We start from the raw sequence: 288,358 nt of genomic DNA on the forward strand, positions 1-288,358 counted from the left end.
TGCACCAGCCACTTTCCAACGACTTATGAACCTTGTGTTAGCAGACATTCACAGTTGTAATGTGTATTTGGATGACATTGTGGTATATTCTTCTTGCTGGACTGATCACGTGAGTACTCTGAGGGATGTTTTTGCTCGTTTAACCCAGGCTTCCCTAACTCTGAACCTGGCAAAGTGTGAATATGCCAAGGCGGTAGTGACATACCTCGGAAAACAAGTAGGACATGGCCAGGTGCGCCCCGTGAATGCAAAGGTGGAGGCCGTACTGAGCTACCCGGTGCCCACCACTAGACGGGAGCTCAGACGCTTCTTAGGTCTGGTGGGCTACTACAGGTGTTTCTGCCGGAACTTTTCAACAGTGGTGGCTCCCCTGACTCGTCTGTGCAGTCCAAAGGAACCCTTCGTATGGACTGCTGAGTGCCAACATGCATTTGACTGTGCCAAGTCTCTCCTTTGCAGTGCCCCTGTACTGGCTGCTCCCAACTTCAGCAAGGCCTTCAAGCTGGAAGTGGATGCAAGCGCTACCGGCACGGGAGCAGTACTGTTACAGGATGGAGTTGCTGGCATCAGTCACCCAGTTTCCTACTTCTCAGCTAAGTTCAAGCCTCATCAACTCAACTATTCCACCATTGAGAAGGAAACCCTGGCCATGTTGCTTGCTCTGCAGCATTTCGACGTGTACGTGGGGTCAACCACCACCCCTGTCATGGTTTATACTGACCATAACCCTCTGGTATTTCTAAAGCACATGTACAATCATAACCAAAGATTGATGAGATGGGCGTTGCTTGCTCAGGAGTATAACATAGACATCCGACATCAGAGAGGTGTGGACAACGTGGTGGCTGACGCACTGTCCAGGACCCAGTATTAACCCCTTAACCCCAGTAATGGACTTGGTGGCAGTTGTTAAAGGTGTCTGTTTACTGTATGTGATATTTTATGTGGGGGGGTGTTACGGTCGCTGACCTCTAGTGGCTCTCCCTCTGTCGAAGAGTTGTTTTTCTCCTTTTTCTTGTGTTGCAGGTCTGCCTCATGAGCCGCAGCTGAGGTGTATTCCAGCTCGTCAGCCACGGCATATAGTCTGCCATCCTAAACTGCCACACCCCCTGCCATTTTCCCCATGTTGCCAGAGCTGTGAGCTGTAGAGTTTTGGGCAGCGGGCCTTTGTGTGTATGTGTGTGAGAACTTACCCTCTGTGAACTTTGGTTTTTCTTTCTTTTATTGTGAGCGAGGGTGTGCCCTTATTGTGATAATTAGTTTGTCATTGTGGAAGCAGGTAGGGGTTCTCTGCCATTTTTGTTTCAACTGTTTTCTCCTGGTTTGTTTAGACAGGGAGCTCAGCCATTGTATTTTGTTTTGGTTAGTGAGTACTTGGTTTTGATTTCTAGCTAAAGGGGGGTGTTTTGTTTATTGTTTTGGCCTTGGAGACCCTGAAGAAAAGAGCTTCCCTGTGTTTTTGTACTGTGGTAGTTTTAGGCAATAAACCTTGTATACTGACATCTATTTCTCCAGTAGTTCATGTGTTCCCTTTCACTTTGTGTTACCCCTCACTCCCGTCGACACTTCGTTCTTAAGTGGGGCGTAACAGAATGGCAGAAAAAGAAAAGAATCAAGGTACTGCAATGGCCCACTCAACCTGACTCAAATGGTTTGGCGGGACCCAAAAAAAGCAGTGCATAAAAAAACTGCAAAGAATAAACTGAAGCAATGCTGTAAAGAGGAGCAGGCCAGAATTCCTCATCAATAATGTGAAATACTGATAGTAATGCAGAAAACGATTAATTCAATTCTTTGCTTACTTTGCTAGTTTATGTGATTGCACGCTTATAGGTAATCGAAATTCTAATTTTAAGATTTGCAATTTTAACAAGTTTTTCCTTGCTCATTGTTTATGTTACCCACATGTCATTTTCCCTTGCTGAATACACTGAAATGTTAATTTTGAAACTTTTAGTTCAGAAACTTGCAGGTCCTCCCTTTTACTTTTACCTCTTGTGCATGCACTTCCTCCCATTGCCGAGCACAGCACTTTTGATTTTTATCTGTGCCCCGCTCTGGTTTAAAAGGGCTTCCCTGTTGTGAATTAATGTGGCCTTAATCTGGCGCCCCACACACGGTGATAAAGCAGCGTAAGAGACAGAGCATGTTCGGTCAGAGGACACAAGATTAGTCATACGCCACTGAGCCCGAAGTGGGGTCTGCAGTGTTGCCTGCCGTCTCACTTCTTGATACCAGCTGCTGGTGCCCCCTTTCTTGTCTAATCCTGACTGTGGGACAAAACCTTTGCCTGTCAGGAAGATAAAAAGTGTCTTTTGTCACCGTGATCATCCTTATGTCTGTATATTAAGGTGCTGCTTATGCAAACGTGCTAACGGTGTGGGGTAGTAAGAACAGGGGGAAAAAACCCAACAGGCCACAATAGCTCCATCTGGAAGAGAAGGACACAAAAGTACACATGTTAAGGTAATACCCTTCAGTCATGTAGCTTGAGTTTGATTTTGTACTTATAATCAGACCTTTCTTAGCAGTTGGAGAAAATTGGGGCCATATACATGATCAATCACAGACACCAGACCAATGCTTAGTGCATATTAATTCCTTTACAAGCCAGGAGAAACATTCACTGAGATCACACATGAAGGCTTTGTGTTTGCCACACTGCATCCATTACAACAGGGGCCTGAGCCCATGTAGTGAATAAGCACAGTGTATTGATCTCAGTCTACCGGTTTGCTGGTCTAACTGGCAATGGGTTGTCCTTACAGTCAATATGTTCAATAAGATACACACTATAGAACATAGAGTAATTTGGCAAATCCCAAGGAACACAGATCTATAGTGGGCAAATCCATATAACAGGTCAGCTGGGAATTTCTGTAGTACAAATGTAAATGTCTATCCTTTAATTACTTGTTTTCTTAATCATAGTGTAACTTAGAGCTAATGACCTCAATACCACTTTTCTACATGATTCATGTTAAACTGCAAAGTCATTACAGTCTTGCAATCTTGTGAAGGGTCACATACACGACACCTTCTGCAAATATAAAGCAAGGTTTCTCTCTGAAAATACTATGAGCTCTAAGTGACACATGATATGATATTGATAGAAAAAATGTTAGTTCCAGATTTATCATAATATCATTTATCATAACTCCTCGAAGACATTGCCAAAAGTTGACAGTTGCGGTTCTACAGACATGTGACCACTAACCATGTGACATTAACTTGTGTGCCGTTTTAGATTTGTGCCAGTCATGGTGACAGTGTAAGATCAAGTGTATAAAGCCCCAGTCACAAAAGCTTAGAGAGTGATAGGCAACCATCTGGCTGCCACCAACCAGGAGGGGAAAAAATGAGTATTCATCAGCTAGTTAGGAGTAGTTGCCCTAAGTGGATGGCATTCGCAAGGAACATGAAATTAAATGGAAGAGACAGCCTTGTCTACAAACACTGGCCAAACTACTCTGCAAGGTGTAATGAAACTAAAGCTTTAAGGCACAAGCTTTAAAGCTTGTGCCTTAAAGGAGATGCAAAATTAAAAAGATACTTCCTTAAACAGATCTTTTATTTCCAATATGAACTCTGAATTTAATTTAGAAAGAAAATTAATAAATGCAGAGGAGAAGAATTTCAAGTTTTGTTGTCACATTATTTTTGGTGACATTTGGGCACCTGAGCCTGAATAGGTTTTGAAAAGGATGTTGTTTGGGACTTCAATACATCATGTCAAAATGTGTCTGGCTAAAAGTCTAGCGTGCAAAACCAACTAATGTGGTTGTTTTATGAAGAAGGATGACCTCCCACAGAAACACACATTTTGAATGCCGCAATTAAATAAAAATACTCCTCAAGGTAAAATCTATTGTACATTTTAGCTTTAAGGGGATATGTTTTTGAAGACTGAGTGTTTCAGGCAAAGCAATAGTTGCTGTTTCTAGAAAATGACTCTAATAAAACCATGGTGAAATGTTTTTCAATTTATTCCACATTGTGGATTTTATTTTGTTTTGTTTGAATCTGCTGGACAGCCGCAGGAGGTCTACGTCTACAAATATCCCAATTGTGCCTTCTCACAATACGGCCACTTAAATCTTTTTTTTTTCTTTCTTGGTCTTCAAAATGATCTACACACAAATAAATTTGACTGATCGCTTGATTGAGTGGGCACGCGAGTAGCACCATGCTTGTCTTTGTCTTTTTCCAAACTGACTAATAAAAAATTTACTGTCCCCTTGACACCCATACGAGAGTGAAATATTGCTTTACGAGAAGAAGATGACCAATCAAAGTTGAAAGGAACAGTTTCATTTTATTCTACAGCAAATCCAAGATTTATCTGAAGAAAAAAAGCAGCAGCAACAACAACAACAAAAAGCCGAAATCACTAACATGAAATAGGAACAGTAAAAATTTTACTTACTTATTGTGGTGTAGGTGGTACATAATATGTATAAAATGATAAATGGTACACATTTTTATGTTCAATAAAAAGTAAAAGAAAAAGAAAAACTTTAGGAGGAATTTCAGGAAGAATGTTTCTAAAATAACATTGTGCGCCAGATTTATTTAGCACTGATGTATAGAGCTACTGTGGGTCATTCTGTGTATTACAGACAGTAAAAAGCAGCTTGAACACAGATGGTTTGGTATATGAACAAAGCTTTGTCACCAGCTCTGTTATGACCCCAGAGGTCAAAGAGATGGAAGGATCAGATGGCCTCCGTCTTTAGAATGCTAATGAGGATTGTGTCTAAAGACCCGCTATACACAAGGATGCATCTATTTTTAAAGTAGCCTAGCTAAAAGAGGATTTTACATTGACTATATATTACTGACCTTTAACCTAAATTATATCTCAAAAATTTTACTTTTAAGCTAATATTATTTTATTCACCACTAAAGTCATAACACACCGGAGTGTGACACAGCTGGTGTTTGTGTAATATTTGGTTTTGAAGCTTGGTGGCAATAAATGAAAGGTTAGCTAGCTAGAAGACAGCTGGCTTTGCTAGCCAGCTAGTCTGGAAGTATCGAGAGCATGAGCTGGCACTTGTGTTTTTTTATACTCCACAGAGAATTTTTTCACTTGTGTAAGACAATATATTTAATGAAAACTAAGGAAATAAATTTATGTTTGTACTTATAAATGTATAGCTAGCAAACTCTTTAGCTTGTTTGTTTTTTTATGGCTCAGTCACACTATTTTATTTAATAAAATACACTGCAACCTCTTTACAATTAGAAAAAAGCACCCTGTAATTGGATTAAAATTTTGTTGCTATTGTTGATCGATTATAAGTAGATACAGCAAGCAATAGGTCACCTGGTGAGAGTAGCAACTTTTCTCTAGACAATCACCATCTGACTGAAATCACTCTCAGGCTAACTGGCAAAGGATTGCAAATAAGTGCGCTGTAAATTATGAACACAGAAAGGCTGCCAACATGTTGTAATCAGTATGGGTCTGTTGATGATGACCATGATTAGTCTCCAGTGCGTCTTTTCACAAAAGGAGACTTGACTCAGCTAGTTGCCAACTCGTTATGTTTTGGTTATATTCATATATAAAAGTAAGGTTACTGAATACCTGTTATTTTGCATGCATCCAGCATTATCAACATCACTTTTTTGTGGAGGAATCTCTCTGTCATATCTGAGGTTGGTAACAATTTGTAATTTTTAGTCCATTTATTCTATTGAGCTCAGGTTTATTTATCACCAAAACAAAAAAAGTCAGATCTCAAGGAGCTTTATACAATAAGGTGAAGACCTTAAAGTCAATTGCCATATTATTGCAAATTGCAAACCTGACCTCCATTCAGTCGTTAATTAATAGCAGACTAATTGCACTCTTATCTCCATCTTGACCCAACACACTTGATTTGCGAGTGGTCACAGATCCGGACCCAACTTTGGAGCAGTCATTTCAAATTCATAATAATCTTTAGGAAAGTTGGTCAACTACTGGTTTCCTAGTGTGACCATCACATAAAAAGATACACTATTAATTTCTCTGTAACGCTGTTACATCTACACTATTTTATTTCACAAGAGCATTGACTTTCTTTTTTTTTTTAAATTCTAGTTCTCTCAGTATTAATTGCCATGGCCTGCTAATAATTGGTGCTAGATCCTCTCAGCTCTGATGTCTGACCTAATCTACCCTGACCCAGTTAATCATCACAGCTCCTCTCTGTCGCATCCCTCCAGGTGATCCAATCTAGCATCTGCCCTTGTTAATTAGTCATTGACAAAAAATAAAAATAAAGTTGATTAAAGTTCAAAGTTTAAATAAACACATAAAACTGCTTTGGGTGGCCTTTACTGAATTTGCAAAGTGCAGGAATTGCATTTAAATGAAAACAAAAGTCAAATATTCTGAATGTGAATATGTTTTGATACTAGCGTGACCTGGATTTAACACCGCTTCTCACAAGGTAAGCAATAAAAAAAATATCCACCCACTGGATGTTTACAGCTCCCTTTTACCTTATAAAAATCACTTGTTTTTCTAATCCGACAGCAGCCTTGTCAGTTGTTTATGGTCCAATATCGAGCATTTTTGTTTTTACTAGCAACGTGGACAGAGGGAGAAAAAAAGCACAGACAGTCAGTGTGTAGGTTTTTATTGGCACATACCAATGGTGTAAGTCATGGTGCTGTCAGAAGCATTTTACAGCACTTTGACTGCTTGTTAAAGACAATTCTCAGTCAGATATGATTGGATTTGTCATATATTCACGGCTTAATGCAGATCACCTGCATGTGCAATATGCGCCATATGTTTATCAAATCAGTCTTGTTTAAAACTAACAGGGTGCCGGGGACCAACACCTTTTTCTCCCCCCCCTCCCTTTCTTGACATCATGCTGTGGTTGTCATAGCAACCATGCAATATGACAGAGCTGATGACAGAGGAGAGCTAAGCGGAGATCTGTCACTGAAATAGCCTCATATGGGGGAGCCATGCTATAATGATGTGTATACCTGTCAGCCTGCGTATGTGCGCGCACGTGTCATTACTTCTTGTTTCTTGTTCTGCTGTGTCCACAGAAAAAGCCTGAGCATTTTTCCTTTGATTTGACCTGAGAGTTCTCCTGTCACCAGAAAGATGACAAAGGAGCGGTGTCAAGTGTGCTTTGCTGGTGTGTCATCTACTGATAGCAGACAAAAACTAATAAGGCTTTTCTGTTTCTTCACTTCACTGAAAGTCAAGGTTATGAGCAACCTGCAGAAAGACCTCGTGCTACAATAAAACCTGTCTGGCAAACAGTCTTTACAAAAAGCAGAGTACGTTTTATTTTTCAGGTCTTAGGTGTTTCAGGTGGAGGCGGTATAAGGTGACGCATTTACACCGGGGATGAACATTTCAGTTGTGATGTGTTGACTGAGTCCCCTTTTTGTGCTGTAAGGCCTGCGTGTGGTGTTCAAGTACTGGAACTGACAGTCCCTCTAGTTTATGGCTGTCGCATTTTACTTGAAGTTAAACTACTTTCAACAATAAGGAAATTAAAATTACATCTTTTCAATTTTTGGCTTTTCACATTCACAATTAAATACATGATGGGACCTTGTCTTGATTAAAAGATTCTCAAACATCCATTCAAAAAAGCAATGCAAAAGTTAAAGTAGTGCCAATGATATCCTTTATGAACATAGCAAAATTTTGCTTCTGGTACTTTCAAATGGGTTTTTTTTTCAATAACCAAACAAATCCAAAAAAATTCAGCAATTGGTGGCAAAGTCATCTTTGTTAACAAGCCACAAAATAATATTGTGTAGCTGCTTATATTAAAAGAGCACAATTACAGGCTACTACAAATAATCCACCCTATAATATAGAACGAGGCAGGATTTTTACAAGTGGCATAAATGTTTTATTTTATTTTATTTTTTGGTCTTGAACAGTCATTTTCCAGGGTTTTCTGAAGGTCTTTCAAAATTTCTCTTTGGACGTTTGCAGCTTTATACCCATTTTCAGTCCACTCATTTGTTGTTGTTGTTGTTGTTTGTTTGTTAAGCCAGTTAAACACTGACCTATTAATCACTTAAGCACAAAAAGGCGCCTAACTCAAAGGATAACAGTTCAACAAAGAACCTGTTTTGAACTGTATCTTTGCAGTCACAAAAAAAGAAAATTGATGGAATTATATAAGTGGAGGAGTACCATCAGATTTTAATTCACCATGCAATATCATCTGGAAGCCACCTGATGACAGTGATTCCAAACATACTGTCTATGCAGTAAAAGCATACCTGGGTATAAAAACATGGAATGGAACATTATTAGTCCTCAACATTACGATTATAAAAGAGTGAGGAATGTCCTCCAAGAAACCTGGAGAACTATTCCTGAAGAAAATATAGAAAGAAGAATAAATGTGGTCATACTAAGTATTGATTTTCAAGTTTGTTAGATTTGTACAGGCTCTAATTTTGCCTGACATGCTGTAATTCAATTTATCGTTATGTTTGCACGTTCGATAAACTGCTGCACCTAGTTCCCTGACTCAAGAGTTTTGCACAGTAGTGTGGAGCTGAGTGGACATTGTGGAACTGTTTCACCAATTAAAGTTTCACAAAAAGTTCACAAATTAAAATATTGCCAGATATTTGTCTTATTTATAGCACTTTCTAAAATACTTTAGGACTGTATCCCCTCTGGCTGTCCACCTCAAAAACACACTGTTGGAACATGTGAACAGAACTGTGTGTTTAATGAGTGTTTTGAGATTTGTCACTTAAGTCTTGATGGAAGCACTTTCATTGTTTGACCTTTAGTGGTCAGTGTGTTTGAACAGATCATTAGGGCGTGTTGGGGTCACCCTGTGTCCCAGTGGGGAGGTGTCTTCTTTGGTCACAAAGATCAAAATGTTCAAGAGGTTTAATCTCATGAGGGTGAAGCTCTTCCAAGACAGGTCCGGTGAAGTGTCAGAGATCAGAAAGCACCACTCAACCTTCTTGCTTCCTTTCTAGCTTTCATCTTCTGGTGGTAAGTTCTATCAAAACAAACTCACCAGGTGAGATGATGTAGAGAAGGACTTTTGTTACAGTCAGAGAGACAAAATACTTGAAGGTTAGAACTGAGGTTGTCACATACACAGTATGAGGGTAAAACCATCAACATGCTGCATTCCTCCTGGTCTGATTCTTCAGCATTCTCAAGGCAGAAACATCTCACTTCATGGATTTATTGCTGTTTTTCTTTTTTTAAAAACTCTACTGCGTTGGAGCAGTGGTGCAGTGCAGTAATTATTCTGCTATGTTTTCTATACAGGGTACAGGAACTACAAGTGTGGTGCTAAAACATGCAGGCAGCTGTGCAAAATATGTCTGTGTATAGGAATCTCACCCTTTTCACACCAGATATTGCCACTATACAGTGCATGATGAAATTGCTTTTTTGCCTGATTCTTAAGCTTTTTACATGAGAAAAAAATTAAGTGTGTGAAAATATGATGTAACCAATAAAAAAAATAAAACGCTCCAAGATTAAAAGTGAGAAGCTTGCTCCGACCTCACTGCTAAGTATCTGGGTTATCTGTGAGGTTGCTTGACCTCAGAGGCAACATTTTTGTTTTATGATAATTTCAACTTGGTCTGGGCTTGCAGCGCCCATAAGTATCTTCAAGTGCTACCATGGCGAGCAAGACCACTCAAAGCTTTTAGAGCATTGAGGGATAAAAATACAAAGAGGTCTATTAGAGGTCCCAGCATCTAATCATACCAAACATAGTCACAGCTCAATGTAATAGGTCTTAATGGCAGAGCATTAGGTCCATTTATTAGGCCATTTCTATGTCAGCTCACATGCTTCGCCAGCTCTTAACATTTCATCACTATTTCTTTTCCTACACTGGCTATTTTTGAATACACCATTCAAACCAGTCATCCATGTATTTTGCTCCCAGCATTTCTAGAAAACTACAGAGACAGAATTTGTATGCACCTGTTCAACTGCTCATTAAAGCAAATGTCTGATCAGTCAATTTGGTGCTAGATGGGCTGGCCTGAGTGTTTCAGAAACTGTTCTACTGGGAATTTCCCATTTTGCCATCTCTAGGGTTCACAGTGAATGTTTTTAAAAAGAGAAAATATAGATTGTGCAGGAGTTCTTTGGGTGAAAATGCTTTATGTCAGACTGCTTTAAGTTAACAGAAAAGCTACAGTAGGTAGGGTATCAGTAAAAACAATCACTTCTTACATAAAAACCTAGTGGTGTATTGCTGTGGTGGATATTTTTTGGCACACTTTAGGCCTCTAGGTTCCAATTTAGGAAAACAGGAATAACCAAAACATTAACAACTTGGTACACCAAGGTATGCAGCAGATTATCTCTGAATGCAAAACACATCTGATCTTGAATCACATGGGCTAAAGCAGCAGAAGACCACACCTGATGTCACTCCTGGCAGCTAATAACACAAAACTAAAGCAAAACCTTCGTGAACTTACCAAAACTGGTCAGTAGAAGATGTAAAAATATTGTCTGGTTTGGTGTGGACATGGGAGGGTCAGAATTTGGATTATTTATGAAAACATCCTACCTTGTGTCATTGGGTCAGTTGGTGGTGTAATGGTGTGGGGGTATTTTCTTGGCAGACTTTTGGTCCCTTTAGTATAGACACAGTATTCAAACTGGTTTCTTGAATAAATAGTCTACACAGTCACCAGATATTAATCCAACAGAGCACCTTTGGGATGTGGTGGAACGGGAAATTTATAGACTAGAAGCAAAGGGGTAAAGGGTGAGGGACAGAATGACAAAAAACCCAAAAAGTACAGCTTTGTTCTCGCCCTGCCCTATATAAGACAAATGGCAGTGTTGAGTCAGTATATAGTACATTGTATATATATGTAGTTTGTCTCCCCATCTATCGGTGCCTGTCATGCTACGCTGCTTCCAATGCATGGCAATTATCCAGCTCCAGACTGTGAAAACAATAAAACACACAGCTCCACGAAATGACAACCTGCCAGCAAAAAACTTCAGCTTTGGACAAGTACACTGTGGCTGGAAAACGTCTTGTAATAGTGTGGCTGTAATGTATGGAAACCATCAAAACCACTTAAGCTTTAGGGGGACAAAATTATGATTTAGGTGCAAAACACTTGTCTGCAATACTGACCCTGCATACTGAAAAATATGTTTAAATAGCATGTAACATGACACTAGGGATCCTGTCTAAATGTAACAAGTTGGGAGTGAGACTGGGCTATCAAAACTTTATAAAAGCTGTTACACACTTGAGTAAAATTGTATGAGAGGCTGTCTGTTGCTGTATGTGCTATTTTATCAGTGTGAAAGAAGTCTGTGTGTGAGGAAGTGAGTGCTGACAGTGGATGAGAATTCAAATAGGGTTGTGTTAATAATCCATTTAAAAAAAAATACAAAGTAAATACAGTGTAAAATTCTGTAATATGTGGGATTCAAAATATGGTCTCCAGTGTAAACAAGTGAATAAAGCACCCCACTGCCTACACCTCCAACCTCCAGATTTAAAGCTCTTTAAAAAGAGTAAAGATTAATTTTGTGTTCATAAACACCAGGAGAAGCCAGTCAGAAAAAAAGTCATGTTCAGGGACACAAAAATAAAATTTGGATATTTGTGTCTGAAAACACGAAGAAAAAAAAGAAAAAAGAAAAAACACGATGCAAACCACTAAGATAATGAAAAGTAAAAACTTAAATATAACCAATGCAGTTTAGGGTTTCAGGTATTTAATCCCCATCAGTTTGCATTTTCATGCAAAAGATACCAATCATGTGCATGTAGCAAGTGTCAAATGTAACTCAAAACACGATGTCCAATTATCCCCCACAACACTCTGTAATATGGATTTATGTCTCTTTATGTCAGAAGCCTTTGTGTCCTTTTAGCAGTGTCACAGGTCATATACTTCATGAGTCACATAAGGTCAGATGGGGACAGAGGTCACATCAGAGCACATCCTTTTGTATTTATCATCATCAGCATGCATCAAGCCCACATAAAGTGATTGAAAATATTGAGAAATTCTGTGAGATTCTTACAGTAATAGTATTACTATAGTATTAATATCAACATTTTCTTTGTTATTTGTGTTTATGAGTTAAGTGAATCAATAAAAAATGATTGCAGCTCATAAGGAAAATCTTTAACAGTATATTCTGCAGCTTTGTAGAAAACTGTGAAATAATTAGGCTGCTTTCAAATTACAAAAACCTATATAAGCTTCAAAGGCTTTGTAGCAGGGAATGAAAAATGAGATATTGAATTTTAACCCGATATAAAAGAGAAGAGCATGGTGAATGTATTATTTAGTGTGTTTTTCTTCTCTACTTTTCAGGAATGAAGGATTTCTTTTTTTTTTAAACTTTCAAACCGATTTATTCCTCTAATTACCCAAATAAAACCCACAGAAAGAAATTTAAGTGGCAACATCGATTTCAAGAGCTGATTCAAATTATATGAAATTGAACTCACAAACAGTGACAAACTAAAACAAGATCCATTAACTGCCACAAATTGGCACACACCCACAAAGACAGACACAGGCATACACAGTCCACGCGCATGGTGAGAAAGATTACAAAGAGAGAGCCTCACAAATGAAAATAATTAATACAGATCAACTGATGGAGTTCAATTTTTGGCACAATCGTGAGATGCTTATATCAGTTAAACACGGGGTAATTAAATGTTGCATATATTTTTCATCATCTTTGAAGATGACAAATTATACATACATTCAAATGGCACTTTATAAAGATTACTAGTTCAGCTACTCATTAATGCAATTATCTAATCAGCCAATGGCACATGGCAGCATGGCAAATGCTTTTAGGCATGTAGACATGTTTGAGACCTGCTTAAGTTCAAACTAAGCATCAGAATGAGGCAGAGAGGTGACTCGGGTGAACATAACATGGTTGTTGGTGTTAGATGGGCTGGTCTGAAAAAAAAAGCTGTTGATCTACTGGGATTTTCTCACTGGGGCATCTCTATGGTTTACAGAGAATGGTATGAAAAAGAGAAAATATTCAGTAAGCTGCAACTCTCTTGGTGAAAATGTCTTGTTGATTACAAAGGTCGGAGGAGGCTGTGCAAACTGCTTTGAGTTGATAGGAATGCAACAATGACTCAAATAATCATTCCGTGCTAGCAGAAAGACACCACTAAACACAAAACAGGGCAAACCTTGACGCAAATGGGCTAAAGCAGCACAAGACCACACTAAGGTGCCATTCATGTTGGCTGAGAACAAAAAATCGCTATTTAGGCTTCACAAATGTTGTCAATGAGAAGACTGGAAAAAAATTGCCTGGTCTGATAAGCTTTGATTTCTGCTCCAACATTCAGATGGTAAGGTCGCAATTTGGCATAAACAATATGGAACAGATGAATCTACAGTAACCTGCTTGTATGAATGTGTCAGGATGGTGATTGCATAATGTGGTGTAATGGTGTGGTTGATATTTTCTTGGCACTTTTTGGGCCTCTTAATGCCAAGTGAGCTATGTTTAAATGTCAGAGTCTACCTGGTGCTTGCTAACTTATCTTCTGATAGCTGTTTTCAACAGGATAACATCTTATGCCATACAACTCATATAATCCCAAACATGTTTATTGAACAAGACAATGAGTTCCCTGTACTCAAATGCCTCCACAGCCACTAGATCCCAATCCAACAGAAGACCTTTGGGATGTGGTGGGACAGTTCCATCTCATGGATGCACAGCCAACAAATCAAGAAACAGCGTCAATGTGGATCAAAGTTTCGCCAGCACCTTGTTGAATCTATAGATGGTTTTCAAAGGAACAGATGGTCCAACCTGGTACTAGAAAGTTGTACCTACTAAAAATGCCTGTTGAGTGTATGGCTGCGTATATGCAGTAATTACAGTATAATAGACAAGATCATGTCAAAGTGTGGTATAGAAATAATTCAACATTTCTAGAAATATGTATGTGTTCTTGTTAAGAGTTGAACAAATCGACTGTTAGCACTTTCAATTCTGCAGATGAAACCGCCCCTTTCCTGTGATTAGATTAGCACAGAGAACGAAACCAGCTCAACCCTTTCTTTTCCTTCACTGTTGTTGTAATAGAAGAAGCAGATGAGTCAGCTTCTTGTGTGTGTTAACGAAATAGCACGATACTTTTCTGTTTCACAGATTAGCTTGTGAGTGGGATAGCTTATTTAGTTTAGCACAAAGAAAAGCAGAGGGGGGTATTTGCTAACCTTAAGCTAGCAAGCTAATGCTAGCTTCATATTCTTAAAAACTATGAGCGAGTAGTTCTATTACCAAAAAAAAAAATGTTTTAAAAAAGTTGCTTTAACCAGAATGGTCTTTGTATTGTTTGTAAGATTGAAAAGCCTATTTTAAAAGGAAATAGGCCTTATTGAGAGATTTAAGATCACTGTACTGCACATTCCCTTTGTTTCATAGCCTAAAGCAAAAATTAATGTAGGCAAGTACAGTGCCAACATGTAACTTCAAAAGGTACTCAAATGAATAATGAGTGAAACAAAACACTGATTTTCAAGAAAGATTTTTCCTCTGGTTAATCTTGAAATGCGTTTTTGCAGCATAATGTGCAGATACAGGAAATTTGGAGAATTAATTAAATTACTAATTAAATGAGAACATCTTACACTTTTTTTTTTTTAGTAATGTTAACTCTTCTCCCAGTTGCAGTTAGATGTTTCTTGTACTGTTAAAAAGTACTGGAGTAAGCAATTATCACACAGTCTTACTGTATATCACGTGTTTAAATCAATGGATGCTTCACATAGCATACACAGGAAAACTGCTGGAAGTACAGATAGCTCGCACACACATACTCACTGATCAATACCACAGCAAGTAGCTGTGTTAAGGTTTTGCTGGTCTTAAGGTAACCTTGTTTGAGGATTCAGAACTGAAGCCACAGAGGCTGATAGAGATTTGTGTTATTTGTTTCGCTACATCCTTGTAGCAGGAACCCGTTGACCCCTTTGTTCAGCTGCTGATTATCTTTTCACTGGCAGACAAAAATATGTTTCTCATTACAAGCATTGGAGATTGATTGTGGTTTTCTTACCTCAGTGCAGCATGTCTGATTGGCCCGCGGTGGAGATAATTGCAAGTCTTGTTGTCTCAAGAACAGGTTCTCATACAGAGCCTCTTTCGTGCGGCTCCATTTTCATCAGTCTCGGGGTCTTCAGGTCACAGTTTCGTTCTGCACTGCACATGCAAATATGCTCCTCAGAACAATGGTTTCTATCTTTAGTTCTCGCAGAGGTTTTAGATATCACTCATTATAGAATAAAAGGTCGGACTGTGCTGCTCACAAAAAAAAAATCATTTGAAACTGTTCAACATCATCAGTGCACTTCTCAGCACCCGAAACTCTGATCTATCCAAACTCTCTGTTGAACAAGAAGCCTTTTTAAAACGTGTCACAGTCTCCTGACGTTTAATGTCTTTCTGGGCCGGTTTGTCCAGATGCTACCTGTAATTAGGAACCGTTTCAAAAAGCTCCAGACGCACCACAACAGCTTTGTACCTCTCAACAGACAAATGCGATTCATCAGCTACGTGCCATGTCAGATTTTCAGTGACAAGCTCTTGCTCCTGAATTTGGCAGATTGTTTTGTTATATGAAAGCAAATGTTTCCAAAGTATGTTTGACAATGTGCTGAGAAAACGCAGTAAAATAAAGCAGTCATTGAAGGTGTCAGACTGATTTTGCTAGGCTAGAATTTGCAGCAAAATAATGACTTTGTGCAGCCTGCTTTTACCTGTCAAACGTATTGATGAAGAATGGATTCACAGCAGCACGTCCCTCTCCCCTCTTTCCCCTGTCTTTCCTAACAACGGTTAATAACTATAATTACTCATCATTGGTAGCTGCATCTTCAACTCAGCTGTCATTGGGTTCATTCTGAAAGTTGAAAGGTCAAGAAATAATCTTAATCATTTTTTTTTTCATACCATAAGAGCATCTTTCAAGCCACACTGTGTTAAAATGCATGGAAGAACTGATTGGAACGTGATTGCATGCTTGCATGAAAGCATAAAGCAGCTGTGTAAGACTGCAAGATGCTTGATTGAGTTCAGATGAGCAATAGTGTTAAATATTAAGAAAGATAATTCAACAAATGGTATCGACATAGTGACGCTATATTTATTCTTTTAATATTTTTTAAGTTAGATGTTGCAGAACTGATCCCAAACCAAAAGTTGATGTAAGCAAATGAACATGCACATAATAAGCATGCTTTTTTGTTTTTTCAGCTCATTGAAAGTTGTTTGCATTAAGAGTACAGTGATGTATCACTGCCTGACCTCATTACCCCAAAGACCCTGCCCTCTGACCTTTAACCCCATCCTGACATTTCCGTACACTCTAGGATCATACCCCTTGTTCACTATTCTCACTACTTCAACCATTGTCTGTGAAGGTTCTCAGTCATCCAGGTCATCGTAGTCAAAGGAGCTTGCAAAGAAAAGCGTCTGGACTTCTTTAAGTTGCTTGAAGATGTTTCACCTCTCATCCGAGAAGCTTCTTCAGTTCTAAGGTCAAATGGTGGGGAGTCCCAGTTTTAAACCTAGTGGGAGAATAAGTACAAAACCTTAACCATTACACAGAATTAAGGCCAGAAAGTTTACTTGTTCATCCTCACGTAAGCTTTTGTTTTACCCCATTTGTTGATATGTGGGGTTTCTTTGTCTTTAAATTGAATAGGCTCACGTGTAGTGATCAGCAAGCTATCCTCTCTACATTTAAGTAATGTAAGAAATTGGTTTAGAAATCACATCTGACAAAAGGTAGCCTGAAATCAATAGATGAGGGCTTATTGTGCAGATGGTTAATGGCTTGTTGAGAAAGGTCTGCTTTTTAGGATTTGCATGTGAACACAATCATAGACCAGACTTAAGTCTGAAGTGAAATATGCTGTCTCTCTGTGAGCTGATCTATGAATGACCTGGCTTTGCTGGATAACTTTAGATGAAAATTAAACATTAGCTATTTTATTGAAGCCATTTTCGTTTCACTGCTGAGAGCATAAATAAATAAATGTTATTTTTCAATTTAATGTAGGCCAAAGTCACACATGCTTAGTAATCGTTCGGGGACCCCCTGATAACCTCTGGGTGCTATGGAAAAATGTGTATTCCCCAACTAGTTGGCAAGTGGTTGCTAAAGGTTGCTGGAAGCAGCAGAGCAAAATCAATCCCAAAGATGGGTGATACTTGTCGCGATCACCAGCAGTTTGCTGATGTACCTTCTGTGAGTGTTTACATAAAAAGTAGGTTGATGATCACTGTACAGTAAACATTTCTACAGTCAACATGCAGGTATGTTAGCATGCTTTCATTATGGCACTTTCCCATTTTCACCCTGCCACCCTCACACATGGCATATTTAGTAGTTAAAGTGACAGTACACAGGCAGTCAATGCTGGATGATGTTTATTAGTCAGTGAACTCCATGGAACACACATTTATATGTAGATTTACTCTGTTTCCGAGACAAAACAGGCAGTCCACTTTCTTGTAGCAGACGGTGGTGGAGGGCGTTATAACTCAGTTTTTACTCAGCAAGCAGCCAGTATGACTTTTAGTCCTTTTCCAGGGCACATGTGGAAGACATGCAAAATAATAAAATACTCTTGTTAAGGCGTTAAATCCCTACTTGCTCACATTTCTTTTATATCTAAAAAGAAAGAGACCCCTGCTGTTTGACTTTGAGCTTCATGCAATCTTTTATCCAAATAGAACAATCCAAAAGAAGAATTCGATATCTCTTTTCAAAGAAACGGCTTATGAAGGCTTGCTCCTTCCACCAGATCATATAAGCAACTAATCTACTTCCACAGAAGAGCTCTTGTGACATCAGCAGGGCTAAGGCTTATGACACAGCTAATTTGTTTAATGTTCAGGAACAATGGAAAGAGAGGATTCACTGTGTCATCCATCAATGACTAATGCAAGGCTGTAGAATCACCTCAGCTGGGAATTAACGGGACATGCCTCTTATTGTTTGAGGGGTTCTTTACAATGAGGTAGTGATGTCATACCGGGCGTGTGAATGTGAAACGAGTGAAACCTTTTCCTCTTCTCATCAGTCTTCACCACCCTGATGGGCTGCTGGTATAGAAAAGGCTCTTGTGGGTTATTTGTGCAGTCCTTCATAGGGGGAAATGATACCATTGCAGGAAGCGTGATGTTACAGTGACATCACAGACATCTTGCTTTCCAGGCCTACAGTGCATTTTAGTGTTTTCAGCTCCTTTTTTTGTTTATTTGTTTATTTGCAGATGTTACAGATCTACTTTTTCTTTTCTCTTTTACCTCAATCCCATACCAAGGGGCAGACATCTACCTAACTGAGCCTGGTACTGCTGGGCGTTTCTTCCTCATAAAAGGGAGTTTTTCCTTCCCACCTTCGCCTATCCATCTGATGGACAACTTCTTATTATTGGGGTTTTTCACTGAAATACTGTAGGATCTTTATCGTGCAGTATTACGCACCTTGAGGCGAGTGTTGTGATTGGGTGTAATATAAATAATCCTGAAATGAATTGAGCAGACAGTCCTGCTGGGCTGTCTTCCAAAGGTCTTGAGTTAACTTTTTTCAGCTTACACGGGTCATCCTTCACAAAGACAATCATAAACAGAACACAGATGCTTCTCCAACCATTTTGCTGGGGCATCATTAAATAAATGACATTATTTCATGACAAGAGAACGTTAAGCAGCCTCATGTGGAATGAAACTGGCAGTCTTCTTGGAAAGATGGGTTTAGGAACTTTCAAAAAAGCAACTCAAACATCTGCTGTGCTGTTCATTTTAGCACCCAACTGTGGCACAGGCTGCAGCCAACCGTACCTCCCTTGAGGTTTCAACAACTGACAGATGGCAGCAAAGGGAAATCAGGCTGTGGATGCATGCGTGTCTATGTACCTGTCTATGCATGTATGCGTATGTGCAGATTTCTCTGCATCACATATCCAAAGGGGGGAAAAAAAGAAATGTGCACTCATCTTAACATCAGTTTGTGTCTGTCTGTATCTGACAAGTGGTCCCTGCGACATAGCAACGCCTTCTCTTTGATATTGCACGATTCTCTCCAGGTGTCACAACTGAGTTAAAATGCCACATCTTGAGTGTCGCCAGAACTTGGAGATGAATCCCACTGAACTAGGGAGGGAAACTGAAAATGTGTCTGGACAGAAAAGCAGTGAACATTAAATGTATTTGTATAACCATGAGCTGACGTCTGTGCATGTCATACAAATGTTTATGTTTGAATGTGAATTAAACAATTATGTCTTGGGAGTAATTCTAGTCTGCACAAGGAGCCTCTAAATTGCATACCAACCCTTTCAGCTTTTCAGGAATACACCAAATGCAAGTTAAAAGATTTCACCTGGGGGAAAGGACTGCTACGAGTAAGTATCATCTTTCAGCAGTAAGCCAGAATCATGGCTGAGCTATTAGCATTTTTTACTAACTTAGCATAATTTGATGCCTCTCTTGCTTTGAGCTAGGACTGGTCATTAAAAATGCATCTGTCTCAATTAAGGCAGTACCGCATGAACTCATTCGCTCACAAGGCACACTTTCACCTTTTGTTTTTTGTATTTACTAAGCACAGGTACATTTACAAAGTCTGTAAATGTACCTTATCTTCTGTTGCTCATGTGGAGATTTGGCAACAGCCTAGGAGTATCTCCGGGTTGTTATGAGAATGCATATAGGTTTTGGAGATTTTCACTTACAAACTAATGGTCACAGTCTGTCTGTCTGAATTTTAGCTTTTTTCTGGAGGGTTGGGGTGGTGGAGTGCAATCAGAAGGGAAGGGGAGTTTCTCTGTTGTTTGGTTGGTCGACCTTTTGGCCCAAACTAAACAAACAGGGTTCCCAGAGGTTGACTCTTTCTGATTTGCTGTTGACTTTTGGGTGCTGGTGTCTGCTATTTATTGAAGAATCATAATATTTGGTGCAGACTTTTGTGGTTGTCCAGTAGTTTGTTTTGTGGCATGTATGAACAAATATCTGCATGGCATTCTAATGAGTTTTGGCAAAACTGCGTGGCAGGTCCAGATGTTTCCTCTAATTAACAAATGTTTGATAAAGCTATAGACACATTTCTGTATCTGTCAGAAACCACATGTGATTGCTATTTACCACAGACCTGCTTTGGAAATTCTCTCTCTCTAATATACAAGCATATATTGTTTTTTTTAATATTTGGCACAACACTCAGTGGTTTATATCCAGACTCCCTTCTGTGGATTAATAATTATTTTTAAAAAAGAATCCTAATTTTTTAGCAACTGTTAATTTTCTGCCATTAACAAGTAAACTGCTATATTAAAGAACTACCTCCTGTGACAAGCAATTTGTTAGGATATAAAAAACTTTTATACACTCAAAAGACACTTAAAAGTTTATTAGTTGCTGATTTGAAACTCCTTTGTGCCTTCAGAACTACCTTAATACATTCAGCAAAGGTGCTAGAAGCAGATAGAAGAGATTTTGGTTCATATTGACATGACAGCATCACACAGTTGCTGCAAATTTGTCGAATCCACACCCATGAGGCAAATCACCTGCTTCATCACATCCCAAAAGTGCTCTCATGACATGTGTTGACAGTGTGTGTGAACTCACTGTCATTTTCAAGAAACTAGCTTGAGATGCGTTGTCCGCTTTTGGTGAGCCTGCTTGAAATGTAGCTTTAGTTTCCTGTTTTTAGCTGATAGAAGTGGCACCTTGGTGTTGTCTTCTTTAGAGTTAAAGGGATTGAAAGTTCAACATTCTGAGATGCTCTTCTGCTCACCTCGGTGGTTATTTGAGTTTCTGTTGCCTATCAGCTCAAAGCATTCTGGATCTTTTCTCTGATCTCTGACAAAGCATTTTCTGAAAGAGACTGGTTCTCACTGGATATTTTCTCTTTTTCAGACCATTTTCTATATGAGCCCTAGAGATGATTGTGTGGGAAGAAATAACAGTAGATCAGGAGTTTCTGAAATTCTCACACCAGCCAACAACAATGACACATTGAAAATCACACAAATCCCCTCCTGTCCTCCTCATTCTGATGCTTGGTTTGAACTTCAGCAGGTCATCTTCACCATGTCTACAGGCCTGAGTTGCATTTGTATTTGACCGATCAGATAATTTGCGATATCACATTTTCAGTGTTGGTCTCCAACCAGTAAATACTTCTCTGCATGGAAGGCTGATATTGGTAGCACTTCCTCCATCGCATTAGGAACAACAAGTTTGTTCATTTCCCTTCAGAGCAGCAGCTTCAACCAAATTAAAGCTTGCTGTTTTGTAGCCATAACATCAGCATAATTTTCCCCCTCAGCAGTTCTCACTACCCTCGCTGTGAAGCGCTGCTTAGCTTGAAGGTGCTTTTCAAATTATAAACGTGGACCTCCTTAGCAGTAACTAAATAACTAATTCCCTGGACTCCATCGTAATAAAAAAAAGTAATTAGAGTACTTTAAATCTGTAATCTGAAGACCAAAAACCACTCACAAGAACCAGAACTCAACATGCATGCTGCCAGCTCTGAAAGACTCAGCAGACACTTGATGTTGCCATTGCTTTCTACAGGAAATAACTGCAGGTTTAACAAAAACTACATAGTAATTTGGAAATAAATGTATGCATCTATCCATTTGCATGTCTGTCACAGAAATCCCTGATTCTAGTGTCAAAGTGAGAGTGAAAGCGTCCCTTTCGAAAGGCAAAGAGCTTGGCTTTAGGACACGATTGTCATATCTGTAGCCGTGTTCTACTTATCTACCCAAGCAGGACATTACCATTACAGCTGTTTGAGATCAGTGTCACATACTCAGATAAAGAACGGGGTACCATTGTTAAACCTGACAATGAAACATGTTTGCTACTGTTTGGCCCAGAAAGGGAAGTCATCATTCATAGGAAGTGACATATTTACTGTTGTGTTGTTGTTTTTTTTCTGTAGAGATAAAAATTTTATGGCTGAGGGCAGAGAACACTTCTCACTGAGGTGGACAGCCTCCACTGTGTACAGGTGACAGGCTGCATCTTCCATTTAATGCAATATCACTAATCACTCTTTACGTAACAACTCTTTTGACAATAGAGCTTGTCACGGGGGCTGAACCTGAGCTTGTTTGTGCCCATAACACCTGGTGCAATCTGCTTGCCTTGCAAACACGAGTCTAAGATGAAGTGAGTGTGTATGCGAGGAAAAAGGATTTCATTTGGCTTCCTGTCAGGGAGGAAAAAAAGGCAAAATCCCCCAAAGAGCTGCTTTTAAAACAGAGACAAAGGAAATTTACATGCACAAACAAAATATGCAGACAATAAAAGACACCGCACAGGTCCCATCTTGCTGTGCATCTGTTCCCACTTCAGATTTGGATGAAGTCATTTTAGACTTTTCAAGACGACATTTTCATCACAGCTTCCAGACAGACAGACATCTTGGAGCACACGGGCAGGATATTTTTGGAGGTTGTACCTAGGCACTGCTTTTAAACTATAACTACATTTGCACTTTCATATCATCTCCTCACTGCTGGAGAAAGCTACCCGGTGAACAGGGACTGTGTGATAAATCCTGCCATTATACAGTGGGTGTGTAAAGGGGAGGATGGAGGTGATCATCCTGCCTCACGGGGACTGATAGAGCCCAACGTCATTTTGACTTTCCTTCCCCTTCCCTCATTCTATTTCTCTCTTTTTTTCTGACCCTCCCTGCTTGCATCCCTCCAGCTTGTCCTTCCAAACAACACAGGTATCACATTCCTCCTTTATCAACCGCTCATTCATCCTTTATTCCTGTGCGGCAGCTGAGAGCCTGTCTCCCCTGTCCACAGCACAAACAAGACAAGATTGCACTGATATATAACAAAGATAAAATAAATATCAGACATTTAATAGGTGAGTTTCTACTTATATTCATTTGGAAATCCAGATATTGTACAACCTCAAAGAGGTTTGATAACAAGCTCTATCAAATGATTAAATCTTGTTTGTGTCATTTCCCTCAAGTTGATATCAAGTAATTTAAATAGCTGTTTTACATGTTAGATATCAAAGTGTTCCACTTCCCTTTCAACCACAAAAAGAAATAAAAAATTTACTTAGTTTAGTTACCAGCAGATAAGGAAATAATTTAATAAATGCATTGTTAGAAGTAATAAAAAAACATTAAGTGGTGAGTAATTTCAACACTTTGCTCTCCTCCTCCCTCGTAATCATTATGTTAATAGCAGACAGTTCATATCCTATATAAGCGCCTTAGTTTGTGCTAAATAATAAATGAATTAGACTTGAAGCTTTGTAAGGTTGTGCTTCGTGGGGACAGCTTTGAGCTAAACACTAAAATAGGAAATACAAAACAGAACAGCTGTAAAACAAAAGAAGCAACGTACATGAAATGCTGTGGCAGAACGTTAAGAGACTGCGCATAAAAAATTCCCACAAACCTCAAGGAACTGAAGAAACAATCTAAATGAATGAGGAAAAAATTCCTCGCCAGTGATGCGAGAGACTGATACAGTCCTATGGAAAATGATTACTTCATGTTTTTGCTTCTGACATTGGTTCTACAACCTATTGTAGCTACTGTGTACCTGAATACTTTCCTTTAACATGACTGGGTGAGGTGGAGGCTTATATGCACACTGCTATATACCTTAGATTAAATATCACCCAGGAGCTCAACATATACTTTCTGTTTAAAAGTGCTGCTACAGATGTCAAACTATGACCCATTTAATTGTTTATTATGTACGTACTGCCTGTTTTGCCATTTCAGCAATCACGCCGAATGAACATTTTCAAAACAAACCTGAAAAGGTATTTATACTGAGAAAGGTTCCTGGCTCTGTGTTAATCTTTAATTGGACTAAAAAAGGATTGGAAGCAGTTTTTCTGGCATCAGCATCGGCAAGCATCAGGTCTGCCAGCACAAGACAGAGACGAAAACAGAGAGGATTTTGTGCGTCTGCCAAAGCAGACTAGGGGGTCCTGGTGCAGAGTGAGCACAAATCTGGCAAGGAACTGATGAGCTACACAAAACCAAGTCACACAGTAGTAAAACCTGTGGGTTGTTATTTCAGAATACAGACTGCACTGTTGGGTGTTAGATGTGTAAGTTTCACAATTTAGGCAATGTGCTTTCTGTGAGGGAATACGAAGCGCAGTAAGCAATCAGTTCCCCTTCAATGCCACACAGTACAGCTAAAATGGTTCCCCTCAGCCTCAAGGTGCACATTCTTTGTTCACTAATAGTGAGACAGCACCAACATAAACCATTAGCCTGATAAAGTACCACCATCAAAAAGAGCCATATGTGAAGTAGCTATTCCTCACAGACTAAACAGGGTCATAAACTATCCATAGATGAGGCAATTACTTCTTGACCTGACACAACAACCCATTTCAGCCAATCAAACAGCGGTAGGGACCAGCATCCATGGTGTTACAGGCTGCTAACCAGGTTAGCTGTGCTGCTAACTCAGGCTAAATCTGTCACACTAAATTGGATGGGGAGATTTAGTGTGGCTCCTTCCAATCCTGGGAAGCCATCTGATGTTGCTCAGTAGTCCTCTCTGCTCTGTGGGACCAGTAGTAGGGACTTCTCTAGTCAGGGATAGCTAGCTAAAAAGCCAGGGAGTCCTGCCAAACGCATGTGATTTATGGGCCAGTGCAGGCTACTTTGCATATGTCCTGGTTTGGCTCTTTATTTTAAGCCTTACCTAGTGTTCATAGCTTTCATAGTATTACCTTGTGTGCAATCAAACTACTAGTTGAGAAAAACCCTGCTTACATTTATAGATTGCTGCTGCACAAAGTACAGTCTCTGGTTTATGGATAAGGATAGGGATAGCTTAGAGAAGGGAAATAGGACTAAAAGGGTTGAGAAAAGTCAATAAAAATGCAACAATCACATGCTGGAGGCAGGAAGTCACACATGCTGAACCTGCTTTGAGCACTGAGGGCTCCAGCTCTATTACTTAGTCTATTTATGTACCTCACACCATCACAGGTTCAATCTGACAGCAAACGGATCAAATGGAAAGCAGCAAAGGGAATATCTAATATATAAATAATCAGCAGCATCCCAAAGAATTCAGTGCGAGTTTATTTACTGTATCTATCATATGCAGTTAGTTTTCCTTTCTTTCAGTGATCTGTAAGTATGCAGTGATCTGTGGACACCTTAGGTTGGTGGTTCCTAACCTGCTATGTTAAATTATTAATTGTTGTCATAGTCCTGGGTCTTGGATAAAGGGCTTTTGATTTTCTTGTAGTTTTTCTGGCTTCTTATTGTTTGTTGGTTTTCATCGTTCCTTTTGCTCTTGGTTTTCATTCATGTTTGAGCTTTGTTGTTGTGATTTTTGGAGTCTTGCTTTTATAATCCTTCCTCCATCTCAGTCTGTATTAATTTCCCTTTGTGTTTCCATTCTCTGTTCATCTTGTTAAGTGTTAGTATTCAGACTACAACAGTTTCTCTCAGGTTATTTCCATTGTACTTTGTAGGTTAATCTTCAGTGGTGTCCTGTATTAGTTATACTTCCCACCCTCATTGTCTCTGTTGTGCTGATGTTAATCAGTTTCACCCGTGTCTGGTCCTCCACCTGTTCATCATCACTTCATCCCATTCTTAAAATTATCTCATGGAGGTGGGATGTTGCTTTAAGCAATGCATTGGCTACAAAATGAAAGAAATATTAAACTGTTATGTTGATTGTCCACAGTAGTGCTTCATCAATGGATCATTAATATCCCTAATATATTATACAGAACTTTAAAATTGGCTCATTAAGATTAAACTCATTTTATTTTCTGGACGATTTCTTCTACAATAATTTTTTGCTGTTGTTTTTGAAATAGACATACATCAAAACGTTTCTGCAGTGCTTCAGTAAGTAAATTTAGTTCCCCTCACCGGTTATAACAATAATTCATTTATTAATTTCCTTTCAAAAGGAAGAAATGTAATTTCCTGGCTTGACTCCTAAATTGTCTACTTTGTGTGTGTGTGTGTGTGTGTGTGTGTGTGTGTGGCAGGTTTCCTATCATAAAAAAATAAATAAATAAACTCCGAAGTCCAATGTTTGTCATAGACTGCTTTAAATAATTGTTCAAGTAAAATAAATGGAATCAATTGCTCAAATGAATTCATTGAAAGCATATTCACAGATATCAGAGCTGGACTTCAGTCTGCATATGTATTATTCATCAGGTGATGTAACCCAATCGCCTTTCTCATTTACAGTAATGATCCAGAGGATTTTTGTGCTTCCTGCACATATCGATGTTCAGTATAACACATCCTCAAAGTGACAGTGTTCAGCTGCTATATGTAATTTTCTGAATATACATGTTGGAAATCAGTCTCATTTATCAACACAACTTCAAGTTCTGCAGACAAACTAAACACAATTTCACTGCAACAAACTCCAACAAAAATACCATTTTGCAGAGCTACTGCTGTCCCTGCCACAAACAATATATTTGTGTTCATTGTCCAGAGGAGATCTATACCAAGAATGCTAATAAAAGCTGAAGGAACCATGAATCACAACAGGCTTTTCAATATCCTTCTCTGGAGGACGACTCGTTCCCCTGCCATGGAAGACTCACCTTTGCACATCTGCTGTGATTGTTTGTAAATGACTGCAGCACTGATTTCAGCCTCGCATGGGATTTTCAGTGTTTGTGTAATTTGTTTGAATGGAAGGAGGTAAAATGGGAGAAAAACTGGTGGTAATGAAGGTGGCTGCAGGAGAGATAAAAGCCACCCACAGAGACTACTGTACTATATACAAGCAAGAGCACAAGTAAAAAGCATGGACTTACAAAAGCCTCCTTTTGCTCTCCAACAACATCACAGATATTATGGTCATGCTGTAGCCACTGCTTTGGACTAAGCAAAGCAATATGCTGTATGACAAAAGTCCCTCTGGGATGCAGTGAATCCCTCCTTCTTCGTCTCTCTATTAGCTTGGAAATACCATAAAATCTATACTATAAATAACATAAATATAGAAAACTATGGATTTTATTTAAGTTCTTCATTTATTTCCACCCTTGTCTTGCTGTCTAGGATTTACGGATACAGAATGTTCTGGTGCACAGGGGTGGGCAGCACGGGTCAACAGGTCACTGTTTCCATTTTCTTGACTACACACATCAAAGTCACTACATCACTAGACCAACACCCTAATAAACAGACTCCCTACTTTAGGTGTGGGGGCTGTTTTGGAAAGGGTCATGCAGTGGGTCAGCTGTCTGCTGACAGGCTTTGGGGAGGGGAGAACTCAAAACTGCACAACATCAGTCACAACAACAACAGCAAAAAATCCCTCCATAGTACTTAAAACAGAGACAATCAACATTTTTAACCACATAACAACAATTTCTACTCACCTGGTTGACCTATATGTTTCCAGTGCCATTAGCCAGTTGTTTTTAGGTACACCTGTTCACCTGCAAATATCTCATGAGCCAATCACATAGCAGCAACTCAGTGCATTTAGGGATTTAGACATGGAAAGACAATCTGCTGTGGTTCAAACTGAGCATCAAAATGTTGATTTAAGAAAAGTGACTCTGAATCTAGCGTGGTTCTCAGGGTGGTATCATTATTCCAGAAAATCCTGACCCACTGGGATTTTCTACACATCCATCCGTAGAGGCTTTGGAGAGAATGGTCTGAAGATGAGAGAAATGACTTGTTGGTGACAAAATTTAGAGCAGCATGCCCAGACTCCTTTTAGTGGATAGGAAGGCAAAAGTAACTAATATAGCTCAAATAGCTGCTCAAATAAAGTATTCAGAAGAGCATTTCTAAGTGCACAACATAGCCAGCAGAGATTCTGCTGCAGCAGACGACCACACTGGGTCCCGCTCCTATCAGCTAAGAATAGAAAAATGAAGCTACAACTCACAAAGGTTCACCAGAAGATTGTGGAAGACCACAGATCCCGAAAACATTGCCTAGTGTGATAACTGTTTACTTCTGCTGCCCATTATCAGTGGTTTAGGCCACAGTGGTTGTATGATTGCATGGCATACCAAATAAGCATCCTTTAAACGTCACAACAAACCTGAGTATTTCTGCTGACCATGCCCATTCCTTTATGACCACAGGATAACGCGCCATGTCGCTAAAGTCATCTCAAACTGTGTTTTTATAAATATAATAATGAGCTCACTGGCCTCCACAGTCACCAGATCTTCATTCAGTAGAGCACTTTTGGGATGTGGTGGAAAGGAGATTTTAGGCAAACTGCAGTGACTGTATAATGATGTCATGTTAATATGGAACTAAATCACAGAGGAATGTGTCCAGCACCTTGTTGAATCTATGGCATGAAGAATTAAAGCAACAAAGGTCTTAACCCAGTATAAGCAAAGCAGCATAAGCAGTATGTGTGCCTACATACCCGCCAAGCTATCTCCCTGTTTTCTCTACACGCAGTGACTGTTATTAAGTTTTACTCAGGTTAAGAACAAAACACTTAGCAAGTACAGTGATGGGTAACTAAAACAGTGGCTAACAACATGTGGCTGTACTGCCATCTGTTGACTGAAAACACACATCACATTTCCACAAATCCTCCAAAAATAATTAAGTTGTGTCATTTGTTGGGACTCAGTTGGGACGCATTGAGAAAATTTCACAAGTACACAGTTGTCATTTGTTTGTTGCATTCGGTTTAATGGTTTTGCAGCTTGACACAAAAGAAGTTAGCGTACAGATCCAGGTGATATACAGTAGTAGATGTCAAAGCGATATGTCTTTCATTGTTAATAACTCCGAATAACAATTTAGAGTCATTGCGAAACCCACAGCTCCCCCACCAACATTCTGTCCCCATCGTTGGTAGCATTACTCCTGTTTCAATAAATAAATTTAAAAAAGAAGAAGAAAAAACGCTATTCACAAATAACTTACATAGTTTTCATAAACACTTTTTAAAAATAACCAAAAGCATTTCTTATTATATTTTTGTGTACATACTAATGACTGATTTAACAGAGAGATGGAGACTGTCTGTGTAAAAAGAAATCATAATTTTTCCAACAAAAAGAATTAATAGAAAATAACTTAAGAGACTGGAAAATCGCACTTTTCGCTTGACAAACAACTTAAACTTTCTTTTCCTTGTGCATTTATTTCTATCTACACAGTGTTTGGAGAATCATGTGCCTTGTCATATAATCCATTCAAGACATTTTAGATCTTGTCATATGATGGTATACAAATATGGTTGGTAATTGGTCTAGAAAAGCATTTGGATTAACAACAAATCTTATTTTTGAGAAACAATTTTCTTTTTCCAGTATTGTGTTACACCTGAACAAAAGCTAGAAGGATGCAGGATGTGGCATCTTAGTGAGCATCAATGTGAAGACTGTTTGATAATAAAGACTAGATCCTCAATATGGTCCGTGTATTTGCTTCCCAGAGTCTGTTATATACATGTTGCTTGAGGCAGGCTTAAATTTCCAGTCCCACAACGCACAGTGCCAGCAGCACCAAAGACACCAGGCTTAAGGTGGGCGTGATTGTGGATGCATGACCTGAGGAAGAAGAAGAAACAACATCAAACACACAAAAAAGTGATTGAAAAGTAGGTAAAATGGGTGAAGACTTTCATTTTTATTTAATGATTTTTCTGAGCTTTACCCAGAATCTTAATCCTCCTGATTGGGCCATCTCCTCCTTCATAACGGCCACGCACCATCAGTTCATAATCTCCAACCTGAGGCATGGGGAAGTCCATGAAGTGCCAGCCAGTGATGTAGACCTTCCCATAGATGTAGCCTGACTTTCTGAACATGACCTGGCAGATGATGAGAAACATGGAAGGTCTTCAGCAATCCTGTTATCGCTATACGACAGACGTGAGAAACTTGTTTTAACTCTAATTAAAAGAGAAACACTTTACAAACCTTGTAGTACAGCGGGAAGGAAATATTACCGAACCAGTCGTACTGGATATGATCCCACCACACATACAGCCATTTCCCTGTCCAACTGATGTATCGCCACATCCTGGGAGGATCTGGTGGTGCTGTAAAGAGATCATTTATTGAGTCTCCAAATGCAGATTTGCTCCTTATTATAAATCTTATTATAGTTATGCTCTGTCTTACGTGGCCTCTTGGTGAACATCTCACACATTTCTCCAGGGGGTCCGAGGCCTGCTCCATTGTAGGCACGGACCTCGATGAGGTAGTGTGAATCTGGCAGCATATTTTCCAGCCTTGTCTGATTGACTGAGGCTGAGACAAAAATACGATTGGCACCTGGTTCCGGATCATCATATTTTCTCCAGTATCTGACCTAGATGACAGGATATGGGATTGTTATGGAATGGACCCCTGTTCAACTGATTGTTAATGCAACTATCTAATCTCTCTGCGGTTCTGTACCTGGTATCCCTCAATATACTGTTGTAGGCCTGTTCCAGTGTCAACCACTGGCAACCACCAAACCAGAGCTTCAGTGGAGGACACAGGCCTAGCGTAGATATCTGTTGGAGATTCTGTAGGTACTGAAGAAGATGGAGAAAAATGAAATTGAAAAAGGTGCTCATAGTTTCCACGGTAATAAAAACAGGAATGTGATCAAGCCCAAAGCAAAGGTCTTACCATCTCGTGGATAGTAGATGACCTTTGTGAGGGTGTAGGGTCCGTCTCCTTTCACATTAAATGACTTGATCTTCACCTGAAACTCTCGCACCTGGAAGTCTTCCTCAGTGGGGATGAAATAGGTGTCTCTGTGAACGTGTCGTCTTGTCTCAGGGTCCGAGATGGTCTCGTACCACCAGTCGTAAGCATCGTGAGGCTTAAACGCGACGATGTAGCCAAACTTCTTACCATAGAAGTACCAAGGCTCCACGGGCTAAAGGTCACAAGTTGAAACAGTTTCCAGTAAAATTCAACTGTTAAATTGGAACTTGCGAATGAGGAAGTCAAGCAGAGACACCTACTGTCCACGTGATGATTATCTCACCATTTCGACCTCCATAACCGGCCAGATTGGTGGGAGACACAACTGGTGCTGAGGGCAAGAAAATAGTTTATCATTAGTATTTTTAAAATAGCATATCTAACATATCACAACTTCAATTTCTTTTTTATCCTTACGAGCGTCCCAGGTTTTGATCTTGAGGGAGGGGATACTGGCCTCTCCAGAGCCATGCTCATTAGTAGCAATGATCCTAAACTGATATTCCATCCAAGGATACAAGTCTGTCACCTCTGCTTTCTCCATACTGCCATCAAGAACAGTTGGAGCTGAAGGACACAAGGAACATTTAAATGATGAAAATAATAATAATAAATATATCTATTATTTTTTAAGTAATTTATATCCAAAAGAATCACAGATCATACTCATTTGTTTCAGAGCCTAAAAATAGTAAAGGATGCTTTAGTTTATCATATCTGTGGCGTGAGTTGGCCCCCTGCTGGCAGCGAGCAGTACTCACAAGTGCTGGCATTCCTCCAGTCATCTTCATATAGAGCCCAGTAGTGTCTGGTCTGAATGGTATAGTAGAGAATAGGGCTATTATGCTCAGCTCCTTTAGTCCACCACAGCTTCACCCACGTGTCCCCAATCTCTTCCACCCGAATCACACCAGGAGGACCAGGAACACCTGGGGTTTGGGGATCAGATGAGGGAGGAGAATGAAAACACATGGAAAAATGAGTATAAGGGGGATAAAAATAATTCCAGTTTTTCTGTAGTCACTTATATTCAGCAGTGTTGCTTTGTTCTAGCACCTCAGAACAGACTTTAATGGCAAAAGATGTCATGCCTATTTGCTAGCATGGAAAAATATTGAGCTGGGGGTGGGTTCCCAAGTAGCTTGCAGATCTGCAGCAACACTAGGCAGGCTACAGCAGCTTACATAGCATACTTTTATATGAGATTTCCTCATTGGATCCATGAAAATGTTACAGCTTTGCCATCACTTGCTGATGTGGGCTGGCACTGAGAACTTTCCTTCATAGCTTTCTAAGACTATACTTGACTCTTTACATCTGTGTTCACCTCATGCTCAGACTGACCTACAATCTTGAGATCACAGTAGGCAGTGTCACTGTCCACAACAGTCTGAGCCGTGCAGGTGTAGCGACCTTCGTGCCAAATTTGAGCGTTCAATATTCTCAGGTCGCCAACACCATCTTCGTTCTAAATGACAGGAAACAACAGCATAATAGAAGGAAGGAAACCCAAAGGAGAAAAGGATAATGAGAAAAGTGGGTGAAGTATACAGAGGATCTTTAGTCTGCATCTTCGAAGAAGGTTTAACATAAATATGGCTGTAATAAATCACCAACCCTACCATGACACGTTCATATTGTTGCCACTCTGCATTAAAGTCAATGACTCTGAAGTCTATAGCCCAGATAAATGTGATGTCCAGCATGGGGTCGTATGAAGCTTGACACTTCAGAATCACCTCGTCACCAACTCTAACCTCAGTGTCCTCAGGTGCTACTGTGATGCTGGTAGCCTCTAAGCAAAAGAATATTATAGATACACTTAAAAATCATTCTAGATTGTGGGATCTTTACTCTGTTTAGATGCACACATATACATGCGCTGACCTGTGATGGTGAGATAGCCAGAGCTGTTGGCCTTTCCTCTGTCATTCTCTGCAAAGCAGGTGTAAACCCCTTCATCGTTTTTGGTGGCATTCAAGATCTCCAGACTCCCGTCAAACATGATTGAAATGCTGTGAATATGGACATAAGCAGTTAAGCTTCCTGATGTGCCTTTTTTCAACAAGCAAAAGAGTAAAGCTGAGGTATTAGGCTGACCGTGAGCTGTTGTAGAGGAGCTCTTTGCCCTTTGTCCAGGTGAATCGAGGTCTAGGAGCCGCTCTGGGTTTACACTCAATCACCACACGTCCGTCTTTAGCTCCGAGAAGCTGCTTCTTCACAGGGTTGAACTCGAATGTTGGCGCACAGGCTGGAGGGAGGTTAGAAGTGTCATTTTGTGTTTAATACCTGTCTTAAACCATAATATAGCAGTTCAGTTGTGCTTTTAAATGTCAAAATTCACTAAATCAGAGTACCGATGACTCGCAGCTCAGCGTTGGCGTATTTGATGCCCCAGTAGTTCTCAGCGATGCACTGATACATCCCGGAGTCAGCAAAAGTCAGGCTGGAAAACTTCAGCTCACCTTTACCATACTAGTAAAAACACAACCCAAACGTGTACTTGAGCCAAAGAAGACTTACACAAAGCAACTGTAAAGCCAAGCTGAGATATCATATTGCCCAGTTTCACACAACATGTCAAAGAGTTTTTACCATATATCCATCTTTATACCAGCGGATGAAAGGGAAGGGTTTCCCTGATGCCACACAGCGCATGGTGTGCTCTGAGCCAATGTCTTTCATCGTGTTATTGATGGTCTCTGCCCACTCCGGAGCAGCTGGAAAAATATAATGGGAATCACTATACATTACTGGATAACACAGACAGGCAAGTCACTGAGCTCTGACAAATGACTTACACTCCACATAGAGCCAGGCCTTGTGCCAGTCCTTTCCTTTAGTGTTGATGGCTTCACAGTCATAAAATCCCACATCTTCGTACTGTACATTAAACAGATGAAGCACGGCCCCCGATTCACTGATTTCATGATTAGCCGGGAGGTCTGTAGCATCAACCTTCCTCCATACAATATGTGGGATGGGACTGTGCAGAAAATACAGTTAGTTTGTTGATGTGATAGTAAAGCAAACTAACCAGAGGCTCTTCTTTGATGCAGTCCCTACAGATAAAGGTATACAAAAAATAAAAGTATTTTAAAAAGTATAAAAAAATGTCTTAGACCACCAGCCAGTTTAAATTAACAGAACTGTTCATTACCCAAATCATTTTTCTATTTCTGTAATAGGCAATCCAAGAATATTCACAAACTCTTTGTACAAAGTAATCTTAATGTAAAATATAATTGTTCTCAATAAATTTTCAATTTTACTGTTGTAAAAAAGCAAAAAAAGAAAAGACTCATTATTATTTTTGGATTAAGAAGCAAAATTACAGTTTTTTACTTGCATACTTGAACAGAAAAATTTGTTTTAATGAGATCTCCCTATTTTACGAGATGAGGAAATGAGGAAACATGGGAACCGTTTGGAATTAATCTGCATTCGTTTTACTTAAATCGCTTTGGAAAACACTATCTAATGTCTAAAGTCCTGGTTATGGTTAGGGATAAGGTTATGGTTAGGTTTAAGGTAGTGCTGTCAGCATTAATCTTGTTAAAATGACGTTAACACCATAACCGCATTAATGCGACAAATCTCCTTTAGTGAGTTAACGCGGATCTCCCCGCGTGTGGAGCTGGACTGCGCTAACGCATTAATGAGCTAACCGCGCTGATGCATCGACGCCGTGCTGACAGCACTAGTTTAGGAATAAAGTTAGGGTTAGGGCTGGAATACATGGCTGGGACGTGTATTACCCTGGGAGAGTCATTCTACTGGATTTTATCCATAACCCAGGCGTAGCATAAGAACGCAGAAGGAACACCTCAGGACTTGACAAAATCATCACTGTATTACACCTCGGGAGTGAGAACAGGCTGAATTTGAACATAAGAATGTGAATTGAGTTTGTAATTTGCCAATACAGTTTTTAGTTTTACACAGGTTTTTGACAGATCGCTCGAATAGTTTTATTTTCTTGTTTTTATGACAGTTAGTCGAATAAATTGGTTAGGCACTGTACATGAATGCAAACTTAAGAATAATTTAAACGATATAACACAAGATATTCAAAAGATATAACGTTCCTATTTGGAACACGTAAGTATACAACCCCTTTAGTTACAGACTGTTTCCAGGTTTTCTTGAGTTTGAAACAGGACTATAATATTTCAGTGGTTTTTAAATATGGATTTTGACTCAGTCATTTAACAATCCAAACATTTTTTTCTTTTTGAGCCATTCTTCTTTGCATTTTTCTGCATGTGATTGTATTTCTATTGAAAGTCCAGTTTCTGTAAATGACTTACAAATGACTGCAAAAAGTTGTTTTTACGTGGCATCTGCTCGCATTTATACCAATTAATTATCAGTAAAAGGGAATCAAATGTGTGCTCTTGTTACCTTGCCTAGTTTTTTTAAAAAAAGTCAACTATTTCCATTATTGTTTCCACATAAACTCTTTCCTATGGTATTTGAATGCATCAGTGTTATGCAATGCTTGCATGTGTACATGAATTATACTAAGAAAAACTTACTTTCCAAGAGCAAAGCATTCTAATGTAATATTAGAGGCCAGCATGGCAGTCGTATCTGGGAACTTCACCCTGATGTCTGCTGGGTATTTTCTCTCCTCACCTAAGAGAAAAGGCTTCATTATATATACAATAATAAAGCATGCAAAAATCCTTTTCCGGTATCGTTGCAGCACGGTGACTAACCATCGTCAGGGGGTAAGGGGATGAGAGGGATGAATTTGGAGAAAACACTCTTTCCTAAGACGGGACTAGAAACAAAGCAAGAGTAGTTTCCCGCATCCTGAGCTTCCACCTTGGCAATGTAGAGGTTCCCAGTCTTCTGGGAGACAAACCTACGACGGTCTGTGTTCAGGAACACTGGGAACTCATTGTAGATCCAGCGGTAGGTAACCTCCTCTGAAAGGGAACAGAAAGAGGGAGAGATGCATAGGCCACGTTTTCTTGTTTGCACCTCTGAAATCTACACACTGTTTGAATGATGAATTTTAGGTGTAATTCTTGAAGACATGTACATACGTGGCCAGGCTTTTGGAGGTACACACAACAGAACTGCTCCCTGTCCTTCTTTGACATAAACTGGCTCTCTCTCTTCATCAGGAAACTCACCCAGAACTACACAGAAAGTACACGGGGGTCAAAGTTCAGCCACTGCAAAACTGCTCAAAGGTGTGAATAAGCTTTAGTCATTAAGGAGCTCAATGAGTCAACACAGTGTTTGATAAGTATTATGATTCAAAGAGCATTCCCTCAAAGATGAAAACTTGCTGTGTTGCTTTCTAGATTTTAGTCTGTGTTGTCCTCTCTTCTGTAAATGGTACTTACATAGTGCCTTTCTACGTAGTTAAACGTTCAATTTGCTTTTCCTACAAGACTCTATCACGCAATCACACACACATTTGTACCGCTCTTGTACTGGTAGATTTACTGGTAGCTTTTATTTGTTCGATTGGTAGAAGACCCGTTCTACCACCTGAGCCTCAGCCTTAGTGATTTGGAACTGCCATACCTGGCTTAGGTTTTTTCCATTTGATCTCCACTTAGTCTTTATCTGTATGCCAGTCTGAGGACGTTACAGTTGAAATTAATACATAAATATCAACACTAAAATAATCTGGACCAGTCAAGGAACTCAATCGTCACAACCTTAATGAGTTGGAGATAATGTGAGCAGACACGCTGTCGAACCTGAAGCTAAAGCCAAGAACATATTCAGCTCAAGATGTCAACACTGAACTTAAGCAGGAATGCCGTGCTTGGTGGTATTCACTTTCAAATACATTTTTAACTTTATTTCTTTGACTTTTTGCTTTTAATTTAGTTCAGTTTCAGTTTAGTTTAAAAAGCAACTTTGGTCTTTATTAGTTTTTATTGTATGGAAGGCATACGTCAGAGGCAAGACTTAGGAAAGTCAATACAGTTAATAGAATAAAAACACATAACTTGACTCACATTCTTGTAGGCATCCAAAATGTCAATAAATATGACCATCAAAGCCTTAAAAGACAAGTTTTAATAACAACTCTTTACTAAATTAACAAACACAAAAACTAAGAATCTTTCCTGTATATTTTTTGAGTTAGTTTTATTTCGCTTTTTCAAATGTCTAGTTTAAAGTTTTATTTGAGTGACCTAAAATGTTTTGTTTTTTTTTTACATATAATTTTAGTTTTTAGTTCAGTTTTAACTATATTAACATTATACTCACATCCAAACTTGACTCTGGCCTCTTTGCTGATAACGGTGCCGTAAATATTCCTGGCCACACAGACGTACGTCCCAGCATGTTTCTTCTGGATTGGATTGGTGATTACCAAATTCCCCCCCACCAGGCTGTAGTGTTCATCCGGCTGCTCCTTGAGCTTGATTTCCCAGTTATCCCGACGCCACCTAGCAGCAATTCAAATGTGACATCCTGTAATGTAATTTAATGTATTTCTTATTTAGGAAAACTATCATGCACCGGCTTGTAACCTGTATGTAGCTGGGGGGTTAGCACGTGCTCTGCAGTTCATGGAGATTCTCCCATCAGGTGAGTCTTCGATGTAAACCACATCCACAGGCTCCTCTTCAAATATGGGGCCGTAACCAGTAGCATCCTCTGATACAGAACAAATTAGTTAGTTCATACATATTAGATCAAAAATAATCCTGAATTAGCTCTTTTAGAGTCCTTTTATTATGACAAAACCAACTCACCACCATATATTCTGGGCTCACCAAACAAAACTGCCACTAGAAGAGTAGAAACATTAAACATTAAAGGCTGCACAATAATATCTTTTTTCCCCTCAACATCATTTTGAGAGAGCATGTGTTATTTTTAGGCATCATTAGTTTTCTTACCTGTGAGCGAGGGGAAGGAGGAGAGAGCCAGCAGCAATAAAGCAGTGGAAGCCATGGCAGTCAGCAGACTGACTCAGAGGGATGGAGGTGGATGGAGAGAAAAGTCGATGGACAGGACATGAACCGGGGAGGGCTGAAAGAGACAGAGAGGAAGGAGAGCTTTTCCTTCAGGATCTATGTCATCATTTGTTTCATTATTCAGTGCAATTTATTTTATTTCTTCAAAACACTTATGTCACTCAAAACAGGCTAATGACACTACATGCTATTTACTGGACTTTGCAGACCAGAAGCAGTCAGTGCAGAGCAAGCTGGAATCCTCCCTGTGAATATAAATGATTCAGGATGTCAGTGACTCAGCAGTACAATGCAGTGTGAGCTGGGTGGGTGCACAACCACAAGAAAGTGCACCTGCACAAACACACATACCTGCACTGTCTGAGTGCATGCTCAAACACTGAAACCCCACAACTGCCTGCATATGAACAAAACACATTGTAGCTCAGCATTACTTAAGGGCTCCCGCAGTGCCATGAAACATGCTTACGCATCACTCCTACAGGATGAAATGACAGTACTGCTGCTGTGTGTTGGTGTGTGTGTTTGCAACAGCAGAAAACTATGTCAAACATGACAGTGTGAAAAACAGAAGGAATGACTCACAGAGGCATGGATATGTTAAGTATGACCTTGGATTGGTTAACAGGATGGGTTAAGCTGGAAATTGGATATCTCTGTGTAAAGTTTTAAAATCTCTTGTGGAGAACACATTTTATATCATTATCTCATAAAGAAATTGAGGAATCCCTTTATGATTGTCTGTTTTTCCCCTGTCTTGGCAGTGTTTGCTACTTTGCAGCTGTGCTGGGGACCAAGTGGCAACCAGTAAATGCAGTTCCAGGACTGGCCACTTGAGGCTGACTCCAAGAGCCAATTAGTTACCATAACCAGGGGTGCACATAAGTGGTCCGCAGGTGCACATTCGCACCAGATAAGAAGTTGCAACGCACGTTTGCGTACATATAAAAGGCACTGTTTTTGTCCGCTAGAGTGGGATTTTCACGGCATATTCTGCACCACATCTCTGTGCATTCATCATTTGTTTGAAGCCAGCTCACCTCCTGCAACCACTTTTCCGAGAATACGCGCTTCTTTTGCGGTTCGGACTCCTTCGGACATTTCTTTGGAAGTGGAGGAACACCAGAGTAATTGCTTAAAGTAGCTTATTTCTTCGACATCTTTAAGAGTTCTAAACAAATGTCTGTCCTCTTCCAGAAAATCTTATGTACGCAAATGTGCGTTGCAGCTTCTTATCTGGTGCGCGTCTTTTATTTTGACAGCGAATGTGCACCTGCGGACCACTTATGTGCACTCCTGACCATAACTCCCATTTTAAAATACTGTTATTTACAACAGAAATACACAGGTTTACAGCCCTGTGCAGATAGGTTCTTTTTTAGTATTAATGGGTAATTTATCTCTTCATAACAACTGTAGGGGTAGAGATTAATATAACCCATTTAAGTTTTACAGCTTTGCACATGCTAGCTATCTATTTGATCTCACCATCGCTAATTAGGGTCACTGAATTTCTATCAGTTATCTAAAAGATAATATATTCTGTTTTGTTCTTCCAATAAGTCTATTTTTTGTCATCAACTTTACCATTTTATTTGTGTGTTATTTAGCATTATTGTAGCACCCATTCAGTCTATGGATGCTCCTAGCTAAATAAGCTTACTCGCCCTCAATTGTTACCTTTAACTACGATCAATTCATGCTCCAAAAAAGCAAGATGGCAACAACAGTAAGTTAAAGTTAAGGTTTTAAATCAGCAAAGCCACATCTACAACCTAGTATATAGATAGAATTTGGTTTTAATAAGCAAACAAGCCATCTCAGAGGTCATTTTAGTTATACTGTTTTATGGAAGGCTGCTTTAGTTAGCACCCTTTGTGTAAGCCCACTGATAGCTAACTAAAGGCTTCTTCCCCTTTGTGATTTCAGTTTACTGTAAATATAGATGGAAATATGGAAAAAAATTTGCATAAGAATGACAACTAAAATCTTTAGTTGTATTTTAAGCAACTCTGTTATAAACTGTAAGCTGACCTTGTTGTTGCTTATATGACATTTACATTTCAGGTTTCAATATTTAACCTCCTAGGACCTTTCGTCCACATATGTGGACATCACATTTTGGGTTATTTAGACCAAAATACTCAATTTTGCTCTACAAGGGCCTGATATCCACTTACAAGGACATTATACTGCTACTGTTCTATCGAAATTTTAAATGAATATACTCATATGTGGCTCTCATTTTTCTTAAAAACCAAAATGAGATTAAAAAAAAAAATCTGCTAATTGGTAAATGGCCTGTATTTATATAGCGCTTTTACTAGTCCCTAAGGACCCTAAAGCGCTTTACATATCCAGTCATCCACCCATTCACACACTGGTGATGGCAAGCTACATTGTAGCCACAGCCACCCTGGGGCACACTGACAGAGGCGAGGCTGCCGGACACTGGCGCCACCGGGCCCTCTGACCACCACCAGTAGGCAACGGGTGAAGTGTCTTGCCCAAGGACACAACGACCGAGACTGTCCAAGCCGGGGCTCGAACCAGCAACCTTCCGATTACAAGGCGAACGCCCAACTCTTGAGCCACGATCGCCCCCCGATCTTTGTTTTTACATTCATCAGGTCCCAATATGCCCAAATATGAAAGAGAAATTGAAAATGCATGCTGTGGAAGAGTTCGGGTCTCAGGAGGTTAAAAAAGGAATGAAGGAAAAGCCTGACTCTGTAATTGTGACGAATCTTGTGGGATTAGTGGGTGTAAATGCTACATTTTGGCAGCTTCTCATTTTTGTATTAGTGTTGCAAAGTGCACTGGTTCGGCACAGAATAGACAACTACTACAGCTATGTATGCAAGTTACTTCACTTTACATAGCCAAATACTATTTATAAATTTCCTTGAAGTCTCTGCTGACTTGTTGAGGATACAAGAGCTGCAGATTTCTCTTTTGTGTCTGCTGCTGGTTCAAAATGCATCGGAAATCTTTCAATTTGCTCTAAACCATCATCAACTCAGGCTTACAATGGATAATCTTCATACACTGTCACATGGAATGAGGCCGTATTAAACTGAACATATTAAACATTACATTTATATAGTTAAAGGCATATACTGTATGCACGAAAACTAAAATTAACATGCACTTCACTTTAGTAATGCAAACTTTAAAAGGCAAATTGAAGCTGAATGGTAAAAAAAATGTGGCAAAAAATAGACCTAGAAAGGGCCAAACAGCCATCATTCTCAGTTAGCAGCATCTGTCTCAAACAAGCAGAAAGAGGGAGTGAGAGAGCAGAGGCATACACCCAGTAGCTTATCCACATGCAGAGACTGCAGCAGTGACTTCTCAAAGGCCCTCATGATGACTCAGCACTAATGTCACCATAGCTGCACAGCTATGTGTCTGTGCATCTTGTCCTAAGATGAAAGTACACCTCTTGCATCTAGATATGGGTACACAGATCTGTACACAGGCTACATTGAAAGTGTGCAAACACATTCAGAAATCACTTTTATATATAGTACTTTCATACAGCTTTGCAGATTAAAGTTGCAATCTGTCATAATGGAAATTCTGATCAATTCATCTGAGTTTGTTTTCATGCGATTCCCAGCTGGCAATAATCCCACCACCATCCTCTTTGGACAGACCAGAAAAAAATTTAGGTCAGCACACGTATTAAGCCTCAAGTCTCTCTCGGGGGCTGACTGGATAACCATGTTTGCATGTGGCTTTTGTGGCTGCCAGAAATCACATTCATAGTAATGTTAGAATTCAGCAACAGGGCACTCGAGTAATGCTGCTTTAATCTTGAGTTTGCTGGGTTACTTATGCACGGGCATTTGGATCACAAGTGATGTAAATGACAGAATAAAGACACACGAGGCTGAATAAGGAATAATCTGAATCTTGCAGCCAAATCCATTTGGTGAAGGACTTTTCAGCATCTGAAAGGAGGCGTTACACTCGTCACATCTTTTACAATCTGTTAAATCCCAGCAGACAAGGGGAAAAGAGAGAAAGTGTAGGGGAGGGACACAATCCTGCGATGTGAGCAAACACATTTGAAGTTACCTTGGTTATACTGACTCCTACAGCTACTTCCATTTCTTTCACACTATGCAACAAATACACTGAACACTACAGTGCAGGCCGTTTGCGGCACTAATCTGGCTGACTGTTAAGTTCATATTCAAAGGGTATGCAGGATGTGGCTCTATAGCAATACACATTTAATTTAACAATAATTCAGAATTAATGTTTTAAGAGGATAGATGTTCCAGCGCATATATACAGCAGTTTGGGCCAATAAGGGAGTAGCCCTGTCTAATACTTTCCCAAGCAGATGCCATAATGGATCCACTGCACTCTGCGCCCTTGACGCATCCAGTATGAGACACTTTCACCTTGAGTTTCCTCCCTGCATCCACTGATGCACTTTTTTAAAAAGCATGTGCTGCAGTCGATTCACTCTGAACTAAACCTGCAGAGTGAAATGCAAAGCCAGACAGCGCTGACTTTGTCGCAGTCTTCAGTCTTTTAAAGTAACTGCGCAGTTCCTTACATCACTTCACCCCTATGACGATTGAGAGGCACCGGTAATTCACTGCTCTGCATTGCGGTACTCCAGAGCCGGTCCATTTCCACACTCCAGCTCTCAAAGCACCCCCGGTTTATTCTCACATCTCCGGACACGAAGAGACAATTGTGTCATGCACGCGCTCGTCTGCGGTGTCGTTCTTACCTTTTGAGGCGGAATGAGAAATTTCAGCGCACTGTCTTCATGGCACACCTGGACCCGAACCGCAACGTGCCACAGAGCCCACCCCGCCGGAGCGTCCCGTTCAGATGAACTTTTCTATTGGATGAGAGAGGCTGAGTGGCAGGTCATGGTTAGCGGGGAGGAGGCGGCTGCGATTGGCTTTCGAGAGAGGGAGGATGAGGATGGGAGGGATGCGAGCATCATGCTTGTGCGCATCCCAGACGAGGGAAATAAAGTCACAGTGGGGAAAAAAGATAATTGGTTAAGTCATAATAAGTATTAAAAATAAATCAATAAAATTAAAGGAGGAAATATATTAAGGCGAGTTATTGAATTGCTGTCATCTGATTGAAAATAAAGTACAAGTACAAGGGCAGGCTATAACTTGGCACTCCAACGCACTAAAGATTTCTCAGGAATTTGGAAATTTATTATAATACAAAGGGATTTGGGAAATTTGAAAAAAGACATAAAGGAAAGCTTCCTATAGCTGATGCGGCCATGTGCTGTGCATCTTAAATGACCTGCAGATTAATTATTAATGGTGGATTGCAGACCAGGCGAGGTACAAGGATTCCTTACAATACAATAAAATAAGTTGTGGTTCCAGGGTGGGGGCAAGATTTTATTTTATTTTATTTTTTTGCGGGGGGGTCATCCTAAACTTAGTAAACATAATTAATCCTACAGTTTTAGGTTTTGTTTTTTTTACCTATCCTACAAGTTTTGTACTTTTTTTAAGTAAAAGTACAAAACTATTAAAGTAAACTACTTAAAGTATCTCAAGTAAGTTCTTACTCTATGACTAGCTAATTTTACAATGAAAAGAAGTGATTTAGTTACACATTTTTGTTGATAATCTGTCTTTAATACAAATGTAGAAGTAGAAAGGAGCACAACAGAAAAACTGAAGTATATCAGATGTTTGTATCAGTACTGCAGTTACTGCACTTTTACACACTGAGGGTCCTCCAGACAGTCCTCCTCACAGGATTTACAGGATGAGACTTATGGGAGAAAATGATTTGACACTTAGAGTCCCCCGAGAGCAGCAGTGCCCAGCCTTCTACCTTTCTACCTTTAAAACCCGCCTTCCAGCCAAATGGCGGTAGGCTTTTAGCTAGGCTTTAGCTTCAGCCAAGTGGAAGCTAAATTGGCTAGTCATTCATATGTAAATTAGGTTGTTACCTGAGAATTCTGGAGGGGAGTGGGGGTGTGTGAATGAGGGGGTGGGGGAGCTGCTAAAAGCTGTGAACTTCCTTTTGTGTTCGTCTTAATGCATTCTCAATCATCCAGGGAAATAAATCTCCAAAAGTCACCAACTTGGAGTGGTTAGTTTCCTGAGCCACAAGGAAACTTGGAGTGTTTCAGTTTGCCATCTTAGGGAGAAATCAACACACATGGGTGTATGTCCTTTGTTGCTGAGATTTATTGATAAAAACAGTACAAAAACCCAACCATTTGTACACATATTTACAAATAATAATAAAAAGTGAGTGAGTACATTTCAACATTTTCAGCAATCACTCACAATCCTGGCACTGCCATGGTATCTGTAGTCTGCATTTACCACATGTGTATCTGTAGCAGTGAACACATCGCACAGTGGCATGATTGTTCTTGCATTTGTGTTTGACCTGACACATGGCTCTTTTTCCAGGGCTAGGTGTGGAGGGTTGTGTCCAAAGCAACTGTTCTTTTCTTGCCTTCTTCCCAGCTTCCCAACACTACCAAAAGGAAGCCAAACACTGTCACCCTTTACAACAAAACAAAGTGTGGCGTGGATGTGATGGACCAGATGGTTCGGGAGTACACTGTCTGCAGAGGAACACGGCGCTGGCCAGTTGTCGTGTTTTACAACATGATTGACTGCTACAGATACACATGTGGTAAATGCAGACTGCAGATACCATGGCAGTGCCAGGATTGTGAGTGATTGCTGAAAATGTTGAAATGTACTCACTCACTTTTTATTATTATTTGTAAATATGTGTACAAATGGTTGGTTTTTTGTACTGTTTTATATATATATATATATATATATATATATATATATATATATATATATATATATATATATGTATATATAAATATATATATAAATATATATATAATACACACACACACACACACACACACACACACATATATATAAATACAGAGACAATATAAATAAAATATACGAAGGGGATAAATAGAATAAATAGGAATAAAAATAAAAATACAAGTGAATTGCACATTTCAAGTATTGAGTCTATTGCACCGTTGACTATTTACAAAAGTATTGCACAAAAGGTATTGCACAGTGAGGTGAAGAGGCACTACAGCTTAGTTGTTCCCCCCTCCTTTGTCCTCCTGTTTCCCCTCCCTCTCCCCTCCAGGGAGGAGTTAAACAGTCTGATGGCGTGTGGGACAAAGGAGTTTTTAAGTCTGTTAGTTCTTGTCTTTGGGAGAAGCAACCTGTCACTGAACAGACTCTTCTGGTTGTTAATGGCCGTGTGCAGAGGATGTCTGGCATTGTCCATAATGTCCATCAGTTTCTTTAATGTCCTTTTCTCTGCCACTGTCACCAGAGTGTCCAGCTTCATGCCGACCACAGAGCTAGCCCTCCTGATCAGTTTCTCCAGCCTGGATGAGTCCTTCTTTGCTGTGCTGCTCTCCCAATGTGTGTTGATTTCTCCCTAAGATGGCAAACTGAAACACTCCAAGTTTCCTTGTGGCTCAGGAAACTAACCACTCCAAGTTGGTGACTTTTGGAGATTTATTTCCCTGGATGATTGAGAATGCATTAAGACGAACACAAAAGGAAGTTCACAGCTTTTAGCAGCTCCCCCACCCCCTCATTCACACCCCCCACTCCCCTCCAGAATTCTCAGGTAACAACCTAATTTACATATGAATGACTAGCCAATTTAGCTTCCACTTGGCTGAAGCTAAAGCCTAGCTAAACACCTACCAGCCATTTGGCTGGAAGGCGAGTTTTAAAGGTAGAAAAGCCAAATGGCTGCTCTCGGGGGACTCTAAGTGTTGATCCACAGTGTGATTAAAGAATAGCTAACACATTAGCCTAAAAATAAATATGTTGTCTAGTCCACTGCATGCACTTACAGTGTTTAACAAATTTATCAGACCACCTGTCTTAAAAGCAAGAAAACACAAATATTTTTGATTACAAGTACAAGTGAATAACTGTAGTTTGGCATCATAATCAAACAATAATATAGTGTTTTACATTTTTTTTTTTTTAAATAAAAGAGCACATTTGAAAAGCCATGGGTGATGACAATAATTATATTTTAGCATTAAAAATATAATTCAGATTAAAGCGCTTGCACATACTGGTGAATCAAAAATTATTCTGGTGATTAATAATACTGTCAATTTAGGCTGTGGGATAAACCTTACACTGGATGAAGGTCTAATAAAATTGTTAATGTGTGTTGTCATCATTTGTATACATTTTTTCAAATTTGGATTTCCAGTCTTTTTTGCCTTAATACTGTGTATGCCTATATGCTGGGTTTTGAATTTTGTAGTCATCTTCTCTGATAGCTGCCATATTTACACGGATTTCCTTTTCAATGGAAACCAGTGTTACAGAGGAATTTGAATAAAGCACACACACACCACACATGCGGTGCCCCAGATGTATGTTAATCTTGTGAGGATTAACTTTCAGTTGTTAATCTCTGCTGGTCATTAGCTGGAGAAAAGACAAATCATGCACTAGGTGGCGCCACACACACGCACATACACACTTTATGTTTTACCCCTTGTACAAAGTCAAAGAAAAACATACGAGTTGTGGAATCCTGAAACCAACATTTATTTCATTTTTTTAAACTTCATTTAAAATACAAAATATTTTGCAATATTATATCGTAGAGTAAACCATTTTGACAGCCTTTCATGCTTCCCGTGTAGCGTTAACATTAACCAGAATGTCATATCATATACTGTGTAGCCTACTGTATGTTAACCAGTAACTAGAACATCATTTCTGGTGTATTCACATTCCAATTTGCCAGTTCGGTTATAAATCCATGCTGACCATATTTCCATATGCTCCCAATTAATATTAATTGTGGGGGTTTTTGTCTTCTTTTTGGATGCACACGCTTTAAAAGGATATCATTTTTAACTGATGTCTAGTTTAGGACAATAGTTCTTGTGCAAGCTACATCCACCCACACGGTGTTGTCCCAAAATAGATGCATGTGTTTATTTTAAATGATATAGCCTATTTAACTGTGTGCCTTTTTTTTTTTTAATTTATTTGTAAAAAATACAGAAAATGTGCATGAACTGTCTAAAACAGAAACAATACAGGTGTCACAAGAGCTCAGTCACAAGTTAAATAATCTCCTTTGATACCTGATCGGCTAAACATTTGCAAAGTCACCTGACGGGTTAAAATATAAAATAACTTCACACCAAATGAAAAAGAATGATAACTGTAAATAGTCCCATCTCACACTGAACTGACTGAGGTCTAGCTCTCACCTTCGACCTCAACGTGCTCAATTCAAAGTATTATTTACAAAAATGCAACAGAAATATCTACACGTGGAAAGCTGACACGTTGCAACCTAAAAACTTGATGCAAGTTATGATAAACCCAACACATGGAAATGTTCTCTGAAAAAGAAAAGGAAAGGAAAGAAAGTTTTGCATGTCCTGTTGAGAGTGGGAGCAGACTGCTTGACGCACATTGGAATTATAGACTGGTACCAATGGAAACAGAAAGCAACGGCATACATTGGGCACGCTGTAACGCGGTAGCATGCATGTGGTGCACACGCTCACTCTCGTGCACCCGGACATTCACACTTAAGCTTCATTCATTTTACAGTAATATAAAACTCACTGCGCTCAGACTGAGACGACATACAGCATAAGGGTTGAATGCATAAACCGAAGTCACCAGTGTGTTTTACCATTTGGAGTGAAACAAGCAATATTTTCACATGAACAGATACACCTGTTTTCACATTCAGTATCATTTTTATGACCGCGTCGTTTCTAAGCGCTACCAGCAAATGTAAGTCTATTCCAGATGTTGAGTCTGGTTCCCACTGGCGGTTACCTGGTGAGAAGGTTGGCAGTTGTTTAGTGCTCCCAACAGGTTGGGAGAAGTTTGAAATGTACACATGACACATTTTTCCCATTTTATTATCGAGTGTTCATAGCTGGATGGTATGATTATATGATGCGTATACACTGTGAGCTGATGGTAGCTGGATAATATGATTGTCAACAAGGGCATAGCAATCTATAGGTGGAAGCGATCCCTCACAACAAACGCCACTGTGTAACATCAAAATTGTTCAAATCAAGTCACGTTTATAGCACTGTGTAGGAACCCTGGACTCCAAAATGAAAGAGGCTATTTTTTTTAAATAACTAGCCCACATACAATATTTAGTGGCATTACAGCTGATAAAATGGTCTTAGTTTTAATGTTCCCCTATGAACAACTTTATTATCAGCGAAATCCTGAAGCGCATTTTTTTGCGGTGTTGAACACTCGCGTAGCTTTTAAAGCTGTTATTAAGGTAAGGTCGGGTGGTATTCTGAATGTATCGCAGCTGTAGACTTCTTGAACTGCTCTGAGCTCTGGTCTGTCTCATGTATGCAACTATGAATCAGGTTGCCGTTCACTACAAAGGCACTAGAAACCGTGCTGAGAGCTTCTCAATCATTAACATCCAAACATCCAGACACCGCTGCACCATCTCTCAGTGAACCTTTCTCTAAATGCGACATATTTGCAGCACAGTACGCACAGCACATATGCAAGAAGGAATGCTATTGGAAGCAGTGCTGGGGTAGCGGTTAGCTCTGTCCACGTAAAACAGAGGCCTGCGCATGGGCCACAACTCGAGGTGGAAGCACCTGGCAATGACACTGGATCAATCACCACTTAAGAGATCAGTGAGAAGAAGCGCGGGCTTGGGAAAAACACAAAAGACTGCAAAAAAGAAAAGAATGGGAGGCCGACTGCAGTTAAGTGTGGGAGGTCTGGCTAGCTGGCTGGTGTGATAAGTGGCTGAAAGCTGAGCTTATCTAATGTCTAGCCAGGTTTTTAATGACCGCAAATAGACATACCTGTCCTTAAAATATAGCTTTCTTCTTCTTCTACCACATATGTACAAAAAAGGTCAAAAACCTATGTTAGCTTCTACTTGGAGTCACACATTTCACAGCAGTCTCTGCAAAGACACTGCTGTCTTTTTTTCCCTCTATATATCATACGTGATTTGACACTTTCTGACTGATAAAAAAAAGGAAACAATAAAAGACATACCCAGCTGCTTGTAGGCGTGCATGGTATACAGTTTCAACACGCAGCTTACCTCTGCAACAACTGACACGAGTGTGGTAAAACGCTTATTAGGATCACAATTTACTCCATGCACATGTTTATGAATGGGATTGGATGCATTTTTTTTTGCCTGCCTTCTGGTTATGTACTGTAGCTTGATAAAATATATCTTTTTTGATATTTCATATCTTGTATATTTTGCAAAGGATATCAAATGGCACTAACACACTTAAAAGATTCGTGCTCAGTCTGAGTGGTAAAAACCCCTTCGGGTACATTCCTTTTGCTTTTCTGTATTGTTTGCTCTCTCCTTCCCTCATTTCACACCTTCTTTCAATGGTTATGGGTGATGTGGAGCCGGTCTTTGCCATGTTGAGTGCGTCTTGATGAGTGGAGGTCACAGTGTGACCGGGGCTGGCAGGTGTGGGGATGAGGTCGTGTCAGCAGTCTTGGTGACAGTTAGCCATGGCCACCGGAGTGAGAACCACCAAGGGGTTAAGGTAGGTGTCCACAACAACTGTCACCTTAGCAGCTGTCACCACAGAGATGGTCACATTTGCCAGGGTGACAAGGGAGTGGCTGAAGCAAGCGTTGCAGCCAGGCTGTGGCCCTTTGTTAGACAAATGAATTCATGGCGTTGACAGGCGACGGGGCCTCTGAGCTCTCGTTGCCTTCATGCGTGTCTTTTTCTTTCTTGCCGCTGTACTGGCCGATGAAGGAGCCGTCCTCGTTGAACTGCCCGTCCCCACCTTCACCATAATCCACCAGACTGTCATCGCTCTCGTCACGCCGCACCGTCCCATTGGACGGCGTCCGGCTACCCTTCAGCGGCTTGTGGTCCTCAGTGTCACTGTAAGGAGTAGGAAGATGGCTGAGAAAGAACTCGTGCAGCTTGCAGAACGTCTTCTGCACTTCTCATAACCTTTTAGAAAGAAAACAGGCTCTTCAAGCACATAAGCAGTCTGGCTTTTCCACTGCACAAGCATAGCTTACCACAGTGACAATATCACTGCAACTTTATGCCATCTTTGGTACACATTTTGATGAAGCTCACTTCAAGTGTGCAAATACATCCACAAGTGATTACTTTTTTAAACTAAAAACTTAAAATGAGCAAAATCATGGGGTAAGTGATACATTACACGTTGTGGTACTGTTATTGTACAGTGGAGCAGCTCAGTTAAATATCATTTAGGGTGTTAGTGCTGTGGTGGTTCAAGTCCGGGTGCAGCGCTGCAAGAGGAGTTTGCAAATACGTGCCGTTCAAGTCCTTTGCAATGTACCTGCATCCGAATGCAATTTCTGAAACGCTTTCAGTCAATATGCTTTCGCTTTACATGCAGGAATCCAAAATGCAAACAGCATCATTTAAACCATTTTGTCACGCTCCACCTGTATTAACACATTGAGTTTTATTCAATACTATGGCAGCTACAGTGAGGATCATACAAGTACTTTAGCACTTAATGGAGATATTAAAGACATTATCATTATTAAAACAATAAAATGAAGGGAGCTAGAAGCAGTTAAAGCAGTAATATTAAATGGTAAATCTGGAGTGTTAATGCTGGTACTATAATGAGCATCATGACACAGTAGTCTCTGCCTTCATTTTCTCTTTAATCAGAAACTCAAGGAGGTTTTATAGGTTGCTTGAATTGCATGCTGCTTTTATCGCATCTTGTCTTACCTCTCCATCGACCTAAACCCCTCCCCCCGAAAAACAAAACAGAAAGATAAAAGTGGAAGGACACATGAAAAGCAATTCATGAGCCACGGTGAGTGTCTATTTTTTGTGAGCTTTTTTTGGAAACAGACAGCGCTTTCAGCTCTCCTAGTCGAAGCATGCAAGATCTCATTTGTTTTAAGAGCAGTTAGTATACAATTTAAGAGGTCAGAGATGAAACAACTTGTTAAAATTTACATATTGTATAATATGAAAAAGCTTCTTTTATATTAGATGGGCAATGTGCAGGTGAGTTGGTAAATGTAAGAGTCAAAGCAGAGTAGTTTGGATATCGCCTTGCCTCTGTGGAGTGTTTGGTAATCGAGTCTGGAGTGGGGAGTGTTTCTGCAGCCTGGTAAAATGTTCTACATATACAAACAGCCCAGTCAGGACACAATGGACCAACACAAAGAGAACGCTCATACACTGCTCTGGTCCTATTTTAACCATGCTTCTCTGACTGAAGAACGTCTCTCACCTGTACTCTCCAAATGTCCCATCATCCTCCTTCATGGGTTGGATCTCTGGGTCTTGGTGAGCGTCTTCTTTTTCTTTCACTGTCAGTTTCAACAGCAATTAATTTAAATTTCTGCGCATTCCCGACTACAGGCTTGGACTCATAATGCACACAGATAATGTGTGGTTTACCTGGATATTTGCCACCCTTGTTTCTCTTGATGAAACACACTATTAGAAGCACCAAGATGAGGAGAGCGATGGCACACATCAGTCCAATAAACCAGCCCTGGGTAGCGATGTCTACCTGCCGGCTGGCTACAGCTGGAGAAAGAAAGAAAGAGGAAAGAAAGAAAGAAAAACGGGTGGGGAGAAGTTCACAGAAATAAGATAAACATTAAGTGTCAGCTCAAAATGTACTTCTAGGCTCCTATAACAGTGAAACTGTCCTCTTCATGCTGAGCAACACTGAGATTAACAGAAGCTGTAAACACAGGATGGAACTGTGAAATGGGTTAATATGACGATTTATATGGAGGACCAAAACAGCCAAAATTTAAAAAAAAGAATTGGGGAATAAATAAATGACTTTAAATAAATTATTATGACGCTTATGGTGATGTTCAATAAGGAAGATCTGTAATCACTACTGCTGTCAGTGCTCAAACTGCTAGCCTATTCTTTATATCACTTCCACTTTCCTACGGTGTCAAACTGACAACGCTGACATCATTACTCTAGTCCAATCATTTTCTTTCCCCACCCCACAGAACAGAGCCAATTGGCCTCTATTTTGCATACTTAAAATCTCAGCACTTTTCTTTCAATCTGCTTTCGTGCAATCCGTCTCATCCAAGCCTTCATCTTCATCTTCATCACCACCAGCATTTACACTACGGTGGGTCTTGTCCTAATTCTTATCACCGCTGAGATTCTGTCCTGCTATGACAGGTTATCAGAGTCTAATCACCAAGTAGCTTAATTGAATTCTGTATCTCAGTAAATCACATTCAGTTCTTCCAAATGATCTCTCCTTATCAAAATTGTCTTTAATGCATGAAAAAGAATGCAAAACAAAAATGCACACAATATTAATGCATTGATACATGCTCTTGCAACAATATTGTTTGGTCTGTGATGTTTTTTTCTGTTGCTGGGTGGTTGTCAGACAGCGTGACCATATAATCCACAAGCAGAGACCTTGTGGATCACAGTAAGATGTGTTTACTTCTGTATGTATTTACTTTTCTATAAATTTTCTGCTTCTGTCTACTTTCAATTGTATTAATTTCATATATACTTACCTTTCCATTTTCCTATTTATTTAGCCAGACTAAATTATTTCTGTTTTTCGATTACATTGTTGTTTTAGTATTGAAACTAGGTTGCTGTCGTTGTGTGCAAAGTGTGCACCGTAGAAGTCTAATTTTTTATGTTTCCAGATTACTGGAAAAATGAGGTGTTCAGTTAAACTGGATAAGTCGAAGAAGCTAAAAGTGCCTGAAAAAGGGCAAAGAAATATGGGTGTGGGGGGTATTATTTTGTTTTACAGAGTCACGTGTTTCTGTCTTTGTTAATTTTTTATTTCAGCAGTTCTGATCCTCAATGCATGTAGGCACTAACACAACAAAATTAAAAGAGTAATAATGGTAATAATGGGTAATAATGGGCATTGCGGTGGCGACTTTAAATGACATGCATTAGACCAGAGGCTACTGATGGCAACTTCTGACATGCTTGTACGCTAACTAACTACCGTACATTCATGTCTGAGTGTAACAAACTAAATCTGATGATGAAGGAAAAAAAAAGATGAAGCAGGCACTGAAAACAAAAACCATCTATGTCGAGGCATGCTGCCTCACCTGGCACCGTAACCAACATTTCGTCTGTGCTGTGGACTGTCGGGTCGGCTGCATCTTTAGCTATCACTTTCACCCTATAGGAAGTTCCCGGCTTTAAACCTTTTATTGTATGTGAGTGTGAACCGTTTGCAAACTCCTTTTTCCACTCCTCTTTACCTGGAATCGAGGCAGTGGAAAGGAATTAGATTCAGGAATCTGATACTGGGATAAATGCTAATTTTGAAAAATCAGATCTAGTCAGTTGTAAGCAAGTCAAGACATGCACTGATGCTTTGAAATACAAGAGAAAGCCTTACTGTTCTCAACAATATACTCCACATATACATTCTTATGGTGTCCAAAGTATTCCCAACTGATCACTGCACTGTCCTCTGATACAGAAGTGTTAACTGTGCCAAAAGCACGACCCACAGGAGGCGCTGGGCACCGAAGAGAGAGAGAAAATTTGTTTTTTGCTAATATAAAACATAAAAAGTACACATTTTTTGAAGACACCTACATTTTCAACTTACTAAATTACATTAATCTAGAATAAATCCAGTAAAACAAGTAAAATTATATCAATGTTTACATCTATGAACATCTCCAGAACAATTTGCCAGCGTGTATTAAACAGCTGGTGTCTTTGGTAGTTTTTTCCACCACATGTGGTAAAGTGGACCACAGGCAAGCTTTTAAAAAGGCCATTGTTGTTATGTTTTGGCTCAATATATAAAGTGAACATTTATCTTTGGAAACTTAAAGTTAAGTCTACAAAGTACTGTAGCTTTAACGTTACAAAATAAAATCAAGAAAAGAATTACAAAATAAGTAACAACGCTGTGCAATTCTAAGCTCCTGTTACATTATTAAAAACAGGTCAGGTTAGCTGCTACAAAAATGTCCATCTCAATAAAACACCAATCAGGTGGTTAATATTACTAGCAATATTTTCTGAGCTTTTTTTTTAATTACTTTTTTGTGACCTTGTGGCAGTTTTGCCTCTGTACACCACCACAGTGGATATTAAACCAATCATTCAAGATATGATTAAAGTTCAGAATTTCAATATTGTATTAACTGTTTAGGAATTACAGCTGTTTTCTGAGACGCAATTGACTCATAAGCAGTTTCATTGCCATGTGAGACCTGTTTTGCTCATTATTCTATGAGAAATTTAGCTAATGAAAAATCTGGACTTAGGTGCCAAAGTGCTGAACTTGCATTTGATATCTCTTCACTGGAGGTCTCAGTATGCGGACTGTCGATGCAAATAAAGGAGGCCATCAGTAGTCTGAAAAGCCAGTAAAACATTTCACTGAAGCTGAAGACTTTCTCAGAGGCAAGAAATCGATGACTAAGTCAGTCTGTATAAAAATTGCAGTTATTCCTAAACAGTAATTACAATACTTTTGTTAAACCCCATAAATTAAAACTGCATTTCAATAACATCTTGATTGTTTGATTTAAAATCCACTGTAGTGGTGCACAGAGGCAAAATGACAAAAATTGTATCAGTGATAAGCTAGTTCATTACCATCACGAAATCACATTTGAGTAAAGTCGCTAAGCTAAAATTACTAAGATGGATCATTTCTGCAGGACTGAGTTCATGGGGAGATAGTGGGGGAGGGAGTAAGGGACACAGGGAGTGCTTGTACCATTGTGAAACGGGGAATGCAGAGACTGAGTGATGGGGGAAGTTGGGTGAGGGGGCTCTGTGGGGCCTGAAAGAACACGGAAAAGAGTGAGACAAAATACATAAGCATCACAACAAAGAGCATACAGTACTGACACGGAGAGTTAAAATGTGGCAACGCTTCTTAATACTGAAAGCTAAAATGAAGCACCTGATCCAGCTCTGTATCTACACAAAGAAAAATGAGCAACTCTGCAGCAAATAAATTTCTACTTTGTTTATAAAAACAGTCAGTTTATAGCATAAATGTTAGTGCTGGAATTCAAACCATCATGCAAAAGGAATCTGCTCATTTAAAGAAGAGACATACTAAAAGATGAAAGAAAAAATCATTTTACAACATAGAAATCCTATATTTCACACCGTGTGACTGTGTAAAAACGACCTATTCTTACAGAACAGGACACAAGCATGGTTTCTCACAATTGTTGGATTACCTTAACATGCAGGGAAAAGTGCAATAAACATGACATCTATGCTAGGGCTGTTTTCGTTTCTAATATCTATTAATGTAATTAGCATGCAGATACTTCCAGTGGCAAACTTGGGTTACCTTTGCCTGCCTCTACAGTGGGCTGAGTACGAGCTTCAAGGAAGAGAGAAAGAGAAAGAGACAGAACCTCCTCAGGGTTGTCATTTTTACAGAATTCCTGACATCTGTCACTGCACTGTGGCTATGGTTAGGCTGCTTTAAAACGTTTTCTTCCTATTGAGCTTTTATTTGGTTCACCTTAAGTTAAATGCTTAAACTTCAAGTTCTTGGACACAGGACTCACTTGTATGCATGACTGTGAAAGCCTCCTCTGTGATGATGAGGCCAGAGCCCTTGTTTGTCTTTGCGCTTAAGTAAAACTTGTAGAGCATGCTGGAGTTCAGGTTACTCAGAGTAATGGTGGTCTCGTTGGCTAGAAAGGTCATGACCTGGACTGGTCCCAGTTCGCTGGTATTGTTGACTGCAGACACGGCAAGAAACAGCCAACAATTGGAAAATGCAAAGATGAAAGTTGAAAGGAAAAAGCAAAAATGCTGCATAATACTGTGGCAATACTTAAAGTTGAAGGGGACTGCAAATCCTACCTGGTTGGTATTTCAGAATGTATCCAGTGAGACGTCCATTGCTGTTAATTGGTGGGCCCCATTCCAGAGTGAGAGAGTCCAAACCAGGGTTGATTACACTGAGAAAAGAAGGAGGCCCTGGGACTGAAAACAAAACCAGAATTAACTCTGAGTCTGTTGGCTACATGAGCATTTGTAGGATACAAATATTTTATATTTGAAGGTCATATAATAGTGGCTAAGGAGTACATGTATGACTGTTAAGGCTTTAATTGGATGTTGGTTCTGTGTGCCCTTGTATTTGGTAGGCTGTCTTACTAGTACAAACAGTGCTACTAGCAGCAGGTAAAATATATATTTTGTATTAATATGTACATTTAAGATATTGTAGTATAGCAACATTCAAAGTGTGGTGATCCATTTAAAATTTGGAGGAACTTGGCATCCTATTACAGTACAAGTTTTTTTTTATTCTTCTTTGGACCGAAAGACATACACACCTCCCTCAGGTGTCTCAAATGTCTTGCTTTGGCTAGAAGGCCCTTCTCCTTTGTTATTAAGGACTCTGATAGAGAGACTATAGACACTGTAAGGCTGGAGGCCTGGCAATCGTCCCTCACTTCGGTTTCCACTGAAAGTCAAAACTTGCATTTCCTGATCAGTCTCCTCTTCTGTCTCATGCAAACCATGCTTTCGCCTGTAGTATACCTGGAGAAAAACACACCAAGAGTTAAATGAATCATTGTGATGTTGTAACCAGGTTCCCCAACACAAAACAGGAGAATTAAAGTGATGCTCAGTAAAAAAAAAAAAACAGAGAAAAGCTTTTTGGCTCTCCTTCAAAGCTCAAAGTAACTTTTTTCTTTCTTTTTCCTTACTTCCTATACTACACTCATTCAGACATACACTCACCAGTCACTTTGTTAGATACACCTTTTCAACTGCTTGTTAATGCAAATATCTAAGCAGCCAATCACATGCCAGCACCTTCGTAGGGTTAGCCATGTAGACATGGTCAAGATGACCTGCTGAAGTTCAAACCTAGCATCAGAATGGATGTTGGTGCCAGATGCTGCTAATCTGCTGGGATCAACTACTTCTTAGAATATACAAAAAATGATTTTAAAAAAAAATCATATAGCAATAAAAGGAAAACAAGAAAATATCCAGTAAGCGGCAGTTCTCGGGGAAAAATGCCTGTTGATTCTAGAGGTCAAAGAAGAATAGCCAGACTGTTTTGGTTTTGCTTTGGTGGGAGAGCAACAAGAACTTAAAAATAACCACTTGTTACAACCAAGGTTTGCAGAAGACCATTTCTGAAAGCACAGCAGCAGAAGACCACAATTGGTGCCAGTCCTCTCAGCTAAAACAGAACCCTGAAGCTACAATTCACATGGTCTGACTAAAGTTGAACAACAGAAGATCGGAAAAATGTTGCCTGCCCTGATGAATCTTGTTTTCTGCTGAAACATTGAAATGTTGAGGTCAAAATTTGGTGTGAACAACATGAAAGCATGACTCCATCTTGGCTTGTATAAAAGGTTCAGGCTGTTAGAGGTGGTGTAGTGTTGTAGGGAAAATGTTCTTGGCATACTTTGAGCTGGTTGTGCAGCTGAAAAATGGGCAGCAGACGAATGTTTCCAGCACCTTGTTGAATCTATGCCACAAAAAAATTAAGGTACTTCTCAAGGGAAACTGGGACCCAACTACTCAAGAAGGACTATTTTCATAGTATCTATAGAGTTGGTTGTATTTATAAGTGACATTAATGTCATAAGATTGGGACATCTACTTTGACATCTCTGTGATGGAGGGGGAAATGTGGCATAAGACAATACCTTGTATCCCTGTAGTTTTCCTCTGACAGAGGGCGGTGATATGGGCTCCCAGTGTACTTCTGCCAGTGTGCTGTTATGAACCATGACCTGCACACTCTCTGGAGCAGACAAAGGCACTGCAAAACAGAGAATATGAAATATTAAGTTGAACCAGTTTGAAAACACTGTGGTGATGGATCGTGGTCTTGTAATAGTAAACACAGTAAGGTTTTATAGTATGTCACATAACTAGACTTATTTATGACTTGACCAATACTATAAAACAAAATGACAAGGGTTACAGCGCCTGTTATTGAAACCTTAAACAACAGATGCTCATTCTCAAACTTCCCAGTCTGCTTTATCTTTTTCTATCTTCCATAGTTCTGATCTAATACCGAAAAGAAACGTATTTCCACAGAATGCACTTACAGTCTTCTCCAGAGTATCCAAACGCCACTTCAGGTTCAGGCCCAACACCATAATCGTTGAAAGCTTGAACTTTGATTTCATAGGGCACATATGTTGGAGTTCCAGACACAACCCACTGGGATACATTGGCCACATTCTGTGCTGACCACTCCTTCTCAACATCCTTCTGTCTCCACTGCACTTTATATTCCAGACCGGGCCCATTGGACTGGAGTCCTGTGAGTGGCTACACAGAGAGTAATGTTAATTAGTACTTGCATATTTCATCTATACAATACATTTAGGCTCAAATCAATCTGAAATATAATTAAAACCATCTCACTGTCCAGGAGATGACCAAGTTGCCTGGCTCGGTTCCTACTCCCTGAACACCTGATGGGTTTTCATCAGGAGCTGAGAAAACCAAAGAATCCTGGTTCGGTCTGAATTTATTTTTGTGTTAAGATGATTAACATATTTCTATTTTCAGTGACTTTTACCTGCAGGGTTGGTCCTATATTGACGTGAGGACTGGCTCGGCTCACTATAGCCGACACGATTTTTAGCCAGCGCTCTGAAGGAGTAGTAAACGTATGGAGAGAGGTGCAGCTGTGCTGTGGTGCTAGTACCAGGAACCTCTGTCAGGTTTGTCCAAACTCCTGGCTGGTGGAGAAGATCCTCATACTGGATCAGAAATTCTGGAGAAGATAAAAGATTCAGATGTCATGAATGTTTTTAACAGCAGAAACTTTGTTTTCATTTGTACAGGTCATAATTACTGTAGGTTAAATCATGTCTGCCGATAGTACAATCTGAGCAAACTGCTCCAGCACTGAGAATTTCATACTCTCTATAGGACTGTTGTTTTCATCTCCTGGGGTCCAGGTGAGCTGGACACTCCTCTCTGTTTGGTCTGTCAGCTCCAGGTCAGTCGGAGGGTCAGGTTTCTCTGTGAATGCAATAAGAAATTTAGTACCTTGCTTCTGTTTCCATATAAAATTTGGCACCAATACAACACTTTTCCACAATTAAAAACATAACAGCAGTAAATGAAATGTACAGCAGGTATTTTGATGGGTAGCTAGTGAGGTTAACACCAACATTTGTTAGCCGGATTACATCATTAACTGTGTTTTTCTTATTTAAAAAACATGAATGTCAGTCAACAGTTTGTATGCACTCACACAGTCCTGAGGAGAGGTCCAAATATTGAAAACGTGGGTGCAAATGTACCCATCATTAACAGTGACGAAAAACTTTTAAAACGCTCACATGCATTCTATGCAAGTATGGTGGGATTTAAAGTTTATGGCAAGTTTTAAGACAAAATTGACCAGAAATAATCAGACTGCAGGGTCAAAAGGTTAATGGGTCAATCACAGCCGAATGCTGCACATTATTGGCAAAAGTTAGGACTGTTATATCCAATTTTTTGTGACAGTTTTTGCAACTTTATCATTTTTTATGACAGACACTTTTAAAATAATGCATTTTTATATAATTGAGTAAAACATGTCAAAATGTGTCTCATTTATGCAAATATGTATGTTGCATATAAGCTCTGTGATGTATGTATGTACAAACTGAAAAAACATTAAACATATATTTAAAAACTAACTACTAGACCAAATGAAACTGTGTAATATCATAAAAAAAGAGGGCATTTCCATTCATATATTAAATAAAAAACAGCTTTTAATTAATGATCTTGACCAAAACCTGTGTGATCTTCATCACCAGGACTAGCTTTATATCATCAACACCAGCTCATCAAAAGTTACTAGCAAAAGCCTGTCCTATGGGTGGTTCTGTACACGGGCAACATACGCTGAATAAAATAAATAAATAAATAAAAATAATCAAGAACTGGGATTTTTAATAAATCTTTAAAAAACAAAAAAACAAACCAAATAGATGTTAAGCAGCGCTGTATGTGTGACAAAAGTTTTTGCAAAGTTTTGTTCAGACTGGCCCACCCGTTAAGCTATGATTGTTACAGTTTAATTACTTAATTAACTTGAAAATAGTATTATTTTGTAGAATTTTGTACAGTTTTAGCAGTTGACTGTGACCAACCTGACAACACTGATGATGATACTACTGCTAGTTAGCGAACAGCACCAGATTTGTTCAGGTGTTGCAGGTAAAACCTCACATTACATACGATGTGTCATCAGAATTTAGTGTTCGTGTGTGTTAAAATGATGTCTTCCATATTGTTAAACGCACTACACTTTGCAAAAGTACATAAAATGCAGTAGCTAGCATGACAGCAGCAGGTGAAACACTGCAAAGGCAACTTTAATTACTTGTGTGTTTGATTTGAGACAGCAGACTGCCAAAATTCAAGTAGTATAAAAGTAATGTACACCATGAAAGGAAGTAGCCAAAGGACACACACAATGAGTTAAGCTAATGGAAGCTACAAATTGCGACAATGTGGACATTGTTTACCGTAGACAATTGCAGGAGTAGGAGTCGCCTCTGACAGCGAAAAGCAGGAGCAAAGTGCAAGAAGAGGGTTAGAAGTTAGGGACAGACATTTAAGAAACAGCAGAAAGATCTCAATGGTAATGTTATTTTAGGAATGTAACTAAAGCTTGAGGAGTAAAAACTAATGTTTCAGTGCAGTTATTCTGCAAAACAGAATAACTGCTACGATGCCTTCCAGTCAGGTTTTAGACAGAACCACAGCACTGAAACCGCTCTGACAAAAGTGTTTAATGACATATGTCTTAACACAGACAGTGGAAAAATGTCAGTCTTAGTTTTACTGGATCTCAGTGCAGCATTTGATACAGTTGACCACAACATATTACTCAAACGACTGGAGAACTGGGCAGGTCTTTCAGGAACTGTACTAAACTGGTTCAAAACATACTTAGAAAACAGGAAATACTTTGTATCAATAGGTAACTTCACATCTGAGCAGACTAGTATCACATGTGGAGTTCCCCAAGGTTCCATCTTGGGACCCCCTCTGTTTAACATTTACATGCTCCCACTGGCACAGATTATAAAGAACAACAAAATAAACTACCACAGCTATGCAGATGACACACAAATATATATCACAATGTCACCAGGAGACCGAGGCCCTGTACAGGCTCTTGGTAAATGCATTGAGGAAATCAATGACTGGCTGTGCCACAATTTTCTCCAGCTAAACAAAAACAAAACTGAGGTAATAGTCTTTGGCGCCAAAGAAAAACGATTACAGGTCACCAGAGAACTTCAATCTATACATCTAAAAACCACAAACCAGGCGAGAAATCTGGGTGTAGTGATGGATGCAGACCTAAACTTAGAGAAACACATTAAGACAATAACAAAATCAGCTTACTATCACCTCAAAAATATTTCTAGGATAAAAGATCTGATGTCTCAACAGGACCTGGAAAAACTAGTCCATGCATTCATTTTTAGTAGGCTTGATTACTGTAACAGCATCTTTACAGGTCTACCTAAAAAATCAGTCAGACAACTACAGCTCATTCAGAACTCTGCTGCTCGAGTCCTCACTAAGACCAAAAAAGTGGACCACATCAGTCCAGCTCTGAGGTCTTTACACTGGCTGCCTGTCCGTCAGAGGATAGACTTTAAAGTTCTGATGCTGGTCTATAAAGCTCTGAATGGTTTAGGACCAAAATACATCAGTGACCTCCTGACCCAGTATGATCCTTCCAGATCCCTCAGGTCATCTGGATCCGGTCTTTTATCAGTTCCCAGAGTCAGAACCAGACACGGAGAAGCTGCATTCAGCTTTTATGCTCCTTATATCTGGAACAAACTCCCAGAAAGCCTCAGATCAGCTGAAACACTCAGTTTATTTAAATCCAGGTTGAAGACTCACCTATTCTCAGCTGCATTTGAATAAAGCACCAAATCCACACTTTTAAGCTTAAATTTCAAAACTTACATTAACTACTGATTTTATCTACTGTTCTGATTTTATCTGTTTTGATTTTACATACTGTTTTGTTTGTTTGTTTGTTTGTTTGTTTGTTAAGTGGGTTAGAGCTCTGGGTAGCTCCCCAGCTGGGTCTAGACTGGGTCTAGAGAGTATTTTAAATTCAGGGAATTTAAAATAGAAAGTAGCTCGTCCACAGAAGGACTGGTAGCTCCCCTTACGATAAGGGTTCAGATCGCGCGAACAGGTGTGAAATGTGTGTGTTTAGTTAGTTTGTTTGTTTGCTTGTTTTAATCAATTTTAAATCATACTTTTTATTTGTTTTTGTTTCTAATGTCTCTGTAAAGCACTTTGAATCACCTTGTTGTTGAATTGTGCTATACAAATAAATTTGCCTTGCCTTGCCTTGCAATTAAGGAACCAAAAGGGGTTATAATTGGGGGGGGGGGGGGGGGGGGAATCAAACAATAGAAGCAGGAAAGCAAAAAAGCCTCTGGATCTGTGTTAGAGCTAAATGATAACTACGTTAATAAATTAAGGTGAGAACGTACCGACAACAGTCAGCATGGCACTGGCTGAGTCCTGATCGAGGGTGGTGTTCATGATGCAAGTATAAGTCCCCTTATCATCATCAGTCACGTCTCTGATGGTCAGACTATCAGTGTCCACCTCGAACCTGAAAGTATTAACGAGAAATAACATCAGGTATTTCTACAGAGTCAACAGAATAAGTGCAGTCTCAATGGTTGGGCGTACCTCTCATCATCAGGCAACTCTCCTCTGTCTTTGAGCCAGGTCATGGTGGGGATTAGGGAAGGGTCATGCTTGACTTTACACTCAAAGACAGCGCTCATTCCTCTCTGCACCACCTTGTACTCTGGCTGCTTCAGGATACGAGTGGGCTCTGCAAAATGGATAACCATTATGTCACCGCTGATAACCTAATACCCACTGACAAAGAAGAATTGAACCACCAATGTCACTGTCTGAGTTCTGATTAGACTATACTGACCTTTAACCTCCAAAAAGACATGGTTCTCCTTGATCCCAAGGTTGTTTGTGGCAATGCAGGTGTACTTTCCGCTATTTAGCGGCTGGGCTACATTTATTTCCAGAGTACCATTCTCATGGATTACATATGGGTCAGTATTCTTAATGCTGATCTGACTGTCTTTGAACCTGCATAGAAATGGCAACCAAGGCAGCTCAAGTACAGTACAGTGCATCTTAGCTTTGAAATCTAATAATATTTCAAATGAGCTGACAGTTACCATGTGATGGTTGGAATAGGCGAGCCAAAGGAAGCACAGTGTAGTAATGCAGGGCTGTTGGTGATGACCTGGTACACTTGGTTAGGTGGAGTGAGGACCCTTGGTGGTTCAGCTTTAAAGGAAAAAAAGAGAAGATGCTTGGTAAAACTCATTAATATGGCCATTTTCCAAATCGTTTCTAACTAAAGATTTGTATGGGGCAGTTCTAATATGAAATAAATATGTTTTAACTCACCAAGAACACTGACAAAAGCATTCGCCAGGAGGTAGCCGAATTCATTGGAAGCATTACACTGGTAGACAGAGCTGGACCCTGACTGCACGTTGCTGAGAATCACAGTGTCGTCTTCCACCTTGCGGCTGGGGTCCTCAGGAGTGTCTAGCACAGGGCAAGATGATCTCTACATCATCATCTTTAATTGAAAATGAGCTGGAACTGAGAATTCAGTCCCCAGCTAATCAAGTTTACTATTTTGTCTGCTTTAAATTAGAAGTGATCTAATTTTTCTTACTCTCTATGGGAATTCCATTGACAAACCAGTCTATCCTTGGTTTGGGTTCTCCATTGACTCGACAAGTCAACACGCCAGTTTCATTAGGGGCGAGGATCAGGTTCCTTGGAATGCTGACCCAGAAAGGAGCCGCTGGGGATAATGAACAAGACTGAAAATGCTCAGTGAAATTCTTGACAAGCTATCACTATAAATCTTTCTTTAGCTTTCAACGTAATATAGGAGAGAAGACACTGGTTGTTTCTATAAATGGAAGATTCAAATGTGTATTTATCTGCTTGCATTAGAATGCATTTATGAATAAAAATTGGGGTTCAGAATAAAATATGGTAATACTGTAAAACAAATTTAAGGGCATCAGTAACATGACTGAGCTGATCTGCCTACCTTTGACAGTGACCTTGATGGTATGGTGTACAGTGCCCAAGTTATTTGTGGCTACGCAGCGGAAGTTGCCAGCATCATTTTCATTCACATCAGAAATCTTCAGTGTTTTCTTGAAGTTCTGGTAGGACACTCTGTTGCTTGGTAGCTCTCCTCCTTCTTTCTGCCACGAGATATCTGGAGTCGGCCTATCACAGAAGAAAAGAGATTACAGCAAACAACTCTTCCAGTCAGTTAGTTTTTCTTCTCTTTCAGACACTGCGGCACTAATTTGAGTAAACATAAACCCTTAGAGTAGTTACTGCATATGCCAACTTACAAGCCCTCAGCGATGCATTCTAGCTCCAGAGTCTGCCCTCTCAGAACCATCTTGGTGCTGGTGGTGCCGAGAGGCAGCATAAAACCAGGACGACGCTCGCCCTCTGGGCTGCCTGAACAGGTCAGAGCACAAGACCATATCAGCAACAGACCAAAACATTATACTTTAACACTGCTCTTCTTATAAAACAGAGCAGAAACCTCAGGGATGATTTACATTTTCAAAGGGCAAAGGAAGAGGAAAATGTAGTGTTGATGAAAAACTAATTGTGGATAGGAGAGATGGTTCAGTAGAATGTAAAAGAAAGTCTTTATTTACAGCATAAAGACAATACCAGAGCAAAGGGGATGTCTTTGAAAGACCTGAGCATTTGTTTAAGTAAACAACCCATGCATATAAATGCACAGCTGGACTGACTCCAGCCTTGGTCAAGAGAACAGTGCCAGCATGTTTTGATACAGGGTTCAAATACCAAAGGACCAGAATTTGCAGGAAAGGTCAGAAAATGGCAAATTATCCATATCAAGTTTCACAAGGTGGAGATGAACAATGTTACATAAAAAATAATGTTAACATAATAATGTTCTTTAATTTGTGACTATAGATAATTACTTAAAGGCCACAAACTGTCAGTAACAATTAATTGATAGAGTTGCATTTTACCTCGTATCACACTTTGTATCTTGTTTGTACTGATTAACGTTTAATTTGAATGAAGTAGGAGAAACCTGAGGAAGGGCAAGTGTTACTTACAGAGGAGGGGATTGAGGCCAAGTTAAAGGTGAGTGAGTGTGTAAGTCAGATATGGTTATGCAGGGCAGTAAAAACAGGGCCGGGTTCACACTGAAGGGGGCTGAATGGGTATAAACCAGCACTCACCACTATAGAAATCAGTGATATTGTATAAAGCAGCCAGAGTCTCATTCATTGTTTCCACTGTAATATAACAGAGAATCATAAGCATGCAAAACTAGGAAATGCAATGCATTTCCTAGTTTACATTGTAAAGCAAAGTATGTGTGTCACCCAAAGCCATAATTGAAAAAAACAACAACAACAACAACAAATAAATAAAATAAAATAAAAATAATTACACAATTATTATTAGTGAGACTGAGATAAGGACATTATAAAATCAAAGCCCTTACAGAGCTCAGGGGAGACAAACTTAAACTAACATTTATCTACAACAGTTTTGCAAGAGTGAAGTAAGGAAGTTGTAAAGTAAAAGGGTGTCTGACAAAGGAGAAAATACTAATATTCAGTTTACAATAAAAATTGAAAGTTTTCAAATGTGAAATGCTGGAAATGACTTGTGCAAGCTTAGACCAGACCTTTTTAGCTCCATAGTTATTTCTAGCTGCACAGCTTCATAGTTTAGGATTCCATTTGAGATGCTTTGCATGGTTTTAAAAACCCTTCAGTTCCTCTTCTATTTGAAACAAGTCGTTTTAGTTCCTTCCTATTAAAAAGCCTACGTTTTTCTGATTGGATGCCCCTAATCTGGCTTCCACAAACAGAAAGTGCTTGTAAACTTTGCCTTTTCATGTGAGATGACCATATAAGGAAATCTATGCTGAGCTGACTTAAGCTTGGCTCAGTAGAAAATATTGTGAGAAATTCAGAAAAAGGTACTTTTTTAATTTAAGTAATTGAGTTTTTGGCTTCTTTAAGGAGAAATCCATTGCTTATTTAAACCAGTTTTGACTTACTGTCCAGGACAGTGACTGAAATCGGCTGTTTCTGCTGGATGGTTTGTGTATGAGGAAAGCGAGCGTAACAAATGTAGTCACTCCTGGTGTCTTCTGGGAGAACATTGGAAAAGTACAAGTCTCCATTCAGGGCCTGGGACACTCGTTTATCCAGTGGTAGCTTCTGAAAGTCTGGGAGGGTGAGAGACAAGCAACTTAACAATGCAAAAAGCTTCCATTAGCTCACAAGATTGTTTTATCAACTACATTCAGAAATGAGATGGGTCAGAAAGGATTGACCCAATCTTTTGTTGGTGAAGGTGAAATTCTTTAGTCATTGCACCTTATATGTCTGCAAATATGTACACACGACTCACTATTATCCATCCAGAAGATGACAGGAGGGGGCAGCCCAGCAGGGGGTCGACATTGCAGCACAAGGGAGACCCCCTTCTGCACCATGATGGCCTCATTTCTCTCCTTTGACCATAAGGGGGACCCTGTGAGTCACAAACATCAACACCAAGAGGTTAATGCAGAGTGGATAATATTTATTTGTACTCAACTAGTCGTCACTTTTAAAGCCCAAGCTTTTAGAGCTTATGCATTTAAATACAAAGAGAAGACTTACTGGACTGCCTGATGACAATGCTGTCAGATACGGCAGTGCCATGCTCATTGTTAGCTATGCATTGGTAAGTTCCCTCATAAGCTTCAGCCCTTTCGCTGCTGATATCAATGACCAGAGTTCCTGAACCGGGCTTCATTAAAACTTTGGAGTCTTTCTCCACATCAAAGTGAGTCCCATTTCTTGTCCAGGAGAAGCTAGAACCAAGAAGTATAGAGCCATGAAGGAAACACATGGAGCAGAAGAAGATGTTATGGCACATTTATTCATGTGTCAGGCAAATTTGAATTACTAATTTGACACTAAATCATTCATTAGGCATTGCAGGGACTCTCTCACCTGGGATGAGGCTTCCCCTTGGCTTCACAGTGGATGACAATGTTCTCGCGTGGATCAAAGATGTAATCCTTTGGGGACTGTAATATTATAGTAGGGGGCTGTGGCACTGAAGAAACCCCAAAAGAAGCGTAGTTTAGATACACAGCACAACAAAACCCGAATGTGCTGAATAATGCTGAATATGTTCAAACAGAGGATGTACAAGCAGCATGCAACAAGCAGCGACAATCAAGACATTTATAGATGAAACACTCCATGCAGCTTACCATCACATCTACAAAGCACCACTTTTTATAGTGTTGAAATAAGTGCATGCACATCATTCGCCAAAATATTAAAAAACTCCACACCAGAAACCACACCAGTGTTTGGGGAAACTTACATCCTTCCAGTACTTTAGCTTTTTGTCCACCATGACATGCCACACCACAGTAATAGAATATTGAGGAAAGGTGTTAGTTTTTGCAAGGACTAAACAACAGGTTCAGGTGAAATAGATTCAGGTACTTTTAAGCATTTGACTGAGCCTGCACACTTTTTGAGGGGAGGATGTTTAGAAAGGCAGGTGCAATAAATGCTAGAAAAGTAGATGAAGACGTTCAACGGTTCAAACAGATTGTGTGATATCAAGATAAACAGAAATCCTTAAAATCTCATTGCAAAACACCATGCTGAAACATGCAAAGTTGAAATAGAATAGATAGAATAGAAATAGATTATTGCTACATTTTCATGAGGTAAAATATCTTCACTTTATCCCACAATATGAAAGTATTTCACTGAAATTCCATTAGTTTGAAAAGAATTATGCAAGCGTAACATCAAGTCTTACAATCACAGAGCATGTAAAGGGCAACGCTTACGATCAAGAGGCACTTCAAGTGCTGAAGTCATGTGACTTAGGAGTGTCAGCAGCACAGCTCCGAAGCCTGGCACCCACTTCCTATTCCTGTCCATGCTCAGGTGTGTCAGTGGCACGGTGCAAACCTTTTCCCCTAGGTCCAACAGAGGTGAAGGTTGTAGACAGCGTGAAGAAGTCTGAATCTGCACTACACAGAGGAATAAAAAATACTAAGAAAAACTTACTGAGATTTGTCTCAGCAATTTTAATGGCAAAAAAAGATTTCAGAATCAAAAAACAAGTGCACACGCACTATCCTCAGATGTATACAAATATGGTTAAATAATGTGAGTCCATCCATTCAAATGAACTACAGGTAAATAGAGCTGAATATTTACTCTGTACTACAATGGAAAGTTTACTTTAGTTTTTCTGTGAGGTTATTTCCAAAGTTGGGTATCTAGAGTCATGCTTGGCAAGTGACTCATAGTCATGCATAGGCTATCATTCGTTCAATGTAAAGACACTGGCAGGAGAAGTCCAAACAAACCGGATTCCCATCCTTGCAACTTATACAACTTTAGCAGTGTGCATGCATCTGTCCTTCTTCATTTCGTTTACTTTCTCTTCTGATGAAAATGCCAGCGAGACAGACTGGCCCGGCACAATGAGCTTCCGAGTGTAGGTGCTGTCAGAATTAATCATCTGGGTGTTATATTCCAAAAAGCAGACACAGACTAATATGCTTGGGCAGTTTGTGTTGACTTATTTGGCGCTAGCTGCAGTCACATCTTATTGACCTCCAGACAAAATAGCCACTCAAACATAGCATGCGCACTGCTGAGATGTCCCTCCTACCACGTGCGTGCCTGTAAACATATGGCATGTGAGTGCACTGGGCTGGAACGATCGCAGCTCTGCTGCAGATATAGCCTCACACAGATTGGCACATGCATGCAAATACATATCACATTAGAAGCACCATCGTTGCCAGTGTGTCATATATATCAAGTTACACATGAAACATGAGCCTCGGCTACTGTTGCGTAGTTCTAAACAAATAGATGCAGATTGATGAGCCGTCACAAACACACAGAATTGTGTTGAAATTAATGGGCTGCTCTAAACTGGGCCATGGGGAACAGGGCATTATGCAAAAACAAACATTTTTCCCCTTCATGTCCTATGCAGTGTGCATGAACTGAAATCATGATCCTGTTTTTCTTTCATGGAAAATTCCTTCGTGCTTTACTTTGAGTTCCATGTGGGGAATTGCGAGGTAGTCCAGAATAGATATGGCTATATGGAGCTGGAGCATAAAGGTTCTATTTAATTGAGTTCCGGATTTAACAGGTTTGTAGTCATGGCGTGAGAAAGCTTTGCAGAACTTTTAAAACCTTCTTATACCCCACACAATAATGTTTTGACTCCTGGCAAACAAATATCACCATTGGGATCATATGATTTCCCCCAAAAGGTTTCATGTGATAAAACAGTTGTGATCACAAAGACAAGTATATGGAATTCCAGAGTCACTTATATGGCTAATTCTTAACCAGATTAAAATGAGAAGAACACATGAGTTATATGTAATAAGGGATCCATGTCTCGTGCATCCTGACATGTTGATTATTCTTAACCAGCACATGCATCTCTGTATACACACTATTCTATGAGCAGTGCGCACAAACACATCAGTATATTATTTTGACAGAAGGGGGTTAAGGTCCTCAGAGGCATTTGAAGGTGAAATTTTCAGGCTCATTGCTTCAGGCTATCTCTACTCTGCGGGACAGGAAGCATGTCTGATGATATGAAAAAGTATGGTAATGACTCTGACACAAGTGTTGTGCACTATTGTGACAGGGCAGAGAGTGTGAGCTAATAAAACCTCAGGACACAGCTAATTACGCTGACACGTCCTATTGGATATTCCTCTCACAAATTAGTCGAGAGGAGAGACACCAGGGAGAAAGAAGCACACAACAAAACCTTTGAAACTCATTGTGGAGAGAGGCAATATGATCATGCAAATGTAATGGGCTATCCTCAGATTAATTACGATCATAGTCCATGCAGCTATAACAGTAATGGTCTCCCACACAGTGTCACTAGCCATGCTGAGCTGTGCTGGACCTTGGAGCATTTTCCCACAGAGACACATTGAGCCTGAGTTCATTCAAAAGTGATTGAAGCTTTTAAGAAGTAGTTTGGTCTAAAAGGTAATGATTAAAAAAGAGAAAGGATGGCGCTGGCACGGCTGGCAGCCTTAACCCAATTTCCCTCGGGATGAATAAAGTATTAACAATCAATCAATCAATCACCAAGAATGAAGAGAATGTTCAACGTGGGTTTGAAATTAAGATACCTATAGCATGAGTGAAGACTGAAATACGCTAAATCATCCATTTTACCATCCTATTCCTCTCCTTTAATATGGGGAGACAAATTTTAAGAAACATTTTAAGCATAGCAGATTTAATTCACTAGGCATTCAATAGCACGCTCTTTAGATTTGTCATTAAGCTAGGCTACGGATTACGCTAGGCTACTGTTTTCTATGCTGAAGAATTGAAAGAGAATTCTTTAGTATAGAAAAAAAATAGCCTTAAACAATGACCCTTAAACCATGTAACCATTTGAGAAATGTGAGGAAACAAGATTCAGTTGCTTGCTAAATTGGTAAAAAAGTATTTAACAAAAGTACCTTTAGCTTAATTAAGCTAACAACACAACGCAGCTAAATCAGCAAACGAAGCTCTGCAGCATACATGTAGTGTATAATTAAATATCAACTGCCTTCAAATAAATTCTCAGTTTATTAAAATGTTTTCTCACTTGATATTAACTATAAAACTAAAAAACAAATGAAACATCAGTTAATCAGTTTGTGCATTTGATTAGAATATTTAAAACAGTACTTTTTCATGGGAAAGCCCAGTTTGCGTTGGCTCTAAGATTATTACACTTTAACTCTTCTACATATATAAGATGACAAAAGAGCATGCTAGTTAATAAATGAGTGTTACAAGCTTTACAACTGATTTTTACATGTGTAGAAAAATCAGCTTTTATATCTGACCTAAGTCACATCTCCAGAGTGAAGATTGCCTGCAGGGTAAAAAAAAAAAAGGTAGACAACACAGATGACATAGTGAAGCATAGACACAAACACACACATGCGTAAAATGTCAGCATCTGCATATTTCTACTGCTAGAACTCACTTGGGTCTAACTGGCACAGTGCTTAGACACTGTAAATACAGAAACTTTAACTTGCGTGATCATGTAAAATAAAACTGAACTCTCAATCTTTGCATGACAAGGACAAACAGTCCTTCGAACCTATTTGTTGCACAGTCAACACCGAATGTGATTGAATTTGTCATAATTAAAGCCACGAGGCTGTACTGTGCAGCGTGGCGGAAGATATTTCTCTGGCAGGAGATTCATCCACACAAAGATGCTTATAATAGTGTAATTACACACATACATGTAGAGAGTTGGACATTCTTCCTGAAGCTAGATGGGAAAAAATAGTTTCTCGTTGCTCATTTTTTCAGAGGCTCCAAACAAAAAAGCCAAAGATGATGAAAACAAAGAGGACTCAATGGAGGATGAGTGGGATAGTAGGGCTAGTAGGCAAGCTAGGGCTAGTAGGCAAGTCATCTCTCATCCTTCTTTTTTCTCTTCTTACTGACTCAAAGGTCGAAGTCCACAGGTCAAAAAAGTCACCCTACGGCTCTGCCTTTTCCTTCTTGGTCACTCTATCCTTTCCTCTTTTCTTTCAGCCTGATCGTCACTGTGTTCTCCAATTCTTTCTTAAACCAAGCCCACGAGCAAGATATAGTTTCACTATCTCATCGGTTTAGTTTTACTGTAGAATACTCGATATTTGAAGCATTTCAAGCAAAAGGTACTCCTTTTTTTCTTCAGAGTGAATGAAAAGAGTGTTCCGTGTATATCATAAAACAAAACACAGATCCTTGTATCCATGTACACAAAACACTGACCGTTAGCAACCTGAAAATAGTTTGATTTTGACAACTTTTTGCTTGCCTTCTTGCCAGAGTCAAGAGGACTGAAAGCGCTCTCACTATGAGCACACAGCTTCTTATCTCTGTGCTTTGGTAAACTACCCAGCTTTGAGAGTTAGCGTATTATTTAGCATAGAATTGAGAGTGAGCCAGGGCGTGTCATGTGGTGCCTCTAACCAAAACTAAAGGGAATGTTACCAGTAGTGAGAACACACCTGATTCAGAGAACAAAAAACAAAAAAAAGATTATTCTGGACTTGGGAGAATCAAATAGTGGCCAAGCTAACTTATGAGGTATATTATATGATATCAAGTTCACTCCTTCAAGTTTACCCATTTGTACTGATTAGTGACATTCTCCCACTGAAAAACCACACTATAAGTATTTTATGTGGATTGTTATTTTAACTGTTAGGACAAATGACAAAGGATGTTGCATATGGAGCTGCTGGGCAGAAGGAAAAGAGGAAGACCACAGAAATGATTTATGAATGTGGTGAAGAAGGACATGCAGAGGTTTAGTGTGACAGAAGAAGTGTGATGGAACCACTGTGGCAACTCATAAAGGAGAAGAAGAAGATCCTCCGGGTGTAGTGATGTAAGAGTAAATATGCATTGGTGTTGTAATTATAATTTATAATAGTAATGGTAATTCTAAATTCCCCATAGGTGTGAATGTGAGTGCGAATGGTTGTTTGTCTCCATGTGTTATCTCTGCGACAGACAAGGATAAGTGGAAGAGACTGGATGGATGGATGGATGGATGGATGGATGGATGGATGGAATGGTATCCGAAGGTAAATAAGTGTTTAACTAAGCAATTATTATATGTAAATCTAATAAAACAAGTAAAAATGGGAGAAAGTATAACCTACAAATGATCTCAAATGAAAGTTCAGTCTCCAGGTTGAGGGTTTGGTGTCACTCCTCTACCCCAACGGAAGTAGCAACAAATGACCTATATGAATACTTGCAACATACAGTTGGAGGACTTGCTGATTGATACTGAACTCCTGGTTACTTTCACTCAAATTACCCTCGACAAAAGAAGTCATCATAGCCAGAGTCAACATTTCATGATGTGAGGGCAGCTGACAGAAACCCAACAGTCTTCTTAGTTCGTAAACCCTGAAGCAACTTGCTAAGTTGGTCACTACGCAGCCCTCAGTCACACTGAGAGACACTGAGAGATGACAGCCCGACTAGAGAGATGAGCGAGGCAGAAAAGGGAAGCGGGAAGAGAATTAGAGGGAGGGACAGAAAACACAATCATCTGTAGTCGCATCAAATCATAGTGACAGAGACATTTGTGAACAATAGACTGAGTCAGACTGCTTTCAGCTAGACTGGACTAGACTGGATGCTCTCTCATCTGTACTGTAGCTCAGCACTCAGATAGTTCACTCTTTTTACATAGCTGACATCACAATAACATACGTTCAGTTTGTAGAGTAAAAGCCGCAGTTCACCATGTAATCAGAATGGACATCAGATACATTTTCTTTGATTTCTGCGTTTCTTCCAGTCAGTGAAAGCAGAGTTTATACTGTCATTTCAATGTGGGTACCCAGATGTACAATAATTATATGAGTGAAATCCTTTAGAAACATCAATGAACGTATAAAAAATGATACTGAAATAATACCAGCAGCTCAAATATATTACTCCAAGTTCCAGAAAAGAAAAAGGAAGACAGAGACAGCTTCCTGTAACTAAATACAAAAACAGTGCAGGCTGATACCAAACAACTGCTTTTGTGCTACCAGTGCCTGAGGATAGAACTTTACCTCAGTGGTTTGCAGTAGCTTCACAACTGATGCTGCATTCATTGATGAAAAGCAAGTGCTGGTGTCAGTCTATCAGGGAATAGTATCTTTTTAATTTATAATATAGGAAACATAATCCAGTGATACTGTTAGACTTTAACAACCTTTTTTTGTAACCTTTTAGCTACTAAAACATAAACAGCCTGTGAACCCAAATTTTTAGACCAAACAGTGACAAACAATAGAGGCTCTTCTCTCCCTGAGGTAAATGATACCATCTTAAAGAAAAAGATCAATGATCATTATCCTTGTAGCTCAGCTTTGGTCTCCATCAGCTCCTTCAGATAGATAAATCCTACAGACTATTCTACACTAACGCCAGAGGAAAGTTACGGTATTGGAAATAAGCCAGAGATGTAATGATACACCATGAAAGAGACACTTACCTATTAAGTCTTCTGAGTAAAGGGCTCGTGTTAAAAACACCAACCTACTCCTAGTGCTGTATCTGTCACTTTCATAATCTTATTGGCTGACTGCTCGACTCATGTTCTCTATTTCTCTCTCTCTCTAGCCGATCTATGACAATGAACTGCCTGTTCTTTGGGGCAAGGCCTCGACTGTGAGTGGAAGAAAAATAACTGGTAGCACTGCCTTACTAATCAGCTTTGATAGATGAGGTGCTATTCATGCACGCTCTCATATCTTTTTACAGAACCTAGAATTATTTACTTTACTTATCTATGCTTCACTGTAGTTCTCTTTGCTTGGACTGTAAGGTGAAGCAGTACTCGGTACTCGGTCCCGGTCATAATCCCATCCCATCACAAATGGGAAGCTATGCAATGCAATTGCAGGTTTTAATGAAGAAAAGCACAAAAATTCAAACTGGTACGGATTTGATGAAATACCTATGAGATAGGGGTGCAACGATACTCGTATCGATTTTGAACTGTTCGATACAGTGCTTTCGGTTTGGTAAGCATATGTATCGAACAATACAAAATTTTAAATTTATTTTATCAACTTTTCTTCTGACGATGCTGTCTGTGTTGAGAGCTCAGTGGATCTGCGTTCGACTACTCCACCTAGGCTGCACTGTCGAGTGCAGATCCACTGAGCGCAGTGGAGATTTGCTGTGTTGTGGCGTTAACGTCATTTCAGATTAACGCTGACAGCACTAGTGGGAACACAATGAATATGAGTGCACATTTACACCGACAGCATCCTAGTGCAAAGACAAGTGGAAGCAGACAAAAACAACAAGCACGCATGCTACAAATGATACAAACTTTACCCGAGTCATTTAGACAGCCGTTAGCACATGATTCTCCTTATGGGGACCTGATATGTTTAATATGCTGCTGAGAATATAGCCCAGAAGAAGCGTATAGTATAGCTTTTATTTTGGAAAGAGCCATTACTCTGTAATAAACTCTCTTTTCCAAAGATGAGTGATTTCTCAATCAGATAGATTTATTATTTTATCCCTTTGTTGTTTCAGCAACATTAAATTTAAAAACTGTACGTTTGAGTTAAAAAATATATTTATAATTTTAATAAATGACAAATTAAAAAAGCATGAACATTGTTTTGTATCGAAAAAATATCGAACCGTGACACCAAAGTATCGAACTGAACCAAACCGTGAATTTTGTGTATCGTTGCACCCCTACTATGAGATATTATTGATGTGTGTGTGCGTGTAAATTTTTTATAGGAAAGAAATCAGGAGGCTTGTTGTGGTGCGGAGAATCTGAGAGGGAGCAGTTTCCGTCCAGGGGCAGTAGTTGCACAGGGATGAACCACTGGCATGGCCAATTTGACCTCAATCCTTTGTGCTGTGGTTGACCTCTTGCCAACCTAGGGCCTTATCCATTCTGCAAGCAGTGCAGGCCCATGCACTCTGAACCACATCTTGACTGCCTATTCCAAAGCACTGGAAGAAGGAAGCTAAAAGAAATGGCCAAATGGACATCCATAAAGTCAAAGCTAATAAATACCACCCCAACCTACCCACTCAAAGTTATTAGATCACAAAAGGAAGGAAACAGTTCCCAAGAAACTCTCCTGTTTTCTTCATGAGATCATCTTAAAACCAAAATGGCAGATGTGCAAGTGAAGAGGTACTATTCCTCATCTTCAGGTGAGGCGTACAGGTTAAGGGGTGAAATGCTGTTGACACTGCTGAAGGTTACCAACCAAGACTATCTTGAGTAGGCCACATCAGTGATTTCCTCACCTCACCTTGCTTAACATGCACTATTTTTAAGATGCACACAGTCGTATACTTGGAAGATAGGGAGTATAAGTAAGTATACATATACATACATATATATAATTTTTATACTTTTAAGCAGTGAGCAGTTTGTCTGTTGCCAAAGAGCATTTCAGCAGGATTTACCCAGCTTTGTTTACCCTGATTTCACCATCAAAGCCTCATCATTTAACTGCTGACTATCTATGAGTCTATCTGCTATTTGGAAGTTGATGTAGAGGGAGCTTTCATTACACTAACACCACTTCTTTACAGTCAAAATACAGACCTGGCAGGCCCATTGTCCTCAATAGCCCCCAAACCGGATCACACGCAGATAACTAATCAAAGCAAACTATCTAATGCTCTTTTGCATGCGGACACACATACACACAGTGTGGGTCTTCCCTTTTAGGATCAGTTATTCTAGCACCATCCGCAGAATGCCCCAGCCCCTACTTTTCTCTGAGGCTTTGTGAAGTGCTGATGGTCAGCATGCGCCACGCCATGTCCATTGTGCTTCCTGTTGTTTACTAAAGGGATAATGCTGAAATGGCAGGGGACAAGGTCACACCTCCAGAAATAAAAGATGTAGCCACAGTGCCACCCAGTATTGTTGTGATGACAGAAACTAATACACGTCGGTACAAGTAGACCTGGTTTTGATACTCAATATTAATTTGGAAATGGATTTATAATCAATTTTGCTTGGTCCAAGAAATGACGCAATTTATAAGGGATGGTGTCATCTGCATAACCATAAATGATACATATGCAGGCTGTGTGACTGTATGATCATTATATGGTCACATAGACACAGTTGTGTTTCCTTAAACCAAACACACATTTTGAAATATTTTCACTGAGTTTAATAATAATAATAATAGATTGCATTTATATAGCGACGCTCAAAGCGCTTTACAGTTCCACTATTCATTCACACACTGGTGGAGACAAGCTACAGTTGTAGCCAAAGCTGCCCTGGGGCAGACTGACAGCAGCGAAGCTGCCATATCGCACCATCGGCCCCTCTGGCCAACACCAGTAGGCGGTAGGTGAAGTGTCTTGTACAAAGACACAACAACCGAGACAGACAGAATAGGGGATCGAACTGGCAACCTTCCGGTCAGAAGATGAGCTTCCCAACCCCCTGAACCATGGTTGCCCCTGCAAGCTAAAGTCAAATAAAAGAAAAGGTAACACTCGAGTTACAAAACTAGTTGTATGTTTTTAGTCATAAACACGCACAACTAGATTTTTCCTTATTTGCCTCTGAGGTATCTGAATATTCATGTCATTGAAAGGCATGGCACACTGACTGATGGTCTTGGCTTTCTTTTTTTAGCTTTGTGCTGTTTAAAATTGTGATTTTTGTGCTAGTGTGCAGGAGCACGCAGGTGACATGAAGTGATCGAACTCATAGCAGCTATATATCTGAATGGGTTGGTGAGTGTCACCTGAGCCCCCCCGTATTTCATACTGGGATTATCACTGGTTGGTCGCTGTTTGCCTGAGGATTAAAACATCGTGCCTTACAAGCCTTTAAAGCTGTCGACAACAGGTCTATTTATGAATGAGCAGTCAAAGTGAAACTAGGCTTATGTAATGTCATTCTGTGCTGTTTTACTGGCCAGTTTGTACATCTGTCTTGCATAAAAGGGGACATAAGCTGTAAATCTGCTTGACCCCCCCACCCTGTAACCACTTTCAAATTCAACCCTGTTGAAGTAAATTCCCATGCATATCCAACCCCTCATAATCCCATGATATAAAAGCTTGACTGTAACAAAGCAAAAGAGTATCTTATTGTCTTTCCTTTTTTTTCCTATTGAGGGAAAGAGAAGAGCCCTGCCTTTGCAAGACGTGAATGCTAACAGCTTTGCTCCCGGCATATTTGTGTAAAAGAGTGAGAAAATAGCTAGGGAGGACTTTGAAGGTATCATTCACACTGCCTAACAAAGGAAACAAACTGCAACGTTCATTTTGTGACAAAAAGATTAATGGCACTAAGAATGGGATTGTTTTTAGATCGAAACATGAAAAAAAAAACCCCACATCAGACGATATTAGTTGTACCATCAAACCAAGTTTATATACTTAAACTATACAGGCTTTGTAAATGATAATTGCCTTAAAACAAGGACGGGGGGTTCTCATCCGTGCATAACTCATCAGAAGCTATTAACGATGGCTGTCATTAAAATTCGCTTCATCTGATGTCACATTTTACGGCTGTGATATCTGGAATATTGTGTGCATAGGGACATGCTTGCTGCTGGCTGCCGGCAGCCTGGTTGGGTCTGTGCAGGCATCAGTTGCGAGTGTCTCGCCTGTCTAAGGTCATCTCGTCAAAAGCCATGGGCTCAGTCAGAGCCGGGGGCCGTGCTGGCTCAATCCATAAGTGATTTTTTTTGTGTTTGTGTGGGTGACAGGTGGTGTGAGGAAAACTCGATAACCCTGAAAAATATGTTGATATCATGTAACAAAAGATTTTACAGCCTGTATAGCCATATTATTTTACTCGTTCATTCACTGCAATAAATGTCAGTTTGAGCTGCAATAATTTACAGAAAGATCTGCATGAAATGCAATGAATGCCTCATTTAATTGCTTTATTTTTAGTAATGAATATCCATCTTTTTTGCAGTTAATCCAAAACATTTCATCTAATCACTGTATTCTTATTCTAAAATGATCTTTCACAAAGCATTTACTATAATTGCCAAGGTCTTTGCCATCAATGATTAAGTTTGTAAAATGGGAAAGAAATCATCTGCACCATCTCTCAGCTATGAAATGAAAAGCAATGTTTTATTTAGCAAAATGAAGAGTAAACAGTGGTTCCGACTACACAGAAAACCATTAAAATCATGTATCTTAAAGTGTTTTAAAATAAAGATAAGTTGACACCAATTAAGGCACTGCACTGCAGAGGCTTCTGCTTCAAGGTGGGGCTGTATAAAGTGTGAAAAAGTGTGTTTACTGAAAAGCAAAGACTAGACATTAAAAAAACAGACCCTAAAATCAATGGGCAGTCTCATTCTAATACAGTGCTACAATGTGACAGGGCATGAACCCAGCTGGGCTTGTAACCGAGCCAAGATTCATTGGTATTCCTCTGGGGTTACTGCTAGGTAAAAGATATCAATAGATGCACATGGCCTTGGTACGTGACTCTGACATGACTTACTGTGTGGGGTCCTATAATTTATTTTGTTTCCAGCATGTGGCTGTTTTTATCCTTTGGGGCAAGACTGTTACACCTTTAACTTATTCCCACATATGGCTCTTGCAGTGGTGACATAACAAAAATAGTCACATTGTCAAACCGATGGCAGGCTAACTGACAGTCCGATCGGGGCAGGAGGGGAGAATGAAATGATTAGGGAGAAAGAAGAAAGTGGGAAATTTTTAAGGCGGAACGGGCTGAAATGTTGACAGGATGGGACGGGGGAGGGGACTGATTGACAGTGTTATAGCTGCACAACAAGCTGGCATGCCCCTTTTTTTTCTCCTCCACCCATCTGTTCGCAAGGATTACTCATAGAGACGGGTGGACAGGAGGAGAGAGGAAGCTGGAGGAAGAGGGCAGGGAGGAGAGGAGATCCATCATCGCAACCTGCGATAACTGAATTCAAACCACTTTTCCATGACTTCTTTTCAGTTAAATAAACTGCTGCGATAATGACTCACTGTTAAAATTATGGCTCACTGCAATATAGTAGAGGGCTCTCATGGGACTATTGAGGTAACAATGATAGTGCCGGAAGGTGGAAACACTGTAGTGATGTGTTATGTAATTGCTGAGTGTGCTCTACTTACTAAGACTATTGCTCCCCAGAATGCTGTATAGCAGTGGCCTGTTGGCTGTGCCACTCACAAGCCATTATATTTGCTGCTCAGTATTTATTATTTTTTGTATTTATTTATTTTTTTCCTGTCTTGCAATGCAGATTTACGTTCCTAAGTGGACCTCAGTATTTGCTCAGTATTACAAAAGCAATCACATTCTTTCCAGCCTTCTAACATTTATACATTACTACTTGATAATGACTGTAAAACTCCCTGCACTGTTAATCTGAATGTGTTAATTCGCATCAATGCACCACGCTCCTGTCTGTTTGTGTGTCCTCTGCATGTGCACTGGAGTGTGCTGATTATCAGGTGAGCAGCAGATGATGCCAGGACATGTGGCTGCTATTTATCCAGTCATAAACAATCCCCTGTGTTCAAACAGTTGCTGAGTAATTACACTAACCCGTGCTGGCCTTTTAGGCTGTGGATTTATGGGGACTTTGGCTGTTTTTATTATGTGACCTTAAGGATTTTCCATGTTTACACTTGAATCTGTTCCCAAAAAACCTTTTATAGCACGTGTCTGACCTGTGAATGTCTCAGATAACCATACTACTCTAAACAAAATCAAACTTAAATGATCTGTTATAATAATTTTCATGTCTTGCACTCGAGTAGCTTTACATGATTCACAGTTTCACAGTTCAAAACAATTGTCGAAAATAGGGCACTTCAGCTACTTTCACACTCCTTTTAAACCAGCTGTCTTCTGATTGGCTTCCCCATTGTAAACAAAAGGGTTGACCAGGGTTATGGGTGGTGCTGTGTCCCAGAGATAACCATATTAGGGATATCTACTCTTACTGACAGCATACAGAGCCAAGAGTAGAAAAAACAGTCTAAAACTGAGCGTTTCGAGCTTGAGCTTTTGGCCCATAGAGTTTACTCGCACATAGGCTAATGGGGTTGTCGTAGCTATTCAGAGGTTACAGCATCCACAAGGTTTATTCTAGTGTTCTAGGTTTTCTTACTTGTACTTGCTGAGTGTACAGGGAGTGCAGAATTATTAGGCAAATGAGTATTTTGTCCACATCATCCTCTTCATGCATGTTGTCTCACTCCAAGCTGTATAGGCTCGAAAGCCTACTACCAATTAAGCATATTAGGTGATGTGCATCTCTGTAATGAGAAGGGGTGTGGTCTAATGACATCAACACCCTATATCAGGTGTGCATAATTATTAGGCAACGTCCTTTCCTTTGGCAAAATGGGTCAAAAGAAGGACTTGACAGGCTCAGAAAAGTCAAAAATAGTGAGATATCTTGCAGAGGGATGCAGCAGTCTCAAAATTGCAACGCTTCTGAAGCGTGATCATCGAACAATCAAGCGTTTCATTCAAAATAGTCAACAGGGTCGCAAGAAGCGTGTGGAAAAACCAAGGCGCAAAATAACTGCCCATGAACTGAGAAAAGTCAAGCGTGCAGCTGCCAAGATGCCACTTGCCACCAGTTTGGCCATATTTCAGAGCTGCAACATCACTGGAGTGCCCAAAATAACAAGGTGTGCAATACTCAGAGACATGGCCAAGGTAAGAAAGGCTGAAAGACGACCACCACTGAACAAGACACACAAGCTGAAACATCAAGACTGGGCCAAGAAATATCTCAAGACTGGTTTTTCTAAGGTTTTATGGACTGATGAAATGAGAGTGAGTCTTGATGGGCCAGATGGATGGGCCCGTGGCTGGATTGGTAAAGGGCAGAGAGCTCCAGTCCGACTCAGACGCCAGCAAGGTGGAGGTGGAGTACTGGTTTGGGCTGGTATCATCAAAGATGAGCTTGTGGGGCCTTTTCAGGTTGAGGATGGAGTCAAGCTCAACGCCCAGTCCTACTGCCAGTTTCTGGAAGACACCTTCTTCAAGCAGTGGTACAGGAAGAAGTCTGCATCCTTCAAGAAAAACATGATTTTCATGCAGGACAATGCTCCATCACACGCGTCCAAGTACTCCACAGCGTGGCTGGCAAGAAAGGGTATAAAAGAAGAAAAACTAATGACATGGCCTCCTTGTTCACCTGATCTGAAACCCATTGAGAACCTGTGGTCCATCATCAAATGTGAGATTTACAAGGAGGGAAAACAGTACACCTCTCTGAACAGTGTCTGGGAGGCTGTGGTTGCTGCTGCACGCAATGTTGATGGTGAACAGATCAAAACACTGACAGAATCCATGGATGGCAGGCTTTTGAGTGTCCTTGCAAAGAAAGGTGGCTATATTGGTCGCTGATTTGTTTTTGTTTTGTTTTTGAATGTCAGAAATGTATATTTGTGAATGTGGAGATGCTATATTGGTTTCACTGGTAAAAATAAATAATTGAAATGGGTATATATTTGTTTTTTGTTAAGTTGCCTAATAATTATGCACAGTAATAGTCACCTGCACACACAGATATCCCCCTAAAATAGCTAAAACTAAAAACAAACTAAAAACTACTTCCAAAAACATTCAGCTTTGATATTAATGAGTTTTTTGGGTTCATTGAGAACATGGTTGTTGTTCAATAATAAAATTATTCCTCAAAAATACAACTTGCCTAATAATTCTGCACTCCCTGTATACACTGCAGATACAAACAGGGCAGAGCCAAGACTGCAAAGGGTATCAGTCACTGCCAGCTGTGAGTCATGCTCAACACTCAGCACTTTTCATCTATGCTAACTGACCTTTTTATTTGAAGTACAGCCAGGGATTGAGCCGCTTATAAAGTTCATAAAATGATCTGTCATGTGTATGTACAAATTATATTTGTAGGTCTGTTAGAGTCATACATTCGAGTAATATATACGTCTGTCAGAAAGGAAAAAAATATGTATTTAGCGTATAATTGCAACCAAGTGGAGTTTATGGCTTTGCAAAAACTGCAGTAGCTCCTTGAAGTGATACTAACCGTAACACAATGGGAGCATATTACTAAGACGAAAATATAAAAAGAAATGCCAACTGAAAAAAAGCACTAGAACAGACATGCCATCAGCAAAAACTGGGGCTGGGGTATTCGAAGAAGAAGCTGGCTGACACATTCAGTAACATCATTGTGCACACGTAGCATGTAGCTGCAGTAGCATTACAAGTGAATAAGAGCAAAGCATAAGCACGTTTTATAGTCACTGAACCTGGGTGACCCTCTTCTTCTACTCTATAGGTAGAAGCATTATTCTCTCAGTTATACACATAGACAATTAGAATAACTGAGGAAATTTAAAATCAACATTTCAAAAGATGTTTCACAATTGTTAAGAAAATGATGTGAACAAGCAGCCACTTGCTCAACCTGTTCTCAGAGAAGAGTAACACAAACAGATTTTTGAATCACATTTACAGAAGAAGAATGGGTCAGCATCCCGAGAATGTCACATGTCACTCACATTGGAATAACCGGAACCAACCATCATTCAGACTCACAATTTCATCATATATATAGAACTCGTTCAGACTGCTGTCTCCTCTCATGCTGCCATATCATCAACTACATAATGACATAATCTTAGCTACCCATTAATGGCTTAAACCTCTCCCTATATAATGATTTTTTACATCTCTATGCTACTTTTAAATTCAATAATATATCACTCATTAAAGAGAGAACAATGTAAATTGGCACATCGTGGAGAAAATGTAGTCAAGCAGTCAAAATATACTCAGAAGCAATCTCTGACTCACCTCCGAGGATTTATTCTCAGCTGCTGTTTGTCTTCAACGGATATTTCAACCTGAAAAAACAAGACGAAAATGACTATAAATAAGGAGTTTACCTCAGATTAGAAATACTATAAATAATTAACGTCTAAGCATTCATGGGGAATGACGCTGACTCCTTTGACATTATGTAGCAAGGGTGCTTTTACTGCATAATATTTGGCAAAGAAATTATAAGTCTATTTAAAGTCTATCACAGCTTCCATTTATGCCAACTCAGACCAGAAACCTAATCAGCATCATGTTAGAGGGAAGGATTTGGAGTTAAAAGACGTGTTCACTGCTCTCAAAAAAGACCTTGGATTTCAAAAAGACTCAGAAGCTTCAATTAACTAAATACACTTGGCAAACGCTTATTTAGACCTCTTTGATTCATTCATTGCACAAGGCCAGTGTTACCCACCAGCACTACATAAATACGTGGGCACCTCCACTTATCTCTCCAGGGAAAACCCAGTAAATGACTGCATATTGCTGAACACAAGGACCTCAATCAATAACCAAAATCTCTCCTGTCATTTTTATTACTTTTATCTCCAGTAGGGACACACGCACAATGAAAGGTTACCCACCACCATACACGCACTTGCACGCAGCGACCTCTGCTTCCCCCAAACGGGCGTCCCTTCGTGACCGTGAATGCATTATCATAATCTCCTGAGAGATACTCCATTCATCTCATATTAGCAAAACAAATGTGACAGACAAAGGACGGTGGCACATTTGGACGTGAAGCCATTAAAACTGTAGTTAGCTCAGATGGGAAAGATGGTGAGTCATGCAATAAAGCGAGGTTGAGCTGTTTGAATTTACTAGATGATGTAAAAAGATGAGAAAGGGTTCTTGATCTATTACTTAGATGCTATCACTTAGAGGAAGAACCTGGATGTTCCAGCCTAAGCCCAAAATGTGATCTGAAGGAAGTCAACAATAAAAAAAGGAAGGCAGTTTGTTGTTGTATAACCTCACCTTATAATTAAACAAACCCTGCATCGATTTCATCTTAATGAAGACGACTGAAAGTGCATTGATTTAAATGTGTCAGGATAAGCTGAATGAATTTTTCATTGTGAACTGATCTGATCCGATTTGAACTGAGCTGCATTGATCTTATCTCAGCTGAGTTGAAACAAATTGAACTGAGACAAAAGGGGGCACAGATCAGGGAAAGAGGAAGAAACAGTGTGAGATGTTAATGAATGGAGGCAGGAATGTAGCAAGACTTATAAAAAAAAGGCAGAGCGAGGACGATGAGGGGGAAAGAGTGCTTTAAGAGAAAGAGAAGAAGAACAAACATTAAAAAATGAAGAGAGAGCGGGAATCAGAAGCATCCATTTTTAATCGGCAAATCTAAAAGCGCTTCATCATCTTAGCGCAAGGAGGGGGATGGAGAGAGATACACATATAGTATAAAAGGAGAGGAGAGGAGAGCTGGGAGGTGCTACAAGAGCAAAGCTAGCAGAGCTGACCCCATGCTCTAGCAGGTTGCCATGGAGACAAAAAAGAGACATGCAGAGAAGAATAAAGAATACAGTTTCCCTTTCAAGAAAACATATGGGGATCAAACCAAACTATAGTAAAACTTTGGGGTTGCATGTAGGTTTGTGTTCAAACAGTCAACTTAGCATAAAGTAAATCTGGTTTCAATAGCTTCATAAATTAGGTGTAAAAATAGTGATTATTTGTGAGACCTGGGTTAAGGAGATGGATGGATAGATGGATGGCTCCTTTCAGTGTGGAGCCAGCTGACATACATAGCCAAAACATAAGATCAACTTGGCTCAAACAGAAACACGATTGCTTGTAAAGGTAAAAAAAACAAACAAAAGAAAGAAAAAAATAGAAATAGAAAATTCAATAGAACATTAAATAAATCAGAACCTGTAATTTAGAATAATTTGTTAAAAGAGGTTTCAATATCACCTGTCAACAAGAAAAGAAAACCCCCCAAAAAGCAGAAACTAGAAGATCCTTGTCAGAGCAGCAGATGTACTAGTTAGAAATATTTGAACAGAATTAAGACAAAAAAGTTAAATTAACATCTCAATACATAAAACAGGGATTTCTAAATTTTCAAATGTTTAACCAGCTGCTTGCAGTCTTCCTTTTCCATCGTTTCCACCAAAATCCATAGCCAAAGAATATATAACCGCATCAGTAATTTCAATGCACCATTTGCTTTTCCTTTCACATGAATGAGCGATCCCACGATGCTGGGTTGAGTTTTTTGTTTTCTTAAACACATCACCAGCTGCTAACATCTCATCCTCGCATACCTTTGTAGCCTGGTTTTACTCAACAGAGTGATTTTACCTCAAGTGGTGTAACAAGTTTGTTGTTTCCACCTTTAGCAGTTTTCTTGAATATTTTGAAATGTACTGTGCTTTGTTTGAGGTTATTGACCAAATTCCCTTTTCCTTACTCCTGTAAGAAAAATCTGTATTTTTCACATTCACATTGTTGTTTATCTTTTAATTTCTGTGATTTGCCAAAATTTGTTTTCTCCAGGTGCTTCACTGACTTCATTTTAAACAAATGGGAATTATTTTAAAACCCAGGACAAGAGACAAGTTACCTCACACACAGAACAAAGTCTTAAGTAAACATTTTCACTTCACCTTGAGAAGAATTCATGAAGTAGAAACAGATCTGATCTCAAAGAAACTAAAATAACTCTGTGACAACAGTATGTATGTGAACTGTAAGCTCCGATGATGAAGGCCACTGTTTCTCTACGTATGTGCTTACACCAACTAAACTGTGATCACTATTCTGGATTATTAAAGTCATATATGTGCCAAGGCCTGGTGAAATACCGCTTTGATTTATTATCTAGCTCCTGTTTCAATTAGCCTTCTGAGTTTATGAATCCACCGGGAGCCAGTAAACTGCAAGCATCTAAATGTATCGGTGTGTGGATTTTTCATCCTGTGATAGAATAACTGACCCCAGGCATGAATAGAAATTGTGAGTGTGGGCTGTAATCCCTTAGGCCAAGAGGGCCAGAGCAATCAGCGATGGTGGCAGCTGCCTGAAAAGCACACTTAACACATGCCCTGACTGCCTGGCCTCTTCACTCCCTACCTTTAAAGTAGTGAAATATTGTGTCCAGACAAGTGTGCCATCAAGTCTTACTCGCTTGCATTTGATCTCCACACACCATCTGACTTGAAGCCAGAGTGGGAGCAGCAAATACAGGCTTTCGGTCCCACAACAACAATAAGAAAGAGTTGCAGGTATTTGCGACCATGTTTTGGTTTCATTGTGAAATGAGAAGAAAAAAAAAACAACAAAAAACGAGTGCTTCCATTGGATGTAGCACCCGAACAGTGACAAATGTCTATCTATAGATGCTTTTTTTGTGCACTTTTTCAGACATACCATCTGTGCGTAATGACATTTTGCTGTGATTGTTTACTACCGTGATTGTGCCCATGCACATCAGTCTACATGTTCCTTTAGAGACAGAAAATGACAAATGACCTTATTAAGATGCTAGCCTGGTTGGGTTCAGTGGACCGATTCATAGTGTTGTATAGATGTATAGCTCCCTTGGGCAAAGAGAAATTAAAACTGTATTAGATTTTTTTTTTTTTAAGCAAATCCCACCATTAATACAAGTACTGCAGTTTAAATGTTGAAGATACCACCAGTTCCTGTCAGGCTGAACCTCTTTCAGTTTACAGCTTATGCAGTCCAGACAGATGGAAATTATATAATGGTATTTCTTATGATCCGGCTACATTAAAAAAGGCCACAAGTCAGTGTCAGTTTGACCTTTCAGACTGCTTTTGAAGCCTCCCCCACAACAATTTAAACCCATACATTCCCTTGTAATGGTTGTGTGTGTGCTAGAGACACAGACTGAAAGGGAGGGTTGGTTACCATGACTGTTCTAAGGGGTTTTTAATTTTAACAGTCTGTGAGCATCCTTCAGATGACAGACAGCACACATAGTCCAGTCCCACACAGAAAAGGGCCGCCAAAGAGGAGCTGGTTTTAATCAGAGAGATTTATAACCTCCCGCAAGTTTATTTCTTCCTTCAGAGGTTAAAGAGGCAGTTCTCCAATCTGTGCTTTTCCCACTCGACACCGCACAGCGCACTCAATGGAGTCATCAAGAATGTCAAACATACACACAGAGACGGAGGAGAAAGAAAGATAAATCAAGATTAAAGAACAGCAGGAAGCAGCTTTTTAGTTTCATTGGCTGATTCTCTACTGAGCTTTCTGCAGCTGGGTGATGCATACTGTAAAAAAAGAAATCCAGGTATGAGCTCTCTGGGGATTGATCCAATCAACAAACTCATCTCAAAGTCCCAGCAGAAGGATGAAAGCACGAGTGAAGCAGGGAGGGAGTAAAAACGTGTTTGGAGCAGCAGAAGAAGAAACAGGCCGACTGTAGGGAAAGAAATGATGTGCAAGATGAGCCAATGAGCCAAAACTGGTGTAGATGAAATACTCTGACTCTGATTTAACAGTCAAGTCACAGTAAGAGGGTTGTAAGTGTCTGGATTCCTGCAGGCTTTATATGGAAATGCTCATTTGGGCTGTAAAACTTAATTTAACATAAATGCACTCCTACCCCTAAAGCTTTAACATTTTACTTCCTTCACAGGCCACAGATCTATGCAATTAAGCACCTTGTTTGAGTTTACTATTCAGTGACACTCCACAAGAGATAACAGCTGCTCTATCAATCTGACAAGAATCTTATGATGTCCTAAATTAACTATTATTACAGATTTCAATAACAAACTTAGAACATGAAAGCAAAGACCACACTGCAAAAATCTTTATCTACAGGAGTTTTTAGACTGCAGGACTTTTTTCATAATCCATGTTATTGCTGAGGGATTTGCCTTTTTTGGTGTGAAACTGAAGAACTACATTTGTTGTGGTCTTTTATGGTCTAGCAGGCTATGTGCTCTCCCAGCACGGTCGACACTTAAGTGCTTACACTAAGTGTTCTAACCAAGCGGCAACATCGGGGCTGAATGAAACCAACATGGTGGTTTGTTTATTTGTCACTTAAAACTGACTTCACATAAACTAATCTTTTCTGTTAAAAGGCCCAAACATAGCATAGATCAGAATATTTATGAAAAATAAATGTGGTTATAGCGTTGTACAAAATATAGTTTTCATCTCTCAATCGAAATTTCCTTTCATAACAACTTTTTATTTTTCAGCTACATATGTCTTATATAAGTTATGCATTATTTTTGATGGGCATGTCTGTGCTGACCACTGTTTGTCTACTACAGTAGGTGTCCATTCAATCAAACTGATCTGTCAATGAGCCGTAGGTTTGAGTACCAACTTAAATGGTAAATGGGCTGGTACTTATATAACACCTTTGTTCTCAAATTGAGACCAAAAAAGCACTTCCTAATAAAAGTCTCATTTGCACAGACTCACACATGGATGCATCGGGCTCAATTGAACATTCAGTAAGAATACTTCAACATGTAGATGGAAGAAGTCGATGGATCAATCTACCAACCTTGGTAGATGATCCACTGCCATTCCTAAAGTACCGTTTCACACCAAATCAGCTGGTTCCAAACCTCAGAGCACACCGGGGTTAGAGGAATAAAGACAGCGAGGGGATGTGTGGTCACTCCTGTGACATGTTGAAACCAAACAAACACGTGGGTCAATGGTGGCGGTGGCAAACCAAAAACTGATATGTCAGGTGTGGTTACACTTTTCAAAACTCAGTGCAGAAAATGCTTTCTTTAACATCTTTATTGCAGAATGTAAAGCTGGGTATGGCAACGCATCCAACCTGAAGAAAACCCTGGTAAAACCCAAAATACAACTAAAAGCTGAGTGTACTGGATTTGAAGCTAAATTCATTGACACGCATGCTAACTTCAGTCTACCTGTTCTCTAGCATAGATCAAGCTGAGCCCCTATCATAAACAAACATGTTATGTCAGATAGTATGTCTGAAACCTTAACATTTAACTCTAATCGGTAATCAAATACCATGTAAAATTATAACATATTGTCACTGTAAGAGTCATGTCAACATCACAGACCTTTTTCAGGCAGTTTCCTTTGAAAGTACTAGTACCGGATTTTGTTACTTTTATATTTAAAACAAATTCCACACCAAATCCTTCTGTGCTGTTACTTTCTGGAGCATTTTGGATCTGCTGTTTCATTCATTGTATCAAAAATACTATTTAAGAAGTCAGTGCTCCGCTTTCTGGTCAGTAAAATTTTTGTATTATTTTATCCACGTCTGCACTAATTAGCAAGTATCTTTATCTGCGCATCTTGCTAACCAAGTTGGTTATATCCACTCCAAATACGGTTAGTTCACACTCAACAAATTGCAATATTAGAGCTTCAAAACAGCACTCCACACCCATCTTTTATATCTTTTACAGTATATGGGTCACACACATGTATAAATAACCTTAAACCACCATTTAAAAAAACTTGTGTAAACGTTAACAAAAGGCTGAAAATTTGAACAACAGCTCTTAATGTAGGGCTTAAAAAACACACAAACACAAGAGTACTGGGTTGACAGTGAAGTTGGGGCTATTAAGCCTGCATGCAACTAAAGAAATAGAACACCATTTTCACTGGCATACCAACAAATGACCAGCTTTAATCAATTCAGCATACATTAGAGCTAATATATAATGATATATTGAAGGTTATATAGTTCTTGGGGTAGGCCCCACTACACAAACACAGCCTTCATCACAAGTAAAGCAGCGCAGTAAAAGAGCTGCACATTTGTATTGAAAGAGACCTTTTAGTCACCCTTTCTGGTGAATGAGGCACAGGTCTAAACCAGTATTGGACATTGTGAGAACAATTTGGTTTCAAAATATCTTGAATATGCATTACAGTATGACTGCTATAAAAAAACTAGGCCGCACAGAGCTTTAACTAGTGTCGCCATAGAGAGTGTCAAACAGAGTAGCATATGAAAACTTAACAGAGTAGGATGCAACACGTCAGAAACATGCTGAAAAAAGTCCATACAGCCAGAACCCCGGAGACCCTCTTAACGAAAGCAACAACACAAAAGGGATGTAAGGAAAAGCAAAGATGGAGACAGATGTAGAACTAAGCAATGAGAGTGAAAACGAGTGGAGGACACTGAGAAACAGAACGGTGGAAATGAGAGTGTGAGGAACAAAAGGCTTGTTTAAAAAAGGGTGAGCAAACAGCAGAGGTATATGGCCCTATAGGACGCCTTGGAGACATCTAATATTGACTGCACGTCTTCCACCTCACACAGAAAAAGGCAGAAGAAGAACAGATGAGGATTGAGGCCTCCTAATATTAGTAACAGAAGTGGAGAGGGATTTCTCTAAGTGATCTCATTAATTTAGAACTCCTCAAATACAAAAAAAAAAGTTCTCAGGCTTAAAGCTGTGATGAGGAAGTGAGAAGCTCATACAAAGGCTTTCTGTGTCAGCGAAGTGCAGATCTGCCTGGCAGTGTGCTGTAACCAAGAGATTAAAGCAAATGGGATATCACTTTTTCCCTTTGGTTTAAGACAGGCACCGCATGAAGACTGATGCTTGATTGTAGCTTTATCAGACTAAGAAGCACATTTCTCCCTCTCCTGTCAGTCTTACTCCAGACAAACGAACACCTTGGAGGAACAGCCATCCTGCACAGGAGACTCTAGCTCCTGTTTATTAGTGTGTTTATTAGGATGTGCTTACTGAAAGCACAGCAGGTGTGGTATTCATACATGTGCCCTAGCATTATGTTATGAATGATTTTTCTAGTTAAAAATAAAAATATTAAGCATCTATTTTTTAACCTATTCTTTTCCATTTATGTTACATAGTCAGTGTAATGAGGCAATGTTAAAAAGGATTATGTTCAGGGACTAAATACCCGTGGCTAAGTGCTTTAAAAGGCCACTTCAGGGATCTGAACAGTGACTAAATAAGATTTGAAAACACTCAATCAAGCTGTGGCTTAGCTATTAATTAATTGTTTATTTAAGATATCAGCCCAGCCTATATCTTATTGGAACGATAATGTCCTTTAAAAAGTCGATATGCCAGCCAGGCCTCATGAACGTTTGTGAAATACTCACAAAGAGAATTCTATGCGGATTTTTTTTGCATGTTTGTTTACAATTTTTACATTTTTTAATGCAATATAGAACATATTTTATGTTAGGTACATTTAAAAAGTATGTGACAGGCATTTTATTTTAAATGAACCTTCAATATTTTTGTAAAGGTAATCAACTCATATGTGGAGTTCCTCAGGGCTCCGTGTTGGAACCTATTCTGTTTTTAATATATATTTTTCCTTTAAGATAATACAGCAGTTTCCTGATGTAAAAAGATTTATCTTATCATCTTTTTGCTGACAACATTCAGCTAAACCATTCATTTAAGCCTTCTGAAGTTAATAAGCTCTCCGCTCTGATTGACTGTTTAACCAACATTAAACAATGGTTGAACAACAATTGCTTACAGCTAAACCCAGACAAAACAGAAACTTTGATTATTGCACCAGACAGCGCAATACCTGATATTAAACAGTGACTGGGTGATTTAGGTTCCTCACAGAAGCATAACCTTAGAAATCTAGGTGTTATTTTTGATGAAGCTTTTTCTTTGGAGGAACATTTAAATCAGATATTAAGAACCTGTTTTTCTCAATTGAGGAACATTTCAAAACTTAGATCCATCGTGTCAACAAGTGAACTTGAGATGATAATCCATGCTTTTATCTCTACAAGACTCGACTACTGTAACAGTCTGTTCACTTGTCTAAACAAGAAAGGGCTAGCTCATCTAAAGGTTGTTCAAAAGTCTGCAGTGAGGCTACTGACCCGTTTGAACAAGGGAGCTCACATGACCCCTGTTTTAAAGTCGCTACACTGGCTACCAATCAGATTTAGGTTTGTCTTTCTGTGAACCCCTCTTTCCGGGGAAAGCTCTAAAATGTGTACTTGAGCTCCATATCACTCTCACTGAACAAGAACAAAGCAGGGGGATATCTAAGCAGCAGCAGAGCTTTGCCATAAATGCATTAACATGTTTGTCTGTTTTTCTTCTGCATTTCGAAGTGCTATATTTGTTTATTGGCCATGGGGTCAAATAAATCTCAGTTGCCGCTCGCAAGGCTTTCAGTTCTGTGGCTCTCGGCTTTGTTAATGTGACAACGTTGTCTGGGATAACAAAGGAAGGCTAATGTGCAAATTTGCCTGACGCCTTCCTATTATCTGACAGCCATGAGTCATGCCCTCACCTGTGCAGAAAATTATGACGCTTGGTATAACTTATTTGGATGCTTTCATGGTTCAGTGATACAGTGATGCTGTTGTTTCCTTGCTGCAGTGTGCAGGACCACTGTTGCATGAACTGGACACAGATGATTCCATACAGTGCATACACTTGGCTCACACACACTGCAAACCTCCTTTATTTGGTTCCTACCTTTGCCTTGATTTTGATTAAACAAATTCTTAATCAAACAACATTGATCTAAAGTCAAATTCTAGCACACAAAATAAACCAGACAGCAAACATCAGTCTGAGACCTACAAACCTATCAAAGATTAGCAGGTTTGAAACAGGCTAATATCACACTTCTGCCATCATTTGGATAAAGCTGTTAAGGTATTTTGATACATTTGTGACACTGTAGATAATAGACTGTGTCTGTGTCCCAGTAGCCTCATTCTTTGACACCAATCTCAGTACTATTGGGGACTTGCTATATCTATCTTTTAACACCTTTCCATGGCTTATGGAGGAGATTTAAAGATTTCATGTGTTGTTTCTTTCACTTCTCCAAACCTCTTATCATTCCTCATAAGACTAGCAAAAACCTCGTTTTGGGCCAGGTCTACAAATCTGTCCATTCCAGCAAATCATCAGCACTGTGACTATAAAAGGCAGCTGTGCTGCTAAAAAAAGCAAATGGTCCAGTAAAATGGAAACATGGGCATAGCAGGAGTAATGACAAGTCACAAACACGATTAACACCATTGTTGAACTGTGTCGAGCTAGGCATGGTTTAATAATATTCATGACTTGTATTCTCAGTATTCTATAGTGTAGTTTGTTTTTGTATTTCACCATGGCCACACATCACGGCTGACTGGTTAGGGTGACATTTTAGGGCTGTTAAATTAAGTAACTTCAGACTGGATACTATGCCACAAAAAAGTAGTTATATCAATAAAGTAGCAAATGGTTTACTGACATTTATGTAAAGATGCCAGTTTTTACATAGTGATGAATCCACGCAAGCAAAGTGCACTTAGTCTGTTAAGCATTTTAGCATCTTTGAGCACACTGCTTTGGATTTACATTGGAAAATTTGTGTGAAACAGTTGATGAAAACTTTAAAAAGTATTAGTACTATTTGAGCACAATTACTTAAATAATACTGCCACACTGCAGTAATTCAAATAACCCCTCATTACAACCAAGGTATGCAGAATACTATAATTTTATTGTAACAGTTTGGGCCTGTTAGTACCAACTGAACATCTTTTAAATATCATACTTTGCCAATAGACAGAATAAAACATGGACCTAGCTTCCTTGTCGGAAGAAAAGGAGCTATAGAAGTCTGTGTTGTCCTGTGAAAACACTTTCCTGATGAGTTTATGGGCTTAGTCACTTGTTTGGCCGAGATCAATAACACCAGGGAAAACTAGGACTACTGGACTTAGCAAAGTAGCAGACCCCAGCAGCATGCTGTCAGCACATCTCACATAACACACACACAAAGAAGCAGAGATTATTCAGTTCTGCCCACGGGGCTTCACTGCCTTGTTGGAGAGTGGAGCTGAGCCCATGGTAGGCGAGACAGCATGGACCCAGCTGTAAAAGAGAGGCTGTAGCTATCTCTATAGAATGACCCTAGTCAGCAGTTTAGTACTACTAAAAACAGATGCTGTCAGAACTAATGAGTGTAGCTCGCAGCATTGCAGCTCAGGGTTTACATTGGGACAGTCCACAACAGAATGCCTTCTATTTACTAGTTGTTTGTAATCCTGATATAATACTTTGTTCAAAAGAGAAATAACTAAAACAGTGTGTTGTGCAGGAAAGTCCTGCTTTCTCTTGCTCATTGCAATATGGTTGACAATGATAATAACAGCAGGAAAGATTTGGGCAATCAAAGACACACTGAGTTAACCCACTCTACTCAATGCAGTGTTAATGAGGTTGTGAAGGAAACATGGGGCAAAGTGTTCAGCTGCACTGATGCACTCCTGGTCCCTAACCCTAATCCCAGAATCAATACTCTTCATGTCTAGATGTGATTTGAATGCATCCGCAACTAGATGTCCTGATACTTATGGATTTGTGATGCCAGGTCCACATCATCAAACAGAAGGGTGTTAATGAAAATGTCTACATACTAGTATGTGATTATATTTTGAAGTATTAAAAACTAAAAACAAAACAAACATATTCTCAGACAGAGAATAGCAGAACCACTACCCTAATGTGAGCCTGTATCCAGCTACCATTTCACAGAGAGGCAAACAACAGTATATCGCCACCACTTCAAAATGTGCCTCTATAACATGGACGATTGCAAGTGCAAGTGACAAGAGGGGAAAAGCACTCAATAATTCATTATTCAGTTCAGTGTCTTTTAGCCTGGCTTTGATTCACCAAGAAGCAATGCTCCTAAGCAAGGAGATAAGATACATATTTGCATGTTTTTGCATTTCCTGGATGCTACAGTCATAGCTCCTAGGCTGTCTGCAGCATAAACCCCTATGTTGAAGTCAGGAACATTACAGGCTACATCATCATAAACCTGAGCCTACTAAAAACGCATGGCATGAGCTACTGCCTCTTCTCCTCAGAAGCTGCTCTCTGAGGCACAAAATAATTTTTATTTAGATATAACTGGAAATTGCACTTATGAAAATTCATGTCAAATGTGCACAGGAGGATCTGGTGACAGCCTCCAGGGATGGCAGAGGGCAGCCAATGGTTTTTTTGGGCTGTGTTAATTACCCTCTGCGCAGCCTTCCTGTTCTCAGTAGTGGGCCCTGAGTACCAACCACCCCTGAGCATGCTCTCCACTGAGGAGCGGTAGAAGGCCAGCAACAGCTTCTGATCCAGGTTATTCTTCCTCAGGACACAGAGGAAGTAGACCGTCTCTGATGTGCTGAGACACTATCCACTCAAAACACTTCATGACTACAGACATGAGGGCTATAGGTCTCATCAAGGCTGTCGTTTTGGTGATGGGAATGATAGTGGAGGCATTCATATAGGTGGAAACGGTGGAATAGCCTGGTGAGGATCCCTGCCAGTTGGTCTGCGCAGGCTTTAACCACAGCCCCAGCCTCTCACCATCCTCCTGACCTCATGTTTCTAGAAGAACCCTCTTTACTCAGGTTGAGTAAAGAGGGAGTTTAACTGCTCTGCGTTTGAGGCTGCTGTCAGGGGTTGGGGGGGCTCTGGCATTTGTAGTTGATTTGTAGTAGATGAGGGCCTGGTTGGCTCTCCTCACAGGGGTTGTTGTCTGTGAAGAAGCCTCTATCCTCGTCCTGATGACCTCCATGGCCTGTTTGATGCCCAGCCTCATGTTGGCTCTGGCAGTGCTGTACAGAGAACTGTCCCTCCGCCTGAAGGCTGCGTTACGAGTTCTAATCAGAGCCTGTACATCACTCTTCATCCAAGGATTTCGGTTAGGAAAAGCCCAGATGGTTTTGGTCACTGTCATATTATCTACACAGCACTAACTGTAGAAAAGTACAGACTGAGTGAAGGTCTCCAGTCTGTCAGATCAAAACAGTCCTGTAGCTGGAGGAGAGCATCATCTGGTCACGTTTTAATGACCTGGGTACTTGGAGGGGTTTGTTTCCTGAGGGGGGTGTAGACAGGGATGAGGACCAGAGAGTGGTGTTCAGATTGTCCTAGGGCGGGAGCCATGTTGCTCTGTAGACCTGCTCGTTGTTACTGTACACATGGCCCAGTGTCCTGTAAAACATACCTTGTCCCCAGCAACAATATGAACATCCTCCGGGTGTGTGGTTGAGTGCTGAGTTAACGTTAGCATTGGGGGGGGGGGGGGGGGGAATGTAAATAATGATAACTATGGCTACTGTCAGCTTGCGAGGTAGATAGAAGGGCCTGCATTGAATGACCAGGCCTTTAGGTCTGGTGAGCAGTGACTGTCTATAATTCTACTGTCATGGCACCAGTCCTGAAGCACATAAGCACAGAGCCAACAACCTCTTCCCTTACGCGAGTCTTTGATGCAGCCCTGGCTGTGTAGGGTCCAGCACGGTAACTCCACTGAGCCATTGGGGATGTTTGGATGGAGCCATGATGGTGGTTTCTGTTGTTATCTTCACAGCTGGACGCGATAGCCAGCTCTGCATCCCTGCTTTTGGTCCCTCTCCCCCACGCCATGTATATCAATTGCAGGTCCCAACAATAACCCACGGAGTGCCTGGTGGTCTTGCAATCGCAGGTGGGATCCTGTCCATCTCTAAGTGCTCTGTTTCAGAATTTTTTCCAACCTATCCCCTGTATGATATCATAGATAAGGGGCCTACCTATTTGAAGCCCCATCCACCTGCCGTTCAAATCTTTGGTTTGTGAAAGGCAGCCAATGAAAAGAAAGTTGGCTGAAAGGAAGCGGGAAAGGGGGGCTTGTTTCAGACAGATGAACTGAGGAGTTCCATAAAGACTCAGTATGAAATCAGTATGGGTTATTTTAATGGCTATATATATATATATATATATATATATATGGTGTAGTGTATTTTTTATATACACTATGTAAAAGACATTTCTCTCACTTTTTATGCCCAGAGGCAAAGACAAAGGTAAAGATGGAGGAGCACAGGCAATGCTGCAATATTTATGAAACACAGGATCCACAATGGTAGGAGCGTGATGTCACAAAGAGTGTTGTATCCTGTCTTTTAATCATAATGAGCTACATCTTAATGTAAGGGACACACTCTTTTAGTCATGCCTTCTTTCAAATAACCAGCTTTGAAAGAAATTATAAACACTGGCAAATGGATAAGGGAATATAACAAAATCCATGAGTATGGTATTAAGGCCATAATAACACCACTGATATGGCACTAGTGGCTGCTATCATTGTTGACCGAAAAAGTGACGGTTAATGTGATCCAACCCTGACAGGACACTCCCTTGTCACCTGATAGCTTGTGTTACCTGCCTATATGAATGTGAACCCAGACGAGCTTACCATGGGAAAAGTACATGATACCGGCTTTAGAAATGTAGCTGGTCTTCCACTTATTGAGGGTCCTTTTGTGGATTGACTATCTTGCAGCTGGTATATCACATAGCTGTAACGGATGCCTGGCTTGAAATAATATATAACAAAGCAACAGTGGTTTCCTGTGCCTTTGCATTTATCACAACCTGGGGTCTTTTATGCTGTCATTTAATAGCTTAAAGGGGAAGAAGGTCTTTATGGTTAAATGCCCCACATGATATACAGCACACACACTTGGACTCTGCCAAAAGCCACATTCTACAACATTTCCATAAAAACTAGAAGCAAAGAAACAAACAAGTAAAAAAAAAAAAAAAAAACAGCCTGCAGCCAGTGAATAAAGGTTAAATAGGCTTTGTGAGTCACAGATCACAGCTGAAAGTGGAGGAGAGATGGAGTGGGTTGTGGGTCAATACCAGCAGTGTGCATACGGTGGGAAAACGCTTGGAAGGACACAAGGGGGAAAAGAATGCTCGGCAAACTGAGAAGTGCAGAGATGTATGCAGTCCCTCCAGTCATGGAAGTAGTTATAGTTTAAATAATGTGGATGCATTCAAATCCCATAATTCATAACGTTACTTTTCTTCTGTTGAGAGAATTACCAAAGGAAGATATGTAACAATATATGACGTATATCAGCTGTAGGAAAAAAGCTTTACATAACTTAAATTAAAATTATTATTTTTTCAACTTAAAAAATTCTGGTACATAGAGATGCACTGACAGACCGAGCAGAGAACGCAATCGGATGATTTCCAGTGTTCTTAGCCCAGACTGGTGATGATGTCGTAAGGCTTGTACAATGATACAACTAGCAGAGTGCACAGTCACAGAGAAATGTCGTTACCATGGAAGCTCCTCACTGTGAGAGAAGACACAGAGTTTGTAACAGCAAACCTAATCACCTTCACCCAGCTGAAAAGCAAAATTTTAAAGAAGTTAAGAGACACAAAGTGGCTAAGGCTAAAGCTACCCAGGGTTCACAGCCAGCCACAAGCCAGCAGCCTCGGTATTAGCAAACGATCAAAGCAGTTTCAAGGAAAATTATGGGAGTGATTGGAAAAGAGTAAAGGATTGATGTCCTGTTATCTGATGAAGTAAAAATTATACTGGAATATGGTGCAAGTCACTAACATGTTTAATATACAAATTTAATTTATATTGATATAAATCTGTTGCACCTTCTTTTATTTGGTATAATATGTCAGGTAAAGGTGGATGTACAGCAGCTCATTTTCATTTAATTTTTGTAGCTCTTTCCAGTACCACCAACACTATTATTTTGTTATAGGACAGGAAGTTTGCTTATAGATATATACTATAGTATATATAGTTAGCATATCATACAGTTTGCTTACGTGGAGGTAGCTTGTCTGATCTCAATCTTCCTGTGAGTATCTGCAGACTATATCTGCAGCAGAGGCCTCATGGTTATCTCTTTCCCACAGAAGAGAGATACAAAAGATCAAAAGACTGCAGAAGATCTAGTAGCTCACTTAGTAGGAAACTGCCTGATTGTAATCTGTTTAATCCTTTGATCAGTATCAGCCACTGAGATTCACAAAATTGCTTCTTGCTGAACAGATGAGCATTATCAGAAGCAACTAAGGCAGAATAAAGCAAAATATAAAATCAATACATTAGAGACATATTCTATTAAAGTGTTCTTCTCTTCTGTCTGTGAAGCTCCAATAAGATAAAGTGCTATGACAATAGCCAATGATGCATTTGTCAGCCAAGGTGAGTAACACAACCTGGCACTGAAAGGACAGTACAGAGTAACTGGCAGTCCCAAAACACACCAGCTCAGCAGCTATGAAGGTGAAGGAGACAGAGAGGTCAGAGCAGCTAGAGTCACAGTCTGCAGCCTTCTCGCTGATGGGAAATGCTACTGACGTATAAATGCAGTCACACAAATGCATAAAAATAATGCTGAGTAAGAAAAAAGGGACAAGACTTCTTCTTTTCCGGCAAGTCAGACTCTGCAGCCTGGTTTTCATCAAGTCAGCTAACAAAAAAAATATGCTGGAAGTACATTTAAATGGATTGGTGCACAAAAAAGCATTATCATAAAAGCATATTTTTAGGTAAAATTGTATATTTGTTGTAATTTTTCTAGCAATTGTAATAGAGTATGTAATTTTGCATTAGCAGATTAAATGCAACTTGGTACCTTATATGTGTTATTGTGGTGACAATGGAAGATCTGTGTTGGTTCAAACAGCATGGGGATTTCCAGTCTCTCCATAGTGCAGTTTAAGCATCTGAGCATATAACTCATCCGGTTCAAACAAAATTAAAGTTTGAATAAACAAGTATTAAAAGATATATATATATATATTAACATGACAGATGCCTTTCTTTTTATCTCTTATCATCAAGGCCGACAAACTTGAGGGTCTTTAATAGGTTTATCAGTCTGCTGATGGATAGCTTTTCCACCCTGAGAACCGCTTGTCTTCTCGATCCTGCTCATCTGCTCACTGCACAGTTTATTTTTCTCCACAAAGCCATTCTTTGAGTGCAAGCCGAGGACTCTTACTGAGGGAGTGCTCAGAAGAGACTTTCTCCGAGGTCAGACAAGCAAGGTTGAGGACATATGCGGGCTCCATTGAACCGAAGCACTTCTACCACTCCTATACTGACGATTAGCAGACGCTCATTTCAGAGTAACCCCCACGAGCAACTGGGACCGGGCTCACTTTCTCCTGAGGAAACGACTCCAGTCTTCCATGCAGGTGTAGGCTACTCGGGCTGGTGTAGGTGTGGTAAGAGCACTGTCTGATTCAGGTCAGTGAACGGGCTTAAAAAGCAATGCATAATTACACACTCTGCAAATCAAGTATGAAAACTTTAGGATAAAATTCCTCCACTCCTACAGTGGGGCAAAAAAGTATTTAGTCAGCCACCGATTGTGCAAGTTACCCCACCTAAAATGATGACAGAGGTCAGTAATTTGCACCAGAGGTACACTTCAACTGTGAGAGACAGAATGTGAAAAAAAAAATCCATGAATCCACATGGTAGGATTTGTAAAGGATTTATTCGTAAATCAGGGTGGAAAATAAGTATTTGGTCAATAACAAAAATACAACTCAATACTTTGTAACATAACCTTTGTTGGCAATAACAGAGGTCAAACGTTTACTATAGGTCTTTACCAGGTTTGCACACACAGTAGCTGGTATTTTGGCCCATTCCTCCATGCAGATCTTCTCGAGAGCAGTGATGTTTTGGGGCTGTCGCCGAGCAACACGGACTTTCAACTCCCGCCACAGATTTTCTATGGGGTTGAGGTCTGGAGACTGGCTAGGCCACTCCAGGACTTTCAAATGCTTCTTACGGAGCCACTCCTTTGTTGCCCGGGCGGTGTGTTTTGGATCATTGTCATGTTGGAAGACCCAGCCGCGTTTCATCTTCAAAGTTCTCACTGATGGAAGGAGGTTTTGGCTTAAAATCTCACGATACACGGCCCCATTCATTCTGTCCTTAACACGGATCAGTCGTCCTGTCCCCTTGGCAGAAAAACAGCCCCATAGCATGATGTTTCCACCCCCATGCTTCACAGTAGGTATGGTGTTCTTGGGATGCAACTCAGTATTCTTCTTCCTCCAAACACGACGAGTTGAGTTTATACCAAAAAGTTCTACTTTGGTTTCATCTGACCACATGACATTCTCCCAATCCTCTGCTGTATCATCCATGTGCTCTCTGGCAAACTTCAGACGGGCCTGGACATGCACTGGCTTCAGCAGCAGAACACGTCTGGCACTGCGGGATTTGATTCCCTGCCGTTGTAGTGTGTTACTGATGGTGTGACCTTTGTTACTTTGGTCCCAGCTCTCTGCAGGTCATTCACCAGGTCCCCCCGTGTGGTTCTGGGATCTTTGCTCACCGTTCTCATGATCATTTTGACCCCACGGGATGAGATCTTGCGTGGAGCCCCAGATCGCGGGAGATTATCAGTGGTCTTGTATGTCTTCCATTTTCTGATGATTGCTCCCACAGTTGATTTTTTCACACCAAGCTGCTTGCCTATTGTAGATTCACTCTTCCCAGTCTGGTGCAGGTCTACAATACTTTTCCTGGTGTCCTTCGAAAGCTCTTTGGTCTTGGCCATGGCGGAGTTTGGAGTCTGACTGTTTGAGGCTGTGGACAGGTGTCTTTTATACAGATGATGAGTTCAAACAGGTGCCATTCATACAGGTAACGAGTGGGGGACAGAAAAGCTTCTTACAGAAGACGTTACAGGTCTGTGAGAGCCAGAGATTTTCCTTGTTTGAGGTGACCAAATACTTATTTTCCACCCTAATTTACGAATAAATTCTTTACAAATCCTACCATGTGGATTCATGGATTTTTTTTTCAAATTCTGTCTCTCACAGTTGAAGTGTACCTCTGGTGCAAATTACTGACCTCTGTCATCATTTTAAGTGGGGGAACTTGCACAATCGGTGGCTGACTAAATACTTTTTGCCCCACTGTATATAAAGTGATGATGCAGTTATTTGCAGCTGCATATGTAGTGAAAAGCTGCCAGATTCAATTATACCCTATAAATACAGCCTTAATAGTCATTGTTAAGGCTGGTTGGTTCACAATTGTCATGTGATGCTGGTGCCTTGAACCAATTGGATGTCTGGTGCGATAAAAGAGGTTCTTTAATGGCTTCTTTGACTTAAATCCTTACTAATCATTTTAGAGCTGTGACAAAGATTCGGCTGCCTGGGGGTAATTTTATTTTTAAGCTGCCTATACAATGAATTAAGATCACACCACCGGGATTTGAGCATGCTTCCTTTGTTTCCTTAACAGTATATTTTAAAAACTTCAGGGATAAGAGGAACTGGAAGAATTTGCAGTTTGTCAGAAGTGGAAATCTATGTGGTTTTAAGAGATCTGGAGACATCTGCTATGTTGTGAAGATAATCATATCTAAACAAACTGTGCATATGTCTCAGTATATGAAATCAAATCAGCCCTTCAGAAATACATGTTGGACTTTTTTTTTTTTTTTACACTCAGCAAGTGACATCTACCACCAGTCTGGCAACTCATCTGCTCTCACCCACTCTACCATCTGTTGCCCACCTGATCCCCACAAGCAACTCACCTGCAGTCTACAAGCAGGGTCACACTTACTGATTGCTTTCTATTCAAAAGGGCCTGAAATAATATTGAGGGGCAGATAGTTACAGTCATTATTGATTATCATTTAGCCTTGATTGTTGTGTTACTATATTAGTGGACACATGCAGGATTCAATATGTGTGTATACATGTGAGCCAGGAGTTCAAGATTGCTATGCCATGCATCCTTTTATTAATCTTAGTCTTGTTGTGTTCCTTCACTCTATTCTCCAGCATTGTGCCTTCCCATTTCTCTTTCCTTACCTTTCATTTCCTTTCATAATTCAATTAATAAATATTTTTAACTTTTTTTTTTCAAATTCCACAAAAGGCTTTCTAAGCTCTCTGCACTGTAGCTGTGGTTTTTTTTGCAGAGCGATATCAATTTAGGTTTTTTATGAACGATACCAATACTGATAATTGGTGATGTAAAAAATCTGATATATATAGAGATAGAGATATATGCTTTGCCTGACTCTGCTTGGATTTACTGGTTGTTGTCTTTGTGACATTCCAAACATGTATTGTCTTGTGGACAAAGTATGCAACATCCACCCTTATAACATGGTTGAATGGTGTTTCTCCTTGCTCTTCTTTACATTAAATTATTTACATTAAAAAACACCAACAAATTGGCAAATATTTAATATTAGCCAATAATATCAGCCTGCCCATAAATCAGTTAGGACAATATTGTTTTCTGTGTGTAACTCAGTACACAGTCCCTGCCACTTGGTTTGGATGTTGTCAGCCCAGTGAATAGACGTTATCTAGTATTATCAGTCTCATAGTGCCAGTAGGTGGCTGTCTCTGCATAATAAGACCTGGTTTCATTCTCTCAGGTAATCAAAAGTTAGCCATTGTTTTTCTATGGCAACAAAGTTCATAAAATTAGACTGCATATGTGGAAAAGGAGTAAATTAACCAACTCTCAAAGCTGTACATAAGTTCAAGACTTGTCTTTTGGACTTTAGTATTTTGTATTTTGATCTAACTCGCTGTTAGATCGTCGTTTTTTTCTGAATTAAAACCACTTGATTAAAGTTGGAAAAATATCACAGTTTGGTTTAAAATACAATTTTTGTACAACATAAAGAACATGCTTCAAACCTGCATGAGCAGCTTATCCATGGCATTCAACACTGGAGATTTAGAAGTTCTTTAAGAAAACCATGAGATGTCTCCTTCATAACCTGAATGTTTATCACTGAATGCAGTCTGCTGAGCAGTTAAAAATGCATTAAGCCTCTTGAGATATAACATCTCATTTTCAAAGGGGTCAAGTAGGTTTAGGAGGGGGGTGCCTACTGGTAGCTGCAAATAGACACCATTTTCATATGTCTAGCTTGAAGGACTGACTTGTTTAAATGAAAATCTGGTTCTAGCTCACTGTCTACCCTACGACAGTTGGAACGATGCAACTTATTGAGTTGATCACAAAACAAGACACAATCGAAGATATCAAGGCGAATCGAGATATCGCCCTGCCTTAGCTGGAGATTCAGTTTTTAATTTAAGCTCTAGCTTGGTGTTTATGTTAGCAAAGACATCAAATACTTGAATTTAGTCTTGCAGAAAATCAGATCTGCTTGACACAATACAGCTTATTTGCTGTAGTCCTCAAAGCCCCTCACTGAGCAAAACTGGGTCTCTTCCATCTTCCCGAAACAACATCATATTCCAAAAATGGAAAACACACACACACACACACACACACACTCAATTACAAAACCATCTGTCTTGTATAAAAAAAAGGAGAGGAGAACACTAGCATCTGCTCTATCAGAGACCTTCCAGCAGAAGCTACGTGTCACCCTCCCGCCCTGGCTTTAACTTGTCCCCATTCTCTAATTCATCAATCTTCAACCACTGATGCTAATTTTCATGTGTTCCAATTCGTTAATGAAAACAGCCACCCAGACACATTCAGCCATGAGCCAAGCGGTACAGCAAAGATGAGGGGTGATGTTTATGTTCCCCCACCCCACCATCGCCGCAGGGTGCTATTAACCCACAGAGTACCGAAGGATCTATGATGTACTATGATGCTAATTGTGTTCATTCGGCTGCAGCTTCCACAGCACGAATGAGTAAATCTGGTATGAAGACAAAACCCCAAGATGCTCCTGTTGTGACTTCATTAGTATGTGCACCTGAATACTTTATTGTTCTTATATAGTACTGGCAAGAAAAAAAACAATCTCTGTAGACGAATTTAACAAAAGAAGCAATGTTTCCTTGTTGTTTCCAATTTCAAAATATTAAACACCAATTCTGAAAGAAAAATGACATATCAAATACATACTGGAGGTAATAATGTACAAGCTCTCCTATGGGAGCCTCATAATAGTTAAAGTAGGATACTTGTATGTTTTTCCAGTTGAATTTAACAACTAATCAACAGAGAAGTTTATTTTTCAAAGTTTATGATTATAAAATGTAATTTTTACAATGTGTTTCTTTATTTTTACATGGAATAATTTGATCTGTTAGAACAAGAACAGGAATTCAAAGACATTTGAAATTAGGACACGGTAAATGTAATTTCTTTCAATGGGATTCTATTAAGTTTATGAAAAAAATTGCAAATGTATTAATAATGCTAACATATTATTTTGTCACTAATTAAATCACATTAACCTAAAAAATGGCAAAGTAAAAAAAAAATTAAATTAAATGTACTATATTAATTCATCATTACTATTAGTTGCACTTTGCTTTACAGGTTGGATCTCGTTTGCCTTCAATATTAATTCTTAATTGCACAAATTCAACAAGGTGCTGGAAACATTCCTCACACATTTTGGTCCATACTGACATGACAACATCCCACAGGCGCAGCAGATTTGTTGGCTGCACATCCACAGTATGCATCTCCTCCATCTCTCCAAAGGTGCTCTATTGGATTCATATCTGGTGAGTGTCGAGGCCATTTGAGTGCAGTGAGTTGATTTCATTTTCAGGGCACCATTTTGCGATGATTTGAGCTTTGTGACATGGTGTGCTATCCTGCTGGAAGTCGCCATCAGAAGATGGTTGAAGGCTTCAGATAGAATGAACATGGTCAGCAACAACACTCGGGTAGGCTGTGTGTGTGAGGCTGTGCAAACCATGGCCTCAGATTCAGCTTCTTAGCTGACTTGAGTGGTACTAGTTGTGGTCTTCTGCTGCTATAGCCCACCTGCTTCAAGGTTTAACATGAGGTGCATTCATGCATTTTTTTCTCTTTTTCTGACCATTCTTTGTAAACCATAGAGTTGACTGTGTGGGGGAAATCGCAGTAAATAAGCAGTTTCTGCAATACTCAGAACAGCCAGTCTGCCACCAACACCTATGCTACTGTCAAAGTAAATTAAGTGACCTTTCTTCCCCATTCTGAATCCCAATTTGAACTTCAACAGGTCACATTTATCATGTCTACATACCTAAATATACTAAGCTGCCGCTGTGTGATTTCCTGTTTGGATAATTTAGTTAATGAGCAGTTGAACAGGTGTATCTAACAAAGTGGCCATTCGCTTCATGCGCATATATTCTTTCTTCATTAATTTTTCTGGTTTTAAAAGTTGACCTAATTATGCTTGTAATTCTTCCTTGAGGTTATTTTCCACTGTAATAACCTCAAGCTCTAATCACAGCTATACTATGGAAAAGAAAACCTTTTCAGAGAATGAAACTAATTTAAATCCTTGGTGTTATATAAGGAAGCTGACCTGAACCCTGATCCCCAAGCAGTCTGAAAACAACATCATACCTGTCTCTGGTTTATAGATCATTCGATCATTTAAGTCGACAGCGGTTAGAATGAGAATACACCGAAACCAAAACTTCGAGCTCCATCGCCTGACTTCTCGTCTAATGGGCTGTGGATAAATGGGAGAGCAGGAGAGTGATGGTGACAGTGCATCTGCCATGAGTAATGGCTCAGTGCTGGCACTGCTCTGACAGGCCGGGGAGTTTTCACAGGAGACTGGAGGTATGTCGTCTGATGTCTCATGGGGGAAAAGCTCACCAACAGCAGTCATGCCCACAGTGCCAACATGCAACACCTGCCATGCCATGGGATAACAATTATAGTACTACCGGTACTATTATAACACTATTTACAGCTGCAAGAACATTTAAACAAACCCGGCGTTCACTACTTTTAAAAGAGAAGATTATTTTAGGTAACATTTTTAAATAAAGAGAAAAGGACCTGAAGGAATTGTTGACTCGTCATATAAAAGCTGAGGTGATATGTAATAGCGGTACTGTTATATTCAAGTGTCTTGATGTAGTTCAGACTTTTCATTTCATTTTTCAAACCTGTGCTTTTCCTTGCTGTGACTTGTCAAAATGTTTTCAGTGAAAAGCTTTAATATAATTCAGTACCTGTCAGTTACAACTGTGTACAATCTTTTTTTTTTTCTCTATTAATTCTCACCTGTGTATTTTTTTCAGTGGCCTAACATGGGCTGGCTTTGGCAGGAGATCGTATAACTGCAGAGAGCTTCGTCACGTACGTTTTAGAAGAAATTAAAACCTTAAAGGCAGTTAAAGTTAGATATGTTTTCTTGCAGTCTTAGCTCTCGCTGTGTTTTCCTGGAGATTATAAAAGAACAGAGAGTTAAATGCTGACTGGAGCTTTCGAAATGTAGGTTAGCAGGTTGATATTAGCATTCTGGTGCCGCCTCGCACAGCACAATTATAGGCTTCCTGTTCACTGCAACAATTATTAAACCTGCAAATATTTTCTGTGCTCTAAAGTACTTTCCTATGCAGGGTCAATTTTTTCAGAATTTTTTCATAGGGGTGACCATATGGAGGCTACAAAAATATTGGGGTGGCACACCAAAAACAGAAGATCGTGAGGGATGTACAAAGTGACACAATACGAATGACAAAAACTGCATATGTAGTAATAAATAACAAGTTAATGTTTCAACTCATTGTAGGCTGTCTTCCTCTCGCTTGTGCTCATGTTTACTAAAATTATTACCATCTTTGGATAGTCATGCCAGGGGGCGCTAGCAAATTTTGGGTGTGGCCAGTGCCCCCCTTGGCCCCCCCTTGGTGGTGCCCCTGGGTCAGAGTGGGCGCACGGCATCAAGTCATATTGAATCACGCTGTAAATGTTAGTACCCCAAGGAAAACCCCCCACAAAACTCACACTTTAAATTCTGCAGTGACACACAGTGCCATTCTTATTGCCTCCAAAAAGATTCTACCCACTCATGGACTGTTTTGCAGCCAGGCGTGGAAGTCACTGGTGACTTTCTGCAGCATATAGAACAAGCATGTATGCATTTAATTAAACACTACGCAAAGAGCAGTGCTTGTTTGTTTGTTTTTCACTGCATAACAGGGACACTGGGCTCAGTTCCTTGAAATCACAATGAATAAGCAAATCAGGGTTGCAGTCATTTACATTACATTGCATTTACATTTGAGTCTATATTATGTAGCGGTGGAAATCCCACAACAGAACACTATCACAATAGTTCATTCATGATATGATATGATATTTTATTTAATAAAATATCAACATTTGGTGATATCTGATATCAATCAGATATCAGTCTGCAATCGAATGGGATCACGTTAGCAATTTCATGCAATTTCTTCCTGATAATACAACAATTAACTGTGATAAATTGTCAAAAAATCCCATATTTTCTATCTACATATATTTCTTATCTACATTTCTGTCTATCATATCTACATAGACAGATATTCACATTTAACTGTTACAATTATGTCAAACTGCATCTGTTTGCAGAAATGTTGCCTCCTATCAAGCAACCTGTGCAATTACAACCAAAACTGGTACTTGTGACTGAACTATTAGCTTGCTCTGAATTAGGAGGCAGCAGTGGGACGGTTTTTCGGCTGAGCAGATTTAAAGTAAATTTGCTCAACTAACATTATCCCAGGATAGCGGTGCATGAGATGAGCCCTCTTGTTCATAATATTCACAGAGAAATCAAATTTATTTTAAAAAATACTGCTATTTGGTGTTCCTGTATCGATACACCGTCATGCAAAATACTGCGATACTATGCTATATCAACTTTTCTCCCACACTTGTGCTGTTATAGCAAATACGTTCTGTTTATTCAGCTCCACCTTCATCTCATCCACAGACACAGACCACACTGTAGCTTCAGAACAGTTTCCAGCACATTCACATCTGCAATCCCACACTGTAAGCAACTTGTCTGTTAAATTACAGTCAGAACTAGTAGAATTTAAACAATTATTTACTTTTCATCCTGCCTACATCTATACAACAGCAGAAATGTTCTGTATTGATTCTACGCTTTAATGTATAATACTGACAGCTGTTTGGATGCATTATACTATTTTTTTAGTATGCCCACCATAATCCCCACAGTAAAATCACACGTCGTCCCCAGTGTGCCCTAAACTCAGTTTCTTGTCTTTCTTGGACTGCGGCAGGACATCAGCTTTGTCACAACTCCCTGCTGTATTGCACATTTCCTTCCATGCAGATGATCACTACAGCATCTACACCATCATGGCCCATCGCTAATTAACCCTTAACACTGCATCACACCATTCTAACAAAGTGCAAACACACAAAGCACTCACATAACCATTGTAATACGTCTAGATGAATGGCAGAAACGCTCACATTCCTACTGATGTTGGAGTGCTGTCTAATCCTTCGGTGACTGCAGTATTCTTTATTTCTAAATGCACATTTTGCAGTATTCAGGTGCACTCACTGAGAATCATAGATTTCTACATTTTACAGCATTTTGTCTTAAACTGTCTACACTTTAACAAACTTCCAACTCACAAGTTCATTAGAACATGGCCAACATTTGCTCAGTAATATTCACTAATCATTAATGACAAAGGACTGCTAAATGCTACTATTACAATTATATGGCAAGGTGAACAACATTTTTTTTAGCTGATGTAGTAATAATAATAAGATTGGGTTTAATATGACTGCTGATGTATATTTCAAGCAAATCTTGAAAAATATTAAAGGCTGTCCTCGTCTCTGTGCCTTTGTCCTCCAAACTCATGTATAATGGTTTCGTTTTATCGACTATAATCAGTCGAGGTCTTACCCTACATCTCAAAATCTCTGATATGAAATCAAGGGCGGCTTAAGCTTCCCTTTAAGTCAAAACACTTGAAATGACACCGGGAGGATGGAGGGGGGAGCTGAGCTACAGCTGGCAGCATCACCAGCAGACATCAAGTAATCCGCTCAGCGCTTTCACGGGCCTGCCCGCACCGGCCGGCAGCACCGACCCTGCTGCACCAGCAGCTTCATTCAACGCCAGGGCCCACCGACAAACCGCTTTCCCTCCCCTCCTGTGGCTTTGATGCTACTGCTCCTCAAGATGCAGTGCGGCTAGTGCACGCACTGCAACGTCTGCCTCATACTCGGCGGCATCCAAAATAATACCGGGCGTCCATATTGCTGTGTTACCGCAAACCTGGGCATCCTGGACCAGCCAGCATCACAGGGACATCGCGGCAGATGACAAGACTTGACACACTCGCTGCACCATTACCCTAACCCTTATGTCGTGGGGGGGATGAAAGAATAAAGACACCCCCCTCCTTCACACACCCCCACTCCATCTTTAAAGAACCAAAAGAGATGAGAAACACTCACCGTTTTCTACAACCCGACTGTTGTTTCCTCCACCCCGTCAGTGAAATGTGTGTTGATGCTGCTGAAAAGGCTGAGAGAGGCGCGCGTGTGTGCTGTGGGTAGGTGTGTGTGTTTCAGAGTCTGTGTCCGGCTGGTGCGTGTCCGCCCCCCCCCCTCTCAGCCGCTGCTACAGCAAGCTGTGGTCCACACGGGTCCTCCGCTCTCCCCAGCAGCTCCCCTACCGCTGTCAAAACCAGCAGCGACAGAGATCGTCTACGCTCAGAGAGGATGACGCACTCCTCTCACAAAAAAGGGACCAAGCTTTAGCCCAACATTTGACTTTGTGCTTTAAACATTGTATAAACAAGGCCTACATGCCATGAAAACTTTTATGCCATTTACCCCAGCAGGAAAAGAAGCTCATCAGCATGTTTTCATCGTAATGGAGAAACAACAGTAAAAGCTAAGATTTCTGTCAAATAAGGTAACACAGACTCCCTATATGATTATATTTCTAAGGCAGGTAAATACTCTGTCAGGTACTTAATTAATATTATTAATCTATTGATTTTAGTCTAATATAAACTAGTAGTAATCTAAAACCTCACAAAAAGAAGACTATTTTCTTTTAAACCAGAGTGAGACTCCTTTGCTTTAATGTTTTCAGTCGTTACCAATGTGACGCAGATTAAAAAAAACAAAAACAACAACAAAAACAACAACAACAAAAAAACACCCAACTACAGCGACCCCTCTTTAATGAGCGCAGCAGAGGGGCCTGCGGGCGAAGGTGCGTGAAACAAACAGTCCTGCCGGGATGTAAAGGCTTTATTTCTAAAACGTTGAAACCATTACTTTAGTAAATCATCATTAAGCTTTGTTTGCTTTATAGTTTTGGCTCTTGTTTTTAAAGACCTTACATTTGCAAGATTTAGATGTTGAGACATTGAGCAGTTTAGTCATTGGCACTTACGTTGGCTTTGCTGCCAGTGTTTTTCACTGGCACCTTCAAAAGTCTCCATTCAGTATAAAATTAACACAGTGTGCTGCTAATAGATGTTTCCCAATGTCACGTGCCTGGACTGGACAGATGGCCTATACAGATATGAACAAGGCCTTGCTGGTGTCAAACACTCCACTGCACATTACATTTTCATTACTGGCCCGCCATCCCACTACATATTTTAAACTGCAGATCCTTCTTCTCACATGACAGCTGTATGCGTGAACACTCCTCACCTATCCCACATAACTCAGGTCGTGTCATGTCAGGGACACAGGAAGTATGTCTTCTATAGACTGCAGCCATCAACACCAGTAATCTACAGACTCACTATCTCTCTCTCACTCACCATCACTACATACACTACTAAAAAAAAGGAACACTTTTCAATCAGAGTAAGCAGTTAAACTTATGGTATAATGAAGTGAACAGTTAAGTAGCAGGGGGGTGCTAATCAGTTTCAGTTGCTTTGCTGTTACTGAAAAAGGAGCAACAATGACACAATTCCTATAACAGAAATAGCTTTAGGCTACAGGTGGATGCCACTTTTATTTTTTTCACCAGCTTTGCATTTGTCTAGAGTAGGGGTGGGCAACTCCAGGCCTCAAGGCCCGGTGTCCTGCAGGTTTTAGATATATCCTTGATCAAACACAGCTGATTTAAATGGCTAAATTACCTCCTCAGCATATCTTGAAGTTCTCCAGAGGCCTGGTAATGAACTAATCATTTGATTCAGGTGGGTTGACCCAGGGTGAGATCTAAAACCTGCAGGACACCGGCCCTTGAGGCCTGGAGTTGTCCACCCCTGGTCTAGAGTCAGTGTCAGAATCAAAAACAGACTTCCTGAGGGTGGCTTGGGGGCCCGACGTCCTCTAGGACAGCAGCCCCCAACCTTTTTGCGCCACAGACCGGTTTATGTCCAACGATATTTTCAAGGCCTTTAAGGTGTCACGGATAAATACAACAAAATAAAAGCTGTACCAGTACCAAAAAAGAAGATTTATTCATAACAAATGGGAAAAGACCCAGGGAAACCCATTTAACAATAAAAACTATTTTTTTAAAAAAAGATAAAAACCCTGAAAACTATACATTTCACACCTGAGCCTCAACTCAGGGACCGCTACTCTAGGACGCTGTGCTCACTACCCAGCACCGTGTGTTTTGCCATAGAATACCAGAATTAGCATGTCCAGACATGAAAGAGTCTGGAGAAGCCGTGGCAATAGTATGCACCTCAATCTGACCAGAAACTCAGTGATGCCCTGGTTCATATCTGGGATCGGGGATTCCTTGGGACACCATCTATTGCCAAACAAACTACTGAATACCATTTTGAGTTGCTGCAATGCAACTTTGCAATTTGATGGTTGGAGTCTCTTTTAATTAAGCCCTCTATACGTTGATCATTTTAATTTCTATCAAATGTTGTAGCATCCTTTTTGTTCCCAACACATTATCCAGTCCATATCAGTATAATATCCAGCATGAGGTTTTTCTCCCATAAAGATCTGATGTTTTTAGAGTGTTCCTTTAATTATTCTGAGAAGTGTATTTTCACCATTATATGTCAGCAAAAAGAAAAACAGTGAGCTTGGAGTTTGCAGCTGTGGCTTAATCATATGTAGCTTCCCACAGGGCAGGCTCAGATCATCAACACTGTTTAGGGGGAAAAAGGATATACGTACAGTTTGTCCACGATATGTGCATGAAGTAACACTCATCTGGGCCGAGGGACATTAGCCTTCACCACTGTGCAGAGTGCTGTAACGTGCAGTAATGGTGACAAGGCCTGAGGGAAGGCCACCACCAAAACAAACACAACTTAATGTGAGATGAAAAATATGCTGCTGTGTCTGTACATGTACGTTCAAACCTCAGAGAGAATGTTGTGCACCAGCTCATGGGTGTGACTGATATTATCCTTTTAAAGACGTGCAGACGTTGAAACGGTGGGCACAGGCACTGATGTCTGACATTTCCACAGGGCAAGTAGGATGTTTGTGTGTGTGTGTGCGCAGGTGTGTCTCCATATTAACTGGCTGACAGAGACCTGCAGAGAGCAATGGCACTGTGCAAACTCAGTTTTCGCTCAGTGAAAGACATGGCGAGACAAGATTATTTATTTATTTAATTTTTTTAAGAGTGCGACATTACTGGCAGACACACCACTAAGTGGAAAAACACTCCTGCAGCAGTACTTTAACATATTTTCATGCATCAGAGGCTTTCTCTGTGTCCTGGAAAGCCATCGTATTCCTATCACCAAGCATCTTTTAAGGCCAAAATATGTCGGACTTGGAGTGGGGTCTACACCAGAGCTTCTCTGTGCCACTGTATGATTTAAAAACAGTTTATACAGGACAGGATATATTATGGCAAGACAGTGTATGTTTAACATTCACCAGATATATATTTCCACACTGTTAATGTTTACACTGAAGAGAAGCAGTTAGAGTCTTCTTCTCACTCATCAGTATGAGCTAGAGGTGGGCAAATATTGATAGTATCGATACTAATGCTGGTATTGGTATTGGATCGATACTTTGTTTCTTTTCTTTAGGTTCAGTATGTAGCCCACTGAATTGTGTTGCATAAATTATTTCTTTGGAAATGAAAAAATATACCTTTAATAACAGAAATTGATCTAAAGTGGTTTGGAGACAGGCTTCTTTACATTCCAGGCACATTTATATGATACTCTGAAAAACCCAGTTTTGAAATACATGTTTGTTTGTTTTGTTGTGTTAACTCATTATAGTGGAAAGTAAAAAAAATATCACAGTGATATAGTGGCCATTAAAATGTGTTCAGAATGTGAAAATTGGTGATTATTCATCTCATAAGTATTTTTCAGACTGCTCAGCCCTGCATAAGTTAAACATATCAGTGCTGGTATTGGTATCTGCAATACTGGGCCTGTATTAGCAAGATCCCAAGCACTACTGGCTGAAATGCAGCCCCAAACCATGATAGAGCCTCCACAGTGCTTTACAAATAGCTGCATATACTCACTATTGTACTTCTTTCCTTACCTCTCCCATATATACTGACAAAGATTTAAATAATATTTCATATTGGATTTTTCAGTTCAGTTCATATGTAATTTGGGATAGCATGAATATGAACTTGTTCAGAGTACTCGGACTGCGTCAACCCAGGGAATCGTGAGAAGGAAATACACTTAAAAAAACTGAGTGAGTGCTGGGCCATTTTTTTTCTCCTTTCTTCCTTATTCATATTCATATGAGGGAATTCGAAACCTGTAACCCCTTTTCCCGTGGGTGCACTCACACAATTGGAACTACTTTAGACTGAGAGATTGCAATCTCGCATTTAGGGGGTGGCGGCTGTGAATCTCAATACAGAGTAGAGCCACGATAAAAGAGAAGTCAGTCACCTTGTAACAACATCTGGTCACATGCTACACTTTTGTTTGTATAAGAAGATGGCAGATCCTGGCAGACGTTGATCTGATAATCACATAAGCCAAGAGCGTGAACTTGAAAACAAGAGGAGAAACTTGGCACATGCTTCAAACACTGAGCAAAAAACAAAGAGACACATTTATTAAGTTCCAAATGACTTTCTATAGCAGTGAAATAAAGCAGGTCTGCTGTGTAACACATTTTTGCCAAAATCTGAGGCAATTTTAAGCAAACGTGGGCACACATACGTTGAGAATATTGTCAATGGGAACCAAAGCAGTTGCTAGGGAACACCAGGAACAGGAGGCGTAGAGACAGACAGCTCTTGCTATAGTGCGGTGGCATGAACTATTTATATAGACGCTTCATGTAAACAGTGCTTGGCGGACTTCACTCTACCCTGGCATTTTGGCCTTTAACACCGAAGAGAACAGAATGAAAATTGCGTGTGAGTGTTAATGTCACATTCACCTCATTTGTCTCTCTTGACCACCCTTGTCAAAGACACCCAAGTCTCTATATCTCCATCTCTATCTCCCCATCTATCTATCTGTAAATAAACATATGTAAGAACAGCAAAGAGCAACAGCAATTATTTCAACATTTTTAATTTGCTACATAAACAGAAAACATAGAAATGCAGCCAACCCTGACCCACTCTCTGTCTTAAACCTTGAGATATAAATTGCAGCACCTTCAGCATGAAAGTTTTACTTCTTATACAAACTCACTGGCCAGTTTACCAGGAACTCATTGGACCCTTATTTGCCTTCAAAAGCGCCTTAATTATACAAACTGGGGCTGGAAATATTCCTCTGAGATTGTGGTGCATATTGACATGACAGCATCACACAGTTGCTGCAGATTTCCTGCACACAGTGCTGCTGTACAAAGGTGCTCTACTGGATTCAGACCAGGTGACTGTGGAGTTCATTTGAGTACAGTAAACTCATTTTCCTGTTGAAGAAACCGGTTTGAGATGATTTGAGATTTGTCACAAGGTGTGTTATCCTCCTGGAAGCAGCCATCAGAAGATTGATTACACTGTAGTCATTAAGGGGTGGACACGGTTAGAAAATACACAGGTAGGCTGTGGTGTTTAAATAATGCCAGTTGGTACTAAGGGGTAAATGCTCAGTTCAAACATTTTAGCATGCAACCTAACTGTACTGAGATCCTGCCATGTGATTGGCTGTTAGTTATTTGTGTTAGCAAGCTGTTGAACCGGTATGCCAAACAAAGTGGGCTGTGAGTGTATTCCACAGTAGTGAAGAGTGAATTCTCTGCCATCTATCAAATTTTGGACAAATAACATAAAAACAAAAAGTCAGCGCTCTATCAATCATGTTAATATATCGAAAAGGGTGGAACTTTTACTTTGAAACAGTCAGGGAATTCCTGACTCGAAGAGTATTTTGAGCCATGTTTATCACAGACACTTTCAGCCACACTGGTAGCTGTACACACCCCTGCAGGATCTCTCACCCCGTTATCAGTGTTCACTTAATGAAAAAAATCACTCTAGAGCAAGGACGAGAGTAGGCAGCACGATCGTAAATCAGGATCTGACGTTTGGCTGAGGCCACAGTCAATCTCAAGCTGGTACTGAAGAGAGAAAAAAAATAAAAGGTCCATCAATCCGCATGTCAAACTGTGATGTTGACACACTGAATGCAGGAGTGAGACATCAATGCAGGGAAATACTTGCACTACTCTGATATCTGTAGCTTTTGAGTGTTTGCAGGTGCAGCTTTTAGTGGCATGCCGTTTATGTTGATGGGGTAACGGCAGCATGACTGGGAGGAATGATCCCGTGGAATTTCAAGTGACAATCAATGAGATCAAAACAACAAAGCAAAAACCTAATGCGCGCAACTGGAAAAAGAAAAGCAATTCATCATAAGACGACACTTGGCATTCTTCATTGACATGTCTTTTGTGTGGCGCGTTGTGATTTGTGTGTGTCCTTATTTTAAATGACACTGAGGCAGCAGAAACTGAAAGCAGATATACATCACACACGCACACACAAACACAAAGAGAAACAAAATCACTTCTATTTGCTCTTTAGGTGTTTAGGAACTAAGGAGAGACATTTCTGCAGTTTTGAAAACAAAATGATTTTCCATTCTTGGATGGTATAGGATTTCAACGCAATCCTCAATACACTGGGTGTTCCTTTGTCTGTTGGTTTGTTTCCTAACACCCCAAATGTTATAAATGAGTGACAGGTAAAGATGCTAAAATAATACAGAAAATCAAAACTATCAGATGAGCCCACAGTGGCAACAGTGGGAAGGAAAAACTCCCCTCTAAACAACAAGAAACTTCTGGCAGAACCAGGGTCAGGTTTAATAATAACTAAGGATTAAATTCAAAGTAGTGTGTAAACACACAAAGACTGAGTGAGTGAAGAACACTTTGTGCAAGAAGGAAGAAGGAAGAGTGGTTTGACAGTATCATTTTATTATATCATTACATTTTGTTCATTTTTGGCATTCCACTAAGTAATGAAGGAAGGGGTCGGGGCAGGAAGGATTCTCACAATGTCAAGTCTATTTAGTTTATAAATTGTGCAGAAACAGAAATCAGGCTTGATTGAGGTTCAAGGTAAAAGCTTTATATTAACCATGGGGCCACAACTAGCTGCTTAAAGCGGGATAGACATGCTTTTTACCAGATTACAACATTTTCTTTTACTTTAGTATCAGTCTTCAAAGTAGCGGTATGTGCACACTTTTTTAAATTGTTAAATTCTAACACTTCATAATTACTTATGTCATAATTACCACAAAATGTATTTACATCATTCTCAACAGAGAGGCTAAGAATTACCCTTTAAAAAGTGCGTGAGGTGTTAACTTGTGTACAGTGTTACAGATAGGTAGTCACGCTCATGTTCTCACGGTGCAATCATGTATTAATTACATCTTTATGTATTCAAGTTACTGAAAAAGAAAACAAAGCTCACTTCCTTTACCCAATAACCATAGGTAAACTGTTGTGTATAACAGGTATCACATGCCCATCTTTGTGCGTCCCAAAAACCAGTAAACCAGCATTTTCTTACATTTTCCTCCTCCCTCAGTCATGTAAAGGTTTCCGCTGTAATGTCAAAACCTGCTCAGTTCTAATAGAACATTCCATCTCCACTATAGACACATCCTTCCCCACCAACAGCAAATTGTATTACACTTGTTAATTATTAAACATCAATATGACCAAAGGATCTTTTCTTTTAGTGTTAGGTAGCTGCGGTAAAACAGTGTAAACATTTGTAATTTAACTTCAAACTGTCTCCTAGTATGCATCTTTTCCACAACATTGATTCCATTGGGGGTCTATTTGCCTCCCTCTCTGTGTCTTTGTACCTTAAAAAACAAACCCCTAGGGTCACACTGCTACCAGGCTAGAGCTTGGAGACGAAGGGGAAACCTTCGTACATGTCGGCCTTGAGCTTGGCCCACTCAGCCAGTCGCTGCATGGCGCTCTTCTCCTGGCCCAGGATGCTAGCCGCCTTCCTCAGCTTGGCCTCGTTGCGCTCGAGGTAGCGCTCGCCCTCGCTCTTGAGGAAGTTCAGCTTCTCTACACGGTTCTCATTCAACTGGATGTCCTCGCTCATGTAGGCGTTGAAACGGAAGTAGGTGTCCGGGGGCAGGAGAGCATCCAGCATGGTGTGTACTTCTGAAATAAGGATGGAGGGACATGTTTTTTGTTTTGTCCAATACTGGTTTTCATCACACCACCTCTAACCTTTCGTTTAGAAATAACTGCTTGTGGGATGTCAAACACTGATAAACAACATTTTGTGTGGTCCTACCCTCTGTATCTGTGGCACTGCTGATGACGTGAGCCAGTTTGGTCTTGAGGCTTGTGTAGGTTGTGCTATTCTTGCCCGCTGTCTCGTATCGCCCGGTGCCCAGAGACAGCACGCACTGCAGGGGTGTGTTTGGCCACAGACACTTACACTCATGAATGGCCAGAGCTGTGGGGTTGTTGATTAGGAGTCCTCCATCCTAGAGAGGAAGAAAGGCTGCCATGTTTTTATTGTGCAGAGAAAGATTTTTTGGTATGTGTCCTTTAGCTTAAATATATCTGTTGTGACAGCATGTTGAGGACAAATGAGGTGAAGTGGACAGGCTGTCCTGGAGCTACACAGCTTTGGGCGAGAGATGTGCTGTGCTGGAAAACGAAGTAAACAAGCCCGGAAAACAGTGGTTTTATCTGCCCTCAAAAATAAGTTGCATTTGGATCATTTGGACAGAAACTACCTACAGTACAAATGTAGCTTCACTGGTAAATCACAGTGCGTTTCAGGATTTTAATCTTACAACTTTCTTGTATTATCCCATTGCTTTTGCACTACCCATTTGGTGTGCATTTTTACTAAATAGTGTTAACAGATTCTTGACAGAATCATGAACAGAGAAAAAAAAAAGAAAAGAAAAAAGAATAATCCAGCTCAATGGCTGTCTGAACCGTTTTGCTGCTTCTGCTCTTTGTCAGCCTTTCACCAAGTTCAGTTCTGAATTTAATCCAAGCACTGAAGTTCTTTTGGCTGAGATTAAATAGTGTGAGAGTGTGGCACTCCATCTTGCCCCACAGAGAAGTGGGAAAAGGTTATTTCCACTCTTCTACAGGTGGTGGGGCAACAGAAAAGCAATGAAACTAATGCAGTAGTTTAGTTTGTAAGGATACAGAACCAGCATAAAAGACTTAGAAATCATTTTAGGATGCACATTTATATCAGACTCAAAGTGTCATCTGATGAGAGTTCCCTGTTTCACTCTTCAGAGTGACCGTAGGCTGTAACGGGTCAGTAGCACCAGGACAACAAACAAAAGCAGAAAGCTCCTGGTAACAAAAATCTTTTCTTCTGCTCTTCACTTATCCCACATTACATTAGACCACAGTAAATGTTGATCTTAATGGGTCTGCTCTGCTCTCAAGGCGTTCTTATGGTACAATAAAACATTAAAAGTGTCATTTTAAGCCTGATTGTGTGACTGTTAAGACAAAGGTGTAAGCAATTCATATATATTCGTATACTATAAGCTGCACTGCTGAGACAAACCACACAGATTCCTCTTGACTCTGACACTAAATGACATTCAGAACCCCTCTGATCTCAGTGACTGCAAGAAACTCCTTAGTAATGCTGTATGATGAAAACAATGGACTTGAATGTGTTCGTGTGTTTTTTTTAATCCCTTGCAGTGGCAGAACTCTCCTGAGAAATACCGCTGCAAGTGCTGAAAACTAGAGTAGGAGTGAGATCAGTGGGTGGCGAGGGTAGCTCAAAATGTTGATGAAACACTATTTGGCTCCAAGAGGAATTTGGAGAACAACGCACATAACTCTCTCAGTCTCTGTCTTTCCATCCCTGCTGTCAGCCCAGTGCATGGGAAACAGATACTTTTTGCAGAGGTGTAAGTGAGGAGAGAAATGTGCAAACAGAAACACACACACACACACACACACACACACACACACACACACACACGTTATACATGCAAACAGAAATGTAACTGTAATTGTGTTGGATAGAAAGGGAGATTACAGCCATGTCATATTTGCCTTGTTAATAAATGGAGAGAAAGCAGCAGACAGCTTAGCTTTTGTTAACTAAAGATTAGAGCACTTTTCCTGGGATAGTGCCACAAAAGAAGCTCTCCGGGCAAAGAATGAGCAGGCCTTTGGTTCTAAACCAATAATGTCTACAAGTATCAAGGCTTATGTAAACCAGAGGTGTAGATTATGACCTGTTATTGGCAAAAAAAAAAAAGGAAACACAAAAGGGGGGGTCTACAAGGACTACTGTATTAGAAAATGGCAGGGGAGAGAAGAAGGGACAAGGCTAATTTTGCTTAAGTAGGTTATCAAAATGAAGCTAAGCCTTGAGGAGAATTGCTGCCTGTAAGATCATCTAAAGATATCCTGCCCTAATAATACCACTTCAAAATAACACTTTAATATTAGTCTTTCTGGGCAACTTCCAGATTTATTAGAGTACAGCAAAATACCAGTGTGTTTTCTTAAATTGCAGCACATTTGAACTCTCAGGGCCACCGTCTAAGCCCCACCTAATACATTAAAAGCAATCAGTTTTTAAAATGAGAAAAAAAAACAATACATCTGACAAGAATCCAAACTAGAACCTAAATGACATATTGGGCAATATTACGGGCTGACTGATGATCTCTGTAGAGTCTGCATGTTCTCACTTTGCTCGTATGGGTTCGCCTCCCACATGCTTGTCGGGTTGTCCCGGGTGTTACCCTTCCTTTCGCTCTGTGACAACTGGAATAGGCTCCACACAGACACGGTTCCTTTAAAATATTCTCTTTCATAGGGAATCAGAAACTTTTGCAATTTCCCTCGAGGAAGGCCTCTCGGGGTGTAAAAAGGAGGATACCATTGATGTTTAAGGTCACAGACCAGGTCTGAGGACTCTCTCTCTCTCTCTCTCTCTGTACCGCCACCCCATTCTGTTGACTTTCCCCTCTGTCCTTCAGGCTCTTGACAGCCAGAAAAGAGGAAGAGCCAATTATGGGGCTGTTCCAAGGTTGTGAGTTTGAAATAGTGGAACAAATCTGCACATATATCCTTGATGCACAAACACACACGATGCACTGCAGCTTAGTTTATGTGTAATAAAATGCTCTATATAAATAAAACTGCCACTGCTGTTGCACGCAGTGCCTGTGTCCTTGGCACTGGTCCCTTAAAAAAGCAGCATCGTGGCAGAAGCGCATTGGTAGATTTCCTGGAAAGCAAACCTCTTAGAGACGTGCACTTTCACATGCCAATCTCAATCACTGGCTTAATTCTAGGCTTAATTTGTGACAGATAATTATTTTTATGGTTTTGAAAATGTGAAGGTCAACTGAAACCAAGACACAATAACTAAATTAATATATTGCGATTTAGTTAGTGAAGTGGATAAGCAGTTAGCAGCATGAGTGGATGGACAGATGAGTTCAGTTCAGACTTAAATTTAAGTTAAAAATAAATAAACTGAATAAACTGAACAGTCAAACATCTCCCAGTTGTCTCACATTCATGTTGTACCTGATGAAGGTCTTTTCCCAGAACAAATTCCTGAAAGTAGCCCGGAGCGGCAGACGAGGCCCTGATAGCCTGCCACATCTTGTGTTTGCAGTCTCCAAGGTAGTGAGATCTCACTCCTGGCATGAGTCGATAGTTCCTGAACACATATGCCTTCAGAGGAAGACCTCTATTCACAATAGTGCTCACTGCTGACACCTAGTGGGCATGAAAAGAACTTTTTAATTTTGAAATCAGTTTCATGAAACCCTTCAAGTCCTAAGTCCTCTGCGGTATAAACAATGAGAAAAGAAAATGAAACTAAACAGGCACATTAGAAATATTAAGATGTTAAACAAAATCCCATGGGTGTGCACTCAAACACTTACTTTTGGGCAGTGGGGATCCCTGGCACTCTCGATCATACGTCCATCACCCATCCGTTCTCTAAAGAAAACACAAAATTACATACAAATACTCTAGACTATCCTGGTGTCTTTGAAGCTGAGGACTGAAGAGAGGAAAGAAAGAATGCAAAAAGTGTACAAAAAAAGAAGAAAAAGAAAGAAAAAACAGACCTTTTTTTTTTTTTTTAAATAAGCAATGAAAGAGTGTTGCAGACTAACTTGAGGATGTTCTCCCACATTTCACTGTCATAGAAAGCATGACTCCAGCCCATCTTCATTGTTCCAACGATCACATTCTGTTTGAACACATCCGAGCCCAGCTCCCGGTACATCTTCTCGCACTCTTCCAGGGGGACCTGGAAAATCCCCAGCATGAAAGCCAGAATGGCACCTAATGGAAAGGAACAAGTGAGGACAGCTGACACCTAAAATCCTTTAATCGATTAGATAAATGATGGATTAAGCTTATAACAGACCGACAAGAGAGAGGTGGCAACACCATACCTGTGCTGACCCCGCAGATGTAATCAAAGAGCTGGTGGACTGGTTTCCCTGTGAGGTCCTGCAACTTATGGAGAGTCTGCAGGGCCAGCAATCCCCTGGAACAGTTTAACAATATATTTCAGTCTGTGTCCGCAACACTTTTACTTTAGACAGACTGATGTCTGCTGATCACCGTGTTTAAAAAGTTTGTTTCATTTACATTCATGTGCAGTAGATTTGTACTCTGTACTAGTTTAATATAATCTGGGTGTCTGTCTTTTTTTCCAAAAGCCGCACCTTGTTCCCCCTCCATCTATGGACAAGACTCTAATTCCTCTGCCTTTGACTGGTTCAGTGTAGCCAGTCAGGGCCAACGCTTCTCTCACAGCAGCCTGAAGAGGAAGATCTCTGGCCTGGCGCAGTCGTAGAAGGCAGGGCAGCACTTTCTCCTATCAGTCACAATAGTAAACACAGAAAATGAATGACTTTAATGACCATGTAACCCACATGTTACAAGAACAAGTTGAAATTACAAACAGCACTAACCTTGATGGCCACAACTCGAGTCTCTGGGAATTCCAGGAGATGGCTGCTAAGCTCCTCCACTCGAGCAGTGAGGAGTTTGACGTCGGTGACGGCCTGCAGCCCTTTCACCAGAGCTCTGGTCCTGTTGTCTACGCTCACCCTGGCTATTATCTAGGTGACAAACGCAGACAAAATAAAGCAAAGGTCAAAAATAATGTGGAAACTGTTTGGATATGTGTTAAATGACAATGACAAATAGTAGAGCTCATCATTTATAACATTTTTGGGGGATTATCAACCATCCCTTCCATGCCCAAAGACACGCTGCGCTACGTGATACATTTTTATATATCTGGGAGCTGAAGCAATAATTATGGGTAGTTCGACATGTGGAGGGGCAGCCTTTGTGGGTTTGAAATAAAAGGTTATTACATGCAGGAAAGGATGAGTTCATTCTACTCCCTTCACACAACGAGGTGATCTAATTGTAACCGGTATGAAAGGAGAACAGGAGGAGGAGAAGAGGAAGATCCAGTCACGTGACTATGAGAGATCTCTAGTTTGAGAAACAGTTGCCTCACGTGTCCTTAACTGCCAGCTTCATTAGACAGTAAAGGGAGCAGTACACACCGATGCATATTTCCCACATGGTGTAATCTTCATTTCTTAGAACTAGTGTTAATATAGATTTAGTTTTAGTCATAATCTTTTAGTCATAGTCTAAAAGGTCATAGCTTAGTCATTGGGATTCTTTTAGATTTAGTCTAATTTTAGTTCATACACAGTTCATAAAGCATTTTAATTTCCCTTGACATAAAATTAGAAATGTGACCATATACCTGCTCTTCTCTTCCTCACAAGTGTTGATGTTTTGTCCTGTTCTCAAAAAAAAATTACGATGGACAAATCAAATGTGCACAAAGGAAAGTAAGAAGATTCCTTCTGATTGGATCACTTCCAAACTTAATTTTTCTACGTGACTTATTTAGTTCTGACAGGATCTCGTCTCTCCAGAATAATTCCATCTTATTTTAATTTACTGAAGAAAGTGTAAATACATTTCATCTATGTTTTTGGCATTAGCTTTTATTTAAATTTTTCATTGTACTGCTTCTCCTCTCCTGTTCTGTTTTGCTTGTGAATGCGAATCAAAGCTCTGAAGCATGGATCGGTCATTAGCATCACATTTAACACCTCACCTTTTCCCTTTGAGTTAGCAGCTCTTGCTTTGCTTTGTCGGCTTTCTCTTCCTCACTCTCCGTCTTTACTTCTTCCTTCTCTGGAGTGGCATCATCCACGGCAACATCTGAAGACGTGTCTGCCATTTTTTTGGAATCGCTTCTAAATTTGGGGACCAGTGGTGCGATGTAGCTGCCGACAAAAGCCTGAACACTGGGCCGAGGGTAGGACAGATAATGAGTGAAGCCTTTTCTAGGGGAGGCCGTCGCCACAGCTTTGCTTTCGGCAGAAGGAGCCTCTACTGGAGGACTAGGCGAAGAGGAAGAGGCAGGAATTTTAGCTGGCGCCTCAACACTTTTTCCTACTGGGGACAAAACAGGAATGTGGTCCCCCTTCTTCTGAGAGGAAAACTGAGGAACTGGTCCAGCAACATGATCGCCCCCTTCTATGTGCTGCTGCTGCCTGCTCTCTCCTTCTGTGCTGGGTCCGAAATAAGCGTCAATGTGGTTGGCCAGCGTTTTGTAGGTCTCATCCATGTTGGTAGACAGAGCTGCTGGCTGGAGCAGCTGCATAGTTTGTTTTGCCACATTAGAGGACGGGGCAGAAACACTTGCTGCTGAATCCAAAGTGGACATGGACTTCTTTGTGGAAACAAAGGGCTTCTCTGTAATCTGCTGCTGCTCCTTATCTGTCTCCTCACCTTCATCTTCTACTTTCATTGTAGTTTCAGGTAGTGAAGCCTTTGAGGCTACTGTCTCGGCTTTTACCCGAGACTTTTCTGCGTGGGTGCTCTCAGCTGTGCCACCGCCGCCCCCCGCCTTGAGCCGGGAGAACTTGGAGATGAAGTCTGTGCCACCTACTGCCTTGGTAACACTGTCAAGTGTGATCCTAATCCGTGACATACGTCTCCTGTTTCACTGGGGATGGCAGGAGAGAAATACTTTCCTCAAGCAAACAGATGAGGCGATAACTTCTGGCAAATTCAGCAGCATTCTGGGAGGCTTTCTGCCATGAGTTTATTGTTCGCTGCTTGCAACACACTACCTGTAAAGATAAAAACAGAGATAAAAAGGAAATTATATAAAGAGGAACACTTGTATATCAGCCGGAAACCCAGTGTCCTCATATGGAAACCTTAAATTTGGGCTTTTTTGCACTTAATAAAGTGTTTTAAACACTGTAAATCAGTGACTTTGTTTTATGCTAAAATATACCTTATAGGATGGATATGAGGAAATACTTTAAAAAAATGTTCTCAGTTCAGATATAGTGCTTTTCTTTTATTTATCAGTTCAAACTAATTCCGAACAGCTAGGTGAAATCAGAAAACAAACAAAAACATCCCAAACAGAAGCTCAGGGCGATATTGGTTAACTTGCTTGCCATTGTAAATTTGGCCAACAGAGGCCGCCGTCTGACCGGTAACTATAGAAACAGTCCAACAAACAATACAAATGACCGCAACTTTCATCAAGATACTGTTAAAAAGGGGGACAACAATGAACCTAACAACAGAGTCAGCTCAGCTTGTAAAAACCCTGCTGGACCGACACCACCGCACTGAGAAGGCTGAGATGGATGATATCCCATGGGCTGCCTGCAAGGACTTCACAGTGAATGTCGGGGAAAAGCAGATTGGGGCTTACATTAAAACGTGGGAGCTCCCCTCTTGCTGGTTGTACAGTGTGGACTTTGTCTGCTCAACCGAGGAGGAGCACCGGACCTTCCACCACTACCGGGCCCGATTCAGCACCCCAACACCGAGGAAGCCAATTCGGGGGACAGCTAGCGTCTACTTCGTCGTGGATGTATCGAAGGTTAAACCTCAAACTCTACCAGTGGAAGTCAGCTTCATAGTGGAGTCAAACAAACTGGTGCACACACCGGGGAGGACCAGGTTTAGAGAGAAGTGGCTGGTGGACGTTATAGAGAACAAGACTTTGCTCCAACGAATGGTAGACCTTTAAACCCAGCAGATAAAAATATCGCTCCTTAAGTTCCTGGGTGTTAGCTCTGCACTGTGAGGGTGCTTTTAAACTTCATTAGCACCCCACCACACATACTTCGAAACACAAAAAAGGCTAAATAACGACCATTATCTGTTCTCTGGGTCCGCTTTGTACAGTTTGTTTTGGCGCTAGGCGTTAGCAGAACCAATTCAAACGTATTAGTGACTAGAAAGCTTCTTATTTTATATAACACGCTTATGTGAAGGAATAAGCACCTGACCCATGATTTCTGAAAGCTAGCTTACTAAACAGACGTCTAAACGTAAACATGTGACCTCGCTGGTACCTGACAGCAATACTAGTGAACATAAAACACCTACCTTTCTAACACTATTGGTGATAGCAACATGAGCAGATCGTCTCCTCACCTTCTGGAACCCAGAGCTCCTGGAGTGTTTCATTAGTATGAGGATGGTACCTTAGAAAAAAATAAACAGGAAGAGGAGAGGAAGTTACGCATGTGGGCATAGTTCAGCGGACCGTTTCCCCTGCAGTGGTTTAGGTGTGCCACTAGAGGTCAGTAAAAACACATTAGGAATAAGGAGATAAGAGGAGCGTTACAACATCAGTTAAAATCTTGAAATCCTTTGAGAGCCACAGGTTTTCATTTCTAAAATGACAACAAAGAGTAAGGGGGAAGTTCCTTTTCAACAAAACCCTCTTTACTGTGCTATGGTGGCAAAACACAACAAGAGTCATCTCTTTATATTGTAAGGTAAAGGCCCTGCAGTATTAGAGAAAAAAATCCAATAATCAAGCACTTTGCGAATGTGGAGGGAAGAACTCCATTTTAACAAGAAGAGACGTCTTCCTGACAGAATCAGGCTCAGGTAGGGTCTGTCATGCACAATTGGGAAGTGGGGGAAAGAGAAAAGAAGAAAGAAAAGAGGAAAGAAAAAGAGAGCACAGGGAAACAGGTTTGGGATCATTGTCTTGTTGAAAAAAGTCAGATACTTTCCAGGTGGTATTGCACGGTGGATCAAAATCTTTTGATGATCTTTACTTTTCTGTGTCCATTATTTCATTCATTTTGGTAAAACTAATGGAACACCCGTGTGTCTCTAAACTATGACATAGCCTCCACCATCTCTTCTGTACATACAGACAAAGATTTGAACCAAAAATGTCACATTTGTTGGGTTTTTATGTGTAGGATAGTGGATCAATAGCCTAGTAGTTAACAAATATATTTAACACATGACATATAACACTTTGGTACAAGACTGAGCACAATGTCAGGGTGGACTGCATCATTAAAGACACCTGGTATAAAAATCTATGGATCCATCTGCACTGAAAAAAATATGTTGTTGGATTTACTTAATTCAATGGTGGACATTTGTTGCACACAGATGTTTTGCTTTGGCAGCAACTTAAACAATTGAGTTAAATTAACACAATTTATTCATGTTCAATAAACCTGTGCAATTTGTGTTGATAAAATGTGACTTAAACATGTTTTGATGAAGTAATTTGAGCTCTTGAAATATTTTAATCCTTCACAATTTTCTCACTTTATCCCAACACCATTCAATAACTTTTACCCAATACTACTTGGTCACTTAAATGCTACATGTTATCTTCAAATTACATTTTGCTATTATATTCTAGCATCAAATATACAATTTTCAAATGGAGGCCTTATAACAGATTGTATTGTTCTCTTCCAAGATGGTTGCTGGCATCCACCAGTAACCTTTCAAAACAAAATGTCTAATTTCACTGCATTGACAGTAGGTAAAGAATTAAACTGACATTACTCCTCCACTGAATCTACATAAATCAACAGTTAAATAATGTCAGTTCTTCCGTGTTCTCTGGAATCAATCACAGCAAAGAAATTAGACTCTTTCTTTTGAAAAATGTTGGGAAAGAACAAATCAAAACATTCTATTTAAGGCCTCTGACGTCAAACACCTTCCTATTAACATTACCCATTTTACCCCAATAACTAAAGAAATTAGCACTTGCAGGTCAAAACCTTTATTCAAGAGATGCAAAAATAACATTGATACAGTGACTGTCAAAAATTACAGCACTGATCATACTGTGACATCTTGGTTCAAAACAGCACACTTAGAAATATTCAACGTTCTTTACTTCAACTGAATGAAACTGAAAATAACATTTCACACGACCCATATGGGATATTTAGACTGCATAACTGTTCATGCTACATCTCTTCACTAGTAAAAGAAAGAAAAAATACAAAGAGAAATTTAAAAATGCTGCCAAAATGCTGTACAGAGCAAAAGGAAAAACAAACAACAACAACAAAAACGGCTCGTCCTCATGGCAGTTGCAGAGTATATAAAAATGAACCCTGCGATCTGTTCCTGGAATTGAGCTTCAAAAATGCAGCAGAACAAGTGTGAGATTTAAATGTCCTCTCACCTAGAGCTGATCAGCTTGCATGCATAACAGTGAGCTTCGTTGCAGGAGCAGTTTTGTCTTAGTTGTGAGTTTTTCTTGAGAGCTGAGTTGCATCCAACTCCATTACCACCCTTTGAATCACCTCAAAAGTGTAGCAGAGTTGTGATGGGTAACTCATATTGAAGGAATAAAAAAGGTCCAAACAGCATGGCTACTGCAAAGGTCACGTTATCCAGATCTTGAAGAAGTACTATACCCTCGATGATGATGCCAACATCAGAAAAGTCATTGCCTGGTGCATCCTCTGGAGACAGATGTTCATTGTGGTTTTCTCAATCTGTGCAGTGGCCTCAGTCAAGTCCTGGTTAAACACAAAACATTTCTTTAAGATTCCTTTTTAAACTCATCTCTTTTGAATCTACCAGTTCTAATGTTAGAGTAATTTAAACCAATGCAAGCAACATAGTAAATAGCTATAGCCAAAGAGTTGCCTGCCATGCTGCCATTCATGGTCTAACAGAGTTTCTAAGAGAGAGTGAAAAACATAATAATTTCAAATGCTTTACATTAGTTTTTGTTAGAAAGACACCGGCCCATCAGAAATCCAGGTTATGTCACTCAGAAGATGTTAGAATTTAGACTTTCAGCCCCACAATTTGGTTAGCTGTTGGTCTTTTTTTTTTTTTTCAAACAAAGGTAAATATTGGGGGGATTTTCCTTTGTTCACTAGAATGACAAATTTAAAGTTTTTTCACACTGATGTGACCCCTAATATAGGGGGGTGGGGCCTCAAGGGGGGGCGGCCGAGTTCACTACCAGGCCTCATGTGAACTTCAAATTATTAAAGAGGACTACTGGTCCTAACCAGTCCAATGAGGATCAAGTGGATAACTAAATGCATTTTTAAAAGTTGCAAAGCCACAATCTACTCATAAAACACTCACCATGAACTCCTGCACCAAGATGTTGCAATTGTCTTTCACACAGATGCGGAGCACTTTGATGAGACTCCCTTCGAGCATTAATGTCATCCTAAAGTATTATAACAAAGAAAACAGAGATTTGTGAACTTTTCAGTAGCACAGAAGAAAATGATCCCAGACAAAAACTTAAACCAGTCAACATGCAACACCAGCATCTACAAAGAAATATCAAAAGTTCCTGTTTGACATCAACTTTATGGATATATAGTTTCCAGAACATTTATTTTTTTTTAAAAAGATAAATTTTTCTCAGTGGGCCAGTAAATGCATAACGAAAATTATGGCATCCTTTCGGTGGAATCAGTACTCACGGGTAATAGTTGACTGTTTCAATGGATGCAGCATAAAAATCTTTTACTGACCTAATGCAATACATATACACTTTGTAGTTAAAGAATTTTAAAGTTCGTACTGTCATCATGGTAGCTACATCCTTTAGCTTTGTGCCCTGTTCCCCCGATCACTTTGCAAACACTTTCAGCAGACTGTCAGAGAGAAACTCAGCTCCGTCAGAAACCTTGACTGTAAAGGCATGGTTGGGATGCACTGGAATGCTGCATTTCATCTAAAATGACATAAAATTATTTTGAAATAACAGCAGGCACTGTGCTTGGTTAATCAGCAATGTTTTGTTGAATAAAAACTGTGTTTCCAGATCTTATGGGATTAAAAAAATCCAAAGATGTTTGTTTCTGATTTGCAACCCAAGAACCCACAAGTTACAACCTCATTTTAGTTCAAGTGTGCATTAATGTGAGTCCAGTAATCACCTTTCTGACAATACATACAGGTTAAACCTATGGCAGATTTTGGATTTCTCAGTTGTATTAATAGGGTGGTCTATTTGAGTATGCATGCACCTAATAACTATAAAAAATCTATTATAATTAGGTTACAGAAACCTTAAGCGAAAATAGAATATACTTTCTTACCATAACACCTTGAACCCACAATCCATCAGCTGACTCCTGGTGAAATGCAGAATAGATGTGGTCTCTCAATGTGCATCAACAAAAACAAAAACAAAAACAAAAGGACAGCAGGTGAGGGCAGGAGGGGTAGGGATGTAAGCTAGCATAATGCCACTGATGATATTAGCTTAAGCTGTTCAATGTCCAAAATCTCACTAACACCACGGTGCAGTAAATACACAATGTAACTGAAGAGTCAGTTGGCAAATCTATTCACACAGAAAACCAAATTATGTTGAGAGTGCCTCGTAATTAGGTTTAAAGTGATATTACGGCTCTTGTGCCAAAGACAAATTCAAATGAAAAAGCGCCAATTCTTTGATAACAGATAAAACAGCAAATAAGCTAACGGCTCTTTTTTAGCATGTTACATGGCGGCACTCTAGACGTTTAACTACATTTGGCTGAAATATGGTAAACATTAATTCAAAAAATCAAGACATACCAAAAAACGTAGAGTTGGCTGCTCGACTTGACTGAGATGGATGCATTTTTTAAACCACGATCCAAAGCCCGCGAGATGAAATCACGCGTGGTTTCACGAGATTTAATGTTGCTATCTTATTGACTTACTTCACCTGAACATGATATGAACAATTTAATACACCCTTTCTGCATATCATGTAGTTTTTACACTATATAGTTACATTTATCTTTAAAACATGAGGCAATTGTGTTAAATACATGCAAGATGCTTACATAAATCCAAGAGATGGCCAGTCCCTTTTTTTCAGTGTGCTGTGGCAACCCCATATGAAGCTTCTTGTGTAATTTGGCATACATCAGCCTTATGTCTCTGTTTCCCTTCATTAAGAATGGCTTCTTGACAGCCCCCCTGCCCTTTGACTGAGATATAAGTGATGTCTCTTTAAATGTCTCACAAGAAATTTCAAATAAACGGTTTTTTGTGTTCTTTAACAATTAATTCTTTTTCTACAGTTAATTTTTTTTTCACTTAATATGTTTGGTTCAGTCAATGTGATGAATCTCTGTTAAGTCATTAAGGTTGTGTTATCTCATGCTCTTATTAATGCTTGGTTTAAATTATCTTTCCAAATTAAGGTAATGTTACTGATCTGGTCACGACATGGCACTATTGCTCATTCCAATATGGATGGTTTCACAGTAAACACTTTTAGACTTATAACTTTTAGACTGAAGAACCCCTTCTGTTAAAACATAAGCAGGAAAAAAACTCTGTTCGCAGGATTTTTTGGGGGGTCTATTTGACAATAAGGCATCTATATTCATTAATTTTGGGGCAATAATCTACTGCTATTCTTATTCAATCTCACTTTTCTATTATCCTCAGTCTATATGTCAGCTGTTTTTTGATTATACCAGGGAAACTACCACCAAGCCATATGCATGACTACTTCAGTAGCTCTTAGTACAAGTCACTGCATCAAAACCTAACCTTTTTAAGACAAAGATACGTGGTATTTAGTACTTTTTTTCAGTAGCTTGAAGGTCATTTTGGCATACAGTAAACGGTTGTTTTAAGCAACAACAAATTTGCAAGATGCCGTTTGAGTAGCAGGACAGCCAAAAAGCAATAGCTTATCCTATTTGTCTAGTTGTTGCTCATCTAAATCACAAATGCAAAAAGTCTGGACCTATGAGAGACGCTTATCTGTACGCTGAGTTTCCAAGGTCTGCGAAGGATATGGGCACAACCTTTAAAATCTCCCTAGTCATAGCAGATATTACAAGGTCAAACACAAAACAATCGACCTGCACATTTTAAAGAGACTCTGACATTTTTAAATGATTATTTTCATCTTAAAACAGAAGTTTTAAGAACTTCACACACAGGTTCGCTGACACTTAAAAAGTCAGTGTTCAAATAAACTTAGATATAAGTTTTAGATATATCTTTTATAATCTTTTATCATTTTAATCTCAAAAGAACAGCGTGGACAGAGTTCACTTGTCATGATGCTGTGGATAATCCTGATGTTTAAAAAAAGAATATTGATAACATATATAATATCTCAAAAGATGTGTAACTGTTGTTTTTGCACAGCTTTTGTAGAGTTATAGACAACTCTCTCTGTCTGCCTTTGTTTCTTTTTGAGTGTTTTTCGTTTTTCAAAAAAAGAGAAAGCCCACGAGTGTTGGAAATGTGCTTCCTCCAAAGGGTGTCTGGAGTCTCACTTAAAGACAGCATGAGGAGCTTGGTCACCTGGGACGGGCTCAGAGTAGAGCCGCCACTCCTCCATATAGAAAGGAGACAGCTTAGGTGATTCAGGCATCTGACTAGAATGCCTCCTGGACGACTCCTAGGTGAGGAATTTCTGGCTTGGTAACACCTAGCTGTCTATAGACTGGACTGGAAACGCCTGGGTGTCTCTAAACTGACTTGGAAACACCTAAATGTCTCTAAACTGACTTGGGAATGCGTCAGTGTCTCTAGACTGACCTGGGAATGCCTGGGTGGTAATGTCTTTGCTTAGACTGCTGCCCGTGGTACCTGAATCTGGATAGGTATTAAAATAATGGATTGATGGATGGCTGGATGAAAGTAAAACACCTGGCTTGAAGTACCTCTTCAGACTTTTACTAGTTTAGGCTAAAGCAGGCTGTAAGAATGACTTAAAACACTTTTTACTGTGATCCACCAAAGAAGAAGAAAGCTGAGATATCTCTGAGATATATAGCAGTATCCCAATACTGAAAATGCACAGCAGCATTATTTCAATTCCAGTTTGAGAGGCATAAAGGCAACAACAGCAATTTGTGCTTAAATAGGTGCCAGCTATTGTGTAAAGCATCGTGTAAAGACAGCGATGATGATTTTCTTTCTCCAGCAGGTGGAGCTGAAGCACAAAGAGATATACTTAAGCTCACCATCATTTTCAAAGCATGAGGAGAAAAACAAATGAACACATTGTCAGTAGTCTTCAGCTCAATTTCAAACCCAGAAAATCTAGACTTGTGGTCACCTGACCCTTGTCACTTGAATCTACACTGCACAAAAAATGCCCCTGCATGAAAACTGAATCATATGCTTAGTTTGCCATCATCACAATACACCTGCATCAATGTTCACTCAATACTCTTTTTGCAGACTAAATGTTTGAAGAAAAAAAAAAATGAATGAATGCACTGATACAACAGAGTTAAAATGGAGAGAATTTACCAGCAGCACATCAAGGTATCACAGTTTGTCCAGTTCTATTTATATTAATTCAGTCTTAAAACAAAACACAATTAAATGACTAATTGTATAACATGTAGCACTTAAGCAGCACACCAGTACATTAAATGTAAACCACTTAAATCTTGTTAAAAGAAAACATATGAAATGCATAAGTGATAACAGTGACATCGTGCAGCAAACAAACTGAGTATAACAAAGGAAGCTGCCGACAGACCACACAGTGAAATGCAACAACGCTGCACAGGGCAGCAGTCAAATAACCATTAATAAGTTAGGAAGTTAAAACTGATCACAAGATAGAGTAGAAAATTACTGTGCACAAGTCTTAGGCACTAAACATTCTCGCAAATAATAGTTTTTATTTAGTAAACTTATATAAAGTGCAGTAATGCATTTTTGGCGTGGCCAACTTTGAAACAGCAAGAACAGGAAAACTTTCACAGTTTTTCAAGCTTCTCAGCAGAAAGGCCGTTCCAAGCATCTCAGAGAAGTTGCCCCAGCTCTTTTGCAGCACCTCAGATGCATCTGCTGCAGGGCTCTTGTTCTTTATGTCTCTGGATTGCAGTCATGTTGCAGAATTTGCGTCCGTTCAGATACCACATCTAAGGTTCCTAAAACTTCTGCACTGCATCCCGTAATAATAATAATAATAATTATGCACTGTAACAAAGCACTGAGAAGCTGTAATCCAGCTCCAGCAGGTGGAACCTTAAAGATGATCTGATACACGTGTGTAATAACAGAAGCAGGGAACCGTTTTGTAGAACACTGAGCTGGATAAAATGAGGCACAATGGCCTTCTTTCATTCATTCAATCAAACATGGACACCAGCCAGTTTTCCTCATCACTATACTGATAATAACCCAACAGGCATGTGCCACATTGTTCCACCCCACATTTCTCTATATAGGAATGCGTGGAGAGACGGTGATGTGTATGGTGGAGAAAGCTGTGAGCTTACTGAACATGAATTCTGTGTTTGCACAGCAGTCGTAATGGTTAAAAAAGAGGAGAAAAAACCCACATCATATAAGCTTCTGTTCAGACAGAAGTACAAAGGTTTGATGTTAAAGACGCAATAAATGGACCAATGATGAAAGCACATCAATGCCATGCTTATTTACTATTATTATTATTATTATTATTGTTATCTGTCCCCCATTTTAACCACTTAAAGCTGGGATATGATCACAGGTGTGATAAGGTATCCCCATTTTTGTGTTATGTAAAACATATTTTGTGTTTTCTTCATTAGAATGCATTACACTTATTTCTGTGTTATAGTTTTATACATTTTTAAAACTGTAAATGAATACATGAATATATATTACATTGTTATTATTGTCATTTCTTTTTTTTTAGGTATTTGCTATATTATTTTGTTAGAAATTGTGTTTAAATTGTCTAAAACAGCCATGGCTTCATCCTTTGAGGATATGCATGGTCTGAGGCTGGTCTGACTTTATTATGTGTGTACGCATAAATTCAGGTCAGCATTAAGGAATCCAGCAGACATATGACTGAAGCGCAGCGTCTTCTGGTGTGCTTTGTGTAAGGTTTGTATGAAAGCATTTGCAACATTTCTACAAAAGCAAATTAACTGTAAGAATATATTAACATCTCGTTCCATCTTGTAAAAATTCAGACCAGCACAGATGATATACACTCTTTTAAACTTTCTGCTTCTCTTTAAAAACAGCACCATCCCTCTTCAGGAGGGCTACCTCGTTCTCCAGGGCACGGATCTTAGCCACCGTGCTCTCCTCCCTGCGATCCAGTTCTAAGATCTTTGCGTGCAAACTCAAGATCTTCCTCCAGAGCTCATCTTTGTCAGTATCCGGTCTGCAGTACGAATGCTCAAAAACAGAAACCTTCTCTTCATCAGTGAGTCCACTCTCTGCTAAAAAACAGCCTGTGGTTTTGTCCTTGACCAGTTCCATGGGGACAAAGCTAAAAGCCTGACCCAGCACTGCCTGGAATGCATCTCCATCCATGTTTGCCCCTGCATCAGAGAATGAACCTGGCTCACAGCACAATACAGTCACAGTGGACTCGGCCTGCTCTTCAGAACAGAGTTCCCTGCTTGGAGACTGTGCTGCCGTTTCACCATCAAGTGGTTTCTCACAAGCACCAGTCTGTATCTCAGAACGTTCTAAATGAGAGTCCAACACTGCAGGTTCAAATACCATCTCTGTGCGTTCCCCAGACATATTGTTTATCACTGCTGACTGGGACTTTCTGCCTGTTTTGCTCAAAATGAGTGGCCTTTTTTTACTGGCAGGAGAGTCGAATGTTGCAAGCTCAGGATCACCGAGTGAAATGTTGGTTTTAGCCTTGAGGCTTCTTTTCAGGTTTGTCGTTTTCTTCTCATCGTCCTGGAATAAAAGATAAAAGGTCTTCATTAATGGGAATTAACAGAAAATCAACAAGTTTTGGCGCAACAAACGCGTGGTAAGAAACTGCTTAAATCCTTGCCTGCACTCTCTTCGTCACCACTCTTGTACCCTGTCTCTTGTTTTGATTGGTTGACCCCAGGTATTTAAACTCACCTGCCTTCACTACCTCTTTTCCTTGCAGTCACTGTTATAACATAGTACTAATATATACAAATATATATATAAATACAGGCTTAACTCCACAAGACTACGCTTTATACTCAAAGTTTAAGAAGTTATTAAGAAGCTAAAATTGTATTCTGAGCTTGATGTTTTCTAGATACATACATCTTCACTAGAAGGAAAAATGGTGGGGATGGCTGTATTCTTCAGGTACCGGATTCCCCATCGAATATCGAAGCAGTCCGCTGTAAAGTGCTCACTGCACAGATACTGATGTCGACTAGGGGTCCACTGCTCCCTCTTCATGTTGCTCACCCATTTCTGAAGCCTGGACTTGTCTTGCAAAGGAAACCTTTGAGAGATAGACCGATAATAGAGAGCTTTAACTCTAAGCACTGGAGTGTGATTTGGATCAGCCCAACACTACCCTCGTGTCATTACAAGCAAGCACTATGATATACTTAGATGACATCCTTTTTGCACCTCCTGCAAGTGACATCTTTCACCAATTAAGCCAAGCAACACGTTACAGATTAACTAAAACAACAAAAACATACGGGTAGAAGCTGATTCTCTTGCTGTCTTGTCTTGATGCAGTCCCCCCACGGTTTCTGCAAACTCTCACAGCGCAGTAGCGTGGCATATCTGTAGACAGACTACATGAAAACACATCGGCGAGACCCGTTCGAGGATACAATTAGAAAAAAAGAAAAAAAAAACCCACAAACCAGCTCGTAGATGATTATATCCGGTTTGTGGCCCTCGTAACGGAAGTGACGTGTACAGCATTTATTTTCTTTTTTACTGGCTCTTTCACGTCATCACTTATTAGACATATTTGCATCGAAATTAAGATTCCCTATGAGGATATAACTTTTTAAAATAAAATTATTATTTTCATTATTTGTATTAAATAAAAACCTACAAAATAATAACGCACGCGCTAAATAAAAAATGTACCGATGGCAAAACCTGTATAGGTCTTACGGCATTTGTCTATAAAGTACAATCGACGTTTTAATCTTTGAAATCTTTCATTTAAATTTACTATTGACTTTCAATGCTTCCGTTTTCCCCAACCCTCGGATTATTTAAGTATTCTAATTCTGCTAAATCGATTACGTCAAAATTGAATAGAAAAGCAAAGGCGGAAAAGATAAGCAGATTATTTTCTTGCGTTACCTATACCTACGTTCCGCCCTGGCCTTAAATCTTCCACGTGCGCATATTTTCCACCAATCACAACGGTCTGAATCACTGTGTTCGGAAACCCACCAATGGCGTTGCGAGTCGTGGTGTTACGGCTCAGGAATGCAGCTAGACAACAACTGTTAGCTTTCGTTTCACATCAGCTGAGCTGGAACCTCCGGCGATTAACACCAGTATCCCCAGGCTGTTTGTTACCTTGTATACAGGTAAGCTCTCAGTTTTAACTTAGCTACTTTAACTTAGCTGCCGCCGGTGGCTCTTTATAGGGTATAATTTACAAGCTTTTAAAAGGTCAAACTAGTTACTCCTCTTTTCCAGTAAAAGTTGTCATTTTTCTTGTTTGCGACGCCTTCTGCCTTCAGACTCGCTCGAAAGTTAATAACTGCTTGTATCGTTTGACAAAACGGTAACAATTTTATCCTTTTAAGGCTTCAGAAGTGTTTCAGAATTGTGTGAAACGTTTTTAACACAGTTGTCTAAATGCTGTTCTCACAGACGGAAAGGTGTCTAAACCACCAGTATGGCCACAGCGCAGTCGACGTTGCTGCTAGCAGTGCATATTCTGCTCATCTCAGAGTTCATTCTGGCCAAAAGGGACTACTACGACATACTAGGGGTGCCGAGAGATGCTACCGAGCGGCAGATCAAGAAGGCCTTCCACAAGCTGGCCCTGAAGTACCATCCTGACCGAAACAAGGGGCCAGACGCTGAAGCCAAGTTCAGAGAAATAGCAGAGGGTAAGTTACACATTATGTCAGTCTGTATTGTTGGGAAAGAGTCCTCATACAGTTGATCTAGAGACCTAAAAGCAAAATAGTTGCTACTTAAAAGTTTTTTTTTTTAAGGATTCTGATGTTAGAGTGGACTTAAAGGGGAGGATCTGCCCCAGCAGTCGCACCTTTCCTTGTTTTTGTTGACGTAATTGCACACTATGGTAACGGCTAAAGGGTTACACGCCCCATTCTGTGCTTTTTGTAACTTATTTCCTAATGAATTTAATCTTATATATATATTTGTGTCCTCCAGCATATGAAACCTTATCGGATGATAAGAAGAGGCAAGAGTATGACCAGTTTGGACATAGTGCTTCATCAGGGGAGGGCCAGAGAGGAGGAGACTATGACTTTAACCAGCACTTCAAGTCATTCAACTTTGATGACATTTTCAAAGACTTTGACTCTTTTGGTCAACATCAACAACAACAACACCACCAACACCACTTTCACTCCCACTCTAATTCCCACCACAAGAGACACTTTGACAGCCACTTCCAGGCTCATCGAGAGGCCATGAATGGGCACAGGAGGCAGTTTCAGCAGGGCAGCTTTGGCGGAGGACTATTTGATGATATGTTTGAGGACTTGGAGAAGATGTTTTCCTTTCACACGCACAGCTCCAGGACTGAGAACAGATTTCAGGGCTCAGGGAAGCAACACTGCAGGACAGTGACGCAGCGTAGGGGGAACATGGTGACCACCTTCACTGACTGCTCTTAAGACAGGCTGGATAGGGGGGGGGGGGTTCTTTGTGGTTTTTGAAATTGAAAGCTAATTTATCACTTGGTGAAACAGAGTGGCTTTGTGTGGCTTTTTGTAATTGCATGTAATTTCCTGTATGAACAAATATCTAAGCTAGCCTGAAAAATGGCTGCTTCCAAGCAATAACTCATTCATATTATTATTATAGCATAGTAATAAGTCTTAAGATCAGTCAGATACCTCCCTATCACCTCGCTTTCCAGGTTCGTTATGTTTACAATCTGATTCTCAGGCATGGCCTATGCTTAGTTTAAAAAGAGTACTTTTCTCTTGAGCAGTGAAGCAATTAGATGCGTTAGAATTCACATTTGTGAAAATGGGAAACCATAACTCTGCAGCTATATAGGCCATATTTTATTTTATCTCATCAATAGAAACCTTTTTCTCATCCAAAACCAAGACTTGCAGGTTTTGCACATTTGGTTTCCTGACAACCCCCTTTTTTTTTTCTTTATTTTGGTGAAAGGATACATTAACAATCAATTCTTCTAACTGCATTTGTGGATGCACTACATTCACCTGGAATGTGTACAGTTTGGCCATTATCAACTGTTACCTCGTTTAGGTTTTTTTTTGGTTGTTGTTGTTTTTTTTCCTCTTCCAACAGAGTGGCATCTACCTTTTACTCAGTCAGGGTTGGAAATTAACATCAGTCCTATGACAAAAACTGGCAGACTTGGCCACAGGCAAAGTCGGCGGAGGTGTTTGCATGCGTGATTGCTTGGCTGTTTGTTTGTTTGTTTGTTTTTTGTTTGTTTGTTGTTTTGTTTTTTCATTTGGACCAGCTATCACAAAAACCACCCAGGCTCATCTGCCAGTCAAACTGAGTGGTCTGACAAGTTAAGATTCCCTAAACTGATCATAACGTGCAATATTTAGCACCTTTGCTCTTCATGTTGCCTATCTTCTATAGACCGTGCTGTGTAAATGTCATTGTCTAATGTCTGCACTTTGAATGCGTGCGTGAGTGTCTTGAATATCAATTGGTTGCAAAATGTTTGGAGAATGAATAAAAAAATATATATTAGAGGAAAGTTTGTGCTTGTGTTTAACTGAATTGGGAAAGGAGGGAGGCAGTAATGCACTTGTGTAATTGGTCTTTGTTATTAATGTGCTTTATTGTTTATGATTGTATTCTGATTATAAAATATGAATTATATTTGCATGTGAAGCACACACCAATGCAAATGTAGAATAAGTTCCGTGTCATGTGGTCTCATGAGATGAGATGCAACTAAAAGGAGAAGCTGCTTGATGTGTGAAGCCACAAAGTGCAAGTTGCTGCACTGGCTTCTGCACACTGTTTTACATGCATACGTGTTATACAGTCTCAGATAAACAGACTGTATCAGTTTTGTACAGTAAGTGAGAGATCCACTCAAGGATATTTACATAACACAACACAACTGCACATTGGATGATTCTTATGTGAAACTTAATAGTTGATTTGACTGAAAGACAGTTTTTCACGCTCTTTTTAAGGGTTCAAATGCATGGATCATAACCCACCCCCCAATTTTACTTATTTGGGTCACCCAGTTACCAAAATACACAAGTAACCCACTTTCAGTTTTGCCAGCATTTTACCTGATAAGCAATTCTTGCCTACTTCCAGTAGAGGTCATACTTTCTTAAAGCAGGAAAAGTGTTTTGAGCGCAATCTGCAACATTCATTGGCTTATCAGGTGACACAGAGGCAACCTTGACAAAAATAACAACATGGTGGGTTAGAAACCTAGGTAATGCTTTTTATTAAAATTCGGGCTATAATGCATTACAAGAAGGGTGAACCGTTCCTTTGATCGTATACTCATAGGGGTCTTTTGAAACACTCTTTGTCTGCTCCCTCACCCAGTTCTAATTTTCCATGGGAGACCCTACCAGGGTGCAAAATCTCTCTGACAGCATAGCTCCTGGGATCTCTGGGACACACAAACCCCTCCACCACGATAAGGCAGCGATTCACAGAGGGGTATCTGTAACACCTATACACTCAATACAATACTTTTATTAAACACTTTTAAATAAAGTCAAAGTTTGAATTTCTCTCATAATCCACTGAGAGACTATATTTTCAAAAAAATCTGCTGTTGTCAAAATACTTATGACTCTAACTGCATCTCCTCTCCTTAAATCCCCTCCCTGTTTTATCTTTCAATCTTGAAATCTAAAGTTGGCTTAATTACATATTTTTACCCACTGTTTATCCAGCACAGCAATAAATAACATAATTATTTCATTTCATGAAATGGCAAACCATTTTCCTACAATTTCTCTATGTCATTTAGTGGGTTTTCCTCAAGTACAAAGCAAAAGCTTAACTTAATTGCTGTACCTGAGAAACAAACATAGCAGGAGGGTTAAAGCATTAAAACCGAATGCTCATGAGATCCAACCACAAGATAATAAAATAAAATATTAAAAACAACAAGAGAGAAAGTAGAAGAAAAAAGACTGTGGCATAGCAATCCCCTTAACGTCTCCATTTGAAAAAAAAAATGAAGTGAGCATGTGTATTAGCAGAGAGCTCTGTGGTGATAAGGTTGGCTAATAAGTAATAAACACTGGTTAACAAGTAATCCTGATGGCCATCATATTTTTCATAAATTTGAATAAGGTTAGAGATCCAGCACACCATGGTCTTGCAAATCTGCAGCGTCACAGAGCTAGCATGACACTGCAGATTTCTTTATAAAGCTCTAATAAAGCATTTGTTATCTTGTCTTTTATGACAACACACATATAACACTGTGATACAAATGAGGTAACTGGTTTGGTTAAATTGTAGGGCAGGCTCTGCTAGTTGGGCATGAAGCCATCTCACATTAAATACATATTATTTTTTTATGCAAAATACTCAAGCGTTTAATATCTATTTCAGAGATGGTATTTCCCTTTCGATGTAAGTGGCCTCCTTGACTCCTACAAATACTTCCTTACTATACTTAGGTACAAATTTCCGGTAAAGGTAGTTGTTTTTCCTGACCACTTTTACTCCCTACATGTTTTAACAAATATCTGTGCTTTCTTCTCCTTACATTTTCAAAACAGACTCATTACTTTAGCTTTAATGCATTTGAGGGAAGTTTTGTCATTGCCAGCTTTCAGGCATCAAAGCGATTTGAGACTAAACTGTAACATGAAAGGCAGTCCTGTTCGTGTATTAATCTTCTTTCTTTCTTTCTTTCTTTCTTTCTTTCTTTCTTTCTTTCTTTCTTTCTTTCTTTCTTTCTTTCTTTCTTTCTTTCTTTCTTTCTTTCTTTCTTTCTTTCTTTCTTTCTTTCTTTCTTTCTTTCTTTCTTTCCTTCTTTCTTGCTTGCTTGACACAACACCAGAATGACTGCAGGTGTCTATAAGTTGCGCTACTTCAGGATCTAGCTAGCCTTACTGAAGAGGAGCAAACATAAAGGGAGTGGCTTAAAAAAAGTGGCAGGTAGTTTCAAATGCAAGGTATCTATCAGCCTAACAAACATCAGCAAACACAAACTGTTTGTGGGCAGTTTGTCATACAGTGTGTTGCTAGCTAAAGGTCCAGTTGCTGTATTTCACAGGAGAGAAAAGAAAGAGGGCTAACTTTACTCAGAGATGGAGAAAGATAAGAAAGACATGAGAGAAAGGATTTAAATGTAAGGACTGTTTAGTGGTATTTGATAAACTGTAAATGTAAAGCTTACATGTAATTCCTCATGTTTTTAAATCAGATATTCGGTCTGTACATTCAACATTATGTTTTTTTCATATTGTGAAATGTGCTGTAAAACAAATCGAGGTAGACTAACTGCTATTTAAAAGCTGCATGAAAATAAACAGGTTAGTGCAGGATAAACAGGTTAATTCGCTGTACTGTGATGGTTCTAAAGTAAAGAACAATGTGTGACTGGTGCCCAGTGACTGTCGTTCATGGTCAGAGTAAGGTTGCATCAAGTGTAGCAGACATTCATATGAACCTCAGCTGATGATGCTTAGATTCATTGACTGAATTGCACCTTCATACCAAATTTATACCATCTAGAAAAAAGGCAGCAGAAACAATGCTTGCTGTCAGTGGAGGATGGAATCAGCAGGACAACTCATGAAATATCTGCTGACATCTGGTTTAATTACGTTGTGTAAATCCACAAAGAGCAGCAGGTCAGCTGATCACAGCCTGTACACTAGTCTGAAAGTCTCCTGAAGTTCTCAATAGAAATTATTGTCAGTTATGATTTTTTCCCCCCTCCACACTCAGCGATTACAACCAATTTTAGGGTTCCCCCACCTGCTGAATCCCACTTTACTGTACACATTTTCCTGTTTTGAGGCAAAGTCATCCTCTACAATGTAGGCAACAGAAAATAGATATATTTTCCTTTTTTTCCCTTCAGATTCAAGCTGAGTATAATTAGAATTTTAAAAAAGTTAGACTGAACGTTTGTATTCCCATCTATTAATATTATTTTATCATTATGTTAATATAACACAATAATATAACACAAGGTTCATATAGCTTCGCACACAAATAGAAACATCCTCCAAAGAGCTACTTTTTACTTTCTAACTTTGAGTGCATTTCAGAGCTTGTACAGTTCTAAGCACAGAATATCTGTAGTTTTGCCAACTCGGCTTGTTCATGGAAATCAAAACCACCTTTTTTGAAATCCGGCAACGGGAGAAAAACCCCACCAAACTCCGTGCTCCCAGCGTCTGACGAAAAGCCACAGACTGAGCAGCAGGTATATTCTTGCCTCACCGTCCGTCCGTGGTGAGTCAATTCAAGTAGGTACTAATGTTGCTCTTTGTTGTTTGCTGTCTCCCCTGTTTTTTTTGTTTTTCTTTCTCTCCATACAGGTGACCCAGGAGTTTTTTTTGTTTTTTTTTCTCTCTTCCCCCCCTTCTCACCGTCTCTTCTCCCCTTTGGTTTTCTTTCTTCCTCTCCCCCTCTTTCTTTCATTCTTTCCCCCTGTCCTATTAAAAAAAAAAAAAAAAAAAAAAGGATGACAAAGGATGAACTGAAGCTCCGCCATCACGTGATGTCACATGCTGCTGTTTCTGATGTCACTTCCAAAAAAAAAAAAAAAAAAAAAAAAAAAAAAAAAGTAGGTACTAATGCAAAGGGTCACTGAGCAGTGACAAAATTTTCTCACAATAATCTTTCTGGTTTAGCAAAACTGTGCACTTACCCTTGTCTGCTGGACGGATGGTATTGCTGTTCTCATTATTAAGCGATGTGAATGCTTTCTTCTCCTCCTCCTGCATTGCTGTATCATCACCGCTGAAGGAAACGGTTTCCAGGGCCTAATCCGTGGATCGACTTCCTTCGAGGCGTGGACGTCTATCAGCAGAGAATGTCCCTTAGTCTGTAACACAGTCAAATATATTCTCAAGCAATATTCAAGCATGCCATTCAGCGTGTTAGTACGAGCTCGGGAGCAGCTTGGGAGAACAAGAAAACAGAGACTGCTTCAGATTGTCTTCCCAAATTGACTCAACTTTATTCACAAGTATAACAGTTTATATAGAGGGTAAAATTCATGAGACAGCAGATTATCAGTTTAAACCAGTACAGACCAAGATAAGGGAGCGTCTTCCTGCCCTTGGGTGAAGAAGCATCCTTTGTGTAGTTTATTAGTTCAGATACAATTGTGATTATCTCAGCGACATATTTTCAAGGCACAAAACAAAGAGTTCTTACATTAGTGAAATCTGAAACAAACCATTTGGCCTCAACAGGCGTCTCCTAAAAGATTAAGAAACTAATGTAGCTGAGGGAGTGATCTCTGTGGTATTTCAACCTTGTACCAGCCTGTGATTCTCACACATCAATTCTTGGGTCAAAGAGAAAAATAACTAAAACAAAGGGGCCTTATTGGATGACAGAGTTTTCCTGCATAATGTCACTATAAAACAATATCCAGTAAATGCTCCCATGGTACTAAAATACCTAACAACCGCAACCTTTGCATTGCTGGGACAGGCCGAAACCTTCATCTGTAGTTGCTCTGCTTCCACATCTGCAATGTTGTTATTTTGAATTGCTGTTTCTGTGACTGTGATCAGTTCCACTAGCGGGATTTGTCTTGGTGTCACAGCAAAGTTCAACCCTTTTGCTTTGCTTGGGTGAGTTGTCTGTCAGATAAAATTTTCACCCACTTGCTCACATCTTCGGTGTGGCCGCTGAGGACACACACATATTTTTCTGGTATTCTTTATGGCATCAATTTCAGCAATGTCCTGAAAACATTCCTCAGAAATTTTGGTCCATATTGACATGATATCATCGCACAATTGCTGCAGATTTGTCTGTGCGATTTGTCTTGTTCCACCACATTCAAAAGGTAATCGAGTAGATTTCGATCTGGTGCTTTGGAAAGAAAACCTTGGGCCTAACTTTTATCTCCTTGAAGGAAGTTTGGTGTAAAAGAGAAGTCATAATCAAAATCAGTTTGAAAACAAAAAATTGTGAAAATATATATACATAGATTGTGTCTACATTTTTAACGCAACTGATAAAAACATACATATTATCAGGATAATAATGGATTGCATTTATATATATCCTTCCACTATTCATTCACTCTCACACACTGCTGGAGGCAGCTACAGTTGTAGCCACAGCTGCCCTGGAGCAGACTGACAGAAGCGAGGCTGCCATATCGTGCCATCGGCGCTTCTGGCCAACACCAGTAGGCGGTAGGTGAAGTGTCTTGCCCAAGGACACAACGACCAGAACAAAGAGCCCAGGGATCGAACCGGTGACCTTCCGGTTACATAACATAGTTATTCTTTTGGAATTCAGCTAAACAGGGTCAAGCACCCATAAGAACAAACTGTTCCTGACAAAGAGGAGGACTGTATATCTATATTAACTCTAATGAGCAGAGAAAAGTTTTTAAAGTTTTTATCATTAACGTTGTGATCTTTGTGAGAACATCTGCATTTAGACATATTTCCATTTTGACATGTCACGTTTAACATATCATTGAATCTGCAGCTGTAGTTTTCAGTGTGTTGCTGAAGTAATATTCACTGCATGATTCAGCATTTTGTTCTGAGAACAGAGTGCTGAATCACATGTTATCTTTTGCCTTCTGAAGATAACATGCACCAACATCTCAATAAACGCACGTATATTTACAACGTCTTCACCTTGACAGAACAGGCCTTTAGTCAACAAAAAGTTACTGCTTCACTATCCTACTGCTGTAAACCCAACTCAGTCAGAAAAAGAAAATTTTTCTTTTGTGTGTGTTTCCCACTAGTTTATAGTAAGTGAGTTCTGACAGATTTTTGGTCTTGGGAGCATATATTTTGAAAGGCTTTCCTAACCTTGGTTTGCTGAATAAACCCTGCAGCAATCTTCCGCTGAAGCTTTTTAATTAACACACATTGCTGTCTCTTCTCCTCCGCGTCCTGTGTTCAAAGATTATTTTTGAGGGGGGATTAATTCATTCAGACTGACCTAAAATCGCAAGCCGTGCTAATAGAAACTTTATCAAATTGCATAATCTTATTTACAATACTTTGCGTTCCTGTGATGGTTGTATACTAACTTTTCACTTTCCTGTAAACTCTTGACACAACTGAGACTGCTTACTGCCTCGATTCTGACAAGTTTACAGCACTGTATATGGTTGTGAACGTTATAGTGACTATACACTAATTGATGTCACAGACATGTTTTTTGTAAACTCTAGAGGAGTCATCTATTGCTGCATCATTGTAAGAGGTATCAATGGTAAGTGTCAATTAAAAAATTTCATTTTACTTTGTCTGCGGATTTATGTTTACACATATAAGAGGTTACCAATTTAAAGTGAGATGCAGTCAAATGTCAGTTTCAGTAACACAATAATTTTGTTTGCAGCTTTTCAGAATTATGCTCAGACTGAATAAAGACATTACTTTCAAATTTTCCACATTATCCAAATTGTGGAAATTATAGAACTAACCGTTAAAAATTTTTATGTACACCTAACAGAATATTTCTGCACTGTGTGTAAGAAAAGCGGGGCCCATTGAAAGCCTTCCTATTTCACTGATATTATGATTATGTAAGAGACGGTCTCCTCCTACTACTAGAGAGAGTATATAGTAGCATGAGTCAGTACATTCAAACAGTGAGTGTTCCGACTAGGTTGAGAACGTTACTTCAAAGCTACTAAGATGATACCTGCTGTTACACTTAACAATGGAGCAAAGATGCCAATAGTGGGTCTGGGCACCTGGAGGGTAAGTCTTAGATTTTTTTGTTTTAAACTAGCTCTGTGGGAGACTGCTAATCTGTCCATGCTCACCCTACTTTTCAATGAATATTTCTGCTACTCTCATTATTTTTCACTGGTTTCACTCGTCTATGTTATCTGTACTATTTATATTTAATTTGTTTTTATATAACAAATTCCCTATCTTGCTGATAGAGTCTGGTTACAAAAGAAACCAAAGTAACATGTTATTTACATAGTGCAACTAAAGTAAAATAAACTGGATTGTAGAGGCTAATCCTACGTGACGCGATGTCACTGGTATGCATGAATGAATTAAACAGTCCAATAACTCCAGCAGTACTTATCTTGTCCTTTTTGGTCTTTATTCCAACATCATTTTACCATAACAACGCAGCGGTCACAAACTGCTTGCCTTCTTGCGATTCACACTTGCTTTATTCATTCCATGTTTTTCTATCACCTTACCTGTGCAGTCAGAACCAGGAAAAGTGACTGAGGCCGTGAAAGTCGCCATAAGTTGTGGCTACAGACACATAGATGGCGCTTATGTGTATCAGAATGAAGAAGAAGTTGGAGCTGGAATCCATGCAATGATTGATCAAGGAGTGGTAAAGAGGGAAGACCTATTCATTGTGAGCAAGGTGAGCTTTAGAGAGAGCCAATAAAAATGAGTATAAACCATTTTATTATCTCAGGTTGTCTTCCAAAGCAGTGGCTTTGGAAGACAACCTGAGGCATGTGGCTTTCCACACCATGGTGATCCCTTTACATGAAAGATCCCCAGCTGAGATGGGATAAAGACACAAGCTAGTGAATTCCTAGTGCTGGTTCCAAGGGTCGGTGGAAGGGTTGTGTCAGGAAGGGTATCTATCGGCTGCCCCTCTGTTGGTCTTCCATGGTCTCTTGTGTTCTGGGGGCCTCTGGATGTCTGGAGTTTTGATCTCCTCCATACCCGCTTCACACCCTGGAGGACGGGGCTGTGGCCCCCCCACACTCCCTAGCAGATCATTACATGGAGAAACCTTTGGAATGCAAGCATGCTGATCCACACAGGTATGCACACATGGGTATTCACAGACGCGGACTAAAGCTTTCTTGGCTGCTGCCTCAAAGCACACTGTGCGCTGTCTATCTTGCGTGCTGCACAATATCGTTTATTATTTAGTAAATATTGATATCTATGACTAGCTAGTTTATTGTGATGGTGCTTTGTTTTCTCTATTATTATGTTGCTCTTTGTTGTTTGCTGTCTCCTCTGTTTGTTTTTTTTGTTTGTTTGTTTTTTTTCTTTCTCCATACAGGTGACCCAGGAGTTCTTTTTTTTTTTCTCTCTCTTCCCCCCCTTCTCACCGTCTATTCTCCCCTTTGGTTTTCTTTCTTTCTCTCCCCCTCTTTCTCTCATTCATTCCCCCTGTCCTATTTATTAAAAAAAAAAAAAAAAAATGACAAAGGATGAACTGAAGCTCTGCCATCACGTAATGTCGCATACTGCTGTTTCTGATGTCATTTAGAAAAAAAAAAAAAAAAAAAAAAGGAAGGGTATCTAAGCTGAATCAAAAGCAACCACTCTGGAAATAAAGGAGCAGCTAAGCAGCAGTACCTTTATAGTAGTTATGTTGTTAATTGCATAAGGAAATAATGAGGGTACAATGGTCATACTATAACATGTTTACAGCGTTGGGGGAAATGAGACACCTTGTTTGTAAAACTCCTGCTTATTTTTCCTAGTTATGGTGCACCTTTCACCTTCCATCTCTGGTGAGAACAGCTTGTGAGAAGACTCTCAAGGACCTGAAGCTGGACTACCTGGATCTTTACCTCATGCATTTCCCAATGGGGACCAAGGTCTGGAAACTTCTGTCCAGTCCTTACAATACAGTTAACTTTCTCTAAAATCTCTGTGATATAATAGTGTTTATAATGAACTGCAATTCATTATTATCAGGATGTCCAAAACACTCGCTGAAAAGCCTTCAGCTAATCCAAAATGCTGCCGCAAGAGTCCTGACAGGGACTAGAACGAGAGAGCATATTTCTCCTGTTTTGGCTTCCCTTCATTGGCTTCCTGTTAAATCCAGAATTGAATTCAAAATCCTGCTCCTCACATACAAGGTCTTAAATAATCAGGCCCCATCTTATCTTAATGACCTTGTAGTACCATATCACCCTATTAGAGCACTTTGCTCTCGCTCTGCAGAACTACTTGTTGTTCCTAGAGTATTTAAAAGTAGAATGGGAGGCAGAGCCTTCAGTTTTCAGGCCCCTCTTCTGTGGAACCAGCTTCCAGACAGACACTATCTCTACTTTCAAGATTAGGCTTAAAACTTTCCTTTTTGCTAAAGCATATAGTTAGGGCTGGACCAGGTGACCCTGAATCCTCCCTTAGTTATGCTGCAATAGACGTAGGCTGCCGGGGATTCCCATGATGCATTGAGTTTTTCCTTTCCAGTCACCTTTCTCACTCACTATGTGTTAATAGACCTCTCTGCATTGAATCATATCTGTTGTTAACCTCTGTCTCTCTTCCACAGCATGTCTTTTATCCTGTCTTCCTTCTCTCACCCCAACCGGTCGCAGCAGATAGCCGCCCCTCCCTGAGCCTGGTTCTGCCGGAGGTTTCTTCCTGTTAAAAGGGAGTTTTTCCTTCCCACTGTCGCCAAAGTGCTTGCTCATAGGGGGTCATATGATTGTTGGGTTTTTCTCATACGAAGCGCCTTGAGGCGACTTTTGTTGTGATTTGGCGCTATATAAATAAAATAAAATTGAATTGTATTATCAGACTGAACTATGCAGTCTAAATTTAATACTGTCTTGAACACATCTTTTGGCCACTGCAGCCAGGAGATGATCTTTTTCCTGTGGATGAGAATGGGCAGGTTATTTCTGACAACAGCAACTTCTTGGACACTTGGGAGGTAATATAAATGACTTATTGCACAGTGATAATCCCGTGGACTTGCTGACAACCAAATTAAAATATGCTGTGCTAAAACCAGTTTATGATTTATCTTAAAGGCCATGGAAAAGCTGGTGGATGCTGGTTTGGTCAAAGCTATTGGCATTTCCAACTTCAACAAAGACCAGATTGAAGCCATACTTAACAAGCCTGGCCTCAAGCACAAGCCTGCCAACCACCAGGTAGATTTTGCAAAATTGTTTTTTATTTATTTTGAATTCTGGAGGCATGCACTGTTAAAAGATGAAATGAAAATAAAAATAAAACAAAGTCCCCGAAATGTGGTTGTTGTCTTAGATTGAGTGCCACCCATATCTGACTCAAGAGAAGATGATCAACTACTGCCACTCAAAAGGCATCACAGTGACAGCATACAGTCCTCTAGGCTCCCCTGACAGACCCTGGTAAGAGGATGTACAATCTATTGTAAACAAAGCTAATGTAGGAGTATAATCAGCTTTACTTCTCGAGGATATTAACAGTGTCACATTGTTTTTCTTGTCCTCTTCTACTAAAGGGCTTCATCTGATGAACCCTCGCTGCTGGAGGAACCTAAGATCAAGGCCATTGCTCAAAAGTACAAGAAAACTCCAGCACAGGTACTGAGGAATTACACAAGTCAGGAATTTTGAAATTTGAATTTCTAAATGAGACATCTCATGTTGGGTAAAAGGTCAGATATCAGACAGTAGGATCACGAGTGTGCAGCACAACCAGAGAACAACGAGATGCAGTATTTAACTAATATTGAATATCTTAGTTATTGGCTGCATGTTGTCTCCCATGGAAAACCAAAACCTGTGTGCTTACAGTTATGCAATGCAACATTTCAAAAGTTAAATTACTGACGTCAGCAAGAAGAAAATCAATACTGTCATGTGGTGGATTAGAAGGCTTATTAAAAAAATATTTAAATCATGGGAAAGTTAAATAATACTGAACTGAATGACCACTGCTCGTTTGAACCATATCCCCAGGTTCTGATTAGGTTCCACATCGAAAGAAATGTGGTTGTCATTCCAAAGTCAGTAACACCCCATCGTGTCAAGGAGAACTTCCAGGTACAGTAATCATAAATATTCATGAGCAGATTTTGTTTTTAGTCTTTTTTAGCTAATATAGTGTATTCACACTGAGCAGTTATCATATTTAGATTTATTTGTGTAGAAATCTGCATTGTTGGGGGGAATTTAGGTCATGGACTTATGCAAAAATTTGTGTTTTTCTATGTTCTCATTTGGATTTTCATTATACGTGTTGGGTTCCATAGAGCAGCTCATATAGTTTGTGCAGGTTATAAGTTATTTTTCGGTTCTTTCTTTTTCAGCTGTTTGACTTCAAGTTGAGCAAAGATGACATGAAGGACATCCTCAGCTTGAATAAGGACTGGAGAGGCTTCACATTACAGTGGTGAGTAAAAATAAAGGAAGATTAAGGGTAAAGGGGATACAGAAAAAATAAAGACGTGGCATTATTCTAAAATAAACTGTGCTATCAATTAATGGCTATTTCTTGTCTTCTCTTTCCAGGGCTTCAAAACACAAAGACTTTCCCCTTAATGCAGAATACTAAGTTAATATGGTTCACCATGCCTTGTTTATATCAGTTTTGCATGAATGTTTCCTCCAGAATTTAAAAATAAATCAATAAAATGAACAATGCAACTTGTGTGGCTTTGTTAAAAATCCTGTTAGGACATTTGTGTTTGCATTGGATGAATGTGAGTTCAGCTGCTTTTTAAGCCACAGTGAGGGTTTTGGAATGAGAGAGGCATTTCAGTGAAAATGTCAAATAGTTCTGCCAGAACTAATTTACAGTTTGTAAATGCATCATGTTGTAATCCATGTAATTAAAATTATGGATGAAAAGGCACAAAATAAGCCAGTAATTAAACTGTAGATCTACCAGTACAAAAAACCCAGCATCTTCTTGTTGACATGATTAAAAAAAAACAACAACAAACATTTGTCCTTTCATACCTATATGGTATTAATTTTTTTTTCTTAGGAGAAAGGGGGAAAAAAAGCACCTTACTTTTGGGAGCTTGGGGGACTTTGTTGGTAAATCAATCATCATCATCTCTTATTGTGTCAGACACTACTACCTTATGTAGGACTTTGGGAGGAAACCACTGGCAGGTGTGGCTTTTACATGTGGGTACCTTAATAAGATCTAAAAGCACATATCACATTGGATGCCTGACCCCTGACCTAATCCTGGGGTGCACTCATCCTCACTGCCAGAAGGGATGATCATAACTGTCCAATCAGTCTTTTCTCCCATTAAAATATATAGTGTCCATTTTCTGTAAGTTAGTACAAGTTCATTGTGGTGCATAGTTTGACTACGTGTATATCCCATAACTCAGTCATCTCGAAACATTAGAGGCACTAATGATTAAATGATCAGCTGGCATTAAATGCTGAAGTTGCCTGATAATAAGATGAAAATTTAAATCACGTGCCCTAAGAAGAGAATCCTAACTGTATACCGTTGCTCTGAGGGAATAAATAAACTTGTTTTAATTTTACCAGTTGCTGGTGCTTTGGTTCCTGAAAGGATTGCTTCACCCTTGGGTGAAAGGTCAAATCCCCTTCTATTCCTTATTTTATCAGACATTGATGTCTTTTGTGTTACTGCATTTTAAAATAAATACATAATTTAAAAAAAATGAAAAGACAGTGTAATAAGAAAATATGCAGTTTGCTGCCCAAGAGCAACAAGATGACAGCACCCTGCTGACATGACAGAAACCTCTATAACTATATGCCATGAATGTTAAACATGTTGCCTGTGGGCCAAGAGTGTTTAATTCATAAATCATTCATAAGACAAACTATTTTTTAAAAGACCAAAAAGGTACTGCTACTTCTGTGTGGTGATGCAATGCTAGCATCACTTTATGGGAGTGAACAGATTCACGAAATACAATAGTGTAGCCAACTTTCATAAACTCTTTTATGAAGTTTTTATTCTTTTTGTAGATCCAATTTGAACTGTACATTTTACAGTTCCTCATTGTGCTTCTTTTTATTTATACTAGTGCTGCCAGCGTTAATCTCACTAACATGACGTTAACGCCATAACCGCATTAACACGGCAAATCTCCGTTAACGTTAAATAAACCTGAATTGAATACAATAAATCTCTGCTTGGGCTGGTCCTTCCTTCTTATTTTTAAATATAATTATTTTATTCTCTTCCACGGGACTTTATTAAACTAGCAACAACTGAAGCAGGATTTCTAGTCCCACAAATGTACCTATCCGTGTACAATTTTCAGTCACACAGGAGGAGAAGAGCTCTAACAAGCGTGCTGCAGGGTAGTCTTCGAAGATCCTGACTGTATGTCGCTGGAAGTAGATGACTTATGTGACTGGCTATTGACAGCTGGTTGACAAGTGCGCTGGAATACGGAACACAGGGGTTCATGGGAAACGGAGAACAGTAAATAAACTTCAAAGATCATAAAACAAAGCATGAAAAGCACAGACAATGGCAGGAGTAAGACTTTTAATTGTTTTTAAACACTCAGTTTAACGTCAGCTCTTTGTATCCTACAACTTCGCTCTTTTCTACGGCCGGCTCGCAGAACAGCAACAACACAAGAAAGAGTGGCCTACAGACCGGTTGTAGCACATAACTTGTACACTGCCTCCATCTGACAATAGATTTCACTGCAGATAGATGGGCAGACCCTAGTGTGGAGTGAACGCGCTCGCTTTGCTCGACAATAAAACGAGCATGAGAAGCAAAAGCCACACCATTATAACACAGTAATACACAGTAATACAAAGCACCAAATACTGTATGGCATGACTCTAAGGCAACATGTGCTTCACAGAGATAAGTTTATAAATTCGCCATTTTTTTGCCTCTGTCAGGGACTGCAGGTTTCACGTTTAATGCAAATTAAATCAAATTTTCTATATAAATGAAATACATTTTTAAAAATTGTTGGACATGAAAGCTTAAAGGTAGTTAAGATTGCTCTTGCATGTGACACTGCTAGACATGAAAAACTACAAACTAAATGACATTGTAAAGTCTATGTTTTATTCTCTTCAGTAACTTAACAAATACATTTACTTCACCCCAAGGATCAATGCCAATATGCCACTACAGGAGTGCAAAATCCAAAACATAATTATATGTTATAATAACCCAAAGATCAAATTAAGCATCAAGTTGTCTTTGGAGTGTGTGTATAAACTTTAGTGGTAACACAGGAAGCAGGTGTTCTTTTACCTGAGAAATGTAAGAGGAGTCAAAGCTACAGCAGGGTCATTCCATGAAAAAAAAAAAAAAAATTAAAAAAAATAAAAATCAGTGTTTCCACCTAACCCCTCATGTCAACTGACTTCTTTTGTACAATAACTTTCACGTGCTTGAGTGTGAAGTGGGAACTTTTTTCCAGATTTGATTGATTTTATATGCAATAACCCAACAGCATAAACACATAAAGAAGAGGAAAGTAAGCAATAACAAAGACCCAGCGTTAACATGTGGAAACTTTCCAGTTTTCCTCTCAGAATTCAGCGTTGAATGGAAAGTCCTTGTGCTTTGTGGCACTACAAAGAGAGAGAGGGAGAAAAGAAAAAAATGAAATTCAAGTCATGACTCCCTGTTATCCAACTCACAACTCTTTGTTTAAAGCGCACACAATTATCCTGTCTCACCATTGCATTGGACAGACTCTCCAGTTCCTATTAAATCCCAGTATAGTCTTCATTTCCTCCTCAGTTAATTCAAAGTCAAACACCTGCAAATGTGTATAAAATATAAGAATAATGACCCAATCAAAAGAAGTTTAAGTAACAAAATGGAAGGATAATCAATCTCCCCAGCTAAAGACCTGGAAATTCTCTTGAATGCGCTGCGGTGTGATTGACTTAGGGATCACAATCACATTTCTCTGGACGTGGAAGCGGATCAGAACCTGGAAATAAAAGAATTCAGGCTATTAACGTGATAAGGTGATTAAGCTCAATATAATGTTCCAGAGTACAACAGGCAGATTGATTTTACTTTTTTCTCTTGGATAGAAGTTACTCAAAATAAAATAGAATATATCAGTGGCATGTTCTGCCCAGAAGGACAGCTGTACCTGAGCAGGTGTCTTCTTGTGTTTCTCAGCAATGACTTTAATGTTGGGATCCTCCAGGAGTGAGGGATCTTCTGGTTTAGCCCTGCATTTTCAATACATGTTCAATAAGATTTTCTCTGTGTACAAAATAGTGTATTCTGTAAAAAAATAAATAAATGAGACCCTGGTCTCATTGGCTTGTTACTTAATATCAAACTCGTGACAACATGTGCCACAGAGAGAAAGAGGAACAAGAGTCATGAGTTGAAACTCGCTAAAGGGATATAATACGCTGAACAGTATTGATAAATATTATAAAGGGAATCAACCAATGTGAGTGTGGAGTATTTGGTCACTTTTCAAGGCCTGTTGAAGTCATTTTGAGGCAAACATATTTGCCATGCCTACTGACCATGGTCTGTCAGGGGATCCCAGGGGGCTGTAAGCTGTCACAGAGATACCCTGGGAGTGGCAGTAGTTGATCAGCTTGTCCTGGGTCAAGTATGGGTGGCACTCCACCTAGTGGGAAAAATGAGAAGCAAATAAGAGTGATAAATCTATGCATGTATCATTTCACTGAACCCCTTCAAAACATGCACATATTATTATTATTATTATTATGTATTATTATTATCACTTTAGTATTTCCATTAAATGACTGAAGAAAAGAGAAGGAAAAACAGCTTCACTTAAAAATTCTGCATTGAATGTCTTGTCAAAGGACTAATATTTGTATATAAAGACTCTTAGCATGGTTAAATGAAGTATTTTAGTACTGGCTTAGAAGAAGATACAAGACCATAAGCCTTCAGAGTCTGCTGGATCCATTTGGCATCATTTTCAGTGATAAATTTCCTGATAAGCAGCTATAGCACTGCTGTGCTCTGATGACAAAAAGGAAAAGAATTGTGCTTTAATCTAATATAAGACACAACGTGACGTTGATGGTAAACCATGATTCTGAGAACAAACAAAAATATAAGGTCACCTCAACTAATTGGCCCAGCCTGAGGGGAAACTGCTGCGGCCCATCATGAACTAACAAGACATTTATTTCTCAGGCCTCACAGGAGGAGACAGATAATGCTATTACGGCCTCTTGCCCTTTAAGAACAGCAAGCATGAAACATTAATGTTTTCTTGTTCCTTCATAGCCCTGAGTATTTAACTTTCACAACAGCTAACTCCAACAACAAACAGAAACGGTTATTTTATACAATACAAATCATTTAGCATACCTGGTTGTTGGCAGGCTTGTATTTGAGGCCCGGCTTGTTGAGAATGGCTTCAATCTGCTCCTTTTTGAAATTGGAGATCCCAATAGCTTTGACCAAACCAGCATCTACCAGCTCTTCCATTCCCTGAGAACATTTGGGATAAAAAAATAAACACAAGGACTTTGGTGCACAAGGACTTTTGGTGTGAGCACGCATGATATGCAATGATATAAAACCCTTTTTTCCTTCAAGATGATGATTTTGTCTGAAAAATTAAAAACAGATTAAAAAAATAAATAAAAGTAACTAATCAGAATTACAGACAAGTAACCACTGAAGCAGAAAAGATATTTTCATTAATAATGAAATTATTAATGGCTACAGAAAAAAAAAGAAAGTTGGAAGTAGTGGAGGCCTATTTCTTGTAATTACCTCAGTATATCTGCAGAATTGTTTTTTTTCTCTCTTCCCATATTTTTTCACTGTTTGATAACTGTGGTGGTTTCCTCGGCCATAACTTTGTCCTCAATGAAAATCCCACAAGTTCTCAGTTGGGTTCATTTCAGGACTCTGGACTTGTCATTTCATTATTTCATTTTTGTCAACGTCAAGGAAGTGGTTTACCCATTGTGCAGCGTGACAAGGAGAACTGTCTTGCATAAAAAATGCTGACTGATTGGAAGCAGATGGGACTGAGGAAATAATGTGCCAATGAAGACATTTCTGATAAATGTTAGTGCCGTGTATCTGTATAACATGACCATCTTTTCCCTTAAACCACGATCCTTCCTGATCCAAAATGACTGACCCTGTCACACATTCTCGGTGCAGTTTTTCCTGGTTTGACACGCAACGCAATTTCTTACCTCCACAAAACAAAATGAAGTCTGCCATTGTCACTAAAGTGATATACTTTGACCTCTGTAATCCTCACACCATACACAAAATTATTAGCACAGCACTATAAGTATGGCAAAGTGTAATCTATCCCACACAGTCTTATTAACTTACCTCCCATGTCTCCAGGAAGCTGGTGTTATCACTGATGCTTTGTCCTGTACTGTCCAAAGGAAAAAGCTCATCACCTGCCTGTAACATGACAAAGGATTATATGCCACTAAACAAGATGAGGGCAGCAAAGAGTTAAAATATTTTTATGTTTAAAACAAAAGTGGTCCTACCTTAAAACCCATGGGCCAGTGCACTAAATAGAGATCTAGGTAGTCCAGTTTAAGATCACTGAGAGTCTTCTCACAACCCTTCCGAACCAAGGACTTTTCATGAAAAGTACACCACAGCTGGGAAATGAAAGCACACATAAGCACTGCTCATCAATTTAGTATAAAATCTTAAAAAAACAAACAAACAAACAAACAAAAAAAGGTACTTTTTGCACCAATAGCTCACCTTGCTTACAATAAAAAGATCCTCTCTTTTGACCACACCATCCTTGATCATAGTGTGGATACCTTCACCCACCTCTACCTCATTCTGGTAGACGTAGGCACCATCGATGTGCCTGTAACCTGCAGAAATGGCTGCTTTCACTGCCTCGGCAACTTTGCCAGGTGGAGACTAACAAACAAGAGATGGTTAGCTGTTGTGGTACTTCACCCTGGCAGTTAAAAGAATCATTTAGACTGCTGTACCAAAACATCATGGTAGACTTATACATGGACCTGTTGTCTCTATGCAGATAACATTTTGCACACTTCACAAAATGTAACTTAGAAAACACGAGTTCCAGTTCCTGATTTTGTCTTGTTGGGAAAGGACCACTAAATAGGTTACATCTACACTGCCCTTGTCTCGTGTCCTCTTCACATATACCTTTCGTCCAGTGATGCTATAGTCTAACTGTTTTCCTAATGTTAATTGCTACTTTTTCCATTATACCCACTTAGCTAAAAGCAACATCTGGGGGACAAATTCAATTTCCATCCTTTATTTAAGAAGGAAAGGTCAATACATTTAATATTCATTAAATGTACCCCGCCTTTCGCCCTATGACAGCTGGGATAGGCTCCAGCGCCCCCCGCGACCCTGAAAAGGAGAAGCGGTAGCGAATGGATGGATGGATGGATGGATATATCTAAAAGGAGAATACAGCGATCTCAGCTTTCAAGTACACTAAACTTGCTGCCCTTACTGTTTACACAAGCAGGGTAAATGTATCAGCTGTGTTTCAGCAGCAGTTACGTAGAACGACTTGTAACAAATCCTTAAACTACTCTTGATTCTGCGCACTGAATAACAGTGAAGCAAACGTGGGGCATTAGAGGACTGCCCCAGCTTCGCACAGACTTTGTCATGGTTCTAGAAACTCGGCCAAGGTTGGCTCCACTCCCAAAGGTGGGGTCCTAAAGTGAAAATAATGTCGAGCAGTAATTTCTGTAGACGGTATATGCAATTTACCTCGAAATGTCGAAAGATAATACGATAGAAACTTGTTTTAAACGGCCATTATTCGTCCTCCAACCATATTTTCTGTTGGCATGTTAGCCTACATAAAAGGCTAACTACAAACTTGTGCAAAGTCGGACGGCATAATAAATGAAAGCAGACGCACCTTCCACGTCCCCAGTCCCAAAATGGGCATTTGTGCACCGGTGTTGAGTTTCACTGAAGTTGCCATTTCTGTAGTGAACGAGCAGAACCTGAATGTGGTTGAAAGCAGACGACGAGCGAGAGCAAATGCCAAGTGCGCCGCAGAGAGCTAGTAGATCGCTAGCATCGTCGATCGATCGATTAATGATGTCTTTTAATTCTTTTCTGCAGGATGTGCTACAGGCGGCAGTCGCACGCACCTTCCAGTGTATTTACTGATAAGCAGCATCATTTTACATTGATTGACATTTTTTTAAAGGGAAGCTCAAGTACCTTTACAATCGTAAGTAACTTAGAAATAAATATTAATAAAATACTGAAGGACTATGGATAATGCTCCAGAAAATACTGACCTAAAAACAAACAAACAATAAAACATGTAGTACAGTGCAAAAATCTCATACTACCCCTCATTTCTTTATATTTTGCTAGGAAAATGGGAACAAGCATAGATGAAAATGAAACAAAAAGACAGTTTGTACAATTCTAACAGTCAGTATGTGGTATCACCACCTTTATTTTTTTTAATGCAGACTGAACTTTTTCAAGCAAGCGTTTCTGGTAGTTTTTTTAAGTAGTCTTCAGAAATTATTTCAGTTAGTCTCCAATAGCCGGAGAATTTAGTTTTTAGGCCTGCAACTTGTGCTCAATAAAGGACACACTGCACACCACACCAAGATATGTAGAGTTTTTGGGTAACACGAATCACCTTGTTTCTGCAGAAATACATTTTAAGATGACCTTTATTAGTCCCACAGGTGGGACTAATAAAACTAATTTTTGGGGTACTTTTTAATAGATTTAACTAAAGAATCTGCAACAAAGTTTTTGACAGGCTGCCAATAACAAATAGCATAAAAACACAACATTTAGCTAGGTTTTTTGTTTGTTTGTTTTTTTGCCAAGTTGACTGTTATGTGCAGGAACAATACTGGTTCATCTCTTGAGTTAGGTGCCTTTTTTATGCTTGAATAATTATTATGATGAGGTAAAAGGACATGTCTGACAAATAAGTGAAAAGGGAGCCAAAATCCAAAGAAATAATATGGAACAGTTCAGAAAAATCTGGAGAACTATTGTCCAAGGCCACCTAAAAAATACAACCGAGTGTGACTCATTGGAAGAAAAATATAAAGACATTGAGGGACAGGTCAAGACCTTTGCATAGTACGATACCTGCACAGTTTTGTTTTCTGTCTTGCAGTGTGGCATTTATATGATTTCACCTAACCAAACTCCAGAACTAACTGGCAAAATAAAACCTCTTTGCTTTTATCTTCAATTTTGTTCGAGTCTACCATTGCACCACTAGAGGGCACCGTTACGCTTTACAAATCTGTGAAACAGTCTCCTCAAATCACCCAACTGAGGCTCAAAGGAAATACAGTTCCATAATTTTAGACATTTGTCAGTGTACGCAGTAATTACAGTAAATGAAATGATTGATATTTTAACTTGAGGCTCCCAAAAACTCATGCTCACATTTACATTTTAATTTCAATTTACAATAATTATTCTAAGCACACTGACTGGACATAGGATGTGATATTTAAAGACTTTTGTTTTATGTTTCTAGGATTATTTTTTTTAGGAGATCTTCATTATATTCTTACACTAAATTCTTAAAGAGGATGTGTAGCATTGTTCAGCACACACCGGCCTTAAACCTTCAGAGACAGTTGAAAGAGGGAACAAATACAAGGTGACTTGTTTTGGCGAAATCAGATAAAACCTCGCAGACCTTTAACTGAGCCATTCAACTTCTGCGACGAAGATAAGAGAGGGAGAAGATAGCCATATGAAAAAAAGAAAAACACACACACACAAAGAGAAAAGTTACGGGAGCCAGCAGCTACTGTGTACCTCACAATGGCTCTCGCTAAAGTTTGTGTCTCTTCTGATCTTCTCCCAGCTGGACGCCTGCTTTTCAGGCCCTCTCTCCTCTGATCTAACTTCAGACACTGGAGGGCCTTTTGCCAGCCTGCAAACTGTCAAAGTACCCCAGGAATCAAACGCAGTCGCACACTGTCAGGATCAAAGACCCGCAGGTAAACCAGACGAAGATACAGCCACATACAATTGCCACCTAAAAGGGAGGTTTTCATTTCAGAGCTTCTTATTTTGCGTCTGCAGGCAGACACCGTTTCACTTTGCCAAGTGCATCGATTAGAATAAAAGAAAAGAAAAACGAGCGGGCATTTGAAGAGACAACAGAGGCTTCGAGTTAAACCGAGTGTCTCTCAAGGAAACTTTTGGACAAAGAGGGTAGGTTTGTGTTGGAGGAGTATATTCTCAAAGAATCTGCAGAGAACAGATAGATTTTTATAGGATGGTGAAGTGGAACGGGCAGAGAGGGGCGTCACAAATAAATACATAGATTCCAATGTATTTCTCCTCTTCCAGTACGTGTGGCTGTAATGAATGCCTTGTGCAGCTGGAGGTGCTTTCAGTGGTTCTACATCAGATCAGACACTCCACGGGTAAGACCTGGCCTGTCCTGGAGAGATCAAACACCTCATTTCATTTCTTGGCATTTGCTCCGTTCTCCCTGCCTTTTCTCTCCTCCTCTCGTCTGTACCATTGGCCTTGGCTTTGCTGTCTTTTTCTCTGTTTCTGCCAGAGCGCCCTGGGTCATAATCTTCACCCATAAATCTAATGTCGAGTGTCGGCTCTCGCTGAGTTCACTCACACACTGGCATTCCGCACATTCCGCCTGTTGAACAATAACAAGATCAGGGAGAGAAATCCCTACGTCATAAGTAAATCATGGTCATTTGTCAGGTGCATTACATGTTCTTGGAGGCACGGGAGATAATTTGGGCTGATTCGAGCCCTGCAGACATCAAGGAAGAATAAACTTAGAATAATCCAGCTGATATTTAAATTCAGCAGACAGTCTAAATAGATTTAGATCTAAAGCTTTTACTTAATCGGCTGATTAGTTGATTGGCGATTGCTGGTAATTTTTAATCAACTACAAAAATAAATACTGTTTATTAGCTTTTATCCGTATTATAAAGCAGCAAGTTGAACATATTTTGGCACTTAGTCTACAGGATGTTGCTGGATAGTTTCTACTGACTAATGCAGGGGCATGTCTTGTGATATACAGTATGTATAAAATTACCATATTAATGTGAGCGTGCACTTCACGCACGCAGTCACAGATTCACGACTGTTTTTTCTATCATATTTTACAGAGATATGTAAAAACGAATCGAACGCTTTTATGGTACTAAATCAGTTAAGACAGTTTGAAGGGGAACATCAGTGCTCAAGTTCCATCCTGAGATATCGTGTTAATGCATCTAACTTCAGACAACAGAGGACTTGTGCCCTCTCTGTTGGTGTGTGAAGGCTCACATAGCCTTAAAATTGTGTTAAGACCCTGATTAAGCGAGAAAGAGAAGAATCTATCTCTACCAGAATAGTTCAGACTCTTTTTTTTTCTTAAATAATGTTAGGGAATGTGTGTGTGTGAAAAGGACTATGTATTAACATAACCCGACAGCATCTCTGACGTTTTGACTGAATTCCCTTTGGATTCATTACAGTATTTGTTTGTTTTTCTGTCATACAGTACATGTCATAGAAATAATCCAACTTACTCATTCTAAGAGTAGAAGAGTTGTACACTGTAACAAATTGCTTTAAAAATGTAAAATAAATAAAAATACAGTAATAATAAAGTAATCTACCATTTTTTGTGTGTTTTGAATACAGTTGAATACTGTAAATGCTGATGTTGATGAGAAAACCACTGTCTTATGGTATAATTCAGCATCTTTTTCCTTCTAATTAATAATCAGTGTGTTGACTTTAATTGTGGTGAATGTGCTATGTGCGTTCCATTATAATGGGCCATTATCACAACACGCTTACAGTTTTTAATTTGATAGGGACAATGTAGTTTAAGATGATGTGTTGCGTTAAGACTTTGTAGGTTTTTAATAGTTTCCTAATGTCCATACACCCTCCTCCATATGTGATTAATCATATTTAGTGATTAATCACTTCATCTTTGGGGGTTTTTGTTGGAAAATTTACCACAGCAACATTCCTGTAACCTATGGGAGTTGCGAAAAAGCTAACATCATGTGCTAGTTCGAGGAAGACAAGATACTTACTGCATGGTACATGGGCAAGAACATTAAACTGTTCATAGGGAGAACAGTAGGAACACTGAAATAACCATAGAATGACAAGCTGACAGTATTAGAAAGCTTGTACTCTCGACAGAGACTTATTAAAAACAAATACAGTTATTGTTGATATAATACAAAATAACAGTTAAATGCTGGTAAATCTAGATGCCAGTACTTTTCCCGTAATTCTAACAAGGAAATTACCCACAGAGTATCAAAATCAAAAACAAGTCACGTTTTTTTGTTTCCTGTTCTCATGCTGTCCTCCCATAGGTTGCCCAGCGTGTGAAGAGGTCTCTTTTTTTCCTCTTGTACTTTTCCCAATGTTGTGTAATTTTTTCAGTGTTATTCTCTCAACGCTGCCGGTCTCCGACTGTATTCCCATGTGATGTCTTGTTGTTGTGTGTGTAAGTCGGGGGGGGTCCTATTCCTCTGTGGGGCAACCTGCATATGGCCAATAAAGCATTCATTCATTCATTCATTCATTCATAATAATTATTTTTGAGTGTTATCCTTTTCTTATGAGTTTCTAAAAACACATAGTTGTGTATTTTCACATGTGCTGACATACTCACAGCTTTGGCCTTGTCTGCGAGCAGAGGTGCCTCCTCTCTGGCCCCTCAGACGAGGTTTGGTTTTTGGCTTGATTAACCACTTAGTTCAGTCTCTCAGACACAAGATTGCAGGGAAAAAGCAAGTAATGAAGTGCTTTTGAATTTGCATTCCTGAGAGCTTTCACAGACGCCTTGATTTCAGTCTGCCTTTGCTGTTTGTTCTTTGTCAAGAGATGTCTGCTATTTTAACGGTAACGCGTAACAAGTGTCCATCCAGCCTCCTCCATATTGCTCCCTCATCAACCTAACTGCCATGAATAAACACAATCAACATGCATCTGAAGGGGAATTTGAAGGCTTTTTCTCTTAAATCGTCCCTGATGGGTTGTTCATCATTGTTATCATGCAGATTACAGTGTGACCGTGAATGCAGTGTTGAAGCCCTTTCCATCTGGAACCAAATGCCACAATTTCATAAAGCTGACCGAAAACACTTGTGTGTTTTGTTCTTATATTTCAAGTAGTCCTGATCAGTTATGAACAAACTGTCTCAAGAATATGAAATTAACAGTATTCTGTCTACACTTGAAAGTCAAGCCTTTATTTTTAGTGTCGACCTTGACAACAATATCAAAGTGAGGCAGCATGCTGCATTATCAGCTGGAGTGTAATTTACCTGGTAAGTACTGTGGTTTTGTTGAGAATTTCCAGTAAAAAACCCCTCAAAGTCAGGTATAAAGTAAGTTCTGTCCACCACTTTACACTTTTCACATAAAACTTTAAGACGCTAAGATTAAAGTAACCATCATTATGTCACACAATGACTTGCAAGAATCTGTGATTTTTTTTTTCCTGTTAGAGTGGCAGAGGGGCAGTTGACGTAAAAGCTTCCCTTTGCACCCCGCTTGAAAAGAGGAAATAGAATTTGGTTTAAATCTGGGGCCCTTTCACTGGCTCGGGCTTCCATGTGTCACACGTCAACAAGCACTTTGACTTGGATAAACTGAAGCTGCACTTGGATATAGAAAAGCTACATAAAATATACCAACGAGACTTTCAACAAAGAGTCCAAACAAACAGGTAAATGAGAATGTTTTCTTTGACAGACACACTAGAATGCAATTAATATTGTGCAGGCTATAATTTTACTTCTATATGTATAATGCATATCACCTGTTCTTGCTGTCATGTGTGATGAAGAGGAAGAATTGTCCTTCACTTCTCCACAAGTAACATCCTGTTTAACAGGAAGTTTGATACTTCCCGGTAGGCAGGTATGTTTTATTGGGTTCTTAAATAAATAGATTTTGTGCTCACGTGTGAGCATAGTGCTGAGAAATGTAAGCAATTTGGATAGACATTATTGAGATATAAACATGTTGCTCATATTTTAAGATTATTGAGTGGTGTCAGCATAATCATTTTACGATAACTCGAATGCTCAACTTTTTCTTACGCAAGGCTCACATTTCTCATATTTCTGAGACGGGACATCTCAGAGATGGTTATGTAACACAATGAGGATATTTTAGTTTGCTGCTATACACTAAAATAATTTGATTCTTCATTATATTCATTTTTATATTCATATTTTAAAAGTAAAGTTAATATTTGGACAAGATAACCATGCTGCATCAAGCCCCACTGCATCCTTTGTTTCCAGTTGCAACCTAACAACAAGTTATTATCGCGTGGGCATGTGGTCTGTTTGTGTATGTTTGTCTGGGTGCCGCTTTTAGAAATCAGAATGACACAGCGGGAAAAGTTCCTCATGGGGGACTTCCTCGTTTTCAGTCATCTGATATTATTTACAATATTTTAAGAAAAACTTCTCTAATCTTGCATCACGGGAATGTTGTTTTTGGAGTGCGTGTGCAGCGTGGGGGCTTGGGGAAGAGAAAAAAAAAGCGTGGAGAGACTGAGCGGTGTGGCAAAGAGTGGGGATGTGTGTAAAAGACTAATGGGACAGTGAGTCACAATGAAGATCAGTGGTAGAGCAGTAGGATGAACAGAAATGATCATAAAAGGTATAATTACGAGATTGCATCCAGTTATGTTTGGGGGCTTTTAGCTGTTATTAAAAGGTCAATGACAGAATTCAGTATGGCTTTTAATCAAAAATATGAGAAGGTGAAAGAAATTGTGTCAGTGGTGTGTGCAGGGGTGCAGTGTGCAGCACCACAGATGTGTGCAGCGCTGCAATTCCAGTCTATCTTCAAAGGGTGGAGTGCAAATATGGAGTAGCGTGCAGCTTTGTGGAAGTGGTACTTTGACATGACTGACTGCACTCATTGCCCTCCATATGTTTTGCAATTTTGAGAAATCATTCTTCTCTGAGTCATGACTTGTCAGTAATGACATTTGAAAACTGACACTCATTCTGCCTTTCAAATATTCTAGGATTTGTTTCTTCTGTTTGTGGGGGCAAAACAGTTTCAAGAAGGAAATAAAAGTTGGGGTTTTTTGTTCTTTCTTTTTAAAGCTTCTGAAGTGAGTAAGTGAGAGCACCACAGCACCACCTTGTGGATAATATGAAAATGACAATTTGGTCTGTTTCACCTCCTCAGAAGCACATATTTGTTTACACATGGTTGTTAAGACTTTGTGAAAAAATATAATCTCGGCTTTGAGAAACAACAAAAATAAGAATAAGAAACCTGGAAGACCAAGCCCAGTATCATGTGGCTTCAAGTAGTAGGTTCTAGGTGCCATTTCTGCAGGCGGTAGACAGATGTATGTAAGAAATGATGGGCTAATGGGGTAATGTGCTGGAAGAATGTAAACATTGTCTGCTCTGAGGACTGACTTCAAAGTGAGCCTGTGGCAACCTCCTCTCAGCTGTGGCCCTTGACCGATGAAAAGGGAAGGTGAATGCTCATCCACTCTCAACAGCTTCTTCCTGAATCCGCTCTTTGATGTCACTAAATGGATCTGATTGACACATACAGAACCTCTCTGTTTCCCATCTCTGGAGAGGGGTTGTTTTCGGCAATGCACGAGCATGCTTTAGCATGTGTTTCATCCCCTTTTCTGTTGTTGTTCCTTCATCAGAATTATCATTTTCATCTTTTAGCATTCAGTTTAGCAAGCGTTAGAGAAGAGAAAGTGCTTTAGTTTTAAAAATGTATACTTTTAACTGGAGATCTCATAATTAACGCACATCCTGGCAGTTATTTTGCAGACACATAACAACCACAGGGATGAGTTTGCACAAGTATCAACTTCATGATTCTGTGGTTAAGGGTTAGCCCCAGGTGAGTGTTGTTTTGGTTTATTTATGTGACAAAAATTCCCAGCAGTTTCATATTTGTTAGACAATAAAAGCCGATTCCCCTTTTTCTTTTTCACAAAACCTAATCTGTTTCATAACTATTATTAAATGTACCCACAGAACAACCGTCAAGTCTCTCCGTTGACCTTGCATTGACCCCTCTGGTTTTAAGTTTATTTTAGTTAAATTGATTTCGCTATCATCATTTTTGAGCTTCTATATGTCACGTTGTCAGCTAGTGGGACTAATACAGACAAGCATATCTGGGGCTTCTTAACATGTGGCAAACAGTTTTCAGTCACAATTTTGTTTAGGCCTCAAAGATCATATTATATGAGATTAGCTAAATGTAATGTTATTATCATCATCTGAGAGACATGCTGTGAGGTTTAATGAATTCTCGGAGCTTAATGTTTTATAGGTGGACCTCATCACCCAGTGCAGCTTATTAATTTTTTTTCTTTAATGGAATGAAAACAGAATCATAATAAAGTGACATTGGAATAAATATTGTTGCATGGATCTCAAAACCCTATTTAAGTGACTGCAATCTAACCCAAAATTTGATGACCAGTTAAAACGCACAGGTTTGTAATACCTCGGCTCTTCAGACAAACTGAAAGCCCTCTGTAATAATGACCTCCTACGAGCGGTGTGTGTTTGCTGGCACGATCGGTGATAGAGGCTTGATCTGCAGTGTGTCTGAGCTCTTCATCATTATCTTGGTTCAGTGATTCATGTCTTGGGCACAGAGAACAAAACTCTTGTGGAGGCCTTGTTCCTGACGCAGTGGGATGCTGGGAGTGACAATAAGAGAGAATTAGGGGTGGAAAAAGCAAGTAAATAGGTTCCTAAATACATGGCAGCCCAGTGACAAAGCCCACTGTGGATAAGACGGCGAGCGAGAGAGAGGCAGAAGGTGGGGAGAGAAGCCTTGATGAAAATAAGTAGCGAAGCTCAAAGGGAGGCAAGGCTTGAGCGGATTGGAGGTGATGATGAGTGAAGAGCTGCACAAAGTAGTACATCTATGGGATAGGTTTTAATGAGGCAGACGTCCGTGTGTGTGTGTATGTGTGTGTATGTTTTCTCATCTGTGACACAGACACTCAGAAAATCCTCAGCAATGATACTCCTAACTTCCTGCCTCAACATGGGTGGGTAAAGGTTTGTGTGTGCAACATGGACACAGAGACAGTTATGATTTAAAATAGATTATTTGATTATCGGGGTCATGATCAAAGTAGTCAATTAATAACGTAGACTGAATATAAAAGATGGACAAGGGTTTCAACTTTTAGAACAGTTCCTACCTGAGCATCTTCAAGTTGTATCATTTTTTATGGTACAAAGTTTGAACATATAATGAGTGCTGTCATATTTTAGCTTGGAAACAATCTGATATTAGCTTCAAATATCAGATTGTCTTCAGGAAAAACATCTTAAAACTATTAAAGATAAAAGCCAGAAGCTTTCACTGGTCTTTCTTACCATTAATCGGGATCTAACATTTGAGACCGAGCCATCAATGTAATGTCAGATTACTGGCTTGTTAAAATATGAAAAAAAAAAGTCCCCCATTCCTTCAAAGTCCCGTATTTGATCACACATTAATGAAAAACGTCAAATTGCAAAAGACAACTAGTGACGATATCTGAATGGGATGTAGTTGAATTACACAATGCTGAAAAATGTAGGATGTAGAATACTTTTTAACGGAAATTCTTAGTCACAAAAATGAAGAAAATGCTATTTGCATGTAATTCTCATGCTTAGATAGGATTGTGCAAATATCAGAAGCCGTACCAGAAAAACGAAAATATCAGAACATAGTCTATCCCAAATAGAAGAACATTATGGAATCTTTATTTTTTAAGACCTACTCTACCTACCTATAATCTTGAGACCAACTGCCCCGAGAAAGTCTGATAAATCAGAGTAAAATATACTGAGAGGACAAAAAAATTTATATATTTAACAAAATTATCTTCTCAGTTATAACTAGAATAGTTAACACAGTGTGTGGAAAAAGGCCTTAAAGTGGGCAGACTGACCCTTTCCCCCAAAATGTATGTGATATATGAAGGAAAAATTTCACAACAACCATTATGAAAGTTTTCTAACATAAAATTTTTTATGTAAATTGGAGATGGTTGAGCTTGGTTTGGTTGATAGATGGAATGACTGTAGAAAAAGGTCATGCATTAAATATGCATTCTTTATAATTTCCCCTGCGTAAAAAACAAGTCCACTTTCAGTATATCAAATTCTCTGTGGAAACTACCTCGCTCATAGACTAGAAGCTTTCTCCAATACAGTGTGATGTATGTTTTGTAAATTTAGGAAAAAAAAGATTGTAAAGGAGTGCTTAACTGGACACACTGCGAATGGTAAGACAGTGCCGTTAATGGGAAGGAGGATCTGTATGTAGGAAATGAAACACTGTTGAACCATGTGTGAAATAAATAAAGAAATGAAATGAAATGAAAGAATGTCGAGTGTACTTGGTTTCTCTCCTCACTCTGAGGGTGAGTCCACAAACTAATGATAGCATCACAATGGCTATGGCCATCTTTTATATACAGACTGTGTTTGATTACTAAAACTCTGATGCAGTTCAATTCAGTTCAAGTTAGTTTTTCAAACGGTGCAGTTCACATCAACAGTCAAGGTGCTTTATACTACAAATCCCTTCAATATTGGAGGGAAAACCCCAACAATTCAGCAATTCCCTATGAGCAAGGCCTTGGCTAAAGTGGTAAGGATAAAACTCCCTTTTGACAGGAAGCAACCACAGACACAGCCCAGGTTCAGGAAGTGGCAGCCATCTGTGGATGGACTGGAAGGGCATAGCAGGAGAGCACAAAAACATAACTAAATTTGTCAAGATCAAGATAAAAACTAGTCACTCATGACAGATAAAAAGGTCATCTATCATCTACAGAGAATGGCACCAGGCCTGTAACCTAATGAAAAGAGATGTAACCCCTGTAGTGCTGCTGCTTGTTGTTTTTCAGTGACCCCCGTGGCTTAGTTTAACTGTAGTCGGTGTCTTCAGAGCAGCAGGAGACCTTTAATACTGGTGTTAGTTCTCAGTTGCAACAAAAGCAAATCAAAAGGCTCAATTAGGGGTAACACTTGTTAAACAAGCAAGGGGTCATAAGATGGTGGTCTCATGAGATCAGGACATCACAGTCACACTGTTTAGAGTGTTGCATGGTCATTCAACGTGTAACTTTTAATGAGCCATGTTAACTAGGGTAACGTAATTAAAGAGACTGAGCGAACACAGGATGCTATGTGGTTGCGTTTTGTCTTAGAAATCTCAGATTAAGGTAAATGAATAAAAAGGAAAATGAATGAATAAGGTAAATTCATTCAAATAATCCATGTTGGTCTATAATAGTGCAAGAATGAGACGCAACCTGGATTCAAAGGAAGGAAGACAAAAAACACATTCAGGCTGTGCTTTTAAAATATACATTTTTAAAAGAAATCAATTAAATAATTATCGTCCCTTTCTCCAACTGATTCATTCTATTGTAATGTAAGGGGAATATTAGAGTAAATGATAAAATGGTTATTACAGGCACAAACTGTACCCCTGTTGATATGACATGCATCTAGCCACATATGACTGTAGTAACTGTATGGCAATTTAAAGGCAGCTGCAGTTTCTCACACACAGTGCTTTCACACATTTGGGAAAAAGTTGGGCTGTTGTGTAAAATATAAATAAAAACAAGATTGCAAATCTCATATACCCAGATTTTATTCACAATATAACATAGAAAAACTGTTTAAACTGAGAAAATGTATCACTTAAAGAAAAACATGTTGAATTTGATTGCAGAATCACATTTTTAAAAATTTGACACAGCTTTTTGGAGATTGTTTTTTCAAGAAATAGTAATATTTCACAGTATAAACATTTGATACATGTTCTGTTGCAAATTATGGATTTATGAGATTTGCAGATGTTGCATTTTTTGAATCTACATTTTACACAGCATTCCAATATTTTGGGATTTGGTTTTATAATGTCTTGAAACTGTGAAAACTGGCATTAAACATTCACTTAAGAAAACAGGCAGTGATACTGTGTTTCACTTCCAGCCATCCATTTGATCTAAATGTGCACTTTATGAATTAGTAATGGAGTAGGGATAACTGGGTGACAAAAGGTTTGTTGAGTGGCATTGCCATCCCCACAAAACACTTAGTTAATTGTTAATTAAGAAAGATGCCTTGCTCATGGCCTAACAGAGAGGCCCACAAACCACAGACAAAGACTCACACTAAACCCACACAAACAAACCACTTGTTCCAGATGACCATTTTTGCAGGAATGCAGCTAGGTGGACAAAACCCTTTCTCTACATTTACAAAAACCTGTTTTCTCATGGCAGGCCTACGTCATCTACACGGTTTTACACGGTGCATAGAAGTGCCTAGCAGATTCTGCGATGTTGGCTTCAGAATAAAAGGCAATTAAGCACTGTTTGCACTGTGCTTAGACAGCCATATGCCTAGCTAATTAACCTCCCACATAATAAGGAGGGAAGGAAGAAGACACTGCAAGATTATAATCGCGCACATCCTTCGAGTCTCTCACCCTTCCCCCTCTTTGTGTTCAATCAGTTCTGCTTGCTGTTCTGCTGTGATAAATGCTCTCTTATTTTGCATGTATTCTGTGTTACTACTTCTCTATGACAGCTAATTTGCACTCAGATATTGTAATTTTGATATGAAGTGCTTACTTACCTCCACATTTGCACCCTTGCTTGGCTCCCCCTCAGGATCATCGGCTATTGTCGACTTCTCCCCATCTAACCTACTTCTGGGCTCGTCTCCCCAGTCTGTTTCCGCGAGGACCAATCACCTTTATTTTAGAGTGGAACATTTTAATTCCTTTCATGTCACCAGTGATTCTCCATGTTAGACATCTTCTTGAATCTTTTGAAGGCAAAAAATAAAAATAACTCCAAGAAAGTGAGATTTCTTTTCCCAACCAGTTAAAACATAGTTTCAGACTTTTTAAGCACAGCACTCTGTAAAAGTCTTGAATAACCCCTCTTTTATCTATATTTTACTTTCTAGGAGTCAGACTTTCTTATAATAATTTTAAAGTGGTTTTGAGAAATAGTTCATTTCCAGTCCGACCATTTTTAGGGGAATGGTCAAGCCACTTAGCACTGTCCCGTGAATCATTCAAGCATAAAAAGGCCGCTCACTCAAGTGATGAGCCAGTGTTGTGTCAACACAAAACAGACAACTTAGCAAAGAACTGTATCACACTGTATCTTTATTCATTTTGTTACCAGCAGCCTGTCTCAAAAACACATAATTTCTTCCAATTTCTTTAGTTGAAATGCCAAGGATTACACAGTTGACAGGCATAAAACAGCATTTTTGCACCAACAAGGTAATTCACAAACAGCTATTAGCTGAGAACTTGGCATATCTCAGCATGGTGGGAAATGTGTCTTTAAAAAATCTGAGGAAATTGAACAAGTGGAGGACAAAAGATGAAGTGTCAGTCCCATAAAACAACTGACAGCTGATGAACTAAATCTGAAAGTCATGTCTTTAAGAAATTGGGGGGAAAAAAATCCAATAAAGACCTGACACAGGTCCCAAGAGATGCATCTGGCTTTCTGTTTGTCCAACTATTGTTAACTGAAGCTTCATTAGAAGTGGTCCCTGTGGAAAGGTGGCTGTGAAGAAGACATTCTTAAGGAGAAAATTCTTAGGTTTTCCAAATTAAACAAGAACTGCACTGGACACTTGTGGCAAGAGGGCTATCTGTAAAACACACTGGAGACTCTCTCATGGTTTGGGACTGCATTTCAGCCTGCAGCATTGGAGATCTTGTCAAAACTGATGGAATCACGAACTCATCAGCATTAGATTTTGATCCACAGTGCAATACAGTCTGGAAAGGATTTGATTGGCAAAAACTTCATTTTTCAGCATTTTTTTTTTACTGCCAATCCAGTAAAAGCATACCTGGATAGAAATTGACTATCAGTCGTGGATTGGCCTCCCTAAAACCCAGACCTCAGCATTATTGAAGCTGTGTGTGGAACTTCTTAGCAGCGAAGAGACCAAAAGGTAAGAAGGTCTTTAAATGTCCTTCAAGAAGCCTGGAGAAGCATTCCTGAACACTCCGTAAAGAAATGAGAAGAAAGTTAAAGTGCCTAAGAGAGTTCAGGCTGTGTTGAAGAATAAATGTGGTCACAGCAAATATTGACGTGTAAAACTGTTTTTGTCTTGTATACTGTATTTGCATATACGTTTGCGTGTTTTGATAAACTGCTACATGTGTTTCCATCTTCCTAGCAAAATATAAAGAAATGAAGAGGTGCACAGTAATGTATTAAGTGATAAATAGAGTTAAGTTAGAAAAATCAAATGTGTTTGCCCCTGTCTGGCACTACTAATAGATCTTTAATGTCTTGGTTTCCAGCAAGTAAAATAATAAATATAATAATAAAAGAAAATACAATAGGCCTGCTATTTGCCTAATAGGCCCCTTGCCATTTCAATGGCTGATAATATTAACAATTAAATATAAAAGGCTGGTTGACATAAATGTTTTATTCCAATCAAACTTGCTTTTGATTTTATACATCAACTGATTCTGCTTAGGCCACAGCCTCAGAGATGCTTTCATCTGGGGCATGCTGCTTGTTGTTATTTCAGTCGTACAAGTAATCACGTTTGCTCGTCTATTCACTCGTTAATGGAAATACTAAACGTTTTATGGAATTAAACCTTTAGTAAATCAAATGTGGAGCCATTTAGTCATTTCACAAATAAACTCAAGTAAGTTACTATTGTTCCTGAACTCAATACATTTGAGGGAATCCTGTAAGTGGATGCAATCAAGTTCTCAAATCTGATGGGAGACAGCAAGGCTCCCAGACAGAAACAAACAAAAAAAGACACTAAGGAAGTAGTAGTATTAGCAGTTGTAGTAGTAAAGTTAGTGACCTTTTTGCATAACCACTTATGTGAATGAGGCAAGTGAATTGTGAAGGACAGCTGTTCTGCTAAATGCCTAAAGTCTCCTACAAGTTGTTTCCACGTGATAGATACATCCCACTGTGACTGATGTGTGCTAATGTAGTTGGAAATTATTCCTCTAATGTCTTTAGGGAAAACGCCCTACTTTCAAGATTAACAGCATGTTAGACTTTGGTAACTAATCAGCTGGAGTCTATAGCTGTCTAAAAAAACCCTGCTGATTTAGTAACGAATATAAACTCATGCAAACACAGGCCCCAAATCCAACAGTGCAGCCACTTTCTGCCCTCTTGCTTCCCTTTCTTTAACAAGATATTTGCTGAGAAATTCAAGTGTAAATCATGATTTAATAAGGATAATGTAACAATTTCATTACAAGAATTGGTTAATTTGCTGACTAATTGTTATTTCCTTTTTTTCCTTAGATCCAGTTTTGGGTTGTTCGAAAATGTTCCAGTCGCGCTCCAGTCCAGACAACCAGTGCATGATTAGTGGACAGGGTTTATATGATTCTGAGCCACATCCACATTGGCCTCAGTTCTGCCCCCCTCATCCCAGTGGCGCCATCCGTAATGCTCGCTCCCAGTGTCCCTATGGTGAAGTCTACACCAGGCCACCAGCTCCATTTTGGAGGCAGTCCAAAAACATGTGGAAGGTAGGTTATGAGTTATGAGGTTATGAGATCATCAAATACCACTGAAACATTATTAAATATGATAAATACAACTGACTGAAAGAAGAGATTTGTGGCGCTTTGCTGAACAGATATCAAGGACTGTCAATAAAATACAGAGAATTATTTGAAAAAGGTGATGTGGCAGAGTTTAATTAATTTCAACTCAGTGCTGTGCCACTGAAACGACTTGCTAATGAGAGTGAATGTTATTGATTGTAATATGGCGGAGGTTTACCTTCATGACCAGAACCTACAATGTACACTAGCAACCAATGATAGGCATGATCGGTATCTGTTAGCAATCAGAATCCCGTTATATGGGGTTTAGGTACAGATATCAGAAGGAAATACAAAAATACAAATGAGTACAATCAATGAAAAAAAATCACAATTATATTCACAATAGAACATTAATCTCAAATGTTTAAACTTAGGAATGTCCCATAAAAATTTATTTTGAATTTGATGTCAAAAATCATCTCTAAAAAAAGTCGGGATGGAGTAAATACACAGTTAGAAAAGCCAAAAGAACATTTTGGAACTCATTAGGTTGATGCGAGCGTCTTAGTAGGTTCACTAATTTGTAAAAAACTGTGTCTACAATTTGTCGAATAATTTAAGATGAATTTTCTTAACTTAGAATTTAAAGACTTTGATGATCTCATCATATAACATACCTAATATTGTCAAAAGATTCTGAGAATCTGGAGAAATCTCTGTGTGCAGACAATTGGTAAATAAAATCAAAATAAGATGCTTCATGATCTTTGGGCCCTCAAGCAGCACTTCATTAAAAACAGGCATGATTCTATCACGGAAATCACTGCGTGAACTCAGTTCCCCGTGACATCCAGAAATAAAGGTTAAAGCTTTACCATGCAGAGAAGACGTATGACAGAGTTTTAGTGGCATTTCTGTGCCCACTGAAATGCATTAGCGGCATTCCTTATCTTCTCTGGGCCAAAGCTCATTTCAAATGGATGGAGGTAAATGGCTTAAATGCTTTGTGTTCAGACAAATCAGTTTTTGGAATTTGTTTTTGGAAATCATGGCTACCATGTCCTCTGGACTCAAGAGGCCCTGTCCCAACTTTTAAAGATGTGATGCTGCCATCAAATTCAAAATTAATTAAATTAATTAAATTTATCTATCTATCTATGGTATCTGCTATATCCTTGTTTGTTTTGGGGTTTTTTGGTGCATTCCTCTCCCTTTGTTTTTCTCTGTCACTTTACATTACATTACACTAATGGTGAGGAAATAAAACTGTGACCTGAGCATAAACAATTAACACCTGTAGCTAAAAAGACTAACAATGTGTGTTTTTTCTTATTCACACACTGTGCTAATAGCCCATATATCACCACAGGTATTTAATTACTGAACTGTCAGGTTAAAAAAAATGTTGTCACATGTATAATTACGAAGCTCTATGTAATGCATCAACTGACATAAATATAGAATGCAATCAGGTCGTAAACACAGAGGGGACTCTCCTGGTGAACCTCCTCTTGCCTGCCACATGTAAATACCAATGAAACGTTACTCTCTTTTCATCAAAGCTATTTAGAGGCCTTTGAAAAGGTCAACAAAACTGTGTCTCACAGTAAAGGTGACTGTGGAAGAAATGCTCATTTGTTGGATATTTTTTTTTACTGTTAATAATCTTTTCTTAGTATTTGCTAATAAGATCTAATATATATATATATAATATATAATATATACTAGCCTATTTGTGGCTGTTGTTCACACATGGCAAGAACCATTTGAATGATCCAAGTTTTAGGGGTCACTTCCTTGATATTTTGTCTCTGGATATTGTTGCCAGATTGTCCAAGGAACTCCAAAAACCACACACACAATGTGCTGACAGCTCACTGAGCCATAACTGGCTTCTGCAATTACTGTATGCCACTGAAAGTATGCATAATTTGGGTATTCATATCATGTACTGTTGCATATGTGTGTATTTTCTTAGATTGCACAAAGATTGCATGCGTCGTCTAGGACCATTTATTTTCCTGCTTTGCTTTGATGCAAAAAGTAAGGCTGAATTTTGGATGTTTGGGATGTGTTAGGGGGGTATTGTGAAAAGAGTCAAATGACTCCCAGATCGGCTGGAGTCGTCTCTTGGCTTTGGGGAGGTAAGTTCTGCAAGGGATGCATGAATCAGACTTTTAGAGGAGGAGGAACGGAAAACATCAGATGGATGACTAGTAGACTTCAAAGCATTGTTGGAGCATGTTTTTCACTTCAGTGGGAGGCCTTTCATGTGCTAAAGTTTCTCTGATGTGTGATGTGTGTGTTTGTGTACATGCACAAATACTTGCGGGTGTTTGTGAGTTGATGTCTGCCTCAAGGTAAAAGCTAGCCCTTTCACTAGTGGCTAGGTAGAGTCAGGTAACTTCCTTCTCCTAATTAAAAGAACTACTTAGTTGAGTCTATCTATCTATCTATCTATCTATCTATCTATCTATCTATATAAATGTATATTGTTAATTAGGCAAATACCAAACTGAATTAATGTTTTTTACTTACACACTGAATTTCTCTCTACACTAATTATATTGGCATTAAAACTCTATATAATTTCAGTCAAATAGCTAGCCCATATTGTCTACTGCAAGTGAATCTCACTATACAACCAACAACACAAACATTGTTTGTCTAATATTCACAGCAGGGCATTTGAGTCAGTGAGGAAACACAAAAAAACCTTCAGTGTGTTGCTGGGTGTGTAATGATTTAATGCAGCAGTCCCCAACCCCGGGGCCTCGGACCAGTATCGGTCCGTGAGTCGTTTGGTACCGGGCCGCGAGAGTTGAGGCTCGGGTGTGAAATGTATGGTTTTCAGCGTTATTTTGTTATCGTTTTTATCGTTAACTCGGTTTTCCTTGGTCTTTTCACGTGTGTTATGAATAAATCTTCTTTTTTTCGGTACCCGTACTGGTTTTATTTTGTTGTATTTATCCGCGACACCTTAAAGGCCGGTCCGTGAAAATATTGTTGGGCATAAACCGGTCTGTGGCGCAAAAAAGGTTGGGGACCACTGAATTAATGGATAAAATTAAATGAAGACTCCTCAATTTGCAAACGTTGCAGATTTCTAAATCAGATCGATTCCACACTGGAAAAGTATTTCTTGTTCCACCTAGAAGGTCAGCTACAACTCCACTACACCTAGCAGACCATCAGTGATTATGGGCTCTAAATCCCAGTCACACAGGCTGAGAGATTATTTGGTAACCAGAAAATATAATGAAAATATAGGTGAAGTGTAGGTATGGAAAAAGTGTTATTCTTTGACCAGTGGTAAGTGGTTACTGAAGGTTACTGCCAGCTGCCTCAGCCATGTCTAGAAACCGGTCAGTAAACCATTGCTAAAAAAGAGTTAATATGGAAAAATGTGTATCCTCCAACTGGTTGGTGAGTGGTTGCTGGAGGTTGACATACAGCGCTGCAACAAAACCTCCTTGTGATTGCTTTGGTCCCTAGCAGTTGCTCCTAGTTTGTATAAAGGACAAAGACTTATTTGCAAACATTGGCCTAAAACTGGCTTAGCAGTAGTGAAACTGAAATGTGTGACACAAACTGGAAGTAGAGACCCTTTGCCTTCAATGCATAAGTTGCACCTTTTGAAATGTGTTGGTTTTAAGGTAACGTTTCCTTTGAAGGTGAATGTTCTTCATTTCTGGTTTGTGCTGCACTTTTATAAGTTTCACTACCGCTCCATGATTCCTTCGTGAGTATATACAGACAATTCACTTTCTTCCATGCAAAACAAAGGCAGAATGTGGCAATCTGCTTGTGACCGAAGCAATCACAAGGAGGTTTTTAGTGCAACGCTGTCTTTGTGACTGAATGAAATGAAACGAACTAACAAAGCATTTAAGGTAGAAAAGAAATAAGGACTTAGTTAAGATTGAAGTGAGGGCTGAAAGGAGAAGAATCAGAAGAAGAAAGATAGAAAAAATGTATCAGGGCAACAAGGACATTAACAGGCCAAAGCATGAGAGAGCAGCAGTGATGGGTGTAGACCACCCATCTGGACTGGCTCAGCGCCTGGGCTGGCCCGGGTTAGCCCACAGGACTGGATGTATGCATGAGTGAAGAAACAGAGGTCCTATGCAATAATTCAAAGAGATGAATCAAGGCATCGGAAATATTAAACATATAAATGAAAACAGACATATTTCCTGCATTGACTCTGTGAACCTGGAATAACCGAGAGTCCCTTAAACTAGAATTAAACTTCACAACTATGAAATAAAATAATAGTAAGCATGTAGTTGAATCATCTTTCAGTTAGCAGGCATAAAAGAAAGAAAAAATTGTGTATTTTTTGCACTGGGGGAAAGAAAAGTAACAGTTTATTTTACCATTTCTGTCATTTTTGTACACCATAAAATGGTTAATTAAAGAGTCATGTACATAATTAGAACACATTTTCTGTTTATGATGTGAGTATAGACTTCGAATTCATCATTTAAAAGTTGTTACGTTGAGTCAAACACAGGCTGAGGGTAAAGACTAAAGTTTTATATGTGCATTTCCTGATTAGATCTGTGCATAAAAATTCTAATTATCAAATATCAACTAATTCAGGCTTTTTTATGGCCAGACCAATTGTGCAGCTTTTTGGCTTCTTCATTATGCTCAACAGAGTCAGATTTACACAGTATACTGTAAATAAAATTAGCTAATCAAATAAAGCCTCGGTTTTAAATCCTGTTTTCTCTAAGACAGTTATCCTCACAGAGACAACAGTTTCCTTGTCTCTCATATTTAAATCAGTCCGTCCAAAGCAGGACTACACACAGGTAAAGTACTGTAATTTTATCTTTTTTTTGTACATTTCATGACCGCAAATACTAAACTGAAATTGGATTTTCTACTCACTAACAAAGCTATGAGTGAAAGGGAGAAGTTCTCCTTACACCCAAACTGAGACACACAGTTTAATGACAATGAAAAAAAACTGTCAAAATTTTAAATATGTAACAGTGATGCTATTACAACGCTAGCACAGAGTCAATATTAAAAGTTTCCTTGTAATTACAAACCTGGTTTAATGCATACTCACAGATACAGATGAGCTCAAATTGACATATAATTATTTTTATAAACCAAAATAGAATATAGTTGTTGTTTCTTTCAAATTGCTTATGAGTAAAAGTATTTTTTCTTCTTCTTTTTTCTGCATTATTTAGTGATGAAATTGCTATCTTTGTGATATTTTTCCCACAGAGGTATTTTCCCTGACCCTTTCTGATATAAAAGAGCTCTAAGACACTAATAGGATTAGACAAGAATGACCCTCTAAATGCTTCACATTCATTTCTTCAGTGTTTCACACTGAAAATAACTAACTAACTCCAGCTTGTGCAACACACACACACACACACACACACACACACACACACACACACACACACACACACACACACACACCACCACCACCACCACCGCCACCACCACCACCACCTGTCCAGCTTGCCCCTGATCTCCTCCTGCACCAACTGTTCTTACAACACCACAGATCAAGCCATTCATTAGACTGTCCCAATAATTGACACAAAGAAGAAAGCACAGACCACTTCTGGTTAAAACATATCATAATCCCTCTAGGTGGGGTGGGAGGGGAGTTTTAAGGCCACCAAGAAAGCTATTCATAGCATCCAGAAACATGTAGAGACCTCCGGGAAAGACATTATGAGGTGTTGGTTGAGACTTGGTATGACACCCCTGGGAAGAATGGTGATTAAAAATGAAGAGGATCAACTGCACTCTAAGACTTTTACAACCTGTTATTAGGTGTTAAAATACCGACTAATGTGTTAATGATGCTGCAAGAATACTAGCAAGTACGTGAAGATGTTGCACTTGAGGAGAAATGTCTTGTGCTCCCTGTAAATCTGTGCCAGCAAACCTGTAAGCATTCCAGTGTCGACAACCCAAAGTTCAAAGGGCAGAATGACAAGAGCTTCAAGAAAAATTCAACATTTTTGAAAATTATTTGTTTTGTTCACAACTTTTTTCAATTTTAAAGTTTTAAATTGTGAATTTACTTTAGCAATCTTGATCTTTATCTAGTGGTTTTAGTTTGATTGTAGGTTTTGAAGTGCTGTGAGTTACTCACTAATTTATTTCATTAATCAAACCCATTGAGTCTGCATGCATAATCATATTGATTTACATATCTGTTTCACACAAAGATTAAAAAATATAATTTAATTCAAAATTTTTTCTTTAAGCCTCACATATTTGAACGGTTTGTGTTGAAGTGATTAGGTATTGTGTGAATCAAGCAGTAAAGTGATCAGTGACATGGTAAAAAGCCACTGTTTTCAGTGTATTAAGAGACAGTAACTGCTAGTAATTATCTTAAGAGCATGAACCACATCAAGCCATTTTCTCCCCTGTGCCACTCTTATCTATCTCCATTTCTTTACTTTTATGGTGTTGTTTCCCGTGACAATGAGTGGGTTCATGTCCTCTGGCAGTCTCTGTGACTGCAGTCCTTCAGGCATTTCTGACCTAATGAAGTGAATTTGTGAATTGAAGCCTAAGCTAGATTTTTTTTTGATTAGTATATGTTCATATAACTTTCTAACAACTAATTGTAATTGTTGTTCCATTAGAATAATATGATACCAATATTGTCATAAAGTGAAAAAGTCCCTTTTGATAGGGCTGAGTACTTTGGCTAACACTCTGTAATTATTTGGGATATGAAGAGACTTATTTATGTAATTTTGAACACCCAAGATGTTTAGCATTATTTGTTGATATGAGTTTGAGCTCTTTAAAAGCATTTTAAAATGTTGTAAATGAGTGGCAGGTCTGGACATTCCTGGTGTGATACTGGAAAGTCCAGGGAAGGAAGGAAGGAAGGATAGATAGATGGATAGATGGATGGATGGATGGATGGATGGATGGATGGATGGATGGATGTTCAACATAACTGAAAACATTAACATGTAATCTTTAATCAGATCTAAAAATAAAATAGGGAATGTCTGGGTTTATAATAGAATAAGACTTCTCAGCATATTTTTAAAATGATCAAAGTTCTAAATCAACGTAATTACATTCAGTAATGTAATGTTCAGTGTAAAAGATTTAAACAGAGTAATGCTTAATGCTTAATCTATTATTGGCTACTTCTGATGTAGAATTGGAACTCTCAAGAAACTATTTTTGTAATCATATCTATAACATTACTTCATATTTCAAGCTTTCAAAACATAAAGGTTATCATAGCAGCATCCAACAGGATTGAACTGCAACATACTAAAATAACCTCAAAAAATTTATCTGCGGTGAGAAAATTCAGTAGGAAACCATTGGACATGTGAAATTTAAAATTTACTTGTGACGTTTCTTCTGAGCTTTAGTCAGTTTTACATTATTGATCAATGTTTACATCTTACAATAAAGAATGTTCCTAAGCTTCAGTCATCATTTCCTTGGATCCATGTGCTTTCTTCTTGTTTCTAGGAATTCAGATGACTCTATAGGCTTTCATAAAAACTGGAAAACAATTTCAAATAACTTTTTTTAAGTATAAACAGAAAGACTTAATGGTATATTTGGTATATAAAAGTACAGTTTTTAATTCTTATGATCTCATTTAAATTAATGGAATCATAATTGTTACATGAATAATGTTCTCTATACCTGCAACCACTGGGTCCACGTATGCCCTCTTTTATCACTGGGCTGCACTTCCTCTAATACTGATGCCATCCTAGTTGAAACCTAAGTACCTAATACAGCCATTCATCCAACCATTCAACTCTGGGCATCAGTGGGGCCCCCACATAGTCTATAACCTTTATAAGATTAATGCAATGGATTGAGCAGGTGTCTGCCAAAATTCCATTCCCATTTAAACCTTCCAGCCCATACCCACAGCCTAATCCTATTAGGCCCAATTGAGTGAAGTCCACAGTCTTTTTCAGTTAAACTAAGTTCATGCACTAATAGGATTCAAAAGGGGGCAAAAAAGGTACAACGAAGAGAGCAGCAGTGTTAGTGTGTGGCTGGGGAAGTGGACAGTATTGGGACCAGTAGGGGCTTCCTGCTGAGTTTGGGGATATGTGGGAGCGAGGAAACAAGCCAGAGGTCTCCCTCAAGGTGGACAAGCAAGAACAGCTGGCGTCTCTCTCTTGCATGTTTGTGTATGTATGCGCTCCATGGATAATAAATGGTGTGATTTATAAGTGAACAGTTTAATTGATGAAAGATGATTGGAGGAAGATTATCACATTTATCTGCATGTATGTGATCTGTATATATACATACATGATTTAACTACACTGAAAAAAAGGGACTGGCCATCTCTTGGATTTATGTAAGCATCTTGCATGTATTTAACACAATTGCCTAATGTTTTAAAGTTAAATGTAACTATATAGTGTAAAAACTACATGATATGCAGAAAGGGTGTATTAAATTGTTCATATCATGTTCAGGTGAAGTAAGTTAATAAGATAGCAACGTTAAATCTCGTGAAACCACGCGTGATTTCATCTCGCGGGCTTTGGATCGTGGTTTAAAAAAGGCATCCATCTCAGTCAAGTCGAGCAGCCAACTCTACGTTTTTGGTATGTCTTGATTTTTTGAATTAATATTTACCATATTTCAGACAAATGTAGTTAAACGTCTAGAGTGTCGCCATGTAACATGCTAAAAAAGAGCCGTTAGCTTATTTGCTGTTTTATCTGTTGTCAAAGAATTGGCGCTTTTTCATTTGAATTTGTCTTTGGCACAAGAGCCGTAATATCACATTAAACCTAATTACGAGGCACTCATAACATAATTTGGTTTTCTGTGTGAATAGATTTGCCAACTGACTCTTCAGTTACATTGTGTATTTACTGCACCGTGGTGTTAGTGAGATTTTGGACATTGAACAGCTTTAGCTAATATCATCAGCGGCATTATGCTAGCTTACATCCCTACCCCTCCTGCCCTCACCTGCTGTCCTTTTGTTTTTGTTTTTGTTTTTTTTGCTGCACATTGAGAGACGACCTCTATTCTGCATTTCACCAGGAGTCAGCTGATGGATTGTGGGTTCAAGGTGTTATGGTAAGAAAGTATATTCTATTTTCGTTTCTGTAACTTAATTATAATGGGTTTTTTATAATTATTAGGTGCATGCATACTCACCCTATTAATACAACTGAGAAATCCAAAATCTGCCATAGGTTTATCTTATACCTGTATGTATTGCCAGAAAGGTGATTACTGGACTCGCATTAATGCACACTTGAACTGAAATGAGGTTGTAACTTGTGGGTTGTTGGGTTGCAAATCAGAAACAAACATCTTTGGATTTTTTTAATCCCATAAGATCTGGAAACACAGTTTTTATTCAACAAAACATTACTGATTAACCAAGCACAGTGCCTGCTGTTATTTCAAAATAATTTTATGTCATTTCAGATGAAATGCAGCATTCCAGTGCATCCCAACCATGCCTTTACAGGTTTCTGACGGAGCTGAGTTTCTCTCTGACAGTCTGCTGAAAGTGTTTGCAAAGTGATCGGGGGAACAGGGCACAAAGCTAATGGATGTAGCTGCCATTATGACAGTAAGAACTTTAAAATTCTTTAACTACAAAGTGTATATGTATTGCATTAGGTCAGTAAAAGATTTTTATGCTACATCCATTGAAACCGTCAACTATTACCTGTGAGTACTGATTCCACTAAAAGGATGCCATAATTTTCGTCATGCATTTACTGGCCCACTGAGAAAAATTTATCTTTTTAAAAAAATAAATGTTCTGGAAACGATATATCCATAAAGTTGATGTCAAACAGGAACTTTTGATATTGCTTTGTAGATGCTGGTGTTGCATGTTGACTGGTTTAAAAAGTCAAGAGTTTTTGTCTGGGATCATTTTCTTCTGTGCTACTGAAAAGTTCACAAATCTCTGTTTTCTTTGTTATAATACTTTAGGATGACATTAATGCTCGGAGTCCCTCATCAAAGTGCTCCGCATCTGTGTGAAAGACAATTGCAACATCTTGGTGCAGGAGTTCATGGTGAGTGTTTTATGAGTAGATTGTGGCTTTGCAACATTTAAAAATGCATTTAGTTATCCACTTGATCCTCATTGGACTGGTTAGGACCAGTAGTCCTCTTTAATAATTTGAAGTTCACATGAGGCCTGGTAGTGAACTCGGCCGCCGGCCCTTGAGGCCCCACCCCCACCCCTGTATTAGGGGTCACATCAGTGTGAAAAAACTTTAAATTTGTCATTCTAATGAACAAAGAAAAATCCCCCCAATATTTACATTAGCTTTTGTTTGAAAAAAAAAAAAAAAAAGACCAACTGACCAACAGCTAACCAAATTGTGGGGCTGAAAGTCTAAATTCTAACATCTTCTGAGTGACATAACCTGGATTTCTGATGGGCCGGTGTCTTTCTAACAAAAACTAATGTAAAGCATTTGAAATTATTATGTTTTTCACCCTCTCTTAGAAACTCTGTTAGACCATGAATGGTAGCATGGCAGGCCACTCTTTGGCTATAGCTATTTACTATGTTGCTTGCATTGGTTTAAATTACTCTAACATTAGAACTGGTAGATTCAAAAGAGATGAGTTTAAAAAGGAATCTTAAAGAAATGTTTTGTGTTTAACCAGGACTTGACTGAGGCCACTGCACAGATTGAGAAAACCACAATGAACATCTGTCTCCAGAGATGCGCCAGGCAATGACTTTTCTGATGTTGTTCTTCAAGATCTGGATAACGTGACCTTTGCAGTAGCCATGCTGTTTGGACCTTTTTTATTCCTTCAACATGAGTTACCCATCACAACTCTGCTACACTTTTGAGGTGATTCAAAGGGTGGTAATGGAGTTGGATGCAACTCAGCTCTCAAGAAAAGCTCACAACTAAGACAAAACTGCTCCTGCAACGAAGCTCACTGTTATGCATGTGAGGTGACCAGCTCTAGGTGAGAGGACATTTAAATCTCACACTTGTTCTGCTGCATTTTTGAAGCTCAATTCCAGGAACGGATCGCAGGGTTCATTTTTATATACTCTGCAACTGCCATGAGGACAAGCCGTTTTTTTTGTTGTTTGTTTTTCCTTTTGCTCTGTACAAGTTCTGTTTGTCTGTTTGGCAGCATTTTTAAATTTGTCTTTGTATTTTTTCTTTCTTTTACTAGTGAAGAGATGTAGCGTGAACAGTTATACAGTCTAAATATCCCATATGGGTCGTGTGAAATGGTATTTTCAGTTTCATTCAGTTGAAGTAAAGAACGTTGAATATTTCTAAGTGTGCTGTTTTGAACCAAGATGTCACAGTATGATCAGTGCTGTAATTTTTGACAGTCACTGTATCAATGTTATTTTTGCGTCTCTTGAATAAAGGTTTTGACCTGCAAGTGCTAATTTCTTTAGTTATTGGGGTAAAATGGGAGGTGTTAATAGGAAGGTGTTTGCCAGTTCAGTAACCTAATTTAATGTTAATGGAAACTAACATTACCTCAAATTGTTTAGTTATAATTGTTGTTTAACTGAATCTTGATGTCAGAGGCCTTAAATAGAATGTTTTGATTTGTTCTTTCCCAACATTTTTCAAAAGAAAGAGTCTAATTTCTTTGCTGTGATTGATTCCAGAGAACACGGAAGAACTGACATTATTTAACTGTTGATTTATATAGATTCAGTGGAGGAGTAATGTCAGTTTAATTCTTTACCTACTGTCAATGCAGTGAAATTAGACATTTTGTTTTGAAAGGTTACTGGTGGATGCCAGCAACCATCTTGGAAGAGAACAATACAATCTGTTATAAGGCCTCCATTTGAAAATTGTGTATTTGATACTAGAATATAATAGCAAAATGTAATTTGAAGATAACATGTAGTATTTAAGTGACCAAGTAGTATTGGGTAAAAGTTATTGAATCGTGTTGGGATAACGTGAGAAAATTGTGAAGGATTAAAATATTCCAAGAGCTCAAATTACTTCATCAAAACATGTTTAAGTCACATTTTATCAACACAAATTGCACAGGTTTATTGAACATGAATAAATTGTGTTAATTTAACTCAATTGTTTAAGTTGCTGCCGAAGCAAAACATCTGTGTGCAACAAATGTCCACCATTGAATTAAGTAAATCCAACAACATATTTTTTTCAGTGTACTTGCTGCTCATTGCTGCAAGCTGTAATAGATCAATGTTCTGCCAAGTGAAAAGGGAAATGAAGACAAAATATGTGGTTTAGAGAATGTGATAAATTTATCTTAATCTTTCAAACATTCATCTGAATGTCAGCACATGAAGTGGATTTTGTAGTGAGACATATTACATTATGTTTCATAATGCATGTCACAAGGGCCATGTTATTTTCTTTTCAACAAATAAATCACTGTAATATAAGGGACATAGATGCAGACAACAAACAAGACAAAAGGGTACATAACATTCATATAAAATAAAATAAAATAAACCAAAAAATTGCGTTTAGCATCACAATTAGAATTTCACTTGTACCAAAAACTTCCTGGTAAGAATGAAATCCCAAGATGCAATCTAAATTGAGGGGTCCTCGAGTCAAAAGACAGTAGGAAACACCACTCTTGGCCTTAAACAATCAAAAACTTTGTCACCTCATTGATTCCTTTCTATTTTGGGTTTGTAGCTACAACATATTATCAAGACCCTTTGTTAACCGCCCCCTCTGTCCTTTTGTGCCTGCCAAAAGACAAGATGAGCACTTGTGATAGGCAAAGCAGCACATACTCACGCACACCAAATTAAGGAGGTCAGAAGAGGACACAGTGTTTAGCCAATGGTATCAGTGACACAGATATACCCTGAGGATTTATCCTTTCAGGACGGACCATAGCCAGAGGTGCTAAATGGGATTCCCTTTGAAGAAAACAAATCCAAAAGGACTTGAGAGACAAAAGGTTAGCACAGGATTTCATTCATCTTACATAGTCTCATGTCTTGAAAAACAAACAAGGAACAAAGACTCTGAAGAGATACTTGACATTAACTGCAAGTACTAAAGCTTATTTAACGTAGGCTTTTAAAGTAATAGCACTGAGTTAATAGAATAATAACTGTTTTATTATTACAACCCTGTTTCCCCCAAAACGTTGAATGCTGTTTAAAATGTCAGTCAAAAATGGAATACAATGATTTGTGAATCTGGGACATATATATAAATTTGTGATACAAAAACACTGCATCCTCAGTTCAGATGAATAGAAGTAGAACTTGCCAGACAGATAATTAAACCATTATATGCTGTCTATTCTTATAATGGTGTTAAAGAGGGGCCATGTTACCTAACCTGATTACATCTTTCCTTTGCTTCTTCATTTGCTTTACCTTTGTTACCGTTTTTTATCCTTAGTTGTCAAAAAGTCTTTATTTTCGGGATGCTTCCATCCATATAATGAAAATACAGAAACAAGGGTAACACAAGAGAATAGAGTGATATTTCTACAGGACTGTATGCAATCCTGTGAAGGGCACATTTCAGTAGTTTGTAGAACCACTTTTAGCAGCAACACTTTGAAGTGCTTCACATTATTTTGGTTCACTATTCTTTACAAGTTGTTTCAGTTCATTAGGTTTTGCAGATTTTCATTTATAACAGTTGTCTTCAGGTCCTGGCACAGCATTTTAATCAGAATGAAGTCTGGGATTGGGTGTATCAATGACTGCAAATAAGTTTAAACACCTTGAGTCTTTGTTCATTTCAGCCATTCTGTTGCATGATGCAATTTCAGCCAAACTTTAGTTGTCAGATAAATGGCCCAATATAGGACTCTAGAATACTTTGAATACAGAGGAGTGCATTTTCAACTCATTGAATACTAGGTGCCCAGGTCCCGTGGCTGCTTTTGGTTGATATGCTGTGTCTGGATTTCTCTGAATGTGGCCCTGTGCATTATGACCAAACATCTCCACCTGTGTTCTAGACACTGTTTCTGATTGCACTGTTATGAGCTTTCATGCTAACTGGGGTCTGTAGAGTCTCTACATACTGTTATAAATTAAGTCTATGTAGGTTCTCAGTCTTCCAGGTGAAGGTAGTCTAAGATTTTATAAATTGTGTATAAACCAACAAGACCTATTCCTGTGATTTGCTCAATATTATAGTTCCATATTAGTTCAGTGGTCAGCTAGTAAGCTTAGCTTAGCCTAAAAAATAGAAACATGGGGGAAAATGAGCCTTGTTTTCTTTAGAATACAGCTATTTTTTTTTAAGCTTACTAATTCTATTGTTGTTATGGAAGATTGCGTGTTTATCTACTATTAATCTGGTGATTCAGTTATGAAAGTGGCATTATTAATCATGTCATCTCATTCTTGGCAAGAACACTAGATCTACACTTAACAAATGTGCACTTAAAAGAGCACAAAACTTTTCCTTTTATGTGTTATAATGGGTTAATACATCAGAATGGTGCTCTTCTTGTGAGTAGATTGTGTGACACATTTTGTAGTGTAGATCTGCTGAGTGTATAATTCAATTATGAGTCAGATTTTATCCTTAGAAGACCCTAATTGTCCAGCTCAAATGCCATCATTGCCAAAATATTATGTACTGGTTTGAGTGTGTGTGTACGTGTATGTGTGTGTGAGAGAGAGATAAGAGTCCAGTGATGTAGACTAAACTACGAAAAGGCAGGAGGGAGGGAGAAAGAGTAATATAGCTGAGTACAATGATGGAACAGAGAGTAGGAGGGAAAAAAAAATCAAAGAATTGGAATAATTGGCATAATTCAAGGTGGCTGGGCACAGTCAGGGGGAGTGTCAGTGTTGGGCGAATCTTTTGCCATCCTCAAAGAGAGACAGTCTGCACAATTAGCCAGTCGAACTCTGACCCTGCTCAGAATAATTAATGAATAACAGAGAGGATAAAGACAAAAGGCGCAGAGCGGTCTGGTTGAGTGGTGAGCGAGGGTAATACATCAAAGAATGCCGTTAATTGGCCCTGTGGCTTTCATTCTTTGCCCTATTTCTTTCAATTCATTGACTCAAAATAATGGGTTCAGGTTCATTATCAACAGGTTGTAAGCCCTGGGAGTGCCAAAATTCAACTGGAGAGTCAGGGGTGTGTGAGTGAGCGTGCATATGCTTGCCAGTCCATGTGTACAAAAACGTGTGTAATGGCTTAGATTTTTGCCTGCCCCCCCTCCAAGTCTTGACAACATCAATTCCACACAGGAAAACTAAGAGTTGTACAGGCAGGTTGAGAGCAAAGAGCAATAGACTGCACTTTTTAACTTAATTTTTTTATTTTTAAATAGTTGTGCAAGAACGTAGACATACAACTTTTACTGTTTATGTTTGTGAGTCCTACAAGTCCTGTAGCGATGCTGGAATATAACTGGTACGGACAGGTAAGTGAAGCTGACGCACCAATCCCTGCATTGATGCTTTCAAAAGTATACTGATGTAAACCTCTGCTGATGTATCTGCGTGAGTCTGCAAAGCTTTCAGAATTGCTAATGTTGAATTACTATACTGCTGTGCATTGACTGCTTACATTGTTTAACAATGTTAAACGCCATTTATTGTTTAACATTCAGACTGTAGACAATCAGACCAAGTCTACCCTCGTTCTATACTACATGCTCAATAAAATCAAAGCAATTATTTGGACTCTTACTCTATACATTTACATAACTTCATATCACTAACTTTAAAATAATATAATTGTATTGTGTGACTGCTTAAATGCTTAGCATAAAGAACAGCCTGGTTTCACATAGCACAAAAAAAGAACTTGATGACTCTATTAAATGTTAAATAAAATGAAGTTTGTACAGGGCATAGTTAGAGTAAATAATGTGCATTTAAATGGCATCAGACTCCGTCAAATTCTGTTTACATTAACAAGGCCGACAGTATTACCTCATCAGTGACATAGCAAAACACTGCAGACTCATTAAAAGATAATCTCCTTAAAGGAGCTTAACTTTACTTCTGTTTCATTCACTTGTTATGAACACTATTTGTTGCCACAGCAACTATGAGGGCTACGGTAGTGTTGCCCCTGGCTTTAGTGGTCGCTAATATTCACAAATCCCGACTAGCTTTCTTTGAAGTGATGTAAACACGTGCAAGGTAGAATTACGTTATAGTAAAAAACACAGTAAATAGGAAAAATAGATTTGTTTAAATTTTTGATTTTGGACAATAAAGCATGTTGACAATAAGTAATTCAATTTGTTTCTTTAGTAGTTACATGCTGTTCTATGTCATAATGTCACAGGAACTGTTTAGCACACTTCGTTATCTGTTAAGTCAGTGTAAGTATTTTCATCATAGTACTAAACAACGTAATTGTACTTCACAGATTTTCTGATGTGTTTAATGAATATCATTAATTGATATTGTTAATCATTAAATGAGAGAATTTCCTGGGTTTTTAAAAAATGTATCTTTGTCATTTTTTTTCTGACAAACTTCATTTTATTTACACATGTCAAAACCAGCTAGTGTGGCTTTGGGCTGAAAACCCTTCTTGAAATGCTTGTGCTTGCATACATAACCAAAGGAGATGTGAAGGAGCAAAGGATAACAGGAGAGTTACTTCAATTGCCAGAACTTTGTCTGTTCACAACACGTGATTTTGTTGGAAAACATAGCTGCGTGTTACACACCGTGAAATACTTCTGCCATCCTCTTAGCTATTGCAGAACGGTCTTTTCCCCTCTTTTAGTCTTTTAACTGTGAAACCAAAGATTTCCCATACCTGGGTAAGCCATGTCAAGCAATTAATACCCTGAAAAACGCCTTTTAAGTGAGTCTTTTGGTCTGTGGACCTCCCAATTGTGAAAAGACTGGTGTCGTGTCTTGTTATCCTCGCACAAGCGCATTCTCCGCCAGCACATCTGATAATTACCATAAGTTGAGATGGAAAGAGAAACATACTTTCAGGGTCCTATAAAATATAAAATAGCCAAAGATTTGTGGAAGAAAGTTATATTTTCTAAAACATTCTGGGATAATATGAGGCATATGGCTGTTTAAACAGACAAAGATGAAGCTAAAATGCTCCAGAAAATGTTTAGCTATAATTATACGTATACAAAGTTTTTATTTCACACGTTAAAACATGCATAACCACCAGCAAGATCCTTTAATCCATCATTTCTTTGTACTGTGCACCTTTCTACATGACCAGTTTGAATTATGTTGCTCATACTGTATATAAAGATATGAAAAGGATTATATATGATTATAAATTATGTAAAACAGCAACGGTTCATGGTCATTTCTGGTTCACTGACATCGCAAACGTTTCACACACAGAAGCAGAAAATTGTAAAGCACCAATCATTTTGGTTCACACACAGAGTAATACCATGGAGTAGAGTAAATGCAACAACACATGCTTGAACACAGACAATGGAAGCATGCAGAAATGAGCAAGTAGTATTCAGGGAGTGTCAGCAGGGTTTTGAGGAAGAAATAAATAAACCGCCCATCCCTTACAACATTATAATTACAAAAATGAGTGAAAATGTGTTTATGCTTAGTTACTGAATGTAAGTATAAGAACTGGTGTTGGACATCCAACAGTTAAAATAAAATACAGCAAGTTAATATTCATTTCAATGACAAGAAAGTTTGGTTTTAAGCATTTTTAACTTTGTATTTGGATTTTTTTAAATATAAAAATTCTGTAAAAATGTCTGAGAAGGATCTTTAAGAGTAAAACAACACGCTCTAACTGCATTCTACAATTAATAATAAATGAAGGCTTCCTGATATTGAGGTGGGAGCTTTGGGAAGATATTTGGGAATATAAAGCACAGGATTGGTCAATAGGGAATTGTTGCATTTCCCTTTGAAAGACATCTTTGGCAGCTATAACACTTGGTTAAGGCTTGGACCAAAATCTGGTCTTCTACATGTAACTCATATCCCTGACACTACTGCACTAACACCCCAAACTTCACCCCCAAACCTTAATGTGTGGTGCAGATTCCCTCTACTCCTGGCACTAAATGTTGAAAATGGATGTCAATTGCAAGCAGACAATCTTTGGTATTCTGGTAACCCTTTGGTATTCTAGTCTGTTATAGAAAAACAAATAAAAGCGCCAGTTTACTTTTAAAATATGGCGAAGACGCAAGAAAGATTAACAAATGCCATTATGAACATCGATGTGATGTGCAGCAGCTCATTTTGTTGGTAACAGAAATCAAAACATTCATGTTAAATTTAAGGTTTAAAACTGGTGAACCTGTAGTTGATTTGAACTTTATTTTGAGCGGCAGGGGAGTGCATCGTAGCCTACAATGAAAAAGTTGGCACTGGCAGAAATTCTGTAACACACTTGGAACTGGCAGTACCCAAATGATGAAATAAATAATAATAAATTGAACTCAGGCAAAGCTAATTACACAATTTACCCCAGACTAGGAGTTGGAGTGGTGGGAGAGTGTGGCTCGCAGTGTAGCATGATCCAGTAGTATCTACGCAAGAAGGATATTTAAAAAGAAAAGAAAAGAGAAAGCCTGCTTTTGAAGTCTTGAGAAAAAAATACTTTCATTTTGGTCAGTGCGCATATATGGAAACACATTATGTTATGTAGGAAGGTGATGTGATATGATCTAAATGCAGATCAGCGTCTGATCAGAGCTGCATCCTGCTTGTGATTGCTTTTCACTTCACAGCAGCTCGCTCGTTCAAACAGCAAAAGCACAAAGATAGCCAGACGGAGCAAACAAACAGCTCTTTGTCCACAGCTCCACTATATATTATTAGTTCGGGTAAGGTCAAAGCTGATTTAATTTTCTGCTTAGTTCTCATTAAACAGCTATTGCATTATTTAATTTCCCACAATCAAGTTAAGGAAGAAGAGTAGGGGTTGACTAATCAATATATGTCCACCAAAAGCTTTTGAACAGTAGATTACAAATTTAGCCCACAAAGCTTTATACTAGTTAGGAACAGTACGATCCTCTTTTTGATGCCATATTAAGCTTTAAAGGTCAGCACTATATTAAAATATTGAAATATTTCCGATTCTGATTTTCTGGCCAAAGACTTTAGTTCATCAAAAGTTTTTGAATGTTTATGAGGACTTAGAATAAACACTCATCAAACCCTGATGGCCTGTCCTGTTTACCCTGTGGGATACAGTGGAAGTTACTAAGTGATATATGTAAAGATTTTTGAGTATCCCAACTAATTAAAAAAATGTGGCAAATATAAACATGAACTATAAATTGCTCCTGAGAATGAATGAACAGAGAAGCACTGGAGAAATGGTTTAAATACTTAAATAAACAGTAAGTTAAAAGGGATCTTTCCAAGGTGGAAAGACTTGGAAAGACTCCATACTCCTGCGACAGCTAGTTAGATAACTGGTTAAAAAAACTGATTGATGATAAGTTAAAAACACAGATGAAATAACTTAAAATAACAGATAAATGGGATAAACAGCTTGCTAAATTAACGAACAATTCTGTAATGCATGCTGAAGTCTGCAACCAATGCACTACAGTCCACCTGAAGGGCACTACTATATAAAAACTAATAGATAGATGTCTGAAATAGTAAGCTGAAATGAAAAGTAGCTCACAGAATAAATTAAACGCTTGAAAGAGTGTTTAAACAAATTGCTAAATGTGGGGTGCAGGTAACTGGTCCAATTGAATCCATGATTTTGCCCCAAAAAAAACAATATATCAGAGGGGACAGTGGTCAGCGCTGTTACCTCACAGTAAGAAGGTCCTGGATTTGAATCCACCACCTGGTTAGGGCCTTTCTGTGTGGCATGTTCTCCCCAAGCCTGTATGGGTTCTATCCAGGTACTCCAGCTTACTCCCACAAAGATGCTTCTTCCAGCTGCTCCCTTATTTACAAGGAGTCACCACATTTGGTAGGCCCACATATTTGATTTTAAAGTGTCTTTTAAAACCGGGTGGACTTTGTGACGCAACACCAAAGGGATTTGTGTCTCCTCCCAGGATCAAACAGCGGATCTTGGCCACTAGACTGGTTTACATAGATCCAATAGTGTCCAAAGACATGCACGTCAGATTAATTGATCCTCTCCATTACCCCTACAACAGACTGGCAGCTTGTCCAAGGTATAACCTGCCTCTTGCCTCATGACCGACTAGATAGGCTCCAGCCCCCTCACGACCCCGAATTGAATAAGTGGAAGAACGTAGGTGGATTGATAAGTGGAAAATCATCATGTTCTGTTCACAGTAGCATCTCAGCTAATCCGTTTTTTTTTATTACCAGATGAAATGACAAAGGGCCGACAAGGTGCAACTCCCCGAACAGCTAAATCCAGACAGGAAATACAAACCGCCAAACACTATGCATGTGACTTCAGAGATTTGGCTTGCATCATTCAAAGTAATGTTGTGCACCCTTGTTGGAAAAAGTTACAATCTAGTTTTTGTATTTTCCATTATCTTCAGACACAAAAAGCACGTCTAATGTTCCACTTATATGTTACATCATGTTGCCTAATGTTTTTATATTGATTCAGAATACTACAGACTAAGTTGATCATTCTGTAATAGGTTACCCAAGACTTAATTACAAGTCTTGATGCTGTTAGATTATTAAATCTTTTTTGGCCAGCTCTACCGATTCTTTCCTGACTATTAAATTCAATAGTCTGTGCTTCATCCATGACTATACCTTCATGTCATATGAATAGTTTCATTCAGGGTGTTTATCTAAGAGTGTAATTTTACAAGAATTGCCAGTAGACAGTTTCATTGAATTCTTAAAAATTGTTATGTTTTCTTAGTAACTGATAGATGCAGACTCATTGTGAGTGGACTGCGGATATATAGATATGAGCTGGGCTGTGTTTAAGTAATTAAATAATGGATTTAAACCTATTCCAGTAGATGATCTTTGAGTGTTATTTTTGCTGTTCTAAATATTAATACTAATTGCAACTATCTAGCTAGAAATGTCAAAGAATCCAGATTAAAACTTAAACTCCCATCAGTGCAGATGTAAAAGGTTCTAGTTTTATGTCTGTAAGTGTTATTTCAGTATAAGTTTTGTTGGAGGTGGGTAAAAGACCAACCTCCATGCTATGAAATGACAAGTCTTCAAAGCAGGATTACCAATCACCAATTATTGACAACCATTGTAGTTTCTGATTTTATTTTCTGCTTGTCTGCTAAACAAATCAGATAGAAATGACTGAAATTGGTAAATTGATACATAAAAATCTATGCCTATAATAAAACCAGTAGCAAATTTAAGCTGTCAGTCAGCCTGGTGTAGACACGCAGACAGCTGGTACTGAGGACTGAGAGGTCAGAGTCTCTGTGAACTGAACAGATCAAACGCTTCAATAAAATCCTACTTACACTCATGTCTCTTACTGTGGTTTCCCACCAGGATGTATAACTTCAGAACAGATTGAATTAGTGAGAGAGAATAGATTCCTAATCGATTAGACTAAGTGTATTTAGACTCAGTTTGACATGCAGCATTTGTACAAAAGGCACAGTGAGTCAAATCTTTTGAGATAAATAGATAAATATATCTGTCCTTTACAAAAAAGTAGGGTAGCACAGTCGTACTTAACCGCATCTTTCTTTTAAGGAAATCTAATTCATTGTCTGTATTGTAACTATTTTGTCTATAATCCTTTATCCAGTCTTGAAAAGTCTTTAGTTTGGTAAGCTGGGATTGTCTTGCAATCAATCATGTGCATAATTTTAATAAGACTTCATCTTAATAGTTATAGCTTGGGCTCACTGGGGCTTCTTTTCACCGTCTGCCAAAGCGAGAGATTAAAGTTTGTCTATGGTGCAGCTTTCTGACATCATCCAAAGAAGCAATACTAAACATCGCTCTATCCTGTTCTAGCTCACTGGACAGTGAGGGTCAAGGCTGAGATTCCCCTTTCAGAACTACTACACAGTAGTTTACCCATAATCCTGTTCTGTACTGCTCAACAGCTTCTGTTTAAACTTCTTTTGAGGAAAACTTGTCCTGTGTTTCTTGCTCAAATCCACCAGGTGGCCTGGTGCGGTAAATTAGTGCGGTCAGTGTTAATCTCGTTAAATTGATGTTAACACCATAACCGCATTGGATGGCGCTAACATGTTAACGAGCTAACCTCGCTAACACGTTGATGCCATGCAGCCCCACGCACGCATCGGGCGATCCGTGCTAACTCACTAACAGAGATTTGCCAGATTAATGCAGTTGTGGTGTTAATGTCATTTTAAGGAGATTAATGCTGACTGCACTAATTTAATTATATGCAAACATGCCTAAAAATGTAGTATATAATAACAAAATCAAAGTTTGGATCATTGTAACAAGCTTTAGAGTCAATATTTGGTATGACTACTGTTATCCTTTAATACAGTCCGAACTCTCTTAGAAAAACTTTCTCATGTTTTCTTAAGGAAAGATTCTCCAACCTTCTTGAAGAACATTCAAAGCTCCTCTTATGCTGCATTTTTTTCTGTTCTTTGTCGAGATGATCCCACACTGCTTCAATAATTTTGAGAGGTTCTGGGGAGGCCAATCCATGACTGACAGTGTGTCATAGAAATGTGTTTTTCTGCCCGGGTATGCTTTTACTGCATTGGAAGTTGAATTTTTCATCACTGTCATGATGAGAAATGAAGCAGTTGACAATTCGATACGTTTGAGATGGTATTAAAACCTGATCATACTTTTCCATACAATATTTCCATCAGGTTTGACAAGATTGCACAACGCTACTGGCTGAAATGCATGCAGTCGCAGACAGAGCCTATGTTGTACAAATGACTGATTGTCAGGTTCTTGTGTAATGTGGCATATTTCAGTCATTTCTTCCTGGTTCCTTTTATTAGACCATTTCTGATGAGGTTTCAGTGAACAGTATAGGGCTCACCTGTAGGGCCATATGCAACAGTCAGGTCCTGTGTCAGGTCTTTGCTGGATTTTTCCCCCTATTTCTTAAGGACTTTTAGAAACGGTTCATCTGCTGTTATATATTTTAGGCCTACAACTTCTTCTTTTATCCTCCATGGGTTCCATTCCCACAATTTTTTACGGACAGACTGCACATTATATCGCAATATGCCAATATTTCAGTTACTAGCTCTTTGGGAATCACCCTGTTGGTGCAATAGCACCAACTTATGTCAAATTTTATGTTATTCTGTTACCATTTTACTTATATTTGACTAAAGAAATTAGAACAAATGAAATGTATTTGCAGCAGGCTGCTAGTAACAAAGTGGCTAAAAATACAATTTAAAATGAGTTCTGTGTAAACGCATCATTGGTTAATCCCCTGAGTTAAATGGCCATTTTATGTGTGAAAAATATACAGGTCAGTGTTAGGTGGCTTAACAACAACAGGACAGTGCACTTTAAAATTTTTTTAAATAATGTTTAGTTATTATATGTCTTATAGTCTTATCATTAAAAAACTAAAACCAACCAATGTAAACAATACAGTGTCATTAACAGCAAAAGGTTTTATTCACAAATATACAGTTTGTGTAGACCACTTGTGAAGTAAAAAAAAAAAATATAAACCAAAAAACATAGTCTACAAACCTGGATTTATTCTGTGCTATTTCTTCATGTTCTTAACTAGCGCGTGTCTGTGAAGTAGTGTGCATGCATGTGTGCATGAGGGTCTGCGACCTCTCAGGTGTTCCTGTGAACAGGCTCCTTTTTCACTGCTCACAGAAAGAATAATGTGCTCTAACTGATTTAGCAGCAAAAATTGTATTATTGCATTTTGACTAATTACATCTACCCTGTACTGACAGAGAGGACAGGCTGCACTGCGTCGCTCTTTCTCCTACTCCTCTCTCAGCTTTCTGAAGACCTTCAGCTGACTGTAGCTATTTATGTAATACTCATTTGTAAAATTAAAGGTAAATGAGTCAGCCACAAATGTATACTTTGTTAGTCTATTAGTGTGTTATGTCAGGTATTTGCACTTTGCTACAGTAGCTCACATTTTTAGTTCACTACATTTTTAAACCAAAATTCAGTGGAAAGTGAACTGTTAAGTAAAATGATTATGAAAATATTTTTCTATATATGACTTGGTGTTAAAACCAGAGAAAATAGTTTCACAACTAAGTCCTCTGCTTGCTATATCAGTCAAATATAGTTAAATAGGTTTTGTTTGTGTACTTACAGGAATCAGTTTTTCTTTTTTAACCACAGCTGTAGTTATGTACCGCTAATGGCGCTGTACGAATTTACATTTCATTTTCTCTCAGGCTTCAAAATATTACCCGTGTTTTTGTAATTAATGATGGCATTTTAAAAAAAAGAAGAAGTTTGTTTACAATCAAACCTCCACAGGGCACCTTTAAATCATTTTACAGTGAGATGTCTTTACTTTAAGTATGAATTTTAATTATTTTCGCAGCACTGCTGAGGTGAACCATTTTCTTAAATTCAATATTTCATCAAGGTAACAAGCGCATGCTCTCGCACACAGTTTCATGTGTAATCCAGTTAAAATAGCTGTAATATTTAATTCATATGAGAATCATTAAAAGTGCAGTGGTGCTGTGTCCATTATGCATTCCTTTTCTAGCAGGATAAAACAGTCCTCAGATGTGGGCGCTGCACTTTGAAGTGTTGTCTCAGAAGCAGGCCAACTCTTACAGGAAGTCCCTGATGTTTAAAACATGCTATGACGGGGGACTAACAAAGGTGAGCACTTGTGGCTTGCCCCAAGATGAGCCAAAAATGGCCAGCCAGGAATTTTTGCCTAGATCTGATGGAGCGTACATACAGCAGACATCAAATAAACAAAATAGTGGACAAATATACACATGGGTAATGGTTAGAACAGTACAAAAACGAGTGCAGGAAAACACAGCAACAGATAAGCTGGAGAGATGGGCATGCCTCGTGTTGATGGTCAAACAGCAGCAACAGAATCCAGATAGTGCAGCATAAATATTACCTAATGATCTAGATCCGCTATATACACAGAAGATTACTGTGCATAGTAGCATCAAGAAGGGCATTCTTTGCGTAATGAAATCATTGACCATAGACACGTGTGGGGCAGGCTGCATTTAAACTGCTGAAAGAAGACTTTTAAAACCCAAAGTCTGCACAGGATTGATTTAATTGATTCAGTTTAAGCCATTATGTTCAATGTCCTCAAATTAATCCTGATGTGTTTATTACAGTGAATCAAAAATAATTACTATATGAAATTTGAGTTCTTAAATTGTCAGGACCAGTGTGGAGTTCACCCCAGAACATGTATCGGAGCAACTCTGATTCAGATTTATTCACCTGCTAATATAAAAACTTGTAAATCTTGGGATTAAAGGGAGGACTTTTCAGGGATTTTTGGCCTAATAATAACTAGAACATAATAAAAATGTGTGTTTTAGCATGTTTGCACACATTCTCAAGATTCCTGTTTCCCTGTGTTGGAAAAGTGACTACAGTTTTGTGGATAAAATGACTTCCACTGGGAAGTTGGTGTCATGAAGACAGGAAACTGCGCTGAGCTAGGCTGGATGTTATGTGGGAAAAGCAGGAAAGTGTAGTGATCCACAAGCAAGCAGGAATTCACATTCTGTCAACTTATTATGGCTTCGCACACACACATTCACACACTTACTTCAACCCCCTACTGTAAATGCCATCTGTATTTCTGCCTCTGTCAGGCCTTTTCCTTGACCAAACACACACACAGACACACAGCTACAGAGGGGAAACGGCTCGTGCTGCTCCCAAATAAGCTGATGTGTCATGGCTTCCTTTCTGATATTTCTGAAAAAAAAAAAAAAATTCAGGAAGGAGGCTGCAGCACCTCTCTTTTTCTTCCTCTTCTTCTCCTCCTGTCACGGTGTGAGACGAAGCTGTGGCTGTGACAGTTGTTCTTCTTCTGTAAGGATTTGCAGCTCCTGTGGTGGGAGACGCTGCCACTCTGGAGAGCCATGAGCCGCTGTTGTGTGGTCAAAGTAATCACCTTGACAGAGATCCAACTTTTACAGGTAGGGGAAATGACTTATTTACAGCCCAGGAATTTTGAGGCAATGACACACACTGAAGAAAACATTGTGTTAAATTCTATGTGTGCATTTGTTTGCACGCAAGACACATTTGCAGTTACAGCCAGACTAACCATGGAGGCACCGTGGAATGGGACTTTTGCTATCAGTTCGCTATCCCAGTCTTATCTTTCCTCACATTGCACAATCTAGTGGGTGGTTACAGCTATTTACTGGTTAGCAGGCTCAGCAAAATACAGTAAGCATGACCGAGGAAGAGTTTTGTTCCACTTTCAACTCATCTCCATCCATTTGAGATGGGAAAACAAGATGTTAGATGTTAATAATCTGCATCAATATGTCGCAAAGTGCGGCATTTTGCAGAAATGAATCCAAAACTCCTAGTAGGTTTTGCCCATAATTTGTACAGCTAGCTAATGTCACCATCACCCAGTGTTTCATAAGTTGTTGGATTTTTCTGAAGTGAAAGGAGAACTTGGGCAAGACTGAAACTGGATTAGGCAAGAGCTTTGTGCATTTCAATGTAAAACCTGCAAGGTTGTCTAGTACAATGGCTTTGTGAGTGCAGCATTTCGGGGGGAGAGGGCCACTAAAGAAATACGCCTCTTAACTGCGAGGTAAATGACACCACTGTTAAATGGATCTCACAAATAGAGGCTAAAGAACTGGGCTTACGTTTAGCTGTGAAGGTGTTACTGTAATTTCGGGCCTGCTGCTATCTGTAAGTAGAAGCTGAGGTTTGGGATGTTGCTTTATTTTAAGCCTGACAGAGCTTTGAATTGATATGTTGAAGAGCTGCAGTTGTATTCACTTGTGATGGGATTTCTTGGGCGTGTACTGTAGAGTGCTTTAGATTTGATTAGGACATATGTAGGGACAAAGGCATGTTCTGGGTTTTGGCATTTTTATTTTAGTGGTCTAATATCTCTAATGACGAAAAGTGAGGAAGATACAGATATATATTATTTTATTCAAACACTCTGAAATATGCTGACAAGAAGGTGTGTTCTAAAGTTAAACTATGTGCATTAAGTCAAAAGGCAAAAAGCTTTCATAGTTTAATGTAGGTTTGCATGTCAGGAATAACTGTACAAATGTGTGTAAATAGAAAACTGAACCCATGACCTCCTCTGTGCCAATAATCTCAAACACTGCCTCGATTGTTGTAGCAGGTGCTGGTAGCCGTGCCGAAAAAGAGGAAAACAACCAAAACAAAACAAAACTGAAGCATCTGAATAGCTACAACATGCCCAAACTCCTGATTGATTACATTCTTATATTCTCTCCTGACCCATGTGTATGGCGGGCACTGATAATTTTCCTGCATGCCCGCTTCACACATGCACAGGCCTGCCATTGTCGAGGCTGGCCTTGGTGACTGAAGCACCATTACTCCTCAAATCTAATCAGATTTCCTTAAGTGGATAACAAGCGTGTCTCCGGCATTTACAGTAGTGAGAAAGCTGAAGTGAAACCAGGACAATCCGCTGTCACACAAAGCAGATGTGGTGTGCAGCGGTCCTGGCATCCCTCCTGCTATCCAAAGTGGAAAAAAATGTTGATTGGCTAACAACTGGCATCTTGTTTAGCCTGGAGAACTCAGATAACAACTCTTAGTCACTACTGACAAGATGAGTATTGTGATGAGCCTGGTCTTAGTTAGGTGGCTGAGTTGTGAATAAGGTCAGCTAGTCTAGCTGACAAGGGGGAATTTAATGCTGACTTTTAGCATAAAGACCAATTCTAAAGCTGTCAAAGCTAAAAACTCCCTACAGTTCAGCAGCTTTGTGCCAGACAGCATTTGAAGAATAAGAAGTTTGGTCTGAAAGCATGACGATATAAAGGATAGCTGCATAACAAATCAGTTCTGACTATTTTTTTTTTCTGAGGCAGCGTAAAAGAAGAAGTAACACTTGGACTGTTCTAACCAACAGCTGATGATACTTTTTTTTTGGCATTTTAAATAAGCTAGCTGCTTTCCTCATCTCACATAAACGACACCTGTCGCCTGTTTTTAAGGCTGAGTACTGTGATCTAAATGTGTTACCATGAAATTAGGAACACATTAAATATCGGCATTTTCAAATCATGTTCGAGTAATACTGGTCTGGCCAATCGAAGCTTCTTGAGCTTGTTGTTGCTCAGTTTTTGGTGGGTCCTGATTCCGTCAGTCCCTGAAAGAGCATCTATTCCATGGTTTAAAATAACTGAGAGCTTGCTGTTTTGACCAGTAAATAAAACAGATTTGGGAGGAAGTACGCGAGACACAGGCAAACTGACCAACCTATTACAGTCAACAAGACTACCATTCTTAAATCATAGCACTTCATGTACTCCCCTAAATACTCTGCAGCCCCTAAACGAATAAAGCAAGTCACGACAGCAACCGTCTTTGTGAGCACCAACAAGCATGAAAATTTGATATTTTAGGAGGGATGTTCTTTCCTAAATTTGCCCTCAACTTACACCAAAGGAGACTTCAAAACAGATTTACTGCAGTTATTGTATGGGGAACGCATAATACTAAACTATTTACTTTAAAAGCCTTGAATGAATTGAAAGGCTTGGTTAAAAATGGCATTGGAGGAGTTATTTAAAAACTTCACTGGGGAACAAGGGTCAATTGTGCTGCCACAACCCCTACAGAGGGTTGCAGAGGACTTTGGGAGATCACCACTGATTGGTCAACCAGAAAGAAAAGGGCGGTCTGAGGGAGTTAGTGATAGATGCTAAAGGCAGATACCCTGCAGTGATCAAACCTTGGATGATCTAACAGTCCAGTGTTTGAAGTGATTATCATTGCTACGCAACATAAAGGCTTACACCCAGCTTTGGGCCTAATTAGTTCACTTAGGGCCCTTTATAAAGAGCTGGTAGGGAGACTGGAAGGGACAGACACTCACTGAGAAGTCACCAGATCAACAGGATAGCAGCAGCAGCAGCAGCCGTGGATCCCTAAAGTTGACCTGCTGCCACACCAGAACAAATCAATTTGAAGATTATCTGCTTTTCTGAGAATGCCACACTTAAGTGACTGCAGTTACTACACAATGCGGGATGCAACCAGAGCTTCAAATGTAAGAATACCAACTTTTAGAAACATTGTGAGCGGCTTGGTAAAGTTTATTTAACACTGCTTTCATAATGTTTTTTAAGGTTATCTTGACTATTGCTGTACTGACATGTAATTCAAGATCAACTGAAGATTAAATATTAAGATTGATTGTAAAAATAGTCAGCTTAGTTGGTTAAATTCAGCTGAAGTCTCAGGGGGGAAGAAAAGCTTTTTGCTTTTAGGTTTGTTTTTTTAACTTTTAGACTGTGAAAATGAGTTCAGAGAATGAGATCAAATTCCCATAAAGACACTTTCAACATTTTTATTTCTGTACATGATTCACTTTATTATGAGTTCTAACTTACAGTTTGCAAGTCTGTAAATTTACTGCGCATAAGTGACTAATCACGGCAAACTAGTTATGTGTGTTACTTTAGATATTCTTTTCATAAAGTCAACAGCTGTTTTGGACAACCCCTGTGCAAATACTCTGAGTCAGCGCTGTTTCAGCGGTATGGGAAACAGTGCCCAACCTTGCGCTTCCTGGACTAACTTAGTCAGCTTGCTGAACTGTTGAATGATCTGTTCTGCTACAGGTACAGAGCCACCTGGAGAACTCCAAGTTCCATCTCCACCAGAGCCAGAATCAGCCCGTGAAGCAGTACCTGACGCTGGGCTCCAAGCTGGCCTCCTCGGCCGCATCAGGCCACGCCGTGACACATCCGCACACCCCTGGCCAGGCACTCGCCACCGTGCCGATCATGAGGAACGGACACATGCCCCCTGTCAGTGACAGCAGTAACCCCAACAGCCCTGTTACCCTGCTTACGATGGCCAATCATGACAGTGAGGTGAGTGGACGCATGGAAAAGGAAAGAATCTCAGTCATGACTTTGTGGAACTGAAATTCAGAGAACTCCGACCGTGAAATTGAAACAGAAGTTTTGAACCACAGACTGGGTCACTTACGGATGAACTGTGGTTCATGGTTTTTGTAGATTACACAACATCCTTACAAGGTTTTCCTTTCAGCACAGCCTATTACTTTAAAGCAAAGCTTTTCTTCTCTGTTGATTTTTAATAAGCACTTGTGAAAGATTTGTTGCTGCCCCTCTAATTTCTTTCTAAGGGTGATAAATAATGGCTGACACTTTGTTGAGATGGATAGCTGACACGGTGCATACTTCAGAAGCATCAATTATGACTAAATGTACTATCTGGATTGGGTCTGAATCTTAATGCAGGGAGCAGGTCCAACTAATCATCTAAACAAAGTGATGCCATTATTGATCGCCCTCTCTCTCTGATGTGCTCATCAATAACTTCAGACATGCAGTCTCTGATGAGAGAACCCCTTTCAAAGGAGGAAACTAGGTTGGTAACAGATGCCTGTTTTTTCCCGCCAGCACCACTAACAAATCTGAGAACATGGCGGCGAAGAGCTCGTCTGTTATTGAATTAATCTCTCCACAGTTCCTCCCTCTTTTTCCCTTGTCTATTCTGGTTTGAATGTTGAGATTTCAAACGAATTGGACAGCATTGAAATTCTGGTACAAACATCATCAGTCTGTCCTTGAGTACACTGAAATCACTGTTTTCTTTTAGTTTCCAATGGATGAAGTTATTGATGACCTAATTAGTCTTGAATCCGGTTTCAATGATGGAGGCTTGGATTGCATGGAGCCTAACATCATAATGCAAAACAATGTAAGTATGAATCACATCAACTTTGCTCTAATAGCTACTCATTAACCCCCCCCCCTTTTTTTTTTTTAAATAATGCTTTGTGCTGATTTCTGCATTTCTGCATGGCTGCCTCTGTGGGTTAGACTAGGTGAGCCTAGATTTGTGACAGTCCCCTTAACTAATCACTTCTCTGTTTTTAAAGTTGAATGGGGACTTGAAAGTGAGGTTTCTTTACCCAAACCCTTAGGTGCTGGTTTGACTCGCTTGGGAAAAAGGGGACCCGACTCAGTTTGAGGTCAGCTTAAGTCTAGAAATGAGTCAAAGTTCACTTGAGATTAGCAACATTACTAAAGAAGTTTAACAAAGCAGATTAAGAACTTTTTTTTTAAAGGAAAAGTGATGACATGCGTTTAACAACTAAAGCTAAATGTATAGTAAATTCATAAATTCATAGGAAAATCACATGTGAGAAAGGTCTTTTTATACTAGTCTGTAATGATGTGCGCATAACAAAAAAAAATCAAATAAATGCTCTCAAAGTAATCAAATCTAAACCTGACATTTAGATTAGTGCATTAAAGCATTTAGTAACATAAAGGAAAACTTTAAATCAGTCTAAAAAAAACACATAAAATGCACACTTTTTAACTCTTTAGCAAAAATGAAGTGGATGCACTGATGCACCAGTAGGATTCACAGACAGGGAAGAATTCAAAAACTCTGGGACAAGAGGTCAGTTTGGCCAGAGAACATAGCTACACAATGGGAATCAGGCCTAACTCCATAAATAAAAAGAGGCACACACACAGATAAAGCAAAACAGAGTAAAACACAACAGACATTGTAATGGAGGAGGAAGAATGAGGGCGAGTCAGTGGGTTTCAAATGTAGACAGGAATGCAACAGCCAGGAGCGAAGAGTGAGAGATTTTGCCAGAGAGAGTTACTGAGCCAGTGGATTGGCCTAATGCACATCGTCCCCATGGGCTTGTTCAGAAATGATACCGTGCTTAAATGGATCAATTCATCCTAATTAGTCATACAGTACGATGCATCACATCGTTTCGCTGTGTCAACACACTCAGGAACGCAGACGGGAGAGGAATTGAAGTGATTACAATTTTAGTAGTAGGGGAATTGTTCCTATCTTTTATTTTGATATGCAATTTTGTCCCCTCCTCCTATATATATATATATATATATATATATATATATATATATATATATATATATATACGTACATATTTTTAAAACCAGCTAACACTCATTTTCTCTTGACTTCCTTTTTCCACATATAAGAGCGTGGTTGTTAAATCTAACACACGTTGGAGATAAAATTAGTTGGAATCCGTGGTGGCTTCTGGCATGCTTTTTTTTCGACATAAATACACAAATGCGAATTAGACACACACGTGTGCCATCATGCTAAAGATCCAGACATCTCTGTCCCTCCACTCCATGAAAAGGCCGTATTATTGCAGAGGGGGATACATGTGTTCTCAGACAAGAAGACACCCGTAGGAAAACAGTTTTGCCTCTGTTCATGCAGTTGACCTAGCTAGCCTTTTCATCTAATGGGATGCTATTTTCAACACAGAGCGAATCAGTGTTAGGAGCACTTTCATCTGGAGGGGTTCTGAAAATGGTACCATTAGCAAATCAAGGCGCTATGTTTGGTCAAATCGCCCCCTTGGCGAGCAGCAAGCCTGGGTTCGAGGTCAGGGGTAAAACGTCTTACAATTAGGTTGCGTTTCTGTTAAGTTGTTTTTACTCCATTGCCACATTCCCGGGTAGAGTGGAGGAGATGCTAACAATCTTTTCTTCAACGCTCTGATCACTCCACATGTCTCTTGTCAGTTTTGCCAAACAAAGCCACACAGCAGTTAAAAACAACTGTTTGTTTGGCGGCTTTTGTGTCAAAGTGTGAAAGCCCTGTTTGTTTATGTGCGTGTGAATGTGTGAAATGTAAATGCACTTCCCATTCACTTAACTCACTCCCCTTTCTTCCTCTGCATCTCCCCTCTCTCCTGCCTAGGTGTCTCTCAGCAGCAGCATGTTGGACGTCTATGGGGGTGAACAAGGTATGAACGCCCCTAATGGTGGACTGAGTCCTACATCTAACCCTACAAAGCTCACTGTAAAAAGGGAATACACAGGTATGAACTCATACCATAATCTGACCAAACAGCTAAACCATTAAAGAGTTGCTCACATTGTGAAACCTAAAAAAATAGAAGCTAAAACAAAGTTCCCTTTGTTAGACACTAGTGGAGACTTTTCATCTCAAGGCAACAACAACAACAACAACAACAACAACAACAACAACAACAACAAAAAAGAGATCCTTTTAGGTTTTTTTGTTCATATTAATTACAAACACCCAGACGAAAGCTGATTAGGAAACAGAAAGGATGCCTGACCAAAAATAAATAAATAAATGAAATCCTTCAGTCTCAATGGGCAAATAAGAACATTGCCATCTGTTTCATTTGAGAGTAGGCAGAGGGGACAATGGGCTGTTGCACAGAGTTCAAATTGTCCTGATTAAATCAACAAGAGACAAATTGGGAAATCCAATCTCAGGTCCCCAATTATGTAATTTAGGAGAACGTGACTACAAATATGGATACACTGGAATTTTTGTCCTTCTCGGACGGATGAGTCAATTCGCTAAATCTTCTTAATTATAGAATGTTTTGCGGTAAAAAAAAAAAATGGGGTTACCATTTTTCTTTTTCTTTACAATGAGCTTCATACATGCTGAAGGGGGATGAACCGGGGTCAGCGTGTGTGTAAGGAGGTCAAATTTATGTCCGTAGTGTAGACTCGCTGCACAGACACTCCTCATTCTGACCCCGGCGCTGAACTCCCCTCAAAACGGCTGATTGTGCGTCTCCCGACTGGACCTTCTGTGGCTTTTTGTATTTGTTGTCTTTCAGTTTCTAAATCTGTGTGCATTGCTAATCCATTCGTTCTCCTGCGTGATTTATTTATTCGTGTATTTTTATGTTTTTTTTTGCTTTTTTTTGGACAGAACACGACACAAGGGTGATGGCCAAAGAGAGGCAGAAAAAAGACAACCATAATTTGAGTAAGTGTCACCCCCTCCAACCCACGCCGTTCAGCTCCATAATACCTTAACATCTGGGATAACCTTTGGTGCAGCATCTGACACTGCTCTCATCAACTTTTGCTCCCTTTTTTTTCTTTCTGCTTGCACAGTTGAAAGAAGGCGACGATACAACATTAACTACAGGATTAAGGAGCTTGGAACACTCATACCAAAGTCGAATGATCCGTAAGTTGCAAAATCCTAAATATATTTACTGAAAAATTCTCCCCCGCCACCCCACCTCCTGCTTCGCTTCACTTCACGCCACTGAAACAACTGCAAGAACCTGTGTGTTGGGTATTAAATTCACAGCACAAAGACACTCGAAAAGTCGTTCATTGAATTCAAATGAGTGCTCGAGCACATTTCAGTCATATTTCAAGGGTGCACTTGAACTCTCATTGTAGTCGACGCTCTCCGAGCTGTACGTCTCCTCGCCGGGTCCCGGCAGTTCAGCTCAAAGCATGAATGATGAGGAAAGGGTCAAATGCAAAGAAGCGGGCCACGGCATTTGAATCAAAGTTTGAAGCACAATTGGAACACCGAGACGGAGCGTGGAACTGAATTGAAATCCCGCGGCCATCTTTCGCAGTTGAACTTTGCTTCAAATTTAAATGGAAGGTTAGCGTTGTCGTCGTGCCATTAACGCGGGATAAAAGAGATTATTAGCGCTGATCAGGCCAACGTCTCACTCGTGTGGAAAAGGACAATTTTACTACAGCTTCCCTGTCCTCTTTTAAAAAAGTAATAATATCTCCAAAAGAATGACTTGCACTCTAGCACCTTAAGTCCATTTCTCCATTTTTCTCCTTGCCTTCCTGCTTAGCTCATTTTCCCTTCACCTATTTTTATTCGAGGATTAATTTTACCGTACAAGAAGGTACAAGAATGGACTTTCCACATACCTACTTAACTATTCTATTAAAATTCCCATTCAGTGTCCCCATGTAATGTCCAAGGATGAATAATTGCCCCGTGTAAATCACCATTTCTTATTCATATCATAAAAAAGGGGGAGAAAAAAAACCTCTGTTAAAACTTTTCCCTGCATTTTTTTTTTTATTGCAAAGGATATTCTGCCGACATAAGGGGGTTCTGTGTAAAAGGTTATCTTTTACGTTTCTCCTTTCTGCAGCGACATGCGGTGGAACAAAGGCACCATCCTCAAGGCCTCGGTGGAGTACATAAGATGGCTGCAGAAGGAGCAGCAGCACGCCCGGGAGCTGGAAAGCCGTCAGAAGAAGCTGGAGCAAGCCAATAGGAGGCTGCTCCTGAGGATCCAGGTAATAAGATGTGAATGTCTCAGTGGGTTTACTTTATATCTGTGGTATAAATGCAGATAAAGTGCTTGACACATTTGATAAACACAGAGAGAAAAAGAAGGAACTTATATTTCATATACATTTTTACAAGCCAATCAGCACACAGCATAATATTTTAATTCTATTTTACAATACTGAGTTCTTCCTGCCAAAGATCAGCTGGTAACTGCCAGTCCCACATCCATCATCCCCAGGTACTTCACGCTAATTTCCACCTGAATGCTTTACGACACCACAACGCAAACTTAGGGACTCCCACAGTCCCCGCCACCTTCACCACCACTCTCTTTTACAAAAGATCCCTCACATCCCATAATCTTTTCTTATAGAGGTCAGTGCTAATTACCTGATAAATAAACACAATGACCTCAGCTCTGCGACCTCAGGGAATGCAGCAGGGGCATAAATAGATGAAGAGCACTAATAGAAGAGATGCTTACTGATAAATGTGTGCTGATAGGATTGCACTATGCACATGCAGACTTTCACACTCATTCACTGTGGTTAACCAGAGTAGATATCAATGATGGGAATGCTAAAAAAAAGAAAAGAAAAGTATGTGTAATCAGAAATGATGATAAAAGTATGTGTGAAACAATAACCAACCCCGACAAAAGGGCAGCAAACAAAGGGCTTAATGCAACAGCAGGGCTTTGTGGTGTCACTGATGGGTGATAAGCGCAGATAATGTACTCTGTAAAAGTGTGAGAAGATTACGCAGTGAACCTCCCAATCCAACCTCAGAATGTGGAGGAGCCAGGGTGTGACTGTGATTGTGTCAGAGCTACTCCCATATTAGTTAAAGACGTCAGCTCATAACTGATGAATTTCACACAGTTTTAGATAGTTATTCAGATACTACACATAGCTTTTTTTTTTTCAAAAAAAAGTTGACGTCTCAGCTTACATCCATCTGTGCATCCAGTTGGCAGCTTCACCTACAGCTGCAAACTGCTTTGCAACCCAGCCCCAGCACCTTTGAACCTATGCCTGCTCTCGCCATGCACACATTTTCTAAACCTATTATTTTTTAAAAGGTTTCTTTTCTTTGCTTTCCAGGAGCTTGAGATTCAAGCACGAGCTCACGGGCTACCAAACATGGCCACAGCCTTGGGGACGGTCGAACTTTCCTCCCACCTACTCAAACAACAACAACAACAACAACAACAACAGCAGCAGCAGCAGCAGCAGCAATCATCTCCCCAGGCCCAGCAACCTCAGCAGCCAACTCTCTACCAAGAGGACATCAACAACGACTACCTCCAGAGGATAGCTGCGGCATCTGGCGTGCCATCCACTGCCACCGTCAGCGGGCCGCAGGATCACATTAGTGGCACTGACGCCTGCACCACCTTCTCCGACCCGCTGTCCCATTTCACAGACTTCTTCACCACCACGCTTAAGGAGGAACACCAGCTGGATGAGATCCTGATGGATGACCCACTGTCGCCGTTTGGCACCGATCCGCTCCTCTCGGCCGGCTCCCCCGGAGCTGCATCCAAGGACAGCAGCCGCAGGAGCAGCTTCAGCTCTGCCGAGGGTGATGACCTATAAGGGTGCCCTCAGTCTCGTTATCACCTATAATCCCTGTCGGTAAAGGGCATCCACGTGGCCTTTAAATGACTGAGTGATGGCTCCGAGCATACATTTAAGACTCCTTCTAGGGTTGCAAGTAATTTAAACGACAGCTGACAGCACTCCTTTAAAGTGCCACCTGTGCATTAAGCGTGTAGTTCTTGTCGATCAGTTGAGTGTTGAAGCTACAGAACACTGACGTTCGCCAAAGCTGAGCGGGAACAGAAACATCCTGTGAGCACACCACGGACCGGCTGCTCTTTTTAACTTTACTACAGACAGTTTCAACTATTCTCTGCCTCCCAGACACAGCTGAAAAAGACTTATAAGAAAAAGGGAGACAATTATAAGTACATAATGTTAATGACTACTGTTTTTTAAACACACTGTGGTGGCCACACACTGTAACATATGCAAAATAACCACTAAAAACATACCAAAGGTGTTTCCTTTCATGAAAGCATTAATTCTTTACAAAAGATCATGTTAATACGTTGCAGATGGTTGCATTATTTGATGTGCCTTATTTGACCAGTACTGATGTACTCACCCCAATGCCTAACACGTCCTCATCAGTGTCTTTGAAATGTTTTTGTTTGAAATGTTGGTGTATTTATATGTTTTATTCCATTTATTCATAAAAAGTATATATATTATTATCTAACACCTTTTTTAAAAACTTCTTTGTAGGGGTGGGAACGACGTAATAAACCCCTTTTTTTGTATTTCTTATTTCTTGTCATGCTGGATTCATTGGTGCACCCTTCCTCAAACAGTTGTTCCTGAGTGTCACACCTGTTGTAGCCACCGTCAGGAATTTCAGTTAGCAATCTGTCACATCCAAGCAACACATTTCTCACTTTGCTACAAAAACTTTTACTTCTAACTCAACACCCACAAACCTGCAGGTAAAAACTTGATACAAAGTGACTAGTTGTAAACTGGGGGCAATAAAAAAGAAGAAAAAGAAAAGAAAAGCACATTCTGGATGACAACAGGAGTGAATAAAAAAGCCTGGAAAGATTCATAGTGAAAGGCGAGGAGCCTTACAAGGTGGCTGATTGGCAACGAGAGGCCGAAAGGAAGAGAGAGGAGGGAAATTAGATAATAAAGACAAGTGGAGGAGGAGTAATAATTCTGATGAGCCCACTGTGAGCTGATGAGCCCTTGAGGATGAATAATGGCGACGGATAAAGCGTTGCTCTGAGAGCTGTTAGCCGAGAGCCGAGAAAGTTTCCTTTGAGGTAAGAGGTTGTGGAGATGGTGTCCTTTTCGGAATACGATTATAAACAATCTGTATCCAAGTTAGCCGCAGAAACTTTCTGTGTGACACAGAAATAAAAACTCTTTGATCTCATATTGACAAAAAAAAAAGTAGCTGTGTCATTGACAAAAATCATACATCAACAAGCGGTTTTCTAATCATGAGGTCATGCATTAATAATACAACAAACACGCCAATACTTCCCAAATGGATTTCTCATCAAAGCCTCTTCAAATTAATGTTTCAGAGTCTTATTAGTGTGTACTGAAATCGAAACGTATCCCACTCGCATCTCCTCTTCAGCTGCAAATAAAGAGAAGATCCAATCAATTGGTTTGGAGCAGAGCCACTTCAAACTACAAAGTGATTAGTGATGTTTACGAGTAACTTTCCAAATCAGTTATAGAAGGCAAATACAGATTTCTGTTATGCTAAACAAAACAAAACAGCACTCTCTGTTGTAGTTAAAGTATTGGAAGGATATGAAGCAAGAACATTTTAAAAAGGTGTTAATTAAAAAGAAAACCAAAACATTCACACTCTATAGACAAAACACACTTCCTAACTAATTCATTTCCTCCATATCAAAAAGCTATCACAGGCAAAGTTCAAGGTCCGTTGTGCACATGCTTCAAAAGGAAATGTGGTCGGATGAGGCAACAGTGACATCAGAACAAGTGACTTTTTATTAGGAATATCACAGCTCATCAAGCCCAGGTTTGAAAAACTCGGAGGGTTTGTGTCTGCGCTGGATGGAGAAAACATGTCTGCCTGCATGTTAGAGGCATTAGCTGCATGTGTAAGGAGTTAAACTTGAACATGTAAAACAAATTTGGGTATATTTCCAATTGCGCAACTCTCTCAATCTTTGTCTCACTCGCTATAGTCCTTGCCTAATTTCCGTCGTAGAGAAACAGATGGGATTCTAGCTTCTTACAGAATCTGCAAAGAAAAAAAAAGTGCACCTAGTAAAATAATACTTCACCTCCCTTCTGTTATACTACAAGCACCCACAGGAACATGGTCCCCTTCGGTGAATCACCTCACTTCCACGACTGCAAAAAAAAGGAGGAAAGAAAAGAAAAGGCTGCTGCTGTATCCTGATTGCAACAGCAGGTGGCAGCAGCTGGCTGTGTGTTGTTATCACACTGTGCAGTAATGAAAAGAAACTCAATGCAGGACTGTGGTGCCAATAGGGAACGTTTGTGGTGGATTATTTAAGAAAAGCCAATAAAAGAAGAATAAAAAAAACCTTTACTGTGTAACAATGGCTGGAAAACACTACTTTCCCATATGGAACTGTGCCTTGGCAGTATATGCTAAAGTCCAGGGTACTCCATATACTTCCCAGCATAAACTGACAAATCTAAAGAAGGCAAGTGATGTCGTGAACCTCACAGCGCAGTCGTTCTGTCACCAAAACAACGTTGTCAGACCTCCTGCCACCCACCAACACTGACGCCACCGCCGAGCAGGAGAAGCTGTCACCTGCACAGATGCCAGAGCTGCCAGCATGCTACAATGCGCTCACCTGTCGAGCCTGCCATTGGCAACTCTTAATCACCTCCCGCTGAGGTGACTCACTTTGGAGGCATGGCAAGCTCGGAGACATATGCACGGGGGGCCGCGCGCTCGCTCGTGCACACAAACAAGCCTAATCAAATGTGCTCGTGTGTAAACACAAACACACACTCGCCGCACAAATGCACGCGCAGGTGTGTGTATCACTGAGCTTCGTTGCCACACATAGGTGGAAGAGAAGGTGAAAAAAGAGAGAGAGAGAGAGACAGAGAGAGAGAAATCCACGTAAAAGCCCTCATCAGGATCTGGACTGTGACAAGACTTGTGCACAAATTAGGTGAAATTTGAGTGGGAATAACAATATGACAGCCGGCAGTGAGGAACCAAACATCAAGTGTCATATCTATTTTCAGCCATGACTCAGAGCTGTGTGACAAACAACACCATGCTGCTTCTCAATCAGTCAACCCATCTACTGGAAATGTGGCAAACTACCCCGCCCCCCCCTCCCCATGAGTTTTTTTCCCCCCTTCAGGAAAATAAGAAGCGATCTGAAGCTAAGGTCAAAGTTAAAGGTGAAAAAAAATATATAAAACTTCGCCAAAGTCTGAGCATCACATTTTAATGCTCATACCATTGACTGTGTTCTTCCATTGCACCAGAGTAATACTTCCCATGATTCTCTAAGGGCTGATTTTATTAGGGACCACACCCTGACCAACGCTCGACAAACTCCCACGTCAATGGACCGCCGAGGCCCCCACGTGCATTAACAAAGGAACACGAGAGACAGAGAATTGAATTTTTTTTAAAAAGGCCCTTCTCAAGATGCTATAAAATTAATGCGATTTCCAGAGTTTTTATGAATCGCACCAGATGCCAAATACATAACTTCAAACAAATTGACTTCCAATTATTGGTGCCGCACACCACTTCCAGATGTGCAACAGATGGAGCCGGGGCAACCGAAGGTGTCTCGGCCCGCTCTTTTTTTTTGTGTGTGTGTTTTTTTTTGTTATTCCGCAGTAAAAAACAGCGGCACAGTTGTATGCATTTTAAATCACAGTGGGCTGTGGGCTGGAGGTGAAGGGAAGGACACGGGGGATAAGAGGAGGAAAAATGAAAGCACATCATTAGGAAAAATGTAAATCGGCACAGCACAGACAGTGCCATATGTAGCATTAATACGCCCTGATATTATGTAAAGGCAGATGAGATGCCGGGGCTGAAAGCTGGAACTGTATCAAGGAGGTGGAGGGATTCAGAAATGTAAATGTTAATGTGATCTCTGCTGTATCTTCCAGTGCCTGGGATTAAATGGTAAAAAGGAACAATTATGGGGCTTTCTTTCTTTTTTCTTTCTTTTTTTTTGCCGCATATGTTAATAGCTTACAATATCCTTGCATACATAAAGAACATTAGATATGATTAGAAGATATCCACAGTTTATATACTAGGAGGGTTTTACGGCAGCCATAAGAAACGCTGCACTCTGCTCTGTTGTTAATAAAGTCTCTTCCTGGAAACTTGAAGTAATTCGATTAGTCGCTGTTAAAACCGACATAAAAGTAAAACAAATGTGATCCGGAGTGAGGAAAGTAGCTGAGCACGGAGTTCTTTTCACTGCAGAGAAAACTAATAGAATATCCAACAGCGGTACGGTGTCCTGGGAGGGTCATGGCTCTGATCCCATTATTACCACAGACTCGGGGCCCCGAGGGAGCCAAAATGGCTATGTATTTTTCCCAGAGCCCACAGTGGAGCTGTCTGCTGGGGCCCTATCGACTTCACTAGCAGTCTGAGTTGAGCACCACAGGTCCTCCCCCCTCTGATCCTCAGGGCCACGGAGCTTCTCCTCGCTTCCTCACTCTGTTTTCACGTATCTTAGGCTTTCTATTCAAATACAGCAGCGAGCGGGGACCATTTTGCTTGGCCATCGTACCTCTGTGCTGCCTTTAATTCCCTTGCTCTGCCAGTGCTGTATGCTAATCCAACTTGCAAGCCCCCCTCCTCTCTACACCACCACCACCCTAAGTCTTCCTGCACGTGCACACTTTAACCTTGTGTAATCTGGGTGACCTTGGACTGAATGCGAAGCGGCTGAAGAGAAGTCCCTGATTGATTTGAAATTCACAAAGAGCAGGTATGACCACTGACCACCAACAGGAAGAAAAATAAATACATTTTGGATGCCCCTCCAAAATAAAATAAATGCTGGTTAACGCGCCTCCTGGCTCGTGTTGTGCAAGTTGGGTGAGGTGAGGTGAGGTGTGGGAGCAGCTGGGTAAATGTCAGATTTAGGCATGGCAGTGTTAGGGGGTGTAAAAGGGGAGAGCATCAAGATGATCATCATTAGCAGTCGAAGATAATTGGCACTGCGTTTTGGGCGCTCTGATGGGCAACTCCGCTGCATTATTCATTCACCTTCCCGCTCTCTCTCTTCCCTCTCTCCAACCCAGGCCAGGCACTGGGCCTTAGGAGCTGGACTCATCTATTATAGATGGGTAATTGTTTATTAAATGCAGGCATGACCCTATTATGCCTATTACCCAAGTGCCGCACACCAGTGTGGCTGGCAAGCGACTGTGTTTTTTCCATATTCTAGAAGATCTGACAATCCCCTTTCAAGGACGTGAGACTGCTTTGGCATGAGTAAGTGTCAGCACAGCTCAGGATGTAGAAAATACAGGAGAAAAAAAAGTAGGTAGAGATGGGAAAATAGGAGGAAGTTGGCAGGGAGGAGAGGAGCAAAGGATGATGAAAAATAAAGCTAAAGCTTGTGTGGATGCCACTGGCTAAAGAAGTAAGTCTCTCCTTCTCCTCGAAGGCTCGGTGGATGGAGGCAAAGACAAAGGGTAAGCTAAAGAGATGCTTTGCCTCTCATTACACTGGCTCCTAATCTACCTTTACCCTATCGTGGGCAATCCCCGCTGCAGGCGTTTGGAGGCTAAAGCTTCGAGGCAGTTTGGCCAAAGCGGATTCATTACCTTAGATAGGACTACCAATGTGCCTGCTAAAATGTCACATTTAAAAAAAGAAAAAGAAAACCCTCACACAGCGAGCCACAGCTGGGGCGAACCGACACTAGAGGTCAGTGTTGTAACAGAGTTCGGACACCGGTCTTCAGTAGCAAACAACAGCACGCTTAAAGCAGACATTACAAAAGACAGGAGAGACTGGGAAAAATAATTCAGGTAATGGAAATGAATTGAAATGAAATGATTAAGTCCAGTTAATTACTCGGTAGCTTAGGCAAATCAGCTTAACTTATATCAAAATTATTATTTCATCCAGAATGGCAGATTCACTGAGAAGATATTTTAGCCAGCATGCACTTAAACCAGTCTATGTGAAGTGGGATCAAGCTAATGGATCAGATCTAATGCATGTGGCACTCGGTATGGTGACATAAATGAATGTGCGGAAACAAAAAGGATTGATTGAAAGGTGGGGACGACATGTTTCTTTGTCACTGTTGAAGTGTTTATAATATATCAGTTTCACTTCCCACGTTAAATGGCAACTCACTGGTTTGGTAACACAGATGAAATATTTTTCTCTCGTCCTGTGAAAGAAGTCAAAATACCGACGGAGAGTTTCGTACAACAAAAACAGCGAGGATCGAGGGGTGGGGTTGGGGGGGATATCGCCCAGCTCGGATGTGCTGCTGTGCTGCGGTATGATAAAGTGATCTGCATGATGGCATGTCACTGGTTATTGGCTGGGTTGAGAGTGATTAACATGGGGTGTTAATTAGTGGGTCGTCAGGAGTGAGTGTGCGGCTAACGACACGGCTCCGAAACAGCTCGGTCTCACTCACACACACACACACACACACACACACACACACACACACACACACACACACACACACACACACACACACACAGTGTTGAGCTTCGGCCTTCTTTTACAATTAAAATGAATTTGACAATTAGTGCTGAGCAAAATACTTTAATATGTTAGCTTTAATCAAAGGGAAATAAAATTATATTTTTTATGCCATCAAACAAAATGAAAGGATATCTTTAGGATGTGTAAGGAAAATAAATTCTAAATAAAACCCTTTTTTTATTATTAATGTATAAAAACAACTGTAAGTCATTCCAGGCTCTCTTTTAATTACATCCAATTACTTAGCATCTACAGCAGAACAGAAGGTATGACTGTGATATGACTTTTTAGCCTCTTACTTAATAAAAATGATAATTTCTAATAAAATTATCATGGTGAGAATATTTTCATTAAATTGCTGGGAAAGATGATGAAAAAAAGAGGAGAAAATATGCAGGTTTTCAAGCGAATGAACCATAAACAGAATCAAATAATAATAATAATAATAATATTGATAAGTGCAAATCAGTGACACGTTATTTGCAGCCTTTTTCTAATTTAATAGCACTCGTACAGAAATAGGAATTCTGCTGGCAGATTTGCCCTAATGCTGTTGAGTTGATTAGAAGTGTGAGAGGCGAATGACGGAGAGCGAGCGGGCAAGTAAGAAGAGAGGAGGGAGTGAGCGTGCCGAGCCGCCCCTCTTTCCCCTCTGAGGTTTATTTATTCCTCTAGCATCCGGCCCACTGATTAGCCGGCCACATACGCATTTAACACTTCCCCACAATGAACTGCCGGCTGCCGTTTCAATGGGCTTATCTGTTGTACCGCGTGCTGTAAATAATGCTGCAGCTGTCAGCTGGCCTCAAACGCATCATCCCATGTAGCTAGTGCTACGCTGGGATTAGCTGTGCTGAATGAAGTCTTGTGTCAGAGCAGGGGGAGAGCTGTGCCAAACAGTTTACAGGACCCCTCCGCCCCAAGTGGAACAAATAGAATGTAGTTAAGGAGAGATGAGAGCACGGAGGAGGTGCAGTTAGACACGGATGCTCACGCGCTAACATTTGAGCGCACAAACACACATTTACTCCTGCCACATGCAAATGGTTCTTTGTTAGTTGCTGTGCCGGTTTTTTTTAATACCCAGAGAGAGTAAAAAAAAAGAAGCTTTTTTACCTTTCTTTTCCATATTATGGAATTTGTCATGTTCAGTTGGAGCTGTCATAGCTAGAACAGTGTGCGCTAATGTGTGTAATCTGCTTTGCAACACATCAATTATGATGGATATTGCTCCACCGCCATGCTTCCAGGGTTTTTATACAAGCCTGCAGGGGAATCCGTCTTTTCTTGTTAGGCAACCTGTTTAGTAAATAATGATCCACTTTGAGCCCGCCTGATGTCGTATAATGGGATGCGTGTGCTCGCGTCTGCACGTGTGAGTGCGTGCGTGTGTGTGGCGCTGCTTTGGTGCACAAGGATCAAGCCTGCTAGATCAAAAAACACTTACGTGCAGACTGGAATTCAATCAAGCCCGCGCTGTGTGAAAGCCACGTCGTGGAGAAACCTCAGCTGCTCCTGGATGTGTTACAAACACATATGTAAAAATTATGAACACCATCAATGACCGGTTCAAGTATACTGTCTGAGCTAACAGGGAGGCAGAGACGTAAATATTTAGATCTCACACTTTTCATTCAAAATCATATTTTCTTCAAATTAAATTTCTTATTTTTCAAGCTTACACATACCCTACTTTAACCTCCCCCCACTAGCTAAATTTCCACTCTTTTCTGAACTCTTTTTTTCCCTCCTGTGGTGATTTGTTACTCCCTATCATGCTTTTTCTTTCCCAAGCAACATCAGCTCATGAACTCCTTTTGCTTGCCTTATAAATTATGTTCCTCCATCTTTAACGTTCTACCACACGGTCTCCAGGACAGGGTACCAGAAAACAAGGAGAGAGTGGCACAGATTTAACCTCACACTTTCCACAGATTCGAAGAAAAGGAGATCCACTCCAAACAGCTTGCTAACTTTTGCTCACCTTTGAACCATTAGCCTCCTGGCTCCTGGCAACATTTAGTTAACTTACCCAGAAAAACCTCCGGTGACCCCAGAAGCCCCACAAAATAATAGAGATTCTGTTTTTGGGAGTACATTTTGACAAAAGACATCAGTTCTTGGGAGTTTTTCAGCGAAAGCTTGACTAAAAAGCTGGGCCACCCTGCAAGTTGGCTCTGCTCAGATGGAGCACTGTTTTGCCAGCACGCTCAGGGAAAGCTTTAGCTCGGGGTCCTTTGGGAGCTGCATCGGATTACGTCGAGATCCCTGTCAGATCTCCGCTGCACTGCACTTCATTCAGTCAGTCAATCAGTCAGTAAGTCGGTCTGTCGGTAAAGCAGGGAAGCAGGTAACAGACAGGCAGAGAGAGGCCCTTCACTCATAGATGAACACATTCTTTAGTGTCATCATAAACCCCTAGCTGCACTGGGACCCACTCGTAGACACTGTTTTCTGTATGGGCTGATTTTCACGTGCGTGTTGAAAGCATGTTGTAGAAACATATGTACACATCTCTGTCAGAGAGAAAAACTGCTGAGATTTGGTGGCTTAATCTGAGATTGGGACAGATACTGTTGGAGATTCTATTTACTCCTTGCAAGCAGCTCCCCGATGTCCCATAAAGCCTCTCGCCTCTGAACTAAGCTGGTCAGGGTTTCAGGGTTAAAGCTCCCCAGCGACAGCAGCCTGAGTACCTGCCCGCAGTGTGAATGTCAGCCTGTTTATGTGTGTATGTGCCCCCCCAATTCCTCCCACCCTGGATCTGAAGTGCAATGGCTTTATTTATGAAGTGGCTTCAGCTGTAACAGGCAGGTGATAAAGGAGATACCACGATCTGCAGCCATGTTATCCCCATGGCTTTTAAGGAACGACAAGGAGGCAATAATTCTCTAACTGAGGGAAGTTTACCTCGACTGCTGTGAATCATCTATATCTGGAAATCAAAGGGAAGAAGCCAGAATGGCTCATTACTTCAATTACCCTCTCTAAACCGACTCATTCTGCTCTTTTGCAACATAATGCAATGGCCCAATTTTCATATGATGGATTTTTGCAAAGGATTTTTGCCTACTGTTTTTCTATAAATACAGGCTCTAAGCCAAAGACTGCAAGTCTGTCTTATTGCTGTAATAAATGCATGCTAAGTCCATAATGTCTCAACCTTTAATCCACACTATAAAAGCACTGTTTTCACCAGAAACCAGAACACAAAATCCCTAAAATTCCTAAAAACATTTAGCTCTTATTAGCACAAAACAACTCAACAGGCTTGAAAAAGACACAAATTGTATTCCTTTTTTTAAGAGAGAGAATTATTTTCTTGACCTGCACCTGCACATGAACAGAATTGGGCCTCTAAAAACAGAAAATGAGGACATTTCCTCAGTATTCCCAGAAGGCAGCAGCCTGCTGGCCAACAAGACCAGCAAGGTTTCCCGGAGATGCAGAAACCTGTTAGAACACACAGAACTCATTCAAACACTCGTCTCCCCGTCCTCTTTCTCCTTTGCAGGCGACCTCTGCTTCGACGCACCTGTGCCGCTACTCAACCGGTCATTAAAATTTACATCTGAACACTTTTTCCTGTGTTTTATTTTTTTTCTTCAGCGGCGCGCCTTTGCTCGTGAAATCAAATGTTCTCTGGGGTGTAGTTGCTGAGGTTGTTTACCTGAGTAACTAATGTGATTTACAGTTTCTTTCAGACCCAAAGACGCTGAATTGATGGCGTCTGGCTGTGGCCAACAGCGCATGACAGCAAAAACAGCGACGCATTGGGGCCCGGTTTAATGTAAACCAAATGCCTACATGAGTACTGATGCAGATTGAGGTGGGATTTGTGAGGCCAGAGTGCTATCATTGCGACCACCTGATCTGTGCATAAGAACAACCTATGACTTTGTAAGATCCTGTATTTCTGTCTGAGCCCAGTCTGAAGACAGAGCAGGCGTACGTGCGGGCCGTTCAGATGTGTCATCTCAGTAAGCAGCTCGCTTTGCTAGCAGAGATGTTATCCTCTCTGTCATGCCGAGGTCCCATCTTGTTTTGCCAGGTGAATCTGAGGGCCCTTTCCTTCCCGCTCCAAACTGACTGTCTAGATCCAAAGCAGCTGGTAGGACACAGAGCCCGTTTAGTCTGGGAAATCAGCTTGTACAAACAAACACCTTGCTTGCTCTGCGGGCCCGGTGCAGGCCAGCGCATCTGCCAGCCATTATAACCTCATATCTGCCTCATATCACTCGTCTCGCAAAATAATCCAGATTCTGCTTCCAGTCCGACAAATAAACCCGACAAGACCACAGGCATCATTATTCATTATTAAAGATGATACGGCAGAGTTGGGGGCAGTGTACAAAGTACACCTGCACCACCCACAGAATTCTAAAGTGACCCAAGGGAGATGCCAAATGCTCCTCACAGGTGATATGGGTTATTCATGCTAACTGACAAGGAGGTTAGGAGTCATGTCTTTAGGATATGCTATTACCTCATATAGAATTCATTCATTTTTATTCATTTATTCATCTTGTCATCAAACGCAAAAGCCTAACTGAAAGTCAGTCTAAGACGAGCAAAAAAACCTGTGAAAACTCCAACTTATGGGAAACTCTTGTAGTCTTCCAGACACATACAAGGTACAAACATGAAGCTGATGGCTGTATGTTGTCAGTCATTCCAATACAAAACTGCCAGGCTGATGAAAAAAAAAAAAGTGCTGCGTTAAGCAATTGTGGAGTGTCACGGCGGTTGAAGTTAACTCGTAGGCCTACTGAGTACTTCTCCCCGGAGTACAAAATTGTTACAAAGTAAGGAAGTGGCTTTTTTTTCTCTTTTTCGCGTCGATGGAGGGGAAACTGAACGCCGCTGCGGTTGGTTACGAAAACTCGAAGCTTGAAGAGACCTCGCTGTACTGCCAGGAGGAGACGGGAAGAAAGAGAGCAAGAAAACAAGAGTGAGGGCAGATTGTAAGGTAAAGAACGGGGGTGGGAGAAAAAGAGGGGTTGGAAGAGACGTACCGTTAGAGAAGAGATGGAACGAGGGAAGAAGTGTGTGCGCGCAAATTAATGTGGATGTGTTTGAAAGGGAGAACGGGAGGGTGGGTAATTTTGGCATGTTTTCCTTGGCGCACCTGCCCGGAGAAGCAGTCATGAACAGGAAGGTCTAAAAGTTAATTACATCAGTTGTTCGAGCCAAAATAAATGTCAGCCCCTGATGGACGCTGCAACACCTCCTCGACTCTTGTTTGCCTCTCAGCAGGCACTCCACCTGCTTTGAGTTAGATATTTGAGCACAAATGACCTCGATTCACGTCGATGTAGTATCTGTCGACTCACAGAAATACGTATAGGCACTTGTGTCTCAAACCGGGCATGTTTGCATGAAAGTTATTTTGTGCCTCTTTGTAAAGCAGAAAGCTCGAAGGACCTAGTTCAGTATATTTTTGTCCGTCTTTCTTTCAATGTGTCCGTCCGGGTACATGCATGTGACTTTTTACTGCATTATTCATTAAGTACGCCTTACTGCAAAGCGCTGCTCCTGGTCTTTCTTACTTCTTAATCATTCCTAATTTCACATGGCACCTAAGGGTGCCCTGCCTTGCCTCTGCTTTCACCAATCCAGCCCCTCTGGCCTCCCCTCCCTTGGCCCAAGTCATTATGCCTTAGCTCCACACACACATACACACTTCGAAAGGCCGCCAGTGCCAATCCAAACCCAAGCCTCAACACCATTCAACCTCCCAGCAATGTGGACTTTAAAACATGTTGTTATCTCCTTTTACACTCTGATGATCCCTGTAACATTAACATAACTTAACCCGGCACCTCTGGTCAACCTATATGGGTTAGTACAGAGAGAGAGAGAGAGAGAGAGAGAGAGAGAGAAAGCTTAGACATTTGGAAGAATCTGGCGCACTCTTCTAAATAGTCACACTTGAGAGAGATCTGCAAATAAAGGAAAACAATTTTATTTACTTTTAGCATTTTAAGCCTTTTTTGACCGCGGATGAAAGCAGGAAATTGAGGAAGACACAAGGGGAATAGAATCTGAGGCCAAGGGCGTATACAGCCTAAACACTAAGCTAAACTTCACATTTCACCACCTTCACTAGCCTTAGATCGATGAGGCACTGAGGCCAAAAACAGCCTTCCAACAGAAAGCAAGAAATAAAGACTGCAGAAAAAAGGAAGGTCTTAGCAAACATTTTTCTGTTTTTATAGGATCCAGATCCAAAAAGATCTGACAAAAACATGCGGAGCGATCAAGAAAAAGAAAAAGTTCTGGCGCAGCACAACACAACATTGCTGCCAACACACTGCACTGGCCAGTCAGATACACATACACAGAGTTCTGGTCATTTATTTTGAAAGATTACTATTGTAAGCTTCCAAAGTTTGGAAACTGTGTGTTACTGTACCACACACTACTTGTTTGGACCTCTAAAAAAGCTTCCATACTTCTGAATGTGCTAATTAAACATACAAAGACTGCTTCTACCACAGAGAATATATTATTTAAAAACAAAACAAAATAAAAGTTAATATTTAGTCTTTGGTTTTGTCTGCTAATGCTAATGCCAATCCCTAAATGCCAAGGCAATGAAAGCAACTACTTAATTTTCTAGCACATGCTAATTAAAAAAAAACTTGAACTAACCCGCCCGAAAGTTCTTTGTGTGAACTCTGTTTTGCTTGTGGATTTTTTTAAAATCCATAACATGGTGATGGAAGAGTGGGTGGGGAGATGTTGGATGGTGGCTCATCTAACATCTTCCTCTCGCTGTCACATCTGGCATCATCTCTTTCCTGCCTTTCCTGTCGCCTTTCCTCTCTTCTCCTCTCTCCTCTTTCCACTCATGGCGGGAGCAGTGCGTGGGAGTTGCTCAGGAGACATCATCATGAGCCACTTCACTCGAGTGTTGCCTTCAATCAGCCCTTGAATTAATATTAATCATTTCTCCACCCCCCCACACACAACAAGCCCTCCATCTCGTTGCTGCTGTGTTAAATACAGATGTGGGGGTGAAAAAGGCATCAAATAAAGCGTTTACAGTCATTTTATGGACATCTGCTAATGACCACACCTTGGTAAATCCTCATGTCTGTTCCCCCTCTATCTTTCTGTCTGAGTAGCTTTATGGTTCAAGCTGCTGTTGAAGACATAATTGTCCCTAATCACCGCTGAAGGTCATGGCTACTCAGCAACACATCTCCCTTCCTCTGACCTGTCCTTCTCCTCTTTTCTTTTTTTCCAGCCCCCTCCCCCCTTTTTTTCCAACAGCAGCTGCCACTTGAACCAATAGTCCATTAGAGATCTTCAAAAGAAAGAAAGAAAGAAAGAAAAATGGGAGTCAAAATGTAACAAAGACCTTCGTTCAAAAGGAAAAGTTATCAGTTATCAGCTTGGAAACATTTACAGTGTTGCTATTACCAGCAGGTCTGGGAAAGAGGGAAAAAAGAGAGCGACAGAGCCAAATGAGCGATAGGATGAAGATATGAGGCCTAAAATCAGAAGTGATCATCCAGAGGAATGTTTATATATGTGTGTGTGTGTGTGTGTGTATGTGTGCGTGGGTGGGTGTGTGTGAGAGCAAAAGAGAGAGAGCAAATGAGAGAGACCTGAAGATGGCTGAAGGTCAGGAAGACATTGAGGCAATCACACTAATGAAAACAAACGAGGGATAGAGTTGGAGGGAGCAAAGGAACGTCAGGAAGGGACGTGGAGAGCGACAGAGTAAAAAAGAAAGAAAGTGCAGTGTGTGTGTGTGTGTGTGTGTGAAGAAATAACCTGCCTTACCTCAGACTAATCAAACACAACGGGGTGCTTTAACAGGCAAGTGAGAATGCACAGATACATAAGCAAACTATCAGAGCCTGCCATGTACTGCTCTTTTATTTACATGCCCTCCTAACCTTTAGTCAGGCTTGGCGCACACACACACACACACACGCACACACACACACACACACACACACACACACACACACACACACACACACACACACACACACTGTACATATACTGTACACACAAACACATACACAAGGCAGTAGCAATATGTGAAGGTTATTCCTACAGAGGGATGACAGTGTTTATTCAGGGCTACCAGGCAGACTCTGTGACATTCAGCTTGGAGAAAATGATTAATGCAACAATATACATAGGCACGAGGAGAAGGAAGAGGAAGGCACTGTTTCTTCACAAAGAGCCAAGGTCTTTGTACCCACATATACATCCAGCTGTCTTTTCCTAACTCGACTGTGCTACATTTTCACATCGAGTTTGAACACCAGTGATTATGAATGTGATATCTGATGTCAGCATTCGTATCAAGCCCCTTAATTCCTTTTAACATGTTTTAATATACAGAGACAAGACAGGATGAACCAAAGAAATTAAAAAAAGGAAACAAAAGTTTGATTCTGAAATGAGAAGAAAAGGCTGAGATGAGATGTAATTGAATAAAATATCCATTACTTGACTGAATGTAAAGGGAGGGGGGTTAATTAACATCACAGCTAATTAAAGTGGTTATAGATCAAAAAGAGCGAGATACAGAAGCACACGAAGATGTACAATACGCTCACACAAACTGCCTAACACACCGCTGCTCCTCACCTGATCACACCGTTATCTGACCAATCAGTAAGCACAGCAGCTTCCCTCCAACAGCACAAGGTGGAGATCACTGAGACATTAGCAGCGATCAATAAGTAGATGGTCTACCACAACATGTAAACCTTCCCGGAGGAGAGGCACTGCCTCGGGCAGAGACGAGAGGGAGGAGGAGGAGACCGCGGCTAAAAATTACAATTTTCTTGTAACAGGTGGGAGCTATGTGAACTTACTGTGAAATCACAGTGCAGGGAAGTTTCTTTCAAGTATTTTGTGTTTTTTTATTCTCACAACACTGGAGCAACTTAATTCATCTTATTACCAGAGCATCTTTAATAGATCGTTTTCAGATTAAATGGTTGATTCAGAATTTGAATAAACTTTAATTAACCACCCACTGATCTGCCCGCAGGAAGCTTACATTACGTAAAACATTCATGGCTTGTTAGCATTAAAAAGGGAACAAGCTTACGAAGTGTTTTAAGAACCTCGACTTCTGTCTTGTTTATTTGTTTTACTGTGGTCATTTTCAAATGACCTTGTTACTAAAAGGGTATTAAAGGAAGAAGAGAGATTTCTGCAATAAATAAACGATGTTTAACAGGATAAAACTGTCCATACTTCAACCTTCAGCCTTTTAAGATTCATTTTTTAATTCTTGGATGAAAATAACTTCAGTGACAGCCTGAATGTGACATCAATTACACATTGATTGTTTGATTTACCATCCACTGTGGTGATGTATAAGGGCAAAAATTGTGTCTTTGCCCCAAACATTATTGAGGGCACTGTATGTTTATACAACTGAAAAAGATCTGCCAATCAGGCTGTTACAATTCTTGCTAATAAGGGATACTCTGCATGTCTGTCTTCTTGTTTGTGTGTGTGTGTGTGTGTGTGTGTGTGTGTGTGTGTGTGTGTGTGTGTATTTGTTATCTACTTATCTATTTGTTATCTACTATCTCATAAAGGTTATCTTATCTTACTTACACAATTGGTGGGTGTATGCTGGGGACCCAAGGAAGTGCAATTTCTTTAAAGTGATACATCTTACTCTTGTAAGTAAGGTGCTGTGGCAATATGAGTCATTTGCAGCCCTTTCATATTTTGCATTTAAGAAAAGAAAAACACAGACATTCAGTTGCTCTACAATCCACCAGTCAACACAGCCAATCACACTGACTCAGCAGCTCTCAGGCAGCATCATGGCTTAACTGAGCTGCTCCATGTTGGCCCATTCTACTTCAGAGGAAGCCCACTACTTTATTTTTCATTGAAAGGGGATTTGGCTTCTATCAACTGGTAGCAGTCCTTATCAAACACACGTCTGGCTTGTAAACAGGCAGCTGGCAGCACTCCAAGCTCCCCACGGCGTGCAGCAATGCCGGGCTGAGCCGAGCGGGGCTGTGACACTGATCCCACCCCTATCACTCCCGCACTGTCTGTGCTAATAGCCCCTTCAATCACTCTAACCTCTATCTATATTTTATTTGAGACAAGTCCGTTATGTTTATGTGTGTATTTGAAGGCTGTGGATGAGGATGTGCATCATGTTGACTGTGTGTGTGTGTTTCTGTGCGTGCACTTGTATTCTGTCTCCCCCATATCTCTCTGGATGAGGCATCTTCTGTATTGCTTGTTGTTGACATGGATCCCTTTAGCCCTTAACAAGAGTCAGCAGGAGGGTTAAGCTGCTAACCACCCACTCTGAGGCGTACACACAAACACACACATGCAGACACTCACACATTGCACTGCTTCAACAGTCTGAAAGCATTATTCAGCAGGTCAACAGCCACTCTCGCTGCTTGGGAGTCTGTGTTTGTGTGTGTGTGTGTGCCAATGTATACAGTATGTGCATGTCTGTTAGATGTGTGTGCTTGTGTACAGCGCTTCAGGCTAAGGCACTCTGAGTGAAATTATGTTCTCAGACTAGCTCCGTGTTGCCCTCTTTATCCTGACAGCCGAGGAAACAGCCACAAATAAATAAGCAGAGAGCTCTCTCCCCAGACGTGACCGCCATGGCATACAAGCACGCCAGAAGCCAGCGTGAAGAAAACAGAATTGTGTTTTATTGTAGGGGTGGCAGGGGACTGTTGATAAGCATGGTGTATTTGTTGTATTTGTGCCACTTAAAGTAAAGCTCCTTGTGTGGGAAAAGATGTTAGGGGGCGTGTAAGGACACAACAAGCATAGAGGAATTTGTTACTGTGGCAAAGGCCATTTATAGTTCCAGGCATTTTTTAATGGAATAAAATGTCAAATATTTTTATATAATATAAAAATAGATTTAAAGGTTGAATATGAGGTGAAAATGATTTTGTTTTGAAAGGTTTAATAGCCTAATTTTACTTGCTATTTTAGTGAAGTATGGCTACAAAGATGAAATGCGATACAGTGGTCCCTTGCTATAACACGGTATTACCTTTAGCGGCCTCGCTGTTTCGTGGATTTTTTCTGTGCAATTTTGCAATGTTTTCCCCTTTTTTTTCTTTACAGCGCATTTTGTTCTGTGTCCTGATCAGCTGTAAACCATTGTCAATCAATTTCGTGCCGTGTTTCCTGTACAGTACAGAATGGCTTCAGCTTGTCAAATTTACATAAATCTTCGATCGCTAGCAGTGTGACTCTGAAGTGCTGTACTGTATGTTTGTACGTTTTCTCCCCAACAAGCACAACAATGTCGACGAAACGTTTTGCACCCTCAAAGGCACCTGCGCTAGCACCCAAAAGGCAGAGGAAGATGCTAACCATTGCATAAAAAGTTGGACTTCTGGACATGCTAAAGGCAGGTAGAAGTTACTGTATTTTTCAGATGATAAGGCGCATAAGCAAAATAAAACAGTCAAACTTTACTCAACTCATTCTTCTTGCTTCCTCTACTTCTGTACCATTGATTCATTAATGTTGAATTCTCTGGCAGCTGCTCTATTCCCTTGTCCTGGACATGAAAACAGGGTTTGATCTTTGGTTTCATTCTATAATATTGGACTTTTTTTTCTATGAAGGTTTGAACTTTGAGAGTGTATAAACAAGAGAGAAAAGTGTGAAAATGTCCATGCCTGTCTGAGAAAAGTACATAAAGTGTGCAGTGAGGGGTTTTTACAGCTTTAAAACATCTACAATAATTGTAAAAAAATAAAGCTGACTACTTCCCAGATTTCACCTATCACGAGTTATTTTTAGAACGTAACTCTCACGATAAACGAGGGATCACTGTATTCATGATCGACAGAACTTCACTCTAGAACTCTGCACACTTTTCTACATGGCGTAAAAGGGAATATAGTCTTTAGCGCTAATTTGCATAATTGGTCATGCTAATGTAATTGTAACCTACATTGTAGGAGAGAAAAAATAATATCGTGGAAGAGACATAAAGTGAGTTAAAAAGTCCTAAATGCATTTAGAATTTATTTAGAACTACAAATTAAATTTCTTTTAGCAATTATTGTTTTTTGTTTTGTTTTGTATAGTTATTGTATCTTTGTTAGTTTTTATGATCATTAAGTCCCTCTCTTTATTGTTAAAGAGCTTAGAACTGTACTTGAAGGCTCAACAAACTGTAAATGTTTACAAGACACACTTGATAGCAGGACAATAGCAGCCAAATATTGTAATCGCCATTTCTGGTAAATACGCAACTTGCTGTGTTTGAGACAACACTGACCTATTTAAGTTCATGCTTTACAAAATTAAGTACATAGTATTCATAAAGTCCTAAATTTAAGTGGTTTACTAAGAAGAGTCCACACAGTAAGCTATTTGTTCATTGTGCAATGCTATGTTGATCGTTAGTGGATCAATACAACAACCTTTCACTAAGGATAAAATTTATATACCCAAATGGTTGGCAATGGTTTCTGGAAGTTTCAGTTTCTCTTTCTGAGAAAATCGGTTGCAAAGAAGGAGCAGTGTCAAAAACCTCCTAGTGATTGCTTTGTTTGCTAGCAGGCTGCATGTCGTTTTTCCATGTTTTTCTGAACATGGTAGCTTACTACTAACCAAGCGGTAGTGCTGCTTGGAAAAGTGTCACCGGAAATGGCAAAGACTTGCTTTCAAAGCAAAAGTTGCACATTTTAAAACATGCTAGCTTCAGCGGTGAGGCAAAAATATTACTTTGAAGGCAAATTGGTTGAGGACCCGCCTAACTGAACACTCTAACCTTCACTTTCTCTACAAGTGCAATCAACCTCCAGGAAACACTCACAACTGGGAATGTTCCTTTTTCCCTCAGAATGGGTATTACCAGAAGGGCAGCGGACCAGTCTCTAGGTCTGTGTGACTGGGGTCTTATTGACTTCACATTCTTCACTACATCACTGTGATTATCACACATACAGAATCGTTCATGTCACATGGTTAGCAGTTAGTGTCTTCAAAACCTTAGTATTTGCCATCTTGACATACATCACTCATTGGCATTTCATCAGTAATCACTTCAATCTCCAGAGTTTTTTTTGCCTGCATTGCTTAAAGTCACTGAATCTCATTGGCTTCCTATGGTCTCTAGTCACTATGTTGCTGGTACTCACCTTCTGCATGGATCCCCCTATCCAGCTATACTATCTGACAAAGAGTGATGAAGTGTAAAAAAACAATGCTGAAGAGATTCACACTAAAGATTTCTCTCTTTTCAAGAAGCACCCATCCATATGCCTGTTTTTACTTCTCAAGTTGAAATGAAGTTATACGAGATCATCATGAATCAATCAAACTTCTTTACTCTGATAGGCTCCGCAAATAAAAAGAAGAACTAAGGATTTGTCAATCAAGCACACAGAGGGATAATTTAGAAAAAATGAAAAATGCCTGAGGGAGCAGGGCCTGTAAACTGACTGTACCTTTGTACAAGTCAGCAAAACCTGTGAGACATTCTAAGAGGTCAGCTAAAACCCTAAAAGCCTGTCATTTCACAAATTGTAAGAATTGCTCAAATTATAATTATGCCCCATGTAAAAAAAAAAAAAAAGGACAATAGCTTCATTAATAGTAGACTTTTGGGATAATGATGAACATTTTTACATTTAAAAAAAAATCTGATAATCTTTTGGTATACTGGTAAATCTTAAGGACAAAAAACTTTTTATTGAAATTACACAAAAGCCTGACTAGTCACAATACTTTGGAAGAAGCTACTATCGGCTACTATTACAGCAGATAACCTTCCTAACACAAAGTAATTTGTGTTTCCTCCTGGGACCAAACCAAGAACCCATTGTTTCTTAGGTGAACGTGTGAATTACTACATTACATTACTACACTAACACATCTCTGTAATATATTAAAGTCAAAACTTCAATTTTAGGAAATCCTAATCTCTGCAAACATAAAAAACTGACACGATGACTGAAATTTGTGGTCATTCATTTGATATAAACAAGGTCTTGTTGGAAAGACTTACATTACCGAGCACACAAAGGCCAAGTTGTGCAATTTAATAATGAGCAGCCATTTTGTTTTTTCTTTTCTAGCTGGAGGGAAACTTAATCGATTTTTCAGTGTTGACAGTGGTTTTATTTAAATGTCCACAGCCATAGACAAAAAAAGAAAGAAAGAAAAAAACGAAAAAGAAAAAATGAGTGTTCAAATGGTGGTTGATGACAATGAAAAGAAACCCCCCTCCCCAGCTGGCCTATAAAAGACTTGCAGAGAGACATCTTTGAAGGTTCTCCTTCAAAGCCCCGGCTTGCCTCCACGGCCGCATCAGGGGATTTCTGTTATTAATTGAAGTTAATTTTCAGGGATATCAGTTTGCTGGGCACGTGGGAAAGATTGATAGCCCCCACGCGTCTCCCGAGTACTGGGATGTGGAGGGGGACAGGGCGAGAGGACAGAGAAATGACACTGTTCCCTCAGCATCCCAGAACCCGGCTTTCACTTTTATCATCACCAAATCAAATTACAAACATCGGAGGCCAACCTTGGCTGGAGGAGATTTCCATAAGATTAATTAGACTGGCTAGCCAAAGACAGAGTGGGCAGAGAAAATATAAAATAATAAATATAGGAAGGGTGGGGGGTTAGTGATGTAGATGGGGGTTGGTAGGGGGTGAAATGCGTGTGTCTGTGTGTGGGTGTGTGAGAATGGGCAAGTCAATGGACAATGGGTAATTAGTGCGAGCACCAGAATCTCAAAGGCATGGGGAAGACAGCCGAGCGGGAGCTCTTCGTTGGCCCCGTGATGTGGAGGGCCGTACAGCGGGGCCCACATTTAATTAGCGCCACTTTGATACCCACAGGAGTGCCAGGGGCCCCGGGGCAACCTAAACAGTGACTGACAACCCCACACCTCTGGACGCTCCCTGCTCTCCAATTATAGATGCACCAAGCTGAGAGAGCCCAGTGTAAACCCTCGTACAGGGGAACTTGCGTGTGCATGCGCACACACGCATGCAGATACTTTCACACACCTTTGTACTGTATGTGCACAAAATGCCCAAACAAGCCAGCCAACCAGGCAGCTGGCTCCAGCCTCTTCCTATTTGTGTGCTACAAATTGGCATTTGGATTAAATGGAGCTTGAGATGCCCTGAAGGCGGGAGGAGAAGACAATCTCTCACCTGGCCTGATCGGCTACCAGAGCAGACGTTTAAAATGAGGATTAATTTTGGGGGTTGTCGGGGTAGCGGTGGTTGGAAGCAGCGATGGCGGGGAAGAAGCAGAAACAGGAAAAATCCTCAGGACAAGGCATATTAGTGAACTGGGGTAAAAAGGCACACAAACACACACCCACACACACAAAAAGCTTTGTCGTGCCAGTGTACGGTTTGCAATATTAATGTGCGGAAGCGAGTCTGAATAAGTGACTGGAAAGAAGGAGCTTTTTCTGTGTTGCACTAGTCTATATTTAATGCGCAGGGATGTGCCCGACACCACAACATTTTGCAATGCTTGAGTTACGTGAACAAACAACTCCTGGCTCCATGAATTATGCAACTGTAGTGTTCTGATCCAGCCTAAAACACATATTTAGTAAACAAACTGCTTACTCTTTAGCTAACAAGATGTTTGTGTAAATAATAGATATTCAAATCTGCTCTCCTGACACACAGGGAAAAAGTTGCAATGTAATTTGTTGTATTATTTAGCATGTTTTCTTTTCATCTTGCTCCGTAACTCCCTCATCGCCAATTCGCGGCAGGTCATTGACAAACAGCAACAGCAACACGATTGTTGTTGGGGTTTTTTTCCTCACTATGCAGCGTGAAGACGCTTCTTCCCCCCCGTAACGAGCTCTTCCTGCCATAAATGAATTACCAGACTTTGAAATATTAATCCACATGACACATATCCCTCACAAAGGAGGGGAAATGTGAAGATTTTCGCAGTGACAAGCCAACACTGACTGCTTAGATTTTTAATCAAAAGAAATCAATAGGATAAATATTGTATGTAAAAGATGGCAGCACAATATGGCATCTAATCACATGCCTTTGCTTGTGCTGTCACAGATAATTCCTCTGCACGTCTCTTATGGGAAACCACAGCACTGTTCAGTTGTTATGAAATGTGGAGACTTTTCCAGAACAGATTGGTGTCGCTGCCCCCCACAAGCCGTGTCTTGTTTATCCAGGGACCTGGAGGTCGTGTTGTTACATCCATAAAGTTTGTTTGATCGGGGACTGGCTCCAATCGATAAAGCAAATCAAATAAACAGACACTGCTAATGGCAGGATAATCAGTGTCACAGATCTGAAATCTACTAAAAGCCAATGGTTTAATTTGACTCACACCCCAGGGCAAAGAGCTGGTCATGGATTCTTCAAATGGTTCTGTATCCCATTAAAAGCAGTTTAAATTCACAAGATTTTCAATAATACCAACATAAACATATGCATTCTTTTAACATAAACACAAGTCTGCCTTATCAAAAGGAACCTGGGTTTATGCACGTTGGCTCACTAATCACTGATTTAGACTTCTGTGGGAAATCGACATCATAACTTTTGAAGCAACTGGAAACCTCTTTTAAATGTACAGCGTAACCTTCTACAGAACCTGATGTGCACCTCCTGAGAAACTGAACTACACACACTGTCAGTGCAGCCAGCATTAGTCTAAATCAGACATCGGTCAGTGCTACAAGCTAAATGTTTCCTATACGAGGTCTATGAGATATGTTTTATACCTGGGAGCACTCTGTCTGTGAATATTTGTAGTGTTAACTAGTTTGTGGTTTGTCATTATTTGACAGAAATCACTGTATTAATTTTTTTTAATCCCACCCCATTTAAATCCACAAAAATTGAATTTCTAAATCAAATACTTTTTGGATATGCAGTATAGCTATACTGCATATACACTATAGCCATTACTACATTAGCACAACCTATATGGCTGAAAAATGAAGCCAATGCAAAGTGCTAAAAGTCCCTTAAATGGCCAATGGCAGCAAAAGTGACTCTCATGTTAAAATGCCAAATATTACAGCAGGGTATAAAATGTTTACAGTTTGATACAAAAAAAAACCAAACACTTTTTCTCTATAGCAATTTTCTTAGAAATAGCAGGGGCTCTAGGTTTTGCGCTATTAGCAGCTGGCTGCTAGGTGTACTAACTGAACCTCTGAACTGGGCCTCAGCATTCGCTGTGAGGTCAATTGTCCAAGAATTCTGTGCTGGTGCTAATCTACTGAGTACTCAGCATTCATATGTTGAACCTTACCAATCTGCAAATTCTGCCTCCAAAATTATGTGACTTTTGCATAGTTGTGGGCTATCATGCAGACAAAATCTGTTGAAAGAAAGACTTCAGCGGCTGATGGTGTGTGTATATATATATATATATATATATTAGGGGTGCAACGATATTCGTATCGATATTGAACCGTTCGATACAGTGCTTTCGGTTCGGTACGCATATGTATCGAACAATACAACATTTGTAATTTATTTTATCAATTTTCCTTCTGACGATGCTGTCTGTGTTGAGCGCTCAGTGAATCTGTGTTCGACTACTCCGCCTAGGCTGCACTGTCGAGCGCAGATCCACTGAGCGCTCAACACAGACAGCATAGTCAGAAGGAAGAGCGCAGGGCAAGCTAGCGAGACAGAAGTTAAGCTCTACTTGCAACAGGCAAATTGAACCTCATTCAGATCTGGCGTTTGGAATTATTTTGGTTTTCATGTGACATATGACCCTGAAGGTAAGCGAGTCATGGACTAAAGTAAAACAGTATGTTGGATGTGCCATGCAATGCTCAATTACATTGGTGTGAACTAGTGTGTTAGCGCAGTTAGCTCGTTAACGTGTTGGCCGTCTAGCCCCATGCACGGAGCGATCGGCGGTAGCTCGTTAACGGAGATTTGCCGTGTTGTGGCGTTAAGGTCATTTCAACGAGATTAACCTGAAAGCACTAGTGGGAACACAACGAATATGACTGCACATTTACGCCGACATCATCCTAGTGCAAAGACAAGTGGAAGCAGACAAAAAAAAGCAAGCATGCTACTAACTTTAGCCGAGTCATTTAGACAGCTGTTAGCACATGATTCTCCTTATGCTGCTGAGAATATAGCCCAGAAGAAGCGGATAGTATAGCTTTTATTTTGGAAAGAGCCGTTTCTCTGTAATAAACTCTCTTTTCCAAAGATGAGTGATTCCTCAATCAGATACAGGGCTCGCAATATCGCTAGCCCGACGTCCCGGAGCTAGCGATTTTTTCAGTCGGGCTACCAAAATCTATCTCTTCCCTGCCCGTCGGGCTATTGTAGGAAAAATATATGTCAATGCTTTTGCATTCTTTCAGAAATGTAGCTGGGTAATTATGTCATTGGCATCGGTGAGCCACTGTCAATATGTGACATATTGAAGTCGCGTTTGAATTTGCGCTTGTTTTTTTGCTTTCACTTTGCAATCGTGCGAACTGTGTATAGAGAGCGACAGCACTGATCTGTGAGTGATGATAATTTGTGCACCAATTTCTCTGACATCGTCTTATTAATCGTTAGCTTACTATGCAAACATGACAAGTGAAATCTCCCGCAGCAAGCTTAAACATGTGAGAGGTTGATCGCGCAGAGAATCGCTGAGCTTATGTGAGTGCATGTGTAAAAGCATTTCAGTTCTGCTGAGCCAAATAAGACAGGTCAGGGTGAAGAAGTGACAGCCAAAGAAAAGCTTACCACAAAACGGAGAAGTTATGACAAATCAGACTATAAGGCAAAAAGAAAGTGCAGCTTTATGGTTTCATGGACAAAAGAATTTCTGTGGCTGCAATATGATGAGCTAAATAACCAGGGCTGCACATAAGTGGTCCGCAGGTGCGCATTCGCTGTCAAAATAAAAAACACGCACAAGGGTTAGGGTTAAATTTAAAAACTGTACTTTTGAGTTAAAATATATATTTATAATTTTAATAAATGACAAATTAAAAATGCATGAACATTTTTTTGTATCGAAAAAATATCGAACCGTGACACCAAAGTATCGAACCGAACCGTGAATTTTGTGTATCGTTGCACCCCTAATATATATACATATATATATAGGGAGTGCAGAATTATTAGGCAAATGAGTATTTTGTCCACATCATCCTCTTCGTGCATGTTGTCTCACTCCAAGCTGTATAGGCTCGAAAGCCTACTACCAATTAAGCATATTAGGTGATGTGCATCCCTGTAATGAGAAGGGGTGTGGTCTAATGACATCAACACCCTATATCAGGTGTGCATAATTATTAGGCAACGTCCTTTCCTTTGGCAAAATGGGTCAAAAGAAGGACTTGACAGGCTCAGAAAAGTCAAAAATAGTGAGATATCTTGCAGAGGGATGTAGCAGTCTCAAAATTGCAAAGCTTCTGAAGCGTGATCATCGAACAATCAAGCGTTTCATTCAAAATAGTCAACAGGGTTGCAAGAAGCGTGTGGAAAAACCAAGGCGCAAAATAACTGCCCATGAACTGAGAAAAGTCAAGCGTGCAGCTGCCAAGATGCCACTTGCCACCAGTTTGGCCATATTTCAGAGCTGCAACATCACTGGAGTGCCCAAAATAACAAGGTGTGCAATACTCAGAGACATGGCCAAGGTAAGAAAGGCTGAAAGACGACCACCACTGAACAAGACACACAAGCCGAAACGTCAAGACTGGGCCAAGAAATATCTCAAGACTGGTTTTTCTAAGGTTTTATGGACTGATGAAATGAGAGTGAGTCTTGATGGGCCAGATGGATGGGCCCGTGGCTGGATTGGTAAAGGGCAGAGAGCTCCAGTCTGACTCAGACGCCAGCAAGGTGGAGGTGGAGTACTGGTTTGGGCTGGTATCATCAAAGATGAGCTTGTGGGTGTCATGATCCTGGGTCTGCTGACCCAGCGTTTTGTGTTTAGTTTATGTAGCCTTCAGGTTTCCTAAGTTCATCGTTTTCATGCCTAGGTGTTTCTAGTTATTTTCCCCTCGTGTTTCCACCATGTTAAGTCTCCCCTGCTTTTCATGTATTTCATGTCTGTGGCTTATGTTGTCAAGTTCAGGTTGTCATGTCTATGTCTCACTCTGTTTCCTGTTTTATTGTGAAGAGGTCTGGCGTTTCTGTGTTCATCGTGTTCAGTTTTACTCTCCCACTGTGACGTCATTATGTTCATGTGTGCCAGCTGTTTCCCCAGGTGTTGCCACTTCCCTCATTATCTTCCTGTGTCCATTTAGTCTGTGTGTTCTCAGTCATTCTTTGTCAGGTCGTCCGTTGTATTCACCCGTTGTATTCGTCCGTTGTTTCCTATGTCTCCGCTCCAGGTATCCCTGTCAGTTTGTTATGTTTAGAGTTTTCTATGTTTTGTTTTAGTTCACCCAGTTTAGGTCATTGTTTAGTTTTCATCGATTCCCTATTATTGTGTACCCTCGTTTCTTGCCTTAATAAACGGCTTGTTTTGTTATTCACATCTCATTTCGGTCTGCGCTTGAGTCCTTCCCTGCAACATACGGTCTGCCCTAGCCAGACCGTGACAGTACGACCTGACCACTATGGACTCAGCAGACTGCGAGCTTTACGAGCGTCGGGAGGCAGCCTTCGCCCAGCTGGAGGAGGAGCTCCGCTGGAAGCCGTGGCGCGCCCCCGACTATGAGCGGATTTTCCACGGGACTCGGCTAGCTCTCGGAGGTCCCAAGAGCTGCCGTAAGTCCCCGCCTGTTTCCAAGCCTCGTCTGCTTCAAGTGGGAGTTTTTCGCGTGGCTACAGGCGCTCACGCTCCAGCCTCGTTGTCGCCGTGTTGTGCACCGGGGGCTCAGTCGCTCGCTCCGCCGGCTTCCTCCGCTCGAAGGAAGCGGCGCGCCCGTCGCCATAAACTGGACAATGCCGAGCTCACGGTGGTGAGTGACATTGACTTTTATTCTCACGTCCCGTCTGACATTAAAAGTAATCAGCTCACTTCTGATCCGTGGGGAACTTCCCTTATGGATGACGACGTGGACTGGGAAGAATCGTTTTGCTTTGCTCCCTCTACACAGGGAGAGATGAAAAACAATACCCGCTCGCCTAAGTCTGCACATGCGGTTAAAGGGAAAACTGTGAACCACTCTACCAGGTCAAACACCTTCAGTTCCGGTTCCGTCTGTTCGGGTTTTGTCAGGTCCGGTTCAGTCATCCCCGAGTCAACCCGCTCTGCAACTGTTAACCCAAGGATTTTGAAAACTGTTAAAACTAAGACTGCTATTGCTAAGACTGCTAAACATGAAGTGGACGGCGGGCTCATTTTTGATAGATCCGTTTTTGTCGACCCTATATATGTTGACCCTGAGCCTGCCGTTTCTGCGACTGTTTTATCTGAGCCTACTCCCGTTCCTGCTCGTGTTTCTCCTCCCGGGGCAACTCGGGCCCAGCGTACCTCTGCACCCGTGTCTGTTCCTCGGGTGGGGGAGACTGAGGCCCGGTTGGCTCCCGCTCTGGTTTCCAGGCCGGCTGAGGCTCTGACCCTTTCTGCACCCGTACCTGCTCCTCGGATGGGAAGAGCAGTTGCCCAGCCGTTGCCGGTACCTGTTCCGGTCCCCAGGGTGAGGGCAGCCAGGATACAGCCCGTCTCCGCACCTGTACCTACTCCTCGGGTGGGAGTGGCTAGTGTCCGGCGTGCTCCTGCACCCGTCCCTGTCTCTACTGAGGGCTCAGGAGAATTCGGTCTGCAATCCACACCGCCATCGCTACTGCATGCCTTTCAGTCATTAGCTCAGTCGTTAGCTCTGTTAGCAGCCCAGTCCGTAGCTTACATTCCTGTGCTTCCGTTAGCCCAGCCCTTAACCCACTGTGCAGCTCAGTCATTTGCTCCATCACCTGCTCAGCCTTCTGTTCAGCCGGTGGTCTCTGCACCTACTGGTCATGCCACGTCAACTGGAGGGCCCGAGGAGCCCGTCCAGCAGCCTTCCTCGTCAGCTGGTGGTTCCGGAGAACCACACCAGCCTCATGCCTCGTCAGCTGGAGGGCCCGAGGGGCCCGTTCAGCCACCCGTCTCCGCTGGAGGGTCCGAGGGGCCCGTTCAGCCACCCGTCTCCGCTGGAGGGTCCGAGGGGCCCGTTCAGCCTCCTGTCTCCGCTGGAGGGTCCGAGGGGCCCGTTCAGCCACCCGTCTCCGCTGGAGGGTCCGAGGGGTCCGTTCAGCCTCACGCCGCGTCAGCTGGAGGGCCCGAGGAGCCTGTCCAGCCGCCACCTGCGGCCGCCTCGTCGTCACCTGGTCCAGCTTCATCCGAGTCTTCATCCTCGCCTGGTCCAGCTTCAGCCGAGTCTTCATCCTCGCCTGGTCCAGCTTCAGCCTGTGCTTCGCCTGGTCCGGCTTCATCTGAGTCTTCATCCTCGCCTGGTCCAGCTTCAGCCTGTGCTTCGCCTGGTCCGGCTTCAGCCTGTGCTTCGCCTGGTCCGGCTTCATCCGAGTCTTCGTCCTCGCCTGGTCCGGCTTCATCCGAGTCTTCGTCCTCGTCTGGTCCGGTCTCTGCTTCTGCTACGCCTGGTCCAACCTCTGCCTCTGCTTCTGCTACGCCTGGTCCAACCTCTGCCTCCGCTTCAGCGTCGCCTGGGCCAGCCTCTGCTTCAGCGTCGCCTGGTCCTGTGCCCTCCAAGCCTCGGCCGGTACGCCTGACACTTGGGAGCCGCCGCTGCCTTCCGCGCGGCCGGCCCCCTGAACTGCTCCGTGGTCTCCTTTGTCGCCGCCGCTGCCTTCCGCACGGCCGGCCCCCGGAACTATTTGAATGTGTTCTCCTGTGCCGCCTGCCGCCGGGCCGGCCCCCTGCTCGAGTCAACTATGGACTTCTGGACCGTCACCCTCCGGGTCGGCCCCCTGAGGAGTTGCGAACTGTTTCCTGTGCTCTTGTTGGACGTTTTGTTTTGTGGCCTTGTTTCTGGCCCTCCGTCCTGGGCCCCCGCCGCCCGCCCTTGGTGGGTTGCCTTGGTTTTGTCTTTTCGGGGTTTTGGGCGTCTGGAATCCGCCCTTGAAGGGGGGGCTCTGTCATGATCCTGGGTCTGCTGACCCAGCGTTTTGTGTTTAGTTTATGTAGCCTTCAGGTTTCCTAAGTTCATCGTTTTCATGCTTAGGTGTTTCTAGTTATTTTCCCCTCGTGTTTCCACCATGTTAAGTCTCCCCTGCTTTTCATGTATTTCATGTCTGTGGCTTATGTTGTCAAGTTCAGGTTGTCATGTCTATGTCTCACTCTGTTTCCTGTTTTATTGTGAAGAGGTCTGGCATTTCTGTGTTCATCGTGTTCAGTTTTACTCTCCCACTGTGACATCATTATGTTCATGTGTGCCAGCTGTTTCCCCAGGTGTTGCCACTTCCCTCATTATCTTCCTGTGTCCATTTAGTCTGTGTGTTCTCAGTCATTCTTTGTCAGGTCGTCCGTTGTATTCACCCGTTGTATTCACCCGTTGTATTCGTCCGTTGTTCATGGCCACCTTGTTCACCTGATCTGAACCCCATTGAGAGCCTGTGGTCCATCATCAAATGTGAGATTTACAAGGAGGGAAAACAGTACACCTCTCTGAACAGTGTCTGGGAGGCTGTGGTTGCTGCTGCACGCAATGTTGATGGTGAACAGATCAAAACACTGACAGAATCCATGGATGGCAGGCTTTTGAGTGTCCTTGCAAAGAAAGGTGGCTATATTGGTCGCTGATTTGTTTTTGTTTTGTTTTTGAATGTCAGAAATGTATATTTGTGAATGTGGAGATGTTATATTGGTTTCACTGGTAAAAATAAATAATTGAAATGGGTATATATTTGTTTTTTGTTAAGTTGCCTAATAATTATACACAGTAATAGTCACCTGCACACACAGATATCCCCCTAAAATAGCTAAAACTAAAAACAAACTAAAAACTACTTCCAAAAACATTCAGCTTTGATATTAATGAGTTTTTTGGGTTCATTGAGAACATGGTTGTTGTTCAATAATAAAATTATTCCTCAAAAATACAACTTGCCTAATAATTCTGCACTCCCTGTATATGTATATAATAGCACACTGTAGCTAACTTCACAAAAATGAAAGAGAACCTGCAGTCACATATAAAGTGTTCAGGCATTCACAACTTACTTAACTTAAACTGTCTTTCTATTCAGCACAGATTATTTCTATTCTTGGACATGACTTCCCAAAACTTCTGATCAGACTTCACACAGGCTTGCATGCTCACACCCAGACGTATTATACACATATCTGTATATATGTGTCACTAGCACGCATCCTACAGGCCTAATGTCATGCCCACCCATCTGTATCACTACAAAGTCAGTCCAAATGCCAGACTTCAGATGCCCACGGTAGGGCAGAGTCGACCCTCTTGACCTAGAAACTCTCACATTGCTACCTCGGGAGCCTGAAGTGTCCCTTCTGTAACCACATAATACTCCCTACCACACATTCTACCCACACTTCCCCCACCCTTTGACCAAACTCTCCCCAGTCTACACATGAAGCCCGGGGAACCTAAAGCAGCGCCAGATGGGGCCTCTTGTTACAGCAGGAAGTCATCCATTCTTTGTAAAGCAGTCTCTTTTGCTCTCGCTCTCCTTTGCCCTGTCGGCCTCTCTTTTCACCTTATACATATTGATGTACAGAAAACTTGGCATGACACATAGAAATTGACTCAATTCATGGAACCGCCGACAGCTGTCAGACATTACGTCCAATCAGTTTGGCTCTAAACAGCCACTGGGCAATGAGCCCAGACTTTTGAGCAACAATGGCCTTTATTGGAAACGACAAATTGGGGCCTCTAAAAAACTAGCCTATTTGCCCTGTAATGCAATTTGTCACCGCCTTGCCTAAATTTTTTGGTGGTCAGTGACGGTGTATCAGCTTTCCTAGAGGACATGTTTCTATACATGCATTAGAAATTACCCGCATGTTTGCAATCTCTGCCTTTCATCCACCTTGTATCCCTTGTGTGAATGATTTTGATTCAAGTGACCGACAAAGGAAGCTGCCAGCATCTCATGTTTATCTGCCTTTTACATTCAGATAGCTTACCTTCTTCACAGGAGGCTCTCACATTATGATGTACATATGTATCCATGTGGTTGTGATTTCTTGATAAAAACTATATGCGTAAAATTCCATATCAGCTCACCAGCCATTCAGAATCCAAATATGGAGGTAGTCACTGCGCCATGAATCTGTCACGCAATGGTGTACTTGAGGGTCTGGGGTTTTCAGCTAAATCTATCTGCGTAGATTAAACGATCAAATCAATGGGAAAGCTGAAAACATTTAAACTCAGTTTCCTACTAAGCTTGTTTGAGCTCGCTCAGCACTTTACTTTCCTTCTCATGGTCATCTTAAATCTAGCCCCTCAAACTATCTGCCAGTTACTGGATATAATAAAGTAGCCATAAACTTCCCATTACGACAGGTAGTGGGCAGGGAACAACTTTAAAATTGGGCACACAACTCATGTTGAAGCCATCAAGCCATCAACTGACACCAAGCCCTATCCATCCCACATGTGCAAATCATTATCATTTGTTATAGATTCTGTATATCAACAAGGAAAAACTTTACATAAAGGCTTCCATATGGTCACGAAATGGCATTTTTGTGTGCTGGACACTAAACGGTTCGGAGTAATTTAACAAGATCCCTTTGGAGAAGGAATTTTGCCCCCTTCCAGTGAAATTTCCAACAAAAGACACACACACAAAAAACATATGGCGTTGATGCATGCAAGGGCAATAACATTTACTCTGCAAATCGCTACCAAATTGAGCTGTGTTGTATAAGGTAAGCCACCCCAACAATAACAGTTTATGCAGGGAAATGTTGTTTTTGTTCATGATGTGATTGACGTAATTGATTGGTTGATTTTAATACATCTGTAGCACAAGAAAATGAGCAATTACAGTTTATAAAAATGCTCCAGACACATGCAGAACACATTTAGTCAGTGCTAAATATTTATCAAAACTATTTTATCATTTAAATAGTTTAAATTTCACAGTTTAGACGTTGTACATTATTTATACTTGACGCGCGACAAAAATTCCACTTGTTGAATGAATTTGTCTGCATGCATTTTTTTGGGGTTTTTTTTTCACTGGCAGGCCCGTGCTGCCTCAGACCTGTTGTTTCTTGGCTGCCGGTGTTGGCAGGATCCCAAGATTTCCAGTTAAGATGAAGTGCCAACAGCATGCCCGGCTCTGGCTGTTGCATCATCACGCGTGCCAGACAAAGTGGGGGCAGTCGAGTCTTTGCTCTGTGATGCTGTGCTGCATTAAGGTTTTAATGGTTGTCAGTTTGTTACTTAACTGTTGTAAACACGCCTCACGACCACCACCGCCCCCTCGTCTGTGAACGGCGAGCAGCCCTTGGCAATCTGTTGGCAAATTAATGAGGAGGGGAGGGGTGGGATTCCTGCCCAGCACTGGCGCTGTGCCAGGCTGAGGCTGTGGAAGCAACAGGCTGATACGAAAGAAAACACACACACACACACACACACACACACACACACACACACACACAAGGCAGGGAAAGGTTGGAAGAAAGTGAAGGAGAAAAAGGATGATGAAGAAAATCCAATAAGACAAATTACATTAAAGTACTTTCTGTTTAATAAATGTGCTGTTTTGTTAGATGCTGCTATGTTACACACAAAATCACAGTTATTACCCATTGACGACTGAAAGGGAGCTCAGTTTTTTAAATGTGCAAAAGTCTTAAGCCACCCTACATTTATTTAGAGAAATGTGCAGTCATACATGGAAATATGGTCTATAACAGTGGTCCCCAACCCCTGGGCCAGGGACCCGTATCGGTCCGTAAGTAGTTTGGTGCTGGGCCGCGAGAGTTGAGGCTCAGGTGTGAAATTTATGGTTTTCAGGTTTTTTTATCGTTAACTCGGTTTCCCTGTGTCTTTTCCCGTGTTGTAGTTGTGTGTCTAATTTTGAAAGAAATATTTACGCATTACCATAGTGACCAGAGAGCATTAAGGGGCAGAGAGGAGGATATTACTCTCAATGTTGTTGACGTATTTCAGGAGGACGCTGCTAATACAATTACACAATTGCACAAATAATTCACATTTTTTCTTATATTTACAAAATACCACAGTTTTTGTCTTGGTCGTATCATTTTATTTTGTTGCATTTATCCGCGACACCTTAAAGGCTGGTCTGTGAAAATATTGTCTGACATTATGAAAGTCAGTATTTTGTATTCTTTAACAAAATCTAAACTGATTTCAGTCCAGTTTATGTGTAATTTAACCTACCTTACCAGTAATTAAAAATACCTCACCAATGGAAAGGTGGCTATCAAGAAGCCATCTCAGCTATCACTGAGACTATTTCTGATGAGGATTCAGGGGTTAAGAATCATCTGAAGATCCTGCTTCAGGTCTTTGCTGCATTTTTTATTCTATTTCTTAAGGATGTGATTTTTAGTTACTGTTCATCTGTTATTGACAGCATTTTTGGCCTGTCGCTTCTTATTTCTGTCCTTCACTCGAGCAGTTTCCCCAAATCTTAAAAAGATACATGCACATGATGTCGAGAAATGCCAAGTTTTCAGCTAATAGGTCTTTGGAAATCGCCTTGTTGCAAAAATGCTATTTAACGCCTGTCAAACTGCGTTATCTTTGGCATATTTGGTAAAGTAAACTAAAGGATGCGTTTTTGTGACAGACTGCTAGTAACAAAGGGCCCAAAGATGTAAGATAGAGTTTAAAATTGGTTCTTTGATTAATTGTCTGTTATGTGTAGACATAACAAGGTTGCTCTCATTCCTCTGAAAATGTATGAAGAGTGGACTGAAAATGAGTGAAAAATTAGCCAATGTCCAAAAAACCTTTGAAAGACCTTCAGAAAGCCTGGGGAACTATTGCTCAAGACCACTTTAAAAAAAATTACAAGAAAGTAGAAAATAAACCATTTGACTTTCTTAAATACATTTCCATTCAACAGCCACTTGTTAGAATATCAAATATTCACGTTTCCATCCAAAAAGCTGCAAAAACAGCCAAAAAGCTTGCCTTGAATTGCAAACTGATTCTGGAGAACATCCAACATCCAAATGTACTGAGAACCAGTATTTACTCTAAGGCTGTGTTGATAATCAACTAACTCTATGAGGCCAGTTCAGCTTTCATGCTGAGTGTTCCAGCCGTCGCCAGCAGTGATGCCTCTGCTGAGCTAATTTACTAAATAGAGTGTGTGAACAACCCTTGGCCTTACTCCACCCCTTTTCCTCACTTCAAAGAAACTTTATTAGTGGAGAGATTAGACTGCACTTAACCTCTAATGATGGCTGAAGAAAGAAGTTTCTGCACGACACTTTTTTTATTTGATAGTTTCAATGTGAAGAAAGGAAGGGGAGCAGCGGGGGGAGACGAGCACGCCTGCTGCATGACAGCTCCATATCTGAAAGCAGGGTTCTTTCGCAGGGAGACCGCCACCACTCCTTCCCCACCCTCTCTCTGATGATGTACAGCTGTTTCCTTTCCCTTTTTCCTTTCCCTTCTCCCCGTTCCTTCTCTCTAACCTCCCACCATCTCTTTTGCTAGTCAAAGGCCCTTCCCCTCCCCCTGTCTTCGCCACAAAAAAATAGGCCAAGGTAACTTGTCGGCGCCTCCCCCTGCCCCCCTCCCCGGGGGTTTGTGTGATATTTAACTACGGCTACAGTGGCATTTACTAATTTTATATGTGCAGAATTTATGTCAGATTCTTATTCAGCGAGAACAGGGGAGAGGAGCAAAGGTGGCTGGCTCCGTGTCCACTGTGTATACACTGGTATTATGTGAACTATTCACAACACGTCCACTGACATGAGCATCGCTATTTTGTCTATAACTCTGCTGCTTTCCGACCCAGGTGCCACAATTAAAGCCTAACCTTAGCATTTGGAGAGGGAGACATGAAGAGCCAATTTGTTGTCTGCAACGCAGCTGCCTTTGATACAAAGAAGTGAGTAAAGTTTTTTTTTTTCTTTCTTTTTTTATGGAACTCGCAGGCCTGGCTCTACATTTTGTTGACAGGGATGTGAGGTCAATCAGATCCTACAGACAGCGACACACAAAAAATGGCATTCGGTGGTATACTAAAACACACTAATGACACATGCAGAGCCACCCACATATATACACCATATGCAAGCACGCATTCACACAGGCATGCTGTGCATCACAGTCAAACTTGTGTAGTGTATATAACTTAAGAAATGCATTAATTAATTCATTTTCTGAATTAAAGTTAACGTAGTCTGCTTTAAAGTTACACTTTATAAAAGCTCACCACTAGATGTCAGTAGATTGCCGATTGCGGTCAAATTTGCAGAATTATGTTTTTTAATCCATCCAATTCAAGGGTATAATTCTTGCTATGGTGGACACTGTAAGACAAACAACTCTAGTATCCGTTCATCTGTAGCGAATGTAGGCTGTTAGTCCGCTGTTTATTTCTGCCTCACTATGTATCCCTATCTATTTACTCTGCAGGAGGCTGTAAAAATTCATGAAAGAAGTCCGATCTGAGACACTGAGTCAGTGAACCTCACTTCTCACTGATGAGTGATATGAAGTTGTTGAGGTATCCTGTACTTTTCTGATGCTGTTAGCCTCTGTTAACTGCTGTTAGCCACTGTCAGCTGTTGTTAGCTGGCATTAGTAAAACTTTCTTTGAAATGGATCTAAAATTGTTGTCTAAACGCTTGACAATATTCGGAATAAATAAGCATATTTCTGCACATTTTCTGATATTAGAGCCCTGACTTCGGCTCAGTATTTGAGGCTTAGAATGAGGAGGAAGAGGATGAAGTAGAAAGGAGATAAGAGAGATCTTATAAGAGGTACTATGTATGTGGCAGTTCTCTAGCCACATGCTTGTCCATCTGACAATGTCCATCTGAGTCACTCTAATCAAGATGGCAGGGCAAAACGGCAGCTTCGCAAACTGGCGCTGCTTCCTATGTATTTTTAATGGATAAATTCTAAGTTTACGAGAAGAAAGTTTGTTGGAAGATGTAATTACGCACTAATCAATGTTTATTTATGAGTACAACATTTCTTCTTTCTTCACTTCTTTTTCTATTAAATAACCTCACAAGAATTACTGCTGAAACTTTAACAACTGCATCAAGTTACTCGATATAAAAACAGGCTTTAACCCTTGTATGGTGTTCGGGTCTGTGAGACCCGTGTTCAGTTTTTTTCAAAAGAAAAATTAAACAATTAATTATTTTTTCACGTGTAAATGTGTTGTGTCTTTCCACTCACTCCACTTGATTATCACTGATTTATTTATAACATTTTATATAAAAGAAAAACGAGAAGCACATTAATTCATAAATGTGATCTAACAAAGGTAAAGGGAAAAAATTAACCATGTTTGCTGTTCATATGTCTTGTAATTGGGATGAAGTAAACATCTGTTGAGTAATTTAACATAAAATTGTTTGATAGTGTTAATTTGGAAAGCCAAAACTCTAGCGGGTCCACCAGACCCATGAACACTGGCTGAGTAACAAAAATACGAACACCACACAAGGGTTAAACCCTGAATGAACTTTGACTGCATAGTGGACCCATAAAAATCCAAAAAAGATTCTTGAATTATATTTGTGTCTCGGCTTCCAGTATGGCTACTATTTTTAGGTCACCCTCGGGAAGTCCCATTCTGACCACTTGCATGTGCACATCTGCAATTTCAGCACGGGCCTCAAAACCTCCAACCTCAACTTCCAGCTGACCCAACTTTGAATCAGTTGTGATGAGAGATGGATCTCCCACCCAGAGACCAAACAGTAGATTTCTAGTCAGTGTGCAAAGTTCAAGTGAGGAGGAGGCACATGAGGTGAGGACTGTGCACTGTAAATTCACCCCCAAGGTGATCGTCAGCGTAGAGTTCTTCTACAAGAACTAAGGTGTGGTGACACTTGTTGGACACAGCCTGAGCTGTCTGGGTCGTTCTTTAAGATTACACATTGCATTAACAAACAGCAAAAACTTGTGCTGCATTCAAGTGATTATCCTGACACCTCCATACAAGATTGCCATAATTTGTTATTGTTCAAGGATTCAAAGTATATGTTATAATGGGCCAAATAATGAGCACGAAGTGCATAAATGCAAACACGAATGCACCAGTTCTTACTTGTTTGTCCCATTTTGTGTGCAGCGCATCTGTTTTCTTGCACTGAAGTGAATAACTACTTGCCACTCAGTGGTGACCATAAAGAAACGACATCCTGACATTTAAAATCCATATTTGTGGCTGTTGCATATTTTGATGTGACCACCAACCTTCAAAGAGAGACCGCTCTGAGAGCAACTTAAATGCACTTCTGCTAGCGGTTTAACACAGAGAGTTAAAAAAAAAAGAGTAATAGAGACAAAGGGTTAGAGAAAGCAAAAGAGAATGAAAGTGAGGGGGGACGATAGAGACTCAGAAAGAGAAAGCAAATGACAGATGTGAAGGATGGGGAGGGAATGATAAAAGGCGGCACCTGAAAAGGGGGTTCAGGAGATTGACCTGTGGGGCTTAAAATCAAATTGCAATGGTATTGTATTCCCTCCCATTTCCAGTACAGCTAGTAAGCTCCTTATTGATAGAGAAGAGATGAGACCACCCATACCTGGGGCTCATCCTGCTGTCACCGTGCAGGACGGGCACCAGGAGGAGGGAGAAATCACACATCACATGCAGGGGGCCCTTTTCTATTTTGTAGCCAAAGCCAAAGCCAAATCCTCAGGGTGGGATCCCGCCTCATCCCACAACTCAATAAAATAATTAGCTTTTGGACAGCCCTGCCGTTAATCAAGCTGCTCTAACATATGCAAAGGCGAAAAGAGAGGAAAAAAAGATATTCTTTTTTTTTATCCGTCTTTTCACTTGGCAAGCCATGGCACTTTTATCTGTAAAAGTCGCTGATGTGAGTTCTTTTTTCCCCCAGATTTTCTATAAAACATACAGGAGAACCAGATTGCTTTTTAATTTTATGTTTAGTCTACAGGAAGCCAGATTATTGCTCCGTGGACTGAGGGGGTTGAGAAGTAAATGAGAGAATCAGCACAAACTGTTTCATTTTAAATAAATCTGCGGGGTGCTGGAGAGAGGACGTGTCATGTGAAGAATCTGTTTAAATAAACTCATGCCTTTTTTTTTTTTACCACCCCCTCCATCCCAAAACTTCTCGGGGTGTAATTGTTAGCTGTAAATGAAACATCTGTTTGGCTGTGGCGCTGCAGTCAAAGAATCCAGCGACCATCAGATAAATGTGAATCGATAAATGTCCGAGAACAGAGTTTCTGTCAGAAATCCAAAGAGCGACGCAAAACCTTTGCACTAACTCTGCAGTTTGGGATTATTTTTAATGCCAGTACTGCAAAAAAAGATGCAACCTCAAAAATAAAAAGCCTGGTTCTTAATTCACTGGCTCACACATAACCAGATCGTATGCAAATCCTACAAAGGTGTAGCAGAGGTGATAGAAGGTTGTCTGACAACAAGTGAGATGCCTCTTGTCTGTGGAGGCCTTTGCAACGTGCTACAGTTGAAAATGGCACTAAAATATGGAGCGTTAATTTAAGGCTTAACACATTTCAGTGTCTAATTTTCCTATTGCTACACTTTACAATCAAGAGAATGCAGATATGTATTTTACACTCACCCCTTTGGGGGATTAATCAGTATTTTCTCACCTATTCTATAGGACGGGCAGCTGGGTTTAACATTAGATATGCAAAATAGACTCTGTTCTATGTATTCCACACCCAAGAACGTCTTTCTAGGCAAAGGAAAAGGTCACACGGGAAATGTTGATGATACGGTACCGGACTGAAGGATCATAAAAGAGACAACAGTCTCTTTTATTCCTGTCAACATGGAGCACAAGTTTGAGCAACAAATTTTTAAAAAACAAAAAAACAATGTTATGAACCTGCTGAAGAAAGAAAGACAGTGTGTGAGCAAGGCTAAGAGCACTTGCAGAGCTCTTATCCTTAAGAGGGAATCTGTGAGAGCTATCATGGATTTTTCTTTACAGGGAGCAAGAACTAATACTGAAACACTAAATCACAACGACTTCTATACAGCTCACCAAAACAGAGAGAAACACCCGCCCTCCCAGTATTTTCTTTCAAACCCTCTCCAGCCGCCGTCCGCATCTCACATCTCTAATGCATGAGTTCATCGCCAGGCATTGTGGAGGGCTCCAGCATCAACCAACAAAGTGTTCAATAAAATATGGCGGCATGGCGTTCAAAGCCATGCTAAACGCACCTGACGTTGGGGGAGCGAGAGCGGGACGTGCAGCTCTTGTCAGATTGGGGGAAAAGAGTGAGGCTGCACATGAGAGAAGCCGAGAAGAAAAGTGCTGGGAGGAATATTGTAACTTTCAGATCTGAACACTCGGCTCGGGATCCGCGATGGTGCGCTCGTGGCCTTTGCAGATCGTGCCTGTGCGTGCGTTTGAGTGAGTCCACTTGTGTGTTTGGGTTTTGAAAACTGTGTGGCGTGATTTAACGCAGCAGTTAAATTCCACGCCGATTAGTTTTGTCATTAATAAGATGCACGATGGTTCTTACTAGAGGTAAGTTTACTTAAATGGAATGTGATACTTAAGAATGAAGGACTAACTCAAATTCAGTGGAACAGATGTTTAATTCACATTTAATTGCACTTTGTGAAATGCACTTACTATCTTGCAGAGGGCTGCATGAGAAGACATTGTCTTTATAACTACAGCTAGCTGTTGACACTGCAGAACTGCCTATAACTGCAGATCTTTTAATGGCCACATGGGGTAGGCTTTAAAATAACCTTGCCCCCCATTGCCCCCCATGGTATCTGCAGTGAGTATTGCTCACAACTGTACAGGTATTTTGTGCATCACTGCTTTAAGTAAACAGTGGGTGCTGAGTCATGTGTTCTACTACTACGAGTTCCTCAACTGGACCTTTTGGCTTTGTTATTATTGTCTGAGAAATAGTATCTTATCTGTTGTATTAAAAGCCTGTTCAAGACGTTTGGGTTGCACTTTTTACCTAATTTCATTTTATTTGCACGAGTTTACATTTTAGTACCAGTACTGAGTTAGATCCCCTTTTGTGTCTGCCTCAGGTCTCTGTGGGATAGATTCAACAAGGTGCTGGAAACATTCCTCAGAGATTGTGGTCCATATTGACATGATAGCATCACGCAGTCACTGCAGATTTGTCAGCTGCACATCCATGAAGTGAATTTCCTGTTCCACCACATCCCAAAGTTTGTTCTATAGTATTGAGATTTGGTGTCGATAAAGGCCATTTGACTACAGTGAACTCATTATCATGTTCAAGAAATCAGTTTGAGATGATCTGAGATTTGTGACATGGTGTTTTATCCTGCTAGAAGCAGGCATCAGAAGTTGGGTACACTGGGGTCATAAGGGAATGTGCAATGTCAGCAACAATGCTCAGGTAGGCTGTGTGGTTGATACAAGGCAGGATAGATTCATGCTCTCTTGCTAAATTCTGATCCTACTGAGAAGCAAGAGACCAAGGAGCAGACCACACTGGAGTGGCTCCCAGTATGCTCTTCTGCTGATGTAGCCCATCTGCTTTAAGGTTCAACATGTTGCTCAAACAAAGATGCTCTTCTGCATACTTTAGATCTAACAAGTTGTTATTTGAGTTAGTGTCACCTTCCGCTTAGCTTGAAGGTGTCTGGGCCTTCACCTCTGACCTGTAGCATCAACTAGCGTTTTTACACATAGAACTGCTGCTCACTGGATAGTTTAAATTTTTTGGACCACTCAGCCCAGTCCATCTGGCAATAACAACAACCACGCCACGTTCAAAGTCACTTGAATCGCCTTCCCTTCCCTCTTCTGATGCTCGGTTTAAACTTAAGCAGTTTGAATTAACCATGTCTACGTGCCGACATGCATTGAGTTACTACCATGTGACCGGCTGAATAGATATTTGCATTAAGCAAATTTGCATTAAGCAGCTGAGCAGGTGTACCTGGTTAGCACCTTGCTGGTCAAGTTAGTTAGCATTAGCTGAAAACGTAGCACACAAATTTCTTGTGCAAATACAAAAAATGATTTAAGTATTCAGAAACTGAAGCTTCCGAAGAAGAGTTCACGAACTAACGGGTGAAGCCACAGTGGCTACAGCCAACATTTTTATCCACTTTACGCTGGACACAGGGATTTCCCCCCATACTTAACAAATGATTCTGGGATTTAAAATTTTTTCCTGCCTTACAAATGTTACAAATGATGTACTAAACCCCGACTTTGATTTTGTGTACACAGTAATATAACAAGATAATAACAAACTCGCTGAAAAAACAAACCTTCATACTTTCGGTGCTGCTTAATGATGCCCACCTGCTTTTTGACACCATTTGTTTGTAAGAAATCTTTTGTGCTGCTCTGAGAGCGAGTGAGTGAGTGAGCCAGTGAGGCACAGAGAGCCAGCGAGAACTGGGGAGACTGAGCACAGCAGACTGTGTGGCCAATGATGTCTGCAGATCATCATGTATCATAATTACCCACAGTCAAAATTAGAGCAGGGATGTTGAAATTTCCATCATGTCTGTTTTCTTTGGGCCTCGTGCACCTAATCACCTCCAACGGAATGCGGCTGTCAATCATCGCATGACTCCTGTCCTCAATCCATAATTCCAGGAGTCCCCTGAGTGGCGCTGCCTGCTGGACCGAGCTGCAGAGAATGTGTGCACACATCCAGAGACTCACACACGCATACTTGACTGCATCCACACAAAGGTACAAGTGCTTTCAGGAATTCAAACACACTCACACACACACACACACACACACACACACACACAGACACATGCAAAGATCAGCAAAATTAGTTAAGAAAAAGAAGCTGAAAGAAAGCAGCCAAATGAAATAAATAAATAAATAGATAAATAAAATACAAGCTGGTGTTCTCATAAATTTTAGATGACAGGCTTATATTGATTGGGCTGTGTTTGAAACTAAACAAGTTATATCCATAGCCCAGAGCACTGAACATGCACGCCGTAATAATTATTTATGATATATTTGGAGAAGGGGCCAGTGATGTTTTGCCATAATAAGCTGGAGCAGACTACAGACTGTAATCACTTGGGCTATCCTTCAGCACCGAACACCAAGGCCAGATGGAAGCTCACGTTATGAGAAATACAAACTTCTATTTTCTTAGGAACCCAGAGAAATAATCAAAATTGTCTTCCCTTATGAGTAGTTTGGCGCTCAAGTCAAACTCTATTCACTAAGGATGAGATGAAAGGAGAACTTACAAATGATAGGGAGTAATCACATGATTGATATTACTTGACATGAATTTTAATCTATAGGAGCGATCTTGCCTCGTGTTCTTAGTCAGTTCAAAGAAGAAAATCAACGGTAGATCAAATGTTTAACCAGGCACCACCCCTACATAACTATTGCCACATTAAAATTAAAATAGAGCTACAGCTATGTTAACAGAGGCCCTGAATAAGAATACCAAATGGATGATAACCCTATTTAGTCGGCTCCATGTCACCCAGTAGCTCATAACATCCTGATATAATAGACGGTACGGTGATAAAATCAGCCCGCGTCCCATACGATATCTAAATCTGATTTGCAAAGTGGCCAGATTGTATTTTGTGCACACGTGCGCGAGTTTGTGTGCTGAGAAGCCCAAAGAAGATGAGACAGGGACCTGTAGGTGACAGGTGAAGCACTTCACATTTAACAGGCTTACACTCCAGTGTGTCTGTACATACAAACAAGGCGTAAGTAGCTTGGAAATCAATGGCCTCTACAAGGAGAGATAGCAGTTCCAACCCCCTCTTCTCTCATTCATGTCTGGTCAGCGAGAGCTTAGACACTGCTAATCCATGTTTAATATCAAAGAACTTGTGGCGTACAAGAAGAGACAAAAACACAGAGCCCTCAGATTTCCAATTTGGAACGAATAAAAAATTGAACAGTAATGCAACACTAATCAGGGATTGTTGTTTACGTAGCTGTGATCTCTGACTCGATGTGTGATGGTGTTTTCCCAAGGGGGCTTGGTGTCTATGAATGTTTGTGTACACATATGTGTGTGTGTCTAAATTACACTGGGCCGTTTGGCTCTGTTTGTTGAGCAGTTTCTTCCATCCAAATACTGTCACACCACAGATCGCTCTCCCATGTATGAAAACACAGATGGTGTTTGTCTAGCAAGAAATTAGCCACAGAAGCAATGTAATTTCCTGGGTCATTCTCTTTATGTGAGATGTCCTAATTAGCTCGAACAACTTTTGGACTACTCAACAGACAATGTTTTCCATATGTGGATAGACTCATTCGTCAGATTATCATCTCTAGGGTACAGACCTAAATGCAGGATCTCAGGACTGAGGCAGGTGAGTAATCAAAAGACAGCTTCAGTGTCACAAAGCAGAGTAGACCTCCACCAAAGCTGAAAATTCACTCCACACCACGAGACCACAGATAGGCTTTCTTCATTTTTTGTCTTATAGATTATATATTTCTAAAGGTATCTCAGATGACTTGCAATGAATCAATTTTAAATTGTCTTTTGTTAATAGCAGCCTGTCAAAAAACACTTAATTTGTTTCCATTTCTGAATGTGTATGTGAATGTCATATCCTTAAAAAACAAGAACTATGACCTGACCCATTACCTGAGAGATGCATCTGACCCTTCAGTTGAAACGCATTACTAGTAACGCGTTACTAGTAATGCGTTACTGTAATCTGATTACTTTTTTCAAGAAACGAGTAAAGTAAGGGATTACTATTGCAAAAACGGTAATTAGATTACCGTTAATTTCCCGTAAGAACGCTGCGTCACTGCGTTACTAAAACCGTGATTTTTTTGCAAGAATGTCTCATGACAGTGACGTAAGCGAGTGCGACGTTCGTGAAAACCGCTGTGTGCAGATCAACAATGGATCACATATCGAGTGCAGAGAGAGTATGAGCATGCAGCGTTTAAAGCGTGGAAGTACTGACCTTACTTTGAGTTTGATTCCATAAAAAGTGACAAAAACATTAGCGTCCATCGTGCGTGGGAAGAAAACTTCTTTTTAAAGCGAAAAAAACCCCTAAACTTCTGAGCAAGCACCGAGTGCACAACGAGGTAATGAGAAACTCACAGAGAAACTCACGGATTCTTCAACTGACCGCGGCACACCTGCACCAGGGTAAACCTCCGCCTACCGCAGTCCTGCTTTACAGGTGAAAATAGAGCAACAGGACCGCTAGTCTTTGACTTTATTTATTTTCTGCTGTGTTTTACTTGCATCTATTTGAAAGAGTGAGTGTAAACACAAAAAGTATTTTATTTTATGTCATGGAATGTGTAGAAAATAGGTTTAAATGTTAAACTAATTTATTCAAGTCAGAGAATGTTGCATATAATTAAATTTTTGCTTGATGCATAAAGTTAAAAGATTAAAACTGATAAAACAAGTTTTAAAAAGAGACTTTTCCATTTGATTACATTTTGTATGATGGATTATGTAGAAAAAGTAGAATTGGGCTGAAAGATCTATCGCTTTATCATCTCTTCAGGTTGTAAATCGTGTTTTTAAAAAGTAACTAAGTAACTAAGTAATCAATTACTTTTGAAAATAAGTCATCAGTAAAGTAACGGGATTACTTTTTTGGGGAAGTAATCAGTAATTAGTTACTGATTACTTTTTTCAAGTAACTTGACCAACACTGGTCAAGAAGTTATTCTTAATGAATGGAAACAGGTAGAAAAGGTGAAGTATGTAAATATACAAGAACTGGACTGAGTGACAACAGTGACGTCACATTTTGATGCATAATGCAATGTCATCCAAAAAGCATCTAAATGGCAAAAATGTAATATTTCACCATGGCAACCATGCAGTAAAAGCTTACCTGGAGAGAAAAACACATGGATTGGCCTCCCCAGAAACAGGACCTCAATATTACTGCTGCAGTTTGGGATCATCTCGACAGAGGACTGAACAAAAGGAAGCCATCATCCAAAGAAGAGCTTTGAATTTCCTTCCGTAAGTCTGGAGAACTATTCCTGAAGACTACAAAGACTGCTTAAAGAAATTACAAGAAAGCTTCCTATGAGCTCAGGCTGCACTGAAGAAATATACAGCCTGAAGAAAAATACTGAAGTAAATTGCACAAACTCTCTTTTTGCCTTTTCCACATATGTTTGCATGCTTCAATACATTTCCACACCTATTTCCCTATTTCCCATTTTCCTTGCTCAGTATTCTATAACCATCTTTCAGCCTTACCATTTGAAAATGTTAAATTCTACACACCTATAAAACAAACAAAGAAAAACATATACATACAACAAGCAAGTTATGCTAGGCCACACATACAAACACACACTCTCAAACTCACAAGAGAGAGCTGGGGGAGGATCCTGCAGAGGTCAGCAAAGCAACACCAAATGATCAAAGCTTTTGACTTCACACGAGAGTGTGCGTGTGTGCAAGTTTTTGTGTGGTTGTTACAAGTGAAACAATTTCTCTCAGCAGAAGTGCTGTCCATGTGAGTCAAATCAGTCAGCCATCGCAGAATAACGGACTCCTCCAGTTGGCACAACAAATCTCACTTTCCACCGTTTCTTTATTAAAGTGTTTGTCACATCTGCCCCCACCTGCTATCACAGGAGCAGAAACTAAAAAGCTAAAATTATCAACTTCAGCTCAAAGCAGCGGTGAGATTTCCTTTGTTAATTAATTCCATGCCTGCCATTCTCATAAACTCTGGATTTCTAACACATACATGTGTATCGCATATATGAAAAAAAAAAATCCATGAAAGGTTGTCTTGCTGATGGGAAGGCAGTAGTTGCTGCTGAATGAGGGGTGGGGGTTGAAAGTATATTCTTTTTCCTCCGCCTTTCCTCTGGTTTTAATTGCGAGGTGCAAAAGTGAAATGGCTGTGCTACATGATAGTGTTACAGGAAACAGGGGTGTCAATGAGTGAAGGAGGTGGTGGAGAGAGGGGGATGAAGAGGTGGAAAGGGGAAGACAGGCAGACAGTACAGAGGTAGATCGGAGTTGGGAGGTGGGGTGGACCGGGGTCGAGTGTGGATGGTGTGTGTGTGTGTGTGTGTGTGTGTGTGTGTGTGTGTGTGTGGACGTGACAGACAGCACAGCGAGTCCACAAGGTGCTCTCCAAGGAGCAATAGATAAAGATTCTCTGGGGAAATTTCTCTCATTAGTCCTTAGACACAGTTCAGTAATTCAGCCGTGTCAGGTTACTTCATGAGACCAAAAGAAAAAAATATCAGACTACGAAATGAATTGAAAAGCATCATTTCACTTTCTTTATTTGGATATGCCACCTTAAAAGAAAAAAAAAAAAAGGATTTAAACTCCAGTCATCAACTGTCGTCATTATTCTAAGGAACCCCTTGTAGATAGTCATCACCCCTCTGCTCTGCCGATAAGCCAACTTTCATGATTAAATGAATTAATGCTGTCTTTGTTGGAGTATTTTAAACCCGATGGCAGCAACACAGTTTGTAACCAAAGCAGGCTACAGCAGGATATATGTGTCGCTAAACTGTGCTGGTTACCATTTCAGCAGAATGAGCACGCTCATGAGCCGGATTCAAAGAAAGAGCCGTGATGGTGACACCAGAGACACAGCCAGAGCAAGAAAACACCCCCGGTCTAAACGGCCCAACATATTAATCTTGCCACCAAACACAGTGTTGCAGTTATCTCCTCTGTACAACAGCTTCCCCAGGAACAAAAGGAGCTCTCCCTCAAACAGAGTTGCAAGTTTTGGACATTTTTATTACACAGTTGGCGGTATCAATTTTGAGCAACAAAAGGAGCCCCCGCTCCCCAACCACCACCACCCTGCTTGTGTGTCACCTCTGAGACAAAGCTAAACCAAGACAAATGAATTCCTTGGAATGTGATTGTTAAAAACGTCTGTGTGCGTGTGTGTGCGTGTGTGCGTGTGTGTGTGTGTGAGCGAGAGTGAGAGAGAGAAAGGACCCATTTCTTTTCCACACACATCGCCTTGACACAACAGCAGACGTACAACAAATGTGCCCTTTCGGTGACAGAGACAGACACAGCGCTGTGACAGTCGGTAGCCTCAGAATGTATGAGGGAAAACTCAATTCTCATATCTACTTCATTATATTTTCAGCATTGTAATCGATAATCGCGGTCGCCTACCTGCCTGCCTTTTCCTCCTTTTTCCCTCTACTCCTGTCTGGGATTTAATGAATAATAGAAAAATCATGAAATTCATTTTTCATATTTCAAAAAACCTGTGAGGCCTTGGAATCTGAGAATAGATGCTAGCAGCCGCTGGCCTCTGTCACCCTCTCCAGCTTCCTGTTACACTTTGGCCCTCTGCATGCCTAAGCGAGAAGGCCACGGCCTTTTACTCAGTTGTCAGATGGAAATGGGAGACTCTTTCTCTCGGTAATTGCTCCTCTGTGTCTGTATCATCTTTAACAACGAGGAAAAAGAGAGAAAGCAAAGACGTGAGGAAGCATGGGAGGCCTACCCCCCCTCCGCCACCGCCTCTGCTATAATACTATCAACCTCAGCAGTCTATTATACCTGCCGGTCCTCATTTCATTCATTATCCTCATGGGTTAAAGGTCAGCCCATAGCCATCCCGAGTGGTCATTTAACTCTTCTTAACACAACAAAGAATGCAGATGACATCTCTGCAACCCAGGGAGGTCTCTGATGGGTAACTCATTGCATATATATATAATTTTTTTTAAGCAGAAAAATAAGCATTTCAGTGTTGGTGCTCATCTCCATCTGCTGGAATGACCAGCGGTTCGCCTCTCTCCGTGTGTGGGGAGAATAACAGTTCAGCCTTGTGGTGACCTTGGATATATCCTGGGCCAGTGGTGTTTTAATACAAGCCCAGCTCCCCACTTTATGGATGCCTCTGTATTATTAATACCATGAGAAATGAGAGGCGAGAGGTGAGAGACTGCAGGTTGGGTTTATGGATACTGTAGTGCCCGGCAGCGCAGCCGGGCCATAGGAGTAGAAGAAGGCTGAGTAGTGAAATAATTCTGAAGCCACATAAACTTTACCTGAATAACAGAGGGACTGTTTGACGCTCAGGGCCACACACCAACAACAAATTAACAAGGGTTCATTTTTAATGCATTTTTATCGCTCTCCTGGGATTAACATACCACTAATATATCACATCCTTCCTTTCCAAATCCCAGTGCCAACGTCAAGTTTAATAAAAAACTGGAATGGCCTGTAAATGTAATTTGGCGAGTGGGCAAAAACACCGATGTTCTTCAAGCATTGTACCTATAACCTCTGGACTCGAAAAAAGCCCACAAAATAGAATTATTACACCGCAAGTAGTCGAGCTGGAGTCAGTCATGCGCTGCTGAAAGTCCTGCCTCTGTCTGTGATGGCACATTGATCAACTGTATGTCCTCAGGCGCAGCTGGGCTAGCCAAGCAGAAGCAGCGAGAGCACATAAAACACTTTTAACCAAACTCCAGGGCAAAAAATCAGGCTGAGGATAAGCTCCTTTCAGAGGGAAAGGCAGATTTTGGTGTGCGATTCTCTGTGTTTGGTCAACACTGTGTGGATGTGTGACGATGTGTTTGAGCTGGCGGGTGGTGTGTCACAGAACCTCTGGGCCTTTCTCTGAAACAAAGTCTTTGAAAGTGGGACAACCCCCTGCCAAATGTACGACACACACACACACAAAAACCCAATTTAGAGCAGCACAAAGTCAGCAGAAAGTCGCGTGTGTTACAAGATGAACAACAAATTAATCTTCCCATTGGCTAGCAATTCATCGGCATTCATCACAAAAAAACGGTGACATGCATCACAAACCAGGGACAAAGTATACAAAAGCGGACGTGTAAAATTTGTGTGTGCGCGTGTGTGTGCACGACACAACCATGAAACGGAAGAAGATGTAAAACTGTACGAGATTATGACTTCTCCCTTCATTTGAATCTGCGCTCAAGTTGAATAAAGCTATTTATAGAAGTGGCTTTTGAGCCACACAGAGAATTATGTAAATTCAAATAACATATTCTTTATATCAGCGTGAAAATAATGAAGGCACTATAATGTGTTTCTTGTAACAATGAATAAGTTTGAGGAAATTTTCTTCAGACACTGATCTTGCAGAACAATGTCTTGTTCATGGACAATTAAGACAAAGAGCAATGGGGGTTCTGCTGGGACGAGGCGATGAGCATAAATGTCCTTTATGGGCTATTGTCCCCTTTTTATGATAGTTTAGCTGGCTCGACCTTAAAGACGGAAAAGAAAATCTTGGAACCCCCCCTCCCCCATCATGCCTATGATTTTCAATCATTTGTCATTTTCCTGTAGTATTCAGTATCTCTGTTTCCTTTTTTCCACCACCTTCCACAGCTGAAGGAAAAACGGCATCTTGGTTTACTACTTATGTAGTTTAGCTCCTTGTGTTTTTCGCGTGCTTTTGAGTTTTCTTGGTTTCTTGTTTAGTTTTTATGACATTTACTGCCAAGCTGTGCTTTCATTTCTCACTTTACTTACCAGACGTTATTTACTTTCCTCCACTTCCTTCTGTTGTTCATCCAGGTTGCTGAATTTCCTTGTTCCAGTTCTTGTTATCCACCTCCTGTTTTACTTTGGTAGTTACTTGTCTTTCATCACCCAACTGTGCCTACCCCACAATCAGCCATGTGTGGTTTTTATAGTCTCCCCTTGTCCCCTGTAGTCTCCACATCATTGTGTTTGTTTAGTCAGCCTGCATTGCCTACCTGTTTGGTTTCATTGTGTTATTCCCTGTATGCTCTTGTGCCTATTCAAATTCCTTTGTTGGACATTTTTGCCTGTTTTCTCTAAAGCTGACAGTTTGCAGACTTTGGTAGTCGTATATATACACACTATATGTACTGTGTCTCGAGTCGCCCTTCATTTCTTTATGGAAAACAAAGGATAGGTGGAGCGATTTGTTGAAATATGTGCAAACATAAATGGAAATACAGTACATAAGTAAAAAATGAGTTTGTACATTTTTAACAAGCCTGAAAGTCGATATTTTATAATTCCACCTTTAATGTGGAACACAGCCTGAACTTCTTTAAAAATGTCTTTATGAAAGCTATCCTTCTGTTGAACATGCAGCCAACACTAGATGCATCAACTGAAGGCTGTTTTACTATTTTATGCCTGTCAACTGTTATCTTTGGCTGTTTTTCATAGATTCAACCAAAGAAATGGGAACAACTTGTGTGTGTAAAGTGTATAAAGATTGCCTCTGCTCTGTTGTGTGTGACACAACACTGGTTCATGAATGAAAAAGCAGAGCAAACCCAAAGAAAGACCTTCAGAAAACCTGGAAAACTACTCCTGAAGACCACTTCAACAATTAAGGAGTAATTTAATATAGAATACGTCTTAATGTAAATGTATAAAAGTCAATCAATCGTATTTAGTGATTACATTTATTAGAATTTTTGCCAAACACAGAGAGACGTTTTTGTGTTTTGATAGCTGTCATTTAAACTGTAACCATTAGTCGCATTTAGTAGCCTATAAAGAAATACAGATAATACTTGCATTAATTGTCAAATATAAACGCCTTCTAACAATGAAGAAAATAAGAAGCCAGTATTTGTTCCTCGTGAAACTGACAATGTGTGTATTTAGTGTATTTGAAGAAGAGATGAAAAGGTTAATACAGATGCAGATGCATGCTTTTTTCTCTCCTCTTGTGCTATCTTAGATACTACTATGCTCTTTCTGCATTTTAAACCGCCACATTGTCTTCCTCTCACTTTCTCAGGAAGCCAAGTGACCTCTGAAGGCCCTCGCAGTCATCAATCCTCCTCAAATGCTAGTTAATTAACAAAAGCACAGTTTAGGCTTTGCTAAATAGCTAGATACTGTAATCAAAGTGTGAGATCTGACAGGCTGTGATACAAGCTGCTAAGCAAAGGAAACCACTTGCTGGCTCAGGACTGGAGAGGAGGAAAAAAATAATTATGTTCAGCCTGACCAGTCTGGGATGTGTATGTGCAAGTGTTGTGTGTGATAAAGAGGGGGGCTGGAGAACAGAAAGACTGGGGTCAAATCAATTGTTGGCTGTTTGGCGGAGAGAGAGAGGCTGAGAGAGAATGAAAAAGAGAGAAAGTCATGCTGACCAACAACCAAAAAGACAAAAAAAAAAAAAAAGGGAAGGAAGGTGGGGGGCATAGTGTGACCTTTTCCCTCTGGCCCCTCCTTACACATCTCCAAATTGCTCCTATTGACAATCAACACCTGAAAGGGTTACAGGGGACATTCAAAATCATTCTTTCATCAGCTTCACAGCTCAACACCTTTCTTTTCCCTCTTTTACCCTGCTTTTATATCACATACGAGAAAGAATGGAAAAGGAAAAGGAGTGGCAAAAAAATATAATATGGCAATTTAGCTAAGTAATTACAGCATTTTACTCTCAACTACCAACCACCTACCCGCGGCTCCGTTGGCAGAGAAAGCTAATAATTCAATTTCTCGGTGACAGTAATTGTCAGTCGGTGTACCTAAAGGTCATATCAGTCACCCAAGAGAAAAGGAAGGGAGAGCCTGATGACACAATCACACAAGAGCAATTTAACATCAGAGCTAATGGGAGGAGTGGAGCTGTGATAGACAGAAAGAATAGCAGAGAGGTGGAGAGCGGAGCGGCTCGATCTTATGTCAGAGTGCTCACGTGATATTTTGATGGTCAGGAGACAGAATGTCCAAGACTGGAAAACTTCGGCGCTTTAGGATCTGTTAGGTTTATCGAAATGCTTCTTTTTCCTGCTGTACTTCAAATTAGCTCTATTCATTGTACATTTATCTTCGCTTTATTTGAAAAGCAGACAGGGTGTTAATGTTTTGACAAGATTTTTCAACCTTTTTCATATTTCATTTATTTTTTTTCACATATATATCAGCAAAAATATTCCTAGAATTTCATTCGTCGAGATCAAGGTTTTTGTAGCTCTCGCAAAAATATGAATAATATCTGTGTTGTTGACACATTAAAAATATGTTTACATCCTGGATAAAAATCCTGTTTTTTATGGTCAATATGAATGAATGCAAAAACTTAATCCCTTTGTCTTTTTTGTCTTCTTTTGTCCTTAATATCAAATATAAATAAGCCAATTGAATAATAGATACAATAAAAAGTCGATGCTTCGTAAAGCAAGGAGTCAGGACTGTGGGAGAGGTAATGAGAGGGCAGCCTAGCCTTTGAAGTAATTGACTAATACAGTAGCCAGTATTAAAGTCATTGAGTGCCAAAAGGGAGCAGGCAGCCGCTTGACCCTGAGCCACTTTGGACTAATCTAGCATTCAATCCAGCGTGTAATGACTGCTAGAGCTGTCAATCCTCTGGGCTCTCCTTCTGTCTCACACACACACAGACACACACAGAAGCACATGAGCACTTACTCATGAAGCGCTCGCGCACTATATTGTGGTATAGAAACGTATGTATACGCAAACCTCCCGTTTGTTCTGTGGACAACATATTGAGAGTCTGCTAGACAGCTAAGCTGAACTGACCAAGAGTTTCAGGGAATAAACCCGGTCATCTCAAGCTGCTCCAACCATCAACCATCCACAGACACAATACAATGGAAAAAGAGTGTGAAGGCTGTTGGAATTGATATTTTTTTATATTGTCATTTGTGCTTAGAAACATATAATCATCTGTATGCTGATAAAAATCATATCCTTATTAGGTCTGATAAGATTCTGTGTGCACTTGATCTTCCAGATCTTCCTTTTTGTGACTTCACATATGAGTGCTTATTACAAATTACAACTTTAAGTGTGCAGTTTTTGGGGACTAGAAAATGCAACATGCGCAATCAGCTTAACCTCTTCGCCTGGCTTATGTATGTGTATAGATGATCAATAGCTTTAATCCACACTGAGAAACGTCCTTGAGGATTGCAAAGCAGACATGTTGGATAAGAAAATAGAGAGAGGACTTTAAAATTAAAGCCATCAATTATATCTCCATTCTATTTCTTTGCCACGTTGATTGCTGGACATCGCTGAGTATCTGCTGGATGAGTGATATTTTTTACTTTGGTGTATAATTGAGCAGAGTAAAAATGGATATATCCCATTTTCTAAAGAATTCCTGCTCCCCCAAAAAAGAGAGAAAAGAATTCATCATACAAATCTGCATTATGCATGGAAAGTTGGATCATGTTTCTCTTGGGAGTTACAAAACAGTTACCTGGATCCTTAAGTATTTGTACATCACATGTACATACCACACCACAAGTATGTATCAGGGAATTACGGAGACTGTAACTATAGATTTTACACATTACAATAAGGGGTCTAGAACATGCTATAGATTGTTATGATGTCTGAAAGTATACATACTAGCTAAAATTAACTACCCCTCATCCAATCACAACAATGAATAATTAAAAACCTAAAATAGCCCATGCACATATTATATTAGAGCATTGAAAAGAGACGTTTTCCTTTTCAACATGTGTTTCTCCATTTGAAATTTTGAGCACAGATATCTAGATTTGCAAATATGTTTTTACTTCTTTCAAGGAAGTTTGTAAAAGTATCAATACATGCTGCATTGTTGCTTTTTAAATGATCTCAGAAATTATTCTGTTTTTAATTTTTTTAATCTTCAACTTGATGCGTAAAACTCTACTGCACATAAGTGAAGTAAGGTTCTTGATTACTTGTTTCAAGTCTTCTTTAATAAAGCATGATGTTCATTTTGTCCATGATGGATATTTTAGGGAATAGCTAAGTCATGCTCTAAGAGTCTGGAAGCTTTGGTCTTTGAAATATGTCTTTAAAAACCAATAGCTGACATGTTTTTAGTCAGTATAAATCATGAATATCGCACATAATATAAACAAACTGTTCAGTATATGGTCTGGTGCGCATGAGTGAATGAGCAATAAGACTTTTAATGAGCCCGTTATTGCACCACGTGTGCAGAAGGAGTCTTTCAACCATCCACTGACTCACAGCACTGTCTGCAGCCCTATCACCACACAATTGATACCTGTCACACTACCTGAACAGCTGCTTAGAAAGAGAGAGCAGGAGAGAGGGGAAAAAAGAAAGCCAAAGAAACAGAGGCACTTCACAACACTGTCATTACCATTCATAATACGCACTGACGTATAAAGAGGGCCATTAGGGGCCCCAACCTGGGAGCCATTAAATCATTTTAAATCGTTGTAACATCCCATTAGTGTCAGTGGTGGGACCACATTATAGTCTATATTAGAGATATAACCACAAGACACTCCATTTGGACTGAGTCACATGGGTCCTCTCTAGTCTCCTGTCCTGGTCCCCAGATCCTCACCTCTGTCCAAAGAAAGTGAAGGGTCACTGGTGGTTTGGAGTGCCAATGTAGACACAGGGGACTTGATTGAGGGTTGCTACCCTGTTAGTTGCTGCTGCTTTGTATCAAGAGGATGAGGAGGCTACTGAATAAGGAAACACAGCATCACCACCTGATGAATAAAGCATGACGCAGGTAGGCTATAATAGGTCATTATGCTCCCTTTAACTGCATCAGTAAGAACGAGGAGAATTAAATCTTGGTTTGCTTAGTATGGGGAGAGATGCCGTGCTCCTGATTTTCTATTGTGCATTGAGTCACCCGGTGTAATAAAAGTGAGCAAGCATACTTACAAGCATAACAAACAAATAGCAACATGATGCAAAAAGCTTTGGCAAGATCACATATTGAAGAAATAATGAAAACGAGTCAAGTTTTATCCACACACCAAAACCTGTATGCTAAAGGTACTGTTTCGAAAATACACTTATTCGATGTCTTGTTTAATTGAACGAAGATAAAAACTGCTGTCATGTCTGATGGTTAGTTTCCCAGAGAGACTAAAGATGGAGAAAAGAGTCTGAGTCAGATAAAAGTAAAGTCTTAAGATCAGCAGTTCATACTCTTTCTCCTTAGGTTCTTTGACAGTTACTGCAATAGTCACCTGCCTGAACAAGAAATACTCCACAACATAACTCCAAACTCACAACTTGTTGCTGGCTTAGTTTTTGTAGAGAAGACACAACATGACATAAGATGTTATCGTGGCAACTTTCGAGGTTCTAATCTCTCTCTATATATAGTCATACATATTGTATTTTTACCTTTATAGAGAAATCATTCTTGTTCCCATGGAATCAAAAACTGTTGCTATGTCAAAGCCTCCTGAGATATACACGGATAGCCTCCAGGTTTGGTAGAATGAGCATCATTGTGACTCACTGTAAAGGCCATAGCAAAATCAAATGAAAGCAAACACTCTCTGTTTCAAAGCAGCAACAAATCACAACACAGTTAACCAGCAGAGTGCAGCTCATGAGCTGCGCGTGGGCTTTGCTTTTCATTTATTTCTGTTTTCACTTGGTGCTTTCTTTCAAGGTTAAGCTGAAAGACCAAAACTAGTTAGGAAAGATCATAAATAATTATTTGATCCCCTGCTGAATTTGTAAGTTTACTCAGAAATGAACAGTCTCTACTTTTTATAATAGATGGGGCGATCGTGGCTCAAGAGTTGGCAGTTCGTCTTGGAATTGGAAGGTTGCCGGTTCGAGCCCCGGCTCGGACAGTCTCGGTCGTTGTGTCCTTGGGCAAGACACTTCACCCGTTGTCTACTGGTGGTGGTTAGAGGGCCCGGTGGTGCCAGTGTCCGGCAGCCTCACCTCTGTCAGTGCGCCCCAGGGCAGCTGTGGTTACAATGTAGCTTGCGTGTGTGAATGGGTGGATGACTGAATGTGTAAAGCGCTTTGGGGTCCTTAGGGACTAACTATACAAATACAGGCCAGTGGAGAGAGACAGAAGATCAACCAAAAAAATCCAGAAAAGACACATTACTTGAAAGTTATAAGTTTGCAAGTCAAAGAGTGAAATACGTATTTGATCCCTAACTGAAACATGACATGCTACTTGGTGGAGAAACCCTTGTTGGCAAGCAAAGTGATGCTTCTTTTAGTTGGTCACAAGTTTGCACACATTTGAAGAGGGTCTTTGGCCCTCTTCTTCTCTTTACAGAAGCTCTTCAAATCCTTCAGCTGCTTCCACTGATTTTTTATACTACTGAGGTCAGGAGACTAGGCCTAGGCCTTAATGCGCTTCTTCTTTAGCCACTCATTTGTTGCCTTGTTGGCAATTTCTTACTTGAAATTGAATCATTTAGATTTTCACTGGCAAACTTAAAGACTGGCCTGTACGTGTGTCTTATTGAGCAGATGAATGGGTGCTGCAAGATTTCAATTCATTACAGTGTAGTGAGTTACCAGCGGTGTTCTTCGTGAGTGCGGTCCCAGCTGTCATCAAATCATTTACTAGTTCCTCCTGTGTAATTTTGGGCTGGTCCACCACCTTTCACATGATCGTCCTCACCCCACGAGGCAAGATCTTTGAGGCCGACTGATGGTCATTATTCCTTCTTACCAAGCTTCTTGCTGGTATGGTCTTGTAGCCCAATCCAACCTTTGTAGGTCTACAATCTTCTCTCTGATGTCTTTTGACAGCTCTTTGGTCTTTCCCACCGTGGTGGAGAAATTGGAATGGAAGAAACTGATTCTGTGGACAGTTGTGCTTTATACACGTAGCAAGTTGAGATCAGGAGTATCAGTAATTGTAATCTTCACATTAAAATGAAATAATGATAGAAACAAACTTAGATATGGCTGATTCCTTTGTGAGAAAACATACAAGTTAAGCAGGGGATTAGATAATTTCCCACCCACTGTCTAGACCCATATTTCCAGCTGAAACTTAATAGCATGGAGACAAACCTGTTAACAAACCTGTCATCTAAATCTCAGGACTGAATAAGCACATTTCTAAAAGTGTTTAACTATTCTTTTAAACTATTCAAATGCTGAGCAGCCAGAGGACAGCAGTCCCACAGATCTCGTAAAACTAAGCTGTGTTTACAATGTAAGTTTATTTATTAGTGCCAATAATCAAACAAGTATGTTTCAATGCCATTCCAACATGATTACTGTTCATATAAATCACACAGGTGACAGGAACTCCTGTAACAATACAAGTTGAACTCGAAAATATGTCAAGCTATTGTAAGCTTTGAGAAAAACTCTGCGTGAAATATGCATCTCTTGACTTCTTTCTCTATTTTTCTCTGCTGGATGATAAATAGCCCATTCGGTAGACCCTTGGTGTGCCCTCAGAGTTCTTAAAGGAACAAAGCCATGATGAATGGATCAATGCCAACGGTCCAGGAAAACAGCTCTTCCGGCCGATAAAAAAGATTTGCCAATGACAATTGGGGGACAGCGTTGACCCAGAGAGTGGGTCTTTGGGGTACAGCCCCCCTAGAGGGGACCTGGTGATGGAGCTAGGATCACCATTAGGGGGAAGATTAAGTGGCCCCGGCTTCCTCTCTCACTTAATTATACATGCAAGCCCCCTCTATATGGCCCGCTGCAGCACCTCAGAAAAAGGCAGAGTGCTCCTTTGTCTCAGCCGCTGGCCGCCACTTTGATTGCTTATTGGCTGTCTCTCCTGACAACCACTGAGCACAGAAACAACTCCCATTGGCCAAGGTGTCAGAAAAGCAGAGAGAGAAGGATAAAATAAGGAGAGAGAGTAAAGAAAAAGAGAAAACGAGGGTTTGTTAAGACAGCACGGGAAGATGTGTGTATTTAGTTTTCATTACAGGAGCTTGAAGAAGATGGGGGAGGAAAAAAAATGTCCTTGTCAGAATGAGAGTCTCTGGAGGTGGTGGGAGGCGTGTCGGTGCCATCCACTGACACTCAGCTGACAAATATGAATAGAGCAGTTCAAGCTTGAAAACAATGGCTTATGAATAAACAACAGGACTCAAGAATCCAGGCTAATAAACAAAAACATACCACTAGGGGCTTGGACGGGCAGCAAGGGAGTAAGACACGCCAGAACACCCTCATGCTAAGAACATGCACCAGTATGCAACAATAGATGTGTTAGCCTCCAGTGGTTCAGTGGAACTTGTGTCCAAACTGTGATTTCAGTAGAAATAATAAAAGTCTAGATCTTTGTCAAATACTACAACACTTTAAAATGTATTATTTAGCATAAAAAAAACACAAATACAAGGAAAAGGCTCCAATCACAGGCAAGGTAACATGTAAGTGAATCTCAATGATGCCTTAAATCCATGGAAATCCAAGCAAAACATGTTTACAGGAATCTAGGCTCCATACGTAAGAGCACTAAGCTATTTTTATATAAGATAATCTTTAAAAAGAAACTGTGAACATGCTTTTAGTTTGGGTTCCGCAAAGGACAGTATTAATAATTAATCCTGGAGGCGGCTCTGCTTCGGTGTACTCAACATTAGTGGCGATGCTGTTAAAATGTAATGTGACTGCAAAGATGGTTGCCAGCATCCAGGTTTTTTTGTGGCAAAAAGGAAGAAATCAACATTTATGTCCTGAGGAAGCCTATTTCAAATGGATTACTTGGTGTTAGTGGGTTAATGGCTAATCAATACAGGGTCGATGGTCCAGGGTCACGGTCAATTCCCAATAGTTTAATCCACCTAATCGTATACAGAAGACTAGGGGCAACACATTGGAATGAGACGGAATAGGTGTTAATGTGCTAAACATATTGACACTTGTTTAAGAGGCAAAAATGACATCTTCAAAAATTGATTTCTAAAGCTTGTTCTTAAGTCAACATCACAGAAAAAAAACTGAAGTGATTCACAAATCGTTAAGCAGCTTATTTCTTTGAAAATAGCACAACGTTAACATTTCAGAAGGTAACTTGCACATGTGTCAGATAACCATTAATGCATATAAAACATATTTTATTAAGGGGTGTCATTATTATAGCCAGACAATGCCAAATGACATTCTGCATGCATTACAGCAGGATGTCTCTGCTCTGCTGTTAGAAAGTTAAGGGAGTAAACTAGAGTGTTAGCCCTGTGATGGATGGATGAATGGATAGATACAGGGAGTGCAGAATTATTAGGCAAATGAGTATTTTGTCCACATCATCCTCTTCATGCATGTTGTCTCACTCCAAGCTGTATAGGCTCGAAAGCCTACTACCAATTAAGCATATTAGGTGATGTGCAACTCTGTAATGAGAAGGGGTGTGGTCTAATGACATCAACACCCTATATCAGGTGTGCATAAATATTAGGCAACGTCCTTTCCTTTGGCAAAATGGGTCAAAAGAAGGACTTGACAGGCACAGAAAAGTCAAAGTCTTGAGCTCTCAGCGAAGGCGGTCGCACTTTTCTCCTCTCCTCCTCACCCTTATCTTCCCTGCTTAGCCTCTATGCCCTTGTCTTGTCTTGTGTGCATTTACTTTCCCTGGAACAGTCTCTCACTGTCGTTCTCTAAATCCTAAAAGAGAATTATGGATTTGATCAACTGGTCTCTGAGTGCTATTGACACCCTTTTCTCAACGAGAAGTCGGGGCTCGGGAGAGCCTGAGTGCCCTGGAGGGACTTTCCCTGCCGGTTACACGATGGACGGGTGGCAGAACTGGAGGACCGTGTGCCTGGCGGGACTGTCGATCGAGGACGCTGAAGATATCTACCTATTCGGAACCATGATAACAGGGTTCATGCTGATCGGCGTTGGCTTAGCCCTCTCACAACGAACGTAATATGGTCAACACCTTGGAGACGCTTACAGCTGCTGTGAAGGCTCAAAACAACACCATTGAGTGTATGAGGGGAAACATCAGAGAAAGGCCTGCTCAAAATGACACCCTTGAGCGACAGTTGGAAAACATCGCGGAACGGATCACTGCAGTTGTGAGGTCTCAGAATCAAAAGACTGACAACACCATGGAACAGAAGTTTGATACCATCATGGGGAGGCTCGCGGCTCTCCAACGGGAGATCGAGGGACCAGTGTCAGAGGGCTAAATTCGAGCTGCTCACAAAGGAGAAATCAACAAATCAACAATATTCAACATTTGGACACCACGGCGCCAGCTGCTAGGCCCAAGGCTGGAGCCCACCAAAACAACTCCCTGATAATGACTGTGTGATGACTATTCTTCCCGTCCCATGAAGGCCACCTGGGTTGGCTGGCAGACTGTTTACTTAGCCTGATAGAGCGAAGGACACTGTCTCCGCTGAACTATGGACACGCACACACATACACTTACACTGATAGGCACTCACTCATCCCCCCTCCCTTTCCAACGCCTTCGATGCTTGTTTCCGGCGAGGGAACACGGCGGGTCTGTGTGCCGCGCTGGAATGATAGCGCTGTGCAGGGTGGCTGCTGTGTTTCTTCGGATTACTCCTCACCCCCCACCCACCCCTGTGGCTTGTCATGTCTTCACAATGTTGTGCTGTGGACATTTATGTGCTTTTTTGTGCAAAGGAGTTTTTTTGTTTCCTGTTCTCATGCTGTCCTACCATGGAAGCACAGCATGAGTAGGGGTCTCTTTTTTCCTCTTGTACTTTCCCCACTGTAGTGTACATTTCAATGTTTTTTTCTCTGATTCTACCAATCTCCGACCTGTATCCCCATGTAATGTTTGTGCTATATGTGTAAGGTCGGGGGGGGGGTCCCATTTCACTGCAGGGCAACCTGCATGTGACGAATAAAGCTTTGATTGATTGATTGATATCTTGCAGAGGGATGCAGCAGTCTCAAAATTGCAAAGCTTCTGAAGCGTGATCATCGAACAATCAAGCGTTTCATTCAAAATAGTCAACAGGGTCACAAGAAGCGTGTGGAAAAACCAAGGCGCAAAATAACTGCCCGTGAACTGAGAAAAGTCAAGTGTGCAGCTGCCAAGATGCCACTTGCCACCAGTTTGGCCATATTTCAGAGCTGCAACATCACTGGAGTGCCCAAAAGCACAAGGTGTGCAATACTCAGAGACATGGCCAAGGTAAGAAAGGCTGAAAGACGACCACCACTGAACAAGACACACAAGCTGAAACGTCAAGACTGGGCCAAGAAATATCTCAAGACTGGTTTTTCTAAGGTTTTATGGACTGATGAAATGAGAGTGAGTCTTGATGGGCCAGATGGATGGGCCCGTGGCTGGATTGGTAAAGAGCAGAGAGCTCCAGTCTGACTCAGACGCCAGCAAGGTGGAGGTGGAGTACTGGTTTGGGCTGGTATCATCAAAGATGAGCTTGTGGGGCCTTTTCGGGTTGAGGATGGAGTCAAGCTCAACTCCCAGTCCTACTGCCAGTTTCTGGAAGACACCTTCTTCAAGCAATGGTACAGGAAGAAGTCTGCATCCTTCAAGAAAAACATGATTTTCATGCAGGACAATGCTCCATCACACGCGTCCAAGTACTCCACAGCGTGGCTGGCAAGAAAGGGTATAAAAGAAGAAAAACTAATGACATGGCCACCTTGTTCACCTGATCTGAACCCCATTGAGAACCTGTGGTCCATCATCAAATGTGAGATTTACAAGGAGGGAAAACAGTACACCTCTCTGAACAGTGTCTGGGAGGCTGTGGTTGCTGCTGCACGCAATGTTGATGGTGAACAGATCAAAACACTGACAGAATCCATGGATGGCAGGCTTTTGAGTGTCCTTGCAAAGAAAGGTGGCTATATTGGTCGCTGATGTGTTTTTGTTTTGTTTTTGAATGTCAGAAATGTATATTTGTGAATGTGGAGATGTTATATTGGTTTCACTGGTAAAAATAAATAATTGAAATGGGTATATATTTGTTTTTTGTTAAGTTGCCTAATAATTATGCACAGTAATAGTCACCTGCACACACAGATATCCCCCTAAAATAGCTAAAACTAAAACCAAACTAAAAACTACTTCCAAAAACATTCAGCTTTGATATTAATGAGTTTTTTGGGTTCATTGAGAACATGGTTGTTGTTCAATAATAAAATTATTCCTCAAATAAAACAACTTGCCTAATAATTCTGCACTCCCTGTAGGTTAATCTGGCCTACTTGCAGTCCCTGTCATACACTGAAAAGGATCAGGTGCATTATAACAAATGAGGTCCCAAACTTACAAGCTTCAGAAATCGTGTACAGTCTATTAAATCTATTAAATGAGAGATGGAAAACAATGGTTATCGTGACCCTGTCGGAACTTTTTTGAAAACAGTTGCTGGCATTTAAAATTAGCCTTTTTTTTTTTTTTTAAAGAATCCATCCATCCATTTTCTTTTGCTTATCTAATTTAGGGTGACAGCTGGACTTGGAGCTTATCCCACGTATTATAGGGCTAGACACAGGGTACACGCTTTAGTGTACAGGTCACTGCTTTATCCAATGGCCACCTAATCTACAGGCACAGGGACAACATGCATGCTCCAATCAGAAAGACCTTACCTGGCCGGTGCCCGATCCCAGGACCTTATGACTGTTAGGGGATGGTGCTAACCACTGCACCACCACACCACCCTGCTTTTGAAAATGGAATTCATTTAAGGAATGCAGTTCTGATGACTTTTGTTTTCGTAACTAAAGAAACTTTTTTAAACCTCCCAATAGATGTAATAAAAGCTTTGACATAAGAGAAAACCAACCACTGAATTTTGCTCTTCGGAAATGGCAAATATCAAAAAGTGAACTAGAAACCAGTAGTGACACATTACTGTAGACGTGTTAGATAAAACTGCTTTTAGGATTAAAATGAATAATCAATGTGTTTACTATTCAAGCAAACTCAGAGTGAAATTAAGGGAATGTGTTTGGTTTAGACTAAGAGGAAAGTTTGCAGAGGAAGTTATGAGCCTGCATTCACTTATTAGGATTTTTGCCATCTGAAGTGGAGTAGCTCTCTAAATGTTGAGAGGTTAACTAAGGCATTTCATTCTCAGAACATAAAATTCTATGCAATTCTGCATTAACATTTATGCCCAAAAGCTATCTATTATTAAATATCATTTGAGTATGATGAGCTGAAAGTGACATTAATGGCAGTAACAAGATTGATACACTTGGACTCAACTTAGAACTTAGAAGCAAACGTACGCACACAAGTGCGTGCATGTGTGCATACACACACACACACACACACACACACACACACACACACACACACACACACGCACGCACACACACACACACACACTCATGTCCATCACTTCAGAGGACATTACACTGACTTACATTTCCCAGAGAATTACCTTAACCCTAACTGTAACCACTACTTACCTAACCTTATCTTAACCCTAAAATGGAATGATTAATTATTACATGGAGAAGCACAGAAAATGATGCATTACGATTTCAAATTAAAATTAAAAGGGGAGTACAATGAATTTCATTTAAATAACTACTTTTAGATGATTTGGGAAATGTGATTCATGGGCATAATTGTTTACATAATTTATAAGATAATTATCACATTACGGCCCATATATTATTCTCCTTTAATCATAATTCAAACCCAGCTTGCAATGTCTGAGGTTTATTTAATATGCATTACAATCATAAATCAAAGTAAGCAACACTAATTTGACACAGTGCAGGCCTAATCATTGTCTGAATTCTATCATCAAACACAAATGCATGTTCCCATCTTAACCAGAGCCACAGATGCACAAGTGAAATCAATAGGAGAAAATCAATTAGAATGTGTTTGCATGTATGGATTGACACCTTGAATCATCAGTGCTATTGATCCCCTCCACTGTGATCTTCATAAAGCCCATTTGTTCCACCTAAAGTTTGCATATCCAGCCAATAAGTTGTTCCTTCTCAGATTCCGGTGTGCATAAACATTGGCAGAAGGGTCATAAAGAATACATTGCAGGACTTAGTGAAACGTCAGAGGAGAAAAACAGGAAAGACAATAGAAGCAAAAGCTGCTTTTGGATTTAGGTTAAAAAATGCATTTCTACATCTGAAGCTTGCGATACTGAAACACACAGAATGATGATCAAGTCCTAAACTCCTAACCACCCCACCCTAAAACAAAAAAGCTCTGATGAACATCCCTGTGACTGAACTGATTGCAGTTAATTAGAAATTATGCAGTCTTTGTGGGCCCACAAAAGAAGACATCCCCACTCTGCAGTCAGATGTAATTACCAAAGTCAGACGCACTCCACTGTGTGTGATCCATTCCTGACAGGCAACACTGACTGATGACCTTCCTGGGTAGAGACTCCCTCAGTTGGGTCGCTGAGCACAAGACACACCCATCCCCCCCCCCCCCCCCCCCCCCCCGCCTCTTTCTAAACTTTCGTTCTTCTTAAACATTTTTATATGGCCTAAGACACCCACATGATCCCTTGCTTTTGAGGGAAAAAAAGGTATTTACAATTTGAATCATCAAGTGCCGTGGCTAGTTTTGCGTATCATTCACAATCAAAGGTTTATCACTCCATGCTGCTATGTAGGGCAAAGAAATATGACTCCCCATCAGCGGGTGGCAGAAGGGGTTGGGCTTTGGAGTAAGGAGGTAGGGGAGGAGAGGACTAATTTGACACAGCTCGCTTGGCTTGCCATAATTGCTCCGTCACTGTCAGTCCTTGAGAGGCCTTCTTGCAGTACAATTTGGACGCAATTACCGGCCGTTTACCAGTGGCCGTTATGCCCATCGCCCCATCCCCTCCTCCCCCTTGAAACCCCGCCTGTTCTCCCCGTTTGGCCGATGGCTAGGATGTGCCATGCCTCATCAAACGCGGATGCGGCCCATTAATGAACACTGTTAGCATTTCTCTTAAACTTCTTCTGCCTCTAATAAACATGCAGTGTTCCATGAAGGAGCATTGCCATCTTCATGACATGATATTTATTGTATCTGCTGGTGGGAGGGGGTGAGGATGGGGGTACAGAGGTGAGGGAGGGGCGGTTCGAAGTTAAGAGAGAGAGATATATCAGCAATGATTCCGGGGAGGAGGGAGGGGAGGAGTGCAAAGACAGATGAAGAGGGAGAGCTAGTATGGAACATCTCTCTCTGCCATTGCTCTGTTAATGGCCATCACTGCATTACATAAACATTCACCCCAGGCCTGTGTCGCAATTTTGCAAGCCCCACAATAAACACATTACAGCAGGGGTGTCGAAGTCTAGGCCTCGAGGGCCAGTGTCCTGCAGGTTTTAGATATCACCCTGGGTCAACACACCTGAATCAAATGATTAGTTCATCACCAGGCTTCTGGAGAACTTCAAGACATGTTGAGGAGGTAATTTAGCCATTTAAATCACCTGTGTTGGATCAAGGACACATCTAAAACCTGCAGGACACCGGCCCTCGAGGCCTGGAGTTCGACACCTGTGCATTACAGGGACTGTGATGTCAGCACTATGATGTCAGTCCAGAATGTTTAAACCTAAAGGGTTCAATATGTAGCGTGCCATGTAAAAAGGGGGTCATTCCTATCCCAATAGCATGAAGCAGCTGCTATTGCTGCAAGGGTCAGGCAGCTAGTCCATGGCCTGAACTTATGCCGGTGATCTGTATGTGGTACAAACCCTCACTAGTCAATTCTCCCCTGGATCTTCGTTCCTACTGGTCACTTGCTAGGAACTTCAACCATTGCTGTGTTTAGTGTGTCACCATCTGTCCTTCAAAATGCTGGTGGTATCTGGTTATTATGCCAACTTTGGCACACTTTGAAACAATTTCAAACCAATAATTTCATGCAAGATCTTAGGGTGGCTGGGCTCTCCCTTAGAGTGACTTGGAGTAGAGGCACTGGTCCTCCACATCGAAAGGAGGCAGTTTGAAAGAAGTGGGCAGGGTGAGGAAAGTTTGGGATTCTCTGCTTAAACTGCTCCCCTACTGACCCGAACCTGGATAAGCAGTCAGAAAATAGATAGATGGATTGAATTTTATGCAAATGTTGCACTTGGGTAATCCTGCACAGTAATAGCTTCCAAATTCAATAACCTTTTCAATGGAGTTGAGATGTGAGATATGAATCAAATTCTTTTTAAAGTAAAATCAAACATTTCTAAAGGTTTGAGCTTGTGGACACACTGCATATTCACACGCAGGTTGATGTTCACACAACAAAGTCGCACTCAGCAGGACTGTGACATAATTCCTCTGCACTCTGACACCTGTTTCATCGTTGCTGCCAAACATTAAAACAGGGAGTAAAACAGAAAGCATTAAAATTAGACAGGAAAACTAAATGAACAAGCTATAGACAGCCTGTGGTGACCTAATGGCGTTTATGTCCTCTAAAAAGCGTGTCATTTCCTCCTCCTGCCTTGGGGTGGCCCTGTCCGTTGCGGCACGGACCATTGCTACTGAACAAGAGGGCGCAGGGGTCATCATCTATCATAGCGCACCTGCCTCTGTTTCCTATTTTGAAGTAATTTCACACCCTACAGACAGGGCAGGGGTGGTCACTATGGCGATATACACACTCAAGACCCTGGCTAACATACACTGAAGAGGACAGTTCTTCACACATGCAAGAATATATAAATGCAATGTGGTTCAGAATAGTCAGTGTTGTGTCCCCGGAGACAATGGCTCCGCCATCACCCCCCCAACCCATTTCTCACCTCTGAGACCTGTAGAAATTAATGAAGCTCAGTGCAACTGCAGTCAAAGACACAAAATGGCCGCTCATTAACAACCTGCTGTGACAGGGGGCCATTATGACACAGCTAGATATTGGAAATCAGGGAAGCTTTATTCCTGGGGCCACTAGTGATGAACAAAAATTATTGGAAAAAATTGCTGAGGAGTTGCTGTAGCATGTTTGATATTAAAATGTCCTTCTTAGTCTATTTGCATAGCTTTAAAATCAATATAAAAAAGCACCAGGCTTTTTCAGCGTGGCTGCACCATATATATGCAAAGGACTGTAAAGATGAGCGGGAAAAAAACAAAGGGATCTAAACTCAAGGCTCACATACAGTAACAGCAGTGCATGCACAAACTAGTGGCACAAACCCTGGCAACAAAGTAAGACTTTTCATGTCTCCGTGGAGATATGAGCTGGCATCGTACTAAGTGTTTGGTTGCTCACCGAATAAACTCATTAATTTGCTTAATTATGAAACTGCCTATCAATTTCCTCTCCCTGGGAAATGTTCAATGAAGCCACGCAACAACATAACACATTTAGAGGCTATGTTCTCACTATCACATAATAAACAAACAGAAAATACACCAGAGCCTGATTAAAGGCCTTTACACTACAAAGCAGCAGAGAGTGTGTTTGTTTCTCTGCTCACAGATGAAATTGTTTCAGCTTGTTTTTGACAGCTACAGCTACAAATGTGCTGGCTATTACTGGGGGTGGGGAAGAAGACAGAGACAGGGAGAGAGAAGGGTGGTTGTAATAATTAAACAACACCACTAACCTGAATAAATTAATGCCTCTGCTGTACTGTGTGCATGAAGGCGCGTGCTAGCGCAACCGCACGTTCAAACGGTCTTTGTTCATCCTGATTAATTTCGGTTTCGTGTAACGTTTGTCTTCATGTGTGCACACGCGTGTGTCCGCGCAAGGATGTGTATGCGAATGTTTTCCCGCGTGATAAAAGTACGTCTCGCTGTATTGTGATGCAGGAGCTGTTTGCTTCCTCCTCGTGGCTCACAATTCTTATCTCGTGAATACAAATTAAAAGTTTTTAAGCTCTTTACTTTTCTCTTCTTTAAAAAAAAAAAATCCACTGTAATTACTAAGAAATAGTGGCTAAGACAAAAGCAGAGCTTTCTGTGGGACATGCAGCACCAAGACACAAATATATAAAACGTAAAAACCTGAACGTTTCTTGAATTCATCATAAATGTTAATGTTTCTATGGTACAAAACCTTAAAAAAAAGAGTCACGCCAACCTACCTTTGCTTGCACAACCTTTTTAAGCTGCTGCTAAAAGGTTGTGCAAGTATCTGAGCTTTTAAACACTCGAGCAACTGTAGCTTTTTTGTTGGTTTTTTTTTTTTTTTGCTCAAAAGCAGCATATAGAAATGTCGCCTCTCACATGTTCAGCCAAATCTTTTCCTCCATAAAACCATTCACTCAGTGGTCCATTTAGAAATATCTCATCCCTCTAGCTCGTAGTGGGTCTGCAGTAGTGCATTTAGCCCTGATGTTGACAATGACAGCAGAACTGGCAGGAACAAAGACAACACACACATTCATGCATATACATGTACTGTGCTGCATATATGCACATGCAAAGTCTGCGCACGCACGCATAAACGTTGGCGAGCGCTATCTACAAGATAGCCACGTTTACATGCACGGACACGCGTGTGCGCACTCGCAAAAGAGAGAAAGTGTGGGAGGCTACAGGGTAAATCCCATTATTTGGCCCTCATCCCAGAGAGAGAATTGAGAGTCAAGTAGGATGCATGTGGTAACCACAATGAAATTACAGCTGCTGTGAGGCCGAGCGCTGCTAATGCACCCCCATTGTGTCCTCGAGTGCATCTAAATAAGCAGAGGTAAAAGGCAGCCTGCACTATGGCTGCCAGGGTTACAGGGTGTATATCTGTGTGTGTATGTGTGTGTGTGTGTGTGTGTGTGTGTGTGTGTGTGTGTGTGTGTGTGTGTGTGTGTGTGTGAGATGGAGGGCTGTGTTTAGGCCTAATGACGGGTAACCTGTGGGGACCACCTGATGCGACTTTGTTGTACATGGCTTTATGAAGCTCAGTGTAAGTGCTGGTGTTTATACGTCTGCAAGTCCAGGATATTTCTCCCACCTCCACTTACTGTCACTGTCTACCTGCAAATACTGGAAGAGGACGGTAACACCAGACAAATGGAGCAAATGTGATATTTTTATCTCTAATAAAACCGCGAATGGCTTCTTATTTCATGGACTCGCACAGAAGAAGAACTAAGCAGCAGATTACGGCCCTTTGTAACACAAAGGTATTTCCCTTTGTCACGGAGCAAACAGCCGCAGTCTCCCACAGCATAGCAACCAGAACATTAGCTGGTAGGATGAAAAAAAAAGTTAAACACTAAAACTGTCAGTTGAAGTTGCAAAACAGAGATCCGGATCTATCCATTATGAATGAGATGTGTTTGAAAGGTGCAGGCTGAATATGAAGAGCGAGGAGGAGGATGACATTCACTTACCATCCCCTGCAATGTTTAACCCTCTCGCAACCCCGCCAACCCTTCTTCCCTTCCCCTCGGCACAAGCTCTGGTTCATCAACAAAAGCCTTTGTACGGTCAACAGTGCTGTTTTTATTCATGTTACATTTATCCTCAGAGCTGTCCATCAGGCGCAGCGGGGACAGCTGATCTAAAACAGACCTTTACACTCATGACAGGAGGATAGAGTCGTAACTCTAGAATGCTAACCTCCACTGTTATTTGGCCTGCAGAGAGCTACAGAGGGTGGAGGGAGATACACAGCCTAATGACAACTACAAACACAGATGTAGCTTTGTTCTAGCGCTACAACAGCAGACTTCAATGGGATTGCTTTTTGCTTCCATGGGCCCAATCAAACTTGTGTTATTTAGACTTCAAACTTGGCCTCCTCAGAGAGACGGGGAGGGAAGCTAGGTGTGTGTCTCTTGCTAATAGCTGCTAGCATGATTCGGTTAAGCTGCTTATTTCTGACATAAATAATGCATCCAGACAGATGCGCTTGACTTTCGCTGAATATGAATCGCTTGCGTGATTGACACCGAGGTTTGTTGAGCGCCGAGTTGATTCTACAGGCTCACCTTTGGAAATGGGCCTGTCTCATTTAATATCCCCTATGTTAACATAATTATGACAACCAACACTGATTCATGCGTGTGTCTGTGTAATATCCGTGACAAAATTAGGCTACTTTTTTTTCTTTTTTTGGAGTGGGGGGCAGGAGGGAGGAAGCTGCAGGATAGATTTCAGTGGAGTATCAAAGGCAACTAGATTGTCTGGCTGTTTAGCAGCTTAGCCAAATCAAATCAGAAATAAGAGGCCTATCTTCAATTTAATTCGGGATATTTTCAGAAGGCGCCCGACTTACCCACCCACAAACTCTGCCCCCTCTTAGCCCCCCCACCCCATCCTTTTTCTTTTTTTTTTACAGTCATTGATTCCAATCAATCATCGCTAATTAAGCAGGCACCTATACATATATGTGTCATATGCTAATAGGGTAATGATATGGGCATTTAGTTCGAGCTTTAATCTTGTGCTACTTGCAGCTAACAAATAATGACACTCTCTACTCAGCCATGGGGCTATTTATAAGAGACTACTGAAAGCATGTGGACACACACACACAGACACACACAGAGCGGAGGAGATTGGTACTTCCCAGTGGCTCACTGTATTAAACCTTATTTACAAGCTAACAGCTATAACCATTACACATGCGGTGGCGGAGAAACCACATTAGGTTCAATGGGCCAAGAGCGTGTAATCCAAAACAATAAAATGTAAATTTGAGTCAATCTCTCTCCTCTCTCACACACACACACACACACACACACACACACACACACACACACACACACAAACACACATGCCTTGTCTGCAAACACGTGTATCACATCTCTGTGATACCACCGCCGCCACCACGTCCCTTTCTTTCTTTTTTAAGACCTCAATGCATCAAGGAGGCAGTGTTTCTCATTTCACTTTTAATCCCCTCCAACACACCCTCAGTGTAACGTGCTGCTGTGGATAAATATATTGCATTCTCTCCCTTCCCCTCCTGATTTAAGCACAAATTAGCACAATAAAATGGCTCGCAGACAAGTCAGTCTGTGAAGAGGCTGTGTATAAATAAGTATATTCACAACAGGCCAACAGGGTGCGTGTTTATAAATACTTTTACACTTGCCTTATCTCTTGCTTTTTACTCCAAGCCTGAGTACCTATCCTATCAGTGCATAATAAAAAAAGGCCAGATGTGAGTATTTAGCTGGACTGCATGTTTGCTCTTTGTTGTTGTTATGCTAATTTATTTTTCCTCATTATCATTACTGCATTTGCAGGTAGTCAAAAGTCAAGAGATGGATTCAAATCCTTGACGTCACAAACACACAGTATGCTCATTTCCCCTCCTTTGCTGAGCCAGCAGGATGCCTCGGGCCGATGTACTTTTTCCATGACAATACTTGTGGAGAGGTTCAGGCGGAAAGAGTGCGTGAATCACATCCAGCAGGAAGCACTTCACTGACTGTGCTGAGTTGTTATAAGTGAGCGGGGGCCGGGAAGACGATTTGACGTACACGAGCTCGGATTTACTTCAATTTCAATGAATGGTTCATGTGAAGTATTCAAAGCGATGACACACGATGTTCTAAATGATTTAGAAAGCCCTGTTTTGTCGATTTAACAAAAAAGACTTGGGAAGGTTGGTTCCACTGGGACTGGACAGCATCACTTTATCCGACCAGGTTCAAGTAATTTTTTTAATATGACTGTTATATATAGTTTAGGTTATTAATTGCCAGTTGTGTGCAGAAAATAGCTTTTAACCAAAATAAAAAATATATATTAAGAGTATTGCCAAACATCCAGAAGTCATTCTTTGATGGATTGACAGCTTACCCGGTTTATACCCTGCCTTTTGCCCTATAATAGCTGACATAGATGGATGGATGGACTTATGGATAGATGCAGAGACAGTCAAGGTAACTGTAAGAGAATCATCTCACAAGAAATCCTCATAAAACTCGACTTGTGTTAAAGTTTTCTAACTTTACAAGCACTAAAACTAATCTCAAGTTCTGTCCTTGCAAGCCCTTAACTTGTGTCCTTTGTTGCCGCTAACAACCTGCCTCTGTACAGCTCGTCTCCTGCACCACTCTGTTGTGTGATATGCAGAAAGAACCAAAGGTAAACTCGGTGGTGTTTGTAAGGGAGTTCTCTCTCCTACTCCCAAGCGATAATTATTTGATCTTGTTTAGTTCATTATTCATCTTGAGGGAGCTGGTTGTGACTTGTGGATAAATGCCATATGAAAGGCATTATGCACTGAAGATGCATCCTCACTTTTATCCCGGCTCCCAAAACAGATCAATTAGTAAAACTAAACAGTAAATTATTAATCACATTGCTTTGTGTCCCCGTTCCATCACCGGAAGAAAACAGTTCATTAGAGAGAGAAAGGCAAGTGAAAAGGGGATGGTGGGGTAGGGGGTGGCGGCGGGGGCAGTGTGATTGAGAGGGGCTTTAAACCGAGCTGATGCTGTGTGAACATCTGAAGAAAAAAGAGGGAAGAATTATCAAGCGTGTCCATCATTCCAGGTAACTTCCAAACCACCACCACCACCCCACCCCCCATCGCTCTCCTGGTTTCACCTAAAATGTGACGTGCGCTCATAAAATGGGGTCAAGCAGTGAAAGAGTTCAATGTCACAGCCATCATATATGTTGCCCGTTGGGGTGCGTGTGATTAAAATAACACATAGGGATGTTTCCTGTCATGGTGAGCAATCAGACCATATTTGCAAAAAATATTCAGATCAGATGAATTTTAATGAGGTGTACACTCGAGGGGGATACCACTGCCAGAGTGCCCGGTATCCAAGGTGGAAGCAAGCCCGTCCCCCTTTATTTGCCAGGAGATAACAAGGTACATAAACTTTTTTTTTGTTTCCCCATGTTCTCTCCACTCTTAGATTGAAAAAAAAGAGAGAAAGAGAAAAAGAGGCAAATCCAAATTCGGGGTCCACTCAGTGTTCAGATTGCTCCGCTGTTCTGAGCAATTTGAATAAATTATTCCAGGAACAGAGAAAAAAAAATGCTCAGTGGGGTTCATTTTGTGAGAAATTATATTTTCGTAGGAAAGGTTAATTTTGAAGGGAGCTGGAATGACTATAGGAACTTGGGGTGTGGTGGGAGGGGGGCAGGCTGCAGAGGGAGTGAAGATGGGGGGGGGGGGGGGGGGGGCGAGAATAAGGCAGAGGGAAAAAGCGAAATGGGCGGCGGGTGGGGTGGCAGGGGTGCGCAAGAAGCACAGGGCGTCAGGAAGGAGAAGGGGTGAGAGAGGGATAGAGGGGAGGGAGCGAGGGAGGGAGGCAGTTATTAAAAGCGATTGCATTGCCTCCCGGATGTCTCAGGAGAGCAGAATCAGTGGAGATGTTAAACCTTGCTTGACACCCCAGTTGGATAATTGTGGGTGTGGGAGCTAATCAGCGGAAGATGTCTCCTCAATTTAAATCTTGTCAGTTAGTGAAGATTAGGCCCTCCTGTCCCGGCCACCATTAGCTTTGTTGCATGTCAATGCGCCAGCGAGGGCGTCCGCCTGGTCCGGCAGCAAGGGTAAAAAAAAAAAGAAGAAAAAAAAAAGGCAAGCATGATGGAAGCAGGCAGATTTATTCCAGCTAAAACCAATATGGCATTTTCAAGAAAAAGAAAAAAAAAAACATATGAGGAGAAAAGGGAATTTATGCAGCCTTTCTGAAAAAGCATTTGTTACTACTGACCCAACAGGGGGACCCTGCGGAATAAGAAATGCAGTGTGGGGATGTGCTCCAGATTTTTCTGCAAGAAAAACATCGGCGTGGTAGCTTAGTCAAATGTGGTTACACAAACTAGATGCCGGGGAAGGAAAATTTGTTGCTGAAAATATACAAAATTAAGAGGAAACGCAATTGTTAGGAAGGCGCAGACGCACTAAAGTCATTATTGTATAATCACAGCATCCTGGTGCACATGCCGTATGTTAAAATGCTAAGTTATGGGATAAACGTGGGCTGGAGGAACTCATTGGATCCTGATCATGAGGCTATTAAACGTCTAATAATCTGTGACAGCGTGATCTCATTAATAAAAATGTAAGGGGTATAATTTTAACCCCGGTTGAAAAGGGATGGGGGTGGGGAGCTAATTCAAAAAATGCACTGCAGTGAATTTTACAGCTTGAGCCTGGCTGGCTGCAGGCCACCGCTTTGCATTCCCTCCATGGTAAATATTTGTAACAGATTTTTTTCCCCCCACAGCACAATGGCTCCTTTCACTAAAGAAGGTCCCCGTAACCTCGGTGCGAAGGCGAGGTCAGGGCAAATAAACAAACCAGCCGTGCCAGGCTAAGCAGCTCCAGCGATTCCTGCGCCAGGGCCTGCGCTACATACCAGGGCCCTCTGCTCTCTCTCGCTCTCTCTTCCTCGCCAGCGGAGTCCGGAGTGCTGACAGATGTTTCAAGCTCAGCTGAAAAGCAAAGGGGAGACCAAGAGAGAGAAAACAAGAGTGCTTTCCTCTCACTCTCAGCTCACTTCTCCCACATTCCCAACATCTTTTTCTTCTCTTCTTACCTCAATCCAAGTGTGTTCAGCTTCCCAGGCAGGGCAGCGCAGCCTGTGATATCTAACAAAAAAGAAACTATCAAAAAGCAAGTGAAGAAAGAGAAATAAGAGCATAACTGCCTCTGTATAGCATCGGTATCACATGTATAACCTGTGCAACCCAGCCTGGGGTCAGGAACCTTTGAGTGTTTGTGTGCAAGAGCAAGACATGGATGTGTATCCATCCATCCTTCCATCCCTCCACCCAGAGTATTCCTATAGTACTAAAAAAAATAGTGATGTTTCAATAGCAGCACCTCCCAACCCTCCAGACCACTTCTGTTCAGCCCAACAGCCTCAAAGACGGAGCTACCGCCAAGCTACCGCGAGGCGTAACAAGTTCAAGGCCCCCGCTCCAGCCCGAGGCGGCAGACGGGTAAACAGTTGTTACTGGGTGATTTTTTTTTCCGCAGAGCCCAGACAAAGCCTCTCTGTGTGAGGAACAACAGCTACAGCTGGGCCGAGCAGAGTGAGACATCGATCCATAAGCTCGTTCCTCCGCACCCCCTCCGAGCGCTCATCTGGCAGTCAGCAGGAAGCAGCAGCGCATGCCAGAGCTGGGCACTGCACTGCCACAAAAAAAAAGAAAGAAAAAAATTTTTTCTTAACCAGCCGTTTAATCAGAAGCTGAGTCTTCAAACCATATATCTGGAAAAGGGACACGGCTAAAATAAATATCTGCTGTCAGCAGCCTGTGAGGGAAGGCAGGTAAAGCTGCACTGGAATGTTTTTTTTAAATTCCAGAGACAAACAAATGTCAAAAATGAGAAGAGACGACCATTTTTAATGTCCGTTCCCCCTCCCCGTTTCCTGCTCCTCTCATTTACAATAACACATTTAAAACAAAGACGCTAAATAGCAAATGAAAATCATACAAACTTTTAATGTCTTTCTGTAAAACTTACATTTTCGTGTACATAAATTTAAATGCACCTATCCCCTCGCAATCACACTGGTCATGAAGAGCCCCAGTAAAAAGTATCAAAGAGAGGAGACAAGAGACGGGCGTTTAATCTAATCTATGTTCTAATAGTTGGAGAGACATTAATTATTGATAAGGCCGGCAATTGATTGGTTAATAAGATAATGTAATTGAGAAATGAAAATCATCAGAGTTGGGCGTGCGTGTGTGTGTCGGCTCCAATCGGAGTCGCACGGGAGGGTTTTGTGTGTGTGTGTGTGTGTCTTAGGGGATTGCCCCTACATAGGCTTCCATCATTACTGCCACACTATAAAAGCAGAGTGGTGATTAAAAGGACTTGATTGATTTGGCTCTCATTGGGATAAGCTGTCCTTTTCCCATCACCGCAAAGGAAAGCGTGTGCATGTGTGTGTGTGTGTGTGTGTGTGATTGTGTGTCTATAGAAATATTTTCTGTGAGTGTTGATGCAGAAAATCAAATAAAAATAATTAAGTAAATGCGTTTGCAAATTTGAGTGCATTTACAGCTCGGGGAATGTGTGTTTGCACGCAAGTTCTATACTTGGACACATTTGCATTGCATTTAAATTCACAAATTTACTCCTATATTTATTATAAATCTGCTAAATGTGCTTGCATGAAAACGCATAATTGTTGTATAAATGCATGTGTTTGTGTGTGTGCATGGGGGTCAGCGGCCCAGCTATGGAAGGCAGAATGAATCATGTGCGTGTGTGCATGCGTGCGACTGTGTATCCATGTCGTCAAGAGGTGGCCCCACTCCCCTAGTTTTCACTCGCCTTTTGTCTGCACTCTATACTGTACTCCGCTGCTCAAACACACACCCAGACAGACACCCGCACACACACAGAGAAACACACGCAC

General features: G+C 40.3%; 9 protein-coding genes and 4 long non-coding RNA genes across 23 annotated transcripts; 5 read left to right on the forward strand and 8 right to left on the reverse strand.

Annotated features, from left to right (window-relative positions):
* Positions 1–28,700: 28,700 nt before the first annotated feature.
* cntn1b (contactin 1b) lies at positions 28,701–42,625 on the reverse strand. Its single transcript, XM_082511052.1, has 24 exons — positions 42,455–42,625; positions 37,624–37,756; positions 37,477–37,512; positions 37,252–37,378; positions 36,986–37,167; positions 35,797–35,892; positions 35,464–35,676; positions 35,281–35,380; positions 33,544–33,728; positions 33,338–33,462; positions 33,100–33,217; positions 32,843–32,993; positions 32,630–32,757; positions 32,365–32,537; positions 32,087–32,210; positions 31,504–31,671; positions 31,160–31,309; positions 31,003–31,073; positions 30,662–30,914; positions 30,443–30,564; positions 30,164–30,353; positions 29,960–30,081; positions 29,694–29,850; positions 28,701–29,587 (listed from the first exon to the last, which is right to left on the reverse strand). The coding sequence occupies exons 2-24, from the start codon at positions 37,676–37,678 to the stop codon at positions 29,505–29,507; spliced, it is 3,129 nt and encodes a 1,042-aa protein (XP_082367178.1). The 5' UTR covers positions 37,679–37,756; positions 42,455–42,625; the 3' UTR covers positions 28,701–29,504.
* Positions 42,626–46,282: 3,657 nt separating this feature from the next.
* On the reverse strand, positions 46,283–110,547 carry nrcama (neuronal cell adhesion molecule a). Of its 3 annotated transcripts, XM_082511956.1 has the most exons (33): positions 110,332–110,547; positions 83,275–83,324; positions 67,724–67,909; positions 67,243–67,260; positions 66,861–66,966; positions 66,525–66,718; positions 66,271–66,393; positions 65,915–66,085; positions 65,082–65,138; positions 64,203–64,314; positions 63,887–64,071; positions 63,500–63,631; positions 63,223–63,366; positions 62,988–63,099; positions 62,729–62,895; positions 62,473–62,620; positions 62,268–62,392; positions 60,261–60,290; positions 58,654–58,755; positions 58,307–58,504; positions 58,150–58,220; positions 57,828–58,053; positions 57,417–57,532; positions 56,079–56,286; positions 55,600–55,722; positions 55,299–55,475; positions 55,076–55,108; positions 54,485–54,550; positions 53,141–53,263; positions 52,845–53,000; positions 51,172–51,303; positions 51,002–51,080; positions 46,283–49,647 (listed from the first exon to the last, which is right to left on the reverse strand). In XM_082511956.1, the coding sequence occupies exons 3-33, from the start codon at positions 67,815–67,817 to the stop codon at positions 49,413–49,415; spliced, it is 3,963 nt and encodes a 1,320-aa protein (XP_082368082.1). In that variant the 5' UTR covers positions 67,818–67,909; positions 83,275–83,324; positions 110,332–110,547; the 3' UTR covers positions 46,283–49,412. The 3 variants fall into 3 exon arrangements, with proteins under 3 accessions (XP_082368082.1, XP_082368083.1, XP_082368084.1); XM_082511957.1 differs by lacking the exon at positions 65,082–65,138; XM_082511958.1 differs by lacking the exons at positions 52,845–53,000; positions 53,141–53,263; positions 54,485–54,550; ... (2 more) ...; positions 65,082–65,138; positions 67,243–67,260.
* A 6,640-nt stretch (positions 110,548–117,187) lies between these two features.
* pnpla8 (patatin-like phospholipase domain containing 8) lies at positions 117,188–127,027 on the reverse strand. 3 transcript variants are annotated; one of them, XM_082510533.1, is made up of 10 exons: positions 126,760–127,027; positions 124,403–125,426; positions 123,225–123,374; positions 122,976–123,127; positions 122,700–122,794; positions 122,415–122,586; positions 122,178–122,235; positions 121,813–122,007; positions 118,562–118,757; positions 117,188–118,425 (listed from the first exon to the last, which is right to left on the reverse strand). In XM_082510533.1, exons 2-10 carry the CDS (start codon positions 125,282–125,284, stop codon positions 118,151–118,153), a joined length of 2,175 nt encoding a protein of 724 aa, XP_082366659.1. In that variant the 5' UTR covers positions 125,285–125,426; positions 126,760–127,027; the 3' UTR covers positions 117,188–118,150. The 3 variants fall into 3 exon arrangements, with proteins under 3 accessions (XP_082366659.1, XP_082366658.1, XP_082366660.1); XM_082510532.1 differs by having other exon boundaries at positions 124,403–125,422; positions 126,708–127,027; XM_082510534.1 differs by lacking the exon at positions 126,760–127,027 and adding an exon at positions 126,029–126,647.
* A 1,331-nt stretch (positions 127,028–128,358) lies between these two features.
* Positions 128,359–130,149, reverse strand: LOC309692233. The gene is made up of 2 exons (XR_014272256.1): positions 129,709–130,149; positions 128,359–129,125 (listed from the first exon to the last, which is right to left on the reverse strand). It is a non-coding gene; the product is annotated as an uncharacterized lncRNA (long non-coding RNA).
* A 25-nt stretch (positions 130,150–130,174) lies between these two features.
* LOC309692232 lies at positions 130,175–131,450 on the reverse strand. The gene is made up of 3 exons (XR_014272255.1): positions 131,164–131,450; positions 130,680–130,743; positions 130,175–130,312 (listed from the first exon to the last, which is right to left on the reverse strand). It is a non-coding gene; the product is annotated as an uncharacterized lncRNA (long non-coding RNA).
* A 2,105-nt stretch (positions 131,451–133,555) lies between these two features.
* Positions 133,556–137,601, reverse strand: LOC309692289 (THAP domain-containing protein 5-like). The gene is made up of 3 exons (XM_082510634.1): positions 136,998–137,601; positions 136,606–136,792; positions 133,556–136,257 (listed from the first exon to the last, which is right to left on the reverse strand). The coding sequence occupies exons 1-3, from the start codon at positions 137,081–137,083 to the stop codon at positions 135,553–135,555; spliced, it is 978 nt and encodes a 325-aa protein (XP_082366760.1). The 5' UTR covers positions 137,084–137,601; the 3' UTR covers positions 133,556–135,552.
* A 132-nt stretch (positions 137,602–137,733) lies between these two features.
* LOC309692290 (dnaJ homolog subfamily B member 9-like) lies at positions 137,734–140,221 on the forward strand. The gene is made up of 3 exons (XM_082510635.1): positions 137,734–137,855; positions 138,145–138,386; positions 138,676–140,221. Exons 2-3 carry the CDS (start codon positions 138,170–138,172, stop codon positions 139,143–139,145), a joined length of 687 nt encoding a protein of 228 aa, XP_082366761.1. The 5' UTR covers positions 137,734–137,855; positions 138,145–138,169; the 3' UTR covers positions 139,146–140,221.
* A 7,036-nt stretch (positions 140,222–147,257) lies between these two features.
* akr1b1.1 (aldo-keto reductase family 1, member B1 (aldose reductase), tandem duplicate 1) lies at positions 147,258–152,011 on the forward strand. The gene is made up of 10 exons (XM_082511335.1): positions 147,258–147,395; positions 147,865–148,032; positions 149,120–149,236; positions 150,229–150,306; positions 150,407–150,529; positions 150,645–150,751; positions 150,865–150,946; positions 151,325–151,408; positions 151,675–151,757; positions 151,877–152,011. The coding sequence occupies exons 1-10, from the start codon at positions 147,330–147,332 to the stop codon at positions 151,917–151,919; spliced, it is 951 nt and encodes a 316-aa protein (XP_082367461.1). The 5' UTR covers positions 147,258–147,329; the 3' UTR covers positions 151,920–152,011.
* A 1,834-nt stretch (positions 152,012–153,845) lies between these two features.
* LOC309692228 (aldo-keto reductase family 1 member B1-like) lies at positions 153,846–159,393 on the reverse strand. Its single transcript, XM_082510541.1, has 10 exons — positions 159,220–159,393; positions 158,058–158,225; positions 157,832–157,948; positions 157,662–157,739; positions 156,672–156,794; positions 155,846–155,952; positions 155,455–155,536; positions 155,203–155,286; positions 155,027–155,109; positions 153,846–154,918 (listed from the first exon to the last, which is right to left on the reverse strand). The coding sequence occupies exons 1-10, from the start codon at positions 159,283–159,285 to the stop codon at positions 154,876–154,878; spliced, it is 951 nt and encodes a 316-aa protein (XP_082366667.1). The 5' UTR covers positions 159,286–159,393; the 3' UTR covers positions 153,846–154,875.
* Positions 158,232–174,894, forward strand: LOC309692229 (uncharacterized protein; the record flags this gene model as incomplete). 2 transcript variants are annotated; one of them, XR_014272252.1, is made up of 5 exons in its annotated part: positions 158,232–159,002; positions 159,429–159,540; positions 161,170–161,305; positions 161,391–161,522; positions 161,661–162,847. XR_014272252.1 is itself a non-coding variant. In XM_082510542.1 (4 exons), the coding sequence occupies 4 exons, from the start codon at positions 159,430–159,432 to the stop codon at positions 174,739–174,741; spliced, it is 387 nt and encodes a 128-aa protein (XP_082366668.1). In that variant the 3' UTR covers positions 174,742–174,894. The 2 variants fall into 2 exon arrangements, 1 of the variants encoding a protein (XP_082366668.1); XM_082510542.1 differs by lacking the exons at positions 158,232–159,002; positions 161,391–161,522 and adding an exon at positions 174,679–174,894 and having other exon boundaries at positions 159,430–159,540; positions 161,661–161,737.
* An 8,437-nt stretch (positions 174,895–183,331) lies between these two features.
* LOC309692231 lies at positions 183,332–186,338 on the forward strand. The gene is made up of 4 exons (XR_014272254.1): positions 183,332–184,022; positions 184,380–184,527; positions 184,899–184,984; positions 185,589–186,338. It is a non-coding gene; the product is annotated as an uncharacterized lncRNA (long non-coding RNA).
* A 14,417-nt stretch (positions 186,339–200,755) lies between these two features.
* On the forward strand, positions 200,756–212,420 carry tfec (transcription factor EC). 6 transcript variants are annotated; one of them, XM_082510536.1, is made up of 8 exons: positions 200,756–200,921; positions 204,591–204,845; positions 205,600–205,701; positions 207,715–207,835; positions 208,714–208,770; positions 208,902–208,977; positions 209,927–210,074; positions 211,173–212,420. In XM_082510536.1, the coding sequence occupies exons 1-8, from the start codon at positions 200,865–200,867 to the stop codon at positions 211,665–211,667; spliced, it is 1,311 nt and encodes a 436-aa protein (XP_082366662.1). In that variant the 5' UTR covers positions 200,756–200,864; the 3' UTR covers positions 211,668–212,420. The 6 variants fall into 6 exon arrangements, with proteins under 6 accessions (XP_082366662.1, XP_082366661.1, XP_082366663.1 ...); XM_082510535.1 differs by lacking the exon at positions 200,756–200,921 and adding an exon at positions 201,496–204,016; XM_082510537.1 differs by lacking the exon at positions 200,756–200,921 and adding an exon at positions 201,496–204,016 and having other exon boundaries at positions 207,715–207,760.
* A 73,831-nt stretch (positions 212,421–286,251) lies between these two features.
* LOC309693032 lies at positions 286,252–286,808 on the reverse strand. The gene is made up of 3 exons (XR_014272559.1): positions 286,665–286,808; positions 286,523–286,574; positions 286,252–286,418 (listed from the first exon to the last, which is right to left on the reverse strand). It is a non-coding gene; the product is annotated as an uncharacterized lncRNA (long non-coding RNA).
* Positions 286,809–288,358: the final 1,550 nt, after the last annotated feature.

Source organism: Aulonocara stuartgranti (genome assembly GCF_965226115.1).
Source record: "Aulonocara stuartgranti genome assembly, chromosome: 17".
In the NCBI taxonomy this organism is placed as follows: Eukaryota; Metazoa; Chordata; class Actinopteri; order Cichliformes; family Cichlidae; genus Aulonocara; species Aulonocara stuartgranti.

Coding starts and splice junctions, on each gene's coding strand:
- cntn1b (XM_082511052.1), bottom strand. CDS start 37,678: ATGGCTTCCACTGCTTTATTGCTGCTGGCTCTCTCCTCCTTCCCCTCG. Junction 33,729..35,280: donor GAATGCTTTGCTCTTGGAAA/GTAAGTTTTTCT, acceptor TTTTCTGCACAG/TCCCATCCCACATATTGTAT. Junction 31,672..32,086: donor CTGTGATCTCAAGATTGTAG/GTCAGTCTGAGC, acceptor CCCAAACCCCAG/GTGTTCCTGGTCCTCCTGGT.
- nrcama (XM_082511956.1), bottom strand. CDS start 67,817: ATGGACAGGAATAGGAAGTGGGTGCCAGGCTTCGGAGCTGTGCTGCTG. Junction 58,756..60,260: donor TACTCCTGCAATTGTCTACG/GTAAACAATGTC, acceptor TTGCATTCACAG/AGAAACCTGACCCTCCGACT. Junction 55,476..55,599: donor CATTCTGAAATACCAACCAG/GTAGGATTTGCA, acceptor CCGTGTCTGCAG/TCAACAATACCAGCGAACTG.
- pnpla8 (XM_082510533.1), bottom strand. CDS start 125,284: ATGTCACGGATTAGGATCACACTTGACAGTGTTACCAAGGCAGTAGGT. Junction 122,236..122,414: donor ATGTGGGAGAACATCCTCAA/GTTAGTCTGCAA, acceptor TGTTTTCTTTAG/AGAACGGATGGGTGATGGAC. Junction 122,008..122,177: donor GGGATCCCCACTGCCCAAAA/GTAAGTGTTTGA, acceptor CATGCCCACTAG/GTGTCAGCAGTGAGCACTAT.
- LOC309692289 (XM_082510634.1), bottom strand. CDS start 137,083: ATGCCACGCTACTGCGCTGTGAGAGTTTGCAGAAACCGTGGGGGGACT. Junction 136,793..136,997: donor AAGAGAATCAGCTTCTACCC/GTATGTTTTTGT, acceptor TATCTCTCAAAG/GTTTCCTTTGCAAGACAAGT. Junction 136,258..136,605: donor TTTTTCCTTCTAGTGAAGAT/GTATGTATCTAG, acceptor CTTTTATTCCAG/GACGATGAGAAGAAAACGAC.
- LOC309692290 (XM_082510635.1), top strand. CDS start 138,170: ATGGCCACAGCGCAGTCGACGTTGCTGCTAGCAGTGCATATTCTGCTC. Junction 138,387..138,675: donor GTTCAGAGAAATAGCAGAGG/GTAAGTTACACA, acceptor TGTGTCCTCCAG/CATATGAAACCTTATCGGAT.
- akr1b1.1 (XM_082511335.1), top strand. CDS start 147,330: ATGATACCTGCTGTTACACTTAACAATGGAGCAAAGATGCCAATAGTG. Junction 150,947..151,324: donor ACAAGAAAACTCCAGCACAG/GTACTGAGGAAT, acceptor CCATATCCCCAG/GTTCTGATTAGGTTCCACAT. Junction 151,409..151,674: donor GTGTCAAGGAGAACTTCCAG/GTACAGTAATCA, acceptor TTTCTTTTTCAG/CTGTTTGACTTCAAGTTGAG.
- LOC309692228 (XM_082510541.1), bottom strand. CDS start 159,285: ATGGCAACTTCAGTGAAACTCAACACCGGTGCACAAATGCCCATTTTG. Junction 158,226..159,219: donor TGGGACTGGGGACGTGGAAG/GTGCGTCTGCTT, acceptor CTTGTTTGTTAG/TCTCCACCTGGCAAAGTTGC. Junction 157,949..158,057: donor ATCTTTTTATTGTAAGCAAG/GTGAGCTATTGG, acceptor TTCATTTCCCAG/CTGTGGTGTACTTTTCATGA.
- tfec (XM_082510535.1), top strand. CDS start 203,957: ATGCCACACTTAAGTGACTGCAGTTACTACACAATGCGGGATGCAACC. Junction 204,846..205,599: donor TGGCCAATCATGACAGTGAG/GTGAGTGGACGC, acceptor GTTTTCTTTTAG/TTTCCAATGGATGAAGTTAT. Junction 208,978..209,926: donor ATACCAAAGTCGAATGATCC/GTAAGTTGCAAA, acceptor TCCTTTCTGCAG/CGACATGCGGTGGAACAAAG.